This window comes from Stegodyphus dumicola, chromosome 4 (assembly GCF_044657685.1).
Source record: "Stegodyphus dumicola isolate Sdum_Otavi_A_Nest chromosome 4, ASM4465768v1".
In the NCBI taxonomy this organism is placed as follows: domain Eukaryota; kingdom Metazoa; phylum Arthropoda; class Arachnida; order Araneae; family Eresidae; genus Stegodyphus; species Stegodyphus dumicola.
Window position 1 is genome coordinate 73,939,071 of NC_140771.1, and position 236,644 is coordinate 74,175,714.

General features: G+C 33.0%; 2 protein-coding genes across 3 annotated transcripts; both read left to right on the plus strand.

Annotated features, from left to right (window-relative positions):
* Positions 1–33,770: 33,770 nt before the first annotated feature.
* On the plus strand, positions 33,771–157,476 carry LOC118190400 (paramyosin-like). Its single transcript, XM_085815089.1, has 16 exons — positions 33,771–34,009; positions 68,831–68,887; positions 79,492–79,578; positions 84,353–84,519; positions 91,862–91,940; positions 96,401–96,646; positions 104,402–104,598; positions 107,545–107,677; positions 112,989–113,205; positions 123,525–123,765; positions 136,182–136,377; positions 139,627–139,755; positions 144,734–144,898; positions 148,751–148,957; positions 154,915–155,115; positions 157,040–157,476. The coding sequence occupies exons 1-16, from the start codon at positions 33,902–33,904 to the stop codon at positions 157,238–157,240; spliced, it is 2,631 nt and encodes an 876-aa protein (XP_085671215.1). The 5' UTR covers positions 33,771–33,901; the 3' UTR covers positions 157,241–157,476.
* A 29,594-nt stretch (positions 157,477–187,070) lies between these two features.
* Positions 187,071–218,539, plus strand: LOC118193208 (uncharacterized). 2 transcript variants are annotated; one of them, XM_035364259.2, is made up of 5 exons: positions 187,081–187,904; positions 204,753–204,948; positions 210,337–210,465; positions 212,064–212,126; positions 218,348–218,539. In XM_035364259.2, the coding sequence occupies exons 1-4, from the start codon at positions 187,261–187,263 to the stop codon at positions 212,097–212,099; spliced, it is 1,005 nt and encodes a 334-aa protein (XP_035220150.1). In that variant the 5' UTR covers positions 187,081–187,260; the 3' UTR covers positions 212,100–212,126; positions 218,348–218,539. The 2 variants fall into 2 exon arrangements, with proteins under 2 accessions (XP_085671214.1, XP_035220150.1); XM_085815088.1 differs by lacking the exon at positions 212,064–212,126 and having other exon boundaries at positions 187,071–187,904.
* Positions 218,540–236,644: the final 18,105 nt, after the last annotated feature.

Genomic DNA, 236,644 nt, shown 5'->3' on the forward strand with positions numbered 1-236,644 from the left:
ATGAAGTTCAAATAAAAAACTTCATCACAAAAGTGAAAAGGTTTATGTTAAGATTACGCAATATTAGACTACAACAGAAGCCACATAGAAAAAATGTAGTGGTTAATTAAACAAACTTTTATTGGTGTATTCTTAATTTTTTTGAGCCAAAGATCTGCCCATGTTTATTTAAAATGCTTCTCAAATTTTTCGTTTCAGAATTTTTTGGCTGCTTGTTTTTGTCTCGGTAATGTGTTATTTATATTGAAAGTTAGATTTATCAAATAAAAGTAAGGTGTATTCTCAATTGTTTGAGCCACTGTACATACGGATCTTCATTTTAGTAACAGAGATAACTTTTATATAAAATGGCTACATGACAACTCCTCTGGTAGTTAGTTTATGAAAAAGATTAAAATTTTAAAGGTAATTAAATTCTATTGTTAACAAAAACTTCATATAAAAGCAAGTGCGATACAATGATTCTATTCTTTGTAATTTCGCTGTATCATCATTGGGAAGGTTTAAAAAAATTATTGCGAGCTAAATTTATTGATTTTTAACTTCATTTCCACTGCAACTACTTCTGTGCTAAAGAACGTATAATGCATGATTGTTAGCGATGCTTACTAGAAAGAGCATCGAGGGAAAAAATAAAGGAAACAACACGAGGAAAATTCAACGACGCTGTCAGTGGCAGGATAAAAGATGAACTGCTGCCTCGTTTTTGGAAACATTTCCTCTTTACGGTTGACTCACGCTCAGAACGGCTACCTCGAGTTGACTCTAAAATAACTCGAGATGGGGAACGTTTTAACACAGAATTTAACAAAATTGGACACAATTTAGGTTATGAAGATGTACTCGGCATGATTTTTATAACAGAGTGAGGGAAGAAAATCGACTTTTAAAGTCAACCTGGAATGAAATACGGGAAACTTAAACGCAATTTAGTTCGTAATCTGCACGAATGTCTCATGGATCTCTACTGTTTATTAAATACCAGTAGTCAGGTGCCGAAAAAAAACAAATTAAAGTTCCAAAAATCGATTTTTCGGTTTTGATTTAAAAAAAATAAAGTGCATTACTGTTTGTTTTTTACTTACTATTTTTTTTAAAGTATAAAATGTTTACATTTGAATCATTAAAAGCTAGTAAACTGAGATACGAAATGTGAATTAACCCAGGAATGCCTCTTTTTTTTTTTTTTTTTTTTTTTTTTTTTTTTTAAAGAGGAACAATTTTTAAAAGGTTTCTTCTAATTAGCTTTTAATTGAGACTTTTCAGTATTGTTTCTAATTTTATGGGCGATTTATATTAAGAGTTATGCATTTATTGTAATTCAAAACTATACCCTTTAGCAATCAAAAATACTTTTTAGAGATCAGATTTCGGAGAAACATTTACTGGAATGGATTGAAATTTTCTATATTTTAGAAGGCAAGCTACTTGCGCATGTAGCCTCCTAAAGTATATAAAAAGAAAACATATATAATGGTTTTACGTTACTAGTTAGTAAGTACTAGTTACTAACTAGTAACTTAAAACCTAACTTACTAACTAGGTTACTAGTTAGTAAGTACTAATAACAGATATCAAAAACTGCATTTATTACTTTTAAATTGCTTAATTTAACAAAAAATAACAGACAGATTAAATTTGAAAGGAAATTTAAGTATCTTACACTTTGCCGAATGGCTATACATTGGCAGATGGAGGCTATTAAAAAAATTGGGCATTGAGATCACGTTTATTCCAGACCACCTTGTTTGTTCATGAAATCTGGAAAACAAATACCTTACGTTTTGTTGAGTGGCAATATACTGTTCCTAAATCGCTGATTTGGTTAATGAAAATTTCATTCAGTTTACAAAGAATATAAAATAAATAATTCAAAATTGGGCTTCGAGATGCCCATGTTTGTGTGGTGAATCAAAATTGCATAGCTCCTAGGTTTCGCTGTGCTTCCTTTCGTGGAAATTCACATAGATACATACATATCCTTCATTATTTAATAACTGTCCACTTAAAATAGTTATAATAAATTAATGCTTTTAATGAGCCATTGTAACTTCATAAAAAAGTATTCAACATTTGTAATTAGACATCTCATGATTTAAGCACGTTTCTATTTAAATTAATAAGATCAGAATTTAAACGCATTTTTCAAACAGATTTGAAAGTATAAAAAATATTAAGAACATCGTATTATAAATTTTTTTTTTAATTTCAGGCAAATTCAACACATTTCTTTTAAACAGCCGAGGTTATTAAAACTGAAAGATCAATATTTTTCATTTTATCGAATGGAATGCAAGAGATTAAATTATTTTATTTCGAATTAGTGCATTATTATGACTGCTTGCTTTTAAATTGCTTCAAAAAATGGCTTTACTAATAGGGGACCGGAAAGTAATGTCGTTTCTGCGCATGTCGAGAACAACATGCTAAGGGCAGAAGTGGAAGCATATCCATGTCAAACACTCTTAACCAACCTTAGTCGACCATCCAAGAATATTTAAAGCAGAATGGAAAAATAAGCAAAGCAGGTGTTTGAGTACCGTTTTTTGATCGTTTGATTAGTGGAGACAAAAAAATAAGTCCTATATGATAATCCAAAACTCAAAAGGCAGTTTTAATAGGGGTTACAAAGGGTTTACATCCCGAAAAGGCGCTTCTGGATGTTTGATGGAGTATTCGCAGAATTGTTCATTTTCAATTGCTGAAACCTGGACAAACTGTTAATGCAGACCTTTATTGTGAACAATTGGATAGAGTGAACCAATCTTTAATCGAAAAATATCAATTGTCGACAGAAAAGGCGTCATTCTGCAACACGACAATGCAAGACCGCTCTGTGCAAGACGAACACTGGAAAAAATTAATGAATTGGGGTGGGAGGTACTGCCATACTCACCCACCATACTCGGCAGATATCGCAGCATTGGATTTCCATTTATTCGGATCCCTACAACATTTTCTTAGTGGCAAAAAATTTGAAAATTCGGATGACGTCTAAAATGTTCTCTCGAGATATTTTACTCAAAAACCAACTGATTTTTATCGGTCCGGCATTGAAAATCTGCACATTAGATGCCAAAAGGTTGTTGATAACGAGGGTGATTATATTATTGATTAAAAATAAAAACTTGTTAAAATGTATTCGTTTGAATTTAATGTAAGAAAGCGACTTTACTTTCCGGTCCCCTTATTATTTAGTTCGACTTTCAGATTTTACCGGAAGCTCTATTTGCCTACTAGTATCCGTGTTAGACATCAGGTTTTCTCCGTTTTCCGTCACCTGCCACCTGCGAATGAGTGGAAACTTCCCGCAGACAATCGGTTAAATCAAATACTATTTAATGTCATATTCAACTGATATCGTGTCTATTAATACATATTTTATCTAACGGTATAGTGTACATTAATACATATTTTATTTCTGTTATCGGGACCAGATTCAGAAATGTATGTATATATGCACAAATGGATGGATATGTGTGTTCGCGTATGCATGTATATACGCACATACGTATGAATATGTGCGTCTACACACAGATATACACACATACATGCATACATACGCGTATACATAAAAACATTTTTGAATTCGGTCCCCATAACAGAAGACTACCTAATAGGGATATTGAAGTACTGATTTGATTATAAAATATGCTGTTTCCTAAATTTTCAAAGGTATTTAGGTATTATCCAAACTACCTTGGCACAATTTGGCGAATTTTATGGAAGATAAGAGGCAATGATTTTTTATTGTAAAATATTATATATTATATTCATACAATACGCTCTCAGAGGCTCACTTTTCGTAATTACGCACGATCGCGAAGTACCCTAACCTTTTAGAAGATCATCTTAGTGAGACGAATATCACGATCCTTTAAGCACCAGTAATCTAACCTCCCTTTCTTTTCTCCTCCTCCTAGCTACTTCTTTCTCCTTTCAAAGGTTGAGGCTCGTCCTGAGAAGCTGTTACAGCTCTTGCATCTAGCTTCGAGAGGCGAGAAAACTGCCCACATGTTTACCGTACGTGGAGGCTCATGTCGTTATAAAGGAGGGTGCTGGTAGTTGAGAGGAGAGGTACTGTCCTCAACACACTACTTTGACTTCTGCGCTTAGTTTTCTTCACTGGTTTCAACTGGGTGGTTTCTCGAGATTTGTGTCAGTGTCCTGGGGATAAGCTTTCAGGAGTACCTGCTTTCGAGAAAACCGACTATGGGGGTTCAGTATGCACATAGGTCTGGCTAACCCTAACACAGAATTTTGTGTTTCGTTGTTGGGCTCCGTGATGGGTGGGGCGGTAGGACAACAATCTAATTTTTTTCAACTTGGCTTCTTCAAATGTCTCAGTTTATCTGACCAAAAAACCTGATTCTAATGAAACCAATCCCATTACTGCAAATCCTGATGAAACTATTGTTACGAAAATATAAATAGATGGAAATGCTAATGAAACTAATGATTGTACTTGTTGCCTCTAGTCCTACTGGCGAATTACAAAAGATGTCTTCTTTGCTAGTGAGAAAACACATCCTTTCGTACATTGGTGAGCAGAGGAACATAAAGCGCCAACGTTCTGGGGTCTTGCTTAATGATACACCGCTTCGGGAACTCAGTTGCCTCTCTTTTACGTCAAACTAAACTTAGGCAAACATCTAAAATTGTGTCAGCGCACAAAGCACTCAACTTTTGTAGAGGCGTGATCACGGAAATAGACCTTCTGTTTATTTCAGAAGAAGAGTTCTTTTCCGAGTTAGCTGACTAAAACATTTTTGCTTCTAAGCAGATCAAAACGCGTAAAGAAAGTCAGTTGATTGGCACGAAACACGTGATCCCAACCTTTAGTTCGCCTGGAAAAGAATATATAAGGTTGGATAATTAAATTTTCCTGTTAATCCTATATTCCAAACCTTATGCGATACTTCCAATGCCAGCGTTTCGGTCATTCCAAGATGTCCTGTCGTGGCAACCTGACTGCGCTCGACGCAACATGGTTGGTCACGATAGCGAATATTGCACCGCTACACCATTGTGTATAAACTGCAAGGTTGAGGAGTCAGCATTTTCTCGTTCGTGTTCAAAATGGAAACTGGAAAGGGAAATTTTGACAACTAAAGTGATTAGAAATGTTTCCGTACGCTGAAGCTAGGAGAACAGTGGAAAGTTCGCAACTATGCCCAAACATCTTTTGCCAGTACAGTAAAATCCCCGAGATCTTTCGTCATTATCTAGCATTCCGTCATATTATTACATATAATATATATTCTAAGTTTCATTTATATACTTATTCCGAAAGAAAATCCGTAAACCTAGTTACAAACGTGTTTTTATTTTGTAGTGGTGGAAATTTCGTAGCGATCGAAATTTGAGAAAAAATTCAAAGCATTGTTTTTTAGTGATTTTGCAACAAAATAATGTGTTCTCGCAAAAGTTTAACTTCTCTTTCTTCTATAACAGGAAAATTCTACAAGGAAAAAGTTTAAAGTCGAATTTAAGCGAAAAAATAATCATAATTTTTCTATAAGAGCCGCTAGAACTTGTAATACAACGAAAAGAGCGCATACGAAAATGGCGACGTGGATATTGAATGTTTGTTTATGCGCATTGTTGCCTGAATAACTGTTATGTGTGTGGTTACCACAATTTGGTGTATTATGATATTTTGGCGATTTCTGCTAATGTGGTTGCAATAATGCATAATGATATCTCTAAACTTTTCTGTATTGAAAAAAATGTTCCAAAATTTTATTGTAATAATTGGTTTATCTGATTTGAACTTCTGAATATATAGTAATGTCAATTAAAATTCAAAGTGATTCTCTAATTAGAAGAAAAAAGTACATATATATCTATATATGATCATGTATCTAAAATGTATATCGTTTTAAAATAAATTCAAATTTAAATCATTTTTCTAAAATTACGTTATTGAGAATCTTATTACGTGATGTCTGACTACCGTACCTTTCGCTCAACGATTATTTTTATTACAACTATTATATTTACTAATTATTTTTACTTTATCACCAATTTCGAATTATAATTGTTACGAAAAAAAGAGGTAATAGCGCCGTATTAGAAAACCATATGGTTATGTTATAATGGATTGTGTTATAATATTATTTTTACCTTTTACCGTATTTGAAGAATACGGCCATTTGAAATCACATGACTGAAATGCCTTCTTCTCAAAGCCAAACTTACCTTAATTAAATCTAGAGCCTTAAAAAGATCGGTAAAATTCGCATTATTACGAAGCAGTTGTAAATTTTGCTATGCAAAATAATTTATTCACATACATTATAAATCCAAAGCCTGGTAGTTTAAAATGAGTTTACCTTTTATAAAACGTTATTATTATGTAATAAGTTTTGAAACCGTTAATAAATTAACTTAAACTAATAATAACTAAATGATTGTAAAATATTTAAATACCTGGAGTGCCAGAAGTATCTTCAAGTAAAGTCGTATATTTTACGATGATTTCATTAAGTTGGTCAACAGTAGAATGAACTGCAATAAAGATCCCGAATTTTCACACAGCACATAAAAACTTACATAGCACATAAAAACTTTCACACAATTACTTTCACACAGCACATAAAAACTTACAAACTTAAACTATTGTTAAGTACTTACGTATTAACGCAACCAGGCCAAAATTCGCATAAATCGCCAAATTCGGCGACCCTACTTACGGCAACCCTACGAGTTATACGTAGTTTTTCGTTCGAAAGTTTATTTGTAAAAAGAAAAAATAACACTGGGCGTGTACTACCACAGCAATGGGTTTTCGGCGGAATTTGCCGAGAAAAGAAAGAGACTTTTTTGGTTACTGTACCTAACAGAAGCGCCGTTACCCTCATGGAAAAAATTTGCGAAAATATCAAGGAAGGAAGCATCATTTATTCGGATTGCTGAAAAGGATACAATACAAGTGAGTTCGAAAATGCTGGATTTCTGCATGGAACTGTTAATCACAAATATAACTTTGTGGATCCCAACACGAGCGTTCACACACAACATGTAGAGCGCATGTGGGGCTCAGCCAAATGGCGCAACAAAAAACAGAGAGGAACAGCCCGTCATCATCTTGACTCATACCTTATCGAATTTATATGGCGCCAAGCTCAAGCTGTTAATGGCGAAGACGGTTTTCAATCAGTGCTAAAAGCAATAGCCAAAAGATTTCCGCCGAAAAAATAATTCTGCAACTTATTCAAATTCAAAACCGGAAGGGTTTAATTGTTATTTTATATTTTAAAACAAAATAATATAAAAAAACTGTATTAAAAATTATCTGTAATTAATAAATGTACATTTTCTTTCTATTCATACTTTTTTACTCAAACTTACAAATCGTGCCAACCTGGTTGCGATAATACGTAAGTACCTAATGTTAATATAATTTCTCTTAGAAAGATCTTCCCAAAGGCATTCCTCTCTCTACGAAGACGGCCCTCGTCTGCTTTGTCATAACCAAATAAACCATCGGATATTGATACGCAAGAACCATTAAAAATGCTGGAAATACAGAAAAGTGGTTTCAAAAGTTTAGATAGATAAAACTTATTTTAATTAAAGTAAAGGAGGAGATATTTTCATGGAGGATCTTTATAAGGAGAACTGACTTTCAGTAAGACATATTTTGGTACAATACACTGTTCAATTAGAACATTTTATTTTCCATAACATTCCATTCATATCTGATGAAATCTTAAGCATCTTATTGTATGAATACGCATTATAACACGAAATAATACAAAACACTATATATACTATATAGTATGATGTTTATCAAACATCTAACGGAACACTACTGTGCAAATAAGGTGATTTCTACGAATAATACAAGCCAAATAAACAATAAATAATTGACTTCCTCTCATACATATTATTCATTAAGCAAACAGTGCACATCACTGAGGAACACCATGCGTTCGAACCAGGAACACCTGCCAACAATTCTTACAACTATCAAGAAACCTGACATTGCAAAGAATTTACTGCTTGCCAAATTTGGCTTGAAAACCAAGTAAATTCTTTTGGAATTGTTTAGCGCGTGCTGTTCTCTAAAGGAAAAGATCTCAGACACTCGATTATTCCTTACTGATCTACGTAACGTTATGGGATCAGGAGTAGCTCCATTAGACTTAATAGCTACTTTAAATAATATCAATGAAATATATTATTAAAATTAATAAAGATTCTAGCTACTAAAACGAGTGGTTATTGCATTTAAATCGTTTAATTTACTAAACTATTATAATTTGAAATATGAATTAAATATTCTAAAAACTATAACTATTTACTAACCACGTCAAAGATAGATAACGTTCGAATGTGGTAAAACAAGCTAAAACTATCTGGCTAAGAGAAGAGGTGCCTTCCTGGAGGGTTTTCCCAAGAGAAACTAGCTTGTATTTACGGGTCACTTAAGGAAAATCACCATGCAAACTACTTTATTGGTTCATATTTACGATACACATCAGAGAAAACCCGTTTTCCGCCCTTCAAAAGCTTATTTAATCCTCTCGAACCACTGGTGACTGTACCTGATGTCGGATTAGGAAATTGGATACAATTACAATTTTATTTCCAAACTTTTACTAGAATTTCTTCGAAGAACATGAAAAGGGGAAAAACTTCTATAAACCTCTACTACAATATAGCGAAATCAGTGTTAAGTTATTCACATTTATTTATCTAAATTTAGATTTCTTATTCCAAACTTGGAGGATGGGTTGAAAATTGTTAATTCTAAACTTCTTCTTTACTTATGCTTGCAAATTAGGTTAGGTTAGGTTATTGCAATACGAAGAAGCTCACGAAGGATGAAAGGGAAAAGATGCCTTCCTGTAGGGGTTATTAAGGGAACTACTGTCTTTTACTGCCGCTACAGATGAGGAAACGTAACTACGCAGACAGTCGTTCCATCTGCTTTCGAATCTGGGACTAACTACCATATTCAGCAGTCTTGAACCGCTCGGCCATTGTTAGGGTATTATTATCGTTGCAGGTAATTGCTACTAAACTTAGATACAAATGCAAGTTGATAATTTATGAAAAGTTATATGTGAAACAAAGAAAAACGTATCCACTGAATGGTTTTTCAGGAAACGTCCGATATCAGTACAATCACCGGCTCCACTAATGGTTGAGACCGTTGAATACTAGTAATCCGACGTTGTTTGGGTTCCGTCACAGGCTAACTGGCTGACTGCATGACTGGTTTTCTCCATATGTAACGTGACTACTAACTATTTCCCTCGGAAAGTTCTCCACGAAGGCTTTTCTTCTGTTAAGCAGATAATCCTAGTGGCACTGTCGTATTTAAAAACTTAACCAACCGTCTTCCGATTAGTCAGGTAATATCAGGATCAACGTTCATTATTACCTTCAAATTACAGTTAATCCGAAGCCAGAAAGCACAAGAGAAAAGAAATACGTTTAGAGAAAAAGAGAAAAAGGCTATTAACTATTTGCCTATATTTTAAATTATTTGAAAGTGCAAAATAACTTATTTGGTTACATAAATTAATTTTTAAAACAAAGAGAACGTACTATAACGTTAAAAAACGATATTTACAAGAGAATTTCTAAAAAACGGTTCAACCCCCTTTTTTTTTTTTTAAATCGTGTATTGTTTGGTAAAATCCTAGTATACGGTACGGCTTTGGTGCGATTTTGAAAATTACTGCCAACACCAAAATGACGCGTTTAGGTTTGTCGTTTTGCCAAATTCATTTGAACCCATCCGATATAACAGCATGGGATGCGAGTTCCATATGCTTCACCCTCCCGCGTTTGGGGCAGCGTAAAGCCATCGGTAGTTACAATGTTTACGTCTATTATTGATATATTGATTGATATTCATATATGTTAGCATCTATTATTGATTGAAGCACAGCACGTTTTCCTTCTAGCTCCAACTTGGTGTCTAAATATTGTTCATTAAACTAACTGCTCGGAAGTAAAAATCACTCAAACTCACGAATGCAGAATGGCTATACAAGCAACAGTTTAACAAAATAAGCAATAACCCACCAAATCTTACCAAAGCCACTGATACAGAATGTAAAGTTTACCGCCTCCCGAATGCCGCGAAAAGTCGCCAATTCGCGTGTATCGAAAAGGTAAAGAAACCATCGATATTTATTGTAATTTGGTAAACATTGCCAATATATTAAATGAAAACAATTAAAAATAAAATTCAGAATATAAAAATGATTTAAATCATAGTTTAATACAATAAGGTACATTAAAAATACAAAATGATACATTACCCATTAGTATTCATAATACATTACTTTTGTTCTTCCCACATACGCAGCGTTGTGTTTTCGCTTAAGAAAAGTTATAGAATTGCACATATTCGACGTGCACATTAAATAGATTATATGATGCATTATTTTTGTTTTAAATCCCATTAATTTCAGTTATAAAAAAATCAAGCTTGCCAAAATAAAATCATTACTAAACAAAAAGGTAGAGCTACTAGAACAAATCTAACATGGGCATGGTCAAATTTGGCAGGCCTTTATTCTCAATTTTAGCCAATTTTAATTTCACTAGTTTTATAATTTAGTATCACAAGTTTTATACAATAAAAAAATTCAGTATTGTTATTCGATTGTACCATTAAATGACGGCAAAATAATGCATCCTACAAGTGACGGACGACGCGAGCACCACCCCTCTACCATAGCGGTTAATTGGTATAGCGCCGCGTCCCCCTTGTATAGAGCACCCAAGATGGTATGGGGTAGGGTGAGGGACCACATGAACCCCTGACACTAGTCGCCGATTTAAAATACAGTGCCATACAAGGGCCTTGGCAAATAGTATATTGCCATACAATAATATTTTGGTTAATACAGCACATTACGGTTGATCTTTGGATTATGGTAACTTGGCGATTTTTTGGTGAAACTTTGGCGACCAAATCTGCTACAGCAACCCTCTATTTTTTTTTTTTTTTTTTTTTTTTTGCCGCCATTTTGTCTTCACGAAGTAAAGACATGTTTCTTTTCTTTTTATTTACTCAACACTTTTTCCAACAATCTACTAGCCAAATTACACTGATGCTAGAAATTTTATGTAACAAAACTGCTTAATCATGACAAATATTAACTGCAAAATTGGGAAAAAGTGCAGAATCGCAAACTCCTTGCGCGTTTTTCAGAATAGCACATACACATAAACCATTTACACGTCGACTTATTTTTACTTAAAAAAAAACATCCCAGAATTGCACAAAAATGGCATTGCACACACTCTTAACTTTATCCATCTACACTGCTATTTTCTCATAAATTACAAAAATTTGCACGAAAATGCAGGAAAATTCTTAATTTTTTAACTCGATAAAAAGCACATATATGAAATTACCTGATCGCGAAAAAGTACATACCCTTTCCAAGGATGAACATTTCCACATATAAAATAAATACAATATCCAAAAGCTTTTATCTCTAAATTATCTATTATATTATAAACGTCACTAACGAATTTATACGCAAACATTAAAAATAGTTACAAATACTTAGTGTCAAATATTTAAATTATTTCCATACACGTTTGCTTCAACTGAAACGTATACCAAATTCCTACAAACATAAAATTCACAAAATAACTATCATTTAATTAAAATATCACTAAACCATGTACACATTGACTTATTTTTAATTAAAAAAACATCCCAGAATTGCACAAAAATGGCATTGCGCACACTCTTCACTATATCCATGTACACTTCTTTTTTTCTCATAAATTAGAAAAATTCCACGAAAATGCATGAAAATACTCAACGTATACTACTCAAACGTATTCCAAAGTACTACAAATATATAACTCACAAAATCACGATCATTAAATTAAAATATAATTAAATTAGAAAACACTACTTAAAATATAAATAAGCACATACATTAAATTAATAAAAATTAGATTACAATCCTAATTACTTTAAACTAAATCATTGCTAATAACAATTTTCCAATAATATCACATTAATTTATTTACTCCTTATATTTAGAACAATGCATAAAAGTAATATCCTCAAATGATTAAAAATACTAACTTACCTAATCTTCTTCACAATCTTCATTACGTGGCTGCAGTACTACTGCTAATTTCTAAATCCTAAATCCAGTAGTCAACTGGAAGTCTATTCACCAAGTAATAAGAAATTAATAAAATTTCACCTATACTCAAACTACTTTCAGCAAACCACGTACCCTTCCTTACACTCCTTTTCACAAAATGTCCATTTTCACCATATTTCTTGCACCGCCATTTAAACTTAACTGTAATATCCTTCCTTTCACACAATCTCAACTTATTATTATTATCAGATAAACGCATTAAAAATTTAGAATTCACTTTACATAGCGCCATGCAATCCGAAAATTAATCAACACTATTTCACACAACACACAATGAAGCTTTTCCAAATTAACCCCCTTTTCCGATTAAAGAACTGTAATTCGTCCATTAATACCACGTTTCACACAACACAGAATAAAGCTAAATACGAAATTTCCAGATTTCCCCACTTTTCCAATTAAACAACTGTAATTCGTCCATTAATGTCACATGACATATCTCATGATCTCTCATTTCCCTCACACAAAATAATGCGTAATCGGAACTGAGTGCTTCTCACATTATTACCAAAGTCCTAGGTAGTAACCTTTATCGCCTCCAAAATGTCGCCAAACTACCAGTTACCATATTGTAAAGATCAACCGACAATTGAGGTACATATTACGTATGATGGCATATTACAAATAAGATATATAGTACATAATCTCACATATACAAAGACAAATATATTTAGAATATAATGCATTCTACACGATTATCATTTGTTTTGCATTGTTCATTTGTGATAACAGTTTTTACATCTTTTGGAAATAGAAAGAACTTTATTTTTAGACAAGGCCCGATTAGGTTAGGCTAGCTTAGATATAAGTGCAGGAGCCACTTAATATTTTACACTGAGTGAGTAAGTAGGTATAGATTTCTTACATAATTATCCAGAGTAGCAGCGCCTTCCTGGGGCCCACGATACCATTCTGGTGCCAAAGTATTGCTGTTTGCATAACTTAATGATTTGGGTGGAATAACTCTGTGTTGCAGAGTTCAAGACCCCTTGATGCCAGAATATCCATTGTTTGGATTATGCGCTTCCTCATACGGCTATTACTGATTGCGCAATTTTACGTCCGGATTCACATCTTGTCCTGGTTTTAGTCTTCTCAGGTGCAGACTTGTTGTTATGATACATGCGAATGGGTAACGCACTGGATCACTCCTCTCCCCACATACGCATAACTCTGAATGTGCGAAATTCAACAAGGCCCGATTAATTCGCAAACAGTTAAGCGCCGAACTGACTGGATATTTTTTCAGATAGTTTCTAATATTGTGTTTAAGTGCTCAAATAAAATGGCACAAAAACATTGATCCAGAAATTTATAGTTAACCTTCTTGCATTATAATATTATCGACAATCATATTACAGTCAGATCTGCAGTGATCATTAAAAGTCTGTTTATAGCAAGGTTCCTCAACTATGATACACGTACCACTAATGGTACGTTACATTATTTTTCTTGGTAAGATTTTCACACAAAAGATTTAAACGAATATTAAAAATAAATGCAAAATGACGTCCTTTTGATACATATATTGGTACATAATGAGTATTAATTTTTTTCCTTATTTATGTGGTACAAAATAAAAAGGTTTCAGTACAAAATAAAAAGGTCCAGTCTTGGTTTATAAAATTTGAATTCATATGCATAACATAATTTTATTCGTATTCATTCTTTTGTATAAATTTAGCTTACTAAATTAATTCCACGAAAATTTTATATAAATTTAGTTCCACTTACCAAGTCGCAACTGACAAATTGAGGCATAAATAACTAATTTAATTACGACTTTATATTGTTCATAAGATTATACTGCATGAATTTTAAGCAGTTAGGAGCTAATCGTCAAGAAAAGTTAACATTTTGTGAACCAGGTAATCACATCAAGTATTGTAGTGCCTAATATCATCAACATCAAATGCAATATCTATTTACGTATGTTGCTACTTTACATATATGTAAATACAGTGCATAACAGGCGTACATTTTAGGTACGCTTAAATAAGCTTACTTATGAGTATTTTAAGATTGAAATTCTGGTAAGAAATTATTCAAAGAGGAAAACTTGACAACTATTAAATTTACATGCAAAATATGTACATAATAAACCAATATTTAAGAAAGTAAGCAGTATTTTTAAAAACAATGCAAGAAACAAACTATATACAACCTGCCAAACCTTCATTCCTAAAGCCACCAATAAACTCCGTAATGCTAAAGTATACATGAATACGTATCACAGTTAGGAAACATTACTGCAAACATATCATAAAATTAGAGTTGCCAGAATTGGAATTTTTCAAAAAAGGTAAATTTCAAGCCAAATTCTAGAAATCTGAGCAGCATGGAATTCACATATTCCATCCGTGAAAATTCAGTACTTCATGAAACTGGCTAAGTATCTATATGAATATTTTATCGAATAAATAAAATATACCTATTCATTATACTATCTAAATGCGATTACTTTGTCTAGTTCATCGAAAGGATGTCAAAGGAATTAATTTTGTTAAGCTACGAAATGATATGCAAGTGAGGAAATGGCTCTTTAATCGACTGGCGTTTACTAGATTAGCTATTTGATATACTATATACAGGGTGATTCTAAATTTTTTTTTACAAATACGCATCGAGGAAGATTAAGGAGACTATCTCAAAGGACTGTCAAGAATTAACCGTATGCAAATTTGCACTGTGAAGAAGCAGCATTTTGCTCTTAATTGGTATCGGAGAAAGCTAATCAGAGTAAACGGTGTCCTTGAAAGCGGCACAACATCATCGCTTCAAGTATTACCTTAGTAATATCGTTCGAAACTTTTCGTAAATGCTATGGCAGAGTACATGTACGAGGGAAATAAGCAGATATTCACTTCGCATACGGTGAAGCAAGGCCAACCAGCGGTCGAGCAGTAAAGTCGCTGAACACTGGTAGTTCGGTCCGAGGTTCGAATCCCACGAACGGGCTGGCTGAATGGGCGTTTTCATGGTTTTCCTCATGTGTAACGTGTATACAAGCCAGTTTCCCTTAGAAAGTCCTCCACGAAGGCATCCCTCCCTTTAGACAGATAGCTCTCGAGGCTTTGCCATAATCACATACACATACGGTGAAGCAAAAGGGAATGGACACGAAGCACGAAGGTTGTACGAACAGGGGTTTCCACTCATCGGATTCCAAATCATCCAACCTTTTCCAGTGTTGATCGAAGAATGCGAGAAACCAGTTCTTTTGTCATCTCATAAAGCAATGCAGAACGTTCGCGAAATGTGCAAACGCCAGAAATGGAAAAGCTAGTTGTCGGCATTTTGAGCACTTTTTGTGAGTTTTTCACAAAACAATAAATCTGATTGCGGAAATTTTGGTCTCGTTCATTCGCTTTCCGAACACTGTTGTAAGTTCAGGTTGGAGTTCTAATATTCCTCTTTTCTGCTTCTGAGAGTGGAATGCGACCCAACGTTTTATGGTAATTATTGTTCGTCTGGATGGGTACTATCACCCCTCTTAATTTGTAAAAAAAAATATTAAAATCACCCTGTATATATGCAGCCTAGAGGGAAAGTGGTTAGTGACTCTCACTGCCGAACCGAAAGGCCCGAGCTCAAATACCGGAAAGGCATGGATGTAATTTGTCCCTCCCCTTTATAGAAGGTAATGGTAGACCACCTATTAGGTGCCTTCATAATAAAGAGACCACTACTTCTGGCCTTAGAAATGGTCAACGCCTATAAACGGCTAGAGCCCGCCATTGGAAAAAAAAGTACATATATATGTATGTACTACTACACCGTATTTAATGTTACAATAAAAGATTTTTTTAAGTGTTTTTATTAATATTAATCAGTTTAAAATACGTAGTTTATCTAATCTCATTATTATTTAGCATATTTTAGGCTTGGCAACAGTATTTTGCTACTTAACAGGTGATATATATTTTTTCATTTCAAAACTTTTGCTGCTCTAATGTTACAGATTTTAAGAACTAATTCCTCTTTTTATTTTTATTTTACACTTTTTTATCCAATTTTTGAGTTCTTCACATAAAGTGAAAAATATTATTATTAGATTTTAAAGCTTAATATTTAAGCTCTAATTTTTTATTTTAATGAATCCATCTAGTTTATTTTCACGGTTACAGCTAATAATTCATAGCAATTCAAACCAATCTCAATTTATTGAATTTTTCTTCTAAATCGGTGAATTTGTTAATTAAATTTTAAATTCGAAAGTCAAATATATAGTGTGTCCCAAAAATGTATACATTTTTTTACAGCTCATAACATTACATACATTTTCTCCTTATTTCAGGTGTGACAGCTTAAAAATGGCTGAAGTCAGGCTGAACTTTGAGCAAAAAAAATTCATTTCGAAGTGCTACTGGAAGACTGAGAACATAAGTAAAGTGGAAAGGCAGTTCAGAATGAAGTGTGAACGAGAAGCACCAACACGACTCACAAATACGTTTTTGTGAGATAAGTTTGTGAAGAAGAAAATGTCCATAATGATCAGAAGAACTATTCTGGAAGACCACGATTATCCACAGGCTCCACAAGAGAGAGAGAGAGAGAAAGAAGTCGTCAAAACTTTTCAGCAGTCTTCCAGAAAATCTGTTCAGCAAGCGGTTTGTGAGACAGCAGATCCAAAAATGAGCGTCCATCGCATCTTGAAGAGTACGCAATAGAAAATTTTTATTCGTACATTACTCTCCGCTGGGAATGAAGAAGATCATGACCGAAGAATTGAATTTTGTGACCAGTATCAAGCAGATTTGCACAGGACAATCAGTTCCCATAAAAGATTATTTGGAGTTAAATGGTTCAATTTCTCGTCACAATTGCACCTACTAGGCAATTGAGAAACATACATACACAAATTATTCCTTATTCAATAATAAAAATTTACTTCTGATGTTAACAGCTCAAGGTCGAAAGAATTGTGTGTCAGCTGCAACTATCGACGGAAATAATTATATGTTCTTCTAATTATGACTGAAGTAATACAAAGTTCTTATTAGCGAAATTCTGTACTTATTTTTGTTTCTTCTGGATTTAATAAAAATAATTCTTTTCATGACATTTTATATTACGTTGGGTTGCTATTACTATATTAAGCCAGATTTTCAGCTAATGTTTTCGTTTGGATGTATCTGACGCTCTGCTAATGGAAAAACTCTTAGCACTCTGTTCAAGTTCTCTTTCTACGTCGTGAGCAAAACTCTCAAAATTTTCTTATCTCTAGATATTATCTCAAACCTCTTGAAATGGTGGCTTTTGCAAAGGTACAGGTTACCAGCAAAAGAGTAAGACCTCGCACAAGATGGATAGACTGAATGGAGACAGATCTCAAGTCATTAAAAATCAATCGTTGGAGGACTGCAGTGGCTGATCGGATCAGTTGAAGAAAGCGTGTCGAGACGGCCTTGGCTTGTAATAAGCTGTAGTGCGAAAGTATTATTTCTTTTCGCACCTGACTGCAACAGGCTCCGACATAGAATGTATGCTCAATTATCACAAATTCAAACAAAGTTCTGGATTTTTTTTAACATTCAGTACAATTCTATTTACAGATATATTTACAAATTTAGGCACCTCTACAATAATGTAAAAACTGTACTTAACTGTGTATCCAGAATAAGATTGGCGTGATTTTCCTAAACTTGAAAACTTTTGAAACTCGAATTTCGCAAACTTGAACACCTTCTCGGTGTTCATTTTCTAAAGGCAGCAAATTGAAAAAACTCCCTAATATATGCAACATATTTCATTTCGTATGTCCCCCCCCCCAAAATAAAAACAGTATTCCATTTTATAAGAGAATGTTAAGAATTAAAATTTAAAACTAGATACTCTCAAACACATGAAAGCTTTTTTTTTTTTTTCAGTCCAAAGGGATTTGAATCCCGAAGGACTATTAGTTTCGTTTTGGCATTTTGCGTCGGACTCATAAATGTCGGTTCACTTTTCAAACTGTTGCCACAAAATGTTAGAGTCCTGCATTATATTTGAAGAAATTAAATAATGAAAAATCTGCATAAATGTATGTATATTTCTCGTATTGTGATAAAACAACGGTACATAGAGTCATCGAATTTTGAATAACGTAATCCTCCAACGAATATGAGCATGTGGAAGACCAAATTTGAAATTTGAAATTTGTTTTATGATCGATTTCCTATTTTTTAAAACTTTGACGAATTTTTGATTAACAAACTCAAGGATTTCAAAGCGAGCAATAGCAACGTTGTGCAGAAAAAACATTTCTATCTCCAGCGCGTGAGTCTCTGTATCGGAAATTCTAAAGATATGCTCGTTTTAAAACTATTTTGCGATATTGCTGTTGCACTGGATCTTATGGTTTAAGTGCGAGGAACATGATATTTAATAAAGAAAGGTAACACACAAAATGTTAAAAAACACCCCTTTGGACGTAATTTAAAATCTGAAACATTTCAGATTTTTTTTTTTTTTTACTCGTTTGAAAAATTCTGTAAACATGATTACCATTGCCGTTATGGCCAGGTTCAATCTCGCACATACGTGAGAGACACAACATCCTCCCAGCTTGAGGTTTTCAAAATCAGACATTAGAAAAATTTTCTAACATTAAGAGCCAGGTATAAAAACAACGCTTTTACGTTAGTTAGAAAAGCATGAAAGAAAACCTAAATGAAAGTACAAAATATATATGTCATACCATGTTAAAATGAGGTTAACAAAGAATAAACTGAACATAAAAAAAATTATTAGTAAACACAAAGCTTTAAAGTCCAAAAATTCTATATTGTACATAATGTTTGGGAATTTTCTTGGTTTTAAAAGGCTTCCAGACCTAGACTTGTTTTCATCTGCCAGGCTTAGCCCAGGATCGCTGGCAGCTGATACGTCTGCTGGATATAGCTTCTGATTGGTCTTACCAAATATCCATTGCTGGGTTTCATTCGTACCATTCTTGTAGCAACCATCTCTACTAATACATACATCTTCATTTGAATTTTTATAATTTTGTCCATGAGTCACATTACACGCTTTTTGCTCTCTGGTTCTATGAGGACTACATTCCCAACTTTTAGTTCTTGACATGAAACAATGGACTTCTGCACAATGGGCTAGATATTCCTTACGAAACAGGATCCCCAGTTCTTCCCTCAGTATATTGCAATAGTTGGCACCGCATTCAATTACTGGGAATCAATGCAATCTGGATCTGGTACCCCCACCTATCTTGCAGAAACAAACCTCTTGAAAGAAGCGTCAGAGGTAGGAACTCTTCTGAATCATCAAAGATGTAAGTTAAGGGCCGGCTGTTTAATGTAGATTCGACATCACGCAGTACCGTCAGTAAATCTTTAAAACTTGGTAAAGATCCTTTTAAAATTCTCACAATAAGCGCCTTGATAGAACTCACTAAGAGCATAAAATTATGGGGCGAGATCGCTGGCATAGATAGCACTGAATAAAGTGTTGACACTGCCAAGTAAAAATCCTGTTTAAGACAGCATAAGAAGCACATTTGTCTAACCTTAATTCTATTAATTTGTCTTAATTTGTCTTCAAGGACATCGTTCGAGTTGTAAACAATCCTTGCTTTCGTGAGTTTTTCCGCAAAAAACACATTTCTGTTCCTTGGTAGGAACTGAAGTTGCTGCGCTTACGATAGGTGTTTTGGTCTTAAATTTTACATCTTTAGAATGCTCATCGCGCGAAGTGGGAGAAAATTCTAGACCTAGAAATTTTGTCCCTTTGTTCTCCTTTAACCTCTTTACGCAAAAATTCCAAGCGATTTGAGAAATCTGATCCCTTGTTATTGAACAGAACACTTCTCTGCCATATCCTAAGCATCTCAGCTGAGAGGCAAAACTCGAACAAGAGGTATTACGAGGAAGCATTAATGTCTAGGATTAAGCCAAATCCTTAAAAGATCCTCAAAAGATCTGAAGTATGATTCGATTTTGTCAAAGAGTGACACTAGAAGCAACTAATCCTTCCTTTGCAAGTGTACCTGTTGAATAATTAATTTTAACATTTCCCTCACATATTATCTCAGTTAAAATTACCTTATCTCCAAAACGCTTCTCTAACGCAGTAATAGCTTTCGAGTAATTTTGCATCGTTTAATCGGTGCTACCAAGCCAGAGTTCATGGTAACATTGATTGTGTTAAACAATGGAACTTGTCATCGAATACATTCATGGATCTTCTTAAACTGACCCCAAAATGTAAGACAACTTAATAACTGCCCATCAGATTTTCTAATTTGAATTTTTGGCAATTCGTACCGTTTTTCATTAGAACCGCTTATGTTAGAACTATCCTTATGTTATCCATGTTAGAACTTGTATTAACGTTATGGTCATCCGCATTATCTATTCCTTCACCCGAAGACTACGCGTGATATTTGGTTTCTAGATCATCCCCAGCCCTTAACCAATAAATCTAGCATCTCTGAATAATGAGAGTTGAACTCAACAATTATTATATGTATCTTCCAAAATTTTATCTTTTAATGTGGCTTTACACGCTTGATCATCTTTATCAAGCTCTTCCTTTAAAACCTTAGCCGTACTGGTTAAAGCACTCCGCGCCGTTGCACGATTTTTCCTTAATATATACACAGTCACTTTAACTTTTAAATTCAGGTCCACTTAAAATCTGTAATTTTATCAGAATTTCTTCAAATCCTTCAAAAACACATTACTCAGTAATCCTCAAAATGTAATTCAATGCAATAAAAATGAATAAAAATAGGCCATAATATTAATTTACGCTAAATCGAAATTATTTCAAACGCAATTACGCATTTCCAGATTGTGGGCTGTTAAACGCATAGTTTTTCTAATGAAAATTTAAACTAATTATTCACCTTCTATATTTGTGTAATGCAACTTGTACGATATATTCTCAACTATATACTATAAATAAAATCTGGGCAGGCCCACCACTTTTTATGTCGTGAGCGAAACTTTCAAAATATTCTTATCGTTAGACATTACTTTTTTTCACATCTGACTGCAGCAGACTTCGACAAAGAATGCATAGTCAATTATTACAAATTCAAATTAAGTTCTGGATATTTTCAACATTTAATACAATTCTGTTTACAGATATTTACAAACTAGGCACACCTACAATGACATGAAAAACTGTACTTATTTGCGTGTCGAGAATAAGCATGGCGTGACTTTCCTAAGCTTAAACTTTTGAAGCTCAAACATCGCAACCTCAAAACACAGGTGACTTCATTTTCTAAATTAAAAAAAAATTGAAAAATTTCCTAATTCGCTGAAACTAACTGATATTCTGTTAATGGAAAAGTACCAAAATTAATATAGATTCTTTTATAGCATTTCGAATTACTGGTAAATTACTGTGTACTTCGAATTTTAGCTATCGCATAGTAGTCAATGTGCAAAGATAGTCAATCATTTTGTAAGTGACTTTAGGCTTTGGCTGTAGTGTACTGCACCTTTCTGCGTTTAAGTCTATGTTTTAGGCTAAACAAATGTCTCCAAAATGTCTAATCTACTTAATACTAGGCGTATAGAAGTAATAGTGGCTCTTTTTTACATTTGCTGACCAAATTTTTCATACTGAATACTATTAATTTTTTACCAATGGCGGGCACTTGTCTTCAACGGCATTGCCCACTCCTAAGACCAGAAGTGGTGGCCATTTTATTGGGGAGGCAGCTAATAGGCGGTCACCGTTACCTCCTATGAAGGAACAGACAATTTTACATCTATGCCTTCTCCAGGAATCGAAAACGGGCTTTCGGTATCGCAGTCAGTCTCCCTTAACAACTAAACTACAATGCCATCTGGTCGGCCTAAATACTATTATAGTTATTATAAATAGAAAAATATTTATGATTTTAATGAGTTCAGCTAATGTAATTTCATAAAAGTATTTAATGTTTCTTATCCGATATCTCCTGATTTAAATGCATTTTTATTTATTATAAATCAATCAAATTAAAATGTAGAGAAACGTTTCTTAAGATCTGCGTTTATTGCTATGAAACCGCTTGATTTGTTACATAATAAGAGAAAGATTAAATCTGAAAGCAAAGTATTTTACACTTTACTGAATGGCAACAGGCTGACGGGTGCAAGATAGAATATTTTCGTTTAGCCAGCGGCAACAGATTAGCTCAATGTGTTGATTAAAACTGAAAGATGAATGAATATCTTACATTTTTCCGAATGCCAACAGTCTAGCGAGCTAGAGATAAAATATTTTATTTTGAACGATGTTGCCACTGCTCGCTTTTCAACTGCTGAACTTATTAATAAAAAACTCATTAAATCGTAGAATGTATGAAACAAATGAAAAACAAATTCGAAATTCAAAATTTCTGCTTCAAGGTGCAGAAGTTCAGGTGGATGATTACGTGTATACAAAATTTGGAGGTTCTAGGTGTCATACCTTTTAAACAGTGCGAGGAAACATGCACACATATTTACATAAATGCAGGTACTTCATATGGTAATATGGTTTAAATGCAAAGAGATTTCGGACGAGAAATACGAATATTTGATGAATATTGCAAGCTTAAACCTTTAGCATATTTACCGTACATGAGAGAGTGAGAAAGAATAACAAATAGAAAACACTTAACGCCTTTCATTTGTTTCGTACGACAGAATATAACAGAATAACTCGTATATAACAGAATATTATGTTGCCGCTGTAGTCATACAAATAGTTATTTTCATTTTTTTCTTTTCATTTTTATGCATACCTTAGGAAGTTGTATCAACTATCACTTCTGATTTCGTGAAAGTAAAAAAAAAAAAAAAGTTGCAGCCATCTATTTTGGATTTTATGGAAAACGTGTTATTTGCCAACTTCCTGCATTACTCAGTTTAACTTCCTCGACATTTATTTTTCGATACCCCTACTTTTTATTTTGAATTTATTCCACTTCCCCCCCCCCCATACTTCAGAAGTAAAAATCGCTGTTTTCATCACAAACGAGACACAGTAAAAAAACTGCATTATCTGAAGAGTCTGTCATTCTCGTACGACATGTATACAGCATTACAAAAATGCAAGTATAAAATAAAACTGAAAGAGTTTTTCAGCCTTGTTATTAAAAAGGTCTGATGAGGGCACCATATGACTTCCTTATACAGCCTGTTAAATTATACAAATATTTGCCAATTCCATTTGCTGTATTTCATTGAAACTTATATCCTCGAATTATTCTAACTTAATTAACCGATTCCTCGAAGCAAGTTGAAGATGACACACAAAGCTGCAAATTTTGAAACTAAACATCCCGGTCCAATTTTGTCACACGGAAGTCAAATTCCTTATATTTTTATTTTTCATAAGGACTATAAAATTTTTCCAAAGATTAGTATGGGAACCGGGAGACCGCATTCAAAATTAGATTTCGTTGTTTGTCCAAAATTATTATTTTTTTTAATTTGGCATTGCCAAAACATAAATATTTTCATCATTTAAAACACTTCTGGGATTTCAAGTATGTGACTACGACCAACGATTGAGAAAATAAAGGCCGGGTAAGGATTTTTAAATCGGATAAGGCGATGGGCATATTATATATACGTTTGGTACTACCAACAGCAATGAAAAAGGGAGATAGATGCACAACTAGATGTTACAGCTGTCCTATATACGAAGTTTCAACTCTCTACGTTTAATCATTTTTTAATTATGCAAGATACATATTGTTACAAATTTCGTACATATGTAGATAATTTTAGTGAAATTGTAGCCTTTTTTGTGTGTAATGTAGCATGAAAATCTAAAGAGGTAATGCTTTATCCGAAAAGTAAGAATACAGGGGCAAGTCTATTCGACATAGAGTAAAATTGCTAAATTGGTGAGATATCGCCAAGCTGGCGATGATTTTGGCGACTAATTTTTCCCATCAAATTGGCGAGAAATGACCAAAAGCTCATTTAGCATCCACCATTTGGTGACATTTCAGTCCAGTACCTGTACGACTAGTTGGTACTGTAAATGAATGACTGTAATCGATCCCTATATGTAACTGTAACCGTATCCGGTCCTTAGATGTAACTGTAACCGAATATAACTTTCAGCAATTTTGAGAAATGGAATTGGCAATAGATTTCTTGTTGGTAGGGTGGAAACTATACAGGACCGGAGAGAGCATCTGCTTTCAGTAGTTGTTAGTTCAGAGAGGAATTCGGAGTATTGACATATCCGTTAGAGCTCCACCTTTTGGATGCGCTTTGCATTGAACCGTGTTTAACGATCTTAGTATTTTGAAGTGCAACCCACTGATTGTAATCTTTGATGCTGTGAAGAGCTGTTGGATTATTTTTGTGAAAGTTTCGGATTTGTTTCTTTTGATAAAATAATTTTTTTAAAGCAATCCTCGGTTCTTTGCTCTATCAATCTATTACGAACCCGTACACACGAAATAATACACACGTACATAAGTCACGAAAAAATTCATTTTAATCCATTTTAAATCAATTTTGCAATCCGTTTTGGAAAAAACAGTTCCTTATTCTATCCATACGTAAACGTCACACAAAAAAATCCTTGGATTGTTAACGATCCCAATTCCACTCTGTCTTTTCCACGCAAAAAAATCATGGGATCGTTTACAAGAACTAAAAGATTTTTATGAAGATGACGTGTTAATGAATGTTTGTCACCTGCGTAAGGTCGTCACAGGTATATGGAATCGGCGCAGTGTAAAATCGACACTCACACAGAACCGACTCCAGCAAACATTCGACATTAGCTTAAAGTAGATAAGGTTTATAGTTAGCAAAGGCCCAAGTCGAGAGGGAAAGAATTTGTTTAAAATTAATACTGATTAAAGTATCTGTATTAGATCACCAAAATCGATACCGATATAGAACCGAAATCGATTTTTGAAGGGTCTTATCGATCATGTGCTGTAGACAGATTTTCTATCTTAGCTCTTATTATTCTCTCTGTTGTTGCTCTTGCTAATGCTCACTTGTCTGACCTATAGACAGCTCAAGCCCACGAAATTGCTTGTGGCAAGTAGCGTAAGATTTTTACGCCTATCGTTGGCAACAGCCTTGAGCACCATACAGTTGACAGTGCGATTTAGCTGAGTTTAACCCTCAATTTTGATGGACAGCACCCCGGGGGATGTGTCCGAGGGTCTCACACCCCCTCTTCTCCTACCATCAACCTCTCGAGAGGACTTTCGGCTCGCCTCATATTTAGAGTGCCCTCATGCCGCACGGATACTATACATTTACAAACATCGATGCCTTTTCCGGGATTTGAGCCCGGATCCTTCGGAACGACAGTCAGCGACGCTAACCAATAACCGGTTGGGGGGCAAACCTATGCGGGCAATATAGGCGGGTTTGCAATGCCAAAGCTCAGTTATATACCGTATATACCCGCGTATAAGTCGAGATATTTTGGACAAAAAAAAAGGGGGGGTCGACTTATACGCGGGGCCATAAAAAATTAAAAGAATCGGAAGTTCAAAAATTTCTTTATATAATGCAGTTGTTCTCTTCCCGCACTCAAATTGGACGACTTATCAAATAAGTCACTTACTTGAAGTAATTTCATAACTTAAATTATGTGACGAACTAATCACAGAGTTTCATACTTTAACTAGAGTAAGTTTCGATTAAACCAAAGAATTTTCGGCCCCCGAAGAATAAAAAGCCCGATATTACATTAATTGCTCAGTGGGTTAAAGATGCTTGGAACGAAATACCCTCTGAAATGATTATAAAATCATTTAAAAAATGTTGTATTAGCAACGAACTAGACGGCACGGAAGATGATACTGTTTTTGAAAGTGAAAATGACGACGAAGGCTCTAGTAGTGATTGTAACAATACAGAGTTCGAGACTGAGAATATGTATGATGACGAGCCAATGACGACAGAAGAATTCTATGAAATGTTTGGCGAATCTGACCATGAATCGGACGTTGAAGGATTTTGATTTTGTTTATTTACCAAGGTATTTTTTATCGTATATTTACTTTTTTTCCTCAGATGATTTTGAATAAATGTAGTACTTAAAAAATTTTTTTTCGAAGTTTCTCGATCGATTTCGGAAGTGGGGGGTCGACTTATACGCGGTATCGACGCGGGTATATACGGTAACTGTATTTTACGCGGGTATATACGGTAACTGTATTTTTACTTTCTTGTACGAAGCAAAGAAGTATTGCAATCGCGAAAAATTTCGAGTGTCATATTTCAACAGGAATAACCATTTTGATCGTTCCCAAATCCATTTGGAAGTTTTGTTTTTGGCGTGACGTCTGTATATATGGGCAGAATAAAAAAACACTTTTTTTCCCACAGCAAATTGTAAAATGGAAGTTTTCGTGACTTCTGTACGTTAAGAATGTATCTCGCATAACTCAAAAACGATTAGCATAGAACGTTGGAATTTTGTATATGAGACTGCTGTAACATCCAGTTTTGCACCTCACCTTTTTATTGCAATCGGTAGAACTAAACGTGTATATATAGATGTGCATACTTTCAATTACGGAAGTACTTAAAATGATGAAAATATTCTCATTCATTATTCAGGAGATTCTCATTCATTATTCAGGAGATTAAAATTCGAAGAACTGGTAAAATTCTTTTTCATATCAATTTTTTTTACTTAGTTAATCCTGTTTCCTGCTGGAATAATAATAACGTAATAATGATAATAACAACGAAAATAATAACAATAACAACAATAATAATGATAATAATAATGACAACTACTAGTACTGCTACTACTACTACTAACAACATTAATAATAATGATAACAATAATAATATAACAAGTACTACTACTTGTTATGTTACAACAATAAAAATTACAACGTAATAATAATAATAATAATAATAATAACAAAACGAAAACAATAACACCACCACCGCTACCACCACGAACAACAACAAGAACACCACCACCGCCAACAACAATAACATTACCACCAACAGCAACAGCATTAAAGACTACTAAAATAACAATACAAAATTTTAACGGAGCTTTTAATGTGAAAGGTTCCTCAGAAACTGCTTGATATTATAAATTAATACAATGTGTGTGTAGTTAGAAAAGAATGTATCTCAATAGAGGATGAATGTGATCATAGTGGTGTTGGCAAAATTTCAATCTACCGCCGTATACTCGAGTAGAAGAATAGAAAACCCAGGAAGAAGACAAACAAACATGAAAAAAATGGCTATAGCAGTGAACTGAATGCCACAGAACAAGACATTGTGAAAGAAGGTCTTTGCACTGCTTTGCCTGTTCTCACTTTCATTTACATTAGAGACAAAAGAAAATATTTAAATGCCTCCACAGAATACTGAATGTTTTTTTATTTTGAAAGGCAGGAATAACAGCCTGCATTATTATTAAATAATGAAGAATCTGTATGAATGTATGCATATATATATACGTATGTTTGTATGTTCCTCATATTGTGGCAAAAAGCCAGCACCGAAATTCCACCCAGTTTTGGATATACAGTTTTCCACCTGAACATGAGTACCTCGAATTTTGAATTAGGTTTTGACTTATAATGTTCGAAATAAAATATTTTTATCTCCAGTGCGTCACATTGTTGGTAGCCGGAGACAAATATATGTAAGTAATAAAAGTACATATTTAATTTATTTTACGTTAAGAAAATATAAGATCATTCAAAAAATTATTATAAGTTTAATCACTATCATTACTTTCACGAACTATTAGTATTTTCTTCTTTATTGCTATGATGTCACTTTCATCACTTGAGCGTTCATGGTAAGATTCTGCTTCAATGATTGACGAATTAGGGAAGATCTCAGATCCACAAAAATTTGCAGTGAAAATCCGTAATTAACAATTGCCTAGGGTTTTTCTTTTTTTTTTTGCTAAATCTTTATAAACCTCCTCATAGCGATTTAAGCACTTACTAAGCTTCCGTTGGAATCGGAGAGCTCGTTCAATATTCGTGTCATATTGTAAAAACTATTACCTAATTTTCTTCCTCAATTCAAGTCCTGCGCTGATGACTCTTGCTGTGACCGCAACTGTTTCAGATTGCTCTTAATCCGAATCATTGTCTTCATCATGTTTATTTGTTTCACGAATCATGTTAACTAACTTATTTAGTTCTTCATCAGTCATTATTTCTTTAATATCTGCCTGAGTTAAATCCTCAAAAACCTTCTCCTCCTATAGTTTGGACCAATTTAGTGATCCGAAAATATTCATGCTCTAATAGTAATCTATTATTCTAATCTTTAGCAGTGTCCGGCCATATTGTTTTCCAGCATGCGTTGAATATTGATTGTTTAATCTGAGTATATGACAGTCCAATATGCTTAACACAATCTAAAGACTGTAAATTTCTTCCAAGCATCCGTAAGAGATTCATCATTCTTTATTTGTTCTTAATCCTAGAATGAGGGCTTTCCAAATACATAACTGAAATTGTTGATGATTACTGTGGTCTTCTTTGTCGGTATCACCTTCACTAACCAGTCTCTTGCAAAGTTTTCGTGCAAGAAGTAAAATATTATTATTAAAATATCTATTAAATCTTTGTTTAAAGCTTAACAGAAATTTCACTTCTTTCAGCAAAATATTAATATTCTACCTGGAGATATTAGGTCTCTAGCACAACATCGGAAGTCAAAGAATTAATACAGTACATGCAGATGTTATAAAATGTACTACTTTTAGTACACTTAATACAAGTCAAATCTGTAAATATTTTTAATTATAATTTCTCCAGCTTATTATTCTATTCTATTCTAGTAGCTAAAGCATGAAATCATACTATCACGCATCCACTAATTAAATAAGGAATAAGCTTATCAGATTTTCCAGCATCATTTCTCTCTAAAATAGCAGTTTTCTAAGAAAAGTGTTTGCAATATATAGTGGCTCACATTCATTTTCAGACACCTACATTTTTAAAGTTTATTTGTAGAGATTTTGTTCTAAACACTGAACCTAGACTCCAAAGCTTTCTCAAATACATTATATTTTATCTATTTTAAGCCTTGCGTGTTAGAAAATAAATATCATAAATATATCTGGTTGCAACGAAACGGTTTGCTTCCGCAAAAAGCGTTCTTAATACTCAAATCTATGGTTTCTGCCAATTTTTTGGTAGTTTTCAAAGCCTTCGGACCAGAAATTTGGTGGCCGCGAGTCTAAAAGCAGATAAACCTCATTTCGAATATCCTGTGTAAAATAGAAGATAGCACCAGCAAGATGTAGCTGCAGGTATGAAAAAAGGTAGAAGTCAGAAGGACCGATGTCAGGGCTATATGTTAGGTGCGGCAAAAGATCCCATTTGAGTCCGCACAGAGTCCAGCCGGTGAATGCATACACATGTGGTCTTGCATTATCTTGATGGAACATTATCTTTTTGTGCCGGAACTCAGTTCGACGTTTTCCCTTGATAGCAGCGTCAACACGGACTAGCATTTCGCTGTGCACTTTACTGTTGAGAGTTTTACCTTTATCTAGATATTCTTTGTGGAATATTCTTTTGTGTGTAATACCACGGATATCCCACCAGATAGAAAGCATGATATTTTTGTTAGTCAAATTACGCTTTGCGACGCTGCCGACGGGCTCACTTAACGTAGACCAACCCCTTTTCGGCCTGTGTTGTTGAAGTAAATCCACCTTTCATCACAAGTGACGATCCGGTCCAGAATTTTGTCTTTCAGTTGCTATTCAAGCAGATTAGTGCGGGCCTGAACACATCTGCTCTTATCTGGAGTCGGCTCATGCGGCACACAGCGATTGAACTTGTATGGTTCTGAAAAAGCGGATTCTGAGAAAAGGTTTTCAATAAAAGTTAAACCTGAAACTGTTATAGGAGCCATCAGGACACATGGATGCAAAGGGCGATCAACCAAAAGAAAATTTTTCGTCAATACAAAAACAAGGAAAATACGACTGGATTCTCAAAATCCATGGTAAGTAACGATTTATTATATTAAAACAATGTTATATATACAGATAAGTCAAAATTTAATGTCTTTTTGTCTAATAGAGGAACTGCTGCGTGGAGAAAGCCAAATAAATAAACTGAATCCAAAAAACACTTTTGCCTACTATTAAGCATGAGAGTGGATGCATAAGGGTTTGGAGATTTTTCACTGCCTTCGAGAAATTCAGTTTTTATAGAAAATAATATAGATCACTATAAACAAATGCAAAATAAATTCGAATTCTCAAAATCGTAAAAACAACCTTGTATTTAGCGTAAATATTAGCATTATACCTACGCTAAATACAAAAAATACAAGGTTGTTTTTACGATTTTGATTGTCACATTAGCGTGTTTCTCTTCTAGTCTAAATTCGAATTCTATCAAGATAACGATCCTAAACGTACAACCCCAATGTTCTCTTGTTATTATATAGCTGTCCTGAAGATGGAATACTTTATTTTAAAAAAATTAGTGAAATCTATGCCAAAGTGTAAAATTACCTAAATGATATCCAAGGAATTACTGAATGTCTCGTTATTTTCATGTCTTAATTATGTTATATACTGTTTGTTCAAAGTGCTGAATAATTATGTTAGTTCATCCTGAGAACATTTTAAATTATTGTTTTTATTCAAAACGTTTTAAATAACGTTTTTGAAGCCAATCAAGTTTAAAAAGATGATGATTAAAAAAAAGTTGGAAAAGAAAGTCATTTTGCTAATATTTAGTAGCTCATATTTGAAAATAAAATGGAAAAACCCAAGTGTCAAAAAACAAATGTTAGCCACTTTATCTCAAGATTTTAATACTGTTATATTAATCTTTATACAAGCAATTGCCATATTTCTTTTTATTTTGATCAATGAAATTTATTTCCGTTGATTGATTTTACAATACAAAAAAAGTTTAGATTCATTTGTATTATCTCAAGCATTTCTATCACCAAACCAAAACTGTTTAATGAAAATAAATCGTCGCCCTCTTTCTGATATTTGGGGAATAAGATTCCATTAGAAAAGAGCACTCATATATACAAATTTACAGCGCTAAATATATAACCAAATATTTTCGTACTTCTTCAGACACAGTCGAAGGCCGGCTTCTTCACCTTTACTTCCTCAAAATAGAATCAAGTTTAAACATTTCCCCTTTCGCAACGAAAAAAAAAGACCTCTTCAAACCCCAAAACGCTTGTTATTTCCATATTCATTCTAAAGTTTTTTTTACATCAGTTTATGTAACTTAACTATATAAGTGATATCAGTAATTTAATTGATAATTTTGCATGTTGTTGTTCATCACTAATGTATGACATCATTCATTTAAGTTAAGCTATGAAGTAAATAAAAATTTATGAAGAAGGTAAGCATTTTATTATCAAACACTAATTATTAGATAATTTTCAAATTCTCCGTTGGCAACAGACGATCCTTGATGTAGGTTGTTGTTCATTTAGAAGAAAGTATGTACGAATAGGACGGAAATATAGCTTATTATATACTTATTATGATAAATACGACATTTATTCAGCATTTTCTTTTTCCCCCTATGCTATTATTTAAATACTTTCTAAAGCATTACTTTTATTTAAAAATACAGAAGTAGATAAAATATCAGAAATGGGATTACTTTGTATTTGCATTAGAACACAGTAACGGGCACTATTGTTCTAAGTTTGAAATCTGAACACATAAATTTAAAGAAGTTTCAGGACCATAAAACTGTTTAAAAATGATTTTTATTTATATAATAATTATATTTAATTACTGATAGCCTCTGAACGAAGATATTTTCTGAATTAATATTAAATTCCTGTGTAAGAATAGTTCTATTAAGTAATTTGTCTGTTTTATAAGTTACTGTAACAGATACTACAATTTTAAACATCAATATTTAGTTATTTTAAAGAAAATCAAGTTCAAAATTCGAGATGCCTATGTTTGGAAAAAGCGAAGAAGCGTGATCTGAAAATTTTAGCAGAAGAACTGGAGAAAAGTTTATGGACAGTCATAAAATGAGCGATTTGAGGAGAATAATTTTGAAGAGCAAGGCGAATAACGAAGATTGTTTTAACAAATGGAGAATATTATAGGAAAAAGAAAAAGAATAAAGAAGGATAGATAAAAGAATAAAGAAAGAATTCGATGATCAGAAACTTAAAGAGGAAATGCAATTTGAATATAGAATCTGAAGATAGATCTTTCACTGCTGTCACCAGATTGAATAGTAATAATTTTTAAAAGTGTAATGTTTCCTGAATTTTTTTTTAGCTCAAAGGGGCGTTAGCCCAGAAGGGCTATTAATCTCGAAACGGCATTTTGCATTGAATCACTAAAGGCGTTGGATCACTTTTCAAATTGTTGCCACAAAATATTACTGCCTTTTATTATATTCAAAGAAATGATATAATGAGGAATCTGTATAAATATATTTACGTTTCTCGCACTGCGAAAAAACGATACCAAGAGACATCAAATTTTGAATAACGTAGCTCTCCCCCCGAATATGGGCATCTGCAAGCCCGAATTTTGGAATTTGCTTTATTGTATATTTCATATTTTGTGAAACTTAAAACGAATTTTTGATTAACAAATTCAACGATTTCAAAGCCATCAATGGCAACACTCTACGGAATAAACATTTTCATTTCCAGCACGCAAAATTTTCTGTCAAAAATTGTAAAGCTACTATATTTTTTAATATTTTTAGCCCAAATGCTCTCGAAACGCGGATGTGTGTGTAAATGGGGGGGGGGACCGCCTCGTTGGGTATAATATAAGATCTGAAGCTTTCAAAAAATTTTTAAAATTTTTATATTTATTTTTTATTTTTGTATCCAAGTTACAAAAGGGAAATATTTTTACACTGATCTGAAGCTAAAAATACGATATGGACGTAAGTAATGTACATATTTAACATAACTAAATAATCTATGTAATGTAACGATGTAAAGTACACAATTAACGATGTTATTTGCGTAATGTAAATAAGGTAACGATATAATGTACGTAATAAAGTGAATATGATTAATGTAAATGTATGTAATGAATACAGTACATGTAATGTATATAATGGTGTAACGTACGTAACTTATGTGTCATGTAGAAGTTTGGATGCGCAAAGCTATTCAATTAAGGATCAGTTGTAAAATCAGGATGGACGAATGTAAGTATTAATTTTTAAAAATAAACTTGTAATAAATAAATAGTCTTGATAGTCCAAAGGCGAATTCCTTTGTCATCAGAGGATGTATGCTGTTGGTTTCAGAATACGGGTACGGATGGGACAACGAAAATGTAACTTAATGTACCTTTAATGATAAATAAGCCATTTATTTAATATTTTCTCTTTTTCTTTATGCTGTTATTGTAATTATTTTCTGAAGTATTACGTTGATTTATAAAGATATTAATTAACAAGAATATGTGGGCATAATGGTTTGCATGTAGCTGATGGGAGATGACAGTCTGGAATTGAAATACTTTCGACCACAGCCTTCTGCGACGATGACCATTTCGAATCTTCCAAAGCAAGAACCGTTCCTCCATCTTCCCCTCAGCTCCCATAAAAGGCAGCCGCCAAGCAGCTATCTTCTGAAAACAGAAACATGAGAGTGCGACTCAACATCCCAAGGATTTAAGGCCAAACTCAGCTGTGGGGGAGTTTCACTTCACCCTCCTACCTTCTCGCGTGCTTCGCGTCGGATTCATTCTCCCATCCTCTTCTGTACTCTCACCCGGTTGTCAGAGACAGTGAGCATCACACTTCTGCCAAAGCTTCGAACAACTAGATGTCCTCGATCAAGACCTCGAAATACGTGTACAGGTCCACCGCCGGTGGTGCAGGGGACCTCAGCATCGAGTATGGGACCGACTTGGGGGCCCTCACAAGACTGGAGGTAAGAATCACAGAACTTGCTTATCATTTTGGTCAATCCCAACCGAGACTGTGTCTGGTATGTTAGAATGAACATTTTAGGAATTGACGTTGAAGAACAATTCTATAGATCTTATTTAAAACCATCATATTATTTAGTTACTTTGAATGAAAATGCATAGGTATTAGAATTCATAGTAACGCAGTTACAGTTAATAATGTGATTAGGGCACAGCTTTAATTCTTTATATTTTTTCCCAACAATAAAAAAAAAAAAAAAAAAAAAAAAAAAAAAAAAACAAACTGTTCTGTAAAGCCTGAGAAATGAAAAAGAAGTGATAAACTTTTTAGAATATCATTTTTGAAAATAATTTAATTTTTAATGTAAATATGTAAGGTAGATATAAAGACAAACTGTATTTTTACAACTATATAACTACATCTCTAATTTATTAAGCGAGAACAACTTAGTTAATTAAAAACAAAAGACTTTTCTTAATCTCTAAGAATAAATGTTTTATATTTTTAAAAGTTACATTCCTATTTATTAGTATAATTGTAAGCTATAATTTACGGTTATGAAAAAAAAAAGACTTAAAATATAAATAAAATAAAGTTATATAAATAAAATATAAATCTCTTATTTGAAACTTTAAAAATAAAAAACCACTATTAATAGAAATGGCAAAAAACATATTTTAAGTCATTTAAAACTATAAGACTTGTAGGATTTCTAAGGATACTTTATTAGACGAAATTTCACCTGCACATTCGCCTTCTTCAATTATTGATACATGGTTTGAGGCCTAAGGAGTAGCAGAGACGACAGTATGAACGGGCGAGATTCAAGTTACAAGGAACTAAAAATGAAGCTATCTTATTGTGCTGTTAATAGACTATACATTTATACTGGAATGCAGAATTTTTTAAAGCAATAATAGTGTAATAATTACCTGTAGTTTATTCATGACTACTATTTATTTATTGTTGTTATTATTGTTTTATCATTGTTATATTCTTATTATAACAGTGCCCTTCGGATATTAAATCATTCGCACGTTTTCTCTTCTTGAATTTCGGACAGTAAAATTAGGAAAAACAAGGGGAGAATATACGATATTCATATTGGTGGTAATAATAATGAACTTTTCATAATTACATAAGATATGAGTTGGTAAATTGGTAGATAATTAAATGCTATCAAATGCCTATTGCAACAAATCTTACGGTAAGAACTCAAAAATTCTTTCATATGAATTCTCGATTTACAAGAAAATAGCGGGGAATGGAAAAAGAAGCAAAAATTTTTTGTTTCTGGAGAAATTGGAAATTGTGTGTCTGATAATCCCTGAAATATACAGAACTTTGTTTAAAATCTAAGCCAATCGAAAGTTTATACTTTTAGATTCTACATTGTGGTATTGTTTTTCTAATTAACAACAGGACTACATTGTGATATTTTTTCCTATAAACAGACGATTTGTTGAAAAGGCAATGAAAGGGAGAACTATCTGCCTAAGAGAAGGGATATCTTCCTCAGGACTTAGTTAAGAGAAACTGACTTGTTTTGCGTTCACGTGGTGAGAAACAAGAAAAGGGGCATGTAGCTAACAAATTTGTTGGGATTTCAGTCGGGATCGTTTGGTTTGGTTTAGTTGATTACAGCAAAGTACACTAGTGCTATCTGCTTGAGAGGAGGAATGCCATCGGGGAGGACTTTCTAAGGGATACTGGCTCGTATACAGGTTACACTTGGGAGAAAAACAAAAAAACAAAAAAAAAAAAAAATATCCATACAGCCAGCCCGTTCGCCTGGAATAGAACTTAAGTCGGAACTACCAGTGTTGGTTAGGGGAGCCCGCGTTCGAATCCCGGAGAAGATATGTATGTTTGTAAATGTATAATGTTCGTGCGGCATGGGCGCGTTCATAATATGCGGAAAGTCGAAAGTCCTCTCGAGAGGTTTTTTGGGGGGAAGAGGGGTGGAAAACCCCCGGACTCCCGTGGTAGTCTCCATCAAAATTGCGGGCGGAACTGAGCGAAGTCGTACTGTCACCTGTATGGTGTTCAAGGCTCTTGCCAAAGAAAGACGCAATCTTGCCCTTCTTTCCACGATGAATTTCGTGGACTTGTTCTGATGTTCCTGTCAGATAAGTAAGATAAGTCACACTACCAGGGTTGAACGACTTAACCGCTCGGCCGTTGATAGGCGAATCTTGATCGAACAACTAGTGTTCAGAAATTTTAACTAATTGGTCATTGGTGAGCCATAAAGTATAATAACTTTGAACATATCAATTTTATGGAGATCCTAGAAAAGCAAACCATCGGTTTGTTTAAGAAATTACTGCTACCGCATGATTTCTTTAATGTAAGAGGCATAAAAAAGGTGAAGCCTCGTGAATCATCCAAATCTGGAAGTCAGCCAAAACGTATTTTTGGTAACCAATAACGAGCACTTGTGACTAAATTTTGTGTGAAGAAAGATGAGTAATTCAAGCGTATTCAGGTATAAAAAATGAATTATCTTCACTTCAACCACTGATGCGTACTTCTTTTACTGAATCGCAAATGAATGTAAAGTTCATATTTAAATATGCAATGCAAAAATATTTAAATTCAAGTATAAAAAGAGATTAAAATGACAAATATATAAAAAAATACTAATTAGTTATAAAAAAATTTTAATTCAAAATTATAAGCATATTTATTTCTTTTACTGAGTCAGAACTGAATTTTTACATTTATACATACAATTTAAAAATATTAAAATACAAATATTAACAAAAATTCAAAATAAAAAATATGTAAAAATAATAATTAATTAGAGATAAAAAGAATTAAATTCAAAATTATAAGTATATTATTTTCGTTTGCTTTTATCATTTTTATTTCAACGTTAGAGACTACTTATTTGCATAAAAATTTAATTTTAATAATATTTTTATTGCTAAGCAATAGAGACGAAAAAACATAAACATGTCTTTTGTTTCGTCCTTTTTTTTTCCCACAAAAAGTAGCTACAAGCTTTACTTATTTTTTTAACCATTGATACTAAACAATTTGTTCCAAATATATAATTTTTGAAAATAAAATAAACTTTATAAAAACATCGGGAGTTAAAATAATCTGTAAAATCTAAATTTTTAATTAGCCCCAGAAAGGTAAGAATTACAGTTAGTGAAATATTTATTATGCTTTTATAAGTTTACTTAACAGTTCTACATATTTATGTGCAAAATTGGCTGTAATATACATAACTAATATTTTCATGAGATCAGCTGTAAATTCAACGTACGTTCTTTTACACAAATTAAGTAACTCCTTAACAAAATGAAGAAACGTTTTCCAAACATTCCTGTATTTTAGCGAAATCGCTTCAAACTACTATTTAGGTGATACGCATTAAAAAAGGATGTACATCAGTTTATATTCGTTCTTAAGTATCTCAGCTAACTTCAAATGCAAGTAAGGAACATTTTTAATCTTTTAGAACACAATGAATATTTTACTAACTGGAATTAGTATTATAGAAGAATCATATGAAAAGTTAAATTTTATACTTTTGCAACCCTCATAATCTTAACCGTTTGGACAAAATCCAGTTCTTTTGCTTTGCAAAATTATCTAGTTTGAAATATACTTCTAATGCCAATATTAAAAAAAAAAAAAATTAGAGAGTATAATCATGTTCTAAGATTACGCCGTGTAAAACTGAATTTGATATGTTACGAAATTAGACTATACACTGATATTACATATAAATATGTGAAATATTTTATGCCTATTTTTTTTCCGTATATCCTTATTTGAGAAATGTAGGATAAAACAAAGTATTGTACCGAATAACACAGTTTTGACGCAGAATCGTCATCACAGTATATTGACTACAAAAAATCTGAACTAGATACCACACGACTTCCTTGTACGGTCTATTAAATTATGCAAATTTTTTTCTGCGCTTCATTTAAATTTATTTCCTTGAATTATTTTAACCTAATTAACCGATTCCTCAAGGTAAGTTGAAAAGGACACCAAGAACAGCAAATTTTGAAATTAGATATCCCGTTCAATTTTCGTCGTGCAATGGTAAATTTTCTTGTATTTTTATTTTTTTCATAATGACAAAACGTTCCCAGATATAAGCATAGGAATCGAGAGAGACCGCATTAAAAGTTAAATTTCGCTATCTATCGAAAATACATTTTTTTAAAATTTTCACATTGCCAGAACATGAATTCGTCTTTTAAAACATTCTGTAGTTGGAAATATATGTATATAACCACCTGGAAAGTCTAAATGCCCATGCGTGTTCTACACATGTTACAAACTCCCCATGTTATTCAACATATGTGTTCGTGTTCTACACATGCGTGTAGAACATATTAAAATTCGGTGCTTTTACAATATTTCAATAGCGCGTGCCCCAGTTTTATTTAAAATTTGACATTAATATGGTGCTCTAAATTTCGATTGCCAATTTTTATAGTAATGTGCGCCAGGTAGATATTTATTGCTACTCACTAACTGACACGTGCTTCTAACAACTTAAAATCTGTGCATATATTAGACAAGTAATAAACAGAGTGTATCCCAAAGCACTGTTTTCTCATAAACACAAGGGCCACACAAATGCAACTTATTTATTATCATAAATCTGTTTAAGTAGTGTAAGACAGTATACGGAAGCATCACACACATCGGGGACACATATAAAGTTATAGTTAAAGGATTATACCGGTTGACTCCAGGTTATAAAGCATTGGTGCCCTTAGGCACTGTCCATCATCAGTACCAGTACGTCATTTTGAAAGAATTACGTGATAGCTGATACTAAACGACTTTGCTGAGAATTAAATTCTAGCATCTTGTACTTTATTGGGAATATAAATGAATAACTTTGATGAAAAAAATTTTAAAATTTGGTACTTAAATTTCAGATAAATAGAACAAGAAAGATACAAGCCTCATTCTCATTACCCGATAAGGTGGTTAGAGAAAACTGGCTGTCCCATCTTTGGATTCGAGTTTAAATCCCGTATAGCTCTACTGACTTTTAGATTCGGTTCGAATCTCGGTTACATATGTGACTGTAATCAGAAACGTACAATGACAATTTTCGCCTCCTACCCCCGAGAAGAAATCAACTGGGGCGCCTCTTGATATGCTGGCATTAGAAAAATGTTTACTTCTTTTCTATATTAAATAGAGAAAATTAAGAAACTAAGAGGAATTAATGCAATACATTAAAATGTAGCATTTTGATTATACATATTCGAATGTAGTGCCGTATAATAGCTGCAGAGCTGAAGGTACTTAGCAGTTGCTTTACCCCTGTTTACAAGATTAGCAGTTGGTTATCCCTGTAACTCGCCACTGAATCCGTTATTATGCTTAAAGTCTTTTAATACAGAGGCACTTAAAACTCGTGAATTCGAAAGTCTTGTCAGTAAATTGGGGGGGGGTAAGTTAACAGACGCGTAAAACTTAAGGATTCTTCCCTCACCTTTCCAGGTATTTTAAAATGGGTTGGATGTTTTTCAGTTAGGCTCAAGCTTTATTAACGACATGCGAAACTCCATCCTCTGACCTCACATATGATTACTTTTTAAGCCTTTCTGATGATTGTGTGCCCCAATTCAATGATAAGAAACAGCGATGACGAATGTTACCTTAAAAATTTTGACGCTAGTCTTATGGCAAAAGCTCTATGCAGTTCGAAAGAATTTGAAGGAAGTCCCCTTTTTTCCAAGGAATAAAATGTAGTAGTTCGACTGTGGCAAACGCCGATATGATGCCAAAAAACACTTTTCTGAGTCTGCGTATGTGGATATTTGCTTTCAATGTAATTTTATTTAACAAATTTCGTAATCTTAACCGTACACTGTATGACAAATACGATACGTCACGTTGCTATGTCATTGGCTTCAATTTTATGACGTCATGCTTACTCCATCTACTCTACCCTCCATAGTTGACATAACGGTTAAATTTTCTACATACAGTCGTGTGCTTGTTTCAACGTCTGAATATGACCTTTATAATAATAATATGTTTAATATTTAGAAATGCTACTTTTATTTCATATTTTATAAAACATAAACATTTTTCATTAACAAACTCTACGATTTGAAATCGAGCAGTAAAAACACTTTTCGAAATAAAGCAAATTTTTATTTCCAGCGTGCGAGACTGTTGGCACTCGGGAAAATGAGTGCGAAATTTAGCGCTTTCAGAGTTTTTTAATTAATATCTCGTTTGATTAAAGTCGTGCGAAGATGAGAATGGTCAAAATGGCTTCCCACTAATTGTTGGAATCTGGAATAATATATTTAGTGTTTGGCAGTGCTATTTTTATTTCATATTTTGTAAAACTTGTAACTTTTTCATTAACAAACTCTAGGCTTTGAAAGCAAGCAGTGACAAAACGTTTCGAAATAAAGCAGACTTTTTATCTTCAGCGCGCGAGATTGTTGCCACGCGGAAAAATGATTGCGAAAATTAGTGTTTCCCGAGTTTTTAATTAATATCTTGACTAACTAAAATCGTACGAAGATGAAAATGGTCGAAACGACTTCTCACGAATTGTTGAGAATTAGGGTGTACCTCTGTCGAAACTTAACTCCCCGTTGTTCCGGAAGAGATACTGCCACTAACAAACAAACAGACAGACGCGCCCAGATTTTAATAGTATAAAAATAAACAACTGCACAAAATGAAACACAATGTAATCAAACAGTTAATTATAAATGATGATCAACATTTTATCTTAGATTATTTTAAAGTAGTTTCTCCCTCTCTAAATTTGTGCTTTTTTGAATGTAGTGAAAATAATGAGGGGAAATATCACTACCGTATGATTCATATCCATCCGGCTGTCACGGAATATCCATCGATGATAACCTAAGATTTTAAAAGGCTTCGATTTTTTTGCATTCTTGAGTGAAGTTTTTAAGTTAAGACTAATCTCCGGCTTAGAAAATTTACTTCTATAATAAATAACACATTAGCCGCTTGTATTGCCAGCCACCTAAAGAATTGTAATAAAAGGCAAAAAAATATACTATAATGATTTTAATGAGACCATTTAATGTTATTTCTCAAAAATATTTAATATTTCTAATTAGACACTCGTAATTTAAATGCATTGTTATTAAAAGCAATCCGATTGAAAAGTAGAAAAAATATTCTTAAAGACTGCATTGCTTGTTTTTAAATCGTTTAGATTGTCACTGAGTAACAAACAGATTAAATCTGAAAATTAAATATCTTACGCTTTATTAAATGGCAACAAGTTGGCTAAAAAAAAAACGTATTGGCTAAAATAAAATAACTTTATCTCCCACGCTGGCGTCCAGCTTCATCCTCAAAGCGATGTTAGTCATAGAAAATGTTACGTTTCGTTATTGTACGTTGTTCTACACAAGATCAGACTATGTAGCCCAGCAGCATGAATCTAATGACGGTTCACCTTTATTTGTAAAAGTATAAATAAAATTTCGCGCAGTTTTATAACAAAATAGTGTGAAGAAAAGACAGAATGTTGATAATATTTAATAAACCACATATATAATTAATATTTTAACATAATTTATAGACCACATATATATTTTTTTAAGAATTTAATTTTAAAGTCAGGTGAATAGGAAATAGGTCTGACAATAAATATAAAAACTGCAATGGAAGTATTCTAATAAGTTCAGATAAGAAAGTAACTGGCCAGAAATGGCATGTATGCACAAGAGATGAAGCAAAAACTGAAGATGAAGAGATGAAGTGAGAAGTTTGAGAAAAATTAACAACCATTCCAATGATTATAAAGAAAACTTTGTCTATACTTTAGAGTCTTACATTTTGGCGAATGGCAACGTCTCGCGCACTGGTGATAATATAGTTTTATTTCGAACAGTGTTGCCACTGCTTGTTTTAAATCGCTGAGTCTGTTAATCAAAAATCCATAAAATACGTAAGAAATAGGAAGTAAATCAGAAACAAATTCAAAGTTCGAGCATTAAGGTTCGCGTGGAGGACTTTGAGTGTCCAAAATTTGGTGGCTCTAGTTGCCGTCTTTTTTCCGAGGTGATTTGGTTTATTTGATTATGTAAAATCTCTCGAGAGCTCTGTCTGCCTAAGGAGAGGGATGCCTTCGTGGAGGACTTTCAAAGAGAACTGGCTCGTATACACGTTACGCTGAGCAAAAGCCACGGAAACGCCCATGCAGCCAGCTCATTCTCCGGGATTCGAACCTCTGACCGAAATAGCAGTGTTTAGCGACTTTAACGCTCCCCCGTCGGTGGACCATTTTTTCTGTAATGTGAAGAACATAAATACAAACAGATTCTTCATTATTTAGTTGTAGAGATAATTGTGTAAAACGAGAAATTGTGTGAATTTATAGAATCACATAAAACAGATAATCATGTGGATAGAACAAAAAGGGAAGAAATACATAAATTAAGTTTGGTTTAATTTGTTTTGTTTATGGCAAAGCATCCAAGGAATACGTGCCTAAGGGAATGGATGTTTCGTGGAGGACTTTTATAAGGCAAGCTGGCCCGCATAACGTTACACATGAGTAAAAACCACGAAAATGTCCATGCAGCTAGCTCGTTCGCCGGTATTCGAATTCCCGATCGAACTACCAATGGTCAGCTATTTAGCGCTCGGTCTTTGGGTGGGGCTGAGAGAAATTAGTAGTGAGCATAACGAACAGATTGGATCAGCTGCAGAGCATACAAAGTTTATCTGTCTGAAAGAACGGACTAAAGAAAAGACTGACCCATACTCGAGTTTCGCAAAATGTATGGAGGAGGGGAATATGTACGTAATTTAGAAGAATTCTGCCAATTAAAATAATCATAAGACTCAGGATGCAGTTTCAAGATAGGAGGAAGTTTTCATTTTATACTTTGTTACTGGTGCATAGCCACTTATCTCTTCTCCGAAATCTCTACACCTCGTACTATAGTTCTACTCAGCCATATACTTATCTTTTACCTCTAGCGACGATTCACTATAGGAATGCCACGAACACTACTGAAGGTCTTGGCAAACATCTGGTCCACCAGCGGCCGAGAGGTAAAGTCGTTTAACACTGGGTACTTCGACCCGAGGCTCGAATCTTCCGAACGAGTTGGTTGCATGGGAGTTTTCTTGGTTTTCTTTATGTGTATACAAGCTAGTTTCCCTTAAGTCCTCCACGAAGGCATTCCTTCCCTTAGTCAGATAGCCATCGAGGCTTTGCCGTAATCACATAAATCAACCAAACTTAGCAAACATCCATAGATCTTTCTTCCAGGCGTAACAGTTTGAGTGATTCAACTTGTCATAAATGACAAATGCATTGTATTTAATACTTCTACCACCTTTTTAAACATATTTTTAATCTTTATCAAAGTTTTTCTCGTCTGCAATAGTATCTTCTATGAATCGCAGCTAGGAGAGTCTTCCATGCTAATAAAACTGGTTTTTATCTTTTTAATCTGCCATACTGAATTGTCAGCCTATTAATCAGGGGACGATGAACCGTGTATTGTCTTTTTTCTGAAGACCCTGATATTTTATATGAGTATTTATTTATATAAGGTGTCCAAACATAAGCGCCGGGTTTAACATTCCCCCCAAAATACTTTATTTTTGGAAAATACGTTTACATGATTATACCAGGCAAATGTTTCGTTTCAAAAATCCTGGATTTGACTTCACCTAGCAAGATTGGCATTTTATCACTCCAAATTCCCTTTCCGAATTTCGTTTCAGCTTGAAGCGCTACATAAAGGAACAGCAAGTTTTGATTGTGAAAACGCATTTTAAGAATGGCGAATGTTTTAATGGAATTATCGACTTGAGAAAATAACCACATAATATCCGCACGTAGAATTTTGCATCGAAGTTATTGTTTGAAAATGGAGACTGTAATAACATTCAAATCCTATAACTATAACATGAGAATGTATGATAACATAGTAGGATCCACCACATGAATCCCACAGGAGCTACAGAAAATAGTTACAGCTGTAACTAATTAACAAAATCGAAAGAAAGGTTCAAACAGCGAAGAACATTTGAAAAATATAATTCTTCCCAATAACGAAAAGGTTAATGAGAGGCATGTCAATATCATATTTATGTATAAAATCTTTGGCTGCTTGTAATAAATTATTCTTATATATTCTTCTTATTTTATTCTTACTTTTTAATAAATTAATCTTATATTTCGAAACTAAATTTGAGCTACGAAACTGCCTTTATTACTATTACAATTATATGACAACGATATTTATGGATTTGTATTGCTACGTTTAATTACAACTGTCCAAATTCATGCTGTTAAAAAATCAAAAGTGCTTTTAAAACCCAGAATGGTAACTGAAATTAATACATTTTGAACATATTAAGAAATCCAGCCATTCTTTTCTAAAGGAATTGCTCATTCTTACTGAATTTTGAGCATTGAATTTTGGGCATTCTTACTTAAAATAAAACATTTGAATTTCCTGAGTGATGTCACGTTGTGTTTGTTATCTTAGCCAGCCGGAATTTCTTGACTAAGTTCGACTTGGGAATGCTTATGTCATTCCTCCGACAATGACGTAATTCGGTACTTTGAATCCAAAGTTTGCTTCATGATACTTTCGGAAACGCTTCCTCAATGCAATTTCGTTTACCGCGCATTTCGTATTCGAAAGTACCTCCTTTTAAAAGCTTAATCATCTTCAACACTAACTACATCAAATTGAGACTAATTTTATAAAATTTCAGAATAAATGGATGAAAATTATTAATGAGGGGGAGATCAAATATTAAATCGAACTATGGCAGATATCGAAAACGAACTCTTGGTATGAGTACAAAGAAGTTCGGAGTCGGTGCAAACCTTTGAAGATAACTTTAGTATCATAACACAATTGTAGAGAGAAAATAAAGAGTTAGAATGATCATTCTGCATAGAGAAGCACTGTTTTCTTTATCGTACTGTAAGCTATCTGTAACCATTCAACTGATTCTTACCTCTGAGTGTATCGTTACGTGCGTACGAGTTCGTAATGGATTGTATGCATGCAGAATCAACGAGAGTTTAATGAAATTTATTTATTATTATTTTTTAAGGAACACTTTTTATTTCTGAAACTTTTCACGTAAAAGTACTCGTACAGTTCTTCTCAGTATGATAGAACACACTCAGTAGTCACCGCTTCAAACTCCTCAGAACGTTAAACGCAAGACAATGAACAGAAGTTCACTTAATTATCCTCTATATTCAGGTCTCTGAAATAAAACTGAAAAAATTATGCTTTCTCCGATCCTTATAGTTTTCCCCCAGCCCCCCGGGAAGATTTCTCGGAATTGCTAGAAAGCATATACAGTTACAATTACATAGGGATCAGACCAAAATATTGCCAAGCTTGGCGACTTTTGGCGATTTTCAAAACCATTATCAATATGTCGTCCAGTTGGCGAGATATCCAGTTACCTCAGCGTGAAATTAGAGAACAGAAACCGGTTAGCATTTATACTCAAACAAGCTAAGGATAAAAAAATTTCATTCTCTAAAAGGCGAATAAATTGCATAAACCAAACTCATAAGATGCAACACTTCTTCTTTCCTGAAAATCGAAATGTTTTTAAAAATTTCCATCTTAGTATCAGCTTGAATAGATCTCGGTCAGAGAATTTAAAAGGAATCAAAGAACCCACTTAACGTTCTTCGGTTTAATAGTCACACATACCATACACAAAGACTGCCATAGGCTGTCTTTAAATATGCTTATAAAATATGCCTAAAAACTGTCTTTTTTTCACTCACCCTGAATTATGTGAAACCAATTACTGTTTTGTTCACATCATGCTGTAACTAACTAGTTCCTCTTTAAAATGTCCGGCTGCTCACAGTACATTCCAAGGTTCTGCTTACTGAAGATTGCTCGTAGAATATTCGTTCCGTTCGAAAGTGTGTACATTCTGCCAATAGATTTTTCTCTTTCGGAAAAAGCTTGAAGCCCTAAGTGGATGTAGAACTCTCCGAAAGGGTCAGAAACTACTACTCGCTGACCAATCTGTTACGCAATTTAAGCTCTGTTAGCTCGCTTTTGAAAGGTGTTTGAAAATTCAGCCCCTCGCGGGTTCATCTACTTAAAGGCAGCTTTCTGCAGAAAGTCTTCTAAAAATAATTCTTCTCTCACCTTAACAGCCTTAAGATCATTATCCATACCTAAACAAGCATCCCCCAAATAATAAGTGCTGACTGAGAAAAGGAGAGTAAGAAGAATTCGTTGAAATAACTCTAAAAGTATTAGAACTTTAAAAAAAATATTGCGTTTTGTAAACTTCATAATACGAACGGTAAACTTCATATAGTACCGCTGAAATTAATAAGCTAAAAATTATGATACCTACTATAAGTTCATCCAAACCCCCAAAATGTAAGATATAGAACATATAATCCTCAATTTAAACCATGGTTTTCAAAATGGTAGTTCCGAACGATAAGGAAAATTTGATGTGATATTATTGCATCAGAAATGAACGGTGCCACGGAGACTTTTGCACTTATTTTATAAAGAAAAACACCTAATTATTCAAGGCATAGTATTTTAGATATACAATTTTTAATGATCGCTCATGCACAGAACGTGCAACAAATATTAAAAAATAGTCTGATTATTTTTTGAATATTATATAGTATAAAATGTTGCTAAACATGTTATACCGTATAAAATTATTATAACCCTAGTATTAATTTAGAAGTCAAACAAAACAACCTGGTAAACAAAATGAAAAAGTACAGGAAATAAAATTACCAAGTCAAAGAATTTCAAAGAATACAAATTGCCATGCAAAGGAATTGAAAACAAAATTCTAATTACTCACTACTTGAATAACTAGAAGGGGAAAACTTTGTGTTACACTTACAGGACAAACAAAAAACAACAACAACAACGAAAAAAATTGTGAAGTCAGAGAATTTTAATTAGGCGGATTACATTTAAAATGTTATCTAGTCGCAAATCATTTTTAAAACGTAATACATATTGAATTCATTGGGCTTATGAAAGGAATAAAAAATAACTTATTTATTTTCATCTTTTGAAGCAATTCATTTATAAGTGAATGAATCGAAAAAGGATAACTTAGTGATGAGTGGCAGCATAAGTTATCATAAAACGGGAAAAATATATAATGATTTTAACGCTTCCATTTACTCTAATTTCATAAAAATATTTAATATTTATAATTAATTTTTAATTAAATCAATCAAATTAAAAAGAAGAAACAATATTTTTAAGAACTGCATTTATCATTTTTAAATCACTTGGTACGTTAATTAATAACAGACAGATTTAATTTAAATGTTAAGTATCTTACGCTTTATCGAATAGCAACACGCTGGTATGTGGCGACAGTATTTTATTTCGAACAGTGTTGTCATTGCTAACTTTCAGTCGCTGAGTTTGTTAATCAAAAATTCATTATGCTTATACAAAACAGGAAATAAATCAAAAACATACTCGAAATTCAGGCTTCGAGATGCCCGTGTTCTTGCGAAAAACTATATGTGTTCAAAACTGGGCGGAATCAGGTGCTGATGTTTTTCTAATATTTGATAATGAAATAGATGGAAAAATATTGCTACTCTCTGGAAACTTTATCTGAAAGGATTCCGATTCTAATGGTAGCCCAGAAGGATTTTTTTTCAAATTTTAATATAATTTATCAATGAATGTTATCAATAGTGATAACCCAGGTGGAACTGCGAAATGCATTTAGACTATTGTGGGAACGTCTTACATCTTCTGTATATTTGAAATATGAAAAAATACATAACAACATTGAATAATAATCATTTCATAACAACATTGAATGTTTTAAATTAGATGTATCATGAATTCGCTGCATTTTATTAAATCCATTCGGCTTAAAAAGTAAAATAATAATAATATTTTTAAGAACTGCCTATATTGCTTTTGTTAGGGTTGTTTGTTGTTGTTTAAATTCTGGGTAGGAGCATATATTGCCGCTCACTATAAGAAGCCGAAAGAAATCATAACAATAGTAACCAAGATATCTACCAGACATAAGCAGGTTCAAAGTAACACATCCTAAATAAAAACTTTTCCACTCATTCAAGGAATACAGCCATCTAGAAAAAAAGACAAACTGTGAAATGATGCTTATTTGAGTAGTGTGAAATTGAACTTCGAAGAAGGCTGCAGGCTGTACATCGAACAGGTTGTGCTTTGTGAAAAAAAAACACCGAAAGAGGTTGAATCATTTCTTAATGATTATATTTACACCACAGTACAATTATACGCTTAAAAATATTATCATCATCATCATTATTAGCATTTTATCAGACCTTTTACTGTTCTAAAAATTAAGACCTGTTCAATACGCCCGGCATCACAAAGGGCAATCCCCCTCTTTTTTTCTAGTGAGGCAACGCCATCTATATGCTTTAATTCAAAATACAAAATTAGACTCACAAACAAGGGAAAAATAAAAATATCAGAACACACATTTTTTACGCGTAGTACGTACAGATGTCACGAAAAAAATCCCTTTTGAGTTCATTTTAAATCCATTTTACAGTCGTTTTTGAAATCTATTTTAAATCTATTCTACAATCCGTTTTCTTTATTCTGTCCGTGCGTACAGACTTCCCTCAAAACAACTGTCAAAATGGATTTGTCAATGGTCAAAAATAATATTTCCTTTGAAATATTATACCCGAAAGTTATTGCGATTACAACTATTCCTTAACTTCTTTCAAACAAGGAACTTAGTTCCTTACTTCCTTCAGACAAGCAAGTAAAAAGGAATTTCAACTAGGGAAATAATGTTTAAAATCATTACAATGATGTCATACTCGTAAACCCTTTTTAAAATTCAGTACATCTCCCTTTCGTTCGGCTTATAAAAAGAATTAAAAACAGATGACTGAATTACGTCGTTTCAAGCAAATAATCTATTAACGAATGAATGAAAGAATAACTTTGTGTACACACCCTTTTTGACTTCAATTAGCATCAAACACTTGCACTGAATATTAAAAGAAACGACATCTTAAATCGTTCCATTTTAACAACCCTGATTAGCAGGCGAAGATTAAAAAAAAGATCTAGGCCACTCTCTGCATATAAACACTCGCGGTGAGAGATAGAAAGGTCACAATACGATTTCCAAATACTCCCTCACAAGCAACACTACTATTTTTGGTTTCCCATCCCCGCATGAAGCAAGCTGTTATCCCAGCAATGCATCACCGCTTTATGCACCTCATAACAGGCAAGAGGATGCCAAGGAGTAAAAATAAAAACTAGACGCTCAAAATTCAAGAAAGAAGAAAATTTACTTCCGAATTCCACAATCGAGAAAAGGGAGGACAAGGAGCAGAAAAGAAGAAGAATCCTGGAAAGAATATGTGTTCACGCCAATGAGCGAGCTTATTGGAGCTTCTAAATTTGGAGGAGGACACCCACATACGGAGGCATGTGGATTGAGTCACTCAATCCTCCGTCCGGATTTCGGCTCGTGTTTCCTGTTTGGGGGTAACACCTAATGCAAGAGACCAGATTGGCTGAGAGTTTTTCTTGTGTCAATACCCCGACACGGTTTTAACATACTAAAATCAGGGATGTATTCCCACTGCCATTACCCGATTGGAAGCCCACCATTTTTTGCTCTCCTCTTGGTTCAAAAAGGCTTAGAATTAATGTCATTAATACTGTCAGCTATGGATAATTGTTTATTTATTTCTGTTTTCGATTTTCTGTAATCAGCTTAAAATACAATAAATTCGATAATTTCGACAAAAAGTTTTGGAATATCAGATCTCTAATTTCTGTTATTTTATTTTATAATATTGTTAATACACTTTGTATTAATGAATATTTAGATAACCTTATTTTTATATTAATTAATAAATCTTACCTTGAATCTGTATTAACAAATACTGAAGAATCTTTATGTATATATGTATGCACGTGTCTCTGTGGGAAAACAACGGCACTTAGAATCATCTAGTTTGGAATATGTATAGTCCTTCACTCAAGCATGGGCACCTCAAAGCCAGAATTTTTAATTTCGAAATTGTGTTTCATTTATTTTATGTTTGTATGAATTTAATGAATTTTTGTTTAATTCAGAGATTTGAAAAACGAGCGACGGCAAAACTGTTCTCTAGCAGTTTTGCTTTTAAGCAAGAAAAAAGCAGATGAGGAATTTGGCGAACGCCGTTTCCTCCAGTCCGTGAGGTGCTTTTGAATTTCCTAAACTGTTCGAAATAAACATTTTCTCTTCGGCGTGGCAAACTGTTGCCATTCGCCAAAATGTAATATACATATCTTTCAGTTTTAATCCACAAACTGGGTTATTTAAAAGCATTGTGTTGCCACAGCTTCGAAGAAAATACTTATTAGATCCATGATATAGCGTGATATAGTTTGTTGCCATTTAGTAAAAAGTAAGATATTTAATTTTCAGATTTAATCTTTCTGTTACTAAGTCGAAAAGTAAGTGATTCAAAAGTAATAAAAGCAGTATTTAAAGATACTTTTTCTACTTTTTACTATGATGGATTTAGATAAAAATGCATTTAAATTACATGAGATGGCTAATTAGAAATATTAAATATTTTTATAAAATGAAACTAACTAGAATCATTAAAATAGTGCTATACTTCTTTCTTTATTATGATAACCCCTTTTATACGGTTGGCCACTTGAGCGGCTAGTTTTCAAAGAAATAATATAGCGCATATAAAAAATGTAGGGCAATCCCTAGGACACAACCCACCAGCGAACGAGCGGTAAAAGCCTCTGAACACTAATAGTTCGATCTGGGGTTCGAGTCCCGACGAACGGGCTGGCTGCATGGACGTTTTCGTGGTTTTCTCCATGTGTAGAGTGAATGCGAGGCAGTTTCTCTTAAAAAGACCTCCACGGGGCATCCCTCTCTTTCCATGTAGTGCCTAAGGGAAGAACACGCAATAAGCCAAAAAAAAAAAAAATCCCTAGGACACAATCAGTAATCTTGAAGATGTGTAGTTTATAAATATTTTACGATTTTTCTCTTGAATTCTATTTTACGATTTTTCCCTTGAATTTTTCTCTCTTTATTATTAAGCAACGGTTTGTTCGCAAATGCGAACAAACCGTTGCTTAATAATAAAGCTTAAACAGACAAAAATTTGTATTAACATTCCAGAAGCAGATTAAGCCTAAGTGTAGATTGGGAATCTGCGATGCTCAGTGAAAACATAAAACGTCCTGACAAATTCTCTGGCGCGACGTTAAAAATTTAATCCTTTCAGATTATTATTATTTATTTTTGTTTTCGATTTCCTGACCTTATTTTATAAATAAATAAATTTGATAAGTTCAATGGAAAGTTTTCAAGGGTTCCTCAGTTCTTTTTATAAAAATTCAGTTTTGCGATTTCATATTATAGCTTTCATTTGACAGTTTCTGTCGAGCTATATTTAGGTAATTGAATTCTTATATTTATTAATTAATCTTTTTTCATCTTCAGTGTTTTAAAAGTTTGTTACTCATCGGTTCTTTAATGCAAGCTATTATATATAAAAACTAACTTTCTCTTCATTTTTTAATATGTTGCAATAATAATTACGAGAAATAACAATATTTTTCTAACGCCCACTTGATGCAGAAGCAGCAAAATTTCTAACTCCACTTCTTCTGAATCATAAAACACCGTATTCACACAAAAGTCTTTATTTTCGCAGTTGTTAGTTCTTGAGATATATTTCCAATTACATGGCACGAAGATCCATGTTTTGTTATTTTTTTACATTTAAACAACTCAAAATAAATTACAATACAAAATTTAGATAATATACGAAATTTAACCTTTTACACGTTATTCCATTTCCTATATTTATATTTAGGAATATTTGGACTAGTTATAGCGACATTGGTCGTCCGTCTGAATTTGCATTGAGGGTTCGGTTAATAAATAAATTAGTAGAATTCGATGCTGATTTGTTTCTCCTTAAATGTCATTCAGTGATCTTCTTTTGTAATTTACTAGTATTTATAATTTTATTGCTTTGATCACATGGAAAGAATTTTCATGCAAGTAATTTATAAATTTTTAAAATCTGGAAATACCTCATTAATTATCTCATGAAGTTTTATTTTAGAATTATAATCGGGTGATTCTTTAAAAAATTCATTACGAATTTTTTAAAGAATTTAATTAAGAAAAGTACGAATGTTTTTAGTTGGCTACGGGCCAATACCGAAGCCTGAAATTTTATTTTCTAGAAGACGAATTTTATAAAATCAAGTAAACAAGATCCTATTTTAAAAAAATTACATTGATCAATATTTTTCTCAGCAATTTGCATAAAATTTTCCCGAATGTAAGCATAGAGCCCGGAAAAAAGTATTAAAAATTAGATTTGGTGTTTTATACAATATTAATTTAAAAAAAAATTAAAAGCCCTTCAGCAGCGGAGCGGTAATGTTGCTGAACACTGATATGGCTCGAATCCCGGCTGCATGGTTTTCCCATGTGTAACGTATGTATGAATAAGTTTCCCTTAGAAATTTTTTCTCGAAGGCATCTCTTCTCTTTGGCAGATAACTCTCGAGTGCTTTGCATAATTATATAAACTGACTAAACTAAAAGTTTAAAAATACAAAAACATGAATGTTTGCGTAAATCTTAAGTGCAATGGACATTTTAAAAGTTATTTTAATTGACATGCATTTCGCACTGTTTGCAATACTACACTTTACCATCACAGAGGCACGTAGTCTATTCTCAATTCAATACAGTGTTTAGACCTACACGAATCTTATCTCCCTTGCTCAAAAGTTTTAACTCCTTTTTCGCCTTCTGATGGGGTTTCACACGTTTAATTTAAAATGGTTTCTCTGTTAGTTTGCCTTCCTATTTATGTATTATAATCAAATCTTAAAACAGTATTTGACCTTTTTCTACATAGTAGATTATCTTCAAATTTTCCAGAATTATACCTCGGCAGTAATAATGCAATACTTCACAGCGAATTATTCAAAATTCGATACAGAATTTTTTATGTAGTAATATACAGTTTCTGTAGATAACCTAGCTTATTCTTCGCAGAATAATGATCTTTACATAATCTGAAGATAAGAAAATAATTTTCCAAATTCAATTTGTTCGGAATGTCTGACTTAACAATGAAATTTTAAATCCCAATTTGGCGATTTTTTGAAATTCGTTCTACAATCGACATTCTAACATTGAGGTACTTTTAAATGCATTTCTAACATAATTTTACTACATTTTCTAAATTAAAATTATTAATTTGGCAATTTCGTTTCTAAATTCGTTTGATGAATGGCTAACAGTGGGAAACATTTAAATGGTGTGTGTGTGTATTTAATTACGGCAAAGCACACTAGGGCTATCTGCCTAAGGGGAGGGATGCCTTCGTGGAGGACTTTCTAAGGGAAACTGGCTCGTATACACGTTACGCATGGGGAAAACCACGAAAAGGCCCATGCAGCCAGCCCGTTCGCGGGATTCGAACCTCAGACCGAACTACCAGTGTTCAGCGACTTTACCGCTCGGCCGCTGGTGGCCTCTAAACATTTAAATGAATTTGTGTTTTAATTTAACTGGCCAAATTCGTTTTAAATTACAAATTCGGTCCATGAACGGCTAACAATGAGATATTCTAAATAAATTTCAGACTTCGAGAAAATATCATAATTGGCGAATTTTCTATATTCGATAGACGAGAGTCTAACAATGAGGGTTTTTAAACATTTTTTTGACTTAATTTAACAAGCCTACTTACTTTAAAATTATAATTTAGCGACTTATCTAAATTCGATGAATGAGGGTCTTTTAAATAAAAATTGTCAAAGCAAGTTTGAAATTCAAATACATGGAAGGTATTCTTATCCCAACAGACAGCTCAGAAGACCTTGAGAGGTGACGTCACGTACTTCATCACCAAGAAAAACATTTCCTAAAATTCAGAAACAGTAATTTTATTTCTCTTTCTGTTATATGAGCTAAAATGTATTGAAACTTATTAAATTACAAATTTTACAAATTTAAATTTTTCCCTGAAATTAAATAAAATAATTTTAACTATCACAGCATTTTTGATTATATGTGATTAAAATACAAATCTGGGCTAACCATTGAGATATGAATAGAATTATAAGGCACTATAACTGAGATAGAAGAGAAATATCAGATGTAAGAATGACTACCTTAAATTAATTTAAGTCTTTAAAAATTTTGATTAAAAATCCGTTCATTACTTGAACCAGACTATATTTTCCCCAATTGTATATGAATAGGATTTTATGCTACTTTCAAAATATTCATTAATTTTTAAATAATAAATTTCTTTTGGGTTTAGTAACGATTTAGTCTCCAAAATCCTGCTTCAGTCTATTGTGGACGTATTATATCAAACTAGTTAAGACCTCATTTTCTAACGAAAAGAATGTTGCTTTAAATTAAAATGACCAACCAATGTACCTGTGACCTATTCCACGTTCAACTCTATGATCTGTCTCATATAATTTTTCGATGTATTAATATTGATGTTAACTCTCGTCGAGTACACGGAGCTTTGGCTTCTCAATGATTTCTCTCGGATTATTTTTAATTAATCTCATTTTCATTATTTGTAAACAAAAATATTAATTCAGTTGACTACGCTTACACCTCATACATCTTTGGTTTTCTCTTCGCCCTTCTTTTTCCTTCGACATTTTTTTTCTCTTTGCATTTCTGAATCCTGTTAACCAAGATGCTGATGTGACTGGTAACATTAGTTCTAACAACTAAAAGAATCAATGTAAGAGTAAACAATATGTACAGTAAACAATATGTACAGTAAACAGTATGTAGACAACCGATGCCTTAAAACTTTTTCATTTCACAACATCTTAAAATGAAACTAAAACTGTTCGCAGAATGCAAATCCTTAAATTAGATCGTAATAATAAGGTTTATAACATGCTATGGATTGCATTATTAGAATTTTGAAATTCACAGTTTTAAATATATAAAAACAAAATCTTACCTGTTTTCCTAAATTAAAAGTTTTAAAACACAGGTTTCCATTTTATATTGCTTAATGGAATGTTATCAACCTTGGTTTCAAAATAAAAAATAATGAAATTAAACATTTTGAGATTTTCCAGTCTTTTAAAATACTGAATTGCTATACTTGTGTGTTAACAGTTCGTATAAAGTTTGTGAATACACATGCCAGAAGAGCAAAAACGTTAACTAAAATTTGGAAACACTTTTTTTACAGCTCCAAGCAGTACAATGCTTACAGATAAAGATATCCGCAACAAATCATTTGGATACTTTCACCCAAATATAAATTTTATTTGGGTGAACAATATTTAAATCCCAAATATAGACAATATAAAAAAAAGTATGGCAATACCTAACATTCTGGTAAATGCGAAAGTTGATCATCTAAGTGCATCCATGACAAACACATTTTTTAATATAATGCTCAAAATATATACATCATGCAGTTATATTTCTGAGCTGCGCAGTTCTTTTTATTGATGAAATATTGAAATATTTTCTTTAGACCGTCTGTCAATGGAGATTTTTTATGAATAAAAGATTTTGATTTTTTATATGAAAGACCAATTTTTTGTCACACAGCTGGCAGCAATGGCTGAACTAGGAGCAATCAATAAACAGAAAGAACACTCGAATTAATAAACAGAAAGAAGTTGTTGATTCTTACCTCAAGAGATCTGGTTTTATGAAGCAGAAAAGATAAAAAATCACTTCGATAAAAAATCACCAGAGATCTTCTATCTTCCAGCCAGACGTGTTAACCAGTTATATTACGACAGCAGACAAGAGAAAAATGGGATATTTCTTTGCAAATTATCACTGGACGAGAGCTTATAAGCAGGTCCTAATTTACAGGAGAGCGAAATGGGGTCCTGTGCAGAAAGCATTCCTTTTTAGGAGACTTACAAATCTTACTATAGTATTTAAAATATGAAAATTTTAAATATAATTTTAAGTAATAGGGAATATAAAATTAGAAGAATTAATATGGAATATAAAATTATTATTAATTAAATTATTTAAATTAGAATTAATATGGAATATAAAATTAGAAGCAAAAATTTCCAATTTCGTATTTCAGGTTTTTTAAGTCCTTCTTCAAAATTACGTGACCAGACACTAGAACATTTTTTGCATTTTGATTGACGAATAATTGTGTTTAGAGAAGCATCCATTTGTAAGCGAACACAAACCTCCGCAACCAGTTATTATTGTGACCACCACATTTGGAGCTCATAATATCACGTGACAGCGAGAATATTTAGACTAGCATAGGCATATTGTTGCGTACCTATGGGTTTGTAACAGATTGAATGCTGAAGTCCTATAAAAGATTAATAAAATTTATTCTTATCAAAAATATAACAGAACGCTGGAATGTTTCTCAGAAATATTTGCACAAGTGTTCACAATATCACGCAATAATAATCAGTAATTATGCTTCAAACTACTAAAACGTTCAATAGAACGCAATCCACGGCGCAGAGAAAGCTAATCCGATCAACAATAATAACAGCAGCTAATTAAACAACTGAGCTGAGATGTACTCTTTTAAAGCTTCTGGCTTTTTAAAGCTTTCAATCGGTCGCGAGAGAATTCTAGTAATTTTTTTTGCTTCTCGAGATTTCTGGAAATCAACAAGAGGATAGAATTGCGGTTACAGGTAACACAGTAGTCAATAACATTCATTCAATTTCAATACAAATAAAAGAGATATCCATTTATTAGATGTTAAATTATTAAACGTGCTCTTATATTTTTACTTTTTCCACGTACTAGCTTTATCTTAAAATTTATCACGCTTTGCATTGCACGGGGAAATTAATAGTTCTACTAAAATTAGCTATCTAAATACAAAATTCGTAACAATATATTTGATCAGTAAATTCATAAATAATTTCATTGCGTTTTCTATTCAGTTTATTATAATCTTCAATAAATGATCAATAAAAATTCCTCAAGTTGCTTTTTTTCTAGTTTTTTCCGAATGAAAAAAAAAATTGATGTGGACAACTCATCAGTTCTTTGTAAGGTTTATTAAATTACACACATTTTATGCTCCACTTTATATAAACTTATTTCTTCTAGTTTCGTTAGAGATATACTTCTCATTCAATCAATTCAGTTGATTACTCCGCGCCAAGGCAAAAATACATAAAAACTTAAAACTTCATTAAAAATTGTAAAAAAAAAAAAATGCTAAAGGTTTCAGATTTTAAATTACGTCCAAAAGGGCGTTTTTGAACGTTTTGTGTGTTATCTTTATTTATTAAATATCATGTTTCTACGTACTCAAACTATAAAATTCAATTCAAATGAGCATATCTTTAGAATTTTCGATACAGAATCTCGCGCACTGGAGATAAAAATGTTTTTTTCCCTTACAGTGTTGCCACTGCTCGCTTTGAATTCGTTTAGTTTTTTAATCAAAAATTCGTTGAAGCGTTACAAAATCTGAAATCGATAATAAAATAAATTTCAAATTCAAATTAGGGCTTCCACATGCTCATATTCTATGGGAGATTCAAATTTTGATGGCTCTAGGTACCATTGTTTTATCCCAATGCGAGAAACATACATACATTTATGCAGATTATTCATTATTTAATTTCTTTATATATAAGACAGGGCGATAATATATAGTGGCAACTATTTAAAAAGTGATACAGCCTCTTAAAGTTTTTGACGCAAAATGCCAAAACGAAATTAATAGTCCTTCAGATTAAATTGCCCCTTTGGACTACCTAAAAAAACCTGAAAGCTTTCAGATTTTACATTGCACCCAAAAGGTTTTTTTAACGTCTCTTGTGTGTTACCTTTATTTATTAAGTATCACGTTCTTCGCACTTAAACCATAAAATTCAATGCAACAGAAATATCGCAAAATAATTTTAAAATGAGCATATCTTTAGAATTTCCGATACACAGTCTCGCGCGCTGGAGATAAAAATTCTTTTTTTTTTTTTTTTTTCCGTAGAGTGTTGCCCTTGCTCTCTTTGAAATTTTTGAATTTGTTAATAAAAAATCTGATGTGTACACCACATGACTTCCTTGTACGAAATATTAAATTATACGCATTTTTTCTTGCATTTCATTTAAACTTATTGGATTGAATTAAATCTACTTCGCCGACAGCGCATAAACCACAACAGAATAAATGCATTCTTTAAAATTCACTCTAGTATTTGTTTACCATAGCGACACTCTGTCGCTAGATTCACTTAACAGTATTATATTTCGATCATATTATAACTCATAATGCACAAAATTTATATCATTTAAAGAATAGAATTATCTAATCGTTGCCACATGTTCTATTCAAATACTATAATAAATCTAGAATGATGTATAAAAGAAATTAAGCAAACAAAACAAAAAAGAAACAGTTTTTCACAGACGATTGAGTATTTCTCATTCAATTAATTCAGTTCTCACTTCGCGAGAAGGTAAAAACACATAAAAACTCAAAATATCTATATTAAAAATTACGAAGTAAATCTTAAACACTTATTTCCTCGAAAAAATTCCAGAAAGGATTAAGCATGATTTAATTCGCAATAATAAATGAAGGTGTTATCTTTGTTTTTGGAAGCTAAGTTTCTCTAGATTGGCAACAAATCCACTAGTCTGCTGTTTCAAATGTAAACAATCAATGGCCGCCATAAAAAAAAAGGCTTATCGGCACTTAAACAACTTTAAAATTGTTCATAGTTCTAAAAATATTGCATACAGATTTACTAAAGGCATAAAAACCTTAACCGGAAGATAAAAACAACATAATTCAATCATTTTTAAAGCAAAAAATGTACAATTTACAAACATATACGAGTAAAGAAACTGAGATCACTGAGCAGGGTAACAGAGTGGATATATATATATATAAATATATTTATATACGTTTGGTGCGGCCGATTGCAACCAAAATACGAGGTGCACATCTACATGTTATAGCAGTCCTACATACAAAATTTCAACGCTCTGAGGCTACTCGTTTTTGAGTTATGCGAGATACGTACGTACGTACGTACAGACGCCACGAAAAATTCTCTTCAGAATTAATTTTAAAGCAGTTGTATAATTTTTTTGGAGGAAACAAGTCTTTTATTGTGTCCTTACGTACAGATATCACGCAAAAACATCGTTAAATTGCATTCAATAGCGGTCAAAATGGATATTTTCGTTGAATATGCTGCCTGAAACTTTTCGCAATTACAATACTTCCTTTTTACTTCGAACAAGGAAGTAAAAATTCGTTAAAGTGTTACAAAATATGAAATCGATAATATTGAAAATTCCAAATTAGGGCTTCCAAAAGCCCATATTCGGTAGCGGATTGCGAATTCAAAATTTGATGGCTGTTGGTACCGTTGTTTTACCAGAGTGCGAGAAACATTCATACATATATGCAGATTCTTCATTATTTAATTTCTTTAAATTAAACACAGGGCGATAATATTTGGTGGCAGCAATTTGAAAAGTGAAACGGACATTTAAAGTTTTCGACGCAAAATGCCAAAACGGAATTAATAGCTCTTCTGTGCTAACGCCCTTTTGGCTAAAAAACTTAAACCACCGTATACAGCTGAAAGCAGTTAAAAAAAGATTTTTCAAAAAAAGATTAAAATTTCTATGCAAAAACCAGTAATTCAGCGAACGGGCGGGAAAATAAAATTTTCGGTGTGCCAATATTTAAAGTAACTTTTGGTCTCACTGAGCAGAGCAACACTGAAGCTGAGGCATTAACTACATCACTATACTACTAAATATTACAGATGTAAACAAGTTCTCGCCACGTTAAGCTTAACTGCACTTATACTTTTGAATTGTCATCTTGCGTTTCTTTAAACAATAAATAAACAAAACGATATATAATATCATCACAATAAGCAAAAATAAAAAAAAATGTTGTCAAATTAATTTAAATATTTACAGAAATTAACAATAATTAATAAATTAAAATGTACATTTTAAAGAACGTTAAGTAAAGAAAAATAATAATTTTCATGTTATTTCAAGAAATTATTATAATTCGCGTCGCTGATATCAACTACATTGAAACAAATTAGAGAAAAGAAAGTTTCCTTTTCTTTGAGCTTCCAGTTTTGTAAATTGCGCCACACTTTTAAAACTATGAAACAGAAGTTAATTTTGATTTAGAAAAATTAATTTTATATTATCCGCTATAATAATTGAGTGTTGTATATCGGTAGAGCTGAAACGTAACATACGTTTAACGTAAATGTAGCGTCAGCCACATACTTTCCTAATTACAATGGTGCTGCCGATACTCATAAAAATAATCAATGAGCCATCTAAACTAAATATATTTTAAAGTACATCAGTTAGTATTAAAAACAAAGTAGAGTTTTGGTATATTGCTCTAAATCCCTCAAAAATTTGCTAAACAATTTCTGATTATTCAAATTCAAATAGTAAATTAAAAATCTTACCCCTTGCCAAATCGCGTGGCTTATAAATGCATGAAGGAGTAATTCAAAAGTCCAAACATTTTAAAGGGATTTTCCTTAGACATTCTTAGCATCAAAAAGATGCAACATTGTTACAGAGTTGTACTAAAAATTTGTTTTGAAGAGGTAATTTTGCATTGTGTGGGCTATAAAGTGATATAAAATATTTAGACATCAGATAAGAAAAAGAAATATGATATGTATAGAAAATGTAGTATCCTTCAAGGGTGTTCTGGAGGTGTAAATGGTTATAATCTGCTACTTTAGAATAGGCACTTTAAGGCCATTTCTTCTCGCCACTAAGTAATGATTCATAACCATGACAACAGTTACTACGGAATGAAAGGTCGAATCTCCAATTTGCTATAAAATTGTCTAATTCCCACTGTGTTGCTGTGTGGTGACTGTACGTGACGATCGTTTGGTTTATTAGATTACGGCAAAGCACTCGAGGGCTATCTGCCTTAAGGGAGGGATGCCTTCGTGGAGGACTTTCTAAGGGAAACTGGCTCGTATACACGTTACACATGGGGAAAACCACGAAAACGCCCATGCAGCCAGCCCGTTCGCGGGATTCGAACCTCGGACCGAACTACCAGTGTTCAGCGACGTTACCGCTCGGCCGTTGGTGGGCCCAAGTGTGTGTATTTAATTATGGCAAAGCATACTAGGGCACGTGACGATCGTAAATGATGAGAAGATCGCTGTAACCTTGAAGTGCCTATTTGAAAGTAATATATTATTATAGTACGACTAATTAACAGACTGGAAGATCAGTAATTCGAATTCCGGCGAGTACACGGTTTCTACTTTGAAAAATAGAATAGTTCTAAAAAATCTGATATTTAAATGTTTCATATTTCTAATTAGAAATCTAATGATTTATATGCACTTTTATTTAAATCAATCCGATTAGAACGGATTAAAAATGTTCTTAAGACATACGTTTACTGTTTTAAATTTTTAGTATATTAATTAATACCAGGAAGATTAAATTTGAAAGTTAAATACCTTACGTTTTGCCGAATTTACGTTTACCTCGTGCAAAATAAAATTATTTGATTTGAGGAAGAGGCAACAAATTATTTTCAAGCAACGGGATTTGTGGATTAAATTGACAGATAAATATCCCATTTTTCCGAATGGCTATAATATGGAGGACTAGATATAAAAATTAAATAATATAAGCGCTGGATATAAAATTTTACTTCGAATAGTCTCGCCCCTAAATCGTTGAGTTTGTTATTCAAAAATTCATAAAAAAATACCAAATACATAAGAAACACATTTGAAATTCAGATTTAGGATTTCGAGACGCTCTGTTTAAGTAGAGAATTGCCTACCAGCGGCCGAGCGGTACAGTCGCTGAACACTGATAGTTCGGTCCGAAGTTCGAATCCCGCGAACGGGCTGGCTGCATGTGCTTTTTCGTGGTTTTCCCCATGTGTAACGTGTATACGAGTCAGTTTCCCTTAGAAAGTCCTCCACGAAGACATCCCTTCCCTTAGGCAGATAGCCCTAGTGTACTTTGCCATAATTAAATAAACCAAACCAAACCATTATTTAATAATGTAGAGATTTAATTACAAAATAAATCCCTTTTGCGTTCTTAGACGGTAGCTTAATGTGTGCAGTGTTCAAGTTTATTCATTTATTTATTGTTCGTCTAATCCCATTTCTACTTTCGCATCGAGTGACCTTGAAATGTAAACCAGAATTTACGAAAAAATGTTTCAGAGAACAGTGATTGCCGGTGACTCATTAGATTGCAAACATAAGAGACATCACAATGAATGACGTCATTAAGTGTGAATAAAACACTGTTCTTAATTTAAGTTCGAGGCTGCTATTTTTAAAACTCGCAGGTGGATAGGTACAATAATGTTTGGCTCAGATTTAAGGTTAGAAACAACAATCAGTTATTATTCTTTACCAGTTGTTACGTCTTAAGAGATTATTATCATTCTGATCCTAAAATCTTTTTGTTTCAATTACACGACTCATCTTGAAACTGTGTTGTCAGAAACTTTAGAATTTCAAGCATTCTCTCTCGGAGTTTTGCTAGTTAAAATCAAGATTTGAAAGAATTTCCGGATTAAAAATTTGAGCACCACAATTAACCGTCTAAAACAATTAATGAAATGATATTTTTATTTCCATTATTTCTGTTATCTGAAATAATATGAATGAAATCTATCTCAGCGGGTGTAAATTTTAATGAAATAATGCTTTTCTTTTCCTTTCTTAAAGCTGCATCGAGAGTTCTGAACATATACTTCTATGCTACTTTTAAAATTTTTACAGTTTTGTTGTTGAATTGTATATGGTATAAGTGTGCAGAATAATAAAGCTAAAAAGACAAAAAGAAATGGGTTAGCAGGTGTAAATGTAACAGCATATTGGAAGACTGCGAGGTCAGCGAGAGCGTAAGTAAACCTTAACGAAACCATTTGGGAGAATTTTAAAATCTGAAAATATTCCGATTTTGCTTTTATATTTAAAATTAATTCTTTCCTTTTCAGCTTTGACTTATATGTGGGTTTTAAAAATTGGGTAAATCTTCGAAGAAAAAAAACTTACTCACAGCTTATACGGATCAGCTTATGTTCGGAAATACACACTATAGTTTTCGAAACACGGCCTTTCATCAATCTCTAACATTTTAAGCCTTGTTTTAAGGTAATAAAGTTTTTAAATAAATAATAAAATAACTGTAATAATAAAAATTAATAAAAGCCTCGTTTTAAACTTAATAATTTTTCCATCTCCTATCTTGTGCTGTCATTGGTTCTTTACAACATTTTTCTTTGCAAATGTTTTAGGCGCGTAATTTTCCTTATATGCGCATCGTTCTAACGCCATTTGTGATTTTTGAATGCGCCTGTCAGTTTGCGCAAGAACAATGTGGGCGTTGTTATTCGAAAATTTCGAAATGTTTTCATTGTAACCATAACACTCACAGCTGTATTGCTTTAAATCATCTCAGTTTCAAACGCATACCTGCAAACAATATTATCTAAAATTTTATTTCGATTGGTTGAGTGGATTAGCCGCTATTGGGTTCATATAACGGGGAAGTTTTTTTTTCATGACAATCCTGTATATATATATATATACATATATTTATAATAACATATAATATTATATATATATATATATATATATATATATATATATATATATATATAATAACAATTTCGGGCGGTTGGCCATTCAAGCAGCTAGTAGGTGAAAAAACTAGGAATATGCATAAAAACATTTACTGATATTAAATCATAAACGAAATTGCTCGAAAACAATTCTTTCCTGTACATGTGATTATAATTTTACAGTATATTAAGGACCAAGGCTTTGTTTGCTGAATACAACATTTCTTTCACAATTGAAGTACGCATGAAGAAACTAAAATTTTCCCTTTTTTCACACAGGGGAAAATGAAAACCGAACAAACAGTTTTTTGACAAGGAAAACGATTATATATTCACCGAACTCGCGGTCTGTTCTCTGCGCTAACCATCGAAATAAACAGCCCTACTGAACACAGCTAGAAATAACACCCCTATAGTCTTCGTTTCTTTGGTCACAATAAGAAATGTGCGCTATGTAAACTGAGCTTAAAGATTTCAATAGTGCATAACTAATATAAATTTCTTAATAATTATAACAAATTGTACTATTTTAATTTTAAATCATTAACAATTGTAACTCGTGCAATCATAACAATTTTAACTTTAAATCATTAACAATTGTAGTTTGCATATTCGATCAATTGTATTTTGCGCATGGCATATTCTTTACTGTGTGATGTACCAGTTACAGTTATGAAATTCTATCAGTTAGCTCCACCCATGGCCGATTGGTAAGTCTATTAAATCTAAGAGTCTACCAGGTTTCGATCCAAGAGATCGAAATTATTGTTTCTGTGTTTTCTCCTATATGTGAATAAATGTAAGCCAGGTTTCAATAGAAATTTCCCTAAGAAGACTCTCATATTCAAATATCTTGGTCTAACTTAATCATTCTATGAATTATAATTTGTACATGATACTTCATGCTCCGCCATTAGCATCTTGAAATAGGGATTGGTATACGAATGAAGAAAATCCTAATATCATCCAAGCATACGACCATACATTCTTAGCATACGACCATACATTCTGCGGTGGGGTGGGTTCTATCAATATTTAAGTTTCTTTAGTTTCGAAACTCTCTAATGACCTTTAAGTAACCTTTAAGTAGTAATACAGTCGCAATAATTTTGCATGAAGTTGGTAGAAGTTTCGCAAATTTTTATGCAGTCTTATTAGATGATTTTAATCCTTTTTTCCCAATTTTGCTCAATAAATGACATTATAGTAGAATTGTATTACTTTAATTTTAATTTTTATTTAACTTGTCTTTCGAACAAAATAGTGCCAGATATTTTTAAAGTAAAAGGTCTAATACCATGACATCTTAACGCAAATATTAAATTTTGTTTCACTGTTCAGTTTTAAAACTAACTTTTCCTGTATCAAGCTATGTAATGTGTGATGTCGCATGGATAACAATTGTTATCATAGAGAATATATGTTTTAATCTTCTGTTAATTAAAATTATGGGGAAAATATTCACAAAAACTATTAGCTGCACATACTACAAATTAAATGCACTTTCAGTGATAACAATTAGGTACACTATTAAAAATATAAAATAGGGATTTAAAATTATTGAGGAATATGGTAATTAGATTTAAACCACTCTTTGTTAAGCAGTTATAATTTGAAATATAAAATGAAGATCTTACAGCACTCTGAGAACTGACTGTTTGCAATCCGTGTAGGGCAGTGTTTCTTAAACTACGGGTCGATAGTTTCTTAAACTAAGTTCGATAGTTGAATTTAAAGAAACTGCATTCATGAGACTTTTTTTAAAGAAATTACATAATTGACATTAATGAGATTAAACTTATAAAGACATTACATTTATTAATATTAATGAGATTAATTACTTGTTATATAAAGTGCAAAATAATTTGTAAAGCTATCTAGCGATTCAAATCTAAAACTTGAGTTTTCACAAAAATCGTTGATGAGTTCTGGATCGGAGTTAGTAGATTTCTCATTATTTCCGAGGTGGCATTAAATGTTCTTCTGTCATTCAGCACCAAATATATTTATAAAACTACTTTTTCAGCTTTAACGCTAATTAAAACCAAATGTCTTTCAATGTTAAAACATGTTGAAGGTATTTTATGTTCAGCAGTGTCGAATATTGCACCAACATTTAATTCGTTATGCAGCAGAAAACGAGTACATCTGTCTCATTAAAAATTTTATTTAACTTTTGTTTGCTTAAAACGAATCCTAAAATATTATTTTTATATGTATACTGTTTACCAAAGAAGTAAATTACTTATGGGAGGATATTTATTTTTATATCTTTATTTTATATTTAATACCTGGGGTTGCGAAACCAATCTCAGTGATAAAAACGGGTCGCGATTGAAAAAGGTTTAAGCAGCCCTGGTGTAGGATATTAAGTAAGAATCTTATGTTTTATGGGATGGTCGCATGGATAACAATTGTTATCACAGTATAATGTTCGGTAACGTAATGGCTCAAAAAAAAAGTGGAAAGGCTTTCTAAACGAATAAGTCCTTACTGACATCATTTATATAATAAGTCAAGAAAGCTGTAAAAAGACATATATTGCATATTTCCAAATATATAAACATAAATGTTATATTTGGTGCTTACATATTAAAGCAACCACCTCTGCGCAGCTTTGCGATTTTTTATGTATGCAAACGTAAAAGCTATTTATCGGGTGCAAGCTGGTGGCTTTCGCGCCTTTTCTTAGAAACATGAAAAGGAAACATGCCTTAGCTATTTTAAGTACAAATTTGAATTATTAAATAAGGATTACGCGGGATATTAAAAAGTAAAATACCTGTACTCTTCTTCAACTCTTTCTGTAATTTTTTTACGTGATTCTTCTCTCGAAGTATAAAGCGATCTGTTTCCTCTTGAAAAAAGATCAGAGAGTTTAGGAGATTCGGCTTCGGGCAACCCTTGGCAACAGCGGCTATCTAGGAAACGCATTTTTCTATTGTTCCTGTTTGAAAATTTTCAGCAAAACACTGTATTCCTGCCGAGATTTTACTGTAGTTTCTTCCTTTGCTGGCAAATTCCACTAGTTCATATTTTAAAACTAAGCTTTGGGTAAAAAATATCACAGTTTGTTTATTAAAACCATTTGAACATGGAATACAACGAAAAAGAACGCTTATGAGAATATCGGCGTTGCTTGACTGAAACGATTGTTTGAGCATGATTGCTAGAAGAATGGTTACCCGCATAGCTGCCAGAGTTCGGCACATTGTGAAAATCTGCTGAGTGAAAATCTACTAAGGTGGTTGCATTAATACGTATGTACCTGTTATTTAAATGAATCACAAATTTGGATAATATACATAACAAACTTGCAAATTTTTATCTCAAAACAACCTCTGCGCTGAATCTGGAGGAAAGGATTTTTGGCGTGAGAAATATCTTTTAAAAAATTCTGTCGGAATTTTATGAGCCGTTACGTTATTGCTTTATCTTGCCATTCATCACTCTTGCGTTTGCTGTTGTTTGAAACATAACGTTTTTAATTTACCTTCCATAAGGGTTGGCAAACAGCCAATTGCTATTGTTTTGTCAGTAGTCGTAATACAAAATCTTTCAGATATTTTAAAATTAAACTACTTTCTAAACTGAGAGATTACAAAGAAATGTCATTACTATCAATCGTTACCTTAGCTACTACTTTTTTAATATTTATGATCTTTATTTTACTTTTTAAGTATATTATCTAACTGATATCATCTAAAAACCCTTTAATTTATAATCTAAGGTCTGTTGCCCTCAAATTGCTTTGAAAAACCATCGAAATTAACTGGGCCCCTATCTTTTTCTGGATCGAATTTTCAGGGCTAAGCAGCTACGACCAAAGGTAATTCGATCTGGGTTCATGTCTTAGTGAACGGGCTGCCTTTGTAGATATTTTTTATATTCCCCATTCGTAACGCGAATACGAGCCAATTTCCTTTAGGAAATCCTCCATACAGGCATTCCTCCTCTTTCACAGATAGCGCTCTTGTGCTTTGGGGTAGAATAATAATATACAGTTCAATTCAATATACATTGCAGAAGTATATAAATTTTTAAGAAGTGCACTGTGAACTAGAAGTTTATCCTTCATCGTTCAACAGATTTGTATATTCTACAGAAATATTTTATTATCAGTTTTACGGAAAAAAATATACGCATTGTAAAGAAGTAAACATACACTGTTGCCAGCTTGTTGAAATAAGTAAAATAAAATAAATGAAGTACAAAAAACAATTAAAAAAGAAGAAAGAACTGTGCATCACTTATAGGACGAACAGAAAAATGACGAAAATTAGAAAATTACGAGTGTGTGTGTGTGATTATGGCAAAGCCTCGAGGGCTATCTGCTTAAGAGGTGGGATGCCTTCGTGGAGGACTTTCTAAGGGAAACTGGCTCGTATACACGTTACACATGGGGAAAACCACGAAAACGCCCATGCAGCCAGCCCGTTCGCGGGATTCGAACCTCGGACCGAACGACCAGTGTTCAGCGATTTTACCGCTCGGCCGCTGGTGGGCAGGAAAAATTATGAGATGAGGCTCCTAAAAATTTTGGGAAACATGAATTGATATTAAAACTGTGAATTAAAGTTGACCAATCTTGCTGATTTTTACCTTTATCTTGCACTTAATTCAAGCTACTCAGGTTTTTAAATTTAGGTTGTACAATATTTATTTAGAATTTCTAAACGTGTTGGATTGCTCTGAAAAAGCCGTTCTGGTAGTAAGATTTTTCAAACCTTTGGGGAAAGTACAGCTACTTTCAAGAATTATTCACTTAGAATGCCGAGTAAACAGAAAAATATTTTCTCGCTTTTATACATCACACAATTTCTTTTTGAAATACAAATGTGTGTCGTTTAGAGTTTTAAATCGCTACCGTATATACTGTTTTAGGTAATATTCCGTTCGATGTAGGAATACGAGTATTATTAATAGAAGCTAACGTATTTTAAAATAAAGTTTGTATATAGCAATTTTAGCTGAGAAAGAAGGGAGCTTGAAGTGAAAGTACAAAGATTTAAATTTGTTAATAAAATTATTTTAGAAGCGTATTTATTGTGTTAATGTATTTTTACGCATATAACTTTATAATAAATGAATTTACGTATCTCTTACGAAAAAAAAAATTTCAAGTAATTTTTTTTTCCTTTTTAGGATAAAATTAGACTCCTTCAAGAAGATCTCGAATCTGAAAGAGAACTCAGACAAAGGGTAAGTACTAAACAAAAAGGTGTCTTTTATAATATCAACAGCATTCGCTGCGGATGCATTTGCACTGTATTTTTTTTGCCATCATAAGCTCTGATTTCTTTCAATGTAAGCTTTTACACGGTATGAAAAATATTGTTGCGTGCGTAGGTTTGTAATGGATTGAATGCACACTGAAACGATGATAACTTGATAAAATATATTTTTCCATGAGAAACACTTTAGTTCTGGAACTTCCTACAAAAATACTGGTACAGCTGTTTTCAGCATCACATAGTACAATCAGCAGCTACACTTCAAACTGCTAAGAACGTTAAACACGGCGCAATGCAAAGCGCATTTAAAAGGCGAATCTCACGGAGATCTCTAAGTACTCCTACGTCAAGTCTGAACTTAAACAGAGAACTGACGCTCTGTCCGGGTGTACATAGGTTTTGCCAGGCCGACAAAAAATCTCGTATCTTCCATTTCTCGAAACTGCTGGAAGGCATATACGGTTAATGTTACACATAAGGACCAGATACCGTTGCAATTACATATAAGATGAAATTATAGTTACGTAGGAACTGGGACAAATTATCGCTAAATTTGTAGGCTTTTGGAGATTCTTCGATAAATATGGTAACAAGACTTAGTAGCGAAACCCATCCCCAGCTTGACGATATCTCGCCAACTTACAGAGAAAACTATTTACCTTAATGCCCCTGTAACCTTACTTAACTCTGTAACCTTGTAACCTAGGACTTGTCCTTGCAACCTTATGTTTCCGGCAACATTTCGCCTTTTCAAGCATTTCACGTTACGTTATACAAAAGATACTACAATTTCACGTATAATTTCACTAAAATTATTTATATACATACATAATTAGTAACAATATTTAAAATGTAAACGAAATACCAGCATGATGTGCGGCAATGTAAGGATAAGAAATCAGATAAGGAACTGATAAAATTACACGAAATTGTTACTTTTACAAGCATAATATTAAGTGCTATTAAATATAATCGCTATAATATAAGTTCGGCAATTTTTTTTTCTTGTGTGTGTGTGTGTGTGGTTAAAAAAAAAATCGATTATGCCTTGTAGTAAACAGCGATCATCGTTTGATCAAGTATCCGAGTTCGGCAGAGGAAGGATAGTGGCCTACCGAGAGTGTGGATTATCTTTCAGGGAAATCGGTAGTCGTGTTGGACGAAACCAAACAACTGTAATGCGGATATGTGACCGTTGAATGCAGGAGGGTACGACGGACCGACGTGTTCGATCGCATACATCTCAGTGCACCACTTCACGTGATGACAGGAACATTGTGCGCATGGCAGTGACGGATCGGTCAGTCACATCACGAACCATAACACAGCACATTCAGTCTGTAACGCATCATCCAGTGTCTGCGCGTACCATTCGATGCCGTTCACAGCGGAATGGTCTGTCCGCAAGACGTCCATTGCTTCGTCTACCCTTGAAGCAGAACCACAGACGTCTCCGCCGCTAATGGTGCGACGAAAGAAGGATGTGGACGGCAGAATGGAAGGAAATTGTCTTTATTGACGAGTCACGCTTCTGTCTGCAACACCACGATGGTCGGATTCGAGTCTGGTGACACCGTGGATAGAGGATGCTGAACAGCTGCGTTATGCACGGCCACACTGGTCCTGCACCGGGTATTATGGTATGGGGCGGTATTGGATATCACTTTCGCACTCCTCTAATACGCATTGCCGGTACTTTAAACAGCCAGCGCTACATTTTCGAAGTGTTGGAGCCAGTTTTCCTTTCTTACCTTCAGGGCTTGCCCACAGCCCTATTTAAACAGGATAATGCGCGACCACACGTGGCACGCATTGTTCAAGTGTTCTTCATCAATAGCCAGATTGAATTGCTTCCCTGGCCGGCTCGCTCTCCGGATCTTTCGCCGATAGAAAATATGTGGCCCATGGTTGCTGAACGATTGACCCAGATTACATTCCAAGCTGCCACACCAGATCAACTTTGGCAACATGTGGAAGCTGCTTGGTTTGCTGTACCCCAAGAACACAGCCAAAGTCTCTTTGAATCAATGCCGAAGCGTGTGGTAGTGGTAATCTCCAACAATGGCGGCTACTCTGGCTACTAATTCTGGAAAGAACCACATTTCACAGAAGTCTATAAATTTAATCATTAGATACTTGGTCAACATGTTATCTACTAAATAAATTTTGTTGTGATATCTCTTGTTTTTCTTGGTGCTGCAATTTGGGTGGCCAGCAGTGTACATTAAGTAAGTTCAGGCACTCTTTATATCTTGATGCACAACTAATAACTTGAAAAGTTCGGCATCTTTATTTAAATTGGCAATTATTCGCTTAGATCTTGACACTAGCATCCCGGAATCTTGAGGAAGGTAGTATTCTTCATGATATATAAATATGGTATTCTTCAAAACCGGCTCCTCGAATCTTTGTGTCCTAATGACAAGACACCCTTGTACCTCAGCGTAAAATGGTCAACCTGTATGAAGGTGCTAGTGTATTTACGCAAGTTGGCTTTCCCTGTTTATCATTGTCTTATTACGGCCTGATTGTTGGTTTAGATAGATGTCCAGTGCTTTTGAACGTTCTCTTCCATCAGTTGGAATGATTTAACACATATATTTCATTTCCGAAGATATACAGTGGGTAAAAATAGTATTGGCAATTGCATATAATTGATCATATTTAGCTAACAAAGGAAATGCTTGACAATTTTAGAACACAGGAGGAAATAATTGCGCAACTCTAATGAAACTTTCGTTTTAATATGCCTTTTACACAAAATATACAACGAAAGCGTAATCTTCCATGTCAAAAAAGTGTTGGCAAGATCATACAGCAAGATGCGGGAACAAAATTTAATACTTTGTATTGACACCTTTTGCATCTATAAGAGTTTGTAATTTATTTCTCATAGAGAAAACCCAAGTCCTGGTTGTTGAAGAAGTCCTGTTAGGAATTTTGTGCCATTCTTGCACGCTTAAGTATACGCTCAAGTTCATCTTTACACGAAATTTTATGTTTCCTGACTTCTAGGTCCAACATGTGCCACAAATTTTCAAAAGAATTTATGTCGGCGATTGGGGTGGCGTCTTTAATTAGCAAAGAACGTTATAGAGTAGCTATTGCCAGACTAGGTTAACTGCATCCTTAGGATCATTGTCCTGCTGAAACGCAAATGATATTCCTAAGCCAAGGTTTTGGGCACTGAATTTCATGTTATGAGGCAATACGTCAATGTACGTGTGCGTGCTGTCATAATACCATCAATGAAACACAGGTTACCAATTCCATTTGTGCTGCCCTACAGCCCAAAACTACCACGCTCCCTCCAACATGTTTTACAGTCTGTGTTAAATGTTGTTTTGAAAGTTCGGTGTTAGGCATTCTCCCCACATATTGTCGTTAATCACTCTTGAAAATGTTAAACTTCGATTCGTCGGACAAAATAACAGTATTCCAAAATTCGTCTCATAAATTAAAATGAGATTTTGCAAAATCGAATCCATTTCTCCTGTTTATTTCTGAAATGAAAGGTTTCTTTCTAGATGCCCTTCCATAATAACTTCCTCCATCTTAGACATTCCATATAGTCTGTACACTAAACGTTTTATGCGAAGTATTAGCAACATCATTGGCTAACTGGGGTGCAATTATTTTAGGGTTTTTCATAACCTCTTTAATATTGCCACGTTTTCCCTTGCAGAAATGAGTTAAACCTTCATTTTTGAACAAAATAATTATGTTTCTAACATTAGCATCAAACTTCTTTGACTTCGAAGCCATTTTATCCCAGCAAAATAAAATTTTAAAAGTTTTGAAGTAGCAATGCAGACTTTATACAAACAAAGTTTCTTATCAGTAACTTAACATAACAAAATTTGCATAGCAGTTAGAACTTCGCCAATACTTTTTTGACATGGAAATTTACGCTTTTGCTGTATATTTTGTGTAAAAGGCATATTAAATTGGAAGTTTCATTAGATTTGTGTGTTTATTACCTCCTGCGTTCGTTATGTCGAGCTAAAATTTTCAGTATTTCCTTTGTTAGTTAATATGATCAATTATAGGCAATTGCCGATACTTTTTTATCCATAAGTAGCGCAAGGGCAGGAGGATATCCGAAGGTAGTACAAGATCGGTACACCAGTTAATTATCTAGAACAGTAACAACAGAAATAAAGAGGACTTTACATCAAGTTACATGTAATTCAACATTGGCTTTACACAGCCAATTGATCAACCCATTGATTATACAATTTTTCGTTACTGCCAAACTAAAAATCGCAGTGCTGTTATAAACGGTATTTTGGAACCATTGAACCAGTTAATCGGAACGTATACTTTTCTTTGTTTGCAATGTTCACTTACAAATACTTTCCTTGATATTTACCTTCATTTTGTGGTCATTTTCGCACAAACAAGCAGGCTTAAAGCACTAGAACAGACAGAACTAAAAGTTTACTCTACCTCACCATTTGGTGAGAGTTTAAAGTAAAAATATGCAAGTATAAAACTATCAGCCAGCCCAAACCTGTTATCAACACAAGGATTCCTTCTCGAAGATGATATAAATTCAGCAATTTTAATCTAACCAGAGTCATACGTACTTTACCAAAACGGGATTTAACCTCAGTTTAAAGTATTCCCAGTAAGACTAGTATTAGCGTCGTCAATTACCTGTTTTTTTTTTCAGTCGGTAAGACAACAGAAAGTAAGTCAAGCTTTCTCCCTCCTATTCGTAAATCTTCCAAATTTATGGTAAAGTATTCACATTTTACTAACATGTTGTTAGGAAAACGCAAATGCCGCAGTGTCTCTCGCTGGGTCAGAAAATAACATATCGAACAGTGTGAGACTAACGCCACGTTATCTCATTTCAAGAATTTCTTTCTCAATTCTTTCGAATGAATGGAAGTGTTTATTCTTGATAATGACCACTTAAAGTAGAGGTGGGCAAACCTCGGACTAAAAGCGTCTTTTTAGTGCATAAATGGAGGTAAGTCCATGACGATCATTTGCGGGTACGTGTATTTTTGCAGAACGCGAGGGGAGCATTCCTCTCTGGCAGAAATTTTTAAAAAATTACAATTAAAAACATATAAAATATGCCCCAAACGAAATCTATTAGCCTTTAAATGCTATTCCTATTGGCCATCAAGTGATTCACATGTACTGTATTATTTCATTTTTAAATACAAATTTAAGGGTAAACTATTCTTTCCTTAAGCTCCCTTTTCTGACCAGTCTTTTTATCTCAATAACATTCATATTTCCTTATTTAATTTCTAAATTAAAACTGATAAAATGGTAGGATAGGTATAGGTAAAAAAAAAGGGATGGAATACCAGAATTTCCCCATTAGTGGTACAGGTATAGACCCGTTATACTAATTGTGCAGTTAGGACCCATTTTTGAGGCAGAACGATCCGGGTTTGCTAAGGTCTCATACCCTCTTCTCTGAAAACAGCCTCTAGATAGGTCTTTCAGCTCGCGGTGTATTTTGAGTATCCCCTTGACGACTAACAGTTGGAGTACGATTTGTCCGATGCGATGTAGTTAGATTTTATTACTTACTTTTTGACTTCTTCCTCCTTTCTATTGTGAAGCCGTATTTTGCAATAATAAAGATCTGTATCACTAGGATATTTCATTTCTGAAACTTGAAATCGTTTTCCGTGATTACTTTTCCAATCTCCACTTCCTTACTTCTTTTCAACTATCAGATTAAAAACCTCAGTTTTTTTCCTTATTTAAATTCAGTCGCATACTTACGAAGCAGTGTAAAAATTTCATTGAATGCATTAATCCAAGTAAGAATTATATTTCATAAACAATTGTTGGTTCTGGTAGAAAATAGGCAATTTGATAAAAGTGCTTGTACCTTTGCGGTGGGCACTGTTATGAAACGGTCCGAGTGAAACTTATATTTCTGAGAACATAAATAATCATTGGTGTTGCAGAAAAATGGTTTATTTGCTTAAAGGTGTTAGTACCTTTACGACGAGGCACCGTTATGAAACTATCCAAGTGAAACCTCTACTTTTGAGAACATAAATAAAAGTCGGTGTTGAACATTCCTTGCAGTTAATATTCTGTAAGGCTCTGATGATGCAAATTTTACTGGTTTTGTTGGCATAGGAAATCTTTAAAAACTACGCATACTTTCTCAAACTGATATCGATTCTTTCAACTACATATTTCATCTAAATGTTTGACCACGTAGAAAATATCAGTATTTGTTTGTGGTTAACTTGTAAGAAATCCTAATTTGCCGTGCGTACTGCCGCAGTGGCTAGCATTCTTCTTTCTAAACATGTTATATTATTATAATAGGAATATAACTTTAGAAAAGCAAAGTTCTCCTTTATTCTTTCTTTTTTTTATTTTCGAAACAAGAATTTTCATTTGATTTTGTCTTTTGAGATCATTTTACCTTGCAAACATGTTACATTTTCACTCGAAACTAATTTGAGGGAGGTAGGAGAAAGCGAGGACAAGAAACAGAAAACGAAACAGTTATGCTTCGCAAGGTAAGAACAAGGGAGAACATTTGTTTCGTGACCCCATCCCTTCGTTGCCAAAACGTCTTCCTAGAGCCAAATATTTCTTTAAGAACTGTCATCCAGGGGTTTCAGTCGGAGGGGCGAAAAAATAGTCACGGTTGCCCTGAGAATACTACAGAATACTGCAGAGTATATCTGATCCTTCCACCCTCAACACGACGGGCTTTGCATGACCAAAAATAGAAGTGGCTTCGTAGAGCTTTTCGTGTTTATTTTTCTTTCTTTTTTTTCCTTCGCTTTAGAAGATGGGAATGTTTCCAGATTATGACGATTTCAGAGACGACGAGCAATTTTCGCCTGCAAATTTCTCCGTTAGGACAGCAAACGTTAGTAAAATTTTCTCAATTCACGTGAGCAGACTGACGAAAAATTGAGAGATTTCCTGAGTGGTGTCTTCCAGAGTTCATATGAATCATAAATTCTCTCGAATCTGGGTCTTAAATGATCCTCGAACCTCTCGGATGTTTCGTATATCGAATGTATCGAATCTTTCGTAAAAGATAATAACAAAAAGTATTCCTTAATAATAATAATAATAATTAATTAAAGCAAAATTTAATATTTGAATCAGAATTCAATATGATTTTACTGAGAAACGAAGTTAAGAATAAAGTTATCTCAAAATACACTTATGTTTATTAGGAAGATTCAAATAAAATTTGCTATTAGAACTGCACAATTAAACTCGAATCTTGAAGTTTATTTTCTCTGGTATTAAATAATAAAGAATCTCTACGTATATATGTATGTACGTTTCTTGTAGAATGCAAAAATGGAGGCACATAGACACGACCTAATTTTAAAGATTAATTTTCCGCCCGAATACAGGCACCTCAAGAATCGAATTTTTAATTTCGCTAGCAGTTTGTTTCTCTTTATTTATTTCGTATTTTAAGCAAATTTAAAGAACTTTTGATTAGAAACTAAGCGATCTTGAAAACAAGCAGTGGCAACACTGTTCGAAATAAAACATTTTTTTTCCAACGAGTCAGACCAATGAGTTGTTGTCCTTCGGCAGAATGAAAGATAATTATTTATCTTTCACTACTAACCAATAAACTCAACCATTTAAAAGCAAAGTCTTGCCAGTGTCGGAAACAAAATACTTTCGTCTTCCAGTGCCAGTGTGCTGCCATTCACTAGAGCATAAGATACTAAACTCTCAAATTTAAATCTGTCTGTTATTAATTAAGAAACTAAATGGTTTAAATGTAAAAAAAAATTCTTAAGAATATTTATTCTATTTTTTAATCGGATTGATTAATTGCATTTAATCATGAAAATGTTTGATTAGAAGTATTACATATTTTCATAAAATCATACTAACTGGATTTATTAAAATCATTACACATTTTTCCCAGGCTACAAGTTTCAGCGAAATCTAACGAAAAATATCTGAGTGACAGTTATTTTTTTAATATTTTTTAAGAATATCCTTAGATCAAATTACATGAGAGTAATATTTGAACAACTAACACATATAAATAAATACTAAACATGGAAAGCTAAATATTTTCCAGACACAAAATTAAGGTTGTGTAGTAACAGCCACCAAAAGAAGATATTGAACATTCAGGTCCACTGAATTGTACTAATCCTATTATTATTTTTTTAAGAATACTTCTATTGAACATCAAACAACTATTTTCTAAAGTTTTGAGTGAAAATATTTATGAAAAATGTGCGAAGATTAGAGCTGTGGAAATTTCCGGGAAATTCGTAAGATTTGAGAATTAGTGTATTTGAATGCAGCTTTAACTTAAAAACAGGAATCATACACATTAACCATTTCCTCGTACAAAATCTTAAAGAAGGATCAAGTTCTTGCTTAAAATTAACAACTCGCATATCGTGCTGCTTTGATATTTTTACTACTGTCTTTGGCAACACCTCTTGCAAACAAGCACTGGATGATTTTTGTTCCTTTATTTATTGTTTCATTTATAATGCATGTGATATGGAGAGATATTTTCTTTCGGCAATTCCGAAACCGGAATAAATATTTTCGGCAATAAATATTTTCAGCAATAAAATACGGCAATTTTCTTATTATTTTCAAATACTATACTTCGAATGAACAGTTTTAGATTGGATACATGGGGGAAAGTGGTGATATAGAACGTTACCTGACAAGCTGTGATCTTATATCTAAAGTGCGTATAAACTGCCAAAAGAAAATATCTCTCCATATCTAAAACATGCATTAGAAATGAAACAATAAATAAAGTAACAAAAATCACCCAGTGCCTGTTTGGAAGAGGTGTTGCCAAAGTAATAATAGTAAAAACATCAAAGCAACACAATATGAAAGTTGTTAATTTCAAGCAAGAACCTGAGCTTTCTTTAAGATTTTGTACGAGAAAATGGTAAATGGTTAATTCCTGTTTTTAAGTTAAAGCTGAAAATGGGGAACCTTAAGAGCTGGTAAGCGAATAATAGCTTAGTTCAGTGAACAGAGAGTAGAACTGAAGAAGGGTTAAATGCGCTTTATTATTCAAAATAAATTTAACAGACGACTCCTTCTTGGAGTTTATAAAAAAGCCTCTACTTGGGCTTGAACTCAGGAATACTTAATTAAACTTAACTAAAAAGGTATAGCCGAAGCTATCAAAATTCTAAAAGAATTGGTCCGCTAACTAACGGCGAAGCTATCAAAATTCTAAAAGAATTGGTCCGCTAACTAACGGCGAAACTATCAAGGGCCTAAAGTACGGCGGAGTATAATAATAGCTTAAGAGAGAGAAAGTACCTAAAAGGCAAACGCGCGCTGCTCAGAATATCTGGTCCTCAAACGAAGTCAGTAGAACTTCAATGTTAAATACTTCTCCTCATTTGCATTTGACTGCGATTCTGAAAATACGTTCTGGCCGGAAGTTGTAAGCTGAAATTACGAATGGACAGAAAAGTAACTTTAACTAAAAATAACTGTAAGAAAACATAGGATAAACCTACCAGTAATTATACATCTCTCCCGCAAATGCAATGTAAAAAATAGTATGCACTTTAAAATCTGATGTACACGTATTTACATATTCTGGCTTATTAAAAAGTATTTCACAATCATTTGTAAAGTAGGGTGCTGAAGTAATAATTTCCATATATAGGTTACCGAGGCATACAAAAGTTCGGTAATATTTGGCCCTTATTCAAAATTATAATTGTTACATAATATGCTAAAGATTTACATATTTTGCGGAAAAATGCATTTGAAAATCGCAATGATCTTGAAACCTAAGTGTCAATAAACACAGATTTTATTGCTTTTACTAGTCTTACGTGCCTTGTTGTTGTTTAAAATGTGTATAAAATATAGAATTCTTTTAATTTTTTGATATTAAAGATGGATGGGAATTTTGTCGAATGATATAAAAATTCGATATTCGCATGAAACGCTTTTAGATATGAAACTATCTAGAAATAAGATACTCATAGTTATATTTAGGCTATTTTTACGGGTCACAGGAAAAAACGCGAAAACATCTATATAATATGTTTGCTTGTTAGCGTTTAAACCGGGTCGAACTACCAGTGCTCATATTTTCTGCGCTGTGTAATTAATGGGAGGGAAATTTGAATAAATTTGCTAGAGAAACGAAGAGAAAAATTTTACTGAACCAACAATAACTTGTGAAAAATTAAAATGCTAGATCAATTAAAAGCAGGAACAATTAAATGTATTACAGCACCAATCGCAGACCATTTAAATCCAATATCGGATTCTTACACATCGATTTTTCTCTCTTCTATATTTATTGTGAACGAAATATAACATTTCTCGTGCAGGCATCAACTCATGTATATAAATATATTTTAGTACCTCGTAGTAGTAGCCACAAGGTATTTTTTCATTTGAATGTATATATAACCCATATCCCCGCTTGTCCTATTTTTGAAAATAACTGCTCGGCTTAACATACGAATGTTCAGCATTTGACTTCAAGTTGGATTTTAAATGTTTATTTACACATATGATTTGTATTTTCTTTTTGAAGAAAAGGCTTTGATTTTCCCTTTCTTTTTTTTACAGATTGAAAGGGAACGTTCAGACCTGACGGTACACCTTATGCAGATCTCAGAACGTTTGGAAGAAGCAGAAGGGAGCAGCGAAAGCCAAGTAATATAAATATCTTTTCTTAGATTATAAAGATATTTTTATTTGTTAAAATAAAAACATCACTTCGTCACTTTTCCCTTTAAAAAAAATATATATATATATATTTTACACTCAATGAAAAATTATGAAATGTAATAGTGTGAAAAATCTTAAATTATTTATTTCACAAAAATAAAATATAAACACAGAAAATAAACCTGAGAATATTTGAGATTGAATATTTTAGAGATTTCAGATTATAAAACATAAGTTTACCCAGTAGCCCGCCATGTCTAAATAAATATCTTTAATAAAAGTTATGGGCTTAAATCTCATTGTTTGGGCAATACGGAATCACGTTGCTTCGTTTAATTTTTACCTGTATCTTAATTGTGCAAATATTTCTTATATAAACATTTTTATATCAATACTGACTGTTTAAGTATATTTTTACCATGCTTCGGAGAAAAACTTGACTGCAAGTTAAAGATTCATCTAATGATTTTTATTAATGCGTGTTAATGATTTCCATGTTAAGAATTCAGTTAACGATTTTCATGAATACATGTTGCGGATTCAGTTAATGATTTTCATGAACACAGTTTAATGATTTTCATGAGTACATGTTAATGATTTCCATGAATGCATGTTAATGATTTCATTGAGTGTATATTAATGGCTTTGTTAATGGTCTCCATTTGATGTATTTAGAATAACGTCAAACACAAAAGCTATAGTGATCCACTCATTTATTTAACTAACTTTGTCTCTATTAAGAGTGTCAAGCGACTTATCATCTCGTCTATTAAAACAACTACAAACTCGGAAAAAGGTTTAAATAAATTTTTTATTTAAATTTTGGACTTGGAAAAATTCTGTAAGCAGAAAACTGCTTGCAGAATAATCTTCGCAGTTTGACTCTGTGTTGTAATATAAAATATTAGATAAAATTGGAAATAATTTAACTTTGGAGATCCACAAATGAAGGATCCTATCGAGCGTTGGCTCAGCCTCATAGAATTTGTGTTAGAAACTCGGCTAGCTAAAGGCTAATGCGTGTCTAAAGAAATTCTGAAATCTGAGCGAGGATACAGCTTAACGTTCACCTTCGTTGAGGAAGCGCTAACATTCAAGAGCTTTGTTCTTATGTATACGTATTTAATATGAATTCTGGTAACAACTGACTAAAGATAAAAGTGACAGTACCATTAAAAGAATGAGGTAATAATGTTAATCAGCCTAAGCTTTACAAATGAACGTCAAATAACTAAAGACATCTGAGTTGCACTAAGGCAAACATGAACATCCATTGAGCATGACTTATGCCCAAGCCAAAGTAAACAGCTCAGTTTAAACTGATGTTGACTTTTCTAAACAAGGTGAGTAACAAGTTACAAACTTAACTTACAAAATAAATTAAGTGAACACAAACCTTATCTTTCTCCCAGTACTCTCAGCATATACGAAATCCATTCTGAAGAGAAGAGATGATGTAGAGTTAATAGCAGTTTTGGTCTTCGTTTGTAGAAATCATCTTGTAGGTTTATACTTGATCTGGTAATTAATCTCAGAACCCTAACTGACGTGAGGCGAATTATTGCTATGTCTGAATCATCGACAAAATCTTGAGAACGTTAAAAATTAAAAATAACCTTCTCAAAATTAATAACTCACAATAAGTCAACAGAAAATAATAATGTAACATTATGCTACGAAACAGAATTTCTGTAGCTGTAGAATCCATAATCAAATAAATTCTACAAATCCGTTATTAGGACAGAAAGCACGTCCATTTATGAATGGTGTCCATTTGCAATTTAGACTAGCAAAGTCCTTTTGTTTGAGAACACTTAATTTGAAAGCCATTTGAACTTTTGTTATTATAAATTTAAATCAAAATATCAGATGGCTCAGATGTAAGCTTTTTTTGTTTGGATTTTCTGATTATGGCAAAGTACTCAAAGGCTATCTGCCTAAGCGAATGGAAGCCTTAGTTAATTATTTTCTACGGAAGACTGTCTCGCATACATGTTGCACATGGGGAAACCCACGAAAGCCTTCATGCAACCAACCCATTAACTGGTATTCGAGCCCCGGACAGAAGTCCCAGTGCTAAGCGAATTTACCGCTCGGCGCTGGTGGGCTTATAGTATGGTTCTTCTAGAATATTTCAAGTGCCTTTTATGCATGTTGCTAACAAATTATTTTGTCGAAACCTGATTTGTGTCAAACTGAAGTGGGCTTTTTGTCGTATGTGCGGTGACTGGCTTTAAAGAACGGGTTATTTTGTCCACTTATTTGAAGAAAGAGTGGTAATTAAAGAATGAAGCGGCTAGAATGGTAGCAATATGAAAGAACTAGATAATTTAAACAATAAAAAAACTTATTTATGAAAAATGAATAAAACATTTCCAAGCCACAGAATGCCTGGAGGTACTGGTTATTACGCTAGAAACATTCAAGAAATTTAGTTTTATTGCGTTTTTGTTTGGTTTTGCTCATCTATTATAAGTCAAAGCAAACTAGACTGAGAGTGCAATATCTGTCTATTATCCTGCAGATTTACCTTTTGCTCTGGACTATGCAAGGATATTTTTATACATATTTTCCAAACTGCGTTTCACAGATCTATTGATTACAATATAAAATATCATTTATACACCCTGTTCACAAAAGTCGTTGCCTGGCCTCCATTTTCGCAACCGTTGTTCATAGAAATGTAAACTCGTGTGTAAAATTTAGTTCTTACACGTTATGACGAATTTATGAAAACCTAATGGACAGATTTAAATGAAATTTTGCAAGAATGTACATTTAAACAGAGGACGCTATGAACTATTTAAAAGTCATTTTATGTAAGCATGATTATCAGCAAAGCTCATAGTGCAGGAATGTCTAAAATCTATGTTGTGATATCGAACTGCAAATGAGTCTAATATGAGACATGGTCGTCTCCTCACAGCCAGACAGATCGCTTAGCGTGACGGCATATTAGACAGGAGGCAGTCGAAGAATACCTGTGGCAACCGATCCCACTCTTGCAGCAAGCAATTTTTAACTCCAAGATGTTTCTCGGAGGGGAACTGCGAGATGAAACACGCCTTTCAGGTAATCGTCGACCAGTTAATCCCTATGTGTTGTCGTCCATTAACAAGAACCCAGGACGACCTGCACCCCAGAAAAGTCTAATATAGGGCTTTAAGATCTTCTTTTTATACCTCATACCAGTCTGATGCAAGGTGTATGGCTACGTTATAAAATTACCTCACAATTTTTATCTATCTCTAGCGAGGAATACGATGAATGTCGTAAAGGAGTACGAGCACACAAGTTGCCGAAAAACCCTCGTGTGCTTATACCCCCTTCACATTCACAGCTCCGCAGATACGCACTTGAACGCTTACGTATTCAACTCTAAAAATTAGCATAATTCTTCGTCGGCATAATTAATACCTTTAATTCAATATTTAAATATAGACTAAATTTGCAAATTTTCTTCTTAATTTTGCACACGTATACTTAACAGTCACAGAATGTTTTAAATGCCTTAAAGATTTATGTTTTCGTATTCTCAATTTAAAAACAAACTGATTTTGTATAAAATACGGAATTTATCTTTTTACACTTTCCTCTTGTCACTATATTTAATGTTTATTAAATTCTAGTATTCGTTATAAAAAAGAAAGGACAAAATGTGAACTCCCATGCGACTAAAATCGAAATTTGATATTTAAGTCGAAGTTCATATTAAGGGCTCGTAAACAAATGGAAGAGCGAAAATTTTGCATTTGTATATAACTAAATAGTTTTTAAATCGTTTCTGATGTTAAGAGCTTTAGTGACGAGCGATTCTACGCAGATTACTGCGAAAACTACTGATTAATATACATTTTTTTTTTCAAAATATAGATCTTATTCAAAATATTTTACAAGAACTTTTTGTTATGAAGAATGTTGGCCAGCTACGGTATTAGCACATAGCTTATTCGTACTAATAATTTGCAATAATTAAAGAATTACTTGTACTTTAATGAATTCTTTTGCGATTACCAGATTATCATTCTAATGTAATAAAGCTTCATGGGAATGTTTATAATGTCATTTTTAAATTATTAATATTTAATTATAAATGATTTATGTGAAAATTCTTTCGGCATACCCAATGTAACGAAATTTTAAATTAAAGACACTAGTAAATCACAAAAGATTACCATTGATTGGTATTTAAAGGGGAAATTCAACATCGAACTAGTCTCATTTATTTATTAACTGCCCTCTCCATGGAAATGGAAAGTGACCTCCAAAGTCACAAATTTTGAAATTAAATATTTCGTTCAATATTTGCAGCACGTGAGTAAAATATTTTGGGTTTTATTTTTTATAATGAATCCAATAATTTCCTAAACATACGTATAGTCCCAGGGAAATGTGTAAAAGGTTAAATTTCGTAATTCTCGCAAAATTGATAACATTAAACTTAAAAGTGCAGAAACATGAATCTTTGCCTCATTTCAAACATTTTTGTAATCGGAAGTTTATGTCTGCGACAAACGGTTGCAAAAATAAAGGCCAGGTGAGGATTTTTGTGGCCACAGTGTACGTAAGAGATGCTTATATAGAGAGTAGGCAAACTTACAAACATTTCAGTTGTATAGTCATAACCTTATTCTAATTTTATACAAAAATTTCTTCTTCCTCTCTTTTTTTCACTAACAATATAACATATCGTGACAATCATTATCTCTGAGATCAAACGGTTGATAAATCCTTCCGTAACAACTAATTTTGATTTCAGCTGGAAATGAATAAGAAGCGAGACCTGGAACTGCAGAAATTGAGGAAACTTCTGGAAGATGTACATCTAGAAAGTGAAGAAACAGCTCACCATCTCCGCAAGAAACACCAAGAGGCTATGGTCGACTTGCAGGACCAGCTCGAACAAGCGAACAAAGCCAAAGTCAAGTAAGTTTGTGATGATGCTCATAAAAGAAAGCCACTTTCCTTAGTTAAGGCTGCCATTTTTGTTGGAACTAAAATATGGAGCACATTTAAATATCATTTTCATTTTTTTTGTTGAACACATAGTTTGTGTGGTTTGTCCAAATCTTTTTGAAGTATTAGGTATGTTACATTACGTTACAATGAGTTTATCATCCATACTCCTTGGCAAAATTTGTCACTGAATAAAATGTGATACTGCCTCGCATCGCTAACTCGAAGTCGTTTAAGTGTGAACTAAACCATCAAATTTCTAAATGTCAGGTGCTTCACATGGCTAATTTTCATTTAAAACAATAAGCCGCTACTGTCAAATGGCCCATTTCACGAACTATCAATTAAAACAACACATCGCTAACTTTCAACATTACATCACTAGCTTTTAATTAAAACAACAGTCGATAACTGTCAACGGTCCCACGTCGCAAATTACCAAACACATCGTTAACCGTCAACGCCACGTCGCTAACTATCAAGTAAAACAACACATTGCTAACTGTTAACACAGCAATGCTATTAAAACTACACGCCGAAAACTGTTAACACCACATAGCTAACTGTCAACTGAAACAGCACGTTATTAAATGCCAACACCACATCGCTAATTTTCAATTAAAACAACATATCACTAACTGTAAGGCCTGCATTGCTAGTTTTCAATTAAAACTACTCGTCGTTAACTGTCAACCCTGCATCTAATCTTTGAGTCCCACACTGAATGAAATACCCCATATTTCTATCTGTCACATATAAAGTGCCCCATATTTCTTTCTGTCATATAACTGGTCACCAGTCACAAATGGCCTCGATGGTAACTAGTACTTTTTTATTTACTCTTGACTGTCATGATGTTCTTTGGTTTAATTTTATTTACACAGTCTGAATTATTCTTCATTACTCTACTCTGGTGATTATTTGATCACTATTAGCCGCAGACACGCAGTGACCAAACTTATAATATGTGACTTAACTACCAGTGACTGCCAGTCCATGTTACAGGTAGATCATATTACAACAAGTCACAGGTGTTCTTGTGTTTAATTTTATTTCAAAAATGCAATTGAAGCTACTGCTCCCCCCAAACTGATCACCAACTGCCCTGAAGGCTATCGTTGTACTTCGGTTTTGGAATAGTATTCTAAATATCTACCTAAATTTTCTCCCTTCCTCCTTATTGGTCAGCTACGCGCGCTAGTCAGAAACTCTGATTCTCTCTCGAAGTCAGTGGAGCCTTCGACTTTAATCCTACTCATTTGCATTGAACGCGATTCTAGAAATACATTTTGGTAGAAAATTGTAAGCTGAAATTAGGATGGATAGAAAAGGAGCTTAAAAAATAACTGTTAAAAACTGAGGATAAAGCTTATACGTTTTACGAAATTTATCTGAATGTGAAAGGAAAAATTATCAAAATTTATTTGCGTGTAAATAAATTCAGGTACAAGAGGAATAAAGAAAAAAATTAAATTAAACTCTAAAGAATTACTAGCCTAAAGAACTACTCTAAAGTAAACTCTAAAGAATTACTGAAATTGAATCCAGCAATTCCCTCCCCTTCCTCGATATTCTTATAATCCGCAATGAAACTGATTTTAGCACCACTGTGTACCGTAAACCCTTTGCAGTTTGTTTACCACCCCATGCCAAGTCATGCCACCCTGTTAAGCAAAAAATGGCTTCTTTTTACTATTATGTATTCCGCGCGCTTAAAGTTTGTTCCTCTGAATCTTTGCTTACCAATGAACTTAACTATTTGAGAGCAGTTGCGATTGACCGTGGATTTTCTCCCGTGATTATTGATAAAGCCGTTAAAACTTTTTCAGATTCCCATCAAAGAAGACATTCCGCTGTTTGAAATAATATTAATGACCTTGTCGTGCTTCCATTTTATCCTTCTGTTAGCTATAAAATTGCACGTATTCTCCAGAAATTGAATTTTAAAGTCGGTTTCTCCCCTATTAATAAAATTCACCCTTCGATTCTAAAAGATTGCGTTTCTGTCTTGAATTCTTGAGGAATTTATAGTATATCGTGTCAGGTGGTTTAAAGATATATTGGCAAACAAAAAGAGCGTTGAAGTTTTGTATCAAGGAACATGAATCTTATGTCAGAAAAGACGAAATTAACAAGTCTTCAATAGCGTATCATAGTTGGACTTTTAACCATAATTTTATTTTGGGTCTGCAAAAATTATCCAAAAGGCTTCTTCCATAGGTGAGTTGGATTTTCTTGAAGCTTCTCACATTCACAAAGATTTAGCAGGTTTAGTTAATGATTTGAAGTCCAATCCAGTCCTTCCTAATGCCTTTAAAATTCTACTATCTTAATTCAATTATTTTTGCCGATAGATGGCGTTACCTCCTCGCGTTTGGTACTACCAGAGGGTATATAAAAAAATCCGTTCAGTGGTTGCTTTCCCCCTCACTTTCGATTTGGTAGTGCTGGCATGAGGTGTTGCTGTTGATTAAAGAAATTGTTCTTTCTGTCTACGGCGTTGCTTTTCTTGCGATTTTGTGAAGTAAGGGAAAACGACATTGCTCTCACTACTGAAGCTGATCCTGAGTTGCTGTCGTCTCTTCTTGATGTTCACGATAAGTATGTTTTCTTTATTCTTTTCGCCATTAGGTTAAAAGTTAGGATTCATGCATATCATGGACAAGGAGGCGATTGAAAACCGTATCAAATCTGTGTGTGATCACAGAAATCTGGAAGTTACCTGCGATAACTTAGAAAAACTTAAGCAACTTATGCTTTCTGAGTTTCATGCTTATCAAAATTCATTTAATCCAAAAAATGCGACTGAAGTTCACTTAGCCCACGTCAATGCTATGGAAAAGGATATACAAATCTTAGAATTATACATTAATGAAATGAAACAAAAAGAAACCCTAAATAATCCAACAGAGGAAACAAATCAATCTGATATTACTGCTAGTCAAAAATCTAGAATCAAAAAGAAAACCACAATAGATAAAGAAGGATACATAACCCCTAGAAAAACTCATAAAAGAACTCTATCAAATTCCGAAATTGAAGAACCAGCTCAAAAAAATAAATTCGAGGAACTAAACCCTGAAGACAATATGGAAGCAGAGGAAGGTGAATTTATTACACCCAACAAAAAAGCAGGACACATTCCCCCTATAGTCTTAGCAGACTTCACGGGGGATTGGGATAAGATGAAAGAAGATTTTGAAGAGCAATTAAATATAAAAAAATATCGTGGAAACCTAAGGGGAGGTACACTGACCATAAGAGTTTATGACTCAGACCACTACCGCACAGTTACTGAATACCTAACTAAACTACTTATTCCTTTTCATACTTATAAACTCAACAGTGAAAAGCCTATCAAGGCAATAATTAAAAAACTTCCAAAAACAGCTAATATGGAACTAATCAAAAACGAAATTGCCCAAGAAGGTATCCCAATTCAAAAAATTCGACAAGTAATAGTAACATCAATCTCATTGCTCCCAATCACCCAACGCACTATACGCACAACGGACTAGGGGATATTTTAGATATAGTTTTGATGAAAAACCTTCCTAATATTCCTAATCTTGATGTTCTCCCAGAACTTTCGTCTGACCATCTCCCTATAGTCTTCAACTTCTATGGATTTTATCCCCCTCTCCCTAAAGCTCATACAAAAGTTAATTGGTATATGGTTACCGAACAGCTAAATTCTGTTAACAGCAGAGCCACACTTCGTTACGACTGCGATATTGAGCTGGAAATCACCAGATTAAACTCCAAAATTCAAAACGCTATCAATAATGCTACCTATACAGTCAAGAATAAAAATCCCTATGACATCCCAGAAGAAATTAAATCCCTTATACAAGAAAGAAATAGACTTAGAAAAAGATGGCATATTACTCACAATCCTACTGAAAAACGTCATATTAATTATTTAAACAGAAAAATAAAAGAAGACATCGCCACCCATCGATCAAATTCGTGGGATAATTTCCTAGAAAACATGGATCTTTGCCCAAACTCTGTTTGGAAAGTAGCTAAATCACTCAGAAATCTTTCACCCAATCAAATTCACCCCCTGTATCACATGGGCAAAATTCACCACTCCGAAGACTCCATAGCTGAAATTCATGCAAAAGAATTAGAAAACATTTTGAAACAACATGAAAATAAAAATTCTGATCACGAAAAAGATATTAATTACTCTGTCAATAGCATCCTCAACAGTCCCAGCATTAATTTTTTTATGCCTGCATCTCCAAACGAAGTTCAGCAAATTATTAAAAAATTAAAGAAGCGCAAAGCTAAAGGATATGACATGATTTCTAATGAAGCGTTGCAAGCTTTACCTAGAAGATGCATAGTCTTAATTACAAATATTTTTAATGCTTGTATTAGACTCAGCTACTTTCCATCGCAGTGGAAACATTCGATCATTGTTACGATCCCGAAACCAGGAAAAGATCCAAAGCTAGCAAATAATTACAGACCCATCAGTCTTCTGCCAGCGCTTGGAAAAGTTTTCAAACGAGTACTTAGTGCTCGGCTCACCAATCATCTAGAACGCCTTAATCTAATAGACAAGCATCAATTTGGATTCCGCAAAGGCCACAATACCACACATCAAATATTAAATTTAGTTGAATTTATTGCCCAAGAATTTACAAAAAAGAACGGAGTAGCGGCATGCTTCCTCGATTTCGAAAAAGCTTTCGATCGAGTGTGGCATGCTGGCTTACTTCATAAGCTATCTAACTTCCTTTTACCAAACAGCTTTATTAAGCTTATGAATTCTTATTTTAAACATCGTACTTTTCAAGTGCGCTATGGTGAAGCAATCTCTTCAAAAAAGTGATTTACAGTGGAGTAGCTCAAGGCAGTGTTTTAGGACCGAAGCGTTTTACAATATTCATAAATGATATGCCTCTAACTTTTCATTCTAATATACTCAAATATGCCGACGACACAGTCATCCTCACCAGTTCACGAAGTCCAAATAATGCTTTAGAGAAACTTCAACTCCAAGTCAACATTATTAACAAATTTTGTCAAGACTGGAAAATCAAACTAAATACTGATAAATGCTGCGTAGTTCTCTTTCGCAGATACAGAAAAAATATCCCAGTGAATATAAATATCCGACTCAATAACCAAGATATTCCTGTTGCCAACTCCTATAAATATTTAGGTGTCTATATTGACAAAACCCTAAATTTCAAAGATCATATTCAATATGTTACAAATAAGGCTAACGCTGCTTTCATTGCTCTCTACTCATTAATTGGGAGAAACTCTAAGTTAAGCCTCCGTACCAAGAAAAATATCTACATCTCACTTATTTGACCAATAATCCTCTATGCAGTTCCAGCCTGGGCTACTGCCCGAAAAATAGACAGACAAAAATTAAATGTACTCCCAAACAAAATCTTACGTAGCATAGTGAACGCACCCTGGTTCGTGCGAAATTCTCAAATTCACAAAGACCTGGATATCAATCCAATTCACGACCAAATCCTGATTTCTGCACACAACTTCTTTGAAGATATGAGAAATTCTCCCTATGAAGCTATTAAATCGCTTACAGACTATGACCCTACTATTGAGAACGTAGTGAAAAACCTCGAACGATCCACCACAATTCTAAGTGGTGGTAGTGTATATAATGTATAAAAAAAAAAAAAAATTACTATTCCTTTGCAGTTACTATTCAAGAAAGATGAACTTTGCAAAATTAGGACTTTATTTTTCATCGATGAATTCTTCGTTTTACTACTTATTTAACCAAGATGTTTACTTTTTATTTTTAATATTTCGTATCGTGTGTTTTAAAATCAAAGTTCGTGGTAACACCAAGTGCTTACTCTCACTCATTAGCCCTAGTGAGCTACTTGACCTCATTTTCACCTTTTACAGTTTCCTATTCATTTAATGATTATATCGCAAGTTTAGAAGATTTTCAAGTGTTTCAAAAGACATAAGACTCTTAAATTCACAAATAGATGTTGCTTTTACTATGTTCGAACTTTATTTATTGCCAAAAACTACAAAAACTTCATTTTTCGAACTCTGACTCCTCGACCAATCTAAATGCCGGACGCTGATCACGTGCTCCTGCTCTTCTTGACTCACGCAGAAGCTTAGAATTTCATTTCGCTTCTCGCCACCATTTACGTATATAATCACCCATGCTATGCCATGATATGCAACTTAGCAAAACTTATTTTATGAGTTCTCTCATTTATTGATCTCGCCTTCGGGCTCGGTGTATTTTAAATACACCTCTTAAATTTTTAACTTTATGGTCTATGGTAAAATGATAATATACTGGTAAGAGCTCCTAGTAGCTAAAGCCAGCAGTAAAGATATGATCCAAGATCCAAGATCCAAGGTTGCTTTCCATTATTTGAAGTTCAGATTTTGAGCGTAAGGTGCATTTGCCCCTCGCTCCCTATTTTAACTTCGCTAATTTTTCTTGTCCTTTATGCATGATCAGATAACCTGGCTCAGTAAAAGTAGGCGGCCAGTGCAACTCTGATTAAAAATCTAGTTATAACCACGTGCAGTGCTGATAAGGATTACGTGTTTCTGTGACTCCTTCTCCTTTATTTTCTTCTTTCTAGGTATTTCTTTCTTCTGATGAGGAGGGACTTTTAGCTGCCCTTGAAATCGATTGAGTGTTTCATTATACCTACGCTAAATACAAGGTTGTTTTTACGATTTTGATTGTCACATTAGCGTGTTTCTCTTCTAGTCTAATTACTAGCCTATTTGTGGTTTAATTATTGCTTTTCAGGACCAGAGATGTATTAGTCTCACACTCACTTTTGCGTCTGTAATCACTTTTCCAATGTTGCCACCAAATAAAATTATATTAAAGTTTATAAAAGTTAAAAATGAAATTGAAAAAAAATCTGAAATATTTCAGATTGGAAATGTTACTCAAAAGCACTTTTCCAGCGATATTGGCTCTTATTCTGACAATGGATGTTCGGACTGTTTGTTTCTTACATCGTTCATTTTTAGACCGATATTCTTCATTTGGATTTCGTTCGTTGTCTTAGCATATTCTCAACTTTTCTCCCACGATAGTCCATAAAAGATTTTCTCTTCGGTTAACACTTAAGACCTCTCTAATACTTAACACTCTATAGCAGGAGCGAGTCTAAGAGTCCAAGCAGCGGTAAAAATTCGAGCGCAGCATTAGAAACTTAACTAAGCCTGTGGTGCAATGTTAAAATCTAAATACTTTCAAGTGTTTTTGGTCAAATCATTTGGAAAGGTGGCAGTATATGAATAAAAATAATTTCTTCGTTTTCATTTCCAGGATCGAGAGAGAAAAGCAAAAGTTTCAAGCTGAAGTTTACGACTTACTCTCACAAGTAGAAATTGCCAACAAAGATAAGGTGAGATTTAAGGGTTCACAACATTCTATTTTTATTTAATTTATTTCTCTGAAATTACATTTATTTCGTACTTGCACGAAATGTTTAATAAAATAAACTGCTGAAAAACACGATAGTCCACAAATAATGGCAGACGATTATTTTTATAATAGTAAATATATTATTCATGTTATTTATGATTTAAATAGTTTGAGTTTATTTAATAATATGACGTAGAAAGAAGTTTTAGTATTCAATGTAGTATGCGATATATCACCTTATTTTAGTTAGTTATTTCATAGATGGCACCACTGAAACGCCGTTTTTTAACAGGGAAATAAATATGAATACACAAAGGAAAATGAGTCCATTATTTTATTTAATTATAATTATTTTATTTAATAACTTTTATTTAATAATTTTATTTATTTTTAATTCAACCCATTAAATTTTTAATTCCATTAAATTTAATGGTTAAAGGGCCAGTTGGAGATTTTGGTGAGTTTTCCCGAAACGATCTCCAAGCCATCGTCATTATCAAGATATTAAAGGAAAGTAATTAAAAATATAATTTCAAATACAAAAACGATGACTAAAAGTACAATTTACAATTAAAAAAATAACACAAATTAAAAATACAGAAATCATTTACTGAACTTTATACATACTATATGACACCTTATTGTTGTTCTTTCCGCGTAGAAAGCTATCTATTTTCGCTTAAAAAATACATATATTTCTCCCCGTTATATAATATATAACGTTAATGTTTTTCTCTCCATGTACAGAGTCATCTTTTCTTGCTTAAAAAACATCACAGAGCTGCGGCATTCCTCACATGAAACGTTATATATTATATGGCACATTACTGTTGTTATAATATTCAACAATCCCATTAATTTCCGTTATATTAAAAAAAGCTTATCAAAATAAAATGATCACGAAACAAAGTAAAAGTAGGATGACTAGGCTAAATTTAGTATGTCCCTCATTCTTCATATTAAACAACTGAGATTTTAATAATTTCATAATTCAATAACAGTGGCTTCAAAAAATAAGAATTTCAATAGCTTTTATATTCCAACGTCTGATAAAATAACAACAAAAGGAAATGACAAATGAATAAAAGAGGCAGATTCCATACGACATGGTACCCAAATTTTGCATGTGCTTATATTACAAAGTTTAAAAAATAAACTGGATTTAAACTTCTAATATTATCTAATTTGTTTCACTATTAATAAAGGTAATCTAAAGTTTCAAATAATTTAATACAAACTTATTAAGTAAAATAATTTTAAAAATTCAAGGAGCATATGATTATATACTTTAAACAAAACTGAACAAATTAAATTGACTTTGCTTCAGGATTGTGTACCTTTCGAAATTATGCTATTTCCATCAAAAAGCAACTAAATTTAGATCTTCGTTTTTCAAGAGCAGAATAATTTGCTCCTTGAAAGTGGAGAGACCTCATTCAAATTCTGCCAAAATGCATACAGCAGGTCCTGCAGCTTCAAGATTAAATTTTTGCCTAATTTTGAAGCTAAAACTATTGTGGTTTGATAAAATTGAAACTTAGTTCGTTGAAAATATTTAAAAATAGTCGAACGAATTGTAATAACTCCCTTCTACATTTGATTATAATAGGACCATTTTTATAATATTTAATTATATATTTTCATTCACTTCCTAGTATTTTATTCATATTGAGAAAATTTTGCAAATGTAAATTGCAGAGAAAGGAGACTATTGACTGACATAAATTGCTTCGCTGTTAAAAAAAGGGACTATCCAGTGTATCAGTATATCTCGAAGTTGATTGAATTTTATATAATTTGTTGGATTTATCTCCGCAGTTTAGCTAAAATTTTAAGCCCCACCATGATAGCCGGAAGAGTTTTTGTTCCGTCTGTGTAAATAACTACTGAGTCCAGAGAAAGATTACAGGTTGAATCTTCGCAGCTTGCGATATATCATATTACAGGTCCCAGTTTTGAACGAGCATACTAGGGGGCGGCGCGATGTTTTCCCACCTCTCTTCCACTATCACCAACCTCTTGAGGGGCCTTTAGGCTCCCATATATTTTGAGTGCTTCCTGCCGCACAGACCTTATATACTTATTAACATCCATACCTTCTCCAGATTCGAACCTGGGTCTATCGGTACGTTAGTCACCGCCATAAAGAAAGTGCTTAATGAAGTGATGAACGGAAGATGAACTTCAAATTTAAATGAAGAGTATAATGCAAACAGCTTGACAAGCGTTGGCTCAGATTACTAAGTACGCAATTGTTTTCGGCTAGCGAAATGGCTAGTGCTAGATAATTAAATGACATAACATAGCATGAAACTAGGCCAGCACCTCTGTAGTACCATTGGTGATTAAGGTATTGTTGAGCCTAGTTAATCTTAGGAACGACAACCATCAGGGGGCCCCAAGATGTCAGTATTAGGCTCCGTGCACCAGATTCCCAGGCGCTACCCCGCGAACTGCCGGATAATTATATAGCAGAGCTAGACGATAGAAATATGTTACAGTCAGTGTCGTTGCTAAAAACTTTCTGTTTAAGCTGGGATGTCGAACTCACGTGCCGTATGCTGCTCAAAGCAAGCATCAGTGAGGCCCCAGAAAAGAGCTCGAAGCACAAAAGAAATATCAAGAACCTTTCTCAGTGATCATTCCGATCGGGAGTTGAAGCTGGTTTTTAACATATATAGTTTGGTTTATTTGATTATGGCAATGCACTCGAGGGCTATCTACCTGATTGGAGGGATGATTCCGTGTAAGACTTTCTAAGAGAAACTGTCTCGTATACAATGTAACATGGACAGACGGATTATTTAACGTTTCGAAGCGAAATAAAATATGTTTTGCGTGTCTAAAGGAAGCCAAACTAAATGCAAACAATTATTTAAATTCAAACAAGTTAGACTAACATAACCCTAAATAAAGTAAAAAAATACGCAGCCTTACTTTCCGATTACTTACTTTTCGACAAGAATTTCAATTTGAAAATATTTTTCAAGATTTTCAGAAAAATAATAAAAATTTTTGTATTTCAGCAAGTTCATTTACAATCGATACAGATATTACCAATAAATTTTCAAACAGAATGCATAGAGTTGCTATCTGACATTCACCTTAAGGAAAATTTCATTGTTGGAATTTTATAAATCATACCCATCCAGAGACAAATATGCCGCCTTACACAGTCATGCATTATTCATGTCATCATTACTGCAAGAACGCAAATTTGTGAACAACTGTTTTCGAGAGTGAAGCGCATTAAGAGTAAAATTAGAATCAGGATGTTGGATGAACACTTTTGGATTTCCCTGAGAATTGACACCACTGCAACAGAACCAGACACCCAGACACTGGTGCATTAGTTTCTTAAATTCAAGGTCAAATATTGTAATAACTTTATGATTTCTTGTTATATTCTTAATTATAAACATAATTTATAATAAAATTTTAAGTATGCAATATCAAGTACAATGACACAATGTCAAAATAATTCTATATTGCTGTCATTATATTAAAAAAATACTTAATTACTTTTTCTCCTCAGTCATCGTTAGTGCTAAGAAAGAAAAGACTCGCCAAATGAATTGATTAACTCGCTGATTCACTTAAAAGTTTTCTGTTCATGAGCTTTCACATATATATATATATATATATATATATATATATATATAGCACACACTGAGCAAAAGTGAACAGACCTGGTCAGTTTCACACGTTTCTCTCCTAAAGAAGAAATTCAAAAATTTCTTTTAGCTGTAAAATTTGAGGAAACCGGAGGAGCTTCAATGAAACCTACACAATTACGTGATTATTTTATTTGGAATTTCATGACTAGAATTAGAAATAATTTATGTGACACAAAATATCACATCTTTTTCCAGTGTGTGGCCCAGGGAAGCTAAAACTTTAGACACCTCTGCTTTAAACTTTCAAGAACTCTAACTTAAATATTCGTTAAGTCTTTTACATTCTAATAAGAGTTAGGGACAGTATAATTCTATATCATATGAAAATAAGTTAAAACATAAAATATACTTTGCAAATTATCTAAAGTTTTAACCTCTTATTTAATTTGTGGAAGACTGAATTAATTAGAAAGCTTCCTCTCTGCCCTTCACAAATGCACTTCTCCATTTTGCAAATTAATCGGGAATTTGTCAAAGACTCACAATATCTCTAACCTAAGCAAAAACCAAAATTTCAGTCCAATATTAACTTAAAACATACCATTACTGCTTCAATTTGCCAGTGCGGGGCATAAAGAACTACTTAAGCAAAAGCCCTGATTCTTCACGTAGCTAAAACAAAACAACACTCAGAAATTCTAAATTCTTTACAAAATTATGAAACTACAAGACCTAGAGTAAACTTTTATACCTCTTAGAAATGTTAGAGCCAAAAGGTACTTAATCTGATTATAAAATAACGTCCTTTTTACGTCATCTTTAGGTGGCTGCCCAGAAAACGGTCGAGAAGTTGGAAATCACCATCCATGATTTGAATATTCACATCGAGGAGCTCAACCGTCAGGTAACAGAGGTTAGCTCTCAGAGGAGTCGTCTCAGCTCCGAAAATGTGGAACTCATGAAGGAGGTTCAAGAATATAAGGTGCAGCTGGACAACTCTAATCACTTGAAAGGCCAGTTAGCTACTCAGCTAGAAGAGACCAGAAGGAGGCTAGAAGATGAGGAAAGGGTACGTGCAACTGTATAATGTCTAATGTTCTAGTGAATTAATAATTCAGATTTCTTAGAGCTGTTTTACTGAGACACTAAAAATAAATTACTAAAGAAAGAATCTTCTATAGTTTAACCAACACTAAAGAAAGTTCTTTATGTATAACACCTAACTAATGATCTGTAACTGTTAGTTCACTTTCATATGTAAACTTGGTTGGAAAACTTCTAGGAACAGATTCTTTGTCAACACAACATATATCCTCTGAAACAGTTCGCTGAGCTTATGCATATTTCTTGAAGAAGGATCATGATATTTCGCATGCGTGATATCCCACAGATGATGAACAGAAAGAAAGGAATATGCATGAATTTGTTCTTGTATTCTTCCAATCTTTTGCCAGTTGTAAGGTCTCGATGAGATTAGATATATCGTTGTGGGTGAACTTCTAAGGCTACTGTAGTAGTTTACTGAAATACCAATCTCAAAGATGGACACTCTCTTCTAGGACCAGTTGAATTTGGCTGACCAATAATCTATTCATCTAGACATCTTATTTTTGATCATGATAAAATACACTCTTGCTTCAGATGTATGATACACTAGTTTCCTGTTGGTCGTTATAGTTTTCTTATATGCTTATTTCCTCTGTTCCTGCTGTTAAAGCTAGTATGAAACATGTAACACTCTCGAAGTATATATTTTACTTATCCTTATAATAACTGTAAGGATAGGCGACACTGAAATTACGAAAATAAATTACATATTTTTTCATATTGCTCAACAAAATACTTATAGACACTATATGCACTGAAGTGACAAAAGTCATGGGATAGCAATATGCAAATATACAGATGGCAGTAGTATCGCGTAGAAAATGTATAAATGCGAAGTGCTTTGGCAGAGCTTTCATTTGTGTTCAAGTTATTCATGTGAAGAGGCTTTGACGTGATTATGGCCTCACGACGAGAATTAACAGACTTTGAACTCGGAATGGTAGTTGGAGCTAGACGCATGGATCATTCCATTTCGGATATCGTTAGGGAATTCAACATTCCGAGATCCACAATGTCAAGAGTGTGCCGAGAGTATCTAATTTCAGGCATAACATCCCACCATGGACAGCGCAGTGGCCGATCACCTGCACTTAACGACCGAGACCAGCGACGTCTGCGTAGAGTTGTCAATGTTCACAGACAAGCAACACTGCGTCAAATAACCGCAGAAATCAATATGGGACGTACGAGGGACGTGTCCGATAAGACAGTGCGGCGAAATTTGTCTTCCTTGGGCTATACCAGCAGAAGACCGACTCGAGTGCCTTTACTGACAGCCCGACATCGCCTGCAGCAACTTTCGTGGGCTCGTGAGCATATCGGTTGGTCCCTAAACGAATGGAAAACCGTGGCTTGGTCAGATTAGTCACGATTTCTGTTGGTAAGAGCTGATGGTAGGGTTCGAGTGTGGTGCAGATCCCACGAAGCCATGGACCCAAGTTGTCAACAAGGCACTTTTCAAGCTGGTGGTGGTTCCATAATGGTCTGAGCTGTTTTTACGTGGCATGGACTCGGTCCTCTGGTGCAACTGAACCGATCATTGACTGGAAATGGATACCTTCAGCTACTTGGAGATCACTTACAGCCATTCATGGACTTCACGTACTCAAACAACGATGGGTTTTTTATGGATGACAATGCGCCATGTCACCGGACCACAATTGTTCGCAATTGGTTAGAAGAACATTCTGGACAATTCCAGCGAATGATCTGGCCATCTAGATCGCCCGACATGAATCCCATCGAACATTTATGGGACATCATCGAGAGGTCAGTTCGTGCCCAAAACCCTGCACTGTTAACACTTTCACAATTATGGACGTCTATAGAGGCAGCATGGCTCAATATTCCTGCAGGGGACTTCCAACGATTTGTTGAGTCCATGCCACGTCGAGTTGCTGCACTTCGCCGGGCAAAAGGAGGAACGACAAAATATTAGGAGGTATCCCATGACTTTTGTCACTCCAGTGTATGTACAAAGTATTACACATGTTTAAAGAAAAAAATAAATACAAAGTGTGTATAAGCCACGTGTACCCATAAACAGGAATAGCTCTAAATAAGTATTGATAAATATGATGAATGTCTTAAATTCTGAAAACCATTTGCCGGTATAATTATTTATCTATCGGGCAGTAGTATTTTTGTATAATTAGTGTCAAATAAAAAAAAGTTTTGCTTTGAAAAATGGCAATTTATTGACTTTCATCCACAGGCTTATACGGAAGAATTTCATTTGTTAAGTATAGGTTCATATAAACTATTAAAAACGTCAATCAATCACAACCAATCCTTGACAGTCTAATCGAAATAAAGATTACAGATTAGAAATATTGACAAAAGGTTATATATCTGCTGAGATAGCACCGTAACTCAAATTGAAATTTACTAATTACATAATAAAACAATTTGAACTCTCTTGATTACTTTTTAATATAAACAGCCAAGCGGTGTCATAAAATCAAGTTCATCGCTTTCAATGATCATCTGTTTGGTGGTCGTGCGCTTAATGCATGATATAATTAAAGAAAATAAGAGTAGACGATCTCCTATAACAAAAGAATATATTAAGTACTAAATTACAATTTAAATTACATTGCAGAGATCAACGCAGAGCTCGGAACACAGTTCATGCTACCGTCGCGTACAGTTGTCTGACGAGAAGTCTAAGTGAGTAAAGATGTCGCTTTGCTGCTCCGATTAAGAACTGGATTTTACACGTGGCGCCATCTCATGAATAGAAGTTGAAGTATCTGTCGGAACGCCACAGTACTCCCCCCCAAGTACCATCGGTACGTTATAAGTACTTTGAGTTAAATTTAACCTTTCTTCCAGATCTGGTAGTTTTAGGTTGCTCTTTAACGGGATGTAAGCTTTCTTCCGGGAGTGATGTTGATGAGGAAGTTGTTGGATCTTGCATTAGAAATGCTGGTTTGAGACGATCGATTCCAATCACTGATTGTTTGCCATTGCAGATGATGGTGAAATGTTTCGGTGTTCGTTTGACAACTTTGAATGGACCATCGTATGAAGGTGTTAAAGTTGGCTTGATTGCATCGTTGCGCACGAATACGTGCGAAGATGTCTCAAGCGCAGGATGTACAAAATAGCTTGGCTGGTTATGCGAAGATGCTGGGGTTGGCGAGATATTGCTCATGGTCTCACGTAAACGTTGAAGGAATGTTGGAGGGTCGATAACTGGAGTAGATTCTGGGTGAAAGAATTCACCTGGCAGACGGAGGGTTGCACCATATAACATTTCAGCACAAGTGCTACCAATGTCTTCTTTGAATGCTGTGCGAAGACCAAGCAAGACTAGGAGTAAGGCTTCTGTCCAGTGTGTGCTACTGTGGCACTTCAGACCTTGTTTGAGAGATTGGTGAAAGCGTTCCACCATCCCATTTCCAGATGGATGGTATGGTGTTGTGCGAATAGGCGAATGCCAAGAAGAGAGGTGAGGGATGCGAACAAGTGACATTGAAATTGTCGGCCTTGGTCAGTAGTGATGGTGGTAGGCATGCCAAATCTTGAAAGCCACTGGGAGATGAATGCTCGAGCTACAGTTTCAGCGGATATATTTTCAATAGGAATGGCTTCAGGCCATCTTGTGTACCGATCAATACAAGTGAGGAGGTAAGTGTAACCATTTGAAGGAGGCAATGGGCCAACATGGAAGGAGGCAAAGTCCAAGTGCACATGATCAAAACGTCTTGCTGGAAGGTTAAATTGTTGAATGGGGCTGTGAGTGTGACGGGATACTTTACACCGTTGACATCTAATACATGAACGAGTCCATTCTGTGATGTCTTGATTCATTGCTGGCCAGACAAATCTGTTTGCGATCAGCTTTTTGGTGGCACGGATTCCAGGATGTGCCAAATTGTGCAAGGCATTAAACACTTCACGTCTAAAATTGACAGGAATATAGGGACGTATTCTATTGTTCTCTATGTCACAGTAAATTTTAAGCGTTGGATCAATGTGCAGCGGTTGTAAGTGAAGGGAGGTTTGTGGATTTGAGATTAGGTTCTTGAGTTCCTCATCATGCAATTGAGCTTTTGCAATTTCAGAGAAATCTAGGGTAGTGAGGTTGATATTGTTTACCCGAGACAAGGCATCAGCGACACAATTATCAGTACCAGAGACATATCTGATATCTGTACTAAACTGGGCGATGAAATCCAGATGTCGAAGCTGACGAGGAGAACATGAGTCAGAGTTTTTTCTAAAAGCGAAGGTTAATGGTCGATGATCGGTGAAAATGATGAAGTCGTGTCCTTCCAAGTTTTGCCGAAGTATTTAACAGCACAGTACACAGCAAGTAGCTCCCTGTCATATGTGCTGTATTTCCTTTCTGCAGTAGTAAGTTTTCTGGAGAAGAATGCCATTGGGAAAAGTCCTTTAGTGGTATGGGCTTGAAGCACTGCTCTTATGGCCGTGTCAGATGCATCTACCATTATAGAGAGCTGATCACTAGGTGAGTGATAAAAAAGTGTGGCTGCATTTGCCAGATCGTGTTTGCATTGCACGAATGCTGCAGATGCAGATTCAGTCCAAGGGACAGCTCGTCGATCGTTTTTTTTTTTTGCTATTCTTCAGAAACTCATGTAGGCAGGCTTGTGTTTTTGCGGCATTTGGCAGAAAGCGTCGGTAGAAATTTAACATTGCTAGAAAACGCTTCAGTTCAGAGATGGTTTTGGGCTGAGGTAGGTCGTTAATTGCTTTGACTCTTTCCGGTAAAGGTTTGACTTCATTCTGGGTGATAAGACATCCAAGAAAGGAAACTGAGGGTTGACCAAGTACACATTTGGATGGATTTAGTTTTAATCCATGATCTTTAAGGCGAGTGAAAATCTGACGCAGATGTTGAAAATGTTCCTCCGCATCTGTAGATGCAACCAGGATATCATCAAAATATGGGATGCAGAAATCGAGGCCAGACAGTACTTGGTGTATGAAACGCTGAAATGTTTGGCCAGCATTGCGAAGCCCAAATGGCATATATAAGTACTCAAAGAGACCAAATGGTGTAGTCACTGCGGTCTTGGGCACATCTTCAGCATGCACTGGGATCTGATGATATGCTCTGGCAAGATCGAGGGTAGAAAATATGTTTGTCCCATGAAAAAGATGGGTACAGTCTTGGATATGTGGGACTGGATATCTGTCAGGGACTGTGACGGCATTAAGTCGACGATAATCTCCACAAGGCCGCCAGTCACCATTAGACTTTTTAACCATGTGAAGTGGACTGGCCCATGGACTTTTAGATGGGCGAATGGTTCCCTGTGCTAGCATGAATTCAAATTTTTTGCGAGCAGCTTTTAGCATCTCTGGAGAAAGACGACGAGGCTTGGAAAATACAGGTGGGCCATGTGTTTCAATGTGATGATACACTTCTGGCTGATGAGTATGCTGCCCTGATTTGGGTGGGTTTAAAATGTCAGGGAATTCTGCTAATAACTGATGAAACCGTGTGCTGCCCGATACAACACTTATGTTGGTAGGTACGTTCGATATGTGAGAAGCTTGGCCCTGTGATGTCAACTGAGTTGTAGCATCAATTAAGCAATTATTCTTGACATCCACTAGAAGGTGGAAATGTGTCAAGAAGTCGACACCAATAATTGCTTGAGTTACATCCGCAATAATAAAAGGCCACTTGAAAGTCCGGCGCAAGTTTAAATCAAGTGTCAATAGTTTGGTGCCGTAGGTTGCAATTTGGGTACCATTGGCTGCATACAGTACAAGTTTATTAAGTTGGTGAGCATTTGTTTTAGTTCTCGGGAGCACTGATATGTCAGCTCCAGTATCTTATAGAAAACATGACTGAGTTGAACGATCAACCAGTACTATTCTGTCGATGTGGCGGACATTCTGTTGGCCAGCAGAAGACCGCCCATTTAGTTTCCCGCTTGTTCAAAAGTGCATGGAGGGGCACACTTGCGAGCTTGAGCGCCAAAATTCATATGATAAAAACATATGCCACTTGTGGGTTCTTTGTACTGCGTTCGAGTATTGTGACGAGATCGACTCCTGCTTCAGGCACGAAATTTATTACGTGGGCCCTACTGGAAGGTGCAGCATTAGCAGCACTGACATAAGCTGGAGTAACAAGTTCATTAATTTTGTCAGCCATTGCTGCTAAACGGGTTAGATCTTCATTGGAAGCAGCAAGAATTATTTGTATGTTATTAGGGAGACGCGAAAGCCATAGTGACTTCAACAAGTCGTCACTAAAATGGCTTCCTGCCAGATCACGCATTCGTGACAGCAAGTATGAAGGTCGCTGATCTCCAAGTTCAAGTCCTTGTAGTAAAGTACGTATTTTTGAAGATTCACTTTCTGAATAGATTTCAATGAGCCGCTGTTTCAGTTTGGAGTATTTATCACAATCAGGTGGTTTGAGAATTAAGTCATGCACTGAATTCAGAATATCAGACTCAATTGCTGCATTAAATATGAATTTTGTAGAATCCTTACTAATGCGAGCGATAGAAAATTGTGCTTCGATCTGAGCGAACCACAATGAAGGATTATTTTTCCAGAAAGGCGGTGGCTTCACCACAACGCGTGTGATTTGTGGCTCTGGTGGAATATCGTCGGGCATACTGATAGATAATTTTTACTTTAATTAATAAACACTTAACAGCACAAATATTGTAGCATGAGGATACACTATTGATATTTTACCATGATAACAATAAATATTTTAACCATGCAGAAAAAAATTTACGTAACGATACACAAATAAGACAGGGTCAGCAATTACACACACAAATAATATTTTACCGAAATGCATTTGAAAAGAAACCCTTATTTGAGAAAAAAAAAATGATGCGTTCATTTTGTATTGCGCACACACAAAATCACCACTTCACACTGCTAAGGCACTTTCGAAGGAAAAAGGAAATCACTCCTGTAGCACATGGGAAAAAAATTCACTACTTTCGAATACTGAGGGAAGAATTTTGCCGTAGCAGGTTGCAGAAAAATTACTGATGTAGCATATTTAGCGAAAATCACTATTGTATCACATTTGTCACAAAAGTTGAATGATCGAAGAATTATTGCACGACTGGCGAAGTCAGCGGAACGGAACAGATCACATTGATGATTTGCTGAAGCTCCTTGCGATGATATGCACGACTTTGAAAAAAACACAAGCAATATATATCAATACTTCTAAAAATAATTGAAGGGGTACGTTGTAGCATACGTTTAATGTCCATATTCGTTGTTATTTTTAGTCAGTTCTTCAGAATGCCTTGGATGCACGTGGCTTAGGGTCGTTGAAAATCCATTGTCAGTAGCGTGCTCAGTCAAAAGGTCACCACTTTTGGTGGTCGTGTGCTTAATGCATGATATAATTAAAGAAAATAAGAGTAGACGATCTCCTATAACAAAAGAATATATTAAGTACTAAATTACAATTTAAATTACATTGCAGAGATCAACGCAGAGCTCGGAACACAGAGCTCGGAACGCAGAGCTCAGAACACGCAGAGCTACCGTCGCGTACAGTTGTCTGACGAGAAGTCTGAGTGAGTAAAGATGTCGCTTTGCTGCTCCGATTAAGAACTGGATTTTACACGTGGCGCCATCTCATGAATAGAAGTTGAAGTATCTGTCGGAACGCCACATCTGTAATACATCCAGTTCACGCAATGCGCACTCATTTCGCTATCTTAATAATTCATATTTTCATTTCTCGCAGAGGCGTCAGGCTCTGGAGCAGCACTCCCACACACTGGAGGTCGAAGTGGAGAGCCTGAAGACCCAACTGGACGAGGAGTCCGAGGCTAGGTTGGACTTGGAACGTCAACTCTCCAAGGCCAATGGAGAAGCCGCTACCTGGAAGTCCAAATATGAAGCTGAATGCCAATCACATGCCGATGAAGTGGACGAACTCAGGTAAAAGATGCAAATTTTTTAATACAAAACTCTATTGAAAAGATTACTAGCAATCTTTCATCCTTAAGACGACATTTGCTTAAAATACCACGAAGAATTAAGTATTTCATTAAAAAGACCTAAGTTTAGACTATTTTTGTTCTGAATTTTTAAAGAATCTTCAAGCTTCGTTATGACTGTCTTCTATTTACAATCGTTTTTTCAGCATCTGGTGAGTTAATGAAATGTTTAAAAATTTTGAACAATCGGATGGCAAAAATAATTGCTTTGTAATTCTTGAGCATCAATTTAGTCTCAGGGCTATAATAGTAAACGTATTACTTTAAATATTGATATGCACGCGTGAAGCTTGGGCATTTTGTAAGTAGATGCATAATATTCTGAAGATTGATGAAGCAAATTAATATACAATGTTTTTCAGCACATATGACAGTTTCTTGAAGACAGATCTGTCTTCAAGCACAGATCATCCGTAAAAGGGCACTCAGATTTGTATCAACAGCTACCGTGATACCACAAACATCCTATGAAGGATTGTGGATTAATTTGTGGGAGCCAAATTATCTAATGATCATCCATGAGATTCTATGAGATCGTATGGCCAATATGATCCTCACGTGTGGTCAATATGGTATTCATCATAAGACCTTAGAAATTCCGTGAAAATTCATGGCTCTTATCTTGGCTTCTTATAAGACCACAGACATTCGACCAGACCACTTATATCATCCCATGGTCTTCCACAGACCACAAGCATTCTGGAAAATCTTACAACTAGTGAGACTTTCCAATAAAACCACAGGCATCGCATGAAATCTCATGGCTTATATCATGGACTCTCATAAGACTACAGACTACCCATGAGCCTTCTGGCATTATCTCATGGTCTATATGGTACCCCAGGACTTTCTTGAGACTTAACGTCGCAGTTTTGGACCAAGAAGCTCTTTAAATAAACTAGAAGTTGTCCCTGCTCTAATATAAAATTTTGTAAAGACCGCAGTGGGACTCAAAACGAGACTTGTAAAATAATGAAATACATTCTTCTACTGTGTATGCTCCAGACGTTTTGTTTTTGAACATCTGAAAAAGAAAGTTCTTTCTTTAAATGAAGCTCTTCAAATTTTTTATCAAACGAAGCATTTACTCTTACTTATTAGTAATATTTCCTATAGTGTTTGCACCTGAAGGAATATTCGAGAATATGAACTTTTCAAATTTCTTCTCATTATCAATATGGAAATACTACACATTTAATTATTATCGCATCTGTATCCCGAAAAGTTGATATATCAAATTAGATGAGTGCATGATGTAAAAATTAGCAGATTTGTAGCACTTTATTTGATTTCGACAGCATTTTCTTTACAGATCTCTATTATTACAGACTAAATTTCATTCGATTTTTCCTTTTGATCATATTTTGTATTTTTATACTTTATATATTTTGTTAATATCTTTCATTTTTATACATTTGCTATTAAGAATTTACTGGTAGTGTTTTATGTCAACTATTCCATGAATCTGAGGCAAACTACATAACATACACATTTATATGTTTGCGTTTCAGATTTCATTTCCATATTGTTCAATATTTATGTGCTGAATAGTTTTAAGCCCTGTTTTCTAAATTATTCAGTGACAGTACAGTTACGATTAACTACAGTGAACGAAAGAGTGATTAAATAATTGGGAGTAACGGATATCCAGAAATACCGAACAGATCACTCAACAAAACCAGTCAAAGAAAAAATTAGATTTTAATACAGATTTCGGCTCAGTAAAAGACCTACATCAGCAGCTGAAGAGCGTATATTAACCCTTTAGATACGACAGGTGACTCTCTCTTACTAAATTACTGAATCTCTGTTACTGCTTGAATTTGGTACGGTAAATCGAGAGGCGACTCCGGTCACCACTCGGTTTGACGGACTACCCACTCGGTTTGACGGGTAGTCGGTTTGACGAGAGGCAATGATGTTTTTTCGGTTTATTTTGGGCAATATCGCTTCATGAGTGTATTCAGTAATACATGCACATACAACAATTGCCAATCTTTGTCTTAAGCAGGTGTTTTTTAGATTTATTATTATATATGTTAGCTCGAATTCGACAATCGTGGCAACAGGAATATTATTTTCAAAGTTACGGAGCCCAATAAGCATGGAATACGATGAAGGAACCAGTTCAAGTGAAGATGAGTTCGATCGTTGTTTGATGAAAAACGAAATTAAGTTTATGTATAGATTACTTTACGATAGAGAGGAGAAAAGCAGTGATGAAGATAGCGGTGAAGTAAGGGGTATGAGAAGACGAAAAATGAATGTAATAGACAGTGAATGTGAAAGCGACAGTGATTCCAGTGAGGAGACAGGAAACAAGCAAAGTAGCCGAAGAAATCCTGCAAAGAATACCGTTTGAATTCGGTGAAAGAGCTGCAGGACCGCAAATATCTCGACACATAAAAAAAGCATTAGATTTCTATGAAATCATTTTATGTTAGCTGTAAGAACTTTACTAAATATGCTAAAAATTGTTTCAAGTTGCTGGTTCGCCCAAGCAAAAAAGTACTCAAAGATTATAAAATCTTTCGTTACAAGTTATAAAGACATTCATTATAACATGATTTTTGTTTACGATACGAGAGGATATGATTTTTGTTTACGATTTTGTACTCCTTTCAGCTGTACAAAATGCGCATTAAAATAATTATATAATTTTACTTTCTGTATCCAGGATAAGTAAATTATTTTGTTGAGCAGTACAGACAGACCTATTACGATTTCTATTGCACTGTATAAAAACTGTGCAGTAGAACAGAATATATTATGGGAAAACAAGGAATTTTATTTAAGAGATCAGGTGTGAGAGAAAGAAAAATTAAAATGAGACTTTATCAGAGGAAAAACCGAGCAAATTTAAAACTTATATATTTTCAATTTTTAGGCGTCGCCTGGCTCAGAAGACAGCTGAATATGAGGAACAACTTCAGGCACTCCTCAACAAATGTAGCGCACTGGAGAAACATAAATCCAGACTACAGAGCGAAGTCGAAGTCCTTATCATGGATTTGGAGAAGGTAAGAAAAGCAGATACATTTTTCAATAAAAATAAGCGCATGAAATATTAGTCATTTCACAAAATGCTGAGTATTGTGAAAATTCTAATAATTTTCAATGTATGCAATGCACATTATTGCACATGATAAATTATAAAATTGCATTTACGTTTGCTAAGATTAACTTTAACTGATAATAATTACAATAGCAAACTGAGAAAAAGTTATGTATAATATAGTAAGTTAAGCATGTAATTTATACGATTTTGACTGATACGATTAATGGAATTTTGCGACTGTCATTGGTAATTATGAAGTAAATCAGACAGGAGTAACAATAATTAGATACGAGTATATCTCATGCAAATAATGAATAATTTTCTAGTAAATTCAATAACAGTAATACAGAAGGTCGTTAGCAATTTATGAAAACGATTTTATATTTAAATCTTCTGGTTAGCATTTTGAGATAAAAATTTGACATTTTCAATTTAATTGTCTGTTGCTATTTGGTTTTGATTATAATTCATAGTAAGAGATTTATTTTGGAAGTGGTCCTAAAATTGATAGATGGCTAGAAAGTTACGTAAATACATTTTTCGAAGAAAAATATTCTTATGAGCAAATTGCAAAGCAGTATAAAATTCGAGGTTATTGTATTTCAAATAAACGTATATTTAATATCAATATGAAAGGAAAAAATAGTCAAGCTGAAATTAAAAAACAAAAAATGGTCGCATATCCTAAGACCGTTTGAACGCGAGTAAGTATTGAGCATGTAACGTCGCTAATCTTGAAGGATAATCCACCGACTCAAAGTTCCATATCCTCGGAACTAGTTATGTCGTCTGGTACTGTAATCAAAAATCATTCATAAAGATTGGAAGTTAAAATAAGATGTTTAAACCTAAAGTTCATCTGTTTCTGCAAAAGATATTGGGTAAATGTAAACAAATTATATAGAAAACACCAAGTTGCTGACAAATGCAAATTTGTGATAATGCTGGATGAAGCATGGCTATATTTAAGTGAATGTAGTGAAAACAATATCAATTTTCGATTGCTCACCTGACGAAAATGACCATACAAAACAGAAAAGTTCCCAACGAGATTCTTGATAGTTGTATAGGATTTTGTTACAAAGGTAAATTAAAACTTAAAAAAGTCTCAAGTAAAACTAAAATAAATTTTACTATTAGCAGAACATTTTATAACTAATTTTTGAAGAAACTATTTCAGCGTTATATGGAAAAGAAATTAGCTTTGTACGGATAAAGCCTCTAGTCAAACATGTCTAAGTCAACTGACACTTATTTCGCGCTTCTTCTGTGGACTTTTGCGCTTTTGGTTTACTAAAGCGAGACTTGGTAAGCGGCTCTCAGGAACACTAAATGGAATTTGGAAAACAACCCATCATTTTTGGAATATTCTGTACACTTGATTGTATATACAGTACATATACAGTAATTTAATTCTGAAATATGAAATAAATACTGCGTAATTTTCCTAATTTTTAGACAGGAACCTTGCATTCACTTTCCTAGGCAAAAAATGTTTTTTCAAATAATGACAGGCAAAACATTAAAATCTCAACTACTCTTCGTTTAGTTTTTTTACGATGTAGAGACATTAGGTATATTTTTGAAGGCAGGTGCGATGAAAAATTAGCAACGCCTTCGCCGGGAATTGAACCACAGACCTCTGGAATACCGGCCCAGCGTGCAGAACCACTACACCACGAAGGCACGCTAGGAAGGCGCGAGAAATACCTTATAAAGATAATAAAGATTCCAAAAAGCATTATAAAGTCCTCGTAAATGCATCATTAACAACACTTCAAATATTAAAATGATGTTCAGACTGTGTCCATATAACAGCGGAAAACTTTGGAATTAATGCTTGCAGGGAAATTTTCATTAAGACACCTAAAATTCTGAGAGTTTTCTTTATAAACGTATTTTCATGTGATCTTAATGAAAATCAGCTAAAAAAAAATGTGAATTGTTTACAATCAGTCCAACACCCTGGAATGCAAAATTTAACTCTAGCTCCTACTTGTCGAACGTGTAGACCTAATGTTTAACTTAGCTACCAAAGTACTTGAGTATTAAGGCGCGTTATCAATTGCAAGAGAAAAAGGACTATGTTATTCTGACTAATCTCACTTGTCTGATCTAATCAGAATACGTCCACGAATTTTAACGTGGCAAGGAGTGAAAGAAGGTTGCGACTGTCATTGGTAATGAACCTCAGGCACCATATAGGTGACATTATGCCTAGTTCCGCCCTAGTTTTGAAGGAGGGCACCCTGGATAACAGGTTGGGAGTCTCCTACCCTTCCTAGCCTACCACTAAACCACTCTAGAGGGCATTCCGTTCGCCGTATATTTTGCATTATGCATTTAAATATCCATGTCTTCTCCGAGATTCGAATATGAGCCCTTTGGTACCTTAGTCAGCATCACTAAGCACTATACCTTCTGGTATTGTGCTTAGTGATGCTGACTAAGGTACAAATAATAATAGTGAAACAAGTGAAAAATATAGTGAAATCATTGTTTTCGATCGAGTTTAAAATTAATAGAAAAGCAAATTATGAAAATTTTACTAAATTATGAACACATACAATAATTGCTGAAACTTCAGCAACTTAACCATATTTACTATAATATTTCCCCCTTTTTCCTATTAATTTTACTGCTAGAAAACTGGAAGGAAAAAACTAACGGTTATAAGATATCTGAAGAGACGGCTTAACAAATTCCTTGATTCTTTCGAGTTACCTCGTGATGAGAAAATCATCACGCAGAAATCTGCTCGAATGTACTTGATATCTTTACACGCTTAACATACAAATATGATTAGCTCGAGCGCCAGAAGTAAATGCCATCCTTTCACATTGCAAAGCATATTTTCTTCCCTTGCTCCATCAAAGCAACCGCTAGCAGTCAGCGCTATAAAAGAAGTGATCACAGGAATTTTCAACTTCAGGGAGTTCAACAAAACTTCCCTTTACGTTTGGAATGCTTGCATCGCTTTAAAAGTTAGTGTCGACACCGGAGGGTTGAGATTATCCACAATAAGGCTCCCTACTTCGCAGAAAGCGGGAGGAATGCACTGCCAGATAGGAAAACTAAATAAATTTGAAGCTGACTACAAAAGTTTTCAGACCAATTTTTACTGTGACTGCTTACCACTCAGAATGAAAGTAACAAATCTCGCAATGATTTAGCTTAAACCACAAATTAAATAAAACAAGAATACTTAATATTGTTCTCACGTAAACGAAGTTCTTTAAAACGTCTTAATGGGCTTAACATTTAGTATTTTAACACTAAACCTGTAGTATTTTAAAGGTCAGTAGTTTTTCATTAAAACTTACAGAAATTCTGAGAAAAATACGAAAAATACAAAATAATATCGATCGAAGATATCCATATAGTTCACTATATCCGATTTTTATACTTTTAAGAGTTCGAAGTATAAAATAGCATTAAGTGTATTGAAAATTAGAGGGCCAAAAGGATCATTCGTTCGTCATTCATCATTATCAAAAGGATCATTCAAAAGGATCTTTCGAGGGCTCGTTAGAGCGGAGTTCGACTGTATTCCATGATGTATGAAAGTTCAATGAATTCGATTGAGTACTTTTTTATTTGTTTTCTTAACTTTTGTTCTTGCTAAAACCATTAACAAATATGAACGAAAGTGATGCGAATTGCGCCAGAGTACTCATGGAGTCCTAAGTTAGCTAATTAAGTGTGTAAATGATAAATCTGATCACTTGTAACACATATTATGATTGAAAAGACCGTAAAGATTAGAGACTGTAATGAGTGTAATAACTGTAACATCTAATAACACAATTCCGAATTCTGCTCGAAATTCAAATGTAAAGACACCGCTCCAAATTTTGTCTTCCGGAAGTACAACTGTTAAAACATCATAGTAATTGTCTGTAAAATAACAGTTTTCAAGATTGGTAAAATTCCAATACATGTATGTTCCAGTTCCACTATGGTTGGCTGGGCAGTACTTAACTTTCCACTGCCTGAACATATTGGTTTGAAGCAGTGAGCCGTCCAGTCAGTAGTATAAAAAAAAACTGAATTCTTTCAGATTTTATATTATACCCAAAAGGGCGTTTTTTAACGTTTTGTGCGTCGCCTTTATTTATTAAATGTCATATTCGTCCCTCTTAAATCATAAAGTTCAATTCAAAAGCAATACCATAAAATATTTAGAAATAGCATATCTTTAGAATTTCCGATCACAGTCTCGCGCTCTGGAGATAATTTTTTTTTTTCGTACAATGTTTCCTGCTCGCTTTGAAACCAGTGAGTTTATTAATTAAACCGTTGAGTTTATTAATTAAAAATTTGAAACCGTTGAGTTTATTAATTAAAAATTCCGTTGAGTTGAACCGTTGAGTTCTTTTTCGTTACTTTGAAACCGTTGAGTTTATTAATTAAAAATTCGTTAAAGTTTTACAAAATATAAAATAGTAATAAAGCGAATTGTAAATTTGGGCTTCCAGATGCCCATATTCAAATAGAGGATTACGTTATTCAAAGTTTGGTGTTTCTAAGTTGGTTTTTCACAATGCGAGAAACATATATACATTCATACAGATTCTTCATTACTTAGGTTTTTTAAAACATAATGCAGGGCTCTAATATTTGGTGGCAACAATATTTGGCCATTGTACAGTGGACGACGCAAAATGCCAAAATAAAGTTAATAGCCCTTTTGGACAAATTGCCCTTTTGGGCTAAAAAATGAAAACTAAAACTTTCTACTTCACATTTGGACATCAGTGGTAACATTCTTAACTGCAGAATACGAATTTTCACGAATGAAAGGTTAACATTGCCTTAATATTGTAAGAAATATTTCAGTTGTTATAAGTATAAGTTGAAATATATTCATTCTTCATTTAAAAATAAAAGACTACGCCAAACTAAACGCAACAACCTTGACTTTAGCGTAGATTTAATGTCGAGATCTCAGTCGCTTTCGAGGGCAAACAGATACAGGTCCATCTTCGTCAGGAGCAAAGAAATCTGCAAGATTGAGGTAATCTGCAAGTTAACAGATTTCTTTGCTCCTGACGAAGACGGACTTGTACCTGTTTGCCCTCAAAATCGACCTAACTCTACGCTAAACTCAAAATTGTTGTATTACTAACTTTATGTTTCACTTAACGTGTTTCTCTCCTGTTTTTAAAAGACTAACAGCTCTGATAACCTGAAATCAAATTGCTGACAAGCTATTTGTGAAAGAAATAATTACTTGAAATAATTTCGAATATTATTATCTTATTCCTTTTAAGGCTACCACGCATGCTCAGAACCTGGAAAAACGTTGCTCGCAGTTAGAAAAGGTGAACCACGATCTCAAGTCGAAAGTAGATGAGTTAATTGCTCTTTTGGAACAAGCCCAGAGGGACTTCAGGGCTAAAGTAGCAGAACTACAAAAACTGCAACACGATTTCGATAAGCTCAAGGACCAGAAGGATGCTTTGGCCAGAGAGAATAAGAAACTGTCTGGTAAGAGAGCTAGTCTAAATGCACATTTCTATACAGACTTAACATTTAAAAGCCGTTAACTATATAACATTTTCTCCAACTTTTTTATTAAATTTGATTTATATCACTAAGAAATTTAAACAAAAGTAAGGGAATACGGCACTAAAAGTAAATTAACAGCATTTCCTTGCCTATTATCTCCCCCCTTTTTGTACTAATTTTATCGTTCAAAAATCGAGAGCGAAAAGTTACATGAATAATTTAATTTCTGAAGAATGCAGTTACAGTAGCAAATAAAACGTAACTACAGGTAATTATCACAATATTGTTTTTTTAAAAGAAACCTACATTCCAGTAAAAATATAAAGTAATATTAACACTGCAATGTTTTTAAAAAATATCTTCATTTCTACTTCTCTGTAACAAGAATCTCGCCCTTTCTTCTTGTTGTCTCTTTAGCTCCTTAGGCCTCAAATCATCCTAAATAATTAGAGCAGGTGAATGCGGGGCTGACTCGGTGAAATAGTTGGCGGAATGCCAGTTGGCTTATACTTCGCATGTGATGGGTTGGTTCTCGTATTAGGCTAGTATAATGTTTAACACAGGACATACGACCACTAAATCAGGCTTCCGATCTAAGGTCTAAACTAAACGGAATTAAAGCCTGCTCAGTGGAGGGAACCTATTCTAGCAGCCACCACTGCCAGGGTAAGGCTGGAAGATCAGCGATATTTATTGTAATCATTGCAAAAGTACAGTTAAGTCAGTAAAATAATTATCATTGATAACTTTGAACGTAGTGCATCAAATATATTTAAATGTAAAATATTGCTTAATATTTAATACAATACAATATACAATATTAATAGTAAATGTTAAATTACAGTATTAATAGTAAATGTTGCAAAATATAGCTAAATACTGAATACTTAATGTTTAATATAATATTATTTAAAACAATAGTTATGTTTTACATAATACAATATTATTGTAACCTAATTTTGAAATCAACTTATGCAACCCAAATATATAACAACCAATTTAGGAATCATGTACGGCATACTAAAGAAAAGGAAACTATTTACAATATATACAGCAAACACAATACAAAACACAGTACAGGAAACACAATATATGCTCTATAAATGCACATAATACAATATGTGCTTACATGAACACAATATAACAATATATGCTCGATCTATACACAAACACAATATAGCAATATATTCTCGATATATACACAAACACAACATAACAATATTTATACAACAAGCACAATACATAAATCAAATAAAATATATTATAACGTAAATAGTAGCTAGAGCACCAAAAAGTAGTGCAATTAGATTTGTAATTCAGATGTCAACAAAGAAATAATATTTTTGTATAGCTACATTTTCTTATTTTTATTTTGTCTAGCAATGCTTAGATAATATTATTACATTGATACATTGTTGTAAATAAGCCATTCTATTTGTTTCCTCTTAATAAGTTATTTAAGTCAACCCATGTAGTAATATAAAATTTTCAAATATAGAATAATAGACAAAATATATTATTATATTGTTGCGTTTTGATACTGTTACATTAGTGTCTTCTAAGTTATTAATCTTAAATCAATTAATTATAAGTCAGAGTGAGTCAACTAATTTGATATTATCTAGTTGCATATTCAATGTACTAAAGACATATACAATATACAATATACTAAAGAGGGTAACATTTTACAATAACAAAACATTATTAATAGCAACTTATCATTGTAAATTATATTGAAGACATTGCATTGTCTTTTAACTTTACCAAAGAGAGAGGTTTGTTCTCGATTCGCATTTCGTAGATGTTGTCGGAGTTCTACTTTGGTTCTAGCTAGGTTCGACATAGCCTTGACCTTACTAAGATTGTTGCAATCTAAGTCATTTCTATTTTATTTATTGTGCCCCGTGCAATTAATACAGTTCGGATTGTATTGGCAGTTTTTAATAAGACGGTTGTGCATTCGCACACTGAATGGTACACAAACATCTCATTAAAAATTGAGAAGATAATCCGTCCTGTATTACCTACACTTGCACATTGAGTAGTGATTGGTTGTTCAATGCGCCAGAGGGTGAGCAAAGCTGCATCCTCTTTCGAAGTGGATGCTGCTTTGAAATTTCGACTTATTTAGGTCCAAAATTTTGGCAATTGTAACAACGTAGGATGCGTAAGAAGTTTCGAAAAGGACAAGAATTGAATCCTTAATGTAAACGTCCTTGTGAGCCTAATTTTTATGGTATTCTGTTTTCAAGTTTACTATCCAGTTATTAGTGGAATCCGGGGGATGCAGAGGGGTTGTAAGTTCTATTGCATCTTCTTGATTAGGTGGTAGAAGTGATTCAAAAGTAGAGATTAAGTCTTCCGAAGTAAATTCAGTAAGAACTCTAACCACTATGATCGAATACCTTAACGGTTTTGCTTCTCTTGTTTTGTTTAAATACTTAAGAGTCTTGTCGGAGGTGACAGAGCTCTTTATTTTTGTAATGTTATTTTTAGAAGCACAATCTATTAGCAAATCATGTGATCTTGTTGTCTGATTTGTTGTATTGGTGCTCCAAGTTTGAGGAGATTAATTTTGATGCTAAATGTTTTGGATGTTATTGGGAGTAATTTTTTTGATCATTTGATGAAATATTTAATACATTTTCCGAAGGCTTTAGTTGAGAGTGCAATTTTCGTTTCTTCCTTTGAACTGAAATATGTCGTTTCCCATAGATTCTCCCCATTTATTGCAGATGACTGAATTTCTGAAGACGTAGGAGATAAAACAAACGTAGATACGATGTCTTTGTGATGGCCAACATGGAAAGTTACTGGAGTCTCTCTATTTTAATCTCAAAATTAGTGGTATCCGTCTGGGTATTTTTATGCTCTCTAAGTAAACAGCTTAAAGCAGTGGTTGTTTCCTTTTTAACAAAACTGAAACACGAAAAATCAGTCATTGCCTTTTTTTCTTCTAAACCGTCAGCTGTGATAGCACATTTTTGAACATTATCACTGATAGACCTTAACATACGAACCATCGACTCACGATTCTGATAAATAGCTATCATTTGATCTTTAGTAGCTATCATTCGATCTTTAGCAAAAAGAACCTATTGAATTGCATGAAGAAATTTGAAAAGCCTTTTGGTATCCTTTTGACTGAATTTAATAGTGCTTTGAGAGCTTTTGAATTTATTTTGAAAATAGACAAATTCTCTACAAAAATCGGCTAGGCTCTCATTGCTATTTTTACTAGTTACTCTTTTAGACGATACTGGTATGTAAAGAGGAAGCCTTTTAAGTTTGTTTAAATATAATTTTTAAATGAATACTATTATTATTACTGTGCTAATAAAGTTGCATACACGGAAATATTTAGAATCCGATGGAAAAATACTATTTTAATATCTATTAAAGGGTAGAAAGTGTCGGGTACTATTGTCGTAAATTTAATTTATTAATACTTTAAAAATACACTTATATTCTTTCCAATATTATTTCTAAAAGTATAAAAGCGATTGTTAACCATTGTTGTAAAAATAAGATTGATATCTAATATGAATACTATTTTATGTATGAATTACTTATGTTTAGTTACATTGCTCATGGGTTTAGTTATTAATACTGCTTGAGACTGTTTAATACTGATTTCAATGTTTTCTTTCAAGGGATATAATTTTTATCCATAGATAACACTTCCAACGCATAAAAACCTTAACTTACTTCTTTTTCCTCAAACTTTTGAGTTCAAATTTATGCCGCTTAACAATAAGCTTGCATAAGTTTGATGCTATATAAAGCTTAACAGTTGCAAGGGAAAGGTTCGGAGGAACGTTTGCTGGTAATTTGCGAAGGCTTGCGGACGAATTCATTTTAAAATTTAGTGGAGCTCGTTCTCTGAACACATCGAGGAAAGGGAAAATTATGCGAATATTTTTTAAATTTTCAGAATTTCGCGCTAAAAAGCAAGAGGGGGGAACGTGAAGCAATGCATTAATATTTATATAAATGAAATATCAATGATTAACACACAAAATTAAGGATAAATTAAACTAATAATGAAATAAAGAAAATAAAAATAATAAAGAATAAATTTTAAGACTTCTTTGGAATTTGAAATAACAACAACAAAAAACTATCGAAAATTTCTAAAATTAAAGAAAATTTAACCTCCGATTTTCTTTAACTAAGAAAAGTTCTCTGTTCATTTCAAGAGAATCTGACAACGGCCTGTTTTCTTCAAAGCATAACTTTGACCTTTTGACCTTTTTCACTCCTCTAATTTCATCAGAATGATAATAATAAAGTAATTACAGAGACCATAATGGCATACAAAGACTGGCAAACAGTGGACATGCATAGACATAATTTCCATAATGGCACACATTGGACTGATAAATGATAAATGATAATTTCCATGTATCTCTGGTATTGTTTAAGTAAGCTAACTCAAATCGCTATGGACAGTCAAGTTCGGGAAGAATCTATCAGTGGCCAACTATTTTAAACTCTCAGACAGAAAATATTAAACCCTACCAATGATAGTACAAGAAACAAAAATATTAAGGAAAAAGGCGCTTAAAATTATTGATTAAACTCATGAGATAAAAATATCTGTCGAAGTTACTTAACAATGGGATGTATTTTGATTTATATCGTGCATATTGTTAACACATGTCTTGGATTAAACTAAACTTAGTTTACTTATAACCAAATTAAAGTGCTACGTAGATTCTGTGTGGTGAATTATGTCACTAGAATATCTAAATCTAAAACAAACAAGCATAAAACTATGCTCATTTTATATTAATTCTACTTCACTTGTGAAGGGTTAAATTAAAATATCCAATACAAAATTACAAGTCATCTGGACCCTGCTTAAACACAAGCTTTCTTTAACCTGCTTCAAAGTTACTCTATGCTGTTCAATTTAAGACCAGCGTCGGAGTTGCCAACAACAGAGACAGAGAAAGTCTACATGTCAAAACAGTGGCTGCAGGCAAGCCAAAACTGTCACTACAACTACCCGCAGCTCCTCTAACTTAGTAGTATAACTACTCAAATATTATATTAATGTTAAAGAATTTCGTCAGATGCAGAGCTTCAAAATTTAACTGACAGGCAGCATGTCACCTACGGGTCATTAGCTGGCCATCACTTCACTAAATAATGACTAGTTGATAAAATTCTGTAGAACATGTAATGATATCAATTTTATTAGTTTTCATGTTCAGAAAGTGCTACGAACAGGCATATATTTTACCTGTAAATGTTGCTTTTTCGTTTATCTTATAAGTATGCCGTATAAACAGATTACAGGCGACAATTAAAATTGCAGATTCTGTGTCTGTCTTACGCATTTATTTGCCTTCTACAAGCAACATTAAAAAGTTTCAGCGCAATATTTCTCATTATTTTCGGCAATCAAGGGTATTTTTAAATTACCATATAAAATAAATTATTTCTTTTAATTTAAATTAAGTGGACATTAAATGACTTATGGTTAAGTTCTATATACTCTCTATATGGTTAAGTTCTTAAACGACTTTTAGTAAAATCAATGACTAGTAACGGTGTTAAAATTTGTAAAACAAAATGATTTAAATAATAAAAAGTGGATCTTGATAAACTGGAAAAATAATACATCAAAGTACAAAAAAAATGAAATCGAACTGTCCTTTGTAACATATTTTATAATGAAGAAAATATCCCACAAATAAATCTCTTTCTTCCTATCATTTAATTAAATTTCGTTTGTTGTCTGAAAAGAAATCGCTGAGTCATTGCAATAATTATTTAATCTTCATGCGAAACGTTTGATGACAACAAAAGGAGAAAGAAACGATACTCACCTTATAAAAAACTTACGTTAATCTAAGTAGGCATCTTACTAATTTGCCTGCACTTTTACTTCTACTTTTATGAACTCTCAGCAGAATGCAAATAATTTAAAGTAATTAACTAATTAGTAAATGCATAATTACTAAGTGCATTAGTAAATTAGTAAGTGCATAATTACTGAGTTTGAGAGGAAGGTTTTGCTAGCCTTGCTGATCTGTCACTGTTTATGTCTGGTACTACTTGATTTTATCACTTAAATTTCGGCAAGCAGCGTTTGCTCTGCGAATACTTAAGGGCCCAGCCAAACTGCATTTAGTTGTATGTTAATTTGTATTTCACATGTTAATTTGAATTCAACGTTTTGTTCTATAGTTCTCGCAAGCTGCGAAGTTGAGTTCTCTTATTATCTATATCAGCTTTCTGTAATCGTCAGTTTGACGTGTTAATAAATAGGTTTATTTAAACCTTCAGTTTGAGTTGTTTTCCAATTTTAGAGAAAAATATTTTAAATAATAAGAAATACTCATGGGTAAACTGAAAAACTGGTGGATAAATATACAAGAAGAGGCATTACAAGGTAATATAGGATAAAGAAAACATCTGAGTGTCTTTGCAGTTTTAGTAGTTTGGCATTTTGAAATAGGGTAGAACGGTACAAGTTTCCACCTTTTATCGTGAAACGTATGCTTGCTTATTATTATATAGATTTGGTGACTTTCTATGAAAAGACATAGCCAAAATTATATCCGGCCATAAAGCTGAGGTAATGTTGCTGGAAACTTTACTCTTTTACACGAAAAGCCTAATCTTCAATAATCTTAAACTTTTAATATAATAACTTTACTCTTTTACAGGAAAGTTATGTGCACACTACATAACTTCCTTGTAATTCCTTACTCCATTAAATGATAACTTTTTTTTACTGATTTTATTTTAAACATATTTCCTCGAATTATTGCAACTTAATTAATCGATCCCTCTAGGCAAATTAAAAATGACTTCGAAAATTGCAAATTTTGAAATTAAATATATTGGTCGATTTTCTCGTACGGGAATTAAACTTCATATAACTTTATTTTTTATAACGAATATAAAACTTTCTCGCACATAAATATACTAACCAGGAGACCACATTAAAAGTTAGATTTCTTTATTTCCCAAAAATTAATTTCTTTCTTAAATTTTAAATTGCAAAAACATGAAACATTTTATCATTTAAAATACTTCTGTAACTGGAAGTATATGTCTACGACCAATGATTGGGAAACTAAAGGCCGAGTAAAGATTTTAAGCCTGATAAGAGGGTGGGTATATGTATATCCCGATCTGTATATATATCTATAAATATATATCCTTTATATATATATATAAAGGCTGGGTAAAGATTTAGAGTAAGGGGTTGAGTATAAAAGTATATATATATATATATATATATATATATATACATATATATAAAAGTATATATATATAATATACATATATATGTGCAAAATATAAAAAATACGATGGCTTTGCTCTGCGCGAACAGGCAACCTCTAAGTAACTTTCCGAAATTTCAACCCTAAATTATGACAAATTATTTTCCCGATCTTGACCTTTTCCCACTCTGGCTCCTTTCCTGTCCTGCCTTTCGTTCTTCCCAGAGTTTTCCCGTTCAAAATTTGTTGTATACGCCCCTCTTCGCCCATGAGATGAGGAGAGGATAAACTCTAGCCCATTTTGCATTGCATTGAAAATTTAACCCTCATACCAGATTCTCAATAAAGAAGAATGTTTCTATACTTTTTTCGACACTAGATATTACACTATGTATGTGTATTACTAATTGCGTCCTCTTTTTAGAGAGGAAGTAAGAAGTGATAGCACGCGCCCGATGCCACATAGGTAATACTCCTGTCAAACCCTCAAACTTTTATCTTTTTATTTTTATTTTTATATTTTTTAGGAGAATCAACTATGGTTTAGAAACTGGCTTGGGTTTTGTATCTCTCTATACCAGCCACAATCTTCTTAGCATAGTTTTTCACAAAAGTGCTACCATAAACACACACACAAACACATATTTTTCACGTAATTTTAGAAAACAAAAATTTTCTTTTTTTTCTTTCCTTCTTTCTTTTCTTCTTGTTCTTCTTGTTATTCATTTCTAGTTTTCAAAATTCTAAAAAAGACTTTACCTAGATCACACAAGTTATTTTTCTTAAATTTTATTTTGTAGAACTTTGTATTTTTTACAAAACACTTTGATACAATGTACAATGCAAAAGCCAGTTACCTTTTATTAGGCAACCGTGGTTTTTTGATATTTTGTATTTAAGCACCCACAACCATCAGCAAATTAGTCACGCTGATTTGTTGGAGAGGACATGCCAAAAATTTATTCAATGTGTTATTGTCTTAACGAATATTGTATCATATTATTAGAGATTTATATTGAATTGATTTCTTAAGGTATTATATCATAATATTTTGTATTGAACTTTTATATTCCTTTAAAATATGTCAATGCATTGTTAATTACCTACAATGAGAAGAATGAATGCAAGTAGTACATTACGCATAAATTGTATATCTTTTAAGTTTTATATGAAAAAAATGTAGCCCGAAAAATAGTTAAACATCTTCTATTCAAAACTTAACTATGGAACCATCTTTATTGAAAACACAAAGTTTATGACATTTCTGAACTTATTTTTGTTTTGTGGACTTACTGGCATCAAGAGACATCAAGAGACAAAAAACATTTCATTCAACTTCAACTATTTTTGTGAAGGCTTTAAAACAAAAATTTCACTTGAAATTGAGGAATTTATGATTGTAATTTATTATTTAGTATTATTCTTACATATATTATTGTCTTATTGATCTAAATGAGATATTTAGTTATAAATTATATGTTTATTTATAAATCATAGGTTCCATTGTAAAATTATGTAACTAAGCATTTTCTAATTATATGAGAAAGATCATGAGTTATGAAAGGGCATAGTTAAAGCCCGTAAGCTATGTCCTGGATGTTTTTCTTCATGTCTTTTCTCATACTTTAAATATTTCTTGCTTCACTAATGTACTAATGTTTTACTCTCCCGGCCTCTCGTTTTGAGGGGGGGAGGGGAGATGTAAAATATAAAAAATGCGATGGCTTTGCTCTACGCGAACCTCTAAGTAGCTTTCCGCAATTTCAGGATCTTCTCCCTAGATCAGTACTTTCGAGAACATTCCGGCATGTTACATAATCGCTGCTGTAAATGAAGAGTTAGCACCATTTTTCGCCAGATTGCTTTTCTCCGCCTGCCTCTGTAAAACCCTTTCGCTGCTGCTCTTCCCGTCTGTCTTCTTTGTTTGAATAGTATGACGCAGTAAATTTAGAGTTGATCACATTTAGTCTAAATTACTATCGCATATACCATCTTGAAAAATCTAAAAGAATAATCATCTGCCATTTTAAGTGAATAAAGATATGGAGTTTTAAAAAATGAAATATTTCGGAGTCATTATTTCTGCTCTCAGCTACTCAGCCATGTCCGCATTTTGATGCCAAGCTTCATTCATATGCTTGACTGCCAAAATATGACATATTTGGCTGTGGCAAAATATGACATTGCAATCGGCAATGCCAAAATATGACATTTGGCATTGCCGATTGAAATAAAAAAAGGAGGTGCTCAACAAGATGTTATAGCAAACAACCTATTTACTTTTTCCTAACCATTTGCTATATAAAGGGAAAGAACACGCCTTCGAAAATTACATATAAAATATAAACCCATGTCCTTTTCTGTTTGCTTAATTTCATATCATATCACCTGAAGATTCAATTAAGAAACAGTTTAGTTATTTACTTTGTAGAGGTTGAAGTTTCTAACAGTTATTTTAAGTTTAACATGATTTACTGTCTATTCTCGTTTCCCATGTACTATTCCCTACCAGAAAGAGTTTTTAATCTCGCGTTTTATGCAAATGAGTTAGAAGGAGTATTTAAGGAAGGTTCAGCTCACTTCGAAAGACTGAGTTTAGGTGTCCTTAGTGGTGCATACTTGCCGTCTGACTACTTCGTTTTTAAATTTACTACACTCGGCCTTATTGTACGCTCCCAATAATAATCACCGGGTAGGTGAAATTAAGGACCAAGTACGTTAGGTATTTGTGTCTAGCTTCGGCTAAGTCTGTTTAGTGTAGTGTTAGGTTAGTTTCTTATTTTCTTATCTTGAGTTTAAAGTTCGAGTGGAGGATTTCCAGTAAACCCGAGAAATGATTGAATCTTTGAGTGAATAAAACTGCATTTTAAAACTACCTTGGACTTGATTATTATTCACATGAACTCAGCGATAAGTCGCTCTACATTTCATTAGGTTCCTTTACGTTCTACATAGACAAAATATCCAGGAACGGTATAACTTTAACTATTGTTCTCATAATAAAATGAAAACTAATCACAGGTTTTCATTAAATGAATCATTTTTATGTTTCAGATGAGTTGGGAGACTGCAAGGCTCAGTTGGGCGATGCCACGCGCAGAATACACGAGATGGACTTGGAGATCAAACGATTGGAGACTGAAAGAGAAGAACTGACCGCCGCCTACAGGGAGGCCGAATCCCTGAGAAAACAAGAAGAAGCCAAGGCTCAACGGCTAGCTCAAGAGCTTGCTCAATTGAGGCATGATTACGAGAAGAGACTGGCAGCTAAGGAAGAAGAACTGGAGTCACTTAGGTAAGTGAGGTATTATTATAATCGATTTAAAACTACACCTCTTACAGGATTACACTGAGAGATCGCATATGGGGATGCATATAGAGTTAGACGCTTTCAAAATGCATTACTTTTTATTTAATTGCAACCGCATCGTTTTGAAGTTTGTAAAGCCTGTAACAGCTTGACAATATGGAAAGCTCCTATCATTTGCATCAAATAGAATCTCACAAACCATCTTATATTTCGGGATGTTTTGGAGGATCATATAGTCATCAATTAAATTGTAAATTCATTAGGCCATATCGATGCAGAAACGTGAAATATATGCAGTGCCCTCACTGGGATTCGCCCTTTTGATCTCCCGAATGTACGCTTCGAGCGCGCTCCTAGTTACACCCCGAAGGCATGCGGAAAAGAGGGAGAAAATATTTCATATATTTTCCCTTTTTAAAGAGCGACTGGCAGTGAGGGAACCAATAATGCCAAATTATCGTCCACCACCTTTTTTTAAATCTGGTGCCACAGTAGAGTCTTTTAGAATTTTTTTGATGCCATGAAACTGAGAAACCTGCAATGCTCTCGGCTGCATTCGAACTTCGGACCTCCTGAAAACGCATAGGGCCGTGCTTCCAGTAACACCACGAACGCATGCAGCAGAAAAAAAAAAGAAAATACCTTATAAAGTTGATCTGAATTCCGATGCTTTCCTTTAGAATATCTTAGGGTTGTTTGCAAAGATTATTTTCTTAAATGAACTCCAGAGCTGATAATGGTTGCAGCTAAATCACAATCAGCCTTTTCTAAAAGTTTGAAAAAGCAATTTTTGTTCAAGAAAAGTATAAGAAAGAAGTAAACAACTTCGGTTCCAGTGTTAGTTATCTGTTTGCAGACAAAAACCTGAGAACTGTTTCATAAACCGATCATTCTTTTAAAGAAACAGTTGGGCTGTTATTCATTTATCGACTATGGAATGTGGCATAACTTACAGAATATCTCAATAACTGGTTTATATACCATGCCAAAAAGACTAGATCGTATTTAGAAAAGTAAACTTAATCCATCAAAGCATGCTCTTCATTTATATTTAATAAAACAAGTGTTCTATTATTTCCGAGATATGATTTTATAGCTGAAAAAGGAAAATATTCATTTTCGACCTCAATATTTTATACTTGGAAAAATATTTAGTGTATTAAAAAAAATTCGCATTTCAAATTAAATCACAAAATCAAAATTTTTTAATTTCCACCTAATGAATGTAAAATTTTGGCATTAATTTTGGAAAACATAACTCTGCGATCGCGTTTATGACACACTGTATATTCTTTGTTTTGTTTCATTTTTAAGATATAATCTTAATCTTTGAACTTGTCATGAAGATTTTATGCAATGTGACATCAAACATTCGTAATTTTAATGGAATATTTGAAACAATATCGAACAAGCTTATAATTATTTATGTCCACGTATATAATTTATAATATACGTAGTAATATATAATTTTATTTTATCGTTTATTTTTTATTCTATCGGCAAATTTATGATAAAGCATTTAATATTCTTTAATAAAATCAATTATATTACATGGTATTCAACTGCCCAATAAAATACAATATTTAATCAAAAATTAAGAGGCAAACATTCAGCCAATTAGATTTTGTTTCCAAACGATCAAATGGACGTGATAGTTTACTTAAAGCTCGTTGCTATTTAGAGCATTGAACCAGCAGGAGATTATGAGCTGGCCACATCAGATATTTTCTTTGTTGAAACTGATATAAACTTTAGAATATACTTTGATATGTTTCAAATATTTTTATTCCTTTAAATTAAGCAAATAAAGTGTACAATAATTGTATTGTGGATTACTTAGGACTTTCAACAAGAGAAGTATTACCTTTTTAATGTGTCATATATGAAAGTATTACTATGAAACGATATAGCATACATGTACACTGCGCAAAAAAAAGGGGGGGATAGTTCTATATCTCTCGTTCTACTGGGCCGACTGACGAGATTCAAATTGCGTTTTTCAGGTCTCGAAAGCGCGACTTAGGATATATATTAAATTTGTATATAGCATTGTTCTAATATAATTATTTTGACACAAAATCAGATTTTTTCTGAAATAACATGCCAATTTTTTCCACATTTCGATTTTACGACTCAAATTATGCATAGATATTAAATTTTGAAATTTTTGGTGAAACATTTATGGAGAAATTAAAAAATTTATCTTGGCGAATTTTTATCTAGCTTGCGCCAAGAATAATTCACTTGGCGAACTTCTTAATTTATAGAAACTTATTTTATTTTGCCTTTTTCCTTTGAGCATGAACGGGAAGAAAAAGTCATCGTTCATACTTTCAAGTAATTTTAACAAAGTGCGTACACCATATTTTCATTATTATCGCTTATAATAAATACACCAAATTTAAAACGCGCCAAAATGTAAATCCACGTATATTTTAGGAACTGTTGAATAGAAAACTCTAATTTTTGGCAGGTATGCTTAGAAATACGTCTACTTTAAGGTGATGGCAAAAATTTTATAGATTATAATTCAAAAGGTTCTTTTTGAAAAATTTTATAAAAATTATTTAAAAATACAAATTTTAAAAATAAATCATAAAAAATTGGCGAATTTTATTTAGAATGAACCTAAATTTCGAAATATGAAAGGAAGAATCAAGTAAATTTAATAAAAAAGAGATATTAATAAATATATATCAAATTCAATTAACATTGAGGAGTTAAATTTTTTAAAAACTACTCGTGCTATTTTTACAATACTTGGCAGTTTGGCATAATTTGAGTCGTAGAATTGAAATATGGAATAAAATTGGCATGAAATTTTAGAAAAGTCCTATTTTATGCTATATATAAATCTAATATATATTCTAAGTCGCGCTTTCGAGACATGAGAAACGCAGTTTGAATTTTGTCAGTTGGTCCAGTAGACCGGGAGATATAGAATTGTCCCCTTTTTCTTCGAAGAAGATTTGTGTTTTCATATTTAGAGAAGATAATTCTCCACATCAATCGGAAATTGCATAAAAAAAGTTAAAATACTCAAAATCATTTTGTAGATGAAACTATATTTCTGGAAGTGAGCAAGCATTTCGTTATACCTTGCTATCAAATTCTAGCATGCTACTTACTAATTAAGAGAAGTATTCAACTGAATTTTCCTATCGAATTAAGGAGTATGTTGACAGTCACCATTTCTCAGAATGGATATCTTTAGCTCGCGATTTGCCAGTTGGCTGAACATTGGCAGTTCATCCCGCATTTATTCTTGGGAGCTTACTTACTTATTCTTGGAAGAATAAGTAAAGCTGTTTTCCACATTAATAAAATAAATATCAGCCAGTTTCTTAAGCATAAATTCCAAATGAAAAAATCTCGAAAACAGTTCTTACATTAGCCAAATAAGCCTAGTTATATGATCAACTGTCTTGTAACACATAGACATAGTTAATTGTAAACATAGCAATACATTAGTTAACATTGTAACTGATAACATTAATTGTAACACATAACATTAGTTAACATTGTAGCACTGTAATACATAACATAGTTGACATTGTAACACATAGGTATAGAATGTTTAAGATTGCTGAACACTGGTTGTTCATCCCGAATTCTCAGCTACATGGGGATGAAGTTTTGTGACTTTTCTGTGCGTAACGGAAATTCCAGCGTATTCCTTTTCATTCTCCGAGAAGGAATATCTTTCGTTTCCCTTTCAACTCATAGGGCACTATTTGTGTAGCATTTAATTAATAATTTCTTCAGACCCTATTAAGCTCAAAAGCGAATTATCGCTACATCTGGAATTGTTTTAAAGGCTTGAAATAATCTTTTTAAAACTTGAATCGCACAAAATGCATAACTTATGCGTATAAATAAGTCCTGCCATTTGCGGATATTAAAAATGAGAAAACTGGAAATTAAAATTCAAGGTATTGTAGTCGAAGACTATACAGATTGGCTCACTTAAACTGGCTCAAAACTTCAAAGGCTCTAGCAAAATGTCTGAATCCGGAATATAAACTGGCAAAGCTAGTTGGTGGAAATTAAAGTTCGACCGCCTCTACCAAAAACTCTATTTCTAAAACATTCGAAACCCTATACGCTTCAATAAGGTTGGATTTCTGGTGAAGGCTGAAATCTGATCTGACAGAATGGATCGTCGTAGCTTTAGCAGATCTGGTATGTTTGAACGTGTCCGGCAGTTCTTTGTCCGTCGGTGTCGGCTGTGCAATGACCGCGGGTGCACTTTCGAACAATTGCTATAACACTGTTCCGTCATCTTTTTTCTGAGGTTAAACTGTAATGCAATGTAATCCTGCTTTACGTCAAATAAATATTTTTTCGACTTATTATCGACCCCTTTTATTTCATTCAACGATACACCCTTCATAACTGTTTTGGGGATTTTCTTTAACTAAATGTGGTTTACGACTTCCTGATCTGTGCCAGTTTTTCATCCTCTTGATGCCTACTGTCGTTCCTCTGAATTTATCGCACCCTGTATATATGCTGTATAAGGTTATTATTCTGTGTTCTGCTCTGAATTATTCTATGTTTTACGTATTTGTGGCTCTATTTGATTTGTACTTACCTTATTATTGTTTAGTCACCAATTCGATGGCTTTTCTGTTACAGTAATGTACGTATGTGGCTGAAAGTTGATTTTTTTCTTTCCATATCTCTTACATACCTCTTAGTTAACTGACACGAAATATTTTAAAATTTTATTTGGGTTCAATTTGGGATAGGCACCTAGGTGTCTAACGCCGTTTCGATCACTATCGTTGTGCACCTTGAAGCCCAAATTTTAAAGTTCAAATTTCGTTTTGATTTATTTCGAATTTGCTTTTGATTTATTTCGTATTTTGTCCGAATTTAAGGAACTTTCGATTAAACACTCTGTGATTTAAATCCTTTGTGCTGCTGCTCTGCAAAGCGTAAGATATTTCAGATTTAATAAGAAAACCTAACCATATAAAATAAGTATACAGCCGCTATGCAAAACGCAATATATTTATGTTTCGAATTTAACCGCATTATAGAAAACCAGCGGCATATAGAGCCACCAAATTTTGAACGTACATAGTGTTCCACCAAATGTACACTTCTTGAAGCCCCAAATTTGAATTTCGAATTTCTTTTTAATGTATCTTTCATATAGCGTGCGAATTTAAGGAACTTTTATTTAAATAATAAGAGATATAAAAGTTTTTTATGCCCCTGGGCAAAGCGTAAGATTCAAATATAATCAGAAAACTCAGTGATATAAAAGAAGTGTGTTGCCACTCTGCAAAACGAAAAATATTTCTCTTACGAGTTTTAATGAATAAAGTCTGCAATCTAAAAGAAATATGTTGCCACTGCCCAAATTAAAATATTTCTATCTTTCACGCGGCAGCGTCCTTTAGCAAAGTGTAAAATAAGATTAGTTTTATTTCAAATTTATTCTGTTGTTTATTCACAAACTAAGCGATATATATATATTATGATAACTATTTTAGGTGGTAAATGGTTGGCCGCATAAGAGGTCAACAAAATCCTGAACGTAATTTAAAAATCGGTCAAACTCAGTGATATAAAAGAAGTGTGTTGCCACTCTGCAAAACGAAAAATATTTCTCTTACGAGTTTTAATGAATAAAGTCTGCAATCTGAAAGAAATATATTGCCACTGCCCAAATTAATATATTTCTATCTTTCACGCGGCAGCGTCCTTTAGCAAAGTGTAAAATAAGATTAGTTTTATTTCAAATTTATTCTGTTGTTTATTCACAAACTAAGCGATATATATATATTATGATAACTATTTTAGGTGGTAAATGGTTGGCCGCACAAGAGGTCAACAAAATCCTGAACTTAATTTAAAAATCGGTCAATCCTGAACGTAATTTTTAACCAGAAGGAATTCTTTTTAATAAAATGCTATTCTGATCTAATAATACAAAACACTCAACACTATATTTGCGATACGTACCAGTTGTGCTAAGAATACTGAAAGCTGTAAAAGGATCAACAAGTTTTGTACATGAAGAGGAGGCCATTTATTTATAGTTAACCAAAACTTCTGGAATTATGCTTTTAGGAAGTTGAACACAAATATGCAAGCAGTGTAAAGCATACTGATGTGTGATGATTCTGACAGAAGAAGAATGTACTAAACTTGTCTCGTCAGTCTGGAGCACAGTCGGCAAAAATTTAGCAAGGCCAGCAAAAAATACCGCTCTGTGAAGTGCTGCCATCAAGCGCCACACAGCCGCAGCTGATTCGCCAACATCCGTAGCAAAGAGAAGATCCTGTAACAGAATGAAAAAGATAGGACACTCAGAAGACAGTTTCCTTTGGGATGGTATTTTAGCAGTTGTGGACCTGAGGGACAGGGTTTAACGCATTGGGTCCTGGGTCTTTCTTTTCCTCTTCAGTTTTATTGTGAAAGAAATTAATTTTTTTTCAAAGTAATAATGAGTGCTTTAGAGCTGGACGTGCGCCATGAGAAGCATAAGAGAGAAATGGAAGCCAGAAGGAAAGAAGAAGAAACCAGGGCCATATTGGATAAGCCAGTGGAAGTGAGGCTCTTGGGGCCCAGCGATGACGTCATAGTGAAGGCGCAGAGGAATGACGTCATCATCGTGAGTCCTCCAGCAGAACACCTCTCCAGTATAGAGCGGTATCAGTTTTCAGACGTTTTACTGCTCTTAAATTTAGAGTGTTCAAAAGTTAAATACCTGTAAAACGTTAACAGATAAACTTTTTCTAATGCCGAAGATAACTGATACTAGTCATTTTTAATATCTTTCGAGTAGTGATAGAAATTATGAACGTTTCTTTATTTAGACATTATATTTTTAATGCAATATTATAATCCACTATTTTACGCATATATTTGCATGTACGAAATTTTATTAACAACGCGTATAAAAACTACATACATTTGCTAAATTTTGAAAAGAATTTCACTAAATTAATCGGAAATAACTACTTTACTTAAAGATGATAAGAGCATGCAAATTTCAAATGTAGCAATATATATATATACACTAATTTACCGAAAATCAATAAGAAAATAGTAAAGAGTATAATTTTCTTTTCCGATAGTAATTTAAAAAATATATGGCTATGTTTTTATCTGAATTTAAATGTTTTTAGTAGTTATTGTAAGCATACTGAAGGAAAAAACTACATTAAAATTAAACAAATAATTCTATGTATATATACTTACATTTCATAGAAATCACAATTTGTTTCGATTTAAAATTTTTAAGAAGAAAGAAATAATTCTTAGGTAGTAGCAAATTTTCGTATTTTTCAAATTAGAGTGCTTTAACATAAAACAGTTCTCGTTACAGTATTACGCTTAAGGAATAATTGCTTTTAAACAAATCGTAAACTTTTACATAATTTACAGTTATGTTCTCTTGGTGTCTAAATTTAAATTAAATTAAATTTTGTTGCATAGCATTTACATTATAAAGATGTTTGAACATAAAAATAGAAAATTTAGATGTAATGTTCATTAAAACTAATTTTAATAATTGGAAGGATGGAATTTTGGCTTTATAAATATTTTTATTTTAGTTTTTTATTTTTTATTCTGCATCTTCGTAAATTTCGAAGAGCTTAAAATTAGCGGAGAAAACCGTTTCTCGCTTTTAATTTGGATACTATTCTTTATTTATAGTTTATGTTTAACATGCCCGTAAGAAAAATTAAAATTCTTTAACAAATATAGAAAAATTTATCTAAAATTTCCAAATACCTTAATTTATAGTTTAATTTACTTATTTTTGGTCGCTTCATATTTATCTATTTCGCATTTTTATTAACTATTTTGTTCACTTACTTACATTTAATGTCAAATTAAAGACTATAATTTTCAAATTTATTTTATTAATGCTAGCATCATTAATTAAATTACTTTTCGCTGTACTATTATTGAATGTGCTTTCACTTTTACGTATAAACAGACAATATTCATTAGACTGCAGAGAATAAAAAAAAACTTTTTAAATTACATGGTTTTAATGAAATGCACTAAAAGCAATTTTTAGCTATCATTATGTTCTTGATCACGCTTGTCTAAGCATGGAATTTTGGAGTGGCAAACAATGGATGATTTAAAATAAAAATTATCAAACAGGGTTTCAGAGAATTGAGTTCAACCATATACGTGTCATTTTCATCCTATTACTTCTATCGTTCTTAGAAATTTTATTATTGTACGAATAAAGCTTGCGTATGGGCACAATTTCATCTTCAACCGTATATGACTAAGAATACTGTGATATCTAAAAAAATATTTCTTTAGATTTTAATATATTTATTAAGTTTTTTTAATTAAAAATGTTTTTTATGCATTTTAATTTCTATCTTTTATATTTCACAGAACGAGATAAATTAATAAAGAAAAGAACGACTAAATGTAGAAAAATTGTTCCTTTTAATCAGGCATAAGATTATACTCAATTTAGACATACGATTTCATCATCGTTGAAAAACTAGCTAACAATGAAGGGTTAATCTTTCATGATAAGAATTCATCATTATTAGCAACTTTCTGAACAACATTTATAACAACAACAAAAAAAAAAAAAAAAAAAAAAAAAAAAAAACCTTCAAGCAACCACTAAAATCGATAAATTACATTAGAAATGACTAACTATCTATCTGGTGTAAAAATCAAAATTTTATGACGGTAATGTTGACCTTTAAACAACGATTTGTGAAAAAATTTCAATAGGTAAGAAAAACTCCTTGGAATATTCATTTCAAATGTGTCTGAGTGAAACTTTTAAGGAATCGATTCGACATAAGTGAGTGAAATTAGTTTCAATGTTTAATTCAAGCAAATAAATGAAAAAATTAAATAAAATCGCGTAAAAATAATAAAATAAAAACTCAGTGCATAATACTACCTTAGGTATCAAATATTCTGTATCTGAGGATAAAAAATAAAGATCCGAAGAGGATTCAAATCCGAAACAGCTGTGTATTTCAGTTTAGAAGTTTTCCCTTTTTGAGAAAAATATTTTATTTTCCTCTGTTCATTACAAAAAATGACCTGACTGATATTTTAAGCCAATTCCAAAATTTTCTCACTTTCCGAGTCTCACTTGAACCGCCCCCCCCCCCTCTTCTTTTTTTTTTTTTTTTTTTTTTTTTTTTGAGAATTTGTTTGGGTTTGTTATTTGTGTTTCGGAGAATTCGTTTGATACTTTCTTTCTATTTCTTCATTTTTTACAGATTAAATTTACATTTACTTACATAAATATTACAGAGAATGCTTTATAATATTTTCCTAAAATAACTTTTTTAATATTTTTACTTCTGACGTGAAGCTGCAGCTTCCTGAGAGATAATGGTAAAGTTTTCTAATCCTTCAAATGATAAAAAGACGGTATGTTGCTCTTAGGTTCCTTAATTTGAATAAATTTATGTCTCATATTCTTCATGTTTCAATTCGGATAACATACATGATATAAATAAGTGTAGAACGTTTCCTTGATTGATGTCTCAAAAGCGTTATTAGGCCTTTTTTCTGGCTTTTGCTATCAATGTTTGGATTTAAATGAAAATTTTAAGCATACGTCAAATGATTCAATCACAATTTCTCGCTCAAAATAGTTTTAATATCCTCATTTTCGCGTTGTTGCTCCAACTAAATCTGCCGTTTAAACGTTTAGACATTCCTCGGCACTCCCACGGTATGTTGCTCTTAGGTCCCTTAATTTATCAACTCGGAATGAAAGTTATATTTATCTTTCACCTTTTGGCAACATGCCTTTAAAGCTGCAGGAATTTTCGGTTATTTAGGACGATAAGTATTAGCTTACGAAAGCTTATTAACCTAGTTTACTGCTAAAAGCATCATAACGTTTTAGTCAACTCAAAATCAGTAAGTTTTTGGTTCGGTATGGTGGTATTTAAAACGAATCAAGAAATAAAAATATTAAAATTGTATAAATACACATTTATAAATAGTAATTGTTAAAGAAATCGAAAAGAAATTTAAGCGTTTGAATGCAACAACTAAAATTAAATACCAGACATTTCCTTCTATGCGCCTAAAACGGTTATCATAAAAAGAAAAAAACATACAATAATTTTGAGTCCAGCTAGTGCAATTTCAGGCTAATTAGACATTTTTTGATTTTAATGTATTTTTATTCAAATCAATCAGATTAAGAAGTGAAAAACAATTCTTTATTCATTGATTGCTCATAAATCGTTTAGTTTATTACTCAGTAAATGTATTTTATTTCAGGCAATGACAACACATCGCTTTTAAATAGCCGGGTTGGTTGATTAAAACTGAAAATATCTTATATTTTTCTCAATGGCGACAGTCTAGCGCGTTGGAGATTGGTTTATTTCGAACAGTATTGCCACTGCTCACCTGTAAATAGTTTTAAATTTACTCAGTATGTGTAATAAATGAAGAAAAAAACGAAATTTAAAATTCGAGCTGCGAGGAGCATACGTTAAGGTGGAGAACTATGTGTGTTCAAAGTTTATGTCTCTTTTTTTAAAGTGCATTTTCATTCTTCATTATTAAATAATAGCGACAGCTTTATTCCAAAAATTATTCTTCACTTTTCTAAATTTTGAACTAATTTCGAAATGAATGGCAAGATTTTTTTTTAATTTTGCCCTTTTTTTATTTTAAAAGTGTTTTCTTCTTCCGGTTATAACTTACGACATATATGGATGCGAATTTTATTTCTCTAGTAAATTAAAAGACCAAAATTTACTGAAATTTCAGGAAATATTTTTCAGTAAAGATCAAGCATTACAGCTATTAATTTGGGAAGTTTTCAATTGAAATTCGTTTGAAACTAAGGAAAAGTAATCTTAGCTTGAAATTAGACTTCTAAGGATGTTCTATATATTTTGTGAAAGAACTCCGCATTTATCAGAATCTATCGGTTTTAGTTACAGTTTGTTTCTTATCCTATTCTCGCCCCCTCACAGGCCGTGTGGTAAGACCGCTGTTAAGAGACTGTGAGACGGATCGTTCAAATCGAGGCGAAAGGGTTGCTGTAGGGTTATTTTTCATGTTTTTCCTGCGTATAATTTGAATGCTAGCTAATTCCCTTAGAAAACTCTCCACGAAGGCAACTTTTCCCTTAGGCACATAACCTCGTGTACTTTATCATATTCCATTAAAATAAATTTTTATCAAAAGCTCTACAAGAGGTATCTTGTGTTTTTTTAGTTTTATTATTTACAGAGTTGACTTTGTAATTGCTGCTTCCTTTTCATGTTCCCTGTTAAAAAAGATGAATTTCTGGTAAAATGGCGAAAACGAAGATATTTGCAACTTGAAGAAAAGGAATCAGGATTATATTCCTTCGAAATGCATATAGAGATCTAACATTAAGCTAAGGTTTAACTTTGCCTAATTTTATGAATAACATATTTTTTCTATCTAAAAATATTTTCCATCTCTATAGATCACAAATCCTCAACCCTAGATAAAAATGACATTTAGAAAAATGACACACACATTTCTGAATCTGGTCTTGATAACCGAAGAGAAACTAAAAATTATAAATTAACAAATATTATCAAGCATTGTAATAATAATATTTTTTACATAAAAATGCACTTATTAATCATTGTCCATTAATTCTCGTTTTAATTCAGCCCATTTCATAGCATATTTTTTTAATTTCTTCGGGAAAATTTGCACTATATTCAATTACAATTTAGAAAAATATCTCTTTTTTAAGATAACAGTCTTTTGAGAATAATATATAATTAAAACATATACTTTATTTATTAAGGTATATTCTTGATATAATATGTAACCGATATTTTTTTCTGCAAAGAAATGTTTAATATTTTAAAGAAATCTCTGCAGTCTCAAATGTATATTATACTGGAAAAGGAAAAAGGATATTATATTGTACAGATTATTTACATTTTGTCCTTGATTTTCTTTTTCTAGAATAAGCATCTCAATACTAATACATTTTTATATTTATTTCGGAAAACGTAACCGAAAAAACTTGGATTTTCGTGTTTTTTATGCTTCCTGTCTGATTAACTAAATTATTTCAGAAAGATATTTTAAAATTAATAATTGTCTAATCCCATAAATAGAGAATATGTTGTTCCAAATATATATATTATTAGAATACATAAATTATATATAAATTTATAAATACAAAATATATATAAATATATAAATTCCAAATATATAAATAATATAGAAATAAATTCCAAATATATTAAAAATGTAGAAATAATTTACAAATATATAAACAATATAGAAATAATTTACAAATATATAAATTATATAGAAAGATATAACACAAAATGCAGTCTTTCATTGCATAATGTAAGAAGCATATTTTAATGTACCGGAAATGACTCTTTAACCACATTGTTACTTCTCCGCAGAAAGCAATACCAAATCGAGGTCGATCAATTGAATCAGCGACTGGCTGAGGCTGAAGCCAAGCTGAAGACGGAAGTAGCCCGCATCAAGAAGAAGATGCAAGTACAAATCACCGAGTTGGAGATGTCCCTCGATGTAGCCAACAAGCAGAACCTCGATCTCCAGAAGACCATCAAGAGCCAGGCTCTCCGATTGCAAGTGAGATAATTAATTAACCTTCATCGAAAATTTTTACATCATCAAACAAAACTGTCTTGAACCTCATCTGCCCCTGCCGCCTATGCAGATTGAAACACAGCACACCTATGTTAAAAGATATTAACACTTTGTTGAAAATGTACGGCAATTTAAAATTTGGAAGACTTTCATAGTGACATTCTGTAAAGCGAATCATTGATCATTTTTAAAATGCAGTAATTAACTTATATTGGTGTTCAAAATTAAGACCATTTTCACATTTATTTGGTTACCTCCAAGAACTATGGACACATTAAAATGAAATTTGTAAGAATATAGCCTGATGAAATAAATGCATGTATCATACAACCTGCATGGTATCCTGCGTGATTTTGCGGTGCATTATCTGAATTTTCCTTCATAACTATAGATCAATGATCTTCAAACTGTGTTCCGCGGAGCCCCGGGGTTCCGCGAGTCAAAATAAAAATTCAGAAAGAAAACTGCAAAGCACCCACGCTAGTAGACTACCGATTATTAACTAAAAAATATATTTAGTTACAGGTTAGTATCGAAACTTAATACATAGTCGTCATACATTAAATAGAATGACGTGCAATTCTTTGCGAAACTTAAGTTTTCCAACGAAAAATGAATTGAATTTAAAAGTCAGTGTTAAAATTTGTACAACACAGCACCTTTTTCAATTGAAGAAATCTATAACCGAATATTTCCTAGAATTACTGCATAAAAAAATCCATTCGAGCACTACAATAAATTAAAAGATGTGGCAATGATAGAAATGGAACAATTTATCAAGATATCAGCACATTCGACGTCTAATTTAAACAGCAGCAACTGAAATTTGGTTTTATGTTCATGCAGAGTACCTAGAATTTTCTCACACAGCTATAAATATTTGAATGCTATTTGGAACAACGCATCTAAGTGAAAAACTCTTTTTCGACGCATGTAGCAACAAAAACCAAATGCAAGACCGAGTTAATTGCAAAATAGAAAATGTGCAACTGCATATAACATCAATACAGCTAGACTTGGACAGAATGTGTAAAAAAATGCAAGCACACCCCTGTTACTAATATAACTCAAGGTTTGGAGACACCTGGAGCACGGCTTAATGCTACTAGTGAATAAATTACACTAACTTTATGTTAAAATTTTAAAAATATAATGCTTTTCTACATATACAATGTTAAAATACAATTGTCTTTATTTAAGGTATACTGCGCGAAAAAAAGAACAGTTCTATATCTCTCATTCTACTGGGCTGATTGACAAAATTCAAATTGCGTTTTTCATGTCTCGAAAGCGTGACGTAGGATATGTATTAGATTTATATACAGCATTGTTCTAACCTAGGTATTTTGACACAAAATCGAACTTTTTCTGAAATAACGTACCATTTTTGTTTCCATATTTCAATTCTATGACTAAAATTATGCCTAAATATTAAATTTTGTAACATTTGATGCAAAATTTAAGGAGAAATTCAAAAATTTATCTTGGCACAATTTTTTCAGTTTGCGTCAAGAATAATTCACTTGGCAAACTTCTCCTACCTTTTTATATTGTGCATAAGCGGGAAAAAAGTGACATCTTCCTACTTTCAAATAATTTTAGCAAAATATCTAAAAAACATTTGATGTTTTATCTCTTTCAACAAATATGCCAAATTTCAAAACGCATCAATATATAAATTCACGTATATCTTCGAAAATTCTGAATAAAAACTCTAATTGCTTACAGGTATGCTTAGAAATACGTCTACTTTAAGATGATGGTAAAATTTTATAGATTATAATTCAAAAATTTTTTTGCAAAAATTTTTTTAAATTATTTAAAAATACAAATTATCATAAAAATGGGTGAATTTTGTTTGGAATGAACATGAATTTTGAAATGTGAAAGGAAGAATCAAATAAGTTTAATAAAAAAAGAGAGATTAAAACATACATACCAAACTCAATTAGCATTCAGGAACTAAAATTTTGAGAGATAATTTTTTAAAAACAACTCGTGCGATTTTTACAAAACTTGGTAGTTTGGCGTAATTTGACTCGTAGAATTGAAATATTGAAAACGTTTGTAGGTTACTTCAGAAAAAGTTCCGATTTTGTGTCAAAATACTTATATTAGAACAATGCTATATGCAAATCTAATACATGTCCTAAGCCGCGCTTTCGAGACGTGAAAAATGCAAGTTGAATTTCGTCAATCGGCGCAGTAGAACGGAAGATATAGAACTGTCCCCCCTTTTTTTTTCACTGTGTACCTATAACATATTCATCTACTTTAAATATTATTTTAAAACACATTCTTCTAAGGGTTGGATGGAGTTCAACGGCAAAACATAATTCTAAGAGTTCCGTGAGTCGAAAAAGACTACCGCTATAGAGGTATAAAATTTAATTTATACTTTTAAGTTCAAATAAAAATTATATAGAGAAAATTTGAAATAATTTTGTTTAAAATAAAATTATAAAGAATGTTGTTGTGAAAAATGACGAATGCAGATTTGAATTTGTTTTAATGGATCCTTTTCTATTAGTCCTAGAGGTGTAATAGTTGTTAACATAGTATATTGCATTTTATTCTCTATTAAAAGCCACAGTTATTTTATTAGCTAAAAATATGGACATTCCGTTAATTTCACGGGCGGTATGACACAGGCATTTGTAATATCAATTACCCTTGCTAAATAACAATATGCAATATTAATAAGTTATTCTGCATGAGGTAAAACAGCTTCTGTAAATGATTTAAGCTGCTTCCACGAATCTGTTAGTTATCAGTATCTCCATGAAGTATTCCCTTCAAAGTACGAAATGTTTCTTGTTTAAATCATGAAAGTATGCTGAACATTTTACAAGCTGACAATTCTGTTCTACAGAGACAATACAATAAGAAAAAGATAATACTTAGGTAACCTTTCTATTCAGAGTGTTGAAGCTGTTTTCATGAGTATTTTAGCTTATTTGAGAAACTTTGTATTTAAAAATACAGTCACCAATCCATTAAAATCTTCCACAGACATTCCGCGTTGATGTTAGTGTTTTTTTATCGAACAGAGAATAGCCTTTCTATGGTCAAGAAATTATTGGCATTCTGTGATGTCGTTGATTGTTAACGACAAAGAATGGTTTTACTTTTTAATTTATTAATTAATTAATTTTTTTATTTATTTGAGAAGAAGACTGATCTCGATGACATATGAGGCACATCCTTTATACGGCATTGTTTCCATTCCAGGAGCTGCAATCTCACTACGACGAAGTGACTCGTCAATTGCAACAGGCCATCGATCAACTGGGAGTGGCTCAGAGAAGATGCCAGACACTCCAGATGGAACTGGATGAAATGAGATCAGCTCTTGAACAGGTCAGAAAAAATTTTATTTTCCCAATATGGTGAAATCATGCAGATAAAAAAAAGGAAAGAACAGTTCAATACTATAATTATATAGCTTATAGTAAAACAAATCTTATGATATATGCATGATTTTCTTGCAATTTACAAAATCTGCTAAACTACCGTTTAACATAAGCCACTTGCGTGGCCTGCCGTTTAGAATAATTATTATGAAAAGAAAAATATATAATGATTGAGTTCACCTGGCGTAAGTTCATAAAAATATTTAATATTTCGAATTAGATATCTCGTGATTTACACCATAATTTCCGCGTAAATCACTAGTGAATTATGATATTTTTGTTTTTTTGGGGCATTGTGATTTACCAGTTGATCACAGCAATGTTCATGTTTGTGGCCGCATGTACTACCTCTAGTTACCTTTACTACAATATCGATCATCTTTTATGCAGTTTTATACAGGAATAAAGATTTGTTTGGCCTCTCATTCACTCTGCTCAAATTAGTCCAAAATTACAAACGTATATAGTTTCATAAAGGTATTTCAATATTATTCGTAAAAATGTATACAGTTCTAAATTTTGGAAATAATATTCATTTTATTTTCTTATAAAATAATGTACAAAACAGTATATAAATACATACTGCTATGTTCTGGAAAGCACAAAGTGTTGTTGAAAAGTAAATAAAATACCATGTAGGGTCCTATACATAATAACCTGCATTACTTTTGTCAAACATATCTTGTGAATTAAAAATTTACATAGCTTTGAGATATGGAATGATCTAATACAAATGTTACATATATAGTATTTTGAGAAAAATATGATGAAAGTGCGCTGGTCAGAACCCGCATCATACATGAATGTCTAGCATATGCACATACATAAGTATATACATGAACCAATAAAGGTTTTGAAGGTAATAATTGCATATATTCTGATAATGTGGTAAGTAATGTTTCATGTTTTACTCATGCAATTTACACTTACCCAGTCATGTACTTATGCGTGTCGGCAATCAACTTGTTAGATGCATGTTTATTTAAATGACTAAGATTAAAAATAGAAAAATATCCTTTAGAACAACATTTATTTCTTTAAAATCACTTATTTACTAATCATTATTAAATAATATATCAGTTAAATATCTTATGCTTTGTTATAGGCAGCATGCTAGCTCATGAAAGATGGAAATATTTTGCGCGCTGGAGATGAAAATGCTTTATTTCGAGTAATGTTGCCGCTGCTGTCTTTTAAATCGCTGAGTTTGTTAGTGAGGAATTTGTTAAATTTTTATAAAATATAAAATAAATAAATAAATAAAAAGATTCCAAATGCGAAATTCGGGCTTCGAGGTTCGGGTAAAATATTACGAGTGCTCAAAATTTGGTGGTTCTAGTTTGCTACAATGGGATTAAATTCAAAAGACAAATCTTCCACTCGGCAAAATGTTGCCATTCGGCGAACATAAGATATTTAATTTTTTCCTGAAGCCTGTCTCTTACTGATTAACTAATCCATTGAAAAGCAATAACCGCAGCTCGTAAAATGTCATTAGCTAAATAAAAGTATTACATTTTTTTCCGTTTTTGTAGTAGTTTTTAAGGTGACTAAACGTGTCAGTGGCTAGTTTTAAAAGTAGTATATAGGGTTTTAGGTTAGCTAACTAGTTACTTTATTTTTTGTCTATACTTCTGATTTCGTAAGTTCCCTCCAAGATGTAAATTAGTTAACATATTTAAGCTGAGGTTTCTTGTTGCGACTCGTGTATTTTATCAGCACAACTTAACAGCTTCGTTTCAAACAATAAGGCTGTTTATAGTCTTCTTTGTTGTTTGATCCTTCTTTCATCATTCTGTCCTTGTTTGTTACATCACCTGTTATCATTTTCCGGACACCATGCACATTTCTGAACAATAGTTCTGAAACACCCTGTGTACATACTGCTGAGAAAATTGATAAATTCATGACTTGGAAAGGACATCTAATAGATGTTCTATTTCTGTAGGTCGATTGGCGGCGTCTCTTATTGCATTGCTCGACTATCGAATAATTTGGAGATTCTATAGCTGATTTTCTGACTCCTTAAATTCTCTGACTTCTCGATTTCTGGTTTTTTGTTATAAGATGACCTAGGACACAATATACCGTAGTTGACCTGCTATAATTAAAGAAATGAAGAAAGGAATTCTTTAAAAAATCGTTCATACTCCTTGTGGATATGTTACATCGAAACATGCTGGATGTTCTGAAAAGGTTAAAAGAACATTTTTGCTCAGAAATGGTGGTCGTCTATTAGATGTCAGCTTGAAGATATAAATCCAGTCATCTATCTATTCAGCGGTATTTATTATATAAAGACATTATTTCAAATAGACATCGTTTCATAGCAACGCTTCAAAATTTCCTGTAGTTTTACATGAACCTTACATAATACTCAAACATTGTCTTAAAACAGCGATTCTAGAACTAGATTTTTTCTAGAACGTATTTCTAGAACGTATGATTATAAATTTTTCCTAGAACGTATTAGAATGTTGTATCAAGGCCACTTATTGGTCTTCCTTACAGAATATTTTGAACATTTGGCACTGCTATAAGTGAGACTTTTCTTATAAAATCCTTTCATTCTTTAGGAGATGCTTTCAAAATACGGAGTTTTCATAAACGGGAAGCTGTCGTAGAATCAACCAATATGTGTTAACAAAATTAATATAAATTAAGATACATAATTATTAGCAACGTCATTACATTCTCTCAGACTTTGCATATTCATATTAATAATGAAAAATATCGGTTTGGGAAGAATGTAACTTCGTTTTTTAACGTAAAATGAAACTCAGTTTTTCCGCAAAAAAAAAGGAAGTTTTAATCAGCCAGATATCTTCCATTCTGTTTGCTGACCTTTTGCCACCTTTCGAGTAAGTTCATGGTTCCGCGCTGTTAGAACTTCTGGCTTTTATCAGCAAAAAACACAAAAACGAGCGGTTTGAGGACATCGTTATTACTGAAATATTTACCGTTTAAGAAATTTTGTAAACTTTGAAATAAAGTGTAATCTGATGGTGCAAGATCAGGGCTATATGGGAGATGCGACATCACTTCCCAACAAAGCTCCGATAGTTTCGTGCATTTTGACAAAGACGGGCCTCGCATCGTCGTGGTGGAACGCGATTCCTTTCCAATTTGCCAAATCAGGCCTTTTCTCTTTGATTGCGTCTTCCAGTTTCACAAGTCGTTAGCAGTAAACATCTGAGTTGATAGTTTGGTTTCTTGGAAGCAGCTCAAAATACACAACAATTTTGTAATCCCACCAAATTGACAGCATGATCTTTTTCTGATGTAATTTAGCTTTCGATATGATTTGCGCTGTTCATCCTGCTTGGACCATAATCTTTTTCCATTAATGTTATTATAGACAATTCAATTTTTATCACCAGTGATAATTCGTTCTAAAAAAGAGTCGATTGCATTACATTTGAAATACCTATCGAAAATATTGATTCATTGTGCTAAGTGAATTTTTGGTGAAACTTGGCGATTTTTTGGCGAAACTTTGGCGACCAACCCTGCTACAGCAACCTGCTAGGGGTTTGTGTGTTTTTTTTTTTTTTTTTTTTTACTCAACATTTTTTCCAACAATCTGCTAGCCGAATTACGCTTATGCTAGAACGTTTATGGAACAAAAGTGCTTAATCATGACGAAGATTAGGTGCGAAATTGGAAGAAAGTGTAGAATCTTCCACTGCTTGCCACGTTTTTAAGAATTGCATATACACGGTATCCATGTACACGTCGATCTATTTTCACTTAAAAAAAATCCCAGAATTGCATAAAAATGGCATTGCGCACACGCTTGACTTTATCCATGTACACATCGACCTATTTTCACTTAAAAAGTCAAAGAAAATTGACAAAAATCCAATTCTTCTTACTCTTGTAAAAAGCGCCAAACAAATAAGTGGGCGATTCTGCACTTTAGCAGCGAAATTGTTTCTAAGTGCTTATTAGCTAAAATCCCGATTGGAATTTTCCGGAAAACGTCACATTACATGTCTCATGATCTCTCATTTCTCTGAGGCAAAATAATCTGTGATTCGAACTGTGTACTTCTCAGATTATTGCTAAAGTCCTAACTAGTAATCTTTATCGCCTTACCAAAATGTCGCCAAACTACCTGTTACAAAGATTAGCCGAATTTATTTTCAATTCATGCTGAACCCAAATAGCGAGCTTTTTAACGAGTCTAAGATAACTTACGTGATTTTCAATTGTGGTGTGTGATACATTTAATCATTTTGCAAACTCTCGTGCAAAATATGACGATTTAAATATGGCTTTAATTTTGCGATCATCGGATTCAGAAGATCGGCAGGACGTTGGTCAACTCCAAGTGAAAAATCACCAGAATGAAATTTTTTTAATCAATTCTGACACATGCGTTCCGTTAAATAATCAACACCATAAACTTCACACATATCTTTGTGAGTTTCAGCCACTTTCTTGCTTTTTGAAAATAAAACCATAAAATATATTTAAAATGTTTATTTTTTACCCCATATAAAACTGACCGTAAACTAATACTTGTAATCAAAAATACACGGAATTTGCTTCTATAACAATCTGAAAGTGTCAGCTGCCAAATCTTGAAAATGTTAATAAGATTGACAAAATAACAAAACGAACATAACGCTATCTTTAGTGCGGAAACCAAAATTACTTTCTTGCCAGCTCAGTAATTCGCCTACTTTAACATTGATCATGTGTCACACTTTTTTGAAGAAAATCATTATATGCAATATAATTGAGTTTTCAAACGAGATGCGCTTAAATAGCTATTTATGTTTTATTCGTTTTTGTCAAGGTGGGGGCGGGAACTCTTTTTATTCCTTTATTCTTTTTTTATTCTTTTTATTAAATTCCATGTTTTGAGAAAAAAATGATACGGTGACTGACTTTTCCTCTGTATGATTTCCTTATCGTAGGCTCAACGTGCCAAGCGACACGCCGAGCAACAGTACGAGGAAGCTCACAGCAAGGTGAACGAACTGACCACCATCAACGTCAACCTCTCCGCAGCCAAGAACAAGCTGGAGAGCGATTTGTCCACCTTGCAGTCGGACTATGAAGAAATCCACAAGGAACTGAGAGTGAGTATCAATTAAGAATAATCTTTAAATCTTCCGAGTCATTATTTTTGATATTCAGGAAGGAAAACTGTTTAAAAAACGTAATTTCAATCCTTACCGGCAAACATTATCGCAATGAAATAACTAGATTCTGATTGAATAAATATTTTAGTTAGCGACAAATTGAAATTTAATTTTAAAAGCATAACAAGTAAAATTTTTTCTTTTTTGTTAAATTTAGCCGTATCTATAAATTATCGCGTATCTGTAAATTATTTTTATAACATATTGTAGATATTTTTCCCTCTAGGTTCAATCATTTGAGTTCCTAGCAAAGTTTCCATATCCGTAAAATTTGTTCTTTTAAATTTGGACTAACTTTTATCACAATACTGTGCAAAACTAAGACATTAATGGATTAGTTATAGATTTTAGATTTTTGAATCAATCATAAATTTCTCGATCCAAAAGTCGAGCAGGAGCTAAAATAAATTAGAACGTATTAAAAATAGAGAAAGGAAAATAAATCATAAATGTTTGTAGAACTATAAACAATGTAAAGCGATAAAAACGCATGAAGGTTCTTCAGAATTTACACTTAATCATTATAAGATGATTTTTAACTATATAAAGGCAAGTTATTTTTAAAAGATTACGTAGAAAACAAGTATCAATAAAAACATAATACTTGCCTCAATTCATTTCTACAAGTATGGAGATAAGGTTGGATTTAACTATACGCAGTTTGGAGGTTTATCATGAAAGAGAAGCGTCTAAAATAAAAAAAGGAACTGCAATTTTTTTTTAAAAGTAGTCTCGGAGTGAAAGCTCATTTTGTTCATTCACAGTGATGAAACTGATTTTCAGAGATAATTCCTTTTTTTTTTTTTCATTCTGACTGCATCAGGATTTTATTTTAGTATCAGTTAGAGAATGATTGATATTCTTTCATCGAAACCATAACTCATAATTTACTTTCAAGTGTAAAATTAGATTCTTAAGTTTCAATGTAAGAAATAACTTTTTTGCAATAATTTGTTCGGCCTTAATTTTTAACCTTTTGAGGTTTTAACAAGTTTTCTTTTCAGTAAAACTTCGCTCTCTTGAATTTGTCCTCGTTTTTATCATAATAACCCTCAAAACGAACATACGTCTGAATTAAAATTAGATAGCAGATTATTGCAAATTTCTCGTGTATCAAAACGATCTACAGTACCTATGGTATCTTAAAAGCCCAATGATATCTAGAATATAAAAAATTTGATTTCGAACAGAATGTCATAAGGCAAAAGATAAAAGGAAACATGAATATTTTTAAAATTATAATTAATGTAGCGAAGATAAACAAAAACCTACAAGCTTGTTTAAAGAGTATACCTAGTTAATATGCATTGCTTTGCAAGCAATAAAAAATCTCTGATCACATGTAAAGATCGTGGAGTATAAAAGTCGATCAAAATATTAAAAATGACTTACATATTTTATTTTATTCCAAATATGTAAAATATGTGATTTCTTATTATTCTGGATTTTGATTTTAGGTTAAAAAAATAAATAAAAATATAAATCATAAGTTTTTATTTTAAGTATGTTAAAGAGCCCCCAATGCATTATATAATTTACGAAAAAAATATATTATCTACAAATTGTGATACGAATATACATTTAAATATACTTTTGTGGCAGATACATTCTGAATTAAAATGCATAAAATCTCTACTTAAAACATTATTCAATATTTACGACTAATCCTTTATTTTTGTAAATGGCTGCTAATGCATACTGTAACAATTTAAAAATGGCCCATTAAAATCTCTTAATCCCATATTATATTCCTTGGCTTGTTAAGGAAACATTTGCCTACTGAAACGATTGTTGTTATCTCAAAATTGGGAAAAAAAATTAAGTTTAAAACCTGAATACAAATCACATGCTGCGAGCTACAGTAATTCAGTGATCATATTAAATTAAAATTAAAAAAAAGTCAAGGCAATTTAAAATATCGTATTCACTTCAGCTAAACAATAGTAGACTTTTTTTGACAAAATCTGCAAAAAAAAAGAGCAAACAGTTATAATTATATCGGCGAAAACACTTCACAAGCCAAATCCCCTGCAAATTTTAATCTGTAATCCAGATCAAAAGCAAAAAAGAAATCGGAAAGGTTTCAAATTTTCACGGTCGCCCGAAAGGGTTTGTTAAGGTTTTTATGTTTCTGTTGAGCCTTACAGTCTAGTCTGCTGCTGCACTCACTCCTGATAACCAATTTTATTTTGCGTTTTTATCTTTATTTTTAAGCATCGTTTTCTTCGCACTTACGCTATATACAATTCAACAACAAAAAAAATTTTAAATAAAAGCAACATAACAGCATATGTTCAAAATTTTTGTGTGTTAATTTGTTAACTATATTTATTTCATATCAAGTTCTTCAAACTTACGCCACACAAAATTTAATTCAACACCAAAATCACAAAATATTTAAAATCTGCATATTTTCAGACTGGATATTTATGGAAAGACAGTTTGGAGCTTTGAATATAAAAATGTTTTATTTTGTACTGTGTTGCCATTCGCTTCCAAATCGTTAATAAAAAATTCATCAAAGTTTTAAAGTATATGAAATAGATAATAAAAAATCACATAACGTCATTGATAACGACATAATAAATATTGGATATTTTATATTAGACTGATCATGAGTTAAATACATTTTTATTATTTAAATCAATCCGATTCAAAAGTGAGAAAATAAGATTCTTAAGAACTGCGTCTATTGCCTTTAAATGCCTTAGTTTTTTAATCCACAACAGAGATTCAATTTAAAAGATGAATATTTTACATTTTGCCGAACGGCAACAGAGTCAAATGAAAAGTAAAGTGGCGCATATAGTATAGTGACTCGACACAAAATCGCGTTTTGAGACTAATAGCTCTTTTGGGCTAACAAGAGCAATTTCAAAGCCAGCAGACAAACTCAAGCAGTGTAAAAAGGAAACTCAAACAAAAAATCAGCTAAAACACAAAAATTATGAATGAACATTTTAAGATATTCTGAAAAAGCAATAATCAAATGAATTTTAAATTTTCTGAAACATCTTCATTAAAGGCTTCAAGTATCGAAAAAAGAGAAGGGAAAACCTGCTGCTGAACTGTCAGATGCAAAATTCAGTAAGTTAAATAAATTTTATGAAAAATTAATGTAATTAATTAAACTAAATTAAGTTGTGCTTTTCCCAGCCCAATCCTGATAGGCTGGAATCAAAACAGCACTTAGCTTAAATTTAAACAACAAATTAAACAGATACAGTACAGCTGTATTTTAATACAAAATGCTGTACTTCATGAAAAAAAAAGAAAAAAACGTAACGTTCAAATTCTACCTCAAAGGGAGAATTTAATCTAAGATTTATTAATTCTTGAAATCTGCGAATTAATGCAAATCAGACAGTGCAATAAGAAGAATGTATTTTTTATAAAATTACATTTTCCCGTTCGAAATGCCGTGGCGTAAATGCTAACATATGTAATAGCAGATCTATGGTTTGAATCCAGTGAATTTGAATTTTCCATATTTCCCGTTCGAAAAAACATAATTATTGATATCCTAAATTTATCACTAACAACACCAGACGTTTCTAATTTTATTCGAGCACTGCCAAGATTCAACAGATGCTTAACAATTATTTCATTGAAGATATTTATGTGTAATAAACATTTGTAAAAACGCCTTTGTTGCATTTTATGCGTTAGCCATTTTCATTCTCTATCTTCACAGAATTATTTCCTTTACAATTGAGCTCTAATTGGGATATTTAACCGTCAATTTCCATAGGCAATAATTACAACCGTAATAACCCTCTTCCTTTTCAGGTTGTCGATGAGAAGTACAACCGCACGGTCATCGAGCTGAAGACAGTAAAGGACCAACTGACAGAAGAACAGGAGAGATGCGTGAAGATCGAATCCATCAAGAAGTCTCTGGAGATGGAAGTACACAACCTCCAAGTCAGAATCGAGGAGGTTGAAGCTAACGCTTTGGCCGGAGGAAGACGTGTCATCAGCAAGCTTGAAGCCAGGGTAAGCCTCACTAAATTAACACTAAAAAATTGTGCCATCTGTTTTACTTTTTAGCTATAGATTCTTCATCTAGGATTTATAAACGAAATTCAGTTTAAGATTATTTCGCAAGGGTATCAGCAAAACTCAGGGTACTAACGTATTAATCATCTGGCTTCCTTTGATGAGAAGTATGCTTTGGTTTTCATTGGCGACGGTAACCCTTTCATCGATTTTGACAGTACAGGTTTAACCGCTTATGTTTTCCGTTTTTTTTCCCCCGGAAGGGAGTTCCCTCTTTTCATATTAAGTCCTAGTACTAAAATAACAAAAACCAACTTTAGGTTACTGTTTTTGCATCTTCATCCCCAGCATTCTAAATAAAAAGCTATGCAAGGCAGCTATAACATTCAATTCTTGGAAAAGCAGGGTACACAATAAGCATACTTTACGATACTGACCCAAATTCCCTGCGGTCCGAATTCTTGATCTGAAAGCAGCAGACGGGCCAGAATTCTTTTTTCAGAAAATCTAAAAACACTTAAAAGAACGAAACAATTAAATTTTAAATTTCGCTTTCTGAATATTTATCCAAACATACACAAACAATAATAATAACAATGATACAAAAGAAAAATTCAGAAATATATTTATTTATCTGAAGTCCAAAGGTTGGTACCTGTAAAAAATTTTCATTGGTTACGCTTTGCAATTCAAACGTATTGACAGCTAAACGCTAAAACTTTTAGACATCCATTTGTTACAAGTAATTCTAATACGTTGAATTAACTAGTAAATAACTTACTTTTAAGCTTAAACTGAAAAATGGAAACACCAGAGCACTAAATAGCACTTTGCCAGCCACCAGCTTTCGGCTGGCAAAATAAATTTACTGATTGTGGGACAGCATGGGAAATTTTGCAATGTTACTTTAGTCACGTGGCCTAACGTATAAACATATAGCGATAAACCTATTTATTCTATCCCTTCTTTCTTCAACATCAATCCCGCACATAAGCACAGTCCATATGTTTATGTCTTTAAAACGATAAGCACCATATCTGAAATACATGCATGTATTCGCGGACAACGCGTTTGAGACCACTGCCTTAGGAAATCTTACTGTGTCACTCCTTGAGACAAAGATCTTAAATCAGTTATTTGTTTGAGCTGCTAGAGAGCACTCTGTTTAAAACTGATGTTTATTCACAGTCGTAGACGCGTATTTTAGATTGAAATATGTCAGTAGTGGAAAAAGGTCTAAAGGTTTTTATGCTAAGTGATTTTTCGTGTAAAACTCTTAACGTATTACACTATTTTGTGAGATGGTCCATTTTTTTCTTACTAGATTGGATACAGCGAACCATCAGATATAGCGAGCCAAATTTTCGGTCTCTTGATGTTCGTTATACTGGATTCGAATGTATTATATCGACAATAAATAAATCGTACGGCTACCGTGCGTGTTACATTAGATTTCATCCTAACCAGTTCATAACACGCATTCTTTCAGTTTCTTTGGTTCTATCAATGTTTTCCTTTCATAAAATACTGTTCTCCTTGATGTATAACTTCGTTTGATGAAAATTAATACATTTTCGAAAGTTCGACGAGATGCTACCCTCTTGGAAAATTCGAATTGTATCAGTTTCGTTATGGCACAAATCTCACTCGCCAATAATTTTAAAAGCTCTATTGCAAAGATTAAAAGATGGCATGCACTAGCTGTAACAACAAGTCTCAAATACTATAGGGCAGCTTTTCTCAATCTGTGGTCTTCGACATCAGCCCTTGTAGTTTTCCTAAATTTCCAAGACATACACACACACACACACACACACAAAAAAAAAAAAAAAAAAAAAAAAAAAAAAAAACTGAATTGCACTATAGCTGAAATTTTCAGATTTTGGTGCCAACATTTATTTAATTTTCAATTAATCAGATAAAATTAGCCAATGCCTACTAGCCTTGAACTGTTACAAATGAATATAAATTTTCTTCTGTTAACTTAATACCAGTATAAACTTCAACTAAACCTTAAAGTACAAAACATTGTGCAATTAAGCACAACGTTTTCCGGTTCTTTGAAGGGGTACTGCGAAGGTCCAGCGACGACGATGAAATTCCGTTATTGGAATCGAAGGGAAGGGGTGGCCAATATGAAATCAAATGAATTTAAATAATAAATTGTATTTTAAAAATATAAGTATTCTAATAATAATATACCCTAAAAAATTACTTCCGATGGAGACAAGAATAAGTGATCCGTAGAACATCCTAATTCATAAAAATCATTCTAACTTCAAAAACGTTTGAGAAATGTTCCTGTAGAGAAATTGAAAATATATTTAGAACACATATCTAGTTATTACCATCAAATGCATAGGCCATCTTGGCAAACAGGCTGGCTGCTTGCACGTTTTTTGGTTTTTATGTAAAAATATATAATTCCCATAAAGATTATAAGCATAATATTAAAATGTTAGATCAGGGGTTCTGAACCGATGGTACGCGTACCGCTGGTGGTACGCAAGACAAAAATATGTGGTAAGCAAAGAAGCAAAGTATTTTTAACTATTAAATTCGAAAATTAAAACACCAACGTCCTGAGTGAGATTTTTCTCTAACACTCGCAAATTTTTGCGATCTGAGCTTTATTCAAGAGTAGTGGTGGTAGTAGTACTTTGTAGTGGTGGTACTAAAGGTTTTCAATTTTTGTTTAGATGGTACGCGTTAGTCAAAAGGTAAAGAATTATAAGCATTTCTCCAATGTGTAGGGTTCAGTAAATCCATTTGCTATTTATTTGATTTTCCTTTCCTATTTAACTGACCTGTTTCTGGCAAAATGGCACACAATGTGTTTGCTCCTTGAAGAAGAACTCAGTGCATATTTCCTCAAAATGCACGGTTGTTTTTACTAAAACCAAATTAAGGTCTTAAGACAAATAAAGACTGAAAATTGCCTGATTTAAAAGAACTTTTATATTTTCACTAAGAAAAGTATGAGGGAATACCAGCTAACTCAAAGTCAGCATCTCATGTACCAGGGGCTTTCTTAATATGCAATACATTGCGCAATTCTAGTAAGAATGGAGTTTATTATGCCTAAAACTTGAAACAAACTGTAGAATATCTCTTCTTCCACGGCCTTTTATGTGATCATGTCCGAGTGCCAAGACTGCTTGGCTTCTATTCTAAGAAAACAGGTGGCAGTTTGCACTCTGTAAGTAGGCCAGAAATCCTACTCGTCCGAAAGACAAAAAATAAAAGTATCAACGGCCTCGCCAAAGAAATGCTGGGGAGAAAACAAAGAAGTAAAAACAATCGAAATGAAGGTCGGTGTTGTATATAGGTCTCAGTTGAGAAGCTTTAAATTTAGAACGCGGAAGAAAGAAAATAGTTTTTATCTTATTTATGTAGTACCTTGTTAGTCGCTGTAAGTCTGAGTAAAAATATTTAACTTTTTATAGCAATCGTATTTACTTTGATTAAGAGTTTAAATAAAAGGTATCTTTAAACTGCAACAAAAAGCATACACATTTCTATAGCATAGACAGTATCGTTATTAATTAGATTTATACTATAAAAAATCCTTTTAATGATCGTAAATGATTTGCCTATTTCATTAGTAGTTTTTTCTTGTCTGAATCTTTGATTCGGATTTAATCAGTCAAAATGAAGGCATTGGAAGATCAGTTCAAGACTGATATTTGGAATATCTAAACTTATTTACATAAATGTTCTAAGAAGTATTGTCAGTTATCTCCAAATGCACACGATTAAGCTTAGAACATCAACTTTTAAAGCAAACATTTCGAATGAAAGTGAATAAAATCAATATACCTTCATGATTGTGAAAATCAAAACACCGTGAAATTATCATTGGGACTGAATGAAATTAAGTCCTCATGAAATCTGTAGTGATACCAAGAAAAAAAAAGAGATCGAACAGAGCAATGAAATACTAACTGCAAATACCAGTATTTGATGAACGAAGATATATCATGCATTGAATTAAATGGATTTTGAACATATGGCTGAGGAACATCATTCCATATTTTTTCTCTCCAAGATTCATGCTGGCTGGGAAGCAAGTTGCCAGCAAATGAAATCCTAGACGTACTCAACAGGCGACATGTCTTATGAATGGGCAGGCCAAGGAAAAAGTATCTGATACATTGAGAAGAAACATGAACATTTCTTGCAATATTTGGACGGACATTGTCTTATTGAAGCACAGCCACAGGAATGCGTTGAATCAAGGGTGCGATTTCAGACTCCCCAAAATATAGCGGTTGCTTGTTTAAGTACGTTTCACTTCTTGACAAGCTCTTCAGACCAACATTCTTGACCAACATTTCTGGCGATCATCCAGTATGACTCTGGATTATGCGCTCTGGAAGATTTGTCCTGCGATGTCACGTTTGTCACTGTTGTCAACAATCCCCGCATGCAGTGCGTTATCGTCAGTGAAGATGGCCAAGTTGAAAACTTGCAATTCCAATAAAAGTCTTTTCCCCTCTTCTCTTGTGTTATCACTGAATACCCTTCTTTGCAAGCATTTTACCCCAGCAACTTTTTTATGCACGCATCACTACAATGCAATTTAGCGTTCATCCCTTATAGTGTCTAAAGGACCACCGCTATATTCCAAACTGAAGCAGGATTCTTAAAAAAAGACGATCTCTTACCAGTCGGAATGTCAGAGACAATGTTTATGGGCTTATTGTAGCAGCAGAAGTTGATGGTTTCGTATTAGGGGAATTCTATCTAAAACAATACATGCACCCAAAACCACGTCGCAGCAGAAGTCGGCAACCAGTTGAAACTGACAATGGTACACCCGTAGCAGTGCCCCAAAGCTATGCCAACTGTCAAGAGGAAAACTGCATTGTTCATCACGATCATGCACATGACGTGTTGATATTTTAGCATCCATTGCTAAAGTAGTTCACTGCTAGGTTTATAACTTATCGGGTTGTCTTGAGCCCACTGTTTCAACACATACATCATTGATGGGAAACTCCGAAGGCTGATTATTCGCTCCTCTCCAAATGGCCTAATTTGCTTATATTGAGCTCTTTGCTTTCAGTGCAATAAATAAGATGTCTGTCTCAGTAATGATGATGAACTTGTTTTTATTTTCTTTCTTAGTTTTTCTACAGTTTAATTTAATCATTCTCACGTGTACTTTTTGAATATGTGCATAATGTTGTAAACGATTTTGTTACTAATACATACAAATCCGAAAAGCGGTGTTTCAAGTTTTTTAATTTCTGTCATAGAATAGGATATTGTTTATTGTTTTCTCAGCAAGACTTTTCAATTGCTTTTTTATAATAGATTTACGCGTAAGTTCAGTTCAGATTCAATTGATTCGACATTATCTTAGCTAATAGAAAAGTAATTCATTTTACATTTTGACGTATCATCACGCAAAGTATTTCGAATGTAATAGCTCTATTAAAAGCTATTAATATTTTGTTTACTAATGCATGCATACCTTCTTTACTCATCGTAATTGTTGACAATTTCTGCCTCTTGTGCCCTTCGACTCATTTCCAAAACGCTCAAATCTTCATAACTTCTCAGATTAGTCATGACCGTTATTATTTTCTTTCTTTTAAACATCCTTACGTGCGGATTATGGGCTTTCTTGATCATAGTACATTTCTTTGTAGTTTTAGCTTTTTGGAAGTAATGCTTCGTTTGAGGATAACGTTGAATAATTAGACGTAAATTTCTTTTCATTATATGGGACCGATCAAATTTTAGGTTTTATAGCCAAATTCTGTTTAAAATATCAGTCTCTTCACCACGAGTTTCCTAATCTTAATGCAATACTTATCAGATGAATGTGAAAACTTCGTTACTATTTTTTTAAACAAGTCTTAAATCTTCGATGCAACTTTATGCAATAGTTCGCGTAAAATATATTTTTTGAATTAAATGATGTTATTTCTTAAATTAATTTCTAGATCAAGGATGTGGAGATCGAACTCGAGGAGGAGAAGAGACGTCACTCTGAGACGCAGAAGAGCCTAAGGAAAAAGGAACATCGTTTGAGGGAGCTGCTGTTGCAGACCGAGGACGACCACAAGACCATCACTATGCTCAATGATGCCACTGAGAAATTGAGTGAGAAGGTCAAAATGTACAAGAGACAACTAGATGAACAGGTAATGGGTTCTTTATCTAGTACCAAATAAGCTTATTTTGACGGTATTATTTAAGGCATTTAGCCTGTTCATATGAATGAAACCTAAAACCTAAACGTTTTGATAACTATTTTTGAATTCAACTGGTGGCTGAGAAATGAAAAGGAGCATCGATTCAATGCAAGGTAAAGATTTACAAGTTTATAATAATCTGCTAAAGTCAAAAGCAAGATATTACGCCATTTTCTTAACGACAGGTTACAAATCGTATGCTGATTCTTCGCTAAAATTGTAAATCTTTACCAGTTCCTTCAACAGTGTTGCAAGCAGTTCTAACTCATCAGTTGTACAATAATCACACCACATTTACAGAAAATTTCTGAATGTTTGAAATTGATATGCTTATGATTTATCATTGGTATATGTTTTATCGTAGACATTTAAGGGTAACCCGTTCGTTTGCCAATGGAAAATCGAATTATATTATTCCTCGATGTTGTAAAACTTCAAACAGTCAGTCCGTTGTAAATCATAAGCTATTCCTTCATCAGGATTGTAAGTTTTACGATTTTTTTTTTTTTTTTTTTTTTTTTTTTTTTGTAAATTTAAGACGTCGCCTCATCATTGTTGTAAAGAGTAAGTTGTTCTCTCAACAGGACCGTAAATCGTAAGATAATTTCTTCTTGTTGAAACTCTTAACTGCTTTGGTGTCCAGGTTCTAAGCTGTTCTTATCATTATGTATTAAGATAAAACTTTCGTCTGAAAATTAGGCAATTAAGTCTAAAGGATAAGAAATTAGGTCTAAAGGATTCTATAATTCAATTAATAGAGTATTCAACAGGTGGAGATTTTTTTTTTAAAAATCTACGAAGCGTTTTACATTTCTAAACTCTATAACTCTCACAAATAATGAAATTTTGAGTTTTTTTCAATGTTAAGATATGAAAAGGTTTTTATTAAAATATTACTGATGAATTCACTAGCCTAGTTAAATTTCCTTTTCGTATTTCGATACACTTTATGAGAAATATTCGAATAAATAATCATGATATTCAATATAATATATCACATACAATTTAAATATAATCAAATATAATTATTAATATTCGGATTAATGTTCTCCTGTATCCATATCATGTAATTATATTCTTGAAACAATTAAAATCACAAAATAAACCCCTAAGTCTAACGAAAAGTATTAGTACACAAATAAGTTTATTCGAAGAAGTATCATTAAAAAAATGAATAATTTTGAAAACTCATAAATAAATTTAAAAAAATCAATGAATTGAGTGCAATCTATATCCGGTACATCAGGAAATCTTGTAAGAAGGGTGATATATATTTTTCTGATAAGCAGATTAGAGAGAAATATTTTCTTACATTCAGTGGTGGTAACTTTTTCATCTGTTAAGAATATCATTTACCATTTTTATTATTGTTTTCATTTTTTATTTTATGACCCGTTTCTTAAAAAAGCAAAATTTTTAAGCTTCGGGATTTCGGTGAATTTCTTAAAAACGTTTTAAAAACCTGTTTAATGATTATAGTATTTTTTATTCTATGTGATTAAGGGACGCTCGTGTAGAAACTATATCAAAATACATTGCCAGAATTTTAGGTATCAGTTGAAGTGATAGAATAGAATCAACATTCATGACTGCATTCAGTTCTTTAAACAAATGTTTGGCATTTCTGATTTAAATCAGCCTTGTGAATTAAACTTCAGTTATGTATGAACAATAACTGTTTTAATGATAGACAATCAATGATCAAGAATATTATGATAGCCAAATTATTTGACTTTCTTTTTAGTGCATTTATCATGCAAGTACTAATTTAGAAAGTAAACTTTAGTTTTTATTACGTAAGTATTGACATAAGAAATGCATATGTATAATTCTTGTTGTACAGTTATTGCTAATCGAATTTTCTTATTTTCAGGAGGGTATTTCTCAACAAAATCTGAGCCGAGTCCGTAGGTTCCAACGCGAACTGGAAGCCGCAGAAGACAGAGCCGAAGCTGCTGAAGGTAATCTTTCCATGATCCGTGCCAAGCACAGGTCATGGGTAACCACCAACCAGATCCCCGGAGGTGGAGTCCGTCAAGTTTTCGTGACAGAAGAAACCACAACCAACTACTAAAAAACGTTTTGCTGTTGCCGGTCTTCTAAACGGACAATAAAAGCTCGCCATTTTTATAAGCATGTCTAGTGCTTGCAGCAAAAGTTCGATTGTATTAAATAAACTCTACAGGAAAACACAAGAACATCGAATCTCTCAATGTCGCTTGTTGTAACTGTAACCATTACCCATGTACCGAATTGTTACACTTGATACCATACTTTAAAAATAATAATAATGAATTCATATGAGGCAGATTTCTCAGAATATTTATTGAAGAAGACACCTGGATAATTCAGGTTATGTATACATTAGCAGACACAAATTTTAGGATTTGTTTATTCATATATCTGAAGGCTAATAATAGTGGTAATTCTCTAGCGTTTGTTGATGCATTGTAGCAACTTATATATACTTTAGAACAAAATTATTTCACTTGATGTTCTTTTTTTTTATGTCTGATAACTTAATTCACTATTTTAACTTATCAACGAACGAGTAAAATTGTATTATTGGAAAACTCTTTATAAAATTAAAAAAGGCTTGAAAAAATTAAAAATTAATTATAAAATTAAAAATGGCTTGAAAAGTAATTCTAAAATTAGTTATGCCAAAAAATAATCATTTGTCACCGAATTGCAATCCAAAATATATAAAACATACATTAAGGCGAAATAAAAAGCAATTTTTTGTGACTTTCGTAAAAGTGTCCTTACGTGAAACACTCTTCACGACATTGCTTTCTCGCATACCTGAGCATTTCAACAGGAAAATTACACGTCAGCTGTAAGCACTAAAATACCAAGTTTCTTTTTATGAGCATTTCATTTTCAGTTTTCGAAGATAACATCACACATATTTTAACATGTGATTTTATTTATAATGCAAAGTTTTTTACTTTCTGCCACGATTGACTTGAATCTAATATTCCAAAAAGTCACAATTTTAAATTTAGAATTGTTAGAAATTAAGAATGTAATACATTTTAATATTAATTTATTGTAAAGAACTATGTAAGTTTTTGTCGGCTTTTGTGCGTTCTTTGTTCACATGGAGTTGTGACATTATCGAGTCTGTCGAAATCGAAACAGAGTTCAACACTGAGTGTATTAGACATAAATATTTGCATATGTCTACTATTTATAGAGTATTTTAAGTAAATAGTTTAAGTGAGTAATATAAATAACTGTAAGAGAAGCTGCTTCATTAACAGTGATGCATAGAAATTAGCAAAGTGCCAGAAGCATGGACCTTTTATATCATTCCTTCTTATGGCTTGCGTGAGAATAATAATAGGTCGCTTTAACCGGAAGAGGAAAAGACATTTATTGTCTCAATTCCTCTGGATGTTTATTGCTTTTGGTTTTCTATGATGCATAGAAAGACAGACATTCGGAAAAGTGGGCCAAAGGGAAAGGAAGTTGATGATATATATGTTTTGAGGTGGTATTCTTGTCAAATGCTTTGTTCCAACGTAATGCTTACGTTTCCTTTTTTTATTTTGTAAGCCTTTAAAAGTAAATAAAGTTGTCTTTTTCTTTTTACTAATAGCATATGTTATAATTTTCAGATTTCTTAGTATAAGTTTATGTATCTACAAATGTTGTTGTTTTCAACAAACGGGAAAATAAATCGAATTTACCTTTCTAGCCTATTTTTCAATCGTGATAATGGAACATTCCCTGTGTAATTGAAAACAGTGTTTTTTTAAATCAATAATTCTAATAAAATTCTCTGTTTAATGCGATTATGAGAATTTGAAAAAGATTTATGTCTAATTAAGTTTGATTACTATAAATCAAATCATGAAATTTTATTATTAACACCCCCAAATAAAAGTAAAAATATTTTAAATTACATTTAAAGATCATTAATTGAGAAGTCGAACGACTTCAACAACATACGAAATGCAAGTGAGAATTAAGAGTCTTAACTCAATGTAAGATGTAAAGACAGAAAATTTATTAATTTATTTTTCAGTTCGCTCGTATCTCGTCAGGGACAAAAATGAAGCAAATACCAATTCAAAGTATATTAATTGCCACATGATAACAGTATTGCTTATCAGTAGTGTTGCCAATTCTATCAAGTTGCAATAAAAGGACACTATAAATATATTTATATCAATTACTTTTTATTATTATTGTAAACTATTGGAATATAATATCAGAATTTATGTTCATCTGAATAATTGCTTAACCGGAAAGACTGTTGCTTTAAGAATTTAAATGATTATATACCGACACATTAAAACAAAAGATGCATTATTAGAATAATCCTTAGAACTAAAAAAAACTGATAAAAATATACGACAATTTGCAAATAAATATTTGAAACTTCTAAAACTAAACTTCTAATTTTTAAAATTAGATGTGTTCTAATTTTAAGCAAACTTCAGAAAATATTGCATCATTTCTTATTTTTTTGACAAATTCTAAAAATTTTTCGTTATAATTAAAATATATAACAAATTAATTTTTATAAGTTCAGCCGAACATCTATTTCATTTATTTCTCCATTTAGTTAACATGACAGTAAAATCCTTTTATAGTACGCTGATGTTGCAAGAAACTGTTTTCAAAATAATAACTTATTTGTTTATTCTGCATTTTTAAAAAATGTGCCATGTGTTATTTGATGTTTTAGAACTTGTGAAATGTCCAGAACTTTGAATATATATATTAACACATTCACGCCGGCTCGGGCCACCGGTGGCCCCACTAATCTGTCTCATCGGGCGGCGCATACCACCGGTGGCCCTCACTAGTCTATCTTATCGGGCGCCACCGATGGTACGCATTCGATTGTGTTATTAGACGCTGAAAATTAAAATAATAAAAAATTATCGTTTATTTATTATAAACACTTTTTAATAACAATTATTAATAATTATTAGCAAACGTACAACTCGTATACAGGTTTGAACAGGTAATAATCGCGCGCCGCCAGATGAAACGCGGCAAAAATTCGAGCGCCGTCTCACGGCGAAGAACATAAAAACTGGCCCCGGCGTGAGCGTGTTAAATTAATGTTACGTCATAAAACCGGCTGCTCATATTTAAACTGACTTTCCTTTTAGCTTCGAATCTCAATAACTTCAGCAAATTTCTGGTATGTTTGAAGTTAATTATTAAACAAATTTAGAATTGTCAATTTGCTAAATGTATAAATTTCAGGAAGATATTCTTTTAAATAAGCAACTGCTGCAAGAAGAAATAATTTAAAATTATTGTAATCTTTGGCGATTTCTGCACTGCCTAATTTTTTTTAATTATTGCTTATCATATCGAGATTGAAGTTTATTAACATTGGTCAAAACTTTGGAAACATCTGTATCAGAAGTTTCATTGTTCGGTAGTTTTCCAATAGTTAAGTTGAATATTTGCATTAAATATTGTGAGAATAATAAATATGTTTCAATAATAGGTGTAATTTTTACAGAATCATCACCAGTTAAGAGCAGTTTAAATAACTGTTTAGATAACTGCTTTTATAAGTTATATGCAGTTTAAATAACTGTTTGTGTGTTTAAGAAATAAGAACTTAAGGTTTGCAGGAAATTATAATTCTTTCAAAGATGTCCTGCACGAAATCAAAATTCTTTCAAAGATGTCCTGAGTAGAGTTCTGAGATGAAAACAGAAAAGATGGAAACTGACAGCTGATGAAAGACGGGGGCACATTGTCTAGGTTAAGTGTTACTGAAGGCTTTCCCTGTTTAGGCCTTTTCTTAAAATCGTGCTATTTCAGTCTGCCCGTATGGGATGGGTATAAATGATTCTCATTTCAGATTTTTCGTTCAGAGTCAGTATTCGAAAACCCAGTAGGAGGTCACATGATCCTGATATATGTATGCAGTGCTGTCACAATGCCTCTCCGCCGTTTCAACTTTAGACACTACTTACATAAAGCATTAATGACATTCGTAATTATACCTAACACAGAAAACAAGATGTTTTTTAAGACTCGAGTATGATTTAGTATTACTATATCCTTGAAACAGAATTATAAATCTTGAAAATTGAATTATCAAAAGTAAAAAATCACATTAGAAAAAAAAACCTTTTGAGGATTTGGCTAACATTAAACCTGTAGTAAAATCATGATATTCCAAAGAATCACAAAATCGTGATTGTTTCTACTATCACAGTTTTTAATAAAATAGTTTTATTATTTTACATTAAAAATTTAACATAAATTTTGCCTTTAGAAATAGGACTTAAGTTCTTTATTACAGAAAAAGTCAGGTATTATACATTTTTATTACAAATATTTCGTAAAAATCTATATTATCAATTCTTGCCACTTCTATTTGTTATTAGGTTTTTATAGTAATCAGTTTAACAGGAGCAAAGAATTTTAGCAGATCCATCATGTCTCTTTTTATTCTTTGTTACAGTTTTACCTTTAGGATATAATAAAAAAGCGGATCTACATTTTTCAAACTTTGTGGTCAACCTGCTACAGATTTACATTTTAACACTAAATTCTAAATCTTCATTATAGTCATATTCGAATCGTATGAGGTGGGGTTTAAACTTTTTTATCTTTATCCAGCGCATTTTAAGAAATTTACTGAAAACTTGTAACTGTTGCTTCTGTTAATGACTGAATGTTTTGAGATTTTCGGATTTTCTGAAAAGATTTTGTTAAGAAAAGTCTTGGCGAGTCATTTGGATTATATTAGACGGCGCTTCCTTTTTATATGTTTTGATTACCAATCATGTGGTGGAAAAATGTTTTGAATTATTTCCGTATCTGACTTAGCAAGATCATAAGGCGAAATCTGAATCATAAAGCAAATAGCTATGTCCACGTACCAAAATTTTCGTTTGATTCAGCTCTTATTTTCGTACTTTCAACAACTTTCGATAAACTTAAGACCGTTTTGATATTTCTATTTTGTCCAGTACATGAATCTGCATATTTTTTTAAACTTGCATATTTTAAATCTGCATATTTCTATTTTGTCCAGTACATGAATCTGCATATTTTTTTAAACTTGCATATTTTAAATCTGCATATTTCTATTTTGTCCAGTACATGAATCTGCATATTTTTTTAAACTTGCATATTTTAAATCTGCATATTTCTATTTTGTCCAGTACATGAATCTGCATATTTTTTTAAACTTGCATATTTTAAATCTGCATATTTCTATTTTGTCCAGTACATGAATCTGCATATTTTTTTAAACTTGCATATTTTAAATCTGCATATTTCTATTTTGTCCAGTACATGAATCTGCATATTTTTTTAAACTTGCATATTTTAAATCTGCATATTTCTATTTTGTCCAGTACATGAATCTGCATATTTTTTTAAACTTGCATATTTTAAATCTGCATATTTCTATTTTGTCCAGTACATGAATCTGCATATTTTTTTAAACTTGCATATTTTAAATCTGCATATTTCTATTTTGTCCAGTACATGAATCTGCATATTTTTTTAAACTTGCATATTTTAAATCTGCATATTTCTATTTTGTCCAGTACATGAATCTGCATATTTTTTTAAACTTGCATATTTTAAATCTGCATATTTCTATTTTGTCCAGTACATGAATCTGCATATTTTTTTAAACTTGCATATTTTAAATCTGCATATTTCTATTTTGTCCAGTACATGAATCTGCATATTTTTTTAAACTTGCATATTTTAAATCTGCATATTTCTATTTTGTCCAGTACATGAATCTGCATATTTTTTTAAACTTGCATATTTTAAATCTGCATATTTCTATTTTGTCCAGTACATGAATCTGCATATTTTTTTAAACTTGCATATTTTAAATCTGCATATTTCTATTTTGTCCAGTACATGAATCTGCATATTTTTTTAAACTTGCATATTTTAAATCTGCATATTTCTATTTTGTCCAGTACATGAATCTGCATATTTTTTTAAACTTGCATATTTTAAATCTGCATATTTCTATTTTGTCCAGTACATGAATCTGCATATTTTTTTAAACTTGCATATTTTAAATCTGCATATTTCTATTTTGTCCAGTACATGAATCTGCATATTTTTTTAAACTTTTAGCATTAAGTTTTTATGTACTTTAGTCAGTCAGTTATGAAAGTCTACAGCTTTTCCTCAGTAGAAGGAATACGAAAATGCTGCCATTCGTGCAGCAGCTATTTTATAACATTTCAGTTTCTCTTACCTGAATTCCCTCACTATTTGCAGATAAAATTTTTATTTGCAAAGAATCACAAGTTCGGCATCTATCATTAGGCAGTTGTTTAAAATGTGAATTAAATTGTACAGAGAACACCTTATAGCCATATTTTCTTTCATTTGTACTGCGCTTTCCTTTTCACATTGTGTGACATATGTTCATACATTTTTCTTAATACTTAAGTCAGGATTTAAATATCGTAGTCCTTGATTATGAGCTGAGGTGAGTAGTGACTAGTGTAAGGCTGTAAATGACTCTATATATTTTATAACATGCTTATCAGCTATTTTATTGCTTGACATATGGCCATTGTGCTGATCAACCAAATGCGTAACTTGTTCTTTAGAACAAATAACATTTGTGTACTCGGCTGTCACTCACTTCATAAGTGTCTCTAAAATATTTTTTGCAAACGAAAATAACGTGTTGGTCGTTTCGAAAATAATATGTAAAGGAATGTGATCTTGATCCTGGCACCCTATCTCTCATCCGAAATAATATTTTGATTGCATTTCTGATGACGTTTGCATATTAAATCGATAATTGTTGTTTTTGCAGGTATTAAATTTCCTCCTCTATTCCTGTAGGCCAAACTTTTCGTTCTTTAATGCTTTTGTATGTTTCGGACCCAATTAACTGTTTCGGACAGAACTGAAACTTCTTTTCCTCCCAATCAATGTGTATTGAATTTTGAATTGCATTTTGCTGTTGAAATCAGAAGAATCGAAAGAAAAAATCACTGTTTTCTTGAGACAACTGTTTTCTTGAGCCAGACTTTCTGTTAATAAATCACACTGAAGAATCATCAGATGATTCACTATTTTCCACATCCAAATTTGTTATTAGTCTCATCCATCTTGATTACAGTGGTAAAATATCTATTAAAAATAACTGTCAAATTGAAATAATTTTTGTAATAGTTCAAACATACTATTTAATTTTGCGGTAACTAGACAGTGACTGTTCTTTATTAATTCTTTAAAATTTACAATGTGTCAACTCGACACTAACAAACTTCGTCTCTGCCTGGGCGGTAACTTAAAGTCAGATAATGAAACTAAAAGTTGAAGATATTAACAAACGATAGAACTTAACTACAGAGTTCAGCGAGATCCCTTAACATAAACCCCCTTCAAAAGCAGCGGCAACAATTAAATGCAATTAAACCACTTGAACCAGCAATAAGCAAACGTACCTACGGGGGGGGCAGAAATGGCGGCTAGAGCCTAACTCTCCCTTTTCTCCTACCGAAACTCGACTTTTAAATACTTCCTGCAAAGTAGAAGTTTGCATTCCTTCACGATCGCTACAACATTTAAATATTCTGGCACTGACAATTAGGGGAATGAAGGCTTATAGGAAAGTTTAAAATAAAACTTTAACTTGTTAGTTAAAATAAATATAAATCCCTACAAGTTAAATTGTTGCAATTATTTACATTAGACTAAGAAGTTAATCAAAATGGCTTCTAAAATTAATTAGTTAATATTAAATGGCCAAAATATTTTGTCTTTTAATAGTGTTAATCTTTATTATTTAGGAAATTTGTTATAATTATAAAAAGCTGTGACTGAACCAAGTGTTTAACACTTAAATTTAAGAAATTTAAAAAGCGAAGTTAATCGATTTGTGCGGTGATCGTCTCATATAAGAGAATAGGTTTTTCACAACTATTTGCTGATAGAGTTGCTTTATAGTATTCAAACAAAGAACATGTCTTCCTCTCAAGGAAGTACTTGTCCACCAACTATAATGAAAGGTTAAAAATAAGAAAGATGAAATGGTACAAATTTTCATGTTCTCATCCAGAACTTCTGCAGAAGAAAAAACATTTAAATAACACAGAAACAGATTAAAATGGCCAAAAAAAACCTTAACCGGGCCTTTTTTAGTTAAATATTTTTTTAAACGAGACGATTTTGAAATTTGTTATTAGGAAACAAAATTACATCTATTTCAAAATAAATTATTCCAAATATGTAATTTTAAGATATAAAAATTATTGATGGTATTCTTATGTAAAATAAATAATTACCAATTTTATAGAAAAAAAAAAAGGTTTACAAATTATTTGGTGTACATTTCGTTGGAATAAAGTTTCTTCATAAAAATGTAATTTATAAAGTCAATGTGATGTTTGGCATTGCATTTCAAAAGGCATTGCTTCATAATTAGACGAGTATGATGATGTTCCTGCTCGTAAGCAATCATCAAGATATTCATCTGTAAGTCGGTATTTGTATTTTATTTTTATGGTGATATTTATTGTTGAAAAAATTAATATTTGATACATAATTTTTCACAAATAACTATGTCGAAATGACAAACTGGCCGGGGCGACAGAACAATACCTTGAAACTGGGACAAACCGAGACGACTGTTAAGTCCTTTTAAAATGATAAAAATACAGTTATAAACAAATAATTTTTAAACAAATACACTAACATTTCTCTAATTAATTACTACTATAAAAAATTCTACGTAACACTTTATTAAAAATTCTACGTAACACTAAATAGTTTTTTGTTGTGGTTGCAAAGCAGAGGGCACAGGTAAAAACCGTTGGCAGACGACGCAATGACCCATGTACTAGTTGATTCAGTATTCATTATGATCCTTTTATCCACTAAAAATAGTAGCAGCTGGTGAATTTGAATTGTTCCATAATAATAATATCAAACGGAAATAAATAAATAAATAATGCAAAATTTATTATAAAAAATAGATTAAATTAAACAATAAATTAAAAATATTACTCCTAATTTTTATTTTGAATTTTCAGAGTGTTTCTAGATTTGTCAATAATTTCATTACTGCATTTTAAACTTAAGTAGGATCCCATGGCTGCGAAGCTTTGCTTTTCCTATATATGTGATCTTAAAATTATTGGATCCATTGTTCTTCAATGCTTCCAGCGTAACTTGTCTAAGTGACAGAAACTCATCCAGTATTTCGAGAGAAATATTATATTTACTGAATTTATAGTGCCTCCTCCGCTAAGAGGAATATGTCTGACTTTTTCAATTTTTTTTTTTTTTTCGTAATCTCTGCATTTACGTCCACAGTTCTTTTTTCCAAAGAATCAAATTAGAATAAAATTCACATTGACAATTATCTTCCGAAGCCCTTTTCCAAATTCTTAATATGGTCATTCTGTTGCACTTAAACCGGTTTTAAGTTAACGTAATTGCAACTAACTGCAACTTTTCGTTTTCCTTTGATGCATCAAGATCTAGATCATCGAAACTTGATCTTTCGTCGAATATTCCATTTTTTTCACCTTACTTATATAATGAGTTGATACAATTGGAAGAAAACTATTAATTTCCACAGCGAATGAAATTAAAAACAGAGTCATAATTCGTAGTAATTAAGTTAGATAAAAATTAAAAGATGTCTCGAAACAAATGACGCATGTACATAAATGTCTCGAAACACTGATTTTCCTTGAAGGTTTCGAAAATTTGCTCCACAACGTAACTTACAGCCGCGTTCGCCAATAATTCCCGTTTAAATATTCACTTGCTTTTATTATTATGGAACAGAAGAAGTATAAGATCCTATTCGTGGAACCTTTGGAAATTATACAAATGTTTATAGAATCTATGCACAAATCTCTGCAGAATATCTACACATAGAGTCTCTATTTATAACTCTATAGAAGACGTATATGACGAAAATATTAGTTTTAAATTTAAAAATATATTTTGTGCAAATAAGGAAATCTAATTTTTAATGCGATTTTCTGGGTTAATTACTTATGTTTGAAAACGTTTCATACCCACTATTAGAAAATAAAAATGTATAAGTTTGACTCCCTTACGACAAAAATTGACCAGGATATTTTAATTTCAAAATTTACATTTTTTGATGTCATATTCAGTTTGTCTGGAGGGATCAATTAACTAAGCTAGAAAACTTAGAGGAAATAAGTTTAAACAAAGTTCAGCAAAAATTTTGTCTAATTTAATATATTGTACAAGGAAGTCATGGGGTGTCAATATCAATTTTTTTATTAAACGCGAATAATATAAAAGGTATCACTGATGGACCAAAAACTTTTGTTTTAATAATGAAAGAACATAATTTAAAATGCAGTTTTAAACAAAATATCTTCAAGGTGACATCACCGTTCTCTATGCCCTGTTGCTATCGATTTATGAAGTTCCTATCTATGAGTTCCAAAATATATACACCGGATTTCGTGCTGTTTCTTGCCGAATTTGACCTGAGAAAAATAATGGCCAGATCGTGATAATGGCAAGCAGAGGTTCCCAAAATGGTTAAGGGCTTACGTACTCAGGATTTCACGATCTTTATGTAGAGAGAAGAAGCTTCATTTAGGGGGGATGAAGATGCATTTTTCGAAATCTCGTTTTCGAATTATTCTCGAAAAGCTGAGAGAGCATTTATATTCTGCTCTAAAGGTTCTATTTCAGTATATGAAGTAAGTACGAAATGTTTATGTCACCAATGGCTATTGTGTACCAAAATATAAGCGTATTTACGCTTTTGTCTATATGTAATTGTGTATGTCTTTGTTTATATGTAATTGTACCCATGTATCTACTAGTGTTATCACATATCTTGGCACTGTATAGTTAATATACATCTATTATGCTCGGAATAATCATGTACCTAATGTGTCTATATATATGTATATGAATTTATGTTCTGTATATATGATAATGTAACTATGCATCTGCACATTTTATCCTGTAACACTGCATCGCAAAGAACTAACTAGAGCCCCACTCTAAAATTAATTGCACCAAAGGCACTGTACTACACAGTACTAATCTAGGGTCTAACTTTTAATTCACTGTACTAATTACTTATTCCAGCATTACATTGCGCACCTAATATTTCAGTATGTACATGTCTTCTGTAATGTAATGATAATGCTTCAAAGGGTCATAGTGTACTCAACATATGAGTACACACGTTATGTATATATGCTATCGTATCCATCCTTTTGTATACACGTTGTAACATGGCAATGTATTATCCAGTGTCTAACATTAATTAGCTTTAACGCCACTGTATGAAGTACCAAATTTGTATGTATGTTTATATATTAGTATATTAGCACAATGAACACGTATGGTTATCTAGATAAAGGTGGACGTGGCGCTATACCGATTAACCGTATTGGTAGAGGGGTGGTGCCCACGTCCTCCGTCGCATGTCGCATGTCTAAAGGTTCTATACAATTCTAAAGAGATAATTAACATGTCGCCATCTAACGGTTTTAGTAAAAACTGATATTTGCTTTGTTATTGGTTAAGGATGTTTTTTAGGAAATTCAAGAGTAAACAATGTTAGTAAAAACTGATAGTGGCGAAGTGAACGGAAAATGGGGGATGGGATTTCAAAGCTGTCAGCCTGTAGAAACATCAGTATTTATTCTTTTGTAAAAAGCAATTACGATTGTGGAAAGGGAACTATGGTGACGTGAATCTAAGATAGATAATGTACACACAAGATGTGGGTCACGAGTATACCGCTCTAATATTAAGTGTGGTTTTTCGAAATCTTAGATAGACAGTTACCTTCCTCTTATCTTGAAATTCAGCTGTGCAAAATTTCATCAAGATCGGAACAAAATAGTAGATTTGCATAAAGTACACGCACACATACATATACACGCAAACAAACAAAAATATGACTTAACCGCACCCACACAAACAAACATACACACACAAAACAAATCTTCGTTATACAGACAGATGTGATTTTAACGAATCCAACTAGTGTAATTTCACGCTTTCAGCTAATAATTAACAACAAGTGAATTGAGTTCTGCGTTTACTGCTTTCAAATTGCTTAGTTTTTTAGTTAATATATGAATAGTGGAAAGAAAAAAGTATCTTAAGTTTTGAACGTAGCACAGTTAAAAATATTTAAATTTAGGCAGTGGCATTATTTATCTATAAAATCATTGAGCTTTTTTATTAAATTCGAGAGATAGATGTTGTGTTTTGTGTCGCAACGCACTTCTTTTATATTACCTAGATTTTTTATTAAATTTGAAGCGTAAATATATGAAGCTTTGCAGAGAATGACAACACAAACATTTTAAATGGTCGAGTTTTTAATCAAAAGTTCTTTAATTTAGCAGAAAATGTGTGCATATATACATATATATAAAGAGTTCGGACACTTTAAAGTAGTTGAGAAAACTTATGTATATAGTGACCTTCCGTTTGCTTTGAAAGTCAAATGTTCACAAAATTCCGTCAAGAAGATCGGAATAAAACTGCAGATGTGTATGAACGACAAACACACTTCTTTATTTATACAGATAATGTGTCTCTAGGCAAAACTAAGGGCTTGGAAGTTAACAATGAAGACGTGGAGGAGTTACTAAATTACTATAAAAATGAGCTCAACAAGAAAGAAATGGAACGCCTTCAGAAGCAACAATAATAGGTGTTTGTGGAAGTCTCTTCAGAGAAAGGAGAAAGAAGAAACGACGAACCTAGGTCTTTCCTCTCCGAAATCTGTGCCAAATGTAGTAAGATGCAAAGTTTTGCGAAATCATAACACCCCAATAAAGTAGCGACGAGCTACAACAAAAGCATGCTCACTTAAGATACATTTTAAAATGTGAATAAAAACAAATAATGTTGGACAAAGTTTAAGTGAAGTGGAGGACCGCCGATTCTAGAGCAGAGACAAGAAGACAAAGGAAAATGCTCCGGAAAAATGCTTGACATTTTATGAAAGCATATTACTTTGTAGAGTTGCGCGCCTCCAACCTGCACGCAACCAAGAGGTGACTGTTGAAACTGGAATTTAAGCAGAGTCTTGCTAAGGGTTTAAGTCCCTTTTTATTCAACTTAAGAAATTACAATTGCGTGCTCTTGACGCTCACAAACTACGCCGACCCGGCGGTAAAATAAAAATAGGAACCTGAAAAGAAATAATAACAAGACTCTAACTACGAGGCTCTCTAAGCGGAACTAACCTCACCGCGTTTTACAATACCGCTGCTAATTCAGCAAACTTTGAATATCACGTTGAACGATTAACAATTCTCCGAGGCAAGCACACAGGCCGAAACGCGGGGTTCTTCAATTTCTGACTAACTACCTCTGCGCTCGTGAAGTAAGAAAGCACATCTCGAACTCGTTTCCTTTCTATTTAACTCAGAATACTTCCGCTGATAATTTGAATCCTTGCGCGTTCTACTAAAATTTACATACTCTGGCATTGGCAGTTCCAGGGGAAAGTAAGGCTTGACAGGAAAGATAGTTTAAACTTAAAATAAATGTTAGTTAAAATAAATATAAACCCTACAACTTATTCGAGCAACAATTTTTCTTCTTTTCCTTGTAAGGTTTATCTTAATTTTTTCTAACAGTTAATTTTTAGTTAAAAGTTACTTTTCTATCTTCCTGAATTTCAGCTTACAACTTACGGCCAAAACGTACTTTCAGAATCTCGTTTGAAGGCAAATGAGGAGAAGTATTTAACTGTGAAGTTCCACTGACTTCGTTAGAGAGCCAGAGATTCTGACTAGCGCGCGTTCGCCTTTAAGGCTACCCTCTTAACCTATTTTTACGCTCAGCCGTACTTTAGGCCCTTGATAGCTTCGGCTATATCTTTTTAGTTAAGATTGGTTAAGTCTTATTTCTTAGTTTCTTGAGTTCGAGTGGAGGCTTTATTGTAACTTCAAGCAGGAGTCGTCTGTTAAACTTTATTTGGAACAATAAAGGGTAATCAATCCTTCTCGAGGTTCTCTTCTCTGTCTACTGAACTAAAGCGATTATTCGCTTACCTGTTCTTAAGGTTCCTCAATGTTAGCTGTACATTAAAACACAGGAATCTTACAACCTTTTCCTAATAAATTTCCACTCATGGGGTCCACGTATCTTCGTACGCATAAAATTTAATTCAATTTCGTCTATGATTTGATTTTTTCCATTATTTCTCTGTTATGAACTTGTGTTCAAAGCAATGCTGCAAATTTAAAAATAAACGATCATCAGTGATACAACAACGAATGAAACAATTTTACATTAATTCCTATGAGGAAAATTGTTTCGGTTTAAGAACATTTTGGTTAACTAACAGCCTTTAGGAACAAATTAAATTCATAAACCGAGGTTTCAGTGATGCGTTTCACTAACTAATTAGTCACAAAGACCGAAATTGGAGAACGTCGACTTTCACCGGAGAATATCAACATTCACCAAATACGTCGGTGAAAGACCGACTATTTCACTACATTCTTTGTATATTCGGACCCTCACCGGTGTATGTCGACAATCACAGATATGCTCTGGTGAAAGTCGAAAAGAGAGGTCATAAAGTGCCATAATAGTTTAAGTTGTTGCAATAAATAAGATTTGAATCACATAATTTAGTAAGTTTTTTATTACTGTTATTTTATTTTCTCATTAAGAACGTACTGTATAATTAAGTAAGTTTTTAACTTCTATTATTTTCCTTTCTCATTTTGAATGTATTGTGTATTTCAGGTTCTCGTGTTCTTAAGTTCTTATTTCAAGTTTCAAGTGCGTTTATTCGCGACTGAATTACGGAGAAGAAAATATTATATTGTTATATGTTCAACATTCACCATTAGTACATGGTGAATGTCGACATTGACCGGTGTAAGTCAGAAATAAAAGTATTTGGAAAATATTTCGGACATACACCAAGAGACTGTGTGAATGTTGACATTCACCGGTGAAAGTCGACATTCTCCAGATTTCGGTGTTTCACCGTAACATATATATACGGTAATTTTGGTAACCTACGGTTACCACAACTGCCCTATCGTGGGACCTGGGTTCGAATTCTGGAGAAAGCTTGTAAATATACCATGTCCTTACGGTAAGGAGGCACTTAAAATACCACCCAACCTAAAGTCCTTTCGAGAGCTTGACTGTATAGAAGAGGAATAGGAGTTTCTGGGAAACATCTCTCGGAATGTAATCTATCAAAATAGCGATAATATCCATTTTTACCAGAAATATAAATTTTGAACGTTCCGCATTCCATTTTGACTATCTTTCGCATAACATTTATATATATGCACAGAAAAAAGGACTCTTCATACCAGAACGGATTGTAAAATGTGCTCAAAATGGATTTTTTTCGTGATGTCTGTACTTACGCATGTACTTCGCGTAACTCAAAACCAATTGCCATAGAATGTTGAAATTTTGTACGTTGGACTGCTGTACTGTGATATGCATTTTTGCACCTCACTTTATTATTGCCATTGGTAGTACCAAAATTTCATATATATATATATGAATACATACACCCATCCCCTATATATATATGTACCATCATCTATATATATATATATATATATGTATCTATATATATATATGTACCCCACCACCATATATATATATATGTGTGTGTGTGGGATTTTAAATCCAAAGCTTAATATTTTCCCTCGCGCGCTGTCTAAATTTTAGCTGTTGACTGTACGAGTGACAATGATAGAACTCTCGCCACTTTGTTTTATGAGAGGAGCTGTAAGATGGTGTGGATGTTGCTTTAATATATATATGATGATATAGATATTGTGTTAATAGATGTAAGATGTTATAGATGCTGTATTAATAGATGAACGATCTTATAGATGTATCAATGTTTCATTAAATGTGTTTGGTTTGAACATGAATTGTGATTTCGAAACTAAAGACCCCACATATATATATAGATAGATAGATAGATAGATAGATATACACCCACCCCCTTACCCTGCTTATAAGTTCCTTCACTGCCTTTATTTTGGCATTCGTTAGGAGTAGTCATATTTTTCCCATTACAGAAGTAATTTAAATGACAAAAGTAATAATGTTCTGGCAATGTTAAATTAAAAGAAAAATTGTTTTGGAGAAATAACGAAATATAACTTTTAATTCGGTCTTTATGTATCTATACTTATATTTGAGAAAGTTTGATACTCATTATGAAAAAATAAAAATACAAGAAGTTTTACTCCCCTAAGACAAAAATTGACCGGGATATTTAATTTTAAATTTACAGTTTTCGATTTCATATCCACCTTGCCTTGAGAGATCGGCTAAATAAGTTAGAAAATTTCGAAGATATAAGTTTAAATAAAATGCAGCCAAAAACTGTGTATAATTTATTAAGGGTACAAGGAAGTCATGCGGTGTCGACATCGGATATTTTTATCTTTTCTTTTTTTCTTTTTTTTTCTTTTCTTTTTTTTTTTTTTTTTTTTCTTTTTTTTGGGGGGAGGGAGACTTGTAATAAATATAGACACTAAATTTAATAAAATTGCCTTTTCTAAATATTTAATATTTTATCAAATACTCGATTTCTGATACTATCTACCTAACAGTTTAAAAATCCCACCTGATTTTCTTTCGGCTATCAACCCAAATGCCGGATTCAGATATAAGAAGCATTTTTACAGCTAGTAATGGTATATTTCTTATCCCCGCTCGTTTTAATCATTTTTTTCTTGTGTTTCTCAACGTTTTAGCTTACAATTTTTCGAGAAATTTGCTGAAAATTTTGCTTTCTCTGAAAGAAAAGGAGGAATTTAAAGGCAACTAATGTTATAACGAATTAATAATAAATAAATTACTGTAACTATCAGCAAGCAGTTGAACCTCTTAATAATTATAAATTAATATGCAATTAAATAAATGTACATAACTGTGAATCAGAAAACAAATCTGACGTAGACACAACATGACTTCCTGTTATGATTTTTAAATTACACACATTTTTTGCTGCACTTTAGTTAAATTTATTTCCCCGAAGTATTCTAAATTCATTTATAAGGTGTTTTCTCCCTCTTTTCTGCATTCTTCGTGGTGTAATAACGGTAGCACATTTCGCGCGTATTCGAGAGGCCCAGGTTCGAGTCCCGTCGAGGGCATTTCACATTTTTCCCATTTCCTTCTTAAAATGACCTAATGTCTCGATAGTGACATCCGAACTAAAAGGTGGTGTATGATGATTCTTCAACACCAGAATTTGACGATTGGGTCCCCTAATCCCCAGTCGCCCTTTAAAAGGGGGAGTATATAAGGTATTTTCTCCTCCTTGCAGCATGCCTTCGTGGTGTAACGGTTATAACACTCGGTACGTATTCGAGAGATTCAAGGTCAAGTCTCGGCGAGGGCATTACGCATTTTTCACATCTCCTGCTTTAAAATAATCTAATGACTCTACTTAAGTAAGCCCTTGGGGTAAGCTGAAAATGACATAAAAAACTGAAAATTTTGAAATTAAATATCCCTGTCAGTTTTTGCTAATGGGAGTCAAATTTGTATTTTTTCCCTTTATAACGAATATATATATCTTATATCTTCCCTTTCTTTGTCGAAAACTTATTATTTTAAATCTAATATTGCCCAATTGAAATATCTGAGTCCTCTTGCTAAAGTCACAACCTGAAAAAATCTGGTTGACAAAAACTTCTTCACCCCTTTGTGCCAGTTTGGCATTTTGAATGATAATGCGGGTAACTTTATATAAATTCAGCTTTTTCATAAAGGGGCAGAAAATTTGTTTCGACTCCTATTTAATGAATTAATTAGTAATTAAAACGAAATAAGGCTTCCATAAGGTGTGTACATATTTATGAAAAACATCATAATGGCATAAGGGTGCTGTCGACCCATTTCAAGGGAAAAGGTGATTTAAAGTTATTCCTAAATTCTTTTAAATTCCTTGACACGAATTCCACGGAAGTCATTAAATTTAAAATTAAAAGTAATTATTTGGTAAATAATGAACGACATTCCAGAGGCGAGATTCATAATTGAAAGAATGTATGAATTCATTACTCAAAATTCTATATGCTTGCTAAATCGAGTGTTCCTAAATGATCCTACGTGAAGGAAATTAGAGAATACTTTTAAAAGGCTGTATTTTCAAAATTTACATGACAATGGCTGTTTTTTACATTAAAAAGTTAATTAAGAAGTGCCCTTTTGACATTGTTCTTCTTCCAGTTCGGGACCATTCCCTAAGATTGCATTGTGAGGGCAAAGAAGGTTACAAGGAGAGGGTGGTGAAAAAAAGAAAAACTATCGCGTATTTTTATATTCGCAACATCAGCAACTTGACTTATCTTGACTGCGCGGAAGAACTCTCTCACTCAGAAGTTTCATCCTACGCCGCCTGACTGGCGAAACGTCACAGGGTTCACTGGGTTTTCGATGTATCCTGTTGCCATTTTAGCGTTTCGAATTCTAGAACATATAATACAGTAGAGTTACAATTATTCGAGGTAACTGGAGTCGATGCCAGTTCAGATAACTTTAAAATCGAAATACACATAAACATTTAGAATTAAAAATTCTAACAAAATTCCCCTATTTGGCAAAAATCCAATAAAATGTAAGTATTTTGGATTAAAAATTATGAAAGCTTTCGTCTATTTTAGAATTTCCGATGAAGTGTTAAGTATTGAGGTGCATTTTCGCATTTTTTCAGTCTTTTCTCTGTACATCATATCAATATTCAGTTTTCTGCATAAGATGGATTGCAAAACTTTTTTGTGTGTCCTCTTATTATTATATTGTGTGTGTTAACTTTATTTATTAAATATCACATTCTTCGCTTTCACGTCACATAAAATTAAATTCAACAGCAAAATCTAAAATATTTACAAATAGGATGAATTTAGAATTTCCGATAGACAGTCTTGTACATTGGAAATAAAAATGTTTCATTCTGTACAGTGTCATCAGTGCTCACTTTCAGACAGTTGAGTTTATTAATCAAATATTCATTAAAGTTTTATAAAATATAAAATGCAAAACTCAAAATTCAAAATTCGGGCTTCCAGGTGCACATGTTCGGGTGGAGGACAACGCTATGTAAAAATTAATGTCTCTAGATACCACCGTTTTTTCACAATGCAAGGAATATACATACATGAATGTTCTTTATTATTTAATTTCTTTAAAGATAATATAGGACTCTGGCATTTAATGGCAACAATTTGAAAAGTACCATGTCAAAGTCGACCACTATAAACGGCAGAACGACGCAAAAACCCGTTTTCGAGACTAATAACCCATTCGGGCTAGCGCCCGTTTAGGGCTAAAAATTTAGATTCCAGTTTAACGCTTGAAAGAATTTTAGGAAGATAACAACGACAGTTGAATAATCAATGCCCAGAAATTCAAGATACAGAATATAAAACCATATCTTTAAAAACAAGTTATTCAAAAACGTAATGCCGAATGTTAAAGGGAAAAAAGTGCTGTGAAATTATTTCATCATAAATTAATGACATATGAAGATATTTTCACTTTCTATACACAGTGCACTTTTTCATTGATTTCATTAACACCAGACTTACAAAAAATATTTTCTTCTAATGAAGTGACAACAATTTCTGTTTCACCAGGACAGAATTTCGCTTGGTGAAAACTTGTACGTTCTTCGTACTATGAAAAAAAATAATACTACCTAGAGCCACCCAATTCTGAACGCACATCGCCCTCCACCCAAATGTGAGCATCTCAAAGACAGAATTTAAAATTTGTTTTCAATTTATTTCGCACTTTGTGATAATTTAATGAATTTATTATAAATAAATTCAGCTATCTGAGAGCGAGCAGTGACAACGGTGTTAGAAATAAAGCATTTTTATCTTCAAACGTTGTGAGACTGTTGCCATTCGCACAATATAAGCTATTAGTCTTCCAATTTTATTCAACAAACAAGGCTACTTAAAAGCTATGTGCTGCTTCTGCCTGAAGTAAAATATTTTTGCCTACTATTCGTCAGAGAATTATCATTCAGTAAAGCATAAAATATTTAACTTTAAAATTTAATCTACCTGTTACTGAGTAACAAGCCAAGCGATTTCAAAGCAATAAAGCAGTTCTTAATAAAGACTATTTTTTCTGATTTTTAATCGAATTGATTTTAATAAAATGGCATTTCACTTGCGATATCTAATTAGATATATTAAATATTGATACGAAATTACAGTACCTGGACTCAATAAAGTCATTACATATTTTTATTTATTACGAAAACTACAAAGTATTTATTTAGTCAAGGTTCTGTTGCACTAACATACATGGAATACTTGCTTAAATTTGAGCATCATAAATAGTTTATAATTTACTAAGAATCTGTATTAGAAAATTATTTCAGGCTTACATTTTAATTACTATTATGTTACTTCGAGACTTGTTTATGTGAAATAGCTGTCGAAATTTGTTACAAGCTTCTATGAAAAGTCATTAAAATGAAAAGCAATTTTAAATTGATCATTCCGTGCAAAAAAAGTCTTTGCATTTCATCTGAGGTTCGAAGACAGCGCTGAGTGAGCTTCAGATGCTGCATTTTAGAACATTTTGTTTCTTTTTCCCTTGGTATATGTTTTTGAGTTTATAAACGTAATTTCTGAGCGCTTTAGTGAAGTTCTAATTATTTTCACCCCACAGTTATCATATCCTTAAAATAAAATATTTCTCTCTGCAAATATCACCCCACAGGCAAGAGATCTAAAGAAAAAGTTGTTTTAAAGAATTAAGTTTTTTTCGTCATTAGGGTTGCTCGGTTAAAGAAATAAGTCAAAGCACACAAGACCTACCTGCTTAGGAGAATGAATGTCTGGATATCTTTGAGACCACACTGAAAGTCAGATTTCGTTATTGGCCCAAAACTAATTTTTACTTCCTTGTACGGAATAAGATAAATATTGTAATAGCGAAAATTTTCAGGTATCTTATTTCAAGAGAAATACCCATTTTAACCGTTTCCGAATCCATTTGAACAACTTTTTTCTGAACTTACGGGCAGAAAAGAAGACAGTTTTTTTCAAAAGATTGTAAAATGTACAGATTGTACAGATTGTAAAATGGATTTAAAGTAAATACAAATGGGCATTTTTTTATATCTGTAGGCTACGTACATATGTATGTATGTATTTATCTCGCATAACTCAAAAACGATTAGCCTTTGAACACTGAAATTTGTATTAATGGACTGCTATAGCATCTAGGTTGTGCAGCTCCCTTTTCTTATTGGAGCTGGCCGAGCCAAATGTACCCAGCTTCTTTACCGGGCTTAAAATTGCTTACCCGAACTCGATTTTTGGAATCGTTAATCGTAATCATATAGTTCCGATTACAGAAGTGCTTTAAAAGAGGAAAATATTAATGTTTTGATAATATTTATGTTTTAAAAAAAATCAATTTCGGACAAATAACGAAATCTAACTTTTAATGCAGTCTCCTTTACTTATATTTCCAAAAGTTTCATACTCGTGATGAAATAAATATATAAAAAGTTCGAGTGTAATTGAAAAATTGACTGGTATATTTAATTTCAAAAATTGCAATTTTTGATGTCGTTTCAATTAAAACTAAGGGATCGGTTAATTAAGTTTTAATAATTCGAGGATATAAGCTTGCACGAAGAGCAAAAGATATATATATATAATAGGCATAGAAGGAAGTGGTGTGATGTCCAAATCAGATTTTTAAGCTAGTGGGGTCTCTGGCTTTGCTTAGGAAAGTCATTTATTAAACTCAAATCTGAATTCATAGATCAATTCTTTAAACTTTTGTGTTTGTTAAATAATTATAAATTTTGTGAATACAGTTAATCACAGTTTGCAAATAACGATTAATATTTAAAATTAATTTTTAGTTCAAAGAAGCTTTGTTCCTGAGGAGCTATTGTTTTCGTTTTGCGATTTTACTTCAAATCACTCTGAATGTCGGTTTCACTTTTCAAACTGTTGTCACCAAATATTATCGCCCTGTATTATATTTGAAGAAATTAAATAATGAAGAATCTGCATAAATGTATGCGTGTTTCTCGCATTGGGATAAAACAACGGTACCTAGAGCCATCAAATTTTGAATGACGTAATCCGAATATGGGCATCTGGAATCCCAAATTTGAAATTTAGAATTTGTTTCATTATCGATTTCATATTTTGTAAAACTTTAACGAATTTTTGATTAACAAACTCAAGGATTTATAAGCGAACAATGGCAACACTATACGAAAAAATATTATCTTCAGCGCGCGAGACTGTGCATCGGAAATTTTAAAGATATGCTCAGTTTAAAATTATTTTGCGATATTTCTCTTGAACTGAATTTTATGGCTTAAGTGCGAAGAACATGATATTTAATAAATAAAAGTAACACACAAAATGTTAAAAAAACGGCTTTTTTGAAGTAATTTAAAATCTGAAACCTTTCAGATTTTCTTTTTTTCTTAAATAATAATTTTTTTTTTTTTCAATTTTGGGAAACTTTTTTAAAACTATTAATAGCAAACGCTCTTACGACTTTCTTTTAATTCTGATTTTTCGTATTCCCATATAATTTCTGCAAAATTTTCCCTTTTTTTAGAGGAGGGGAGGGGCAGGATTGTGGTTAATTTTATGACGGAATAGAATGTTCACAACCAGTTCTCAGACGAATGTTTCTGACTAAACATTTTAAATTCGAATTTTCTGGTTAAGTCAGAGTTTACAAAAATCAGCATTTATTTGTGTTGTTTTTTGTTTCGTAATCAAATTTCCAAACTGCACCGCTGCCAACGAGAATCCACTTTTTTCTTCTCTCGAACAGTTTCAAGCCTAACCGTTTTTTATCTATTGTCAAGTCTCTATTTTTGTTGTTCCATCCTTCTAGTTTTCTACGCATTTTGGGGCTTTGGTTTTCCTCTCGCATCGGCATAGAGAAAGAGTTTGTTGAAAATGTGGGTTTCGTGGCGTTGTTCTATTTCAGTCCCGCTCTGAAGTTTTCAGGCGTGTAGGCTGACTTCGAGCTCTCGATTCAGACATCAGCCAAGCGTTCAAGGACTCCAAGTGTTAGGACTGCCAGAAAAACAGCGCAGCGGCGCCAAAGGGGAAAGATTTAAACCTTCGATTCAAACATCGGATATAGTCGAATATCTTTTTACACCCACGCGTAGTGTCGCCCCGGGGCTGTGTACAGATTTCATCCTGCACCAAGCAGCCTGATGAGCAAACAAGTCTACTTCGGGATGGTAAAGTGGCTACAGTTTTCCATGAAAATATTTTCTTGTCCCGCTATAAGGCGTCTCTGACGACATTTTAATAACATAGTGCAACATAATCTACGGGTTTGCTTGGTTTCTTTGATTATGGAAACTCACGCGAGGGCTATTTATCTGTGTCTTCGTGGAGTATTTTCTAAGGGAAACTGACTCATAGTCAAGTTACACAAGAAAAAAACACAAAAACGCCTACTCACCTTAGTTGTTTTTGAGTGGGGAGAGAGTGTAAAGAATTATCGTATTCCGCTCCATATGCTTTCGTTACGAAAGTGGCTGGCACATCTAAGTGGTAAACAGAAGATCCGCAATTCAAATCACAATAAAAGCACAGCTAAGGTTTCGCACAATAGGTTCTATTTGACTCTAAATGGGCTATTGCGTCGGTTCATTATAAACCTGCGAATCACTTTTCAAACAGTTGCCATAAAATATCATCTCCTGTATTAGTTTTAAAGGAATTAACTAATAAACAATTTGCATGCATGTGGTGTATGCTCCTCGCATGGATAAAAATGACAGTACCTAGAGCCATCTAGTTTTGAATTACACAGTCCTCCACCCGAATATGTGCACCCGGAAGTCCAAATTTGTTTTGCTATTTTTTATTTAATATTTTGCAAAATTTTAATGCATTTTTAATTAACAAACTCAACGATTTGAAAGCCAGTGGTGGCAACACCGTACAGAGTAAAACATATTTATCGTCAGGACACAAGACTGCCGAAAATTTTAAGATACACCGCGTTTGAATATTTTGTGATTTTTCCGGTTAAATTGTGTGTGTGTGTGTGTAAATATGGCAAAGCCTCGAGGGCTATCTGCCTAAGAGGAGGGATGCCTTCGTGGAGGACTTTCTAAGGGAAACTGGCTCGTATACACGTTACACATGGGGAAAACCACGAAAACGCCCATGCAGCCAGCCCGTTCGCGGGATTCGAACCTCAGACCGAACTACCAGTGTTCAGCGACTCTACCGCTCGGCCGCTGGTGGGCTCCGGTTAAATTGAGTTTCATGTGGCTTGCGTGCGAAGAACGTGATACTGCATAAAAAAGGTAACAAACAAAACGTTAGTGATAAAAGGACAAAAAACATTTTTCGTAATCTGTCTTACTAAAAAACAGAACATTGATATGATGAGCCGTGAAAAGACTGATAAAATATAAAAAAATGCATGCCAACACATACTGCTACTTGGGAAATTCTAATCATATGCTTTTTTACTGCTTGTAAATAGCGTTAATGCAAAGAAAATCATGGTTAATAATAAAACTAAAAAGACAACAAAAAAATAGTGGATTAGCAGATGAGGTATCCAGAAGACTAGTAGGCTACGAGCTCAGCGAGAGGCGTAGAAAACCTTAATAAACTCTTTTGGCAACAATAAAAATCTAAAAACCTTTAATTTTTTTTTTTTTTTTTTTTTTTTTTTTTTTAATGTCTGTTCTAAAAGAAAAAAACTTAATGCAGCGATACTTCGACATACGTCGGCTTTGAAATACGTCCAACTTTCAATACATCCAGTTTACAAACGAAAATTTTTATTTAGTATGAGTATGCCAAAAAAATATTTATAAGGTATTTGTTTGGACTAGGACTTACGTGTGTTGAGTCACAGCTGTATCCACTACAGGTGTTTACATTTTTCGAGACAATGCTGCAACTGTCCATGAGCGGCAGTACGATCGTTGCTATTATTCAGTAAACAACCTGAGTATAACTATGAATATGCAAGTGATTCTGTATTTTTTTTCCCGGGAAAATGTTTTGTAAATTCAATAGCAATGAGTTTTAGGAAAGTTAATGAGAAGAGTAGAGGAGCGAAAAAAATTGTTAATATCACCACGGAGGTGAAAAATGAGATTCTTCAAAAGTATAAAGCTGGCTTATCTGTGACTTGGCTACTGCATACCGTGCGTCAAGTACGATCGTATATCTGCGACTGTGGAAAGCAAAGATGCTATTAAATCGGCTAACGTTGCTAGGATGGTCAAACTGGTTACCAAAGAAAGATCAGACACATGAGAGGGTATTGAAAAATTGCTTTTGATTTAGACAGCAGAAAAACATTTATGTACAGTATCATGGACAGAGCTTCATTTATGTACACTATATATATTCCAACCATTGTATGTTATTTTCTTTTGGCTTTTTATTGAAAAAGTTCGTTTGGTATATATTCAAGGATTTAGAACCGATTAGTGACGTATACCGAGGTATCACTGTAATCTCTATGACTGGATTTCTGAAGAAGGGGGACTTACATGGTCTCCAAATTTGTCAATATTACTACTTTCTCTGCTACTATCAAAGTATTTATTAATAAACCGAGGAACAATGATGAACTCAGGATAACAATCGCAGTTAGGCTAATCAGCAGAGGCTTACGATCGCTCCATTTGGCAAAGATCATTCGAAAAAGGCGTTGCTCGAATAAGAAAGGCATTTACAATAACAAATGTATACGTGTATACTTTTCATTTTGTAAAATAAATTAATACCAGGCACTCTAGCAGCCAACAGCCTAAAATATAGTTAATATAGAAAAGAAAAAACTTATATAATGATTTTAATAAATCCACGTAATGTCATTTCAGAGGTTCAACTAGTCATTAAAAACATTGAAATAAATCTGTCTTTATTGCTTTTAAACCCCTTAATATGTTAATTAATAATAGAATAAATTGGAAAGAAAATTAAATAATATTACCATACCCTTTCCTGAAGGAGAACATACCGCTGAGCGGAATATGAAAATATGTTAACCCCGGCAGTGACAACATATTTTTTTTAAATCGCGTGTTTGTTGACCAAATTAAGATAAATCTTCTGCCTTCCTACATCATTTATTTCACATTTGCTTGGAATATGGTCCAGATTTCAGTGCGTTTTTAACAGTTCCATTCCATAATTTTATAACATCAAAGATAGTTGTGTAGAGATATTAGGATTTTTTTTAAAGCAGAAGAGATGAAAAATGAGCAATGCCCTCTCCGGGACTCGAACCACAGACCTCTCGAAGACGCGCCGAGTATGCTGGCCATTAGACCACGAAGGCGTGCTAAGAAGGCGAGGGAAACACCTTATAGTTGAAGACTTTACACCAAGGAGCTTTTGGATACTTTGAATACTTTAAAATTAATTATCTTTAAAATGATAACTAGTTAAACTTCTAACAGAATTATCGTTAGTTTGTAGCATCTTGTCATGTTGACTTCATATATGGGACTGTTAATATATTTCGTTAAACAAGTAATAATTTCCAAATGCAGACGATAATGCAGCTTTATGTAAAACAAAAATCTATGACCAGCAGCCTCACAAATTATTTTATTACAAGGAATATTTTGATGATATTTATTTTGTAAAAAGCAAGGATTAAAATAGAGAAAAAAATAATACATTAATAAAAGGTTTGGAGTCGGCTTTTATCTTCGCAATCGTTGGTCGTAGTTATTACTTCCAGTTACGAAAGTACTTTAAAGGACCAAAATATTCATGTTTTAGCAATCTAAAATTTAAAAAAAATAATAATAGTTTTGGACAAATAACGAAATCTTACTTTTAATGTAGTCTCCCGGTTCCTGTGCTCATATTTAGGAAAGTTTTATTTTCATTACGAATATACTTGAATCAAGGAATCAGTTAATTAAGTTAAACTAATTCGAGGAAATCAATTTTAATAAAATGCAAAAAAAATGTGTAAAATTTAATAGGCTAGTCATGTGGAAGAAAGAAACTCATGTGACCTTCACATAAAATTTTTTAATAAAGTATTACTGTATTTCACTCACTGTAAATTCATAGTGCTCGCGGGCTGTAGTTTTGATATCCCTGCTCTAGATGGTTCCGACTATGACATCCTGTGGGACAGTGATACTATTAGTGCAGGCAACTAACCGATAGTGGCAGCTGATAAGAGGTGCTTAATGTTCCTTTTGATCGATACTAAAAATTTTGTCTCAGTGTTTAGCTGTTTTTACATCTCCAGACAGCTAAATGTATTTTAGATGCTAGATAAGCTATCCGAGGTTTATACTCGCTAATATTTTCTTTTAAATCAAAAGTAAATATTAAAGGTGCGGCTCGAGAATATCGTAATAACACACGATTTGAGGAATAAATAATCTGATGTGGATACCACATGACTTCCTTGAACGCTCTGTTAAATTATACACACTTTCTGCTGCACTTCATTTAAACATATTTCCTCGAATTATTCTAAATTAATTAACAGATCCCTCGAAACAAGTTGGAAGTATTCTTAAGATATACATATAATCTCAAGAACTGCGTTTATTGTTCTTAAATCGTTTGGTTTGTTACTGAATATCAGACAGATTAAATTTTATGTTAAATATCTTACGCTTTACTGAATGGCAGTTCGCTGGCTCGTCGAAGATAAACGTATTTTATTTAAGGTACAGCTTTTAAATAGCCGAGCTTGATGAATAAAATTGAAAGGCATTTTACATTTGGCCTCTCTCTTTACAAATAAAACTGTTTTATTTCAGACCCTGCTCCATTTCCTATCGCTCAGTTTATTAATTAAAAGTTTTTTAAAATCCCACAAAATGTGAAATAATAAAAATAAATCTGAATGTTTTCAGATTTTATATTACGCCCAAAGGGCATTATTTCATTTACACGCCCACACACGTTTCGAGAGTATTTGTGTTAACGCCCCCTTAGCTTATAGACAGTCTCTTGCGCTGGCGATAAAAAATTTATTCCATACAGTTTTGAAATCGTTGAGTTCTTTTTATCAAAAATTCGTTAAAGTTTTAAAAAATATGAAATATATAATAAAACAAATTTGAAATTCAAGACTTGGGTTTCCAGGTGCCCATATTCGGGTAGAGGACTATGTTATTCAGAATTTGATGGCTCTATGTAGCCTTGTTTTTTCACAGTGCTAGAAGCATACATACATACATTTATGCAGATTCTTTATTATTGAATTTCTTTAAATACAATACAGGGAGATAATGTTTGGTGACAAGAATTTGAAAAGCGATTCAACGCTTTTAGTGATTCGTCGCATAATGCCGCTTCGAGGCTAATAGCCCTTCTAAGCTAACGCCTCTTTGGGCAAAAAATCTGAAGGTTTTAGATTTCAAGGGTAGCCTAAAAGGGTTTGTCAAGGTTTTATACGCTGCCCCCGAACTCGCAGTCTACCAGTCTGCTGTTGCACTCACGCCTGCTAATCCTTTTTTTTTTTTTTTTTTTTTTTTTTTTTTACCTATTTAGCTTTATTATTAAACACCGTTTCCTTCACACTTAGGTCATTTACAATTCAACGGCAAATTCACAAAAATTTTAAAAGCATACTAAGAGCATAAGTTAAGAATTCCCGGTGCAGCGTTAAGCGTTGAGATATATTTTTCCATTTTTTTTCAGTCTTTTCTCAGTTTGTTAAATCAATGTTCAGTTTTCTTAACAGGATGGATTGGAAAACTTTTTTTTTCTTTTATTATTAACGTTTTGTATGTTAACTTTATATATTAAATTTCACGTTCATCGCACTTACGCCATATAAAATTAGAATCAACAGCAAAATCACAAAATATTTAAAAACAGCATATATTTAGAATTTCCGATAGACAATCTCTTGCGCTAGAGATAAAGATGTTTTGTTTCGTACAGTGTTGTCACTGCTCACTTTCAAATCGTTGATTTTGCTAATCAAAAATTTATTAAAGTTTTACAAAATACGAAATAAATAATAATAAATATAAAACGTCATTACCTGAAAATACTGAATATTTTTTAATTAGACAGATCATGAATTAAAAACATTTTATTACTTAAATCAATCCGATTCAAAAGTAAGAAATATATGCTTAAGAACTGCAACTATTACTTTCAAGCAGCTTAATTTGTTAATCCACAAGAGACAGGTTCAATCTGGAAAATGAATATCTTGCGTTTTGCCGAATGGCAACAAACTCGAATGAAAAGTGATACGACGCATTTATATAATGAATCGACACAAAGTTTCATTTCGAGACTATTAGCCCTTCAGCAGTGCGAGGAACATAGAAACAGATTCTTCATTATTTGATAGAAGTGATAAAGGAAATGCTTCAATTTCCAATAAAGATGAAACTATTTTACCCTATTAGAATATTTTTATACGTTTTTATTTTTATGATACATAATTTTATGTTTTATACTCAGAATTTAATTTATTTTCACACGTTTTATAGCGCCTGATAAATTTTGAAGAAAACTTCTGCAATTGCATTATTTACTTTGATATTTGTTAAAAAGAATTTTTTAAAAAAGGAAAAGGTACATGTAAATTAACGGTAAACTTGTTTTCAATGACAATTTTATCGAATTAATTTCAACTGAAAAAATCGGTAAATTTATAATCCGTGGGTAAGGACGAGATAAAAGCAAAATGTAATTACACAAGATTCTTTTTACTTTCAAATCTGTTTCTCAGTAAATATACATAAAAATTAATTAAAGCTGATAAGAAACTTTCAACATTATTACTGACAACATAAATTTGGGTTGACATTGAATATATCTGAAACTGCTATTCTGAAACAAACAGTCTCAGTTAAGCCAACGATGCCAAGGTGCGCGATAAATATTCGACTCTGGAGTTCGTACGCGGTGTGCGACAAAGTATACGTTAGTTGCACAACAAAATAGCAAAAGAGAAAAGAAGGAGGAGGAGGAAGAAAATTCCTGGCAGCGCGGAGAATTGGAGTATCGGGCCAAGACGTAATTTGGAGCTCAGGGTCAAAACGAGCGAAATCTTACTTATCGTCAGTGTCTATCCTAGAAACCAAAACCAAACCTAAACAACGCTTTTGTTGTGATGGCTCCTAGAGGTGCAAGCACTTGGCGAAGACCATACACTTCCATCTACAATGACAATTATCGATACGGTACTGGCTTGTACTCGGACACATTGTCGGACATTGAAAAACGATACTCCGAGTCACTGTCCAAGACCCAGCTCCGCTCTGACAGGCCCGATCTGGCATTCACGACATTTTCCGGTTCCAACTTGACCTCCTCTCCCGCTCCAGGCGGCGACAGCAGTGGTAACACAAGGGAAGCCCGAGGATTCACCAGACAAACTTCTGTTCCATCTTCTTTGAAAGACATCATCAGAGATTCGACATTCGAAAGTAAACTTAGCACCACTCTGAACTCCTCGTATGCTTTGGATGAAGAGGTGCAAGATGTCATCAACAGCAGAATTGAGCAGCGGAAACAGAAAATGCTGGCGCGCAGCGCAGAGGAATCCAACAGGAACAAGTTGTCCAGGAATACTGAGGAGACTACCAGGTCCAAGGATCTGTGTCTGTATGATGATGCGTCTTTCTGGACTCTTCCCAAACCTACGGCCCCCCTGAGCAACGAGGGCGATCTGGATACTACGAGAAGCAAACGAAAAATAGGAGGCAGACTTTCACCGACTAATGGTCCAACGTCTTCCCGCTGGAGAGAAAAGAGGTGAGAAAATCAAATCTTTAACATAAAAAGGGAGGGGGGAGAAATAGACTATATGTTTTTTTTTTTTTTTTTTTTTTTTTTTTTTTTTTCCAAAAACAGTTGTAATAAACCATATCATTTTGTTTTCCCCTTCTGTAAAATTTTGTTGCAGGCCGGAATGGGATTTTTATTTCCTTACATAAATAAAAGAAGTATTGTAATCGCGAAAAATTTCAGGTATCATATCATTTCAACGATAATATCGTTTTATCGTTTTCAGGTATCATATCATTTCAACGATAATATCGTTAAAATAATGAAATTTACTATAGGTATATTATATCTATTTTGAACGTTTCCGTTAAATCAGAAAGATATTTAATGGAATTTACAGTTTATTTAATGGAAACAGAGTCGAATGAAAAGTGAACAAAGTATTGATAGGGAACGACATTTAAAGTGAATCAACGCAAAATCGTTGTTTCGAGATCAGACTACACCTTCTGGACTAAAAAAAAAAGATTCTGACCACTTAATGAAGAAAATCTGTAGAGAATAAGGAATAAAAACAGTGCCAAATTATATGATAATATAAATTTAAATTAACAAAGTAAGAAACATTTCTAAATTTTGCTGGTTTATAAATGAAAAGTTCCCCTAAAAATGTATTATGTATTATCGTATTGTAATGTAACGAATTCCCAGCAAATTTTACTTTACTTTTCCTCGAAATAAAATTACCGCACTACTCTTGATAGAATCAACGTCATCATGATCGATGCTACCAAGGCGGCCGAACCAAACAACAGAATTTAGGGAACGTAAAATTCTATAAAAACCAGGCCACAGCATTCAGGGAAGGCGGAGACTACATTGAGCGGTAGAAATCCTATTGCCCATAACTGAATACTGTCAACAGTTTTAGAGTAATAAAAAGAATAAAGTAACGTACAAATATTTTGTTGCAGATATTATCCCCATTTTATGCACCTAGTGTAAATAAAGGAAAATGTTATACCCATTTTTGTTGAATAATGAAACTCTCAAATAAATTATTCTTTTATATTTAAAACATAAATTTTATAGGTAAATTATTATTTTATTTGCTAACAAAAAGCATTTATAAATATTTAGATGTTGACTATTAAAGATTTATAATTTTAAAGTTTTTCAATTAAGATTAAGGAAAGAAATTTCTAAGACTCTTTTCCTCAATTCTTAAATGTTCTTTTCCAAAGATATACGAAAAAGTGAAAAATTCAGTTAATAAAAATGCTATGCTCTATTAGTAAAAAATATATAACATAATCAATCTTTACTGCAGTTTTGGTTTCAAAGCACTGAAGGCTGATTTTAATAATATGCTAAATATTTACTTTGATATAGTAACAAGGTTATTAAAATGAATCATAGCAACAAGTTTAATCCTAAATCCTACTATTAAATAGTGATGAATATGTATGTATATGCATGTACGTGTGATCCCTACATTGTGGAAAAACGGCCACACAAACACTCACTTTTGAACACATGCAAGTTCTCCACACAAACATGTGCTCCACGAAGCTCGAATTTTGAATTTCTAATTTGCTTTATATTTCATATTTGGAGCGAATTTAAGAAACTTTTTAATAAAAACTAAGCAGTTTAAAAATATTGCAATACCACTTTGCAAAACGTAAGACTTTTTTATATTTCACACTGATTCAAAAACTCAGCAATTTGAAAGTCAATTGTTACTATTCAGCAAAACGCAATATGTTTCTCTTTCGAATTTCATGAAAAAAAAAACTGTCAACTCAAAAGATTGTTTTCCGCTGCCCGAATTAAATAGTTTTATCGTCCAGGCAGCAGTGGGGTCGTTGTTCAGCAAAGAACGAGCAAGATAATATTTAATTTTTATTTCAAATTTATCATACTAATAGCTAACAAACTAAGCGATTTAAAAACAACAGAGATTTATTTCAATTATTATTTATTACTAATTGATTATTAATTAAACATACATTTTACCCAATGTGAACATTAATTACTAATTATTATTATTTACTAACTAAATTTCTGTGAACTAACTGTACCTGTATTCATCAAAATCATTATATATATACTTTTCTTTTTTATAACCAGCCGTCTAAAATTATTATTGTAGAAAATAAAAAAGATTTTGATCAGAGTAGCTACTATCATTTCATAAAAGTATTTTACATTTAAATACAATGGATATATATCATGAGATATATATCCATTTTTATTTTAAAATGTGGAAATGCATTGCGTTTGCCTACGCTTTGCAGAGTGATAACACAAAGCTTTTAAATCGCTGAGTTTGTAATCAAAAATTCATTAAATTCACACATAATTTGTATACAAAAATAGTATAGATCCGTGGACTTTTTTTTTCGAAATTTTATGTGGAAGGTGACTTTCCTCTTGCTTTAAAGGTCAAATGTGCCAAATTTTCATCAAGATCGGACAAAAACTGTAGATTTGTATGAATTACCAATATACGGACATTCATTCTTCTTTACTTATTCATATAGATTTTAAAATTATGGTGTTAGATTGCATTTGTGTTTAATTATATAACAATGATATGTATACTTTTGACAATATACTGACATATTTTATAAGCACTAAAATTTAGAACATGCATAGAATATTTTTTATTTGGCCACAAAAAGACATAAAGCAAAATTAATTTAGTAACAGTTGAATGTTATTGTTTCTTGTTCTCAGAACTCGTAATCATTAAAAGTTGGCGCACATTCATTTTGGTCGCATTTGTGCCAAAAGATGTGCGATAGGTAGTGACAGATGGTTAAAGAAAAGAAAAAAGAAAGAGAGAAGCTGATGTAATTCTTTTTTTCGAGGGGGGAGGTGGATAACACGCTTGCCAAACTCCTTTTTTGAAGAGATTGAAAGTATGGTGTATTAAAAAGAATCGGTTTTTAGAGAGTTCACTGTTTGATTAAGTGACCAATATTTTTGCACATTGTTGGGAAAGCTGACATTGTTTCTTTTGCACTACATCCAAAACATGATATCATATTAACATTCTTTTCACTCTAGAATAACATTTCCCGAGCCGCAGCTAGTCTGTTGTACGCGGCCTTCAAATTTCTTTCATGAAGCCCACATTAATTCAAGATGACTAAATAAAATAGTAAAAATAAAAGATTATGCTCGAGGTTGTAACCAAAAATATCATTACTTCGTTGCAAACTTGTAAGCACAAATTCTTAATGATTCTTATAAAATTTGTTAACAGCATTTTACCGGACACAATATTATCAAAAACCTTGTTACAGACTTTTGCAATTATAAATTCTCTATCAATAACAAGTACAATAAATATTACTGCAAAATCAACTTCCTACATCCAAACTATGACAATATTCAGTCCAACAAAATTTTCAGAAAATGTCAACAACCATTTCCAGCTACTAAAGTACAAATCTCACTAGCTTTCAAATATCAAAAACCTCTTAGCAAACTGCTGATTCACCACCATGCTTAGCTTCTACAGTACTATACTGCCATGCTATACTGCAAAGAGCTTCAATACAAAGACTACGTAGACGAATTTCATAAACATATTGTTACAGGCAATTTAACAATAGTTCGAAAACAACTTTTAAGAAATTTGAGGAAAAAAGGCACAAAATTTAGACCAGTATTAAAAATTGACAAAAATTACAATTTTAGAAGTTCCGAAAAACATCTCGACGAGTTCATAGTTAAAACTAGTTACAAATTAAATATTCCAAAGTCTGCCTTTATGACTTGGAAACATGAAGTGTTAGAAGAATTGAAGCAAAGAATTCGAAGGATTGAATTTAACAACAATTTACCATGGAATTTTCTCAATCCTCTATTGCAAGATTTGAAACAAAAATTCATAATCGCCAAAATTGACAAAGCCAGTAATAATTTCAGCATTATTTGAAAATTTTTTAATATCTCATTAATTGAATAATGCCATACTGAATAATGCCATTACTTACAAACTTACAAACTTACCAATACACAAGAAAATGTCATTGCAAAAAAGCTAAATGCAATTCATAAGAAGCTACAAATTTTACAAGCATCTAACTACAATAGATTAGCAAATCTTTATGCTCTTCCTAAATTTCATAAATCACCACTCAAATTTAGATTTATAGCAAATGATGCAAATAATTATAAAAAGAATATAGATTACATATTTACAATTAAACTTCAAAAAATCTGTATTTTAATTCATCAACAATTAACAAGCAGCACATCTATAGTTGGATTATTTATAATAATACTCCAGGTCTCAACAAATTGAAAAGTTTAGAAATCAAGAACATTAACTGCTATGACTTTATAGTTTTACCTTTATAGTTCTCTACCGTTGGAAGAAATGTTTACTTGTTTAATGCAACTCCCACAACTTTTTCCTGACATGCTTAACATCCTTTGAATTGAAAGATGAAAAACTTACCTGTATTGCGCATTATTAAATTACTACATTAAATTGAATAATAAGATCTTTCAGCAGGTAAAAGGAATTCCAATGGGAGAAAACAGTTCTAAACAAATATATAAACCATTTCTTTTAGCTAATGAATATAAATTCCAACTAAGTTTGAATAAGAATGTAAAGTTATTTACAAATACATTTAGATACACTGATGATTTAACTTTCAATAATAATTCTGCTTTTGAATAATTCAAAATTTACCCAAATAGTTCAACACTTAGTAGAACTAATAATAAAGATAAGACCTGCTCATTATTAAACACAGCAAAATTAAATTATATGATAAAGGAGAATTTCCAGTTTGATACTATTAAGCTAACTAATTGGAACTCTAATATATCTAGAAAAATAATAGGTAACACTTTTTACAGCTAAATAATTAGAATAAAAAATATATGTACTGAAATAGAAGATTTAAAGGAAGAAATAATAAAGCTAATTAATGATCAAGTTAATAACCAGGTCCAAACACAATTTATTAATTTCTATATTCAAAAGCCAGGCATTAACTTTTCTTTTTAATTTTTTGACTCTTTTTGGTATGATAACATTATCTTAAACCTTTAACTGGAGGGTAATAGAGGATTTTGAAGAGTTGATGGATTACACTTGTAAATATTAATTAATTATTAATTAATATTTACAAGTATAATTAATTAATTAATTAATAATTGTTAAACATGTATATTTAATCAATACTGGATTCTTTCCTTTAACTAATGAAGAGCCAACTCTTTTTAAAAGACTCAATTATAGCCCGAATTGAGTGAAGATTTTTATCTTTTTCTAATTTTCCTTACTTTTGGCCAGTATTTAGTAAATGTTTCATAAAACTTGTAGAAATGCAGTTTTTATAAATTCAGACTAATACAAAAAATTTCTTTACATTTTTTTTTTAATTTTTAATTTTTCAAATTTAAAATTAAGTTCATTTTACTTCAAAAAATTTTGATCTTTATTTCAAAAACGTTTTTTCGATTTTTTACAATCCTTAGTAATTTGCAACATCTATTTCCACAAACCGCAACAGTTAGCAATTTTTTCAAATTTTTTACACACTTTTACAATGCTTTACAGTTAGAAACATTTTTTTTTGTTGAACAGTTAGAAACAAATTAAAACTTGCTATTTACTTGTGTTTTCAGTATTATTTTAGTATTTTTTATAGATTTTATATAGTTTATTTTTGATTTACATGCATAATTCATGTCAATGCTTTTTTCCACTAAACTATATGAAGGACCTGCAGAATCTGATATCGGAATACAATAAAATGTGGAAAACTATTAGACAGACAACGATTTGGACACAGATTCATGCACTGAATTATTGTATTGTATTGGAAACGACATAATGTAATTCTTTAGCTGTTTTTACACTGAAGTAATTTGTTGCATTGATTAACGATGAATTATTTTTCAGTAGAGATTAGGTGAATCTTTAAAATCTCAAATTGTTCTTATAAAAATAGGGGTGTCGTGGCGTGATGGAATTTATATTATTTAAAAGCTTTTAATAAAAGCAAAACTTGAAATCTGCATTTAATGAAAAACCAGTTTAATCGTACAGTTTTCAGAAATACACTGGTATTTATTAAGAAAATAAAAGTGAAATTTAGTAGATGAAACTACGTATTAAGATCCTTGAATCTTGAGTTTCCTTTGCGCAATTTAGTAATTTCATAAAAAATAGCTCAAATATTTTACAGTTTTCCGAACTGTTTCAAATCAAAGTAAATGAAGAGGTGGAAGATTACCTTAAATTAACACAGATAAACATCTAAACATGATACATTAAATTTCCTTCAGCAAACTAAGAAACGGATAACTGCTTATAACTACTCATAATCTGAACTTACAACTCAGTGTTTCTTGAAATTTTATTGCCCACCAGCGGCCGAGCGGTAAAGTCGCTGAACACTGGTTGTTCGGTCCGAGGTTCGAATCCCGCGAACGGGCTGGCTGCATGGGTGTTTTCGTGGTTTTCCTCATGTGTAACGTGTATACGAAACAGTTTCCCTTGGAAAGACCTCCACGAAGGCATCCCTCCACTTAGGAAGATAGCCCTAGTATGCTTTGCCATAATTAAATACACACACTTGAAATTTTATTCTTACTCGAGGCCCGTGCTGCGATTTTCATCAAGTTGCTACTTTTGAAAAATCTGTGTTACTAAAATTTATGTCTACAGTGAACCCCTGCGAACGCGTGGGTTGTGTCATTAACATATTCCGCACAGGCAAAATCGAGTTTGGCAAAGTTAACTTTTCATGTAAACAATGAAAATAAAATTCACATTAAGAAAGAATTGTTACGAATAAATGCATATAGAATCGATCATTGCTTAATGAAATTTATTCCCTCCTCCAATAAAACGTACTTTACAGTTCTGGAACTTTTAACACAATAATACTCGTACAGCTCTTCTCAGTAAGACAGATAACAATCAAAAGTTACCACTTGAAAGTACTAAGAACATTGAACACAGGACAGTACAAAAACCTTAAAATGCGTAAGCTCATTTAGTGATCTCTCAGTACCCTGAACTAAACTAAAAACTGCTCCAACTGCTGCTGATCGCCGCGATTAACATGTGATATCCACGTTGTTTTCCGGTTGTCATGAGTAAAGTCCTTCTAAGGCCGCTTCAGGTAGACTAATACAGAACAATGGATCCAGGAGGGCAGAGTATGCTCTCTCTGATGTAATATAGTTTCCCCCCATCCTAGAGAATTTTCCAGTATCTTCAATTTCTCGAAACTGTTGGAAGGATCAAAAAGTTACAATTATATAGCGTCCGATACAGTTAGAGTTACATAGGGATCGGATCAGTTACAATTACATAGGAATCGAATCAAAATATCGCATCAAAACCATCAATCGCCTAACATCAGAAGGTTCCTTCCTAACTCTCCCTGTTTCATAATCGAAAAAGCACCTCCTCGTAAAAACAGTGATTTATCGATTTCTTTTCAAGGACAAATTCAGGATGAATACGCCCTTTGTAATCAAAAAATGCAATTATCATCACCTTAATCTTTGATTTTGGCATCTGTGCACTCTTTTTTGGGGGGATGGGCGTAGACGGTCCTTTCCACTGTGCACTGTATCTTTTTGTTTCTAGGTCGTTTTGCAGACAGCGGTTCTCATCTAACGCTATGATAAACTTCAGAAAATTGTAGTCCTATCTTGCAGTAATCAGTAAATCTTCACAGCAAGCTTCCCCTCACCTTTTTTTTTTTTTTTTTTTCCTGTTTTGTCGAAATCCATGCCACAAATCGAGCACAAACTTTCCTCATCTTCAATTAAAATTAACCTTAACCTCCAGCTTTCTTTGCTTATCCCAAGCATCTTTGAAAATTGCTGAATCGTTCTATCAACTTTTACCAAAGAACGAATTTTCTCCATATTTTCCTCATTCTTTGAAGTTGAAGGGCACCTTATCTTTGGTTCATCTTCAAGGCTTTCGCGCCCGCATTTAAAGAGGTATCACTACTCATGCACTTAAATGTTTTTGATAACGATGTACCATCATATACTATTCAAAGCATCTCTAACGTTTCAGAAGAAGGCTTACATAATTTGTCACAAAATTTAATGTTGTTACAAATTATGTAAATCTGCTACTGAAACTTTTGTTCCATCTAGAAGCAAATTTTTTGTACATTGTCTTCTCAGTAAATAAAATTTACTCCGGCGTTTCGATATGCAAACAATAAAATAGCCAGTTTAAACTGGCTGTAACAAGAGTTGAGATGTCACTCTTTCTAAATATATATCTATTATTTCACTTTTTTCTTTTTCTTTTCGTCCTTTATTATGGCCATGTGATTTGGGAGGTTCCTTTACGTTAATTACCCAATTAATTTATGTTTTATATCTATACTGTCACTTCAGTCTTTCCGTTTTTCGGCCAGAATACAAATTAGTTGGCGTGTATTTAAGGTAAGATTTTTAGATTAAGACAGAGCGTGGTCTGTCTCTCGTAGCCATGTTAGAAGCTGTTGTATTAGACAAGAGTTCTTGTCTACGGTCTTGCATTATAGCTGCCAAAGTTGAAATTCACGCTGGTTAAATTTTGAGCCAATTTCGTCTTAAACTGATTATGTAGCCTTCGGCTACCGGTTTGTTTGAATTTAAATTTTACACTTATTGGTAACTTAAGTCATCTTGCCACAAGTGGCTAACTGAGCTGTAAGCACAAATGGTGCCCTCTGTTCTTGTTCAGTTTTAAATAAAGTGTCCTTTACATCCATCTCAGATTTCAGTTGTTACTTTAGACTTAGATCTTACTTCAAAGATAATTCACTTAACGTCTACTAAGAATTTAGACACTTCGGATGATTGCTACGAACAATAAACATACGCACTACACAAACATTTACACCGCTTTTAGAAAGTACAACATGCGATGCAAATTCTGAATTTCGAAATTCATGTTTCGATTTCATTGAATAAAAGTCGATGGAAATGGACTTATGTCTCATAGTCCTCAAAATCGATAAACATTTTAATAAAAAATCTACGTCAATCTAAGGTTTCTTTTTGTTCCTTTTTATTTTGGACAAATTTCAATCTTACTGTGATTATCAAAAGGAATATTCAGATATTATACACTGTGACAAATTAGGATTGACGCCTATAAATGTACAAGTTAGAACTTGGATAATGCAACTTTCCGAGCCCTTGAATAGTTAAACTGAACTACGGATAGAAAATTTTTGAAAGACCATTCACGTTGTTTTTTCATTGGAAGAGATCAGTTGCGACACAAACTTTATCACTGGATGATCCTTAATCTTGGCATTCTATAGGTCGGCTCTTTCTTTCGGGTGAACTCGACACGATTTTCTGCATATTTGGTGAATTTCTTACAGTTAACTTAAAAATTATTTCGTATACAATTTAAATAAATCTAATGGTTCTTTCATGTCTGAAGACACTTGCTCTTCTGCGGTTCGTTCGCCGGATACAAGCAATACTCTTTGAGATATTTTTTCGGATTCTGTGCACGTTATCCATTCTGAATTGTCTATCTCCTCTGCTGAATCACTATCGTTTTCACATTCACTGTCTATTACCACGAGTTTTTGCGCTCTTACACTTCTTACTTCATAGCTATTTTTATCACTGCTTTCCTTCTCTCTGTCGTCAAGTAACCAATGCACAGACATAATTTCGTTCTTCATCAAAGAAAAATCAAACTCATCTTCACTTGAACTGATTCCTTTATCGTATTCCATGCTTATTGGGTTCCATAACTTTCAAAATAATACTCCTGATCCCACGACTGTCAAGTTCGAACTAACGTCGAAGACGCATGCATAACAATAAATCTAAAACATCTGATTTGTACACAACATGACTTCCTTGTACGAAATATTAAATTATACGTATTTTTCCTGCATTTCATTTAAACTTATTTCCTCGAATTTCATTAGAGATAGATTTATTATTCAATTAATTCAGTTCTCACTTCATGGCAAGGTAAAAATACATAAATCTCAAAATATCTACATTAAAAACTAGTTTAAGGATTTCGCCTAAATGTTCTAACGTCTCACTTTATGTCACCTGGAATAAGAGCCGACCACTTACAACGATGCAAACTTCAGTCGACAGTTTCGTTGAGTCAGCTACACATTTACGCTTGCGCACTTTTCCCTTTCCTGATTGGCTGTGGTTTAAACCCTGCTAAACAGGTGTAAATGGGTTTAATGGCTTTTATGCCTCAACCCACAAAGCTTTATGACGACAAAAACCATTGTCTGAAAGCAACATAAGGATTTAATATTTTTGTAGATTAGCCCCCTAAAGTACCCCATGTGTAACTGTATATAAACCAGTTTCCCTTAGAAAGTCCTCCACGAAGGCATGCCTTCCCTTAGGCAGATATCCCTCGAGGTTCTGTCACAATCACATATAACCAAAACCAGACCATAAATATCTTGCGCTGAGTGGTTGCAAAAAACAGTTTTATATAGCTGAGATTTTATTCAAAATTTTCTTAAAGTCTCACAGAATATTAAATAAATATAAAACCAAATTCGAAACTCAGAATTCGAACTTTAAGTTGCACATGTTCTGGAGGAGTAAATACGTTCAAAATGTGCGTTTAAAATGTTCAGAATGTGCGTTCAACATATAGGAGCTCTTCCACAATGTGAGGACCGCACAGGCATAGATTCTTCATTATTTCATAGTAAATATATATCGAAAGTTATAAAAAAGAGCATTTCTTACTTTATTTACGATTCGTGAAGATAACTTATCATGAATTTATACAGATATTAGGTGCTTTTTCTTTTTCGAAGCACAAAATGTCAGCTATGCCCTTACCGGAATCCGAAACAAAGTTTTTCCGAACACCAGCTGAACGTGCTACGAGAGCATTCAGTGGGAAAGTCGAAAATTCCTTATAAATATATTTTGATCTTCTTTCACCCACTAGTGATTTTTTATCCAATAGCATTACTGAATGTTTTGTACACTAATGATCACAGCACATTAGTAATTTCATTGTCTGTTAGAAGTAATATGAGTATTAGAGAGTATTGTCTGATTTCGTGTTTTTGAAAAACAGACTCAAGAAAATTCCCTATTTTCTAAAATCGTACTTGGGGCATGTAACTTTAAAAATTTTGTATAAAAGAGGAATTTTTTTTAATATTAACTTTTGTTCCTAAACTTTTATTTCCTTCCTTATTTTATATTTTATAAGTTGTACATCAGGATTTTTATAAAAACTAAAATATCTTACAGAAATATTTTATGTATTTCAAGATTTTCTATGTGCGCTTTTAAGTATTAGCCGAGCGTTACAACGAGCATTGAAGAATGTTGGCATAGAACGCCTGTTCAAAATTTTAGCTGTCAACACGTGAGTAAGGAAACTTATTTTAGAATCCCTAAGCACACGTGGAACAGAAAAAATATTACGTAGCTCTAAGAATTAACTTCTTTGGAATAAAAACACGCTCTCTTTGAAATGAAATGGAGTTTTTTCTCATATAGAAATATTATGTTTCTGGGACATTTAAAATAAAGTTTATTTTTTAAATCATTCTTATGTTTTTTTCCTGATTTGAAACTTTCTCTGATTGCTTTTTAGATAAGTCGGTAGTAGAGGAGAATACTATATAGACATTTGTTTAAAGATGGGATACTTTGAGAAGAGGACTTCTAAATAGAAATTGAGCTATATTCAAATTTGTAAAGTATCTTACGTTAACTAATCCGCTATCTTATGATTTTGAACTATCACTTCTACTTTTTCATTGGCTTTCACCAATATGTAAATGATGCCACTTAATGCGATCACTATTAATATTGCCATTCAAATATTGTCATCGAATTACTAAATTCTTGCACTTTTGCATGTGAAAACATAAGAAACGCATCGTTGATTGAGATCAACAATTCTATTAATGTGATCAAAATATTATAAAGTTTTTGAACTGAAGTAAAGTTGCCATTATAAGCTTAAAATACATGATGAAAGTTGCCACATTGCAGAGAAATATCGCGAAGTAAGTTATGTCGCGAAACCCATTAATTTCGGTTTTAGTCAACCATTTCAAAACCTTGTTTTGACGTAGATTTTCTATAATTCTATCAGTTTTGAGGCAATCATATACGGATCCCTTTTCTTCAGAAACAAAAAATGTCTGCAATTCCTTTTTCTGTTTGTTTTGCTTTGATTTTTTGATTTGCTTTGATTTGCTTTGATTTTGTTCCCTGAACATATCCACGCCAAACTAAGGTTACTTTTTTGCCTAATTTTAAATTTTACATCGGTACGTTCTGCTCGAATGATGGATTGATGAATGCCTTCCGAATAGTAAGATTAGTGGTACAGCATTTAAAGAAATATTGTGAGCAATTCATAAGAAAACCTTTATTGTTTTTAATTAGAGTGTCATGAAAGTAGCTATTTATATTGGTATTAAACTAGTTAAAATCCATTGCTATTTTGAAGGATATTTATTCTCTTCGTTTAACCGTAGACAAATATGTGTGTGTGTATACAATATAATTCAAGCAGTGTAATTGCTCCACCTGCCCAAGTATATAATTACATCACTTAGGATTTAGTTATATTATTTTAGTTATAATGCTATTTCGATGCAACTACTGGGTATATAAAACAGGTAATTCCAGCATCAGTGTAATCCTGTTGTAACCATTGTATGTATACACTACACAACTGAACAAACTCTCCATGTCATATTTAAGCAGTAGTAACACTGTCGTAAAAACTGTCTGCTACAATGTATACTTCAAGCAGTAATCCTATTGTAAACATTGTGTGTGTGTACACAGCATATATGAACAAAATGCATGAACACCGCGTCCAGACTTAAAGGTCCAGCATTTTATAAATGGACGCAAATTCACGAATTACTCACCGCACTTGTCCAAAAATGTTAGCATTTCAGTACTAGGGTAATCACATAGTAACCGTTGCGTATAAATAAAGTATCAGTGTAATCCCATTGTAACCTGTGAATGCTTAAATGATTAGATGTGAAAAAACTGACTGAATTTTTATCTATTTATTTTATTTTTTAAATTGTAAAATATCCAATGACCTGTATGCAACTGTAGACAACTAATGCTCAATCTGATTAAGTTTTCAGTGGTGTAATTAAAAGTAAAGTACATACATTGAATGTGATTTCATTCATTGAATGTGAATACATTCATTGTATTTACACATTTAATGTGAATGCTGTACCATTAAATGTTACAATAATGCCGTAGAACACAGTTACAATAATGCCGTAGACAGGTCAAATAGTAGTGACACCACCAGAGGTAGCAAAACTTATATTGTCGGTTACAAATAAGTCGGCACCAAAACGACACCATAGGCCCCAGGAAGGAGTTCCTCATCTGAATAGCTAGAGTAAGATGCCTATACCTACTTTAATCAAGGTAAATAATAGTGGCCCTGCACTTATACCTAACACCTATACTCTTGATTTTAAGCCTTTCAGAAAAATTTTCATTCCTTCGGCACATGACAATACTGCAATCAAGTCGCATTTCCTTTCAAGTATCCATCTGCACTCAGTGTTCTTAATGTTTTGTTTTTTGGGCTATTCTTCTCTGGCTCAGCCTCAAAAAAGCTACATGCTCCAATAGGATGTTTTACCTGTGGATTCATCTGACAAGAGGACTAACTCTCTAGTGCCTCACCAGGGGCCGAGTGGTTAAGATCACTGAATAAGCGAAATGCGACTCGGGCTCAGTCTAAGACGAACAGATTGGCTGCATGGTTCATTTTTACTATTTTCTCAGGGTGTAAATCGAAAAAGAGTCAGTTTCCTAAGAGTATTCTTCACAAAGATATCCATTTCCTTACGTAAATAGCTCTCATTTGCTTTGCCGTATTCAAATAAACTGAAACTGTAACTGTAAAATTTCTATCTTTCTTTAAGAAAGGCGCATCAGTGCGAGATGTCGCAATGTTTCGTACAGTAATAATAGTTAACAAGACGCATGGTGATAAACACATAGAAAAGCAATGCCTGGAAAATTTTCGAAAGATCCTAGAGGAGGTTTTTTAATGTCAGAAGTCAAAAAACGTTTAGATACGTAGAAATAATCGTTACATTTAAAGCAAAGTACGCGATTTTTCCGTAATTCCTATAAATAATTATTCTACTACAATGCATAAGAAACCTCTTCGAATTCGTAGCTCGTGTAGCTTCGAAATTTTTATTTTCACACTTTTTAATATTTTTTTTATTAAAGCATGAACATTTTACACATATGAAATAATTTTCCACAGAAAGTATGTGTGCCAACATTGCCTGCTGGCTAATATAAAATTAAACGTGCTCTTGTTATAAGAATGTTCTTGTTTTCAAAGTAAATATGATGAAGAAGAGAATTGTCAAAATACGTCATTTTATTTTAGTCTTTATTTACTGAAAACAGCCGTTTGCCCTGCGAGCAGCCTAAAGTAGTTATTATAAGAAAGAAGAATGCATATAAGGATTTTAATACATTCAGCTAATATCACTTCAAGGTTACAATTAGTAATTAAAAATAATTAGAGAAGAAGAACAACGTTTATTGATTTTAAATTTCTGAGTTAAGGAATTTAAATTTGAAAGAAAAATCAAAATGTCTCAGGCTTTGCCGATTGGCAACACACTACGTGGGGAAGCTAAAATTACTTTATTTCGAAAGCTGACAATCCATTTTTTTAACTTGCAAAATTTATTGGTTAAATGTGAAATTTATTGGTTAAATCTTGCACTTTTCCGAGTGGTAACACATTTGTTTTAAATCGCTGAGTTTATTAAATTCACCAAATATTCAATAAGATTTGCATAAAACTTGAGGAAAAGAAAAATCAAATTCGAACTTCAAAGTGCGATAAAAAATTACATGCGTTAAAAATTGGGTGGCTCTGAATTTACACAATTCTGTTTTTACACAATGCGAGGAACGTACAGACGCACATAATGCATACATATATTCATACATACTAGATGAATATGCGTTTAGACTAATATACGTGGGAATGTTATGTTTTGTAATTAGATATATCATGATTTCAATGCCTTTTTAATTAAATCAAGAAAAAGTTGAAAAATAAATTTCTTAAAAATTGCATCTATTGCTTTTAAATAAGTTATATTTTAATTAGTAACAGACAGATTCAATAGGAAAGAATTTTATGTTTTCCGGACTGGCAATCGACTCGAATGAAAAGTGAAACAAACCATTAAAGACAAATATCACAAACTCGGGTTTCAGGACTAACAGCTCTTTTAGGCTAATAATGATTTTAAGGAGTCCAAGTTGTGTCATTTCGAAATAATATTTAATATTTCTAATTAGACATCCCATGATTTAAATGAATTTTGATTTAAATCGATCAGACTTAAAGAGCAGAAAATATTTTCTTACGAATGATATTTATTACTCTTAAATTGTTTCGTTTGTTAACCAAAAACAAATTAAATCTGAAAGTTAAAAATCTAACGCAATGGAGAATACAGTGCAGTCTAACGCGTGGAAGATCAAAGTATTTTATCTCTTGCAGTGGCAACACATTTCCAGTGCCAGAAATCCTCAGCGTTTTAAATCCTCATTTTGTGATTAAAACTGAAAGATACTGCATTGATGGCTTACATTTTTCTGGATAGCAACAGGCTGGCACGGCGGAGATAGAAATATTTGATTTCGAACACTGTAGCCACTGCTTATTTTCTAATTGCGAAGTTTGTTAATCCAAAATTCATTCAATTCGTTCAAAATATGAAAAAAATAAAAGTAAATTTGAAATACAAAACCTCGGCTCAGAATTGCCCACATTCGGGTGGAGGACTACAGGTGCTCAAAACCGGGTGGCTCTAAGAGTCGCCGTTTTCTCGGAACAAAAACAAAATAAAGACAGACAGACAGATTCTTTATTATTTAAATAGTAGAGAAGATGTATCACACGTTCAGCTAGTAATTAATAATAAGTGAAATGATTCTATGTTTATTACTTTTAAATCAATTAGTTTGTTAATTAATAGCAGAGTAAATTTAGAAGAAAAATTAAATATCTCACGCTTCGCTAAAAGGTAAACTGGCACGCATAGGAAATAAAAATATATTATATTGAACAGAGGTAACGCATTTCTCTTCACGAGTTCTTTTATTAAATTTGAAAGACAAATATCTTGCATTTTGCATTGCATCAATACACGTCCTTTATATTGCTGAGTTTTCTGATTAAACTTGAAAAATAAATATCTTACACTTTCCCGAATGATAACACCAAGCTTTTATATTGCTGACTTTTTAATCAAAAGTTTCTTTCATTCGCAAAAATGCGGAGCAAATTTTAAAAAATAAATTGAAAATTAAAATCTCAGCTTCAAGGTTTAATGGTCGGGTGGAGGACTATGTGTGTGCAAAATTGGGTGTCTCTACATGTCACAGCTTTTCCACAATGCAAGGAACATACACAGATATTCCGTATTATTTAATACTAATAGAGATAGAAGTAGAGACATATTTGTTATAATTAGAAACATTTTGTTCCGGTTGTAAAAAGTTGATGACTTAAGTTTGTTTTCTCCTTGGAAGTATCACGTTGGCACAATTCCCAGAATATTGCTTGGTAGAATACTGTTTTCTAATGGAAACGATGCTCCTCAATCCATGCAAATCGTTTGTTACACATCTTCAAAGTTTCAAGTTCACATATTTTGTGGGCTTCGAGACTTTTTCGGGAAGACATTGGCCGATGTAACTGCACATGCATCAAACGATAAATGAAATTAAATCTCATGGCATTGAAGTGACAGTTACCTTTTTCTTACTGATTGAAAAATCACTTTTTTCTTCCAGCCGTGAGCTCCAGGACCAGGTGGACGCTCTCGAACAGTCCATGTCCGACTCCAGCAACAAGCTGAGGAGTGAACTCTCTTCATTGAAATCGAGGTATCACACCGAAATCGCTGACCTCAACAGATCGGTAGAGCAAACGTCCGAGCAAGCAAGCGACCTGCAGAAGATTTGCAAGAAGCAAGCAAGCCAACTTACGGTATGCACAAAGCGCTGAAGTTTACTACTATGCCTCTTTTGTTTAGAAACAAAATAAGCTGCACAAAAGCTATGCTGTTCAAAAGAAGTGCACTGATGTGATTCAGATTTGGAACGCCAAAATTGCTCGTTTCGGCTATGTTAAAATAATCGAGTGCTAACATATTGCCGCAACCATCTTGGAGCAGTTTGGTAAATTTTATGGAAGAAAAAGAACAATTACTTTTACTGGAAAAAATTATATATTACATACATAAAATAGTATCATATACATATTTTATCTTTCTACTGCTCATTTATGGTACTTGTTCAGTATTTGTCAGTATTGTAGAATCAATATTTTGTCAACTGAGTTTTAGAAATAGCCGTTTTTCTATTTTTTCTATTGATTAGTATATATTCGTTTTAGTGCACGAACGTAATAAGCCGCTGAGTTTATTACCCAGTGGGTTTAATAAGCAGCGGATGTGCATATTTAGAAATTTAAATGAATCTGCTCTTATTCTGACATGAAAAGCATAATAATTTGGAAACATTTTTGAATGCAAGAAAATTTAAATCTTAAATAAAATCAGCGTATTATTAAACATCAGTGAATTAAAATTAATTTTTTCCTGGTAGGTTCACTCAACACATTTAAGTAAGTGGTGCTATAAATTAAAATTTAAGGCTCGTTTGATGAATAGAATTTTATGAAAATATAATAAATGTTGAAAAAACTCATTTTAAGAATAATTTGGAAAACCAAACAAATCACACTGTTAACAACTTGTTTTTAATTTTTAACTTCCCAGCACATTAAATGTTTTATGATAACTGTTCTGCGGCATTTTATCCCTTTTATTTTAGTTTTTAAAAACTCTTGCTTCCTGACTGATTTTTACAAATTAATTTTTCAACACTGAAGAAAATTTTGAAACTTTTCCAATCAAATTTTAAATTTAGCCTCTTCCGCATTAGTACGTGTGCATTAATCACCGAAACTTTCAGCACTTCTCTTGAACAAAAAAATACGTCTAGGAAAACATATAACTGTATCCACTTCTCTATACAAAAATTTTTTGTAGCTAACCTATTTTTATAAGTTTTCGTTCATGCATAGAAATAGTAAATAAATACACTTTCGAACTCAGATCTCTAAAAAGTGTGTTTGATTTTCATATAATATGGGATGCACTTCTTTTGTTTATTTACTTTTTAGGCGGGGTCACTAAAATTGGCTGTTGTTTTAATCGTTTCTTTTTCCAACAATTTTATCACACGTTCGAAAATAGAATGCTATTGATTTTTTTATTTTATGAAGCTATTATTATTATCGAATTATGAAAATACTGAAATTCATATAATATACGATAATGTTCTTCTCCTCGTATATACAGCGGTCGATTTTCGCTTCAAAAACATCAGAGAATTTCACAAACTCGGCATCGCACACATACTCGGCATTGCGCACATTGAACATTATATGTATTATATGATGCATAATGTATGTGAAAGGGACATTATATATATGAAAGGGAAGGTCAACTCAGTTGGCTCTTTATAGAAACATATCTCGCATTAGAGCGTAAAGAAAAACCAATAATATGGCTCTGGTTTCATTTGACGCCAGGGGTGCCTTCGACAATGTAAGATGACTCTCTCGGATGCGACACTTGAAAAATACTGGAATTACTAAGAATATCTATGAAATTATAGAAGATTATTTTAAAAGGCGAAAGATGGTTTTTAAGGGTCCATCTGATAATTTGAATCTGGCGTTTGACATTTATAAAGGAAGCCTCCAAGGCTCTTGCAGAGCTCCTCTGCTCTGGGGCCTATTTTTTAATGATTTACTGAAGAAAGTCACTATTTCGAGTTTTGAGATTATCTGTTTTGACGAAGATATATTGGTTATGGGAGGGAGAATATCTTGAAAAAATGGAGAAAGTATTTAAAAAAGTAGACAATGATTTGAAAGAATGGAGTGACAGAGAGAAAATGTATTTTAATAAAGAAAACATCTTGTGGACTTTTTTCCTCACAATGGGAAAAAGACTATACCCCCAAAATTGAAATTTAAGGTAAGTATCAAATTTGGTGAAAATATGAAATAGCTAGGAATTATTGTTGATAACAAATTAAATTTTACAGAACATTTTAAGCATATTCATAGAATCACAGAAAACATTTTAAAATTTTATAGGTATCGTTTTAGTGTTGCTACTTTCAATATAAAGTGTCCCCTGAGGGAGATATTTAGAAATGTGGTCATCCCTAAAATATATGGAGTCAGAGCATGGGGTTGCCGGGCAGAGGAGGTACTTCGTATTAGTGTGAAACTGGACACCCTGCAGAGAGGCTGGATGCTTCCATTACAAGAGCCTTCAGAACCGTTTCGATTGAAATTGCCTGCGTCCTTGCGCGTGTTCTGACCCTCTCGATTTTGTACAAATTATAGTACAAAATGTTTCTATTAGCTAATAAAATTATTATAGATACTGAAATTGGACCAAAAATATTTAAGAGAATCATCTTTCAACAAAAGAATAATATTATTCGCCCAGTGACATGATTTGGATTATTTTATGATCTTGATATTCCTACTGGTGGCAAAATAGTCGTTCTTACAGTTGGTTCTGGAATTGATGGGGAAGTGGGTAGCGCTGTGGAAATTTATTGTCAAGGAGTGGAGAAATTTTCATTTCTCCACACTGATTTGTATTTCTCAGCATCACCTTCAGTTTCCAGGCAGACTATACATAAGTGAATTGTAAGCGAACTGTAAATAAGTGAATTGTAAGCGAACTGTAAATAAGTGAATTGTAAGCGAACTGTAAATAAGTGAATTGTAAGCGAACTGTAGAAAAGTCAATAGCACAAGTGACTATTATGAATGTGACAAGCAAATATGCACAGGAACTCTGCAAATATCTGAACAGCATATATGATGCACATTATACACCCAGTTGATATTGTTCAGTATAATGCATCTGAATAACCTTTTATATCTAAGTTACCACTGAGTTCTAGAGGAAACATTCTCTGTAAACTCAGAATCACAATGAATAAAATATTTCTAAAATCCTCATTCGTCACAGTCAACGTGTTGACAGGGTCTCTTTAATAACCATCGATCACAAATACCCATCTTCCGAAGTAACTTTATAAATTCCGCTACAAGTTTAATGTTCTATAGAGATTTCTGGCTGGGTCTAGCGACAAGAGAATGCTCTACCAATTGAATACAAATGCTAATAGTCATATAACAGATGGTATAGCAACTCAGCTCGTGGTAAGTAAGACAATGTTAGAATAAAACTTAAATCAATGAATTCGGTTTATCAAGCAGAAATATGTGCATTGAGAGAGGCTTCGAACTGTATTAATAAAAAATTCACAGTTCGGTATTTTATAAATATTTATACTGATGCCCTCTCTGCACTACAGGCACTCTAGCAATCAGATCATAAAAATTGACTGATTAACGAAATAAAAGACTTTAAAAAAAAAAGGCTGAAAGAAAACATATTGTTAAATTGCACCACTGTGTGAATGCACACAGTGGAATCGTCAGAAATGATAGGGCGGACACCCATGCTAAAATGGGGGGCACAGGGAGATGAGACCGATAATTTTGATATCCAAGATTCAAGAAAAAAGACCATTGCTGAAATGGAAATCTGTATTTATACAGAATAGAATATTTGCTGGGAGTCGTCTAATAATAAAAAGGACATAATAAGAAATATAAAGTTAAACAAGAAGATGGGTATTATAATTAATGTTGATATAAATTAAATACTGACTAATCATGGGCGTTTTCCGGCTTATTTTAATCGGTTCTATCTATAGAATAATCATAAATGCTTAATATAAGTTTTTGGGACCGCCAGGCACTACGTCGATGAATGTACGCTTACCCGGAGTGCAAGAGAGAACTACAGAAAGAATTTTAAGGAAGATTTTAAAAAGAACTATTCAAATTTGAAAGATTTTGCAGAGGCAATAATTAAGATTATAAATACGAATAAAGATAGAACTGGAATTCGGCACTGAGACTCAGATTTTGGACTTTGTATGCTTTTTTCTTTTATGTTTTTTTCTGGTTAGTCCCACGTTTTGGTCATATGGCCGGCTTGTGCCGACTACGAGGATCGGGGCTGTACCCTTATGATGCTGATGATATTATGTGATGCATTACTGTTTTTCTCTCCATGTGCACTGCGACCTGCTTTCGCTTAAAAACGTCGGAGAATTGCAAAAACTTTGCTTCGTGCCCAGTCTTGGTACTGCAAAAATTAAAACTGCATGTATAATATTATATGCGTTACTGTTTTTCTCCCCGTTTACGCACCAGTAAAACGATTTGTTTTTGCTTGAAAAATATCACGCAATTGCACAAACTTGATATGGCATAGTCTCGGCATTCCATAATTCAACATTGTATACATTGGATGATTAGTACTATTATATTATTATTGATACATCACTAATTCATTCTATTAATTATAGTTATTAAAGAAAAAATAACGCTGATGAAATTAAATCAGTTAGCAATAACGGTAAAGTAGGTTATTAGGATAAAATTATTATTACCTAACACGGAAAATCGTCTAATGGGAAGTTCCCCTTATTCTACTCTTAAGCTAATTTTAATTTTTGTATTTTCACGAGTCAATAATACTAGCTTCATGAAATAAGAAATTCAGTAGCTTTCATATTCAAATGTGAAATAAAATTATGGTAAAAAGAAAAAATAAATAAATAAAAGAGATAGGTTGCATACTATAGTATTACTAATTGTTTGGTTTCTAACACGGTTCTGAAAAGAAATATTAATGAGTAACACTATTACATAAATAGAGCATGATACAGTAAAAGTCGCTATAAGCATTTCGAGTTACTGGAAGCTTGGTTCTTCATATCCGATTCGATAATAAATGCAGATTATCTCACAAAAATACAAAAAAAGAATTTTTATATATTTATGAAAACGAAATAGCAAATAGTTCGAGTATAGTTCTTTATATTCGATTTTCATACCTGTGGAACTTCGCTAAAAAACGTTAATTGTACAAGAAATTGGTCGAAATTAGAAGATTTGTTCGTTATAAGGCAGGTTTATTATAGCGAGTTTCGACTAAGATTAGAAAATAGTAGTTGAAAGCTATTTAATTAAAAGAAGCCTCCTAAAACTTATCTCTTCAAAACCGGAGAGTGACTTTCTTAGTTTACAAATTTAACCTTAATGCCTTTGAGACTTTAAACCTAATGTTAAATTTGTTAAACATTTCTGGAATCAGCAAATGTTCATTTTGTTTTCAAGTCAAAATTGGGAAACTGGTTTTTGGAAGGTTAATTAGCTCTTACTCCAAAATGGTTATTAACATGTAATTTTTCTTTCCAGGAGCTGCAATCTGCTTACGACATCGCTCAAAGAAATGTAGAAGATGCTTTGCAAGAGATGGACTTATGGCAAAACAAATGCAAATCTTTGAAGAAAGAGATGGAGAGATTACGAGGGGAAGTAGAACAGGTGATACATTCTCCACAGTATTCTACAAATCAACGTTCTGTACAGAGTAATAACACAAGTGAATTTTAAAAATTATATAGAGCACATTAGTATCTAAAGACTGAGCATGAAAAAGAAAATATAATTATTATCTGAAAGTATAATTTTACTATCACGATTATTTATTCTATTATTCAGTAAAAGTTTATCGTAATCTCACCTGCAACTGAAAACGAAGGATATTTACACATTTTTAAAGCGATTTCTATAAAGAATTTTCAAAAAGTAAATTTTTTTGGAATAAAAATTTCGACTAACAGGTAATCATTTGAAATGAAAAATATCCACTTTTATATTTATTCTCTTTTCAAAATATCTCATTTAAATAATAAGCTGTGGATACAAGGACGGGTTTTATTGGGCTTTCCGAAGTAAAATATTCCTATTCCATAATGAAAAAAAAAAAAAAAAAAAAATGTGAAATGCATACTATTAAGATTTCTAAGAACAAAATAAACAAGCTAACTAATCGAAAAGGAGATAACCATCAATCACTACTTCTACGTGGAAAGAAGACTCCAAACGACTATTCTAAAAAGGTACTACTGTTTTTAGTGTTTCTAAATTTTTATTCTTGGTAACAAGACAAAATCCACCGGGTAACAATGAATAAAATAATAAACTAAGATTTACGACTTAAAAACGATAAAAAAAATATTTTGTTTACCAGGTTTTTGCCGAGGTACGTGGCTCAACGCAGAACCAATTCTAGAACACTATGCGAAAACTATTTAGCTAGAGATATAGAAAATTCATTGTGATCCTCGATGAAGAACGAGTTTACCTAAATAACTGCAAAAAAAGGTCTATTTATTATCTATCAAAAATGAAGAGAAAAAAGTGTACGAATCTGGTTCCGTCAATATAAAAGAAATTTCAGTAAAGGGTTTATGATCAATGCAGGATTCTCTTATAATGGGAAATTAAAAGTAAGAAGAATGGGAAAAAATTGTTAAAATCAGCTAAATGTACTATCAAAAGAAAATTTTGCTTCCGATATTTATAGAAGAAATTCCATTTATCTACCGCAATGACTTTCAAAGAGTAAAACTTCATCAAGACAAAGAAACAAGTTATACTTCAAAAAGTGCAACTGCATTTCTTGAAAAAATAAGGAATCATGTAGTTATTGCATACCTAGCTTTTCAATGAATTCCTGCGAAGTCTCCTGAAGTTTCATCTATGGGCTATTGTGCCTTTGGTCTCTTTAAAAGAACTCTTTCTAAGGACAAATCCCCCACTAGTAATGAAATCTGGAATGTAGTGGGACAGGAAGGGAAATTATTATCCCCGGAAACGTTACGAAAAGCCTTTTTATCATGGAAATCCCGATGCAGGTTTATAGTCCAGAATAAGGCTGTCAGATAAAAACATTTAAAAAAGTACTCTTTACATTTTGAGCAATAATTAAACTGCCCCGAAATCGTTCTAAAAATGTGTAAATACTCTGTGTATAAAACTTGCTTTAAAAATTAATATTAATTAATGAAGCTTTTCTTACATTCAAGATAACTTGAACTGAAATTTGAGAAAATTTTTATACTTTGTAACATTCCTAGGCTATTCACAAGAGCAGTAGTGCATCCAACCTGTGAAAATGATTCCTGAGCTTATTTCCTCAGGTAATGTATCGTTTCCTCTTCTCTCGTTTCGTTTCTATATATGCATTCTCATTCAAAATATCAGCACTGCGAGACCTCCACTCATGAATCTAATTCATTCCTGATGCCTATTCGGGAATCAAAATGTTCGCAGACCGAGATAATTTTCACCATAGGAATTAATTTAAAATCGATTAATTCGTTCCTGGACCACAGTTAAGCGTCGACTTGACAACATTATGGGCCCTTGGGTAAACTAACATGTTGGAGCCTCTACGGCAACTTCTTACGGAAATGAAATATATATGACCGATAATATTAAGCATACCGAATAACGAGTTATCAATTTTTCGCAAATCTTTCGAAAACAGTGCGGAAATCTGCCAAAGTGGATTTTCCGAAAAACGACATGGTCGATACCAAAGCAAGTACCATTTCTTACTAAAACTGTTATATGGTTTCGTGTTAGTTCTACTCTAGTCTACAGTCTTATTCTACCTTGGTAAAATTTTGCGTAGTTCATCTTGAAACAAAATAGGAGGAAAATCACTCTGTGCCTGAGATTTCAAATGGACTACCCCCATTCCCCTAAAATGAAGCATCTTCAGTGTGCAACGCCTCCGGGCAACGCCAGATACTTCAATATTTTCATAAAATAAAATATTTAACAGCTTTCATATTCGAACGTGAGATAAAAAGGCGAGAAAAGAAAATAATTTAAAAAATAAACAAATTTAGTGTAGCTGTTTATAAATAAATAAATAAATAAATAAAAGCGATAGATCGCATACTACATCATTACAACAGTAGATTCCTTTGTTCTATCATACATTTACACACTTTCCAGAGATGCATTAGTAGAGCACATTCTACAGAGACGCACTACTGGCACACCTGCTAGAGCGCAATAATAGTTTGGTGAATCTTCCATCAAAAGATCCAATATAATAAAGACTCATAAATGATGATTATTTTTACCTTCAACAGGATGGTGCTACACTATATATCTAGAGTATAAGGAATGCTTTTCAAAACGATGTTCTCCATTCGTACATTACCCGTACCAGGGCTTAATTTCTAAAATTAGAGGTGCTGGAGCTCTATGGAAGACCATCAGCAAAGAGGAACAAGAGTAAATAAATAAATAAAATGACTATTACACTTATTAATAATTTTAAAATTAAATAGTTAATTATTATCAAATTAATTAATAGCTATTTAATTCATGTTTATTCATTATTATTTAATCAATAATTATTATATAATTAATTAATTATAATTTGATTTTTAATTATCAGGTCGTTAATTAATTATTATTTATTGAAATAATTAAAGATTAAAGTAATTAAATAATTAAAATTAATTTAAATGTAAAGAGATAAATTTAATAAGCGATGCCGCAACCTTTTTATTTAGGGCTCCGGTGTGCTCCGGCTAGAATTATGATTTATTACAAAAACTAAGAAGCACTGGGCTCCGGCCTAATTTAAGCTCTTATCGTAGGGGGGGGGAGTTCTTTTATCATCACAAAAATTAAATATGCTTAAAGTATAGATGATGAAAATTCAGATAATCTAAAAACAGGGGGAAACAGAAGGAAGGCTTAAGGGTAGGAGTGGAAACAAAAAATGAGAGAAATCTTGGTGAGGGAGAACGTTTTCTTTGACCGCGGCTCTCTGCTGATATAATTATACTCATCAAGCGGATGTGTGTCAGGGGGTAATGTCAGGGAGTCCTGAATCTGACTCTTAAGGATGAATCTAAAGTTGCTAGTAACGCTTTTAGCCACCACCACCCTCCGTATTTGGTTACATTAGTGGATACTATGGGAAGACGATGTATAAGACGTGCTTGAGCAGTGTATCTCAGTATTTCACTCTTATTGTACTCGCTGTCACTTAACGCACATTTAAGAACACAATTTTCCTTCCTGCGAAGATAACTAACTGTAACCATCGATAACAATACGTTAAATACGATGACATGGTGAGAAATTTACGCGTTCCTAAACAAACGCTCCCAAATTTATTGCCTTTCTTAAAGGGTAAGGTTTCCGCATGTGAGTAAGGGGACTTTACTTGAACGTCTCGTGTTGTTCTCATGAGTGTGTATTTCTAGGGAAATAGAGTACTGCAAGATCTGCATATTGTTAAACTAAAACGTTACGAATTCCAATTTTTTTTCCTTGAAATTGTGGTTCAGTTTTATAAAAGAAGTACCGGAGCTCATCTTATTTAGGGCTCCGGTGCGCTCCGGGTAGAATTGTAATTTATCTTAAAAATTGAGAAGTACCGGAGCCGGGCTCCGGTGGACTCCGCCGCAATTTAAGCACTGCCCACCTGTATAAAGAAGTTTAAATGCCACGCTGTTAGTGACAATTGCCAAACTAATGTCGTTATGCTGCAGTGTATCCATGGGAAACGTTCACTTACGCTTGTGCAGTTCCATTAATTGCGATGGAAAGCATATTTTTAATGTAATTACTTCCTTGTACGAAGTGAAGGAAGTATTGCGTTCGCAAAAAATTCCGTTTTTCAGACTTCAACGGGAATGCCAATTTTGAAATTTCCAGAATCCATTTTTTTACTATTTTTTCCGTTACGTCTGTGCGTACGGACAGAATAAAGGAGTCTGTACTCCAAACCAGGTTGTAAAATGTTTTTTTTTTTTTTTTTTTTTTTTTTTTTTTTTCGTACCGTCTGTAAGTATGTATGCATTATGATAACATAATTCAAAAAACCTGATGTGTGCACCACATGAATTCCTTGTACGGAATATTAAGTTATACGCAATTTTTCCTACATTCCGTTTATTTCCTCGAATTTCATTAGAGATATGTTTCTCATTCAATTAACTTAGTTCACTTCGCGACAGGGAAAAAAAGCATAAAACTTTAAAAATTGAAAAATATAAATACAGTTAAAATACAGTTAAAATAGTTTTTTTAAAAAAAATTACAGTTAAAATTAGGTTTTCTGCGCAAAAACAAGCAATTTGGCCAGGGGGCAAGAAGGGAGATTTTTCGGTGCACGAAACTAAAAGTTTACTTTTGGTCCCACTCGGCAAGAAGACTTTGAGGGTGCAGAAACTGAATTCACGATTCTGCTAAGTTTCAAATGTAAACAAATATGGCTGCTATGGAAAAAAAATGAGGCTTAGCCGCACTTAAAAAACTTTTATATTGTTGATAATTCTACAACTACCATGCAGATTAAGTAAACGCATAAGAACTTTAACCGGAAGATAAGAACAACATAATTCAATCATTTTTAAAGCAAAAATGGCACAATTTACCAACATATAAGAATAAAAAAAAATGGAGCCGAGTAACAGAGTGGGTGTACATATATATAGTTTTGGTGTGGCCGATTGCAACCGAAAAGGAAGGTGCACAGCTACATGTTAAAGCAGTCTTATATACAAAATTTCAACGTTCAGAGTCAACTCGTTTTTGAGCTATACGAAATACATACATACGTACGTACGTAAGTATGTATGTATCTCGCATATGCTAATAATATCTAGTTATGCACCTCTCTTTTTTACTACAGTACCAAAAGTATATACAAGTATATATATACCCACTTCCCTTACCCAGGTTTTATTTAAAACTACAAAACATTTGACTTCATTAGGACGAACATTGACCGGGCTACTTAATTTCAAAATTTAGAATTCTTTATGTTATTAAGGGAAGTCATCACTTTTGCGCAACACAAAAAGTGAAAATTTTGGCTGATTTTTCGAGTTTTAATAAATCAAATTGTTATGATCATACATATATGAAGTTTTCAGTGTGCCATCTCCATACATAGATGATTATGTTTCTTGATTTAGTTTACTAATAGTGTATAAGAATTTGTTTTATAAAGAAAAAACTAACTGTATTTTCCGAAAATTTAAAATTTGTACTGAAGGAGAACGCGCAAACTGACACTAATACAAATATAGTTACACTAATAATTTTTACAATTTTGTGATGAAACATCATTAGGTATGAGTATTCACCTATTTAAATTTTAAAATTAAATGAAAGAATATTAACACCATTACAATAAGATCTTATAAAACAGAAAAAAGGCATTAAAAATGTTTAAGTAAAATTATACAAATACTTGAAAAATAATTTTTCAAAGAAAAAGGTAAGTGCATATTTTCAGCAATATCATCATGTACTTACCCTGAAATTTTTAAATCAATAGCTATGATAGATTTTTTTAAAGAGTGCGCGCAAGTATGAAAATCCCCATTTTGAGAAAAATGGTTTTAAAGTTTAAAGCTCCAAAGTTTTCAATATATTTTCTCTCAAATAACACTAAAACAGTTTAAAACTACCCAGCTGCATACACCATACCCTCCTGTTCTGCAATATCTGTTACTGCAACAAATTTGGCTCCGTTTTCTTGCTCTGCGAGCAACTATTGTAGACATATCTTCCTTTATTTCGGCTGACTGAATACGACTTTGATCAGTGTCTGCTGCAAACTTTACTGCATTATCACCAGTTCGGTATCCAAGTTCATTCGTAGTACGTAATTGCCCAGCTTGACCGTCGTTGTAGATAATAAGTGCCTCATTCACTTCTGTCTTAAATATATTATAAACACACCCGGAATTTTTAGGACACAATTTCCAAATCAAAGCATTCAACGATTTATTTGGATTCTGTGTATGTCCTCCTAAACATGTTTTAGTAATAATGGCATGCTAAGATCTTTAATTATATCTTTGATAGCATCCATTACAGGCCGTGGAATTGAATTTTTATGTTTGCACGATTTCAGATTTCCACTTGCACTCGCTCTTTGATATGTACACCACGAATTCTTCCCTGTTGGACACTAATTGTGAGTAGGTTCTACGTCGGTTGAACATTTGGGGTAAAATATTGTCCACACTGCCTCTTGCATACCTTTTACAGAATTGCAATGCTTTTTAATAGCATTTCCATAATAAATTGTCAATTGGTTTATAATATTATCCGTAAGGCGTCCTTTTTCACTGAGAGTTTTACTGTCACTAAGTTTCTTCCCCTTCATTTCTTGCTTTCACTTTCGTAATCTAGTGCACATTCTTTTCTGAATGTGTCCGACACATTCAATTTTACCAATATACATGATGTTTATAGTAAAAGTTAAAGCAATCTAACAGCAATCTACTTTCGTAAGCAGCTGCGCGTTCAAATGTAAACAAACGTCAGGTGATGATTTAATTGCCCGATCTGGCAATATTTATCTCAGAATCATTTCCTTTATTTCAGAATTTTTAAGGTTCTAATTCGATTATCGTAATGCCGTTTGTTTTAAAAGACTCAAAAATGTCTACAGTTTCTAAATATGCAAAAAAAAAAGAAGGATTTTTTGAATGGGTAAAGGTGATGACTTCCCTAACAACTTGCCTGGAAGGATCGGTTAAGTTAGAATATTTCTAGGAAATAAACTGAAATGAAGTGCATTATAAATGTGTGTAATTAAATAGACCATACACGGAAGTCATATGATGACCGAATCAGATTTCTTTTTTCGATGTGAATAAGTCTGTATATTCCAATAAATTGTTTTCCTATTACAACAATACTCGAGTACATTTTTGTTACATTCTTTCAGAACATTAAAAATGCTTTCTTAAAAGTAAGCTTTTATTTAAAACTCATAAAATAACTAATAAACGAAAACGAAAAACGTAATTTATCACACAGCTGCATGGGAGCAACACATTATATGACTCACTTTACAAAATTATTTGACCAAAATTATTTGACGAAGTTCAAATATCGGCTTCCAAATGCACATGTTCGGGTTGAGGCCTACGTTATTCAAAACTGGATGGCCCTATTTACGGTCAATTTTTCACATGCTAGGAACATTCATATTACGCATCATCAAAGCTTGGGCTGGCCTAGATAATTTTTTTTTTAAAATGACTTGTACATTTGACAATCCATTTAAATTAAGAGATTTCGTCATTTAGAAGCCCTCACGTTTGTTATTTGTGATATTATATTGTAGATGAATTCTGTAAATATAATTCTTTAATCTATTAATCCCATTAAACTATATGAATTTTTCTCTTTTTAGTGCACTAATAGTCATATTTATTTTAAATAAAACCTTATTGTATAAAAACCTTTTATATTTTAATTGCATTGTATTAGAGTTAAAACTGACTTCAATTATGCAAAAAGTTTAAAAATTTTCAAAATGCATTCTTTTTTTTTTTTTTTTTTTTTTTCCTCATTTCAGATATTCAAGAACTGAGTGCCAAAACCTAACTTCCTTGTAGATGTGTTGTTCGACCGATGTAGAAAGCAGGCAAAACTACGAAAGGCAACGAAAGCAAAATTTTTTTTTTTTTTTTTTTTTTTTTCAAGCTTCAAATATCACAATGGATAATACTGTTATTGGGTCAATAAACACTCAATAGTTTTCTATTTATTTTCCAGCTGTGTGCGTGTTTTTCTTTACATAGTAGATACCCTCATATCGAACACTTTTTGATAACGATTCTTTAACGTTTTAAAATTTAATAGAAATTGTGAGAAATTGTCCTCAAATATTTTGATTGCTATAGCAATATTTTTGAAGTAAATACTATAAATTTTGAGCTTATGATAGTAATTATAATCAAAATTTAAAATTTTCCTTTCCCGTAATCTTTTCCAAAGAATTTAGTTTTAGTAATTTGAATTTGAAACCTGTTCTTTCTCCTTTCATAAAAATTGGTGGTTTCTCGAGATAAATACAAAAATATATAGAAGTGCATTTTAGAAAGCTACATTAAATAAAAATAAGCGATAGAATATCTAACTAATACACGAATTGTCCTATTTAATTCCGCACTAACCGTTTGTACTACTAACAGGTTAATGCAGTAATTATAACATATATATGCATACATAATGTATATATATATGTGTGTGTGTATATAAAATATCTGATAGGTTTCAGATATTAATGGTCGTCCAAAAGGGTTCGCTAAAATTTTTTACGCTTTCACTGAGATTGCAGTCTATCAATCTGCTCTTGCACTCCTCCCTTTTTTATTTTTTTGTCTTTTTAACTTTATCATTAAACATCGCTTTCTTCGTACTTATGCTATATAGCAGTTAAACAACAAAATTACAAAATTTTTAAATGCTGCATATCAGCACATGTTTAGAATTTCTTATGCAGTGTTAAGTGTTGGCATACATTTTATTCTTTTCTCAGTTTATCATATCAAAGTTAAGTTTTCTTAGTAAAAGAGCTATCAAATTTATTTTTGTCTTTTTATTATTAATTTTTTTGTTAACTTTATTTATTATATATTGCATTCTTCACACTTACGCCTCATAAAATTCAATTCAACGTCAAAATCTCAAAATCTTTAAAAACAGCATATCCGTAGAATTGCTAATAGTATTTTGAAGGTTGCCTTACATATTTCTATATTCGCTATATTATTTCTTTAAAAACTAGCCGCATCATAATAAGAAAATGTATAGAATGATTTTAATGAGTCCAGCTAGTAAAAAATATTGAATATTTCTAATCTCATGATTTTAATACATATGATTTTAATACATATTTGTTTCAATCAATCACATTGAAAAGTAGAAAAATATATTCTTAAGAACTTAGTTTATTACTCAGTATCCTCCCTGAATAAATTTGACAGTATCTTTGGCATACAGGCCAGGCGCGTGGAAGATATAAATGTTTTATTTCCTGCCGCGGTATTGCTTTCATGCTGCCGAGTTTGTTAATTAAAATTGAAAGTTAAATATCTTACATTTTCCCCTGGCAACCCTCTCGTGCCCTGATGACAGTGTTGCCACTTTTTACTTTCAGATCGTTGAGTTTGTTAATCAAAAATTCATTCGAGTTTTACAAAATATGAAATAAATCATAAACAAATACGAAGTTCAAATATCGGCTTCCAAATGCACATGTTCGGGTTGAGGCCTACGTTATTCAAAACTGGATGGCCCTATTTACGGTCAATTTTTCACATGCTAGGAACATTCATACACACATGCAGACTCCTCATTATTTAATTTCTTTAAAAAATAATACAGGGTGATAATATTTGGTGAAACAATTTGAAAAGTAATACTCCGCTTATAATGAATCAACGGAAAATCCTATTTCGAGACAAACAGCCGTATTTGAGCTAATAATGAATATAAAGAGTTTAGTTATTAGCATTTCATAAGAACATTTAATATTTCTAATTAGTCATCGCTTGATATAATGGTAATTTTATTAATAGAAAAACCATTCTTAAGAACTATGTTGATTGCTTTTGAATTGCTTGGTTTATTAATCAGTAACAGAGGAATAAAATTCAGAAGTTAAATATCTCATGTGCAACAAGTAGACGCGTCTTAGATAAAGGTGCTTTATTTTAGGCAGTGGCAAAGCATTACTTTACGATTCCTTGCCAATTCGGTTTAATTTACATTGTCAAACTAAGAGAGCCTTAACCTTTCGTGCTAAGGAACGTGAGGCAGTGTTAGGAAAATGAAACACGTAAATCCTGTGCTGCCCAGCATTTTTGGTCAGAGCCCAGCATTTTGGCTAATCTTAAGAACTATGTTGATTGCTTTTGAATTGCTTGGTTTATTAATCAGTAACAGAGGAATAAAATTCAGAAGTTAAATATCTCATGTGCAATAAGTAGACGCGTCTTAGATAAAGGTGCTTTATTTTAGGCAGTGGCAAAGAAAAATGGCCCATTTTCCATTTTTCTGTAGCCAAAATTATTCGAAAAACGTCTTTGGTTGGCGAAGTAGATTTTCCAGATTTCATTTCACTTTCATAAATACTTTTTAGTTATAATTAAATATCCCAACAACATTTACCTTTAGCTTTTAGAACACCGGCGGCCGAACGGTAAAGTTGCTGAACGCTAGTAGTTCGGTCCGAGGTTCGAATCCCACGACCGGGCTGGCTGCATGGACGTTTTCGTGATTTTCTCCATGTGTAACGTGTATACGAGCCAGTTTCCGTCAGAAAATCCTCCACGAAGGCATTCCTCTCCTTAGGCCGATAGCCCTCCAGGCTTTGCAGTAATCTCATAAAAAGAAAAACAAAAGAAAAAAAAACCCTCAGCTTTTAAAGAAATTATTTCAGAGCTGTTTACTTTTTTTTTTTTTCAATATATAGAACCAGAAGATTGAATTCCTTCCTCTGATTCTTATCGCCTTATCTTATTACTGGCTTCTCTTTCGGCATTAAGGCATCTGCACCTGATAAGAAAGTTATACATTTAAACCTTCGAAACTAGTCCTGCAAATTTATGAATATTGCGCTGATTCTTATTGCTTTAACCCCTCCGTTAAAATATTAATAACTGGAGCGAATATAGCTCTCAGAAATTCAGAAAATTTCCCGAGGTCCCGATAGCTATAAATCCGCTTTGTTACTAAAGGTGCCGGAAATTTTATGTAATTCGGTGTATGCTCCTCAAGTCAGAAGGTATCATAGAGGTGCTGGCACCTTGATCAAGAATGATTTCTCCAAGTTGTAAATTGAATTTTGTAATGGTACCGGTACTTTTATGAGAGGATTTTGCAGAAAATCTTAATAAAAATTCTCTGAAAGTGTCCCCATTTCAGAGAAAGTTGCTTCCTTCATGGCATAAGCGGAACTTAATTTTAATTGTACCGGTTTCATAAGAGTGCGAGCGCCTTTATGCCAGGGTACTTTGACAAACAATGGGCAGCTTGGGTAAACGTGTGCCACCTTTCTGATGGAGATTTCGCCAAAACAAAACCATCCGAAAAGTACGGCACTTCGATGAAAGTTGCTTCGTCGAAGTTCTAATCTGAACTTCATAAGATGCCGGACACTCCTAATGTCTTCATGTCTCCATGTTCTAGCTTGAACATGGAGTCCGCACATTAATTCAAATTGCCGACTATTCGCTTAGATCTTCGAAGGAACGTCCCGAAATCTTGATGAATGTTGCATCCTTCATGGTATTATACTGAACTTCTGTCGGGCACCTATGTTTCTTAACGTTGGCGATTGTTCACTTAGATCTTCGAAGGAAAGTCCCGGAAGCGTATTTCCAAACCCTACCCCACTTTTCGAATTTTTGACGTCATGGACAAATCGACTAGTTTCGCCTGGATGGTAATTCTTGAGCATGCGCTGAAAGGCGAGAAGTAACATAAACAGAACTTTGGCTTGCATTTGTAAACAGTATTAAGTATATTGTCTGAAAGTGCATTCGTTTATGTAATTGCATAATTTTACTGTTTCTGTAATAAGAAAACTTAATATTCTTCATTCAGATAAAATTTATTTTAATATTATTATTATTATCTGGTTATAGGATTATACGAAATGCTGTGTACTATAGGTACTATCGTAATCTTCGCATAACCTTTCACATTGGATTTTGCCTTATCATTGTAAAATATATTGTATTATAAAGATTAAGTCAAAGCAAATTACTTTGTTAGAGACGTGAATGTTCTAACTGAATTTTCTTTTTATCACTTATTATTTATTTCCTCTTTGAAAACACATTCATATTTGACAAATAATTATCTCCGCTGAAAATTTTTTGATTGTTTGAAAACTATATTTGTCAATAATGTAATAAAAACTCACTAATCTAGTGCTTCATATATCAATATGACAACGAATTCAAAATGTTTTAAAAACAGTTCTTTAATCTTTATTTTGTAGTAGATGCAACTAATGTCACAGAGAAAAAATATTTCAATAAAAAAGTTCTCCATGTTAATTCAATAGCAAAATTATTTCTATTTCAGTGAGAAATCCACTTTCAATGCTTATATAACAGGAAAATGGTATATAACATAAGCATTTTAGCAATACATAAGCAATGTGCTTATATAACATAAACATTTTAGAAGTTTTAAATATAAGCTAAAGGTTTACTGTATAATTTTATGTAAGAAACGTAATAATTTACTTTCATTCCTTTTAAATTGGCGTATTAGTTTCCAATCAACTAAAATTTTTGGCAAGTTAGAGACTTAACACACAGTATTCTGTCACTTAGAAATATCAATTAATTGTTCTTTTTCATTTAGAGATACATTGGAATTGAAAATATCAAAGGCAAAATGGGTCACAGATCCAACCTAATTCCTTATTTGGAAATTTTTCAAAAAATTTTCTGTCAGTTTTATCATATGTTGTTTTAAACAAGAAATCTGTATTATTTTCTTTAGTAAATTCTGAAAAGCATGTTTCCGGTTTTTTTTTTTTTTTTTTTTTTTTTTTTGTTCAATTCTCCTTGCCAAAGTATTGGCTTAGTTTAAAAAGCTTACATTAGTACAAACTGCGACATAGTGTGTCTAGGTAAGATTATTCGTTTCAAAATGTCTGTTAATAATTTCAAATATTTTCTCTCCAGTTGCTTTTCCTTCCCAAATATTACAACATAAAAAATATTCTACTGCGTCGTCTTCAAAAACATATCTCAGATAAACAATTAATTGAAACATTTTAGTAATGTCGGTAGTTTCATCAAGTTTTATAGTAAAAACTGGATTTTGTATTCTATAGTGTCTGATATGACAAAAATTTGGTGAGAAACGGTATCTTTTTTTCATGCTATTGTTTTTAAATCGTTACTATATTTTTCTGCATGCATAAATGATGTCATTTTAATTGCTGAAGGAAGAATGAGCGATTCTCCAATTGTATGAGGTTTTAAATTTTTTGCAATTAAATATGAAACTTTTAAGGATGCCTGTAAATCCTTCTCAGGAACTGTTGTATATTTTTTCAAAAATACATTTAAATTTTTCATGCTCTCAGCTCATTCCTTAAAAAAATTCTTCAGATTTATTTACTTAATCTTTATGCTTAGTTTCTGAGGTACTTTTCAGTTTCACTGGCGCAAATCGCGCCAAGCAGACTTTGGGTGACAACATACAATATACACATAAAAAATGTTAACAAACATACGTTCTAAGAATTTTTTATTTTGAAGGCATAAACATTTTAATATCTTTTAAAATTTTGTAAAAAGCCAATAAATAAAGATAATAAATTTATAAAAAGACATTAAGAATTTACTATGTTTTCATGTTTCAACATCCTGATTTGTCGGTTTGTATCACATGATCTCATCTCACGTAAACTACGCTACAAAAATCTAATTCTCTCAGTAATTATCTACATTAATGACAAGTTAAATCTTAATTTGGAATACAAGTTTAAATGCAAGAATTATTTCAATTCGTACAAATAGCTTACCCAGAAATTATGTAAAACCGCAGTGCTTTACTTCGCTACTGCATTCTCATTAGAATTGATGAATTTAACCTTTCATTTTGCCTTTTCTATATTTTTGCCATCGGGTGAGTGGTGTGATTGCAGTCTAACTGACTTAATTAACGCGAATGGTCTTGGGGCATTAAATTTAATTACCTTGTAAAAATTCTATGTAGTTGTATGCCAGTATTGAAAGAAACAATCAATCTGATAAGAAATGGCTGCGACTTGTTTTGAAAATGAGGCGTTGGAGGTTGGCAGAGAAGATATTCCTTTTAGCATCAGTTGTACCATTGTTGGCGACTTTATTGTTTGCGGCGGCAAAACGAGAAAAGTACCGTTTCTAAATGTGTTTTTAATTTCGCAGATTTCATGCTTTCCACGTGCCAAGTTTTCACTGCATTTAACACACAATGGGTATTCATTTTCCATTGATAATGCAACATGTAAAACAGTATAAAATAAATTCTTGATATTTACTCAATTTTTTTTTTTAAAGTAGAAAGCCAATGGTTTCATTTTTGTTTGCATTTTCATTAACAGTTTTTCTCTAAGTTTATTTGATGTTGGTCCATCCATCCCATTTCTCATGTGAACATTGGGTATAAAATTGCAACTAAAACAAAATTGGTTTGATCTTTGGATTATGGTAACTTGGCGATTTTTTGGCGACCAACTCTGCTACAGCAACTCTGTTTTTGTTTTTTTTGTTTTTTTTTTGCCGCCATTTTGTCTTCACGAAGTAAAGACATGTTTCTTTTCTTTTTATTTACTCAACACTTTTTCTAACAATCTATTAGCCGAATTACCCTTATGCTAGAAATTTTATGGAACAAAACTGCTTAATCAAGACAAATATTAACTGAAAAGTTGGGAAAAAGTGCAGAATCGCAAACTCCTTGCCGCGTTTTTCAAAATCGCACATACACAGTAACTATGTACACGTCGACTTATTTTTACTTAAAAAAAATCCCAGAATTGCACAAAAATGGCATTGCGCACACTCTTCACTATATCTATGTACACTGCTTTTTTCTCATAAATTAGAAAAATTTAACGAAAATGCATGAAAACTTTGTGAATCTTTAAATTTGGTAAAAAAGACATATGAAATTACCCGATCGCGAAAAAGTATATACCCTTTCCAAAGATGAACATTTGCACGTATAAAATAAATAAAATATCCAAAAACTTTTACCTCTAAATTATCTGCTATAAACTTCACCAACGAATCTATAACAAAACATTTAAAATGGTTACAAATACTTAGTCTCAAATATTTAAATTATTTCCATGAACGTTTACTTCCACTGACAAGTTTACCAAATTGCTACAAGCATATAATTCACAAAATAACTATCATTTAATTAAAATATAATTAAACCATGTACACGTCGACTTATTTTTACTTAAAAAAACATCCAAGAATTGCACAAAAATGGCATTGCGCACACTATATCCATGTACACTGCATTTTTCTCATAAATTCGAAAAATTTCAGGAAAATACATGAAAATTTTGTGAATCTTTAAATTCGGTAAAAAGGACATATATGAAATTACCTGATCGCGAAAAAGTATATACCCTTTCCAAGGATGAACATTTGCATGTATAAAATAAATAAAATATCCAAAAACTTTTCCCTCTAAATTATCTATTATAAACCTCACCTACCAATTTCTAACGCAAGCATTAAAAATGGTTCCAAATACTTAAATTCTTTCCATGCACATTTACTTCTACTCAAACGTATTCCAAAATACTACAAACATATAACTCTCAAAATCACGATCATTAAATTAAAATATAATTAAATTAAAAAACACTACTTAAAATATAAATAAGCACATACATTAAATTAATAAAAATTAGCTTACAATCCTAATTACTTTAAACTAAATCATTGCTAATAACAATTTTCCAATAATACCAAATTAATTTATTTACTCCTTACATTTAGAACAAAGCATAAAAATAATATCCTCAAATAATTAAAAATACTAACTTACCTAATCTTCTACAGAATCTTGAGTGAATGGTGGATCACAAAATGTCCATTTTCACCAGATTTCTTGCACTGCCATTCAAACTATGTGTAATATCCTTCCTTTCACACAATCTCATTTCATACCCACATGTTGGACATTCATACTTATCCGCAATTAAGCAATTCTTTTCAATTACACATAAACGGAATAAAAATTTCGGATTTACTTTATATAGGGCCATGGGATCCAAATATTAAACAACACTGTTTCACAGAACATAGAATGCAACTAATGCTGTACAGCAGATATTTTAACAAATTTACACCCTTTTCCGATTAAAGAACAGTGATTCGTCCATTAATGTCACATGACATATCTCATGATCTCTGGTTTCCCTCACACAAAATAATGCGTAATCGGAACTGAGTACTTCTCACATTATTCCCGAAGTCCTAGGTAGTAACCTTTATCGCCTCCAAAATGTCGCCAAACTACCTGTTACCATATTCCAAAGATCAATCCAAAATTGTTTTTATTATCCTTCGAGACACTACTGAATTTGCCAATGCTTAGGAAATATTATGTGCTTACTTGACAACATAGTTTATAAATGATGCGTATTGCAATTACAAATTGCATGCAAGACACTACTAAGATAGCCAAAAAAACTACATCTTAGCTGCGCGTATGCAATTGCTTTGAAATTTGATTCGAGTTCTTTAGAAATCATCAAACATAACATAAATCAAGTGGAAAGCAATAAAATCAAAATTAAAATATGAAAATTTTAATTTAAAATTCCTGGTAAATGTTAAAAAACATCCAAAATTCTCTTCAAATTCCGTATATCTTTTATTGTCAAATAAATTTCTTTGAATTTGGTGACCTCCCACAAATTTGTTCATGACTCCCAGGTTAAAATTTTGTAAAAAAACAATACAAGTTATCAATTGCATTTTGAAAAAAAAAAAAAAAAAATGATTTCAGGCTTGTCTTCAACAGAACAGCATGCAATAGAGTATTTTCAAATTTACGAAAAAGTATGACTTATGTGAAAATTGATAAACATTGGCTGTCCAATGTGAAAAGTGAATTACGGTTTAATATGTTATGTTCATAGCTTGTGTATTTTGATTATCTAACTAAATACAGAATGATCCGTTCCTTCAAACTTCTGCTAGAATATCTATCCTATTTCAGATGAACAGAAAGCAAGTGTTGTATTCTCATTTAATAATTACAATTCTCTTGCATAATATTTACAAGGAATGAGTTAGTTTATTTAACTAAAGTGCAGTCAATTTTATTTCTTATTTACATGAATGATGTATCACACAATGCTGTGTATGCTGGTGACCTAGCGATGATGACTCAAAACGCATCTCTGCATTCAGGCATACACTCCTTACAAGAATATAACCATGCACTGGAGTCCTAGTTTCAGCAGGTACATTTTGTTGTGGTATGCAATCTCTTTGGGTCCTAAATTATAAAAACTTTTCCACTCCTAAATTCCAAAAATTTTGCTACTCGATATTTCTGTAAATTCCAAAATTTTGCACACCTGCCATAACTGCACTGACTATGGCCTCAGTTATTCAATGTTCCAACAAAATCAAATATTGTAACGTTATTTTAACCAGACTTTCTTAAACTGTAGATCGCAATCCCCATCTACAGCAGGGGGTTGCAAAAAATTTTAGTAGTTTTGGTATTTCTTAAACTTAATATAATAATTTTACAATTACACAATATTTTTATATATTTATCTGAAAATAGATATAGATAAGACAATACAAACAAAGAGAAAAACAAAAATGAGTGAGTGAGTGAGTGAGTGATTATGGCGCAAAAACCAGAGATGGTTATGACGCGCCAAACACAAGATGGGATGATTACAATTGATGACATTAAAATTCAATCAATAAAAACAAGTAGATAAATGTACCAAATCCAGAGGATGAAGTCATATAAACACAAGTTAAAAAGCACATATTAAAATTCAAGACACAGTCTTCAAAACAAATTACATTTGGTAATAAAAGCCAATCTCTTTTAAATAATAAAATAAATTACAATTCACCTCTCTTCCGATTAAACGGTCGAGAGGTAAGTCACAGCTATTAAAATATTTCTGGCGAAGACTATTAAAACATGGACACTCAATTAAAATATGACAAACAGATAAACAAACATTACAATTAAAACAAACATGCTCATTTTCAGCTTTGAGAAGATAGTTATGTGTGACTCGAGTGTGACCAATTCTGAGGCGAGTCAAAAGAACGTCCTCCTTACGATTTCCAACAATATCCCAATGCTCAATTCTAGGCTTGACGTTTCTCAACTTGTTGTGATGCTGAACATCCCAAAATTGCTGCCATTTTTTTCGGACCTTTCCCTTGATGACATTGCAGATATCTCTAAAAGGGATAAGGCGACTGGACAGTTCAACAGCAGATTTGGCTGCGATATCTGCAAGCTCATTTCCTTTTATTCCAACATGTCCAGGAACCCAGCAGTACAGGACTTCATAACCTCGAATCGTTAAATTTATATGAATTTTGAGAACATCCACTACCACAGGATTCTGAGTGTTGGGAAAAGCTTCCAAGGATTTAAGAGCACTATACGAGTCTGTGTAAACTATGAACTTTTTGTGGCAGAGCTTTGAGATATACAAAAGACCATAATATATAGCAGTCAGTTCAGATGTTAGGACTGAGAAAGCATGGTGCAGGCATCTGCCCTCTATGTAATTTTCAAATACAAAAGCCATCCCAACATGATCATTTGTCTTTGATCCATCTGTGTATATCGGATAATAACTGCTATATTTGTGCCTGTGCTCAGCAAAGAGTTGTCTATAAACGATCTCGTTAGTGCTTGCCTTCACGTGATGTTTGAAAACATCAAGAAGCTGAATCCGTGAATTTTCCCAAGGTGGGATTTCAAAGTTCTGTACTGCTTGGGGGCGCATATCAGAGAGGGAAAGTTCCTCAATGATAGGGCGAAGTCTTAAAGGAAAGGTAGGAACGCAGGATGGACGTGTTTCAAATAAAGTGTTACACTCATTATCAAGTAAGCACAGCTTATTGGGATGTTCAGGTTGGGATAAGATATTAAAATATTGTAAAAGGGACAATTGCTCACGCCTCAGATAAAGTGATGGTTCGTTACAGTCAACATATAGGCTCTGCACAGGAGAAGTCCTGAATGCTCCTGAACAAATCCGCAGACCTTGATGGTGAACAGGATCCAGTTTTAACAAAACAGATGACCGAGCGGATCCATACACAACTGAGCCATAGTCCAGTTTAGAGCGGACGAGCGCTCTGTAAATGCGAAGCATGGAGCAACGCTCTGCACCCCAGGAGGTGTTCGCCAACACTTTTAAAATATTTAGTGTTTTTAGACACTTCTTTCTCAGGTTTAAAACATGAGAAAGGAAAGTCAATTTTCAGTCGAACGTCACTCCTAAAAATTTTACTTCAGGCGCAACTGGAATAATTGTACCATTCAAATATAACTCAGGTTCAGGATGGAGACCTCGCTTCCTACAAAAGTGCACGCACACAGTTTTCTCTTTCGAAAATGTAAATCCCTGTTTGTCTGACCATTCTTGGATCTTATTCAGAGCCATCTGCAGTTGCCTCTCTACATATCTCATGTCTGCTCCTCGACAGCTAATCTGCAGATCGTCAACATATAGAGATCCCAAGATGGTGGGAGGAAGTTCTTTTAGTACAGAATTTATTTTTAAACTAAACAGGGTTACACTGAGCACACAGCCTTGAGGCACACCCTCTTCCTGTTTAAAAACATCCGAAAAAACAGAGCCAATTCTTACTTGAAAAGTTCTAGTGTTCAAGAAATTTTGAATGAAAATTGGTAGGTTGCCGCGCAAGCCACTCTCGTGAAGATCCCGGAGTATACCGTATCTCCATGCCTTATCATAAGCTTTTTCAATGTCGAAGAATATCGAGACAAGGTGGCTTCTTCTTACAAATGCTTTTCGAATAGATGTCTCTAAGAGGATCATGTTATCTACAGTTGTTCTTCCCTTTCGAAAACCACTCTGATAAGGCGATATAATATCATTCTTTTCCAAGAAGTAGACTAGGCGGCTGTTTACCATCTTTTCAAACAGTTTGCAGAGGCAACTCGTAAGGGCAATTGGCCGATAGTTGGAGGGATTCCTTGGATCTTTCCCTGGCTTAGGAATAGGAATGACAATAGCTCTCCTCCATGCACTGGGAAAGGCATGCTCCTTCCACACCCTATTGTAAAGAGTGAGAAGGGCATTCAGTGACTTACAGGACAGATGCTTTAGCATTTCATAATTCACTCCATCAAGACCCGGAGAAGACCTATGTGTCTGCAATAAAGCACTCCTTAATTCAAGCATAGTAAAGTCTCTATTGTAAGGCTCAGATTTGGAAGAGTTGAATGCGATGGGATTTATTTCAGAGTGCTGCTTCATAGAAAGAAATGCAGGTGTATAGTTTCTGCTGGAAGAAACGGAAGCAAATGTCTCACCGATAGTATTCGCAATTTCTTCTATGGAGCTAATCACTCGGCCATCTTTTTCCAAAAAGGAAAGTGAGTGGTCTTTATATATGCCGCATGCTTTTCGAACTCTTTCCCAAACCCGCTTGCTAGGCGTGGAGGATGTTATTGACGACACATATGAAATCCAGGAATCCCTCTGGCTCTGCCTTCTTACTTTTCGTGCATTTGCTTTGGCTCTTTTAAAGGCTATGAGGTTTAGCAGAGTAGGATATCTACGAAAAATACCCCATGCTTTTTTCTGTTTTTTCAGTGCTTCGTGACAGTCGCGATTCCACCATGGTTTTGAATATTTTAGTAGTTTTCCTGATGTTCTAGGAATGGAGAGCATAGCTGCCTGAATAATAGTATTAGTAACAGCTTCAACAGCGTCATCGATATACGCATCTTCTACCATTTCATCTGTGAGCTCTGCAATGGAAGAGAAGAGTTCCCAGTCTGCCCTGTCCAGTATGAATCGAGGGGATCTCGACATGGGGTTTGCTCCTCTTCGTGCAAGAGACACAAAAATAGGATAATGATCGCTGTTGTACAGGTCATTTCCGACACTAAAAGTGCAAAATGGCAACAGAGATGGTGAACAGATGGCAAGATCGAGAGCGTGAAATGTCCTTGAAGGCTCATGGAAGTATGTATCTTGCCCATTATTTAGGAGACAAAGGCTGTGATCTTCGATCATCTGCTCAATTTGTCTTCCTCGGCAATTTGTATCTTTGCTACCCCAGAGTGGACTATGGCCGTTAAAATCTCCTATTATAATAAAATGCTCAGGCAGCTGCTCTATTAGATTATTTAAATCTTGCTGATAAATGTGCTCATTTGGAGGCAAATACAAAGAAACAAATGAAACAACAATATCAAAATTTATTTGAGTAGCGACAACTTGGAGGGATGTCGTCAAAGGAAGTACATTTGAGGGATAATCCAGTGAGGAGAGGAGACCTACTCCTCCACTGGCACGCTCACCTGCAAGGTTATCCTTCCTGACGAAAGAAAACCTCCGAAGTTTTGCATGGTGTTCTGGTTTCAGATTTGTTTCCTGTATTGCTAAGCACACAGGATGGTACGCATTTATTATAGATTTGATTCAAGCAAATTTCGGTGGAAACCGCGACAGTTCCATGACACGAGGGTGGCCATTATGAATAGTTTTTGTTTTTCCTGTGCTGTTCTTTTGTTTTTCGTGGAAGTAGATGCCTGGGAAATTCCAGACCCTCTTCCACTTCCATAAAGTCTGAATCCGCAGATTCAGAAATCATGTCATCAAGAAAGCTATTGCTGCGACTTCTATTTTTATTTGATATTTTTTGTGTGGCAGTTTTCGGCTTACTTTGAATAATTGTTTCTTTCTTTTGTACTATATGAGTTGCATTTTCTTTTTTCTTGTTGGATGTAGACGGTTGGGTTTTATTTGGTAGGGTCTGTGTGCCTATTGATGTTTGGGTGGCAACTGTACGATATGATTTAACAGCACTGGCGTATGATGAATTTGGTCGAAGCTGTGTGCTCTGGACTAGTCTTCTGGCTTCGGCGTAAGAGATGTTCCTAGTAACTTTTGTAGTCTGGATTTCTTTTTCCGATTTCCATTTTGGGCACAAGCGAGAAAATGCTGGGTGGTCACCCTTGCAATTTATACACAAAGGCGCAGCGGTACAATTATCAGAATCGTGGCCAATCTGTGAGCATCGGGCGCATGTGAGGCTGCCACGACAAGACGTCTTAGAATGGCCGAAACGCTGGCATTGGAAACATCGCATAGGGTTTGGAATATAAGGTCTTACAGGAATATTTAGATATCCGGCCTTAATATTCTTAGGCAGATCAGGCGTGTTGAAGGTAAGGATCACGTGTTTCGTGTCTATCAACTTACCTTCTTTACGCATCTTGATCCGCCTTACACCGCAGACATTTTGTTCGGATAACTCAGAAGCGATCTCTTCTTCAGAAACATACAGAAGGTCGAATTCTGAGATTACACCACGACAATAGTTCAGTGACTTATGGGGTGTTACAGTGACATTCGCTTGCCCAAGTTTAGTAATCTGAAGTAAAGAAGCAGACTGGGTGGCTGAGTTTGTATCAATAAGCAAGTCTCCGGAGCGGAGACGCTTTATGTTTCTCGGCTCACCAATAGAAGACTGGATGTATTTATTTATTACGAAAGGAGACATCTTATGCATTTCGCCAGAAGGACTAGAGATGACTAGGAAACGGGGACTATTGTGATGATTTTTTTTATTTGCATCTGTCCGTAATTTTTTTGCAGAATTTTCAGAACTAGGTTGAGTGACAGGTTGAGTGACTGGTTTAGTAGTAGACGTTTCAGAGCTAGGTTGAATGATTGGTTTATTAGTAGATGGTTCAGAGCTAGGTTGAGTGACTGGTTTAGCAGTATACGTTTCAGAACCAGGTTGAGTGACTGGTTTAGCTGTAGACGTTTCAGAACTAGTTTGAATGACTGGAGTTACCTCGAAATCTTTAATTAAGTAGATATGAGAAGAAGCCTTAGTGAAAGAATAAAGATTCGGGTCCGACGGCCCCGCCCACCACGGAGCCCAACAAGGGAACACAGATTCCTGTGTTAGGGCTAGCCGGACCTATACGCAAACTGAAGCCCCACAGTCGGCTTTCCCGAAAGCAGGTACTCCCGAGAGCTTGACCCCAAGCCACTGACACAAGGACTAGTGACCAGCCGATTGACACCCGTGAGGACGACTAAGGTGCCTCCCGTTTAGCTGAAGCAGAGGCCAAAGTAGTGTGTTGGGGACAGTACCTCGCCCCTCAACTACCAGGACCCTCCTTTCCAGCGACACGGGTCTCCACGCACGGCAAACACGTGGGCAGTTTTCTCGCCACTCGAAGACTAGAGACAAGGGCTGTTCCAGTCTCTCGTGACGAGCCCCAAACTCCGTAGAGAGAAACCACGAGGGACAAGAGAAGGGAAAAAGTTCCAGCAAAGAGGAGAGGAGACGGAAAAGAGGATAGATCACTGGGGCTCCAGGAGCGTGACACCCGTCTCATCAAGAAGATGATCCCCTGAAGGGCTAGGGTACCTCGGGATTGCCACACCCGTACTCACAGAAGTGAGCCCCCTGAGGGGGAAAAACAAAAATGTTTCAACACATTCTGTTTATAATATAAATGTTCATTTTACTTGCTTTGCACATGACCCTGTCATTTCGTCTGTTACTTAATTAAAATTTTCACATTGTTCTAGGTCTTAAAAATGAGAAATTAAAGATAATGACCTAAAACTGCAATACTATCTTACAATACAAGTGAAAAAATTGACAGTTTCACTTGCGCGTGTGTCAGATTTTCGCAATGCTTATGGGGTTCCACAAAATTTTCGTAAATATTTTGGGGTCGTGAAAAAAATCTATGATAAAAAAGGGTCACAACTGAAAATAAGTTTAAGAAGCCCTGTTTTAGACTAATCAGTTTCCTGACGCCAACCCATTTTTTTGCCTGTTTTGTTTCTCAGCTGAATTATGTTTCTGTGGAAATTTTTCTATATTTTTACTGTTTCAGCTGAATGGAAAAACATGCTAAAATGTTTCAAATGAGTATTAGGGGAAGAGAATCAAATATCCCACATTATTATCATCTCTATTTATCTCCTGTTTTCATTCTGAGTTATGTTTTTTGATAGAATTTTTCCATATTGCATATTTCAGTTCAACAAAAAATCAACTTTTAAAATATTGAGGAAAAGCATGTACTAAAATGAAAATTTGGGATAAATAAATATATAAATTAGATTTTTCTAGGAGTTCTTATATATAGTATATAAAGAAATTTAGAAACAACTTTTCACAAAAACTAAAAAAATTGAAGTTCAAATGATCTTCATAAAATCCTATAAATGTGGAACAAGAATAATTTAAAATGTAAAAATTAACACGTTGACTGCCGTGTGCATTTTACGTGATTTGTTCATGACGCCAACTTGAAATTTTTATTATGCAATATATATTATGTCGAAATATTATCTACAGAACATAGTTATATAATTGTGCTTCATGCTGGGGGTCATCAGTATAAAATTATGAGGGTACACTTTTAATTTTTAGAAACTATTTATTTACAATCTTAGAATGTATAATCACAGAGAACTGCAATACCAGCATAGTTCTATTTTTCAATCTCTATCCAAAGTGTTGCCAATTACAAGTTACTAAATATTAAATGTTACCATTTACAAATTATTAAATATTACATCTTCCGTTTTTTTAAAAAGTTCAAAAGTTTTAACAGTCTAAAATCAGTCCAAATACCTGGCCGGCTTTCTAATCAGTCTCCCACTTCTAGTTCTTAGCTCACCGTTCCTTGTTTCTGAGTTAGCAGAGTTTGGTAGTTGATCTTCTAAACTTTGCCCTTGAGAATATCTGGAATCATATCCTTTTACATCTGTTTTCTGTGTATTAACTCCTTGTTCTGTTCCTCTGATATTCTCATCAACAGCTAAACTGTTTCCTCTAATATCTTTTCTATTTCTTCTCAATACTGATCCACCTGATCTAAGTATATATGATCTAGGCGTCTTATGCACTTCTTCTACAACTGCTGGTTTCCAGCGATTATCTTGATATACCCGAACACAATCTCCTTTATTTAGCAATGGTAATGTTTTTGTATGACGATCATAATATGACTTCTGTTTAGTTCTTTCTTGGTTGATTTTTTCTTTTACATTTCTCACAACTTGAGGTTTAAGTAATTCTTCAGATGTAGGAAGAATCGTTCTTGTTCTTCTACTCATAAGTCGTTGAGCTGGTGATCCTAGCATCTCATTAGTTGGAGTGTTCCTATGAGCTAACAATGCTAAATAAGGATCAGCATGATCTGCTTGAGCTTTCTTTAACAATTTCTTCGCCGTTTGTACTGAACGCTCTGCTAATCCGTTCGACTGTGGATGGTATGGACTGCTTGTTATATGTTTAAATTGGTATTTCTTTTCAAATTCTGAAAATTCTTTACTTGCAAACTGAGGTCCATTATCAGATATCACTATCAATGGTATACCGTATCTTGCAAAATGAGATTTCATGTAACTGATCACTGTCTGACTTCGAGTATCCGGTAGTTTGCAGATTTCAAAAAAGTTGGAATAGTAATCTACAATTAATAAATATACATCTTTGTTAATCTCAAATAAATCTGTCGCAACTTTATACCAAGGTAAATTGGGAATTTCATGTGGTATCATAGGCTCTCTTATGTTTTTGTTCTGGTATTCATTACATATAGAACATTTTGAAATTTTATCTTCTATCTGCTTGTTCATAAATGGCCAAAACAAAACATCTCTAGCTCTTTTCTTACATTTTTCTATACCAAAATGACCCTCATGAATTAAATTTAACATTTCCTTTTGCATAGATAAAGGAATAATTACCCTTCCTCCTTTGAAAAATAAATCATTTTCCATTGTCAACTCATCTCTGTAGTCCCAAAATACTTTGACTTGAGGTTCTACCTGATGTTTCCTTTCTGGCCAGCCTCTCAGAATATATTTCTTTAAGCACTGTAGTGTAGCATCACATTCACTTTCTTTCTTTAATTCATAAATTTTGTCATCAGATGCTGGAATCAGTGTACAAATTTCTGTATCTTCATCATTATCTTCTTCTGTTGTATTCAAATATGCTCTACTCAAAGTGTCTGCTATTAATAAGTGTTTCCCCTTTTTGTATCGTACATCTAGATCATATTTCTGTAAATTTAACAGCATTCTTTG

What these genes read in the sequence shown, in the direction of transcription:
- LOC118190400 (XM_085815089.1), top strand. Translation starts at nt 33,902, where the DNA reads ATGTCCTCGATCAAGACCTCGAAATACGTGTACAGGTCCACCGCCGGT. An exon ending in AAATTGCCAACAAAGATAAG is followed by an intron (nt 91,941 to 96,400) that starts GTGAGATTTAAG and finishes CGTCATCTTTAG; the next exon opens with GTGGCTGCCCAGAAAACGGT. An exon ending in GAAGAACTGGAGTCACTTAG is followed by an intron (nt 123,766 to 136,181) that starts GTAAGTGAGGTA and finishes ACTTCTCCGCAG; the next exon opens with AAAGCAATACCAAATCGAGG.
- LOC118193208 (XM_035364259.2), top strand. Translation starts at nt 187,261, where the DNA reads ATGGCTCCTAGAGGTGCAAGCACTTGGCGAAGACCATACACTTCCATC. An exon ending in TCCCGCTGGAGAGAAAAGAG is followed by an intron (nt 187,905 to 204,752) that starts GTGAGAAAATCA and finishes TTTTTCTTCCAG; the next exon opens with CCGTGAGCTCCAGGACCAGG. An exon ending in AGCAAGCAAGCCAACTTACG is followed by an intron (nt 204,949 to 210,336) that starts GTATGCACAAAG and finishes TTTTCTTTCCAG; the next exon opens with GAGCTGCAATCTGCTTACGA.